Source organism: Dermacentor albipictus, chromosome 2, assembly GCF_038994185.2.
Source record: "Dermacentor albipictus isolate Rhodes 1998 colony chromosome 2, USDA_Dalb.pri_finalv2, whole genome shotgun sequence".
NCBI lineage: Eukaryota > Metazoa > Arthropoda > Arachnida > Ixodida > Ixodidae > Dermacentor > Dermacentor albipictus.
Window position 1 is genome coordinate 207,672,393 of NC_091822.1, and position 280,196 is coordinate 207,952,588.

General features: G+C 46.9%; 1 protein-coding gene, 1 long non-coding RNA gene and 1 pseudogene across 4 annotated transcripts in view; all 3 read left to right on the forward strand.

The window, feature by feature from the left end:
- The window catches only part of LOC135903452 (uncharacterized), a 1,501-nt gene extending 718 nt beyond the window's left edge, over positions 1–783 (forward strand). The window contains exon 2 of the long non-coding RNA XR_010564811.1: positions 619–783. This is a non-coding gene — a long non-coding RNA (uncharacterized lncRNA). The remainder of the gene's footprint in view (positions 1–618) is intronic.
- A 25,579-nt stretch (positions 784–26,362) lies between these two features.
- Positions 26,363–215,548, forward strand: Ada2a (Transcriptional adapter 2A). 3 transcript variants are annotated; one of them, XM_070534630.1, is made up of 10 exons: positions 26,375–26,791; positions 26,904–26,995; positions 44,315–44,412; positions 68,500–68,559; positions 89,928–90,089; positions 139,293–139,514; positions 150,654–150,814; positions 200,423–200,504; positions 212,416–212,489; positions 215,288–215,548. In XM_070534630.1, the coding sequence occupies exons 1-10, from the start codon at positions 26,639–26,641 to the stop codon at positions 215,477–215,479; spliced, it is 1,296 nt and encodes a 431-aa protein (XP_070390731.1). In that variant the 5' UTR covers positions 26,375–26,638; the 3' UTR covers positions 215,480–215,548. The 3 variants fall into 3 exon arrangements, with proteins under 3 accessions (XP_070390733.1, XP_070390732.1, XP_070390731.1); XM_070534632.1 differs by lacking the exon at positions 89,928–90,089 and having other exon boundaries at positions 26,363–26,791; XM_070534631.1 differs by lacking the exon at positions 68,500–68,559 and having other exon boundaries at positions 26,370–26,791.
- A 1,915-nt stretch (positions 215,549–217,463) lies between these two features.
- On the forward strand, positions 217,464–229,280 carry LOC139055834 (uncharacterized; annotated as a pseudogene).
- The last annotated feature ends 50,916 nt before the right edge of the window (positions 229,281–280,196 follow it).

Here is a 280,196-nt window from a genome sequence, read left to right on the forward strand (position 1 = left end):
AGAACAAACGAAATTAATGCAGAAAATGTCAAACGCTGCCAAGCGTGATAAACGGACCTGCCTCGCTAGATGAGTTGAAGAAATCGGCGTCCTGAAGTCAGCTTCGCCGCAGTAGACTAGTGTTACGCGGTGAAGCATGTCAGAACTGAAGAGTGACCGCTTTCACCGACATATATAATATGTGTTCCTTAATGGTGTACGCGTGCACCTGCCGTCTCCTATTACATTACGCGGGCCGAGGCGCCTAAGTGTACTGGCCGGCTTTCGGCGCTATTTCGGACGTGGCTGTGATGCTTTGAACCGTTGGTTTGTCGACCTCGTAAGCCAGGTAATGTTTACACGGCCATTTTTTTTTCTGAACTGTTGATTTCTTCCGTCTTTGTTGTGTGTGAAAAGGTGAGAGATACACAATTTGGGGAGAACGCATGCACTTTCATATTTTCTCGCGCTCAAAAAAAAGCCGGAGGAATAAGGTTTCTTCACTGTGCCATAGAAACTATATGTTTGCTCTCAAAGGTAATTCTGATTCATTGGATGTGTTCCTGTGCTGTGTTTATTTTCTTGAGTGTGCTTTAGTTTTTGCACGTTAATGTTTCAAACTCGTTTTTATTTTCACAGACTGAACATCCCACGTCTTGGTTTGACTTCCTGGTACAGGATACTTGCACTTAGCATGGAGTGATGAAGCAGAGCAGTGTACTTTTATTAAATGTGCAGATTTTAGCAGTATAACAGCCGTTCATTAAAAAAACGTGTGCTGAAAATAAAGTGTACTTACCCACATTCCTCGTTGTCTGTTTATTTATTTATTAACACTGTCAACCCTCATAGAGGGTCATAACAGAGAGGACAATACAATTACATAAATCAAATATGGACAATGTCAATGTACGTAAAGTTGCTTAACACTTGTCAATTCACAGTGAATAAGATGTTCACTTGAATGCTGTTCAGCACACTTCTGACATTTATCAAAATACGTACAATGAACATCAAGTAGCACATATCACTTGGCACTTCAAAACTAAATCGAAAACTCCCATAAATATGCCTCAGCAGCATTTTCAAAGTCGGTGACATCTTTTAGGCTAACAGTAGCGTTTGGCAATTGGTTCCACATTTCTATCGCATAAAGGAAAAATGAGTATTGATATGTATCACTGTTGGTATGGTCTGGCTTTATGACGTAGTCGTGGTTAGTTCGCGGGTATCTTTTGCCTGGAGCATGTAGATATTTGAGCTTATCAATCTAAAGTTGATCCTGCATTATTCGATAAAGCACCTTCAGCCTATATTTTTTTCCTACGTACCTCAAGAAGATAGAAGTTGCAACGCTGTAACATAAGCGTGACCGATTCCTTCCTTCGGTATGCCGAACAAATAAAATGTGCCGCCAGACTCTGTATCCTTTCCAACTTCCTCTTAAGCGTCACTTGATGGGGACTCCAAACAACGGCTGAATATTCTAGTATCATCCTAATGAAAGGCGGTGTATGCAATAAGTTTTACATTACGTGATGCATGTTCCAGTTTTTTTTTCTCAGAAAATATAACTTTTGATAGGCAGTCATGCAGACGTTATCTATATGTTGGTTCCATGTCAATTTTGTTCGTATTCCTGTATTCTCATCAGCAAAACCACTTATATGGGGAACTGATCATGATAAGTGCTCATGAGAATTTTAAAGAACAGCCTTGAATCCTACTCATGCACTCGTAAAATGTATAGATGCAGTGAAATTGAAACAGAAGGCAAAATAGCAAACATGATGCAGTATTTGTCAGACAATTATGCCAGCAATTTTTGCATAAAACAATTTACTTGGAGCATACTAGCACTACAAAGTACCCATCTTTCTTGTTAGGCATACATTACCACAAGCTCTTTAAATGTGGTCACAAGAGAGATGCTGGCTTTAATGAGGAACTATAGAGGTTAAAGGCAGCCATGAAAATGTATTAAGAAATAATGCAATGCATAGCTTTTACTCAGTTCAGAGAGCTTCCAAAGTTGCCATAAGGCCTTGATAGCTGTGGGTGAGGGAACAGTTGTAGTCCAATTGGAGTATGAGAAATTAACATTAAGATCGAAAGAAGTAGCAACTCGTAATGCAATTAAAAAATCTTGCTATACCTTTAAAAAGACAGTGAAATGAAATTAGTGTGACAATTTCCTTTTCCTTTTACTTCATTTAGGTTCAACATACTTATTTTAGTAACACAAAAAAGCAGAGGCGTGAAGCACATAAGAAAGATGCTAGTCTGTGTTTATATTCTGTCTTCTCTAAATTCAAAGTTCAGTAAAGTTAACTTAGAAAGCTACAGTGAAGCCATTGCGTCTGCCTGTATGGTGCATAACAGCAGCAATCGCCAGCCTAACTGCTTGGATTTACAGTGCCTTATTTGTATTGTATACCTTTTAAGTGCTGATATTGGAAGGTTGATTAAGGTGGCCAACATGCTGAGCCAGTAGTTTACTGAGTAAAATACATGGAGAAGGGTGGAAAGATAGGACAGAGCACAGGGGATGTATTCCGTGTCCACCTAGTGGAAATGTCCATTTCATCTGCTGCTGAAGTTCGGATTTGCTGGGCTGGGGTATGCATGAGAAGGAGACATGCTCCCCGAGCTAATTCAGCAGAAGAGGATATGGAAATGTCAACAAGATGAATACTTACAAAGCTATTTAATAAAGTACTTCTGTAACCAACATGCCTGCTATGCCATCCTTGCTTTCAATGTCTGTCTTAGTAAAAGTGTGAAAGAACCAGGTTTGTGCATGAACAGTCTTCCTGAGGGTGTGTGCCTTGAAGCCCTTAGTGGTAATCACAGGAAACGAGGGTGGATCCAGAGTAGCACCAAAGGGCAAGCCTTCATCGAAACAAATATGGAGGGAAGTGACTGCATGCTCAAACTTGTCAGCTCACAAGTTTGCCAAGAACAAGTGATGTCAGAAGCTGATGAAGCCTACATGGTTAATGTATAACCACTTAGGCCAAAATTGTTTAGATACTTTTTATGAGGACTACGTATTTACTGGAAATCTCAAAATAATTATGTTAGTGCAGAATACCTTTCACTAGGTGTGACGTCTTTGAAAGAATGAAAATGTTTGAGTTGTAGTTGTGTGGTGCATGAAGTTATTTAAAAAAAAAAGAACTCAGCAATGGAAACAAAATGCAAAGAGTAGTATTCGAAATAAACTGCCACCTCTTTAGGGCTAGATGAATTCAAATAATAATAATAAGCAAATGAAGATCGGGCATACAAGATAGATGCTTCGGCTCCTACTTGAAAGCCTTGTTCGCAAAGATTGTGAACAAAGCTTCAGTTGAACCAGTTCTTATTTTTCATTTTTATGGTTAGCATCTAATTTTAAACTACTTACTGTGCCTCTTTTGAGAAACCAGACAGGCTGCCGTCAAACTCTTCACTACTCCAATGCAAATAATTGGAGGTTGGCAAATACATTTTTCTAATAGGAATAGTAGGTAACGAATAGTCAAACACTGATGCATACAGTAACAGCAGGCATATTTATCATGGAATTAAGCGCCATGCTTATATTGTCTAGTAAAAAAAGGACAGCTATGAAAGAAGATTAGGAATATTTTTAAGCAAAAGCAATTATACCTCATATACATGAAGCAGATGTAGTGCTTCTCAAGAATCACGTCCAAACTGCACACACTAAAACATTAAGCTGGGATATTCAAAAATACAAATACATGTTTTGCTCGCCAAGTGACTTTTAATGTGCGCAATTATGTAAAGTGTGCTATTATATGATTAATGTAATTTGCTAATGTAAAGAAAGAACAAGCCAAGATCTCTTGCTTCATATATATGTGCTGAATCAAGAAAGTAATTAAGGAAGAAGAACACCAGAAATAAACACAAATATTTGTGTGCTTTCTGGCATAAAATAATTCTCATGTTAGCCACATAAAATGCTTTCCAAAGCATCCCCTACCTTAACTTACAGCTGCATCACATGAAGGCACTTTTTAAGAACACACATGCTTCATGATCATTCACTGTGTTAGTGACTCCCACTGAAGTAGACTGAGAACATATCTGGGCATTACATTCAATTGCTGATGTAAAGTGAAAAGACTGCTGCTTGTAGGTATGAATGAACCAAGTGAATAAGAAATATAAGTTCTCAAACTTCTAGTACTAAGTGTGGCAGCACTTAAGAAGAACATATTGCAACTAAAAATTGCAACACATGATGAAATAACTGAAATAGCTAGGGAGTGTTTAATAGACCAATAAACAGGAAACTGCAAATTCCTAACATTTCTGAATACTTTTCTTCACATGTACTCACCTCATAAGTATGACTTCCCTTAATGCTCGAACCTTTGCCTTAATTTCATAATTCCCCATTCTCGCTGCTTCGCTCATGCTGATTGACGTCTAACACATATAAGGTTGGCAAAAGTAGCTGAGCATGTGCATGTGTTGTGAGGCAAGCTGCCCACATCTGGTAGCCGCATGCCAATTTCTCAGAGTAGATGAAAGGGAAGCCTTGAGGGTAAACCATAGAGAAGACGGATACCTTGGTTCAATGATAACTGAAAACACCAACATGGAAAATTTGGACAGCCCACAGAATCAGCAGAATTGACATAGTTTGGAAAAACTGAAAAGATGCATTATGATATCTATGTTACACAGGTTCCAGTCAAGTTGAAGATTTTCACTGTCTAATAAACTTATAAGAGATTAGAATACATGACCAGCAATATTGTATGGAACCTAAACAATTTTAATAAAGTCACCTAGAAGTCAGGATGGAGAAGTGACTGAATTGAGGATGCTAAAATGGTTGAGGTGGAGGCAGATTGTGAAGGCAGGTTTTAAAAAATTAACATTCAACACACACTTAAGTTGGCAAAGATTGGACTCAATGTTCAAGAAATTGACTAAGATAATTGATTGGTATACATACATGAGAGAGCATCAACAATACAGCAGAGATAACTGTCATGCAAGAGGAAAGGATGTCAGTCTAAAAATTGACACTTTATCAGAACAATGGTTATGCATGGGCTCAGGCTCCTGTACAATTCCGTATGGTATGCATGATGTCAGAGCTGCATCGCATAAGGAACTGTGGCCTTACATGCCTCGATTATGAAATGATGTGGGCCAAGAGTGGAACAAGGATAGCATCAAGAGGGGGCTCCTCCAAAAGGAGAACGGTAGGGAAACAGGGCGAGAGAGATTTTCTACGCAACAGATACAGAGTCATATGAGTCATAGTCATAGAAACCATGACCCAAGGAGCTGCACAACAAGGTATATAAATTCAAATTTTCATACAGTTAAGCCTCAGTATAACGAAATTCTCGATATAGCGAAGTATTTAACTTTTCATAACCTCTTCTCCATTGAACACCATGCATTTAGAGCCTCAATGTAAAGAAGTGTGTTTGTGTGCAATTTCAATATAACGAAATTTCGCTTCTGCCGCAGAGGAGTGCCAAGACAATCAGTGGTAACTTCCGCGGACGCAGATAGTCAAATGATTGAATTACAAGCTGCTGCTTGCAAACGCACCTCTCAAACTGCGTGCAGCGCGACAAGAACAACAGCTTGGAGCCGCATCATGTTCCGTATAAATTAAGTCCAAGTGCGATCAGATCCTATCGCGCCCCGCGCACTTGTGCTTTAGGTGCGAGGGTGAGATAAGAAAGATGATGGCTGTATTACTGCACTGTATTACTGCTATTACTGCTATTACTTACACTGTATTACTGCACTGCCTGTACCGTATTTACTTTTATTGACTAGCACTCCAGGAACACTCAAATAACATTGTATAACCGAGAACCATGTATTTCTGTACTATTAACTATTTTGCTGCACTGTACTTTTTTTTGTATTTGATGTAACCACTCCCCTCTTTAATGCCTCTGGCCCTGAGGGTACACGAAATAAATAAATAAATAAATAAGTGCGGCCTTCCCACGCGAGCAATGGCAAAGTGGGGAAGGAAAGCGAGCTCGCGGTAACGCGATCAAGCGCGCGCGACGGGGCGGAGTAGGGGCGTAAGTTGGCGCGCGTCTCGGCCATGACTGCGCGTAGCTGTAAACGCGGCTGAGCGCATATGCAGCCGCGCACCCTGCTCTAGAGGTAATCTGCTGCGTGTGGAAAGAGCGGGCATGCCAAGACGGCGTGGCATCATAAGCTAGCTGTTTTCCCGCACGTTTAGTATTGAAGGTTGCGCAATCTCGAGTTTTGATGACCCGTTGGAACGAGAAGCAGGCGAAGCATTCGCTCCTAGCTGCCGGCGCTTTTCATGATAGCGTCGTCGCAGTGCGACCGGGCGACGCTTTGGGGGCGGAGTGCACGCGAAAGCATATGGCGTCACTTAATTCGTGCCACTGATGTGAAGATATATCAACGTGGCATGAAACCGCCGTATCATTCATCGCTGACACCTATATTCGTCAAAATAAGATGTTTTCTCATTCAAACTTGCTTTTTTTTATTGCCAAATTGTAATTCGGAAAATTGCATGGCCCCTTTCCGTGCAACAAAAATCGATCGGCGACTGTACTCATTTGCATAACAGATCGAATTTCAATACAAGGAAATTTCTATATAGCGAAGCGAATTGCCGATTTTACCTACTTTGTTATATCAAAGTTTAAGTGTATAACGAAATTTCCTGTTCTCTACACGGGGGCGGCAATGTGGGCTTGTTCGTTGATCATGCATGGAACAGCATGTAATGTAGCGCAGCAAAAACAAGAACACAAGAAGAAATGAAACACAGACACAAGCGCTATAATTATGTCTGTGTTTTGCTTTTTCTTGTGTCTTTGTTTTCGTTGCATTACACTACATGACGTTCAATACTTTCACTGTCACATTCATGAGCACTGAAAACCTAGAATCAACTATAATATCTTGCCTGATTTGCCATAATTAAAAAAGAAAAATGTGGGTATAGTAGGCCTAATTGAGTTCTGGTGATTTTAGTATCACTGACATATAGCTTTTAAGAATGTTTAATCGTTTCTTCTGTTAAGGCAGAGTACATGCTCAACTGCTACAATAAGTGTGAACGTAGGCAAAAACGACATTTTTGGCTCTTGCATCAATTTTATGGCATGTTGCGTGATCTAATCAAGTGGTTTCAATTTGACGAAGTTCTCGATTTAACAAATAAAACCTCACATCCCAATAAAATTTATTAACTAGACTTACTGTACTTTATAACCAAAGTACTGTATAACTATAAGCAGCTACAGCCGCCATGAGTGCAGTGGCGAGCAGAATTGAAATGAAATTGCTTTAGTCGAAACACGCCGAGCGCTGCTGCTAAAGTACGCGCCACATGCATTTGGCGACTGCGGGAACCGCGGTACCATACGCAGTTATTCAAAGCAGCACATAAAAGTGCCGCGGACTCAAATTGGTTAGTAAATGCATTTGGAACCAGTCTTTCGATTACTCAATTGATATATCAGCCACACACTCGCATGGCACGACCACGTGGCTAACGCGGCCATGCGGACGCTTCACTATGCACGGATCGGCTGGTTGCAATATTGGGGCACTCTATGGGTGCATGTTTAAAGCACAGCGTTTTTTGCCTATCGCGTGATCGTTGCGGGTGCTCCATGGCTGAGTGTATTGCATGGTACAGAATTGGCCCCAGTACCAAAAGTACACAGGTAGGGTGGTCCGTGTAGATGAAGCGTGAACGCGAGCTCAACATAACCACATTGTCATTATTCTGTAGCGATTATTTATGCGAAAGCGTCAAATGGCCCATTGAGCAAAAAGGCCAGCGTCTGTCGTCTCAGCGAAACAGCACCTCAAATCCCATTGACTGCGACCACGTCACGAGTGCACCTCGACAAAACAGAGCGGGTGAAAGGGTACACCTGCTGTCGCTATAGTGCACCAGGTGTTGCGTGAGGGGAGAGGGCGTCGCCCCGACGCCACGTCATCCTTGCTCTCGCAAGCCGCCGCCCGGTCCGTATCTCCCCCCTCCACTGGGCTTAACTGATGCGCGTGCCCACCGGCCTTGGTGGCCACTGCTGTTTCCTGGTCTCTGGTCATGCAGCACGTCGGTGGCATGTGGTGTTGGCACCGCAGGCTGCTGCTGCTTGCTAGCTCGGGCCCAATGTAGCTCTAGGGTGCATCACTTGCAGCGTAAAACTCGGACTGCTCAGCGGCGTTCAATTGGGCATTAATGCTTTCGCAATCACTACTCAGACAAAACATGCTTAGCTGTTCTCGTATGTTTTTCTTTAGTTGCCAAGTGGACGCATCATTGTTCACCATTCACAGTCTTCAATCCGTCGTCATAATTGCATTGTCATTTCAAACTTGTTGTAATATCACGCCGTCAGATGCTGCCGCCTTCACGCTGTGTAGTAGATATGCAGTCATTGCCATGCATGCACTCATCATCCCAGAGTCGTTATGCCTCAATTGTGATGACTCTAAAATTGTCATACCATCGTTGATCATGCCATCGTTGTCACTGCATCAGCATCATACTGTTGTCAGCATTCGACAGATGCATTACACAGATTAGCATTACCTTTTCAGCTTCTAGAACAGAATGCACGTGGTGATCTACTGCAGTAATGTTATGAGAGACACTTGGGCGGAACAATTGCTGGCCTCAATTGCCAAGCCTCCCATTAACATCATTTATTTCAATCTCCATAATAATCCTAAATTGTGTCCCAAAACTTCTACAACAAATGTCAACATGGTTTCCATAAGACCTCGTCTCTCATGAAAAACACAACTATATTGTCATGTTTACTAACTTGATCTCCTCCATTGAACTTAGTTCTTGCGTTCAATGGATGCTTTTAGCGTTTAAATTCTGCTACTTTGTGCCACTGCCTCCTTCTCCTGAATAAGCTAACTTAATATTGATCCACATGCAATTACTAAAATTCACTGAATGCTTTCTTCATGACTAAACACAATTTTTATGTTAACAACTCCAATTCACAAATCTGTCTTTTGTCACTCCTGGCATGCCACAATGCTGAGTGTTTAGGCCCTTGATTTTTCTTATTTTAGATCTCGCAAAGAACTTAACGTAGAAAACTAAACTTTCTGTCGACTGTGTGTCTTGTCGTGAAACAACCAAACTCTGGCAGGTCCGTTTCTGTTCAAACAGACTAAACAAATGGCCCACTGAGTAAAAAAGGCAGCGTCTGTCGTCTCAGCGAAATGGAACCTCAAATCCCATTGGTTGTGACCACATTGCAAGCGTGCCTCTACGGAGCAGAGCGGGTGAAAGGGTACATCTGCCATCGATCTAGCGCGCCAGGTGTTGCGTGAGGGGAGAGGGCGCCGCCGCAGTGGACGTCATCCTTGCTCTCGCGAGCGGGCGCAAAGTCCATATCTCACCCCCACTGGGCTTAGCTGCGTGTGCCCAGTGGGGCAATGTCTCCAGTAATGTCTCTCCGGAGTGCCATCACGAGTTAAAAACCTAACATCAGTACCCTAGCAAAAAAAACTGATAGAAATTTCTATATATTCTCTTAGGAATATGTATAGGTTGTACGGGTCCTTCTAAGAGTGATATATATTCCTACCTGACCCATAGAACTCTTTACCAGATTGGCAGGCAGCAGATAGATCTCACTGTGCTGCCTACAAGCCCAAATAGCATGATGTACATATCAGTCTTTTAAACCCAGATAGAGATCATCATATGACATACAGAAATCTGATTGAGGCACTGATAAAGCATGTTAGAAATAGCACACATGCCGGTGCCCACACGCCTGAAGAGACGTTTTTAAAATGAACTGAATATACAACCCTGAATGCATTGCCTGGCACGTGAACAGATTAACAAACACAGTTGGGATATTGGAGTATCAAATAAAAATGAAGTGTGGAAACAGTGCAATTATCAAAACTTTTTACAGCTTGTATGCAGATATATTATCCTAAACATGTTTCAACATAAATTAACGCACACATTTTCAAAGCACAGCAGCGTTACTTAGCCTATGAAACTACATTGGGGAAGTTGCATGAGAAAAGTATCAGTCCATCTTTGTAGCAGGCGTGCTCCAGTTCTTAATACAAAATTACATTTACAAATTTTGCGAGATGGATGTGCAACATTTAATGCATATCCAAAACAGGATTACTCTCATCATCATCATCATCATCAGCAGCAGCAGCAGCAGCAGCATCATTATTATATTTATGTCCATTGCAGAACGAAAGCCTCTCCCTGCAATCTCTAATTACCCCTGTCCTGCGCCAACCGATTCCAACTAGCACCAACAAATTTCCTAATTTTGGCGCACCACCTAGCCTTCTGCCATCCTCTACTGCACTTCCCTTCTCTTGGTACCCATTCTGTCACCCTAATGGTCCAACGGTTATCTAATCTGCGCACTACATGACCTGCCCAGCGCCATTTTTTTCTCCTAATGTCTATTAGAATATCATCTATACCCGTTTGCTCTCTTGTCCAAACTGCTCTCTTTCTGTCTCTTAAAGTTATACTTAGCATTCTTCGTTCCATCCCTCTTTGCACAGCCCTTAACTTGTTCTCAAGCTTCTTTGTCAGTCTCCAAATCTCTGCGCCATATGTCAGCACCCATAAAATGCACTGATTGTATACTTTCCTTTTCAATGATAATGGTAAGCTCCCAGTCAGGAGCTCACAATGTCTGCCGTATGCGATCCAGCCCATTTTTATTCTTCTGTGAATTTCCTTCTCATGGTCAGGGTTTCCTGTGATTAGTTGACCTGGGCAGACGTACACCTTCACAGACTCTAGAGGCTGACTAGCGATCTTGAACTCTTGTTCCTTTGCCCGGTTATTTATGATTATCTTTGTCTTCAGCATATTAATCTTCAGCCCCACTCTTACACTCTCCCTGTTAAGGTCCTCAATCATTTGCTGTAACTCGTCCGCAGTGTTCCTGAATAGAACAATGTCATCGGCAAAACCGAATGTTGCTGAGGTGTTCCCGGTCGATCCCTACTCCTAAACCTTCCCAGTTTAATAGCTTGAATACTTCTTCCAAGCACGCAGTGAATAGCACTGCAGAGATTGTGTCTACTTGTCTGACTCCTTTCTTCATAGGTATCTTCCTACTGTTGTAATAAAGTTTATTTACAAAAGCAAAACAAAGCACTTTCAAGACTGTGGATACTAACTGTAGCTCTAACATGTCTGGCTGATTTGTGAATGCCATAAATTAGACACTAGCAACATGATTTCAATGAAGCTACTTTCTGGGTTAGTTTGTGCATACTTGATTTGAAAATTATAACAACAATAATGCATCCATCCACAAAGGAACAAGGACAAGACACAAGCAACATGACTACAAACATGACTAGGGTTTATTTTACACTCCACTATCTAAAGAATAAGCAATTTTAGCCACATTTAAACAAACACATAAGAGCAAAAACACAGACTGAAGTACCAACTTCACTATGCCCAATTGTGCTCACAGATGCTAGGTCTAATTGGCATATGCTTTTATAATATTACAACTTCATATGAAACTGTTTTCTCTAGACTATGCATTTTTGCATTCATCCCAAAAGTGTCGTGATATGTGACAGAACACAAGTGAGCTTGTGCAAAAAGAACAAACTGGCATGGCACACTGACAGGAAGCAAGGAAACAGGACGAGCATCGCTATTGGTACAAGATCTACAGCAATATATCAGAACATGACAATACAGCAATATTATTTAAGCAAAAGTCAGTACAGATCTGAGAACTTATTCAAGTAAGAACATGGATTTACCATGTTTAAAACCACATAATCATGAACAAAAACAGCTAAACATCAATGCACATATTGCAAAATCAGAAGACACAATTCTTCACTGGGTGCTAGTTCAACCACCGCACGTCGAAATGTGTAAAAGTGGTTTAACCTGTGTAGCCTTCAGCATGTGAAAGCAAAGAAGACTATCAGAACAGGCTTCATATATAGTGTTTGGAGTCTTTGATTCACTGTAATACACTGTTCAAATGAAATTTCAGAGTTTGCTTGTTTCATTCAGAAAAAAGATAGTGTCTTAGTAATGCTGCCACAGTTAATGGATAAACTTGCACCAGCTACATTGAGTCAAAGGAGTAAATAAAGTGAGGCAGACAGATGCATGGTGTGAAAATGATGCCGTTGTATCAAGTAGCATAACTGCTCACTTAACATTCAGCTGCTTTCCATGCCTCTGCATACAGACTGAGAAGCTTTACCTCTTCACCGTCTGCTAGTGAAGCACTGTTTGTTCACTGTGATCATCCACTCAAGGCAGTCACGTGGTTTAGTAGGGCCCTTCGCTACATGTAAGGACACCGACCTGTAACTGTGCATAAGTCCTGTAAAATATTGTCGTTTTTTGGCTACTGCAGCTGTTCATCAGCAGCTGCATCACCACTGCCAACATGCAGACCATGCAATTCCCCAAGCACTTAATCAACAAGAGAACAATAATGAAGAGTGGCAAATTGGGCTAGCTGGTTCATTAGGAAAACAAGAAGCTAACGCAAGAAAAAATAAACACTCTAGAATTTTGATGGCTCTGGCTAGGTTAATATATTCAAACATCAAAAAGCTGATTATTACAGAATTCCATAAAGTGTGGTGCACTGTTACCAACTGTTTTCTTTAAAGCTATAACCTGTTATTACCAGACATTCATGTACCATGGCTGAAGACATACTGTTCATCATTGCCATGTCTTGAGCATGGGAATTAGTCTCTTTCATAAAGGTTTTGTATTGTCCATTCAAAAATATTGTTGTCTATTTCTATAAACACATAAAGGCGCATAACTTCGCTGGGTGTTACGTAAACTAGTGGCTCCTCTCTTCTGACGCAGACTGAAAGGTGCTTTGCATGGAGAATTTCAACAGGAAATAGTTTCTTGCATTTCAGAATTATACAAGAATTCGCTCCAGTAAGAATTCTACAAATGAGAGAAAATGCACCTGAGAAGCTGACAAATGCACTGTATTTAGTCTTAATAGTTCAAGTGTACTGGAGAGAGTGGAATGTTTGTTGGTTGATGATCATTCACTAATATTCAGTGACACTTAATTGTTGAGTCACAGCCACGGTTGTGGACTACAGCCTGTTTTTCACTTTCATCCAAGTTCAGGCACAGCTTTCCAGTGCCTAACAAAGTTGTCTTCTGACCAGCTCTCCTCTCCTGTACACCAAAAAAACTCACTGCTTCTGGTGAAAGATTTAAACTAGCTTTAGCTGCCTGTAACTTTCAAGCAAGTACATAACATTCCAATATTTGTAAAGGAACATCATTAGCTCTGCTGACCAATTTCACAAGAAGTTCATTTCCGCCTTCAAATACAAATGAAGAATGCGACCAATGAGGTCCTAGTTTAGCCGCACTTTTAGGAAGATGCAGGATTTGGTGTACATTGTATGTGATCATTGCACCCAATCCAAACAAAGACTGTGCTCTCACAACAAACTCTGAGAGAAGATCAGATGATCTCATTATGGTCATCTGAAGTGACGGTGTCTAGTAGAAGTATATAGACACCCTCCACAAGCAAACTGGAATGCCTGACTTACTTATCTGGCAAAAAGCCATGAAGGCATGGTAATGAATAATGAAGAACCCACCACTTCCATTCACTAGCTTTCCAGATTGTGAAGTCTAATAATCTTTGTGGTGTACATGTGAACCAATTCAGTGGCTTGATTGCCAATAACCTCCTGTTTAAAGAGGCTAAACTTTGTTGTGAACCAATCTAAACATCTTTTCTCTTTTAAATGTGATCACATTTTTATTCTTTTTAAGGTGTTGTATGGTGTATATTTGTTCCAACAATCTTTCCTTTCTGAATCCTGGGCTTCATATTTTATTTATATGTATTGTCTTTTCTGATAATATAAATGCATTATTTCTGACTCATGTTTTGGGCAAATGAGGAAGCTTGCTTCTCCTTGAGGCACATTACACCTATACAACACACATAGATACTGATAGACTATAGATCTGGCAAACTAATATGAATACACTATTACACTAATAAAAAGAATACACTAGTAGACTCGTACAAGCAGAATAGCACAGATACGTCCAGAATAGAACTAAAAGTAATTTTATCAGTGTATCAGTTGTATCGTTTCATGATGCAATAGAAACAAACTGATATAATTTTTATTAGGTTGCCTAATCAGATTTTTCGCTAGTGATCTTTCAGTCTAAATGCATATCAACTTTTTGACTAATGCTAATAACTGAACACATGGCTTTTTTTGCTGCGAGTTTTCTTGGACTCCTGCTTCCCTTAAACTTATGCTGTATAATATGTTTGCAAGATCAAAACTGGAGTATGCTTCATCAATCTGGGATACACCGACAAAACACACAACTCTCATATTTAGTTGAAGCCATACAAAACCAACCTGCACATTTTATTGTAGCTGCTTATTCCCATACCGCAAGCATATCAACAATTACAACTTGCCTTGATTGGCCAGGCTTGTCAACAAAAAAACCTACCCATTTATTTTACAAATTCTCTATTGAAACATATGTTATTACCTCCTTGTATCTCATTGAGACTGAACTACAACCTCAAGGTACAGGTGCGAACTTGCCAAACCAATCTTTACTATTCCTGTAAAAGGCAGCCTCAGAACACACACACGCGCACACATATATATCAATGAGCTACAAGGAGGTAATAAAAACATGTTTCAATTGAGAATTTGTGAAATAAACAGGCAAGTTTGCTTTGTTGCCTAGCCAATCAAGGCAACTTCTAATTGTTGATATGCTTGCGGCATGGGAATAATAAGCAGCTACAATAAAATGTACAGGTTGGTTTTGTATGGCTTCAACTAAATATGAGAGTTGTGTTTTTTGTAGGTATATCCCGGATTGATGAAGCATACTCCAGTTTTGATCTTACAAGCATATTATACAGTATAAGTTTAAGGGAAGCAGGAGTCCCAAGAAAACTTGCAGCACAAAAAGCCATGTGTTCAGTTATTAGCATTACTTAGAAAGTTGATATGCATTTGCATTGAAAGATTATTAGTAATGTGATTACCTGTGTACAAGGTGCTTAATAAGAACAGAGTGTTTAATTTTGTAGGTAAATGTGGTAAAAGGACCAGTCATGATGTGAAAATTTCTTCATTTTACTTTTACCACCCCACCTTACCACCATTTTACCTTTACACACACACACACACACACACACACACACACACACACACACACACACACACACACACACACACACACAAATACACACACACACACACACACACACACACACACACACACACACACACACACACACACACACACACACACACACACACACACACACACACACACACACACACACACACACACACACACACACACACACACACACACACACACACACACACACACACACACACACACACACACACACACACACACACACACACACACACACACACACACACACACACACACACACACACACACACACACACACACACACACACACACCATGGCACCCATTCCGTAACTCTAATGCTCGATACGATAGAAAATACGATAAAAAATTGGGCAAGTTGTTGAAGCTCATGGCAGCTACTGCATGACAGATGCCGACAAAAGTAATAAAATGGGACAGGATACAGCACTATCAAATGAAGTTTATTGAAAGAAAACAACCAATATATAACACACATCACGTGACCAACACCCGGCCCCCTAGCATATGCAGATACATACCAAAACAACCTTCACATCACCGAATGCACATGTTTTGACGGCAACACACATGTCACGGCTGATTAATCAATGTAAAAAAACAATTACTAAGGCACAATGCAACTCAGTGGCTTTACTTAAGATCTAACACGGCAACCTCGCTATCTTACAGCGAGATGGATGGCTGGCTAACACATAGTGAGCCTTTCTTTCTAATGTGATAAGCCTCCATTAATTCACGTGAGAGCTCTTCACAGTGTGTGAACAGCAGAATAGTACTTTCAAAAACTGGATGACGCCCAATGCTGCAACGATGCACAGAAAGGTGTGGATGCGCAAAAACCCTTCAAAAAACTATGGTACTTCCTTAGTCGAATGTTTAGGCACCTTCCAGTCTGACTGATATATATTTTGTAGGCTTCAAGAAAAAGGAATCGAATAAACATTATTTCGTGTGCAAGAGACAAACTGTATGTTATATTTCACTTTGCAGTCCTCCCTGCTCAGACACGTTGTGAAGAATGTGCTTGTTTATTGCTTCACATATTCCCTTCAGCTTATCTTTAAATGAAAACCCAATCCTCTCCTGGAACTTAGAAGCCACCTTTTTCTGCCTGTGCGACAATTAATAGAGGGGATAATGGCAACTTTGTTCCGCTCTTGCTCCTTAAGCTTCTACCATCCTGGTCGCACCTTAAGTTCCTTAATTAACGTGCTTCAAGATAAAAAAACCACTGAAACTGAATAACCTGCCTCATTAAGCCTTGTCACCAGATTTCTTACACTTTCAAGGATAAGGTGAGGATAGCTCTTGGTTAAGGCATCTCCAATTGCGTGAGTGGCAATACTGTACTTAATAAGTTTTGAATGGCTAGACTTATAATCAAGAAGGAGCTTAGAAGTTCTCAACTGATATCTCCAGCATACGTGATCTCACATAAAAGTAAGCCTGACATAAGAAGTTGCAGCACCTTTTTTTTCTGGAACTTCTAAAGTGAAGTTGAAACCTTGCTATTGTTCTCTAAATAGCTTCAGTACTTCGATGACAGCTCTGTGAAAGTTATCATTTGCTCATGAAAAACAAATAATCATCCACGTATCTGAAAATTTTAAGAGCAAGCCCACTCAGGTTTTGATTATCTTCTGGTCAACATAACTTAATATATTACTGAGCAATGGTGCAACACCGGAACCTATGCAGATGCCAGCATTCTGGACACATATTTTACTTTCCCACCAGACCAAAATTGACCTTAAATAGAAATCAAGAAGCTCCAGAAAGTTTGCAACAAGAATTTTACACCTTTCAGCAAATTCCAGCTAACCTGTTTGCTTGTGTATGCAGTCCTTAACAAACTGCAAGAGACGCGCCTGCGGTAAAGAATCGTATAAATCTTCTGTATCTATACTAAAGCCTGTCCATTTTCCCAGATTATGCTCCTGCAGGAAGTGTACAACAGTCTGAGAGCTGGCAGCAAGGAATTGGTCGTTGATTCCCAGCCTGTCAAGGTGTGTCTGCAGAAATTCTGAAACATGAAGCCATGATTTATATTCCGACACAATGGTTCTGAAATGGATTCCCTAAGCTTGTGTGTTTTGCACTGAAGAAGGCGCATAAAAGAAAACCTTTTTCCACCTTAACATCATTTGAGACTGTTGTCAAACCAAACTGATTCAACTTTGTGACAGCTCAACATTTTATGTCAGCTATATTGGTATAAATTTCATTAAAATTGATGTCAGTGGCTGACACACCCTCCTCCGGAAAAGTGCTTTCCAACATGACAACACAATGCCCTTTTTTGTCTCCAAGAAACCTCCAAGTTTCTGCCCCATACGTTAGCTCAGATAGAAGGCAATGATTCTATGCTTGATTGTACAAAATTATATATATATATATATATATATATATATATATATATATATATATATATATATATATATATATATATATATATATATATATATATATATAAATTTGTATTCACCATCCAGGGCCAGGGAACAAGAGAAGCCATACACCACTGACCGATTTCTGACTAAAAGAATTAATTTTTGACCTTATACATCTTGTTTTTACTGTACATGTCCCTCACCTCCATCCAGGTTCCCAACATTTATATCTAAAAAGCTTGTCTATCACCACATACAGGGTCTGTCCTGGAAGTAATGTCAGTAAATTTATTGTGATGTGACTGTCAGAACGGTCTAACTGGTTGAAACTAGTAGTGACGGAATCTAGCTAAGCAGCGGTCCGTCAGTCAGTGTGCTCTGAACATCGGAGAGTGTCGGACGGGCCCGTCCGTGAGCTGTTTTTTATTCTTGCGCAAGTGAAAATGCAGCGCTCATTAGAACAAAGATTTGCGATCAAGTTTTCTGTGAAACTTGGCAATACCGCTGCGGAAACTGTTACTATGCTCAAGACTGCTTATAACGAACATGCCTGGTCAGATCGGCAAGTGTTTCGGTGGCACAAGGCCTTTCGGAAGGCCGGAAAGAGGGCGACGACAAGGACTGCGCTGGATGGCCATCCACGACCACTACGACTGACAATGTAACACGAGCGAGAGAACTGTTGAACTCAGACCAACAATTAAGTGTTCGTTTAATGGCCGACATGTTAAACGTTTCGAAAACTCAAGCTCACGAAATTCTTACAAACAATATCGGCATGCGGAAGGCGTGCACAAAAATGGTTCAAAAAGTGCTCACTGACAACGAAAAGTCACGCCGCGTTGAAACATGCCAAGAAAATCTCAACATGTGCAAACATGAGCGAAAATTTTTTGACGTCATTACAGAAGATGAGACTTGGGTATCTGAATATGACCTGGAGACCAAAAGGCAATCATCTGAGTGGCACACACACTCGTCCCCTCCCCAGAAGAAAGCCAGGATGAGCAAATCAAAGATCAAGATTATGCTCATTGTTTTTTTTTTGACATCCACGGACTGGTTCATCATGAGTTTGAAGAACCTAAAACCACTGTGAACTCCAAATTTTATGTGGATGTCCTTGAAAGACTGAAACGCAGGGTTCAACATATCCAGCCGGACATTGCACACAACTGGAAGTTGCACCACAATAATGTGCTGGCCCACAGTGCCTTCATCGTCACCGACTACCTGGTTAATGCAGTGGGGCCAACGATTCCCCAGCTCCCGTACAGCTTGGGCTTGGCTCCCCCCTGACATTTTTTTTTGTTTCCATGCCTCAAAACACCCCTGAAAGGCAATCATTTTGGGACAGCGGACGTGATTAAAGCAGCTAGCACCACAGCATTAAAGGCCATTCCAGAGGAGGACTACCGCAACGCATTCGAGAGCTGGAAGTCTCGCTGGAGCCGATGTATTGATGCAAAAGGAGAGTATTTTGAAGATTTTAAAACTTTTTGTAACAAATTCAATAAATGATTTTTAATCGCCTTACTGACATTACTCTCAGGACAAACCCTGTACATGCACCTTGAAGGTATGTATGTGGAAAGCATTTCAACCTCTGCTTGCTTTTCTGGCATGGAATAAAACGGCCTTTGTCCCTAAACCACTTACTTTTAAACTATTCTGTTTTGTTCATTTTTCTAACTTCTGCAGAGTTGCATTCACAACTTTCATAGTTAACCAGCTCCGTTTTCATTCTTGCTTCCTAAAATATGCCCTCCTATCATGCATAATTTGGAAGGCCTTCTGTATTGTATTTCAAGACTATCAGTGCAATGTTGCATGAAGAAACCTATTCTTGGAGTGAATTATTGTTCAACTTGATATCATGATACTGCTGCATGGTTGTTATTTAACTCTGCAAGAGAATGGTCCTGTCATCCTACCAAGAGTGCATTTCATGGGTATTACTCTCTTTCTTTTGACATTAGTTTATGAGGCTCACAGATATGTACCTGTGTCAACAATAACAATTGACAACTAATTTTGTGCAACATGCACTACATTTAATCAGATAAAAGTTGCATGTTTTGTCTCTTGGACCAGTCTGCTCAGTGGTAGGAGGTCGAGACCACAAATGAGAATGGCTGGCCAAGATCTGTGGTGTATGTCCCGTGTTATGCATCTGACAAGATTTCATGGTGGCAAGAAGACATGTCGGACCTGATGTGATCTTTCTAATTATTGTGCACAGAGTTATCAGCATGATAATATCCTTAATGCTATAAAGAGTACCTCCATCAAGCAGTCTATATGCTTATGCCTTTTTGTCGCTTATGGCAACAAAATCCAACATCCTTTGAAACATGCTCACTTGCTGTCTGATGCACAAAATGAAGATCGCTGCCTTCTCTAAATTTATTAGCAACAAGAAAGCCACTCTGGAAGCAATTATATACATACACAGCAACACACACTAAAACCTACAAAAGGGAGAAAAAACACAAACAAGGCTAACAATAAAAGAAACCTGACACCCAACAAGTGTTACATGCATGTTACTCAAGTATGCACATTCAACCTGAGTTAGAGAGATAGATGGTCGACTCCCACACTCCTGTGCATGCATGTGGATATGTTAAGCCTCAGCTACTCTTTCTATATCATAACTGTCCCCATGTTTGTGAAATCTGGTGTACAACTGCAAGAACAATGATGGCTTGACAGGTGGTTTACCTTTCAGTGAGTTCTATAAGGAGGATGCATCAACTCTTCCAGCCAATGTACACATTACCACATGAAAGCAGCAGCTTATAAACAGCACAACACCATACAGCACAAATTATATATTCGCCACGTATTAAACTTACATCATTAAAGTACATTAGAATTGGTGCGCTAAGGCTGGTGCACAATATATGCATATACTTTAAACAATCATAAATAATGCAGGAGCTTGGAATATGATTGGCTATTCTCGGAACTGCTTTGATTATACAAAAGTCAAGGCTTTGTTTTTGGTATCACCCACTCCAATTCGTTTTCTTTCTTTTTCCAATTGAAGCATTGGCAAGGTTTGTGCCATGCGCTTCGACCGTGATTTTTTCTTGTTCGCGCACGGCCATGACCATAATACAAGAAAAGCGGCCCAGTAACGCAGTGGTCCCTGCCTACTTTTTCATATACTTTACCGCAATACATTACGTATGCTTCACCGCATAACATGACTGCATTGCGGCAAAGCTGATTTTACGGAACTGACATTATGTAACTGACTTTTTGTTCTTCTGCTGCTCGCATGAGCATAAGCTCGAAAAACCACAAAATATAGACTTGGCTTGCTGCTGGTTGATTTCTAGCTAACATTTCGAGACGTCCACGTTGTTAACAAAAGCATCGGTGAAGTTTCTCGCGCTCGGACGCGCTTCAAAAGGCAGCGTGTGACCACCTATAATTAAGGCAGTCATAAGCGGGAACGAAATCCACACAAGGTACATCAACTTCCGCAAAGCTACTGGGCAACGCCATCAATAACTGGCACACGGGCCACCCAGGAGCTGGCAAACGCTGCGATGACATCCACACAAACCACGTCGGTTTTTCACAAAGCTATTGGGCAACATGATCAGTCACAGGCACAGGTGAAGTCCGCAAAACACTACATGAGCAGAACTACTACGGCCATACTCAATCACTTCGCCACAAGCTCTCACATACAACGACATCAAACAGCTACAATCACTTCTCCACAGCCACTGACCCAGGCGAAGACCGCACGGACAGAACGGAAGCACCGATTCTGGGCTCGATCGTCGCGTTCCACAAAGCTAGTAAAGCACACGAGCAGCCAGGGGCACGGCCGAAGTCCGCACGGGCAGAATGGAGCTCACGTCGCGTCCATCACTTTAGCGGCACCTATTTAAAAATAATATACGGAGCCAAGCCAAATCATTATTTAGCGGCTATTTGGGTGAACCTAACGCTTTCGGGCCCCTAACCGTTCGTACGACCAGGGCACTATAACGGTTACCCCCCCTTTCCACTCCTACGACCGGGTCGCAGGAGTGGCGGCCAAAATGCAGCGCTCATTAGAACAAAGATTTGCGATCAAGTTTTCTGTGAAACTTGGCAATACCGCTGCGGAAACTGTTACTATGCTCAAGACTGCTTATAAAGAACATGCCTGGTCAGATCGGCAAGTGTTTCGGTGGCACAAGGCCTTTCGGAAGGCCGGAAAGAGGGCGACGACAAGGACTGCACTGGATGGCCATCCACGACCACTACGACTGACAATGTAACACGAGCGAGAGAACTGTTGAACTCAGACCAACAATTAAGTGTTCGTTTAATGGCCGACATGTTAAACGTTTCGAAAACTCAAGTTCACGAAATTCTTACAAACAATATCGGCATGCGGAAGGCGTGCACAAAAATGGTTCAAAAAGTGCTCACTGACAACGAAAAGTCACGCCGCGTTGAAACATGCCAAGAAAATCTCAACATGTGCAAACATGAGCGAAAATTTTTTGACGTCATTACAGAAGATGAGACTTGGGTATCTGAATATGACCTGGAGACCAAAAGGCAATCATCTGAGTGGCACACACACTCGTCCCCTCCCCAGAAGAAAGTCAGGATGAGCAAATCAAAGATCAAGATTATGCTCATTGTTTTTTTTTACATCCACGGACTGGTTCATCATGAGTTTGAAGAACCTAAAACCACTGTGAACTCCAAATTTTATGTGGATGTCCTTGAAAGACTGAAACGCAGGGTTCAACATATCCAGCCGGACATTGCACACAACTGGAAGTTGCACCACAATAATGTGCTGGCCCACAGTGCCTTCATCGTCACCGACTACCTGGTTAATGCAGTGGGGCCAACGATTCCCCAGCTCCCGTACAGCTCGGGCTTGGCTACCCCCTGACATTTTTTTGTTTCCATGCCTCAAAACACCCCTGAAAGGCAATCATTTTGGGACAGCGGACGTGATTAAAGCAGCTAGCACCACAGCATTAAAGGCCATTCCGGAGGAGGACTACCGCAACGCATTCGAGAGCTGGAAGTCTCGCTGGAGCCGATGTATTGACGCAAAAGGAGAGTATTTTGAAGATTTTAAAACTTTTTGTAACAACAAATTCAATAAATGATTTTTAATCGCCTTACTGACATTACTCTCAGGACAGACCCTGTACATGCACCTTGAAGGTATGTATGTGGAAAGCATTTCAACCTCTGCTTGCTTTTCTGGCATGGAATAAAACGGCCTTTGTCCCTAAACCACTTACTTTTAAACTATTCCGTTTGGTTCATTTTTCTAACTTCTGCAGAGTTGCATTCACAACTTTCATAGTTAACCGGCTCCGTTTTCATTCTTGCTTCCTAAAATATGCCCTCCTATCATGCATAATTTGGAAGGCCTTCTGTATTGTATTTCAAGACTATCAGTGCAATGTTGCATGAAGAAACCTATTCTTGGAGTGAATTATTGTTCAACTTGATATCATGATACTGCTGCATGGTTGTTATTTAACTCTGCAAGAGAATGGTCCTGCCATCCTACCAAGAGTGCATTTCATGGGTATTACTCTCTTTCTTTTGACATTAGTTTATGAGGCTCACAGATATGTATCTGTGTCAACAATAACAATTGACAACTAATTTTGTGCAACATGCACTACATTTAATCAGATAAAAGTTGCATGTTTTGTCTCTTGGACCAGTCTGCTCAGTGGTAGGAGGTCGAGACCACAAATGAGAATGGCTGGCCAAGATCTGTGGTGTATGTCCCGTGTTATGCATCTGACAAGATTTCATGGTGGCAAGACATGTCGGACCTGATGTGATCTTTCTAATTATTGTGCACAGAGTTATCAGCATGATAATATCCTTAATGCTATAAAGAGTACCTCCAGCAAGCAGTCTATATGCTTATGCCTTTTTGTCGCTTATGGCAACAAAATCCAACATCCTTTGAAACATGCTCACTTGCTGTCTGATGCACAAAATGAAGATCGCTGCCTTCTCTAAATTTATTAGCAACAAGAAAGCCACTCTGGAAGCAATTATATACATACACAGCAACACACACTAAAACCTACAAAAGGGAGAAAAAACACAAACTAGGCTAACAATAAAAGAAACCTGACACCCAACAAGTGTTACATGCATGTTACTCAAGTATGCACATTCAACCTGAGTTAGAGAGATCGATGGTCGACTCCCGCACTCCTGTGCATGCATGTGGATATGTTAAGCCTCAGCTACTCTTTCTATATCATAACTGTCCCCATGTTTGTGAAATCTGGTGTACAACTGCAAGAACAATGATGGCTTGACAGGTGGTTTACCTTTCAGTGAGTTCTATAAGGAGGATGCATCAACTCTTCCAGCCAATGTACACATTACCACATGAAAGCAGCAGCTTATAAACAGCACAACACCATACAGCACAAATTATATATTCGCCACGTATTAAACTTACATCATTAAAGTACATTAGAATTGGTGCGCTAAGGCTGGTGCACAATATATGCATATACTTTAAACAATCATAAATAATGCAGGAGCTTGGAATATGATTGGCTATTCTCGGAACTGCTTTGATAATACAAAAGTCAAGGCTTTGTTTTTGGCATCACCCACTCCAATTCGTTTTCTTTCTTTTTCCAATTGAAGCATTGGCAAGGTTTGTGCCATGCGCTTCGACCGTGATTTTTTCTTGTTCGCGCACGGCCATGACCATAATACAAGAAAATCGGCCCAGTGACGCAGTGGTCCCTGCCTACTTTTTCATATACTTTACCGCAATACATTACGTATGCTTCACCGCATAACATGACTGTATTGCGGCAAAGCTGATTTTATGGAACTGACATTATGTAACGGACCTTTTGTTCTTCTGCTGCTCGCATGAGCATAAGCTCGAAAAACCACAAAATAAAGACTTGGCTTGCTGCTGGTTGATTTCTAGCTAACATTTCGAGACGTCCACGTTGTTAACAAAAGCATCGGTGAAGTTTCTCGCGCTCGGACGCGCTTCAAAAGGCAGCGTGTGACCACCTATAATTAAGGCAGTCATAAGCGGCGACGAAATCCACACAAGGTACATCAACTTCCGCAAAGCTACTGGGCAACGCCGGTAGTTCTGAACTTAGTGTCACACATTACTTCCCCCCTCTTTTTTGGCTTCTGGATTGGATTGGCGCGGCTCGCTACGTGCTTGCGCGCGCTTTTCCGAGCGCAGATTGGTGTGCGCCTGGTTTCTGCACTAGGCTGTTATGCGATCGCTTTTTCGACCGCAGATTGATGTGAGCCTGGTTTCTGCACTAGGCTTTTGCACGATCGCCTGCTTTTTGCACTGGGCTTTCAAAAGGCGAAGTGAGCGTCGCTTACTGCAGGCGGCAAGTGATTTGACTCACGTACTGCGTGAGCAAAAACATAGGCACGTGGCTCATGAAGGAGATGACCGGCGACTTGCTTCATCTGTCGGACCATGTCATCGCCGACTGGAGGAACTACGCTCGTGAGGTCGTGCGGGACGAGCTGCTGGCGCGACCCCCACTCGGTGGCCCCGGGAGGATTGTGCAAATTGATGAATGCCTCCTTCGCGGCAAGCGAAAATACAATCGAGGCCGCCTGATGACGGGCGACAACGTTCCGCCGAGCCGCCAAAATTACGGCGGCATTGCAGATCGTGGACCATGGGTATTCGGCATGATCTGCGTGACCACCGGGGAGCTCCGACTATTCAAGGTCGACCGACGAGACGCGGCGACGCTAGGCCCCATTATTGCAGCCAACGTTGAACCGGGAACCACCATCCACAGTGATGAATGGGCCCCATACAACTTCATCCCGAACTTGGTGGGGGCTAACGGAGCAAGACTGAATTTGCAATGGGAGGCTGTTAACCACAGCATGAACTTTGTAGACCCAATCACGGGCGCTCACACCCAGAAAATCGAAAGCTACTGGCAGAAGGTGAAGCGCTACCTCGACTCCGCCGGCTACAGGGTGACTCTCCTCTCGAGTCGCACCTGATATGGCTATGGTGGGCATCGATTAATGGGCACATGCGCTGCAAGGACTCGTTTCTGCGTTTATTAGAAGCGATCGCACGGCGCTACCCAGTGTGACATAGTAATGGAAAATAAAGCGCACTTTTCTGACCCTTTGCTTTTGTATGAATGTTTCCCGGCATTGCTGTGCGCTTCCATACACGGTAGGCCCGCGGCGCTGCACTTCCGCAATCTGCGCTCGAAAAAGCGATCGCATAACAGCCTAGTGCAGAAACCAGGCGCACACCAATCTGCGCTCGGAAAAGCGCGCGCAAGCACGTAGCGAGCCGCGCCAATCCAATCCAGAAGCCAAAAAAGAGGGGGGGAGTAATGTGTGACACTAAGTTCAGAACTACCGGCAACGCCATCAATAACTGGCACACGGGCCACCCAGGAGCTGGCAAACGCTGCGATGACATCCACACAAACCACGTCGGTTTTTCACAAAGCTATTGGGCAACACTATCAGTCACAGGCACAGGTGAAGTCCGCAAAACACTACATGAGCAGTACTACGGCCATACTCAATCACTTCGCCACAAGCTCTCACATATAACGACATCAAACAGCTACAATCACTTCTCCACAGCCACTGACCCAGGCGAAGACCGCAGGGACAGAACGGAAGCACCGATTCTGGGCTCGATCGTCGCGTTCCACAAAGCTAGTAAAGCACACGAGCAGCCAGGGGCACGGCCGAAGTCCGCACGGGCAGAATGGAGCTCACGTCGCGTCCATCACTTTAGCGACACCTATTTAAAAATGATATACGGAGCCAAGCCAAATCATTATTTAGCGTCTATTTGGGTGAACCTAACGCTTTCGGGCCCTAACCGTTCGTACGACCTAAAGCCCCTGCATAACGGTTACCCCCCCTTTCCACTCATACGACCGGGTCGTAGGAACGGCGGCCTTTCGTAACTGAACACAAAGAAACTGGTGAACACTGCGTGTTATGTCAGAATCGTGCTCCTTCTGCAGTTACGTTTTCGCAGACGTGCATATACTTTGTATGAATTGCGACCCGAAAGTGCCGATCTGCATACGGTGCTTTTCTAAAGGTCTAGAGTCTCCGACGCACAAGAATGATCACGAGTACAGTGTCGTGGTAAGCGTTGTGTTGATGTTTGGAACTGGCAGCTTAAATGCGCGTGCGCTCACCAACTGTTCTGTTTCATAGATACATTTGAAGTATAATTGTTATATCTTGCTCGTTCCAGACAACCGAGTTCCCGTTGCTGTGCAAGACTTGGACTGCCGCAGAAGAGTTGAAGCTACTCGACGCACTCTTGGAGTGCGGCGTCGGAAACTGGTGCGTCAGTTTGCTCTGTCTGGGTTTTTATCGGCAGAACGACGAAGCAAGGAAAGCGACTTTTTTATTGCGTTGCTTATCTATTTGAAAGATAATACCTTTGAGGAATGACTGGAAGTGTTCAGTTGAATGTTCAACCTCGCGTTCGGCTACGTGGTCCTTTCAATGCAGCGCGGCGTTCGAGTGGGGATACGGTGGTGCTTGTTCCTACATGCACACCCAGAACAAGACGAGACGTTCATTTGAAGGATCGCCAGTCGTTTGCGCGCAGGCGCGAGTAAAAGCGGGCGCGCGAGAGAAAATCCTTGAATATGTGACCCTGCCTAGGTAGTGCGGAGGGAGTTCCTTCGCGCGTGTTGTGTGTGTCCCTAGGTGTGCCGGCATTGCGAAGTGGAGTCGAGTTCGTTTACCCTCCGACGCTGGGTACCGGTGCTGTAAAGTAGGTGAAGCACCGTGGCGGATCGTAGCTTTCTCGCGCGTCATGGTGATGTACCTTGTAAATAACATCACAGATGTTTCTGCGGGAGCAGTAACGTCCGTAGTGGAGCCCGGGCCGCATATATTGAAAATCTGGAAGGCAGAGCGCCTTGGCAACCGATGTTGAACGCAAGTGGCTGAAAGGCCGCCAGTGATGATGATTGACCCAGTACCTGCGCCGCAGGCGCGAGAAAGCCTGTCCGATGTACCTTCAGAGGCAAAGAAGTTCTGACTGTTGTTGCAGAAGTCGCGGGGCATGGTAGTGATGAACTTAGCGTCACAAGTTGGCGACTGGACGTAATTATATTTATTCAATCGTGTTTTTCACAAATTGTAATAACGTGTCATTTTTTCGCATTATTGGCGGCGCCTCCAGGACACCAAAGCTAGAACCCGGACTGGTCCGTGGGTTGAGGCGCGCAGAGGTCTGCGCGTGCCAGGCTGTCCACTATCGCGGGCAGCCAATTTTTTTATGTGAACACCCCCTGGCACGCTTCGGCCTCCGCGGCCCCAACCCGCGGGCCGCCGTGCTTCCAGCTTTGATACCCCAGATATCCTTTGGGTGCCCTGAAAATCCTGCGCCGCCTGCTTTATTATAACCTCGGGTGCTTTGCTGAGGCATCCATTTGCTGGTTGCTTGTGCCCTCCTGGAGCAGTGCTTGTAAAAAATCCAATCTATCGTAGCGACGAAAAGAGCGATCCCCGACTTATACAACACCAGTCGGAACCTTGCCCCCTTCAGACACAGCGATCACCAAATGCCCACTGCCTCACCGCGCGGGCAGCCAGCAAAAAAAAAACTCGACCGTACTCTGCAATGCCAGCATGTCTAAGGGACAAACGCGTGCAACACGCGCTAAGAAACCTCCTACGTAGCGCCTAGTCAGAGTCATGTGTTCAAGGAGCAAAAGCCCCCAGATTTTATCTCTCGCGCCTGCGCACAAACGACTGGCGATCCCTCAAATGAATGTCTCGTCCAGAGCAAGCACCTCCGCATAGCCATCATCATCATCGTCAGCCTGTATTATGTCCACTGCAGGACGAAGGCCTCTCCCTGCGATTTCCAATTACCCTTGTCCTGCGCCAACCGATTCCAACTAGCGTGCACCAATTTCCTCGCTCCACCTAGTCTTCCGCTGTTCTCGACTGTGTTTCCCTTCTCTTGGTACCCATTCTGTAATCCTAATGGTCCAACTGTTATCTAACCGGTGCATTACATGACATGCCCAGCTCCATTTTTTTCTCTTGATGTCAATTAAAATATTATCTATACTTGTTTGCTCTCTCATCCAAACCCCTCCCTTTCTGTCTCTTAACGCTATGCCTAGCAATCTTCGTTCCATCGCTATTTGCGCGGTCCTTAACTTGTTCTCAAGCCTCTTCGTCAGTCTCCCATATGTCAGCATTGGTTAAATGTACTGATTGTACGCCTTCCTTTTCAATGATAATTGGTAAGCTTCCAGTCAGGAGCTGACAATGTCTGTCGTATGCGAACTAACCCATTTTTATTCTTTTATGAATTTCCCTCTTGTGATCAGGGTTCCCTGTGATTAATTGACCTAGGTAAAACACACTCTTTCACAGACTATAGAGGCTGACTGGCGATCCTGAACTTGTGTTTCTTTGCCTGGCTGCTCATCATCTTTGTCTTGTGCTTATTAATCTTCAACCCCACTCTTCCACTCTCTCTGTTAAGGTCTTAATCACTTTTTGTAAGTCATCTGCATTGTTGCTGAATAGAACAATGTCATCGGCAAACTGAAAGTTGCAGAGATATTCGCTGTCGATCCTTAGTCCTGAGCCTTCCTGGTTTAGTAGCTTGAATACTTCTGCCGGGCATGCAGTGAGTAGCATTGGAGAGATTGTGTCTCCCTGTCTGACCCCTTTCTTTAGAGGTATCTTCCGGCTTTTCTTGTGTAAAATTAAGGTAGCTGTAGAGCCTCTGTAGATATTTACCTAGGTACTTGCGTAAGCTTTCTGTACTCCTTGATTACGTAATGCCTCTATGACTGCTGTATCTCTACTGAATCAAATGCCTTTTTGTAATCTATGAAAGCCATATAGAGAGGCTTATAGTGCTGTGCAGATTTCTCGATAACCTGATTAGTGACATGGAAGTGATGCATTGTAGAGTATCCCTTCCTGAAGCCAGCCTGTTCCCTTGGTTGACTAAATCCAGTGTTGCCCTTATACTTCTGGAGATTATTTTTGTAAATATATCATATAATACTGGGAGTAAGCTAATGGGCCTATAATTTTTCACTTCTTTGTCTCCCTTTTCGTGGATTAGTATATGTTTGCATTCTTCCAGTTTTCTGGTACCTTTGCAGTCGATAGACATGTAGCGCCGTGAAACAGCGCTTTCGTGTGCAATGCCAAGAGCGCGTGTGAGAGGAACCACGTTACTTTTGTTCGTGAGCTTCGGAGTGAATAAAAGTTCAATTGTTGTTTGGGACGCTTGTTGCTTATATAGCTTAGCTCAGCCTAGCAGCGCATTCCAACATAGGTGACCCGGACGGGATAAGCAGCCACCGGGGTTGAGCACCAACATCGCTATGACTGACGTCGACGACGGACTCCACGACTATGACTCGACATCAATGATGGGTGCTACGTCGACAGTCTCTTCAGTTGACAGTGAGCTTGCCCCCCTTTTGGACCGCGGACCCCACACTCTGGTTTATTCAAGTAGAAGCGCAGTTCGTAGCACGGCGCGTCACAGGAGACCTTACCACATACAACTACTTAGTAAGCAGTCTCCTGCCACCCATAGCCAGTGAAATACGGCATCTTTTACTCGACCTGCCTGCTGAAAAAGCATGCATTGCTAAAGGAAACTCTCATCCGCCGTGTCACGCCCCCGACTTACAGCGACTGCAGCAATTGCTTCGTGACATGGACCTCGGTGACCATTCTCCCAGTCAGCTGTTGTGGCACATGCAACTATTGCACGGCAAAACAACAAACACTGTAGATGGAGCATTATTCCAAGAACTCTCTTTGCAAAAGCTGCCGTCAAGTGTCTGCTTGGTTTAGAACGACAGAAAGCAGAGCTAGTTGGTAAGGATTCATTATGCAAAAAAGAAGTGAGGCGTGCAGACAGGACACAAAAGTAGAGAAATGGACAACACGAATGCCACACACGGCGTTCTTGTTGTCCACTTCTCTACTTTTGTGTCTTGTCTGCACGCCTCACTTCTTTTCTGCTTGGTTGTCGCTGCGTCAGAGCAGAAAGACCTACCTGTGGTCACTGAGCTTGCTGATCAGCTCATGGTGATCACCACGCCGACATCACTGGCTGCCGTGCGAGCACAACAGGCTCAGGATGAACTTCAGCAAATGCGTGAAGATATTTCTCGACTCACCGAGACGTTATTAGCTTTGCGCACAAGTGGGAAAGCACAAAATTTAAGCGAGCCAAAAACGTTGCTATCACAACCCCAGCGGGAGACTATATGCTGGTGTCATTAGCGGTTCGGAAATGGTGCGCGAGACTGTGTTCCACCCTGCACGCACTCGGGAAACGACTGCGGCAAGCACTGAGGGCGACCAGTGCTTCTACGTTGTCTTCAAGTCGTCGCTCTGTATTTTTTGTTACCAACCGCAACAACGGTGCTCGTTTCTTGGTCGACACAGGTGCCAAGGTGAGCGTGATACCGAGAGGAAGAACCCTAGTACATTACCACTCCAAGCCGTCAATAACACGGTGATACAAACATACAGACATCATTTGCTCACGCTGAACTTCGGTTTCAACAGAACGTCCAAATGGGTGTTCATAGCCTCTGATGTCAAGTTTGCCATATTGGGCGCTGACTTTCTGCAATACTTCGGTCTGTTGGCTGATGTTCTGTATAAATGGCTTCAAGATCCTGTGGTTCAAGCAGTGGTACAAGGCAAGACGTGTTTGCGTCCTCCTTTCAGTGTGACATTTCTCTGTTCGTCTGGAGAATCATGCTTCACCACCATAGTAAAAGATTTCCCAGAGTTGATGTGGCAGCAACAGGCATTCGCCGAAGTGAAACACGATGTTCAGCATCACATAGAAATCACAGGACCACCGGTCTACGCGTGGCCACTGCGTCTTTCACCCGAAAAGCTACGGCTAGCTCGACAGGTGTTTTCGCATAGGATGGAACTCGGCATAGTACGTCCTTCGTCCAGCCAATATGCATGGCCTCTACACATGGTCCCCAAATCAACAGGCAGTGATTGGCGTCCTTGTGGGGAATATAGGGCACTAAACTGTGTGACTCTAACGGACCGTTACCCAGTGTCGCATGTCCACGACCTCACCTCTTGTCTGCATGGCGCTAACATCTTCTAAAAAATAGATCTGGTGAGAGCATATCATCAGATACCTGTAGCACCAGCGCATTTTCCAAGACTGCAATAACAACGCCATTTGGAATGTTCGAATTTTTACGGATGCCTTTCGGCTTACGGAATGCAGGCCAATCTATTCAACGGTTCTTGGATGGCGTTGTCTGGGGCCTCGACTTCTGCAAGGTTTACCTGGATGACCTGCTGATTGCTAGCCGCACGCCCGAAGAGCATGAGAGTCATCTATGCTGCGTGCTACAGCGACTGGCAGAGCACGGCATCATTATCAATATGGCGAAGTGGTTGTTCGGGGTACCGTTGCTACCATTTTTGGGTCACAGCATTTCAAGTGTGAGAGTGCAACCACATCAGGTCAAGGTCGAAGTAGTACGACTGTTTCCACAGCCAAAAACCGTCCACCAGCTCCGAGAGTTCCTGGGACTCGTAAACTTTTACCATAGGTTCGTTCCGAAGTGTGCCCACATCCTTCACCCCCTGCGCAACCTACTAGCAGCAGAAGGAACTAATGCAAGCGCCATTCATTAGAATGATCAAGCCGTAGAAGCATTCCTGCATATGAAGGAGGCTCTCGAAAATGCCGCTCTGCTTGCACACCCGCAGCCCGATGTTCCGCAATGCGTAATGGTTGACGCCTCTGATGCAGCTGTTGGAGCCGTATTGCAGCAGAAGTCGACCGGAAGGTGGCGACTGATTTCCTTCTTCAGAAAATTGAGTTCGTCTGAACTCAATTTTCTGCACCTTTGGCCAGGAGCTCCTGGCCATATACGCTGCTATACTACATTTCCGCCACTATGTAGAAGGGCGAGAATTCTTTGTACTGTTAGGAATGGCCGGACGGGGTGGCAACGTGCCAGCTTTCAGCCCGCTGCACCTGTTCCAATCCGGCCGGACGGGGCACACTTCGGAGAACTGCGAATGGCCGGCAGCCACGTGGCGCGCGGTCAGCTCAGGAATGTGCTAGCCACCAGCGCCACCCGGGACGGAGCAGAGTTCTCCTAGCCCTCTGACGTCGGCACCGAGAGCTATGCGGCACAGAGAGTTCTACGAAGCCCTCTGACGTCGGCACTGAGAGCTATGCGGCACCGAGAGTTTTACGAAGCCCTCTGACGTCGGCTCCGGACACTAGAATGTGTGTGCCTTTGTGTGTGTGGGCTCGAACGTGTGTGCCTTTGTGTGTGTGGGCCGTCCTGCGGGAGGGCGGCTAGTTTACAATGACTGGACGAACGTTTCTGTCCACTGGGACTCCGTCCACGAAGAATCCGTCCACGGGGAATCCGTCCACGTGGCCCTCGAACGGTGACGTCGAACGATGACGTCGAACTATGACGTCAAGCGGAGAGGATATAAGCAGTGTTTGCTGGCTGCTAGTGTGTGCTCGTCGTCGGGAGCTGAGTGCTCGTTGTCATGCTAAAATGTACTAGTGAGCTGTGTGCTCGTAAACTGTTTGCTGTATGTTAGTCTTGCGGGCTCCATATGGGAGTCGCGCTAGACTGCCAATGTATCTTGTTTAAAATGCCTAATATGTAAATAAATCCTGTTCACTGAGTTCCTCTCTACAACCTTCAACTCCTTCAAATGGTGGCAGTGGGGAGATAGTCCGACGACTCCTACATCTGGTTGACAGCGGTGGGATCGTCCAACAACTCTAATAGTACTCACGGATCACAAACCGCTGACCTATGCATTGCGCGCGATCAACTCAGATACGGGTGCACACATGGCACGAGAGCTCTGCCAAGTGTCGTACATTGCAGAATTGACGACGGATATACGCCATGTCAGCGGGAAGGACAATGCAGCTGCAGATGCTTTTTTGCGCAGCCCAGTGAACGCCATCAGCCTACCAAGTGGTATTGACTTCACCACACTAACAACGGCTCAACACAGCGACAGGGAGTTGAAACACCTACTGAAGTCCACAACCAGCGCCTTCAAGCTGCAATGGGTGGATAGACCGATAGGATCTGTATGCTGTGACATGTCCACAGGTAGGGCCAGGCTGTTTGTGCCCCGCAATCTTCGCCGCAACATTTACGAATTGCTGCACAGCCTCTCGCATCCGGGGATTCGAGCCACTCAATGGCTGAGCACAGCTAGGTTTGTGTGGCCCGGAATAAGCCGGGATGTCTGACGTTGGACACAGGAGTGCCTATCATGTCAGCGCTCCAAGTGCAGCGCCATACTGTGACACCCTTAGGATCCGTGCTTCCAACGCTTCCGTGCACAATACCAAGAGCGCATGCGCGAGAATACCACATGACTTTTCTTCATGAGCGTCGGAGTAAATAAAAGTTCAGTTGTTTGGGACGCTTGTTGCTTACACTCGCTTAGCTCAGCCTAGCAGCGCGTTCCAACAGACACTTCATATAAAGAGCCGCCAGTTTTCCAAGCATTTTGTCTCCTCCATCTTTGATTAAAATGACTGTTATTCCATCTTCTCCTGCCGCTCTTCCTCGTTTCATGTCTTGCAAGGCCCTTCTGACCTCATCGCTAGTTATAGGAGAAGTTTCTGTATCCTGTTCATTACTGTTTCTAATTGAGGTATCCTGACTACTCTGGGTACTGTACAGGTAAGTATAGAATTATTCCGCTGCATTTACTATATCTTCGAGATTGCTGATGATATTGCCACATGGTGTGGCACAGCAAGGGGACTGAAGAAGAGAATGAGGTTCGTCTCGGCATCGCGCATCAGTGGTTACGTTTCGTGAAGTACAAACGCCTGGATCTCCATTCAGCGTGTATACTTCAGCAGGGCACATGCAATAATATTAACTTGCTTATCTTTCAGTGCATTCATCTTGGTTTGTCCTATGCCAAGTTTCCTTCTCACTGATTTGAGGCTGCGTCCATTTTTTTACGTCTTCAGTCTTTCTCACATTATATTTTCGAATATCACTTATATTCGCATTGTCGATCAGTTTTGACAGTTCTGCAGATTCTATCTTATCTCTTGAGTTGGACACTTTCATTCATTACTCTTTGTTTTTTAGGTACTTAGTTACTTGGGAGAGCTTGCCTACTGGTTGTTTTGGTGCCTTGCCTCTCTGTTCAATTGCTGCCTCTGAAGCCAGCCTAGTTATGGTTTCATTCATTAGCTCTATGTCATCATTATCTCTCTGTTCTAAGACTGCATGTTTGTTTGAAAGTACCAGCCTGAATTTGTCTGCATTTGCCCTTACTGCATCTAGGTTGACCTGTTTCTTTACCAATTTTGCTATTTCTGTCTTCAAATTGACGTGAATCCTAGCCCTCACTAACCTATGATCAGTGCGCTTTACCCTACCTATCACTTCTACATCCTGCACTATGCTGGGATCAGCAGAAAGTATGAAATCAATTTCATTTCTTGTTTCACCATTAGGGCTTTTCCAGGTACACTTTCTGTTGCTACGCTTCCTGAAAAAGGTGTTCATTATTTGAAGCTTATTCCTTTCTCCAAATTCTACCAGCATCCCTCCTCTAGCATTCCTAGAATCGACGCCGTAGTTGCCAGTTGCTTGTTCACCAGCCTGCTTTTCCCCCACTTTTGCATTGAAGTTGCAAATACCTACCATATACTGAGTGCGACTTTACTCATCGCTAATTAGTAGTACATAGTACTAATAATTACTACTATACTACTACCGCATAGTAGTACAAGCAAATAGCCGTAGCATCCAGAGTTGTGTGAAAACACACACCAAAAAACTAGTGCTGTAAAAGAACAATTCGACATCCCAGTGGGCTGGTGGGCTTGTTTTTGCACAACTGTGTCATGACGATCCTTGAGCCGACAGTGCTTTGTAAAACACTAGACATTTGCACTGTGACAAGCCCATGTCTCTGAAACAGGAATATATGTATAAGTTGTCACAGGCTAGGGAGCATAACTTAGAAATGATAGCAACCATGCTGCAGCCATGACAGCTACATGCTGTTAGAATAAAGTTCATTTCATTGCGTGCTGCCATGTGTGATGGTTGTTGGTTGCTGCAGCTTCTCGGCTATGCCCCCTAGCCTATGACATTTTTGGCGATGAGAAAAAAAAGCCATCATACCATCACTTCAAGCTGTGAAACTTTTCTGTTCAGCAGTACAACCCCTTTCAAGTTAGTAGCTTCAGTTCTTGATGCCAGTGTACGGCAACATCGAACCTTTCTACAGCAGAGGGGAAGACTGGCCGTGCTATGTGGAGCACCTGAAGGCCTTCACATTGCAAACAAGGCTGAGGATCAAAAAAAGGAAAGCTGTCTTCTTCGGCTGCTGTGGGCAAAAAACATATGCTGTGCTATGTGACCCTGTCAAACCTGCAATCCCTCAAAATAAGTCCTTTGAAGAAATTCTCACTGTTCTCAGCAGTCACTGTTGCCAAAAGCCTTCCGCTACAGCCCTTCAGATTCTACAGTTGTGTTCCAGTTGTCTTTGAGCAATTTCGTTGCATCACTTAAAGGCTTGTCCAAAAATTGTGTTCGGGACAGAGCTTGAGAACATGCTGCAGAACTGTATTGTTTGTGGCATTAGTAATGCTGCAGTATGAACCAGACCTTTTGAAGAAGCATACCTAACGTTTGACAAAGTTGCGAAAACCACACTTTGAATGGAGTCTGGCACGAAAGATGCAAGTGAGGTCTGCCAGGCTGGCTCAAGCATGCATCTGCCTATGCATCAGGAGTCCCAACTGCTGCCGTTGCGATGACCCAACTCACACTGCATTGCCCTGAATTCTACATGCTACTTTTTTTTGTTTCTGCAAAATATCTAGTGTCCACCCAGGAGCTACAAAGGTTGCAGTGCGATAGGGTGATTGAGTCTGTAAAGACTTTAGCATACCTGCCAACTCTTCCAAATGTTCCGTAAAATGTACAAATTACGAGCAGTCTGACCATTTTACTAATCTTCCTTGAAATTTTATGGAAAACATTTTATTTGCGAAGAAAAACGACAGCCGGAAAAGGAATAAAACTACACCCTGGTACGTTGTGCCGCCACAAGAGGGCATTACGCATGCGTAGTATAATTGGGAACTGCAAGGTTGTAATGACTTCTGCCGTCTACTAGGGGGGTCACGAATCTATGTGCAAAGCTTGATAGCGCCTCTGGAAACCTGTTGCCATGCTCTTGCCTTTGTTCGCGCGGGTGCACAGGTTTGGTCTTCAGGCAGCTTCAGTCACTGCACTGTTGGCCTTGCCTTTTGTGTGGCTAGCTGCTGCATTGGACGCAGTGCGACTCCGGCCTGTAGTGGCTTCGCAGTGCAATGGTGGGCTTGAAGCCCCGACAGTACTTCCAAGTGTTTTTGAAATCGTGCACGGCAGAATTTCCGTGCTTCGTGCCATCGAAGAGAGAGAAGTTTGGATTCTGCACCACGTGTGCCTGTGATGTGAACATCTCGCATGGCGGCAAGTCTGACATCAAGGTCCACATCTCTTTGGTAAAACATCAGGGATGCATGCGAGCCGTGGACACCCAGCCAAGCCTAGTAAGTTTTGTACGTAGCGACAAAGACCTCGGTGCGATTCGTGCAGAATGCCTCTTCACGGCCTTTTTTGTTGAACACAACATCCCGCTGAGTGTCAGCGCAAAGATCTGATTCTTGCCTATTCCTAGTTTCTTCACTGCTTTTAGGCTTCCTCCTTTCCTGAGAGCATGCTCAATTCTATCCATATTATACTTCCTTATGTCGGCTATCTTATGCTTGTTGATTAATTTGGAAGGTTCTGCCAGTTCTATTCTAGCTGTAGGGTTAGAGGCTTTCATACATTGGCATTTCTTAATCAGATCTTTCGTCTCCTGCAATAGGTTGCCGGTATCCTGTCTAATGAAGGTACCACCGACTTCTATTACACGCTCCCTAATGATGCGCATAAGATTGTCGTTCATTGCTTCAACACTAAGGGCCTCTTACTGAGTTAAAGCCGAATACCTGTTCTGTAGCTTGATCCGGAATTCCACTATTTTCCCTCTTACTGCTGATGCATTGATCGGCTTCTTATGTACCAGTTTCTTCCGTTCCCTCCTCAAGTCTAGGCTAATTCGAGTTCTTACCATCCTATGGTCACTGCAGCGCACCGTGCTGAGCACGTCCACATCATGTATGATGCCAGGTTTAGCGCAGAGTGTGAGGTGTATTTCATTTCTAGTCTCACCATTTGGGCTCCTCCATGTCAACTTTCGGTTATCCTTCTTGTGGAAGAAGGTATTCATTATCTGTAAATTATTCCTTTCTGCAAAATCTACTAATAACTCTCCCCTGCTATTTTTATAACCTATGCCATATTTCCTCACTGACTTGTCTCCAGCCTGCTTCTTGCCTACCCTGGCATTGAGGTCGCCCATCATTATAGTGTATCTTGTTTAGACTTTACCCATCGCCGATCCCATGTCTTCACAGAATCTTTCGACTTCCTGGTCATCATGACTGGATGTAGGCGCGTAGACCTGTACGACTTTCAATTTGTACCTCTTTAAGTTTCACAACAAGACCTGCCACCCTCTCATTATTGCTATAGAATTCCTATATGTTACCAGCTATATTCTTATCAATCAGGAATCCAATCCCTAGTTCTTGTCTCTCTGCTAGGCCCCGGAAGCATAGGATGTGCCTGCTTTTTAGCACTGTATGTGCTTAATTTTTCCTCCTAACCGCTTCATTTTTCCTCCTAACCTCGCTGAGCCCTATTATATCCCATTTAATGCCTGCTAATTCCTCCAAGAGCACTTCTAGACTCGCCTCACTAGATAACTTTCTAGCATTAAATGCTGCCAGGTTCAGATTCCAATGGCGGCCTGGCCGAAACCAGGGATTCTTAGCACCCTCTGCTGCGTCACAGGTCTGACCGCGGCCGTGGTCAGTATTTCGCCTTCCTTCTGTAACATCATGAATTTATTTTTCATGTTTGCACAAAAATAAACCTTTAGTATAATGTTTTAGTTAAAGTTTTTGTTTAATGTTAATGTAATGGCAGGGCTTCGGGAAATAGCATTACTGTTCTATAAATGTACTTTGCAGAAAGCAAGTTTTAGTAAGCATTTGCGTTTATGTGCGGGACGCTGTTCACTTACAGTTTAAATTTCGCAGGCTTTGTGCATATAAGTTATCTATTCGCCAAGCTTTTGTGTGTGTGTCAAAAAAGTGGGAGAGGCAGGGCAATGACAGTCGGGAATGCATTGTGTTAGTACATTCTATGACTGCTGGTCTGCGGCGAAATCAGTACAAGCCTGCCAGCCATGGCTATGGTGTCCGAAAATGAGCAATCTCAGAGGCCACATGCCATTGCACTTAGTTCTCGACTTCACAAATAGGTGACGCTGCCATCATGGAAATATACCACAGATGGTAAGCTGGTTGGCTTTGGAAGCCCACGGTAGAACTGCAAATAAGGCAAATTAAATGCAAAGAATGGAAACAAAAAAGACCATGGAGATTTACACGTCAATAGTTTGTAGCCGGGGGGGGGGGGGGCATATGGGGCTTCAGCCCCCCCCTCCCCCAAATTATTTCGTGCTGTCATGCATCGCCGACAAAACAATCCCCGGGGCAGGAAATCATTCTGGATTTTGTCTAGAACGTCTTTTTCCATGCCCAAAAAGACATTTCAGTGCGAACATTGTGAACTCTGGCTGGATTTTGCTCCAACGCCCATGCACTGCGAGTCGCATGACGCAAGGAGCCCCATCCAAGCAGAAAGTTGGAAGGGAGTTTTGATGGCCAGCAGGCAGGTCGAGGCATCTCACGGAGCCCGCGGAATCTACGGAGCACAAGGATTGGAATTCTGAAACTTTATAGGCATAACATTCTCATAAACTTTTGATGCAAAAGGTGCATTGACATTCCAAGGTCGTGCTTTAGATTTTAAATTCCGAAACCTTGTGGGTTTAATGTTGTTAGAAACATTGGATGCCAAAGGTGCACTTCTATAGTCGTACAATGGACCATACAACGAGACAAGCCAAATAAACACACTATCACACAAGTTGACAAAGCACGCAGCGAGGTCTGATGAGCCAAAGCATTGTGGTGGTTCATTTGTGCCATCATGTCAAAAAACAGAATTAGATTGGACAAACCTTAATAAAGGTCCTGCAGCATGCACGTCAGCACGTCATGGGCATCTCCCACACAGGGACTGACAGGGAGACAAAACAGTTTTTTCACCTGTGCCAAGGCATCCATGTCAAGACCCTAAAGCCAGCAAAGGTAACTTTGTTCTCATTTATTTTTTCTACTTTGACTTTTACTCATGACAACACATTGAGCCTCTTCAATTTTCTTGTTCTCGCTACCCGTGGGCTGCCAGAGCCAGCCAGAGCGCATGTGTTTTTCTCGTGTTGCTCTGACCACTGCGCGGCGCACTTTAGTGCGTGTTAGTTTTTCTCTGGTTGAGTGAATTCTCGCCTGGCAAAGTTTTAGTCGCTTTCTGGCTAGCAGACAAGAAAAAGAAACGATGATCACTCGCCGCCATCACTGTGGGGACTTGACGGATTGCAATGCATTTGCTTGTGCGCAACCTCTCTGGAAAGTCTTGTCTTGCCAGTGTAGGATACCAAGCAGTATTTGTATGGTTCTCTGTGGACCAAGCGTCTCACATTTTCTACGAAATTCCTTGGGTAGCTCTCTTGGGTTGGGGGGCCCCATCCCAAGGTAACTTTTCTATGCAAATGAGGGGGGGGGGGTACCTTTACTAATATAAACGTGAATAACGCCCGCCCTTCGCCATAAAGGCGCGTAAACCTGCAAAAGAAAAATGAAATAAGTTGTATCTCGCAGGTATGCCTGTGAGATACACCTCTTTTTTACTTGGCAAACAAAGAACCACGTCGAATGGACTCGCACAAGAAAGAAGCGCAGGAAGAACCCTGCCAAGAACAAGTAAACAAACAAAAGTGCAAAATAAAGATTTCTCTCATCATCATCAGCCTATTTTATGTCCACTGCAGGACAAAGGCCTGGTAGTAGCATAAAACTAAAAAAAAACAGCAGTTGGCGAAAGGTTTTTAAGCTTGCCCTCGGCTTGCCTGCCAGCACCCAAACCGAAAACCTGTTAAAGCTCGGAGTCCACAACACGCTCAAAGAGATTATCGAGGCACAAGAGCACTCACAGCTGCTCAGGCTATCCGGCACCCCGACGGGCCGCAAGATAATCGACGAGATGGGCCTCAATCCTGTCGACCAGTGCCCTGACGCCATGCAGATTCCCAGCGACATCAGGTCTCAACTGCACATCGCGCCTCTGCCCCGCAATATGCACCCCGCAAACAACGTCGGCAGACGTCGGGCCAGGGGTAGAGCTCTACTCGAGCATGTCCGCAATAACCACATTGAGGCAAGCTTCGTGGATGCCGCGGCATATGTCCAGCAAGAGGCATTCGCCGTCTCCATCGTAGACTCCAATTCAAGGCTCACTTGCTGCGCTACGGTACGCACTTCAAGGCCCGTGGTAGCCGAACAGGTTGCAATCGCGCTGGCTGTGCTCGATGGTCGCAGAGAGGCAATATATAGTGATTCCAAGGCAGCCATTAAGGCCTACCAAACCGGTATGGTCTCCCCCCAGGCCCTCCGCATTCTCCAAAGCGCCAAAAGTATCTCTCCGCATTCTCTATTTTGGTTTCCCGCTCACTTGGGGTCGATTGAGGGTTCTCCCTCTAACCCTAACGAGGGCGCACACGAGGCCACGCGAGGACTCACTGACCGCGCTGCCTCAGCAGTCCCTCAGCCCCGTGGGGAACCCTTGCTTACGTTTAATGAGATCACCACGCACTACTATCTGTCAAGACGGGTCTTCCCCCTCCCGCATTCCGCCTTATGTAGGGCGCGGGCGGTTACCCTTCGACTTTTACAAGCCCGTGCGTACCCTAACCTCGCGGTTTTTCATGCCATATACCCCGAAAGATACCCCAGTGCGGACTGCCCTGCCTGTGGACTAAGGGCAACATTGGACCATGTGTTGTGGGGGTGTGAAGCCATCGGCTCCTCCTTCAGCGAGGATAGGTGGGCTGCGCTCTTGGGCAGCCCCGAACTCAACGACCAAACCCTGGCCGTCCAGAGTGCCCGCGATCGGGCCGTCAAGCTCGGCTTGGCAGTCCCTACGTGGGACTAGCCAGGTGGCGCGGTGTCTCCCCTGCGTCTTCTCTGGACCAAAATAAAGTTACTTCACTCACTCACTCACTCAGGCACACAGACAGCGCAGGGTTGTGTTACTCCACCAGCCAATCGCAGAAGCAAACAAAATCGTCGTCATGTGGCCTTTTCAAAATGGTGTCGCACTTGATACCTCCGGAACGTCTGCTGTTCTCAAAGAGTCTTTTCATCGACGGAAGCAGTGAGGTCTGCAACAGAAATGGACAAAGTGTATGGAGTCTAAGCATTTCACTCTTCAAAAATCTATCCACTGAGGTTGCTCAGTGGCTATGGTGTTGGGCTGCTAAGCATGAGGTCGCGGGATTGAATCCCGGCCATGGCGGCCGCATTTTGATGGGGATGAAATGCGAGAACACCCGTCTACTTAGATTTAGGTGCATGTTAAGGAATCCCAGGTGGTCCAAATTTCTGGAGTCCCCCCACTAAGGCATGCCCCATTATTAGATTGTTGTTTTGGCACGTAAAACTACATAATTAATCAGATCTTCAAAAGTTTGTGGTTTGTTTCACTGCTGAGCCCGTTTTTTTCACTGCCAACTGAAGTGAAACATGACAGTAAACAGTTGCAGCGAAGCAAGAATTTTATTTCAATTCAATAAAGAATCAGGCTTTCGCCACACCTAACTATGATAGGTGTGGGGAAACGTATAAAATGACACGCTAATAATTTTGTTTATGTGTTTACTGCCTTATTTGGGTAACAGGAAAAGTTTGAAGTACAAATTATTTGCAGCCTCGTGGAGGAACAGTGGCTGGCGGTTATGAGGGCGTGCACAGGGCTTCACTGCAGACTTAAGTTGTATCCGACTATAGTGGCGTTTTTTTTTTTAATAGCTCTAAAAGAATTATAGAGAAATATACATTTACAGAACAATCGCAGTTCTTTTGGATCTCTCATTTACTGCTCTACCAAGTGAAGGGCCAAAACCGGCTCATATTGTTATTTGAGAAGTTGCGTAATGATGTGTGGCAGCCAGTCCCATACAATTCCGTAGAGTGCAGGACGCTGCAGTTCTAGACCTACTGTGCCCACCGCGGAAGGTCAGAAAAACACCTACATAAGCACAGCAGAGAAGCGGCTACGTCAGGCGACTCGACTGACAAGTGTAGAAGTGTCATTCTAGATACACAGAATTGTTCTACATTTCTGGCAGCGTTTTCTCTACTTCCTTTTTAAATAAAAAGATGTTGATCCATAAATATTTTTGTAGACAATGGTTAAATTTCTTTCATTTTCGCTTTTCCTTCCTGTTTGGCTGTTGCCTTGGCTTAATTTCTCAACTCCTTGCGACTCTTGTTACCATTTGCCAATTTTGCACGAAAAATGCTGCACAATTAGGGAAAAACCAGATGAGGTAACGGGTGACACATATTGCTTATGGGTTTAAGGGTTATTGCAGTGTTTGATGATGGATGCTGTTTTGCATTATTTTAATTTGCACTTTATTTAACCCATATCACGGGTATATGATTCCGACCATCTGCCAGCATTGCGGTGTGCTGCCACTCGAGGAAATAATAAAGCAAAAGGAAAAGTTACACTCAACTGGCATTTTCTCCGACTGCAACTCGTTCCTCAAGCATACAGACCAGCTGAGTATGAACCGACTCTCTTTCCTGGTCCCTGAATCAGTCTAAACAAAGAAGGTTGAACTTACAAAGCAACAGCCATGCGCGCGACAACTGATGTGGTGACAACTGAACGCATCTCGAGTTAATTGCGCGGGCACCGAATCGATAAGAAAACGGGCCTTCACACCCCAGTAGATGCCGATAAATACTGTCATCCAAAAGAAGTGAAAAAGGCAGCAAAATGTTGACCACCGTAAAGCTGTCAAGTCTCAACATTGATTTGGTGGCGCTTTAGGAATGTGTGTGAGGATTTTATTGTGTGGGCAAGGTATGTTGTTTAATTTCAGGGAGGCGGGGGGGGGTGCCTGGGTCTCCCCCTCGGTACGTGCCTGGCCCCAACACAATTGCAAAGGTTGATGAGCTGATTAGACAAAAACGCAGGATAAGCGTCGATGAACTGGCAGAACGTGTGAACACCAGCCACGGTTCGGTTCACACCATAATTCATGAACGTCTTGGTTATCGGCTCTTGTGTGCGCAATGGATGCCCAAGATTTTGAACCACCGCCAGAAGACTTAGAGGTTCAACACTGCTTTGGCTCATCTGATTCGGTATCAGATGAGCCAAAACCATCAGTGACAAAACCATCAGATAAGTTTTGATGTGATACAAGTTTACAAGCATGCTTGTCTTGTGGCTGCTGATCTTCAATGCTCACTAGTATCATGCTTGGTGTGGTTATATATACAGAGACCAGAATGGAGGAACTAATTTATTGAAAGACATTTCATTTCTTTTTGCTTTTCAGGAGTGACATTGCGAAACATGTGTGTTCGAAGACTGCAAAGGAATGCAAGTCTCACTATTTGCAATATTACATCTATGCTCCACAAGACCTTCTTAAAGGTATGCATCAGAAACTGTTTCTTGCTTTGCAACATGTGCTTATTAAACAGGGCTTAATCTGCTGCAGTGTACTTGCAGACAACTTTTCTTGGCTGTCAAGCAAAAGCTACGGTGGCAGAGCTTCTGCGCATGACTGTATTCATATGCAGTGTAGTCAGGGTGTCTACCAACCGGGAAAACCGGGAATTCTCAGGGATTTTTAGTAGTCTGGAAAAAGTCAGGGAAAACTAGGGAATTTGGGCCTCCATCAGGGAAAATTAGCGGCAATTTTACTGAAAGGGTCGAAAGTCGCAGTAATGCTGGCTCGAGTAACAGACAGGAATCGTAATGAATCGTCTTTGACGCCCTGCCGTCGGCTGGAGGAGTTGCTAGTGTACAGTCAAGGACTGACTTTCCGGATTCCCGATAATTTGGACGGCTTCGCGGCACCGCCACGTACCCCACAGAGTCAACGTATCAGAACGTGTGAAATTTCCGACGCAAGAACTCTTCGCCGTCCGATTTTCTGTACGTTTTGCCGTGACGGCAGGTCCGAAACGGCAATAATCAAAGGAACCACGGCTGCCGTTTTGATTGCTTCGCCACCTCGAACCGGCACTCTCGCACGCAGATCCGCTGGCAGCCGTTGCCACCACTGCGGCAACGCTAGGCCTAGCTGCTTCGACGTTCGCTATGAAACTTCTTGTCGTTGGGTGCCGAGTTTTTTATTGAAAGAATTAGCTGCTGCCAGCAATGGCATGGACTCCGCCTTTGTGAACCTCGCGATTGACATAGAAAATGCCGGTTCCTGAAAGTCAGCTTCGCCTCTGAAAGAAATGTTACTTGGTGAAGCATACACAAAAGTATTGCAGTGAAGCATAACAAGCGTGGGAAGGGGCTATTGCCACGGAGCACAGTATGTATTCCTTAATTATACACGCGTGCACCCGGTATTTCCTGTCACATTACGAGCACTGATATGTCTAATATGTGTAGCGACAGGCCTTCAGAGCGTTTTCGAACGTGCCTGTGGCGGTTTGAGTCCCTAAGGGCAGTAAATGACACGCATTTATTTTTTTGCAACTGGCCGAATTTTCGGACGTTTTCGCGGCCCCTAGGGAGTTCGAAAAATCGGTCGTGGACTGTGCAACTGACCAAGATGCTTCAAATGGTCCTTGGGGCGAACGAGTGGCGGAAGGAGGACAAGAACAGAAATGAACTACGCATTGAGGAATAAACGGGAAAGGAAGCATGCTGCCGCCGTTTTGAAGGAGCTTGAGCTCAAAAAATAGAGTTTTGGCTGATGCCGAGATGCAGGTGTCCCTCATCCAAACCAAAATAAACTCTTTAAAGCAGTGAAACACAACACTCGGGCGTCGTGCGCGGGCTGAGAGTATTTCAGAGCAGTTGAGGTTGACTTACAAGTGTTGAGAGACAATCTCAACTGTGACAGAATTCGGGCCTCATACCACTGAGATTGCAATCAGTTGATAGGAATAGCTCATATTAGAAAATATTTGCTTCTATATGCATCTCCTTTTTATTCGTATTTGAGAATGTCCGACTCCATTGCAATGTTTTTCGAAGACACTTTATTTGCTGTGCATTTTACTAACCACTGCCTTCTATTCTCTTCTTGAATAACATAAACACTACTTTTTAGTATTCAAATTGGATTAAGTCGCTTCTTTAATTTTTTTCATGTGCCTACTAGGGAGTGACAGCCTCAGGCGACATGTTTTCAGCCCGTCTTGACATAAAACATAGTTCTGCATCACTCAGGGAAATTTGCAATGGCACTCAGGGAAAACCTGGAAAACTCAGGGAATTTAGAAATGTCAACTTGGTAGACACCCTGGTAGTTCATGTGAGGTTTGCACCAGTTTCGGTTTAGATTTCTCCGACCTTGCTTAACTCCATTACTTTAGTGAAGGCAAAGACAATTAACTCGGCGTGAATTAATGTTTCTACGCATCCGATGTGTACTGAGTTCTGAACAGCGAGCAATGCAGCCCGTGTCGGAGCCCCGGAGTGGCCATATGACCTCAGCGTCAGTAGCTCCAGCACAGTAGTCAACTCACTCACTTGTTTGTACATGCCGAAGGCTTTTATAAGGTTTGTTCGATACAGAAAAGGGTGCACGGCACCACAAACAAAGAAGTGCAGGGGGTGCCAGTTATGGTGTGCTGGGCTGCACCCACTCGCTGCAAGGTTCAAGGGTGCACTGCACCGCGGCGGCACCTTGCCTTGCACCCCGTTCAATTGAGCATGGGGTTTCAGGGTGCACTGTTGCACCTCGGGGAATCGAAGGCCTAGGTGCAGTGCACCGTGAATAGGTGCAGAAGGTGCAGAGAAACTTGGCTGAATCGAATAGCCCTATATCCACAAGGGCTCGCTTGGTTTCTATGTAGACGCTGCAAACACTTGTTTTGTGTCCTTTGACAGTCATGTTGCTGAAGTTGGTTAACAGCCTCTCTGAGAAGCTGACTGGTGGCACAGCAAGTGACGAAAACTCACCTGGTGACGAACGTGCCATTTTGCTTTTGAGAAATGCGTAAGACGTGTCACGGTCTTAGGTCCACAAAAACTCGAGGGCAAAACTAAAAAAAAAAACATCAGTAGCTGACTGGTGAATGTTACTTGCCATTTCTGTTACATATTGGTTCTGTAAAAGCAGAAAAATATTATTTTACATTTTCTATGTAAGGAAACTTGAACAAAACCACGGGACTACTTCCAACAGTGTTCAGTGAAAGAGGTGCGCTTGGTTCCCTAGCCTTAGCTTCATAGCCAAGAAAAGTTCTCTGCGAGTATAGTATTTGCATTTCGTTTCAGTATCTATGCTTTCTTCTGCCTGCCATCGCTTGCCTTATGCAATTGCCGTGGATTGGTTACATGGGTAAACTGGTGCCCAGAAAGTGAAGAAATAAATTTGGGGGGACATCTAGGGTACCATTCCAGTAATATTCAGCAAAGATATAAAGGTCATTTAGTGGTGGATACACTTCAGGCATCTTCAAGACAGTTGGGAAACTCGGTCGAGGAGGTGGCCTACATGAAGGCATCGCTGTAGAGGTGTTCAAATAGCCGAGTTTTGTTGCCTAATATGAATATTCAAGAAAAACATAATTAGAATATTGAATTGAGTATTATTTCCAGTTTCTAAACAATGTGAAATATCATTTTGTGCAGTCCCTATGGCAAAAAAAAGAAGCTTATTTACATTGTTTAATTGTTTAATTCAGGCACCTAATGGCTGTTAACAACTTTGTCAGGTCAGTTCTGAATTCTGCTTTAGATTATGGTGCAACTGGGGATATCCGGTGGTCAGATATGATATGGTCATCATGCCTTTGGCAAATCAATCTGTCTTCTGGTTGCACTTGTGCAGATGATGCATTTGTTGGCCTGATAACAGTTGCTGGCAACCACAGAGGTCCAGGCCTAAATTTGCTTGAGAAAATTGTCCTGAGAACCAGGGCGTGGCAAATTATGGACGGATGCTCCTTTGTCTTGTCACATCTTCTGTTTAAGTTGCATGGTAATCACATTATTCCTGAGATCAGGGCACAGGGCATTAAGAGGTGGATGTAATTACTAGCCCACAGGTAGCTCTGTGGGAGACAAGCCTGTCAGACTGTGAGGCGTTGTCCTGCACTGAAAAAAATTGCTGCACAATCCATCTCGCAATGACTGTTAGTGGTAATGCGTTGGCATGGAATAAATATAGCAACACAACATATTGCCACTGTCAAAAGGAGTTATATGTGGGGCATGTGGTGCAGTGGTACTTTGCACTTCCTTAAGAGCACTTGGCGCCATCTAGCACCACTACTGCGAAGCCTGCGCTTGGCCTCCAAATGGCACGCCCAGGTGTGTGAATGGTGAGAAACGCATTGGTGAGGCAGCCGGGCTCCTCTGTTGCGCTTCTTTTTGGACATGCTGCACCATCTGGTGGCACTGCTGAGAAGCCTGTGCGTGACCTTCGAGACAAGAAGTGTGACTTGCCAATGCTTGCAAATGTTGAGCATTGTTCTCTTACTTACTGCACACTCAGTGACGCATACTCAGTCACTCAAGTTGGTGGGAGGTTCATTGAAGAGCAGCACGTACCTAATGTATTCACGGTGCAGCTCACTGAAGCATTGGTGTGAAAGGCATCAATTGACAATTGGCACATACTCGTGCATTACTGGCGCAGCCTGCTAATGTGCCTAGTTGCTGTCCTTGAGGAACCCTTGTAACGTAGGTTTGATTCCGCTCAGCATCAGATTTCTTACGGGATTGTGGGCTACTAAGCACAGTTAAAAACTTTGCGACTTTATTTCAGCAGTTGTGAGAGACCCAACCTCGGATCCACCCACTGTATATTCCTCTTCCTCCCCTTTCTTGCCCATCTTCACACCAGCTCACATGGATGACCAGGGCTGTGCTAGAAAAGGAGAAAAGAAGCACCACAGGACCTTTTTCATCATTGTAGAGTGGCACATTCCCAGTGGCACATACATAGTGACCTAAGTTGGCATCATACAGTTCATTTAAGACCTACCCAGGGGTCCAAGTCAGCATAACAAAGCTGTTAGCCTCTAGTTGGCTTGGATTATTGGTGTCAGTCGGAAAAAAAAAACGAAAAAAAAGGGTACATATCTTCTTTGGAATCAGGCCTACAGCACACAGCCAAATATAATCAACCCTTATACATAGCTTTCATTGATTACGAGAAAGCATTTGATTCAATAGAAACCTCAGCAGTCAAGCAGGCATTACGGAATCAGGGTGTAGATGAGCCATATGTAAAAATACTTGAAACATATCTATAGCGGCTCCACAGCCACCGTAGTCCTCCATAAAGAAAGCAACAAAATCCCAATAAAGAATGGTGTCAGGCAGGGAGATACGGTCTCTTCTATGCTATTCACAGCATGTTTACAGGAGGTATTCAGAGACCTGGATTGTGAAGAATTGGGGATAAGAGTTAATGGAGAATACCGTAGTAAGTTGCAATTTGCTGATGATATTGCCTTGCTTAGTAACTCAGGGGACCAATTGCAGTGCATGCTCATTGACCTGAAGAGGCGAAGCAGCAGGGTGGGTCTTAAAATTAATCTGCAGAAAACTAAAGTAATATTTCACAGTCTCGGAAGAGAACAGCAGTTTACGATAGGTAGCAAGGCACCGGAAGTGGTAAGGGAATATGTGCATCTACTTAGGGCAGGTAGTGACCGCGGATCTGGATCAGAAGAATAAGAATGGGCTGGGGTGCGTTTGGCAGGCATTCTCAGATCATGAACAGCAGGTTGCCATTATCCCTCAAGAGAAAAGTGTAAAACAGCTGTGTCTTACTAGTACTTGCATACGGGGCAGAAACCTGGAAGCTTACGAAAAGGGTTCTACTTAAATTGAGGACAACGCAACAAGCTGTGCAAAGAAGAATGATGGGTGTAACGTTAAGGATAAGAAAGGAGCAGATTGGGTGAGGGAACAAATGCGAGTTAATGACATCTTAGTTGAAATCAAGAAAAAGAAATGGGCATGGGCAGGACATGTAATGAGGAAGGGAAGATAACCAATGGTCATTAAGGGTTACGGACTAGATTCCAAGAGAAGGGAAGCGTAGCAGGGGGTGGCAGAAAGTTAGGCGGGCAGATGAGATTAAGAAGTTTGCAGGGACAACATGGCCACAATTAGCACATGACCGGGGTAGTTGAAGAAGTATGGGAGAGGCCTTTGCCCTGCAGTGGGTGTAGCCAGGCTGATAATGATGATGATGATACAACACACAGTGCAGTATTACTTTCACTAAAGAAAAGTGCAAAAGTGTGAGAATACATGATGGATGATAAGGCACCTGTGAACAATGCGAGGCATGTTCCTTCTCCCCGCACGCGTTTCCCGGTAAAGACTAAGGGGGCATACGCTGCTTGGGTGGGAAAGGGGGCAACAGCAGCATACAAATCGGTGAGTAAAGTCTAGAAAATTCATATATAAAAGGGAGACCTGCCTAGCAACTCATTCAGTTTATTGCAAGACTTCTGTGGGTAGACCACGCAAAGTTAAGACTCCCAAAAGCAGTGTGAATGTGATGAGGGTTGAAGAGTGCAAAATTGTAATGCTCAACAGCTGGGTTGTGCTTTGATTAGGCAGAACAATAAAACATTTCATATCCCCATCGACGGCATTTGAGTGGTTTTCTGACAGCTTTGCTGGCCATTCACTTTCACAGGGTCGGGAGGTCGAGTCAATTTTATACTCCTCTCATCTGTTTTTTTTTTTTCGTTTTGCTGGAATAAAGTGGTATGCTGAGGCCTCTAGTACTGCAGCACCTCTAACAAGAGTGCTACTGCTTTGCCTTTAATGCACATGCATTGGATGAAGAAGTTAAAGTTGCAACATTGTCAGTATTCGTTAAATTATGAAATAATCATTTGAATGCTTTGTACTTATTGATCTTTATCATGTATAAGGCTTGCATCTGCTATGTATGTACATGTGTTTGTATCTAATATGTGTTTATACATGTGTTTATATGCATGTACTATCGGTGTCAAATGATATGCGCACCACAGAGCTCATAGCCAAATGATAACTGGAGGTATAGTGTGAACTGTCCAGTCATTACCAACTGACAGACATGCACATGGAGTTTGTCTGCACTGCACGACGATTATCCCCCTATACTGCAATATTTTCATTTCTCTTCTGCTTCTTTCATTTGAAAGCGAGAAAAGTCAAAGAAAAACATTTTAGTAGTAGTAAGTGACATTCAAATGGGAAAAAGAAAATATAAGTGCAGTACCCTAACTGTCTCTCGCTTGCAAAGTCACCTCAACAGTTACTGCACGGATAAGGGGTAAGGGGAATAAAAGAGTTGAGAGAAATGAAGATGGAGGAGGATGAGCATAAGGCCGTGAAAAAAAAAGAAAAAGAAGAGTGAAATGGGGCTTATGGCTGCGTATAAAGGTTGGAGGAATCAAGGAACTCAATTAGAGCAGCAAAGGCTCTTTTGAGTAAACATAAAAAACCCCTAGGAAAAAGAAAATCCGCAGGACGGGCTGTGGGGAGCCTTAGGCGTTGGTACGAGGTGATTAGTGTTTCCCGAGCTGGGCTGTAAGCCGCGCAGTCGAGGAGGATGTGTGCGAGTGTTTCATCAACTCCAGCAGTGCACTTCTGGCAGACGGAACTGACAGTGCCTGAAGGACGAGAGATCAGCTCAGCAGTTTTGAAACAGCCAATGCGGAGACAGAGTAAAAGGGCCCTATCGGCCCATGAGAGTCCTAGTTTTGTTTTGGTAGTGGCCGGGGTGGAAGGCCGGCGGCGGTGCGATTGTCAGGGTGTTTATTTCTGACTGCATGCGATACTAGTTGGTGTGCCTTGTCAAACAGGCAGACGAAGTTGGTATAGGGCGTGATATGAGAGTGTGCCTCTTTGACGAGGTGATCGGCTCATTCATTACCGTCGATTCCGATTTGCAAAGGAACCCATTGGAAAATTATATCACAGCCCATCTGTTGTGCGTAACCAAACTTCAAGGAAAGTCATTGCGCGATGAGGGGGCCTCTCTCCCCTTTGGTGAGCATGAGTAGCGCCGCGTGGGAGTCGGTGAGTATGGCGACGGATGGAGGGGAGGCGCTCCAGAAGTAAATCGGCAGCCAGGGTAAGGGCGGCAAGTTCGGCAACCGTTGAGGAACAACCGTGGCAGAGATGGCACATCTTATGCAATGAGATTTCCGGGATAACACAGGCAGCGGTTGGGGACCCGTCATTGAGGACCGAGCCGGCAGTAAAAACGAACACGCGGCCCGACAGTCGCTCTTCAAATGTGGTGCAGTCTCTTGAAGGATGGTGCAGGTGGGTGTGTTTCGCTTATTTTTGACCCCGGGTACTGTAGTTTGGATGTCAAGCAGGCGGTAACTATAGGGGGTGGGCAGAAGCCAGCCACAGTACGGGGCGTTTCACAAGTGAGTGCGCGCCATCATATGATGCGCGCCATCCAATGCCAGAGTGGGGGAGAGAGTGAAAGTGCGTGATGACCTTTTGCCCCTGTGGCTTGCGTTGAAGGTGCTCGATGTGGTTTAGGGCACGCCATTCCGCTCATTTTTCAGATCCCACACACTGTGCGAATCTATGGTATGCGAAGCATATTGCAGGCACTTAGCCACCCAGCATTGTTTGATGTTTTGCAAAACAATATTAGGGGGACCAACCTATTCCTGTAAATTGAGTATTCGGGTGTATGGGTCACAAATAGGTGTGGGATGACAGCAGCACGACAACAACCATGTTGTAGACAATCGTATAACAGTAATGGCATGGTTTCTATGGTGGCCGTTCGACGTAAGCCGACATGGTTGGGTTCTACATAGGTAGTACATGAACGTAAGCGAGAGAAGTACAGATTGTGATGTCATCATCAGTGACTACATGTTAATCGTACATATGTACATATGGCTGTTTCATGTGTGTATGCTAAAACGATGATGGCATTTGTACTTGGACGAATAAATGCTAGAACCTGATTAACTTAGGCACAGATTGTGATGTCATCATCAACGACTACGTGTTAGTTGTATATACGTACATATGGCTATTTCATGTGGTGTACATTAAAACGACGATGGCATTTGTACTTGGACGAATAAATGCTAGAGCCTGATTAACCTGGGCGATTGTTAAAATCTGTACGTCGCACAGTTTTTACATAGCATAAGCTGCTACAAAGAAAGTATTGGGTAAAGTGGGCCAGTCCCAAAGATCATCATCATCATCATCAGCCTGGTTACGCCCACTGCAGGGCAAAGGCCTCTCCCATATTTCTCCAACTACCCCGGTCATGTACTAATTGTGGCCATGCTGTCCCTGCAAACTTCTTAATCTCATCCGCCCACCTAACTTTCTGCCGCCCCCTGCTACGCTTCCCTTCCCTTGGAATCCAGTCCGTAACCCTCAATGACCATCGGTTATCTTCCCTCCTCATTACATGTCCTGCCCGTGTCCATTTCTTTTTCTTGATTTCAACTAAGATGTCATTAACTCGCGTTTGTTCCCTCACCCAATCTGCTCTTTTCTTATCCCTTAACGTTACACCTATCATTCTTCTTTCCATAGCTCGTTGCGTCGTCCTCAATTTGAGTAGAACCCTTTTCGTAAGCCTCCAGGTTTCTGCCCCGTAGGTGAGTACTGGTAAGACACAGCTATTATAGACTTTTCTCTTGAGGGATAATGGCAACCTGCTGTTCATGATCTGAGAATGCCTGCCAAACGCACCCCAGCCTATTCTTATTCTTCCGATTATTTCCGTCTCATGATCCGGATCCGCTGTCACTACCTGCCCTAAGTAGATGTATTCCCTTACCACTTCCAGTGCCTCGCTACCTATTGTAAATTGCTGTTCTCTTCCGAGACTGTTAAACATTAGTTTTCTGCAGATTAATTTTTAGACCCACTCTTCTGCATTGCCTCTCCAGGTCATTGAGCATGCATTGCAGTTGGTCCCCTGAGTTACTAAGCAAGGCAATATCATCAGCGAATCGCAAGTTACTAAGGTATTCTCCATTAACCTTTATCCCCAATTCTTCCCAATCCAGGTCTCTGAATACCTCCTGTAAACACGCTGTGAATAGCATTGGAGAGATCGTATCTCCCTGCCTGACGCCTTTCTTTATTGGGATTTTGTTGCTTTCCTTATGGAGGACTATGGTGGCTGTGGAGCCGCTATAGATATCTTTCAGTATTTTTACATACGGCTCATCTACATTCTGATTCCGTAGTGCCTCCATGACTGCTAAGGTTTCGACAGAATCAAACGCTTTCTCGTAATCAATGAAAGCTATATATAGGGGTTGGTTATATTCCGCACATTTCTCTATCACCTGATTGATAGTGTGAATATGATCTATTGTTGAGTAACCTTTACGGAATCCTGCCTGGTCCTTTGCTTGACAGAAGTGTAAGGTGTTCCTGATTCTATTTGCGATTACCTTAGTAAATAGTTTGTAGGCAACGGACAGTAAGCTGATCGGTCTATAATTTTTCAAGTCTTTGGCGTCCCCTTTCTTATGGATTAGGATTATGTTAGCGTTTTTCCAAGATTCCGGTACGCTCGACGTCATGAGGTATTGCGTATACAGGGTGGCCAGTTTCTCTAGAACAATCTGCCCACCATCCTTCAACAAATCTGCTGTTACCTGATCCTCCCCAGCTGCCTTCCCCCTTTGCATATCTCCCAAGGCTTTCTTTACTTCTTCCGGCGTTACCTGTGGGATTTCGAATTCCTCTAGACTGTTTTCTCTTCCATTATCGTCGTGGGTGCCACTGGTACTGTATAAATCTCTATAGAACTCCTCAGCCACTTGAACTATCTCATCCATATTAGTAATGATATTGCCGGCTTTGTCTCTTAACGCTGTGGGGACTGCGTAGCCCATTTAGTTGCAGCGCCATAGCGCAGCACGTTTTGGGCATAGGAGCCGAGCGCGGCGAGGTCGCTTTCGAACTTCGCGCGCGCGGTCCACCGTTTTCCCACTCTCTCATTCCTCCGAGGGCGCCGAACGGCAGCGGGACCGTAAAACACTTGCTGCCGTCCGCCCCCGAACGGTCCAGGGGCTCACCCGATTGGTCTGTTTGGGCGGGAACCCGCGTTCCCTCTCTCCTGGCGACTCAAGTCGACCGAGGAGCGGCAACGCGGGGAGAAGCTCTCGGACAGCGAAACGGTGCGTACTGACTTCCCATTCTCCCGGTCATCCCTTTGGTTGGCCGGTCTCGCCGAAGGTCCTCGACCCGAGGCGGTTGCGTACCTATTCGCTGCTCCTGTTCTGAAGGCTACGCCAAAGAGACGCGGCTCACTTGACGTGCGCGGTCGTACTGCGCCGAGTCGCCCTCGGAGGCTACCCCGAGCTGAAAGAACGTTGCCCTGGTAGCATGGTCGTTGGGAGCCATCATCCCGTATAGCGGCGTGCTACCGCGTTTTGAGATAGCTGAGTGTCACCCCTTGACTTGCGGGAGCTTCGGCTCATGAGCCCCGCGCCGGAACGGGTGTGTACAGATATCCTGAACGCCAAGGTGGTCGTACAATAAACGCCTTCCTTGTACTCTGGGCCTTCTCCTTGCGGCGCTCTGTTTCGCTCCCATAGGAGACCGAACGAGCGTCCGCTTCGGGCACACGCTACACACGCGGCTGAGCTGATCGTCCCCCTGAGGGGCTCGGATCCTCGGACCCGCGCGGTGGTCTAGGTGACTCCCGGCGGAGCACCGCTATATAGGCGGAGACCACAAAGGGAGGCCAGTTTGCACGTCGGCTACAGCTTCCCCTCGAGGGGGAAGCTGCGGTCGCCTGGCTGTTGCTTCCGGATGTGCGCATGCGGGAAGACAGTCGTAACGGTGCTGCGGGGTTGTGGTGATGACTGCCGAAAAGGCGCGCAAGACGCTTGTTGTTCTTTTGTCGGGCTCTGTGACGTGGCCGCAGCCGCTTTGTGTGCGCGCGTCTGGCGGCATTCCTGTGAACATGTGTGCGTGTGTGAGTGCGCCCGTGCCCGGGGCGAGTGTGCGTACGCGCTTCTTTGGACGCCCTAGGTCGCCAGTGGCATCCCCGACCTTGTGCCCCTACTCGCACCTCCCCGGGGAAGGGCGAGCGAAAACCACTGCGGCCCGCGACGCGAGACCCACCTCGCTTCCCCCGGCTGACGGAGGGGATGTTTTATGGCATAGGTCCCATCTAAGAGTAACGGGATAGGGTTGCGCCGGCGGTCCTGGCCCACTTCCTTGAGCGCAACTTTGAACCGCCGGTTTGTGTGTGTGTACTACCCTGTGTGCATTGGTGGCCGCTTCGGTTGGGGTCGAGACGGACGGGCGAATGGGGAGGCTTCCCGCGTTTTTCCGGGTGCCACCGGAACTCTTGCGCGTTGTGCGCGGGCACTTGTCTCCCTGACTTCAAGGCGCAAGGTGCAACATCGATGGCTGCGCACTCCTGCACAAATGGCGACCGTCGCGGCGACTCCGATCTGCAGCATCCGGGGCCATTCGCAAAAGAAAGGCTTGGCTCCCAACGGGACCTGGTGGAGGCTGGCCCGGCCCCTCGGCGGAGCCGGACATCCAAGAGGAACCGCCGGCCGCGTCAGACGAGTGCTCGGCGGCAGGACCGGGCTGCGAGGAGTGTGGCCACCTGGACGTGCCAGCAGGATGGGGCGCCGCCCCTGACCTTCTGCAGCAGCGCCCCATGGAAAGCGCAGAGGCGGGTTTGCCGAGATAGGCAGGTGAGCCTGGCGCCCCATCCATTCCGCGGGCACACGGTGGCCGAAACGAGCGGCTCGGCCGCAGTGCAGTTCCCTCTTCCGGACGGCATCCGCTGTTGCCGGCTATGTGCCACGCCGGTCTACTCACAGACCCATTTCCGAGGTTCTCTGCACCGGGCTCGGGAAAGGGCCCTTTTCGAGGCTGGTGCTGGCGACCGCAGTCCGGCACAAAGCGGCCCGAAGATTGCGGACTCGGATTTGGCGGCCCTGTGCCGGCAACGCTTGCGAGACAACCCCGGCTTCGCGGCAATGGTCGGTGCGGTGACCCCGACGGCGGCTATCGAGAATACGGCACCGGGCGTCGAGACCAAGGTGACGGGCTGCGGAGCTTCCCCCACACCCCCGCGTCATACTGACGAACTGATCCACGAACTGGGGGGGCTTTCGTGGCCGTGACCGGGCGTTGCGCAGGGGAGCGTGGGCACGAACATAGCGCTATGGGACTCCCCGTGAGTGCCAGTTTCCTTTTTCGGGCTGCCATTATTATCATCATTTTGTTTTGTTATGTTATCATTTTGTCTTTTGTACAATATACTACTTTTACTTTTACTTTACTTTTAATATACTTTTAATGGTTTTTTGCTTAATACTTTTTACTTAATATACTTTTACTACAATATACGCGTTTCTTAGTGTAACTGCAAATAATCTTCGTTGGGGTGGAACATTATTATCGCTTCCCCCCGCTCCTGTATTGCTGTTTTTGTTTGTTTATTTGCGTGTGTGTGTTGCCTTTTGTATATGCCGTGACTTATAATGATATTATACTGATGTGACTTTATAAGATGATTTACGTTCGTGTTTTCTTTGTATCTATCAGTAATTATATTTTTAATGGTTATCTTGGACATGCATGCCACTATTTACGAGCAATTGTAGAAATTTCTTTGGGCTGACCTGAGGTTTGCGCGCGCCCCGCTAGTCTGACCACGTCAGGCCGGTGGGAGGGCGATTTAGGAGGGGAGAGTGTGGGGACTGCGTAGCCCATTTAGTTGCAGCGCCATAGCGCAGCACGTTTTGGGCATAGGAGCCGAGCGCGGCGAGGTCGCTTTCGAACTTCGCGCGCGCGGTCCACCGTTTTCCCACTCTCTCATTCCTCCGAGGGCGCCGAACGGCAGCGGGACCGTAAAACACTTGCTGCCGTCCGCCCCCGAACGGTCCAGGGGCTCACCCGATTGGTCTGTTTGGGCGGGAACCCGCGTTCCCTCTCTCCTGGCGACTCAAGTCGACCGAGGAGCGGCAACGCGGGGAGAAGCTCTCGGACAGCGAAACGGTGCGTACTGACTTCCCATTCTCCCAGTCATCCCTTTGGTTGGCCGGTCTCGCCGAAGGTCCTCGACCCGAGGCGGTTGCGTACCTATTCGCTGCTCCTGTTCTGAAGGCTACACCAAAGAGACGCGGCTCACTTGACGTGCTCGGTCGTACTGCGCCGAGTCGCCCTCGGAGGCTACCCCGAGCTGAAAGAACGTTGCCCTGGTAGCACGGTCGTTGGGAGCCATCATCCCGTATAGCGGCGTGCTACCGCGTTTTGAGATAGCTGAGTGTCACCCCTTGACTTGCGGGAGCTTCGGCTCATGAGCCCCGCGCCGGAACGGGTGTGTACAGATATCCTGAACGCCAAGGTGGTCGTACAATAAACGCCTTCCTTGTACTCTGGGCCTTCTCCTTGCGGCGCTCTGTTTCGCTCCCATAGGAGACCGAACGAGCGTCCGCTTCGGGCACACGCTACACACGCGGCTGAGCTGATCGTCCCCCTGAGGGGCTCGGATCCTCGGACCCGCGCGGTGGTCTAGGTGACTCCCGGCGGAGCACCGCTATATAGGCGGAGACCACAACGCATACATCTGATTCTTGCCAATTCCCATTTTCTTCTTTACTGTTTTTAGGCTTCCTCCGTTCCTGAGAGCATGTTCAATTCTATCCATATTATACTTCCTTATGCCAGCTGTCTTACGCTTGTTGATTAACTTCGAAAGTTCTGCCAGTTCTATTCTAGCTGTCAGGTTAGAGGCTTTCATACATTGGCGTTTCTTGATCAGATCTTTCGTCTCCTGCGATAGTTTACTGGTATCCTGCCTAACGGAGTTGCCACCGACTTCCATTGCACACTCCTTAATGATGCCCACAAGACTGTCATTCAATGCTTCAACACTAAGGTCCTCTTCCTGAGTTAAAGCCGAATGTAGCTTGATCTGGAATTCCTCTATTTTCCCTCTTACCGCTAACTCATTGATCGGCTTCTTATGTACCAGTTTCTTCCGGTCCCTTCTCAGGTCTAGGCTAATTCGAGTTCTTACCATCCTGTGGTCACTGCAGTGCACCTTGCTGAGCACGTCCACATCTTGTATGATGCCAGGGTTAGCGCAGAGTATGAAGTCTATTTCATTTCTAGTCTCGCCGTTCGGGCTCCTCCACGTCCACTTTCGGCTGTCCCGCTTGCGGAAGAAGGTATTCATTATGCTCATATTATTCTGTTCTGCAAACTCTACTAATAACTCTCCCCTGATATTCCTAGTGCCTATGCCGTATTCCCCTACTGCCTTGTCTCCAGCCTGCTTCTTGCCTACCTTGGCATTAAAGTCGCCCATTAGTATAGTGTATTTAGTTTTCACTCTACCGATCGCCGATTCCACGTCTTCATAGAAGCTTTCGACTTCCTGGTCATCATGACTGGATGTAGGGGCGTAGACCTGTACAATCTTCATTTTGTATCTCTTATTAAGTTTCACAACAAGACTTGCCACCCTCTCGTTAGTGCTATAGAATTCCTGTATGTTACCAGCTATATTCTTGTTAATCAGGAACCCGACGCCTAGTTCTCTTCTCTCCACTAAGCCCCGGTAGCACAGGACGTGCCCGCTTTTCAGCACTGTATATGCTTCTTTTGGCCTCCTAACTTCACTGAGCCCTATTATATCCCATTTACTGCCCTCTAATTCCTCCAATAGCACTGCTAGACTCGCCTCACTAGATAACGTTCTAGCGTTAAACGTTGCCAGGTTCATATTCCAATGGCGGCCTGTCCGGAGCCAGTGATTCTTAGCACCCTCTTCTGCGTCGCAGGTCTGACCGCCGCCGCGGTCAGTTTCTTCACAGCTGCTGGAGACTGAGGGCCGGGGCTTGATTGTGTTGTTCATATAGGAGGTTGCGGCCAAGTACTGCACCAGGGTGGCCAATCCTGCTCTGGTGAGGGAGTGCGTTACCGGTTCTGGTCACCGGGATCAGGCCACACTCCAGGCCTGCTTATGCAATTTTATCAACACGCGGATTTTTTTTTTTTTTAATCCGGTGGAAAATTGCCGGCACCGGGATTCGATCCATGGACCTCTTGCACGCGTGGCGGGTGTTCTACCTCTACGCCACCGCTGCAGTCCCAAAGATAATACAGTCTAACCCAATATCTCAAAGTGAGAGCTGTCACAAGAAAAGAAGATGACAGAGTGGCACTTGGTAATGCGTAACCCTCATGCGGGGTCACGGCGACACTTGCACACATGCTCTGGGAGTATAGAAATGCTCTGCCCGACTCTACCTCGCACAAGTGGGAGAAGACCCTACGAAGCCTGCTCATACAAGCCAGCAATGGGCCGTGCAGCAGGCTGACACAGCGGCTGCCAGGTACTCCCTGTCGGTCCCTGCGTGGGAGACGCCCACTGCGCGCTGACATGCGTCCTGCAGGACCTTTATTAAAGTTTGTCCAATCCAATCGGTTCTTCCAAGATTCCAAGGTACATGGTGTCAAGCATTTCAAAGAGCTGGCTCACTTTGGAACTGAACGAAGCATTCTTGTGACCGTGGCTTAATGGTTAGAGCACCTGGCGTCTATACTTGATGGCAGAGGTTCGATTTCCACATCGGTCATGAATGGATCGTTTTCCTTAAAGCAAGGTGAGACAGGAACCTACCTACCTCTCGCAAAGTGCCAAGAATGAGGTAAAGAATGCTTCGCATGAACAAAAGCTAAAATATTGCTCTGGGATGAGCATCCTTTCCTCCAGCTGGCAAACTGGATGCGTGAGTATTTCCAGTGATGACTGTTAGATAGTGAGAACTTTACTATGTGCACCACTGTTCGCGTTTCATTTGGTGCCGATAGCATATCTGGTTTGGCCGCACCGTGCAATAATACTTGCCCTATACTGTGATGATGTAGCTTTTCTTTGATTTCTTTCTTTTCTCACTTTCAAATAAAATAAATGCAGAACAGAAATGAAAATATTGCAGTATTGGCCGTGAGATCGAGCCAAGTCGCTGCCTCGCAGACACTGACTGAACCAGGATGGTGTGGATGTCATGTTGCATTGCCTGCTATCTGCTGCTTTTTTACTTGCCTGCGTACAGCATACAAATCCTTGAGTTTCTGTTTGTTCCACGGTGGTAGTGCAGTTGTAAATGATGGCATTCATTTTCCTTGGCAATTTAGGCTCATTTGCCTTTGCACTGGGGTCTCTGCACTGCAATACAACCAGCGACACCACGTGTCGACCACATGGTGTGTGATCGTTGCACCCTCCATTGATCACAGTTATTCAAGTTTTTGTTTTTATTATAATTTAACCATGTCACGAAAAATTTTAAGCCAATGAAGTCGTCGCTGCAATACCTGAATGCAGCACTTTAGCGATTGCTTGTAGTCATGTATTGATCATTCAGCAATAGTTGTGATACCATGAAACATCAAGAAGGTGGCATGAGATTGCTCAGCAGTAGGAAAGAAAATCTTAAGTGCTCATGTGATGTCGCAGGATACAATTGATCGTAAGCATATAATTGCAAGACTTTGGTTGTGACTGTCGATAATATTTACGCGAACTTTCTTAGCTGTTTCTGAGGTGCCTTTCTATTATGTGGATATTCTGCTACACTGAAGTAATTCTGCCTCGCAAGTGAATTTTTGCACTTTGGTACTTTAATTATCGGCTGCGCAAGGGAAGCGGGAATACAGTATTACAATAGGATCATGTGCAACATTGCAGTTGCTTGACGCAGGATGTGGTAAAGCTGAATTGGTGGCGGCTAATGTAATGTGCTTGTTAGCGTGGTGTTGTTAGCTTGGCTGAAGGTAGTGGCCATTATTTTCCCACATAAAGAAAACAATGCAATAAAATTGGCACTTAAAATAATCTAGAATTATTCACACCATTATCATTTGCGTAATCATGCAAAAGCACTCGTGCTAAAAGGCTACGTACTTATAATTTCCACGGAAAAAAACACAGAAAAAAATCATAAATAAAAGCAAAGCATGCGAAAGCCACGTGGTTATCCTGCCACTGTGCTGCTACTCATAGTGCTGTACCTTGTTTAACTAAACCTTATATTTGACAGAGAATTAAAAAAAAAAAGTAAGTTGAAGGTAGTTTTGTATTTGTTTATTTATTTACCCTCAGGGTCGACGCATTACAGTGGGGAGTGGGTAGACAATAAACGTAGTGCACAATAATATAACAAAGCATATATAGTAAGGCATGGTAACTCCTAATTATACGATGTTAGCTTAAATGGAAACAATGTTGGAAAAAAGGCAATTCCAATCTTGTGAAGTTCGAGGTAAAAAAAAGAGTAAAGAAGGGTTTCAGTATGACATGGCTCGATACAAACCTTAATGCAATGGTCAACACGGTACAATATATAACTTGTCTGAAGAATGTATTTGTCACAGATGGTCGGGTGATAGTAAAACCTATGGAAAGAGTTCGAGCGAAATTTTTTTTCCCCGGGATGCTAATGATAGAAGAGACATAACCAATTTCATAAAGTTATACTGGCAGTGCATTTATAACAGGAACAGATGATGCAAGTAGAACGATTCTGTGACATTTCTAATGAAGCAACCAAATTGTTAGTGCTTGGAGTGGCGCATTCTAATTTCAATCGAATGAGTGCTTTATATAACAAGAGCTTTAAAGATAAGAAGCTCCTGAAAAGTTAGGCATAAGTAACCCAACATGCGATTAGCGTTGTCAATTATCTTCCATCATGCAAATACCAACTTAGATTGGACGTGATATGAACATTTAAATATTTTTAGGAGGAAACCGCAGCTAAGGGAGAGTTCAGGTAATACGTAAAAGGACTACTATATGTAGGAGAGATACGCCGCATCACTTTATGCTTGCTAATATTTAATTCCATTAGCAGAGTATTGCACCAGTTAGACATAGAATTTAGGCCTGATTGAAGAATGTTAGCATCATTGTCAGTAACTTTCTCATGAAAAATTATGCAGTCAGCAAAAAGATAAATATTAGAAGAAACTAGAGAAGGAAGGTGGTTGATGTAAATGAGAAATAGAAGGGCCTAATACGGAGCCTTGTGGTACTCGGATTGGACAGGATATTGGTTAGAAGAATGTTCATTGGCTACAACAAATGGGGTATGATTTGAAAGGAAATCTTCGATCCACACACACACAAAAAAAAAGACTACGATCAATATTAACCTGACTAAGTTTATGAAGTAGAAGCATGTGGGAGACCTTGTCAAATGCTTTGGAAAAATCTAAGTAAATACGCTCGACTAAAGAACAACGATCAAGAATGCGGTGTAGTTTATGAGTAAATGATACGAGCTGTGTTTCACACAACAATGATTTCCGAAAGCCGCGTTGAGCTGGTGAGAAAAAGGAGTTAGATTCAAGAAAGGTGACAAGTTTCGAGAATAGAATGTGTTTGAAGAGATTGTAGCATGTACTAGTAATGGAAATGGGCCGATAATTAAATGAACTTTTATCGCCCGATTTGAAGATTGGAATTGCCTTTCCAATTTTCCATTGAGCTGGAAGAGTTGATGTGTTAAGTGGTTGCTGAAATATATTTGTTAGTATGATTGAACTGTAAACACAAGTATTTTTCAAAAAGTTGTAATCAATAGAATCATAACCAGGCGATGAATGGTGCTCTATGTTGATGAGTTTCATGATTCAGGCTGTGTCAACAATAATGGGAGGCATGAATGAGAAACTGCGGTTGACCTCTTGTCAAGGCATAATCTTGATAGGCTTGTCTGTAATGTCAAGAAAGCTAAATCCCTCACCTTAGAACTGTTTTTCTCGGCCAAGACCCATAAACAAGAAATTCCTTTTCGTGCTATAGTGTCAGAGAAAGGGACGTGGCAGGTTTGTGTCGCTAATTACCTACAGAACTGCCTAGCTTCACTAGTTTTTTCAGACCCCTTTTGCCTTCATAAATCTCAGGCACTAGTTCAGTATTTGAGAGAGGAAAATCCTGGTGATTGTACAGCTTTTAGTATGGATATTGAAGACCTGTATTATTCCTTGCCGCATGACGGGTTGCTAAATTCCGTAAATGAGTGCATTAAAGAACAAGTGCAAGAGTCGGCTTTTATTGACAGATGCGGTGTTTCCACGGGAGCTTTTCTAGAAATTCCTTCAATGTACTTGAAGTCGACGCTGATTGGGTGGAGAGATGGCGTTTTTCTGCAGAAATCGGGCATTTGTATTGGCTCAAAGGTTGCCCCTATTCTTAGCAACATTTACCTGAGTAAGGTTGACAACTGCTTAGAGAAAGCCTTAGGAGATAGCGTTAAGATATTTCGTTATGTTGATGATTACCTGATTTTCTGCAATAGGGAAGAATTTGATTCCGCTGCTACCTCAGTAAGTGAGCAATTTAAACTTCATGGGGGAGGATTAAAGTTTACCAGGGAATTTCCTCAGCGACGCGTAATTCAATTTCTTGACATTTCCTTGATCTTCGAACAAAATCATGTTTGTTGGCAGTACTTCCCAAGATCTTGGAAGCCGTTGCTAAACTTTCAATCCAAGCATTCTAAATTAGTAAAAAAACGGAATTGCCATGTCATGCCTTAAGTCTTCCCTCACCAGATCCTGCATGCACAAAATGAGCGCCAGTTTTAATGCGCAGGTCCGGCGCCTATTAGAAGCAGGTTATCCTAGTGTAGCGGTGGCCACTGTGGCTGAGCGTCTAAAGAAGTCGGTGTCGAGAGGGATGGATGTGATTACAGAAAGCAGTAATAGCAAAAGAAGAGTAGTGGCTATTCCGTATATTCATTCAGTGTCGCACAGGCTTAAAAAAGTTGCTAGTAGATATGATGTTAATGTTGCTTTCACTGCTCCCAATAAGCTAGGTAAGATATGCGCTGCCGTACAGAATAGAAAGGAGCGGGTAAAAGGCAAAAAACGAACAGATATTTCTCCAGTGAAGCACAATAAGAACAACAGTTTTACTGACTGTCGTATGGGTGTGGTTTATAAAATTCCCCTTAGCTGTGGCCAGTTCTACGTAGGGCAAACGGGACGGTGTATCAATCAAAGGCTAATGGAACATAAAAGGTCGTTAACCGGTGGATCACCTTCTAATCTTTCGCTACATTGCCAAGATTGTAACTGCATGCCAGAGTTAGATGAATGCGTGATATTGTACAGGCATAAGAATGAAGATATGTGTCTTATGGTAGAGGCATGGCATATCTATAATAGTGGAAGTGCGTGCATGAGTCAGCCTTCGATTACTTTACATAAGGAAGAGATTAAGTGCCTCAACAGTTATCTCTCACGTAGACCAGCACATGTACCCGATTGACACGTGAGGTTACCATTCCTGAGCATGCGCAGATGAGTTTTGTGTCTTCTTTCTTTTTTCGCCTCAGTGCTCCCTTCAGTTGATAGTCGGCGTTCGTGTTGTCCACTTCTCTACTCTTGTGTCCTGTCTGCACGCCTCACTTCTATTTTTCATAATGAATCCTTACCAACTAGCTCAGCTTTCTGCCGTTCTAAGCCAAATGACTATTTTTTGGTGGCCAATTATTAAAGACATCCAGATGATCTATAGGTTAGTGTTGATGTCAATGCGTGATATAAAATTTTGAGATAGCAAGGAGGACGCTGCCACCTCGGTGGGCATCTCTGTCACAAAGATAAATTGAGTGTATAAGCAGTCAACTAGTTGCAATAGCTATAATCGGGAACAACTTAAGCAGGCAGGAGAGGCCTCACCCAGATGACCGAAGCGCGGCAGCCAGTGTCCTCCGTGACTAAAGAAATAGTCCCGCTGACGTAACTCTGCCCAGTTTGAAGTGCGGGCTGCCATGTTCTTCGTCGGCAATGTCACTGGCTGTCTGGCTCATGACTTCAGTCTAGAGTACGCACCTATTGGTGGAGGCTCATGTGCGTCTGCCTTTGAGGGGCAAATACTGCTGCCTTCTAAAGTTGTACCTGACTATAGCTACTTTAACTTTAAGGAGTACTTTAAGGAGTACTACATTAAAAGACTATTTTAAGGAGTTAATCGTTTTCGTAACTAGTGCAAGCATAGCATGAAGTCGAGTTGCACAGCAGCAGGGCCAACAGAATAGGCTGAACGCAAGCCAAACACCTACTAAAAGCAGCACGGATGTATTGAAACAGAAGTGCATTTTGCGTAAATGTGGATTTGGAGGGCAATATGTCATCAGTTCGCTGCAGTCGGCATGTTTCCTTACCGAACAATTGGCCCAAATCGCTTGGAGTGAAGCACCGCCATGTACATTTCAATGTATGCCACCGACTGCCCGCCCCCACTAATGTGGCGATAGTGCTCCCAGCTATAGCCCTATCTCGTGGCCTCTTGAGTCATTGCATAGTGCTGTCTAACTGGATGTACGTCTCTGTCAGTGGTGATGACTGGATGGTGCGTACCATACCTTCAGTTATGCTTTAGCCATGCGCTCTGCTGTTCGTGTTTCATTTGATGCTGATAGTGCACCTGAGAGCAAAAGCATACAGAACACAGGCTCGCCAAAAAAACTTCATTCATTTGTAATTGAGACACAAACTGAAATTGACTAGCGCACCAGAAAGTTGACATTGAAAAGTTTGCACTAAAAAGTTTAGCTCTCCTGAATCCCTGTTGTCTGCCTTGACTGGTGCTCTCCTGCATGAGGTCCGGACCTCCGAGGACCATTTCCCACCAGCTCTTGAGAATTCCAAGTTGGTGGTAATCCCGTATGTGCACAGTGTTTCCCACTGTGTTAAAAAAGCTGCAGGTTGTGCTGGAATGCGCATTGTGCATTCGGCTCCCAACAAGCTAAGCTTCCTCTCCAAAAAAGTGAATGCTAGCAAACCTGCCCACAAACAGGTGTTGTGTCAACAAGCACAACACCGGCTATGTGCGGTGCAAAAGCGAGGCCGGGTACAAGATCTCGACATTGTGCATCTGATCGTATGTAGGACGATCGGGACGTTGCCTTAACGACTGTCTGCGCGAGCACTCTATTAATGTGAAAACAAAATGCGGGAGTGATCTGGCCATCCGCTGTGCAAAAGGTGGCTGCTATCCAGTTTTTCAGGAAACATGAGTTCTGCGCCGATACAGAGATTGAACGGTGCACGAGATTTTTGAAGTGTATAAAGGTGATGCATGCGTCAGCGCACCTCCGATTGATCTTTCTGACAACAGAGTTCAGCTATCTCCACCTCAAATCCCGATAGCGCATTTTCCTTCCATTCTCAAGAGTTCACTTTTAATCACTTGACACATGCGCGGCTGCAAGTGCATGATAATTCCCCCTCCCCAAAAAGCCCCTTTTCAAAGGTATATTTGTGCTGAGCACCCTAAACCCAAGTAGTTGGCAGTTAGCACTTTTCCTGTCTTCCTCCCTTGTCGGGGTTTATTTCGTGCTGTTTCTCAACGATGGACTCGTACCACCTAGCTCGCATTCGTACCCATTTAAGTCATGCTGCTGTGGTATCCAGTCCATCAATGCTAAGTGGTAGCCTGGTCGCTGGATGGACTGGTATGCAGTCCATCCAGGTAAGCATCTGCTATATCACATTCTTGAAGGTTTTAATACTCATGCAAGATATTTCTAATTTTTTTAGGGCCTGAGAGTGTCTGCTAATGGATACATAACCACTGAATGGGGCTTGCTGAACACAATGATGTTTCTTGGAAAATTGTACTGCACTAGTACTAGCATTTCTTCAGTAGCTGTGAAGAGTTTAATGCAATTTGCATTATTAGGGTACTTGACCCACTTTTCAGGATCTCTCTGTCTGGATGTCTGTCTGCCTGTGTCTCTAACCGTTTCCCACCGACTTGGGCAGTTCATGGTCTAGTGGTTAGAGCACTGTATTGCTGTGATGAAGGCGCCGGGTTCGATGTCGGGTCAACTTGGGTCACAGGTATATGACATTGCATTTGTGCATTGCATTTGTAAACATGTTTCACGCTAACTTTTGTTATTGGGTATGTGCCACTACTTATGTCCTGCCCTTCAATGAACTGCATTCTCCCCAACATGGATCACTGGGTGTGTGAAACTAGGCATGGTTCCGTAAACCTTTTTGACGGCAACTTGGGTCACCGGTTGTGTGCCACCCTTCAACGATGACATATTAAAATGTTTTAAGGCATGGGCGGAGTCGAACACGTGTCATAAATATTCACACAATCTTGTCTGTATATGTATTTACACACATGCCATGCAGGGGGACTGTAGGGCAAGAAAGCATCCCGGCGGCATACACGTCTTATACTGAGCTGGTGGGCGAGTTGGTTATGTATGATTACAATGAAAGTGCCAAAATAAAACAACGGACGAAGGAAGGAGACACGAGACAACCACGTAGGTGCTATATACGTCTTATACATGGCACGTTTAGGCAGTTGCAATATGTTGTGTCGAAACGTTGCTTCATTGCTAATCACAGTAACGTCGACATTTATCGTGAGGTGGGTTCTGTTAGATTTTTCGTGTGGGAGTAATGTGCAAGATCAGCCAGCATAGTCACAGCTACCTGTGTCCTGCAAATTTCTTTATGGTAGTATTGCAGTGTGTTAACTCTGCACTTTTGCCCCAGGCATCGCGCCTGAACCGAGCTATGTGGACAGCTGCCAGCTTGCTCCAGTGCCCTACAGAGGTGAGGCCCTTCTCCATTGCTCTGTGGTATGCAAAACCATGTTTGCATAACTCAACGGTTACCCTGCCTTTGTGTGTGCTCAGGTGCCAGGTATCTTAATGTTGCCTGAGCTGTCAACACTTAAAAGACGCATGTGGCTCCTGTGTGATGCACACTGTGGCAACTGAGGTGTGTGCATAAGTAGCAACATTCATTGGTGGCTCTTTGCAGCAATGGGTAGTGTATTGTGTTGCCTACTTTACTAAAAGGGCTAATGCCCCTGTTTATCTTGCTTAACTCCATGATCATGGTATGAGGATTCCTCAAGCATGCAATGTAGCATTTAATACGACCAATTAAAAACCATGCTGGAGCAGGTTTCCTCATTGCATTCTCGAGTGGTGGTCAGGCATTGCTCACAGCTCGGTGCCGTTGTCACATGACCTCTGCTGCGATCCAACATGGATTGAGTGCAGTCAGCTTTGCTGGTCTGACCTCCTCTTTACTGGGCCATTAGTCTCTGTACTGCTGAGAAATTGAGGTTTCATGCCATAATTAGTATGTCTATACCTACAGCATCTGCTAAAATGGCCGTGATATGGTCATCCAACTATTGTCACTTGACAAGTACGCACCAAGCATAGGCGCTGACTGTACTTCTAGTACACTGTAGTGGCGTATTCTGTGGTTGTGGCTGGCTAGTGGGGGCCTGTGTCGTGACATCGTGCAAGCTAGGACTCGTGTCATGCCTAAGCTCGGAACAAAAATCGGGTGCTCAGCATAAAAGAAAAATTGGACATCATTCGTGCTATAGAACATGGCACAAGGTCAGCGCGGGCATGTGAAAGATTTACCATTGACTACGGTGTGGGGCATTTGGAATGTGGAGGAGGAGATGCTTGGAAGTGCTGCTGGGACTGCGAAAAGATGTTGACTGCGAGGCTCAACTTTTCGAGGCTTGACTTTTTGCCATCGTTGCCTCTTTACTACCAAAGTGTCGCCTAACGACAGCGATGACGACACGGAAAGCAACAGCACTGGCAATTTAGGCCCGACAGTGGAAGAAGTTGCATGTTACGTCAGCTTCGTGCGGGTGTTTGCTGAGAAGAGGGGTCTGGCAGAAAAGTTGCCTTGCAGCTTAAGGGAGTTTGAGGCCGCTGTCGTCGCTGCTAGTACATGGCAGCATCAAACGGAAATAGCACTTGTTTCACGTGAAATGAATAAATACTGCATGTGTTTTTGCCCTTTCATTGCACTCTCTCCAGTTCCATTTTTGACAGGTAAGTGGGCGATCTCACACTTCCAATTAAGCTGTACTACCGTTTAGTATGTACTTTTCCTGAGCTCCGGCCAACAACGGTTTAATGAGGCTTCATTGTACTGCTGATCGCACAAGAAATAGTTGCAGGGAGGGCATGCATATATATACAAAAGAAGCACAATCAAGTAATTTATGTAATGGATAACACTAAAACAATAGCAGAATTAATGCATGAAATTATTATCAGAGGCCTTTGCCCTGCAATGGGCGTAACCAGGCTGATGATGATGATGGTGATGATGATGATGATGATGATGATGATGATGATGATAAGCTTTGTCTGAGCAAAAAATAGAAATAACGGGAAATGCAATGACAGGATGCGCCATGATGCAATCAGATTATCCAACCAAAATCCCAAAACAGGTTTCTAAAAAAAATTGTTCGCAGAAGCTGCTCTGCATGTACATTCATTTCCACCATAGCTAATGTTACGCATCGCTTGTGTGGCAACTGTTCGCATGAGCACAACGCGCAGAGACATTCAAAATCGGGCATGTGAAGACTTTTGCAGACAGTGCCAAAGGGTCACGAGGCGTAATGCTCCTCTGCTTTAGAGAGGTGCTGACAAATCGGCGAGATATGACCGCTAAAGTCCTGAGTGCTGTGTGCGTGCGTAGGTGTACCAGCAGCATTTACTTTGGACACTCACCCCTTCCCGTCTGCTGTAGTGACAAGTTGCCGCCGGGTGCTTGCAGGTGCTTGCGTAGACGGTTGTGCCCATTTACGGTCTGATCTTGCAACTGCGTTCCTGATTGGACCAGACCGTGTCTCTTGTTCCGGACTGCTGTGTGAATCTCCGCATGCCTCCCATTGGTCAAGTTAATGCGACCACTCTTTTCGATGCTAGCACCAAGGAACCCTCAGTAACGGCCCTTACAGGCGGGTGATACTTTATCAAAGTGGCGGCACACATTGTCATGGCATCATTGTTTACATTGTCATGGCAACAGGAACAGCAGCTGCGTGGCACCTCCTCTCCATTTAGAGCTTCTTTTCCTTTTGTTTTTATTGTTGTACCGACTTGTCCGGCTCGCTACCCCCCCCCCCCTTTTTTCCCCGGGTTTTCTTTTTTTTGCTCTTGCCTGTGCCCGGTGCATTCCTATTTTTTTATGTGCGTGTGCTACGACACACTATAACTTTTTTTTTCTTTATTCAGACACACAAGGAATGCACGGCACGCCACGCGCTGTGTATGCTTTGTGTATCTGAACGAAAGTACACAAATCATGCCAATGCATCCTTAAAAGCATAAAGATGCATTGGCATAGTTTGTTCCAGACTCCAGTGCTGTGAAGACAGAACTCCAAATAGTATATAAAGAGGGAGCGTGCTGCACTGTAGATAAGAACTCTGCTTCTAGCTTTTATAGTTGTTGTTATGCACTACGTTGCTCTGTTGCTCGATGTTGGCTCGCCCGTAGCAATGTATTCAACCAGTTTGTTTTACATCTTCTTGTCTACCTGCTGTTCCCTCCTGGTTGGTCAACGAGGGGCAAGCTCCGAGCGAATGTTGTTGAAGTTGGCGGCTGCTTGAGGTTAGGAAGTTATTTAAAAATAATGCTTTAGTAATGGAAAGACTTAAGTTCATACCGTTCTCTAATTTTTTTTAAGGAAATACGAATATTTAAGCGGGTATAGTAGGGCAAATCGACCAAAAAACTGATTTTTTGATTTCATCAATAAAAAATAATACACACTGTGGGGAGCAAAACAGTGCAGCAGCGAGTGCGTAGGAGCGCTCTAAGCCATTTAAAAATGGCGCCAAAAAGCGCGCCGCCTGGTATTTAAACGTCATAGACGCGAGGGTTTGTTTACATGTTGTTTTCCGTCATTTTTTCAGTGTTTACGTAATTATGTTTGCTTCATGTTTACGTTTACGTAAACATGAAGAAAGGCTTTGGGGAAGACCCCAAGAAAGCCAGAAAGTTTCTGTACTCTGCTGGTGCATGTTGAACGGTTATAGTGAAGGTGCAAACATAAAAATGCGTTTTTCTCAAAATCACTTTTTTCAAAATTTTCAAAACTTGATGTACCTTTTCTGGAAAACTATACAGCCCATTACGCTGAAATTCTCCCAGAATATACTGACATCCCTTGCAAGTAATCTGAACCTAAATGTGTGAAAAAATCACTCAGGTATAACTAAAACAAAAGAAAAGATTATTAGAAAGACCCTCCATGGTACGAGATGTGTGACGGCAATATTTTTTTTCTTGTGACGTAAATGTAGCAAAGCATTTTTTAAAGGTTCCAGTTAAACCCACTATTATACAGAATTATTGTGCGAAATTTCACGGTCATGCTGTTTTTTGTTTCTGAGGAAAGGTACATTTTATTTTACATCATAGCTTAAAGTTTGGTTCTCAAATACACAAAAAATAAAAAAGGCCTGCAGTAAAAAATTGCGCCGATTAAGGCCAACACTATTGCTATTGAGCGTGCAGAATTTCACGCTAATATATAGAACAGTTGTTGAGATATAAAGCTGAAACCAAGATAGTTCATGCACCCTACCATACCCCCTTAAAGCAATTTTAGTTAAAGGTGTATTCATTAGGTGTTCGAGAGTGCTTATGGCGTGTTGACCTAGAAGAATTAGAAAAACTTAGTACTGATGTGTCAATGTTTGTCACCATGATTAAATTGAAACAAAAACTTCAGTCGTGCTAGTTTTGCCCTACTTTGCAGTGTTAATAAACCATCTTTTTTTAATAGTTTAATTGATGAATACATTAACTTGTATTTATTATAAATGAACCTTATTACTTTCCTTTGCAATCCCTCCATTCTTGCAATGAGTCCTTTTGTGTACAGAAACCCAACAATATTGACGCACTCCAGCACTTGTTGAACAAGCATATTGTAGGCCAGCAGATCTGTATTTGTGGGCGCGAGATGAAGGGATTTTCTCAGAAAGAAGTGTTGCTTTAGTGCTCAGCATGTACAGTAAAACCTCATTATAATGAAGTAAGGGGGGTCGACAATAATTACTTCGTCATAACCATTAGTTCGTTATCACCACTATCCATTTCTATCCACAATTAGCAAGCAAGAGAGGAGGTACTTGCCACCAAATCTCACAGCAGCCCGCCACACGAAAAAGAAAACGGTTGACGCCCATAAAAAAAAAAACAAGCGATAAAAAAACATCAAGAAATTGCCACATCTTGATTCGAATGATGGCTTTTTCAGCTGCAGCAGCTATTTCAAGTCCGTCCTCGCTGTCATCATGAGCGCCAAAGAAGCGGCGCAGCAGGTTTGCCATACTGAGAGCTTGTGCAGGCGTCGGCACTTCTTTTTCACCGATATTAGGCTCCAAACTGTTGTCAACACATTCGTCACTCACTGCGTGCACAATTTCCACCTTGTTAGCTCTTTCGTTGTCACCGCGCCAGCATCGGCATTGACGTACGTGCAGAAGGTGTCGCAGTCGCACAGAACACCGGCGTCAAGGAGAGCGTCCCACGACGCTAGGGTGTGGTTGCCTGTGGCACCCTCATTAGCGGCAGCACCAAGATCTTCGCTGTAACCGCCGCTGCTGATGCCAAATAAGGCATGCCGGAAGCAATTGGCGATCGTACTTGCCAGTACAGCCATCCAAGCATCCTGTAGCATCTCGGAACAAGTCGATCGTGGACTTGCGCTTCATGCTTATATTGAGCAGAATCCAGTGACAAACTTCCGCTAATCTTCATCTTATCACGAGTCTCCCAAGAAAAAAAAAAAAATGAAAAGGGAACGCATACACGGCAGCATCCTTCCTATGCTCACCTCTGTGAGCACCAAACGAGGGAGAAACAAGTGGCTGCCCTTTGAGTGATTAGTAATGAGATAGCGATCAGTTCTGCGAGTGCAAGAAGCTGAAACCGCCCACGAAACAAAACCCACACCCCCGCCCGCCCCTGCTGTTAGATACGGGACATGTTCCTGAGCTTCCTTCGAGTTCACCAGACCACATCGAATCGCGCCACAGCCAATTAACCCTTTCAGGCGCCACTTGCAATTATGCATAGAAAAAATTTTTTTTAATATATAAACATTCTTTTTGGGACCTAAGAAAGACAAAACCATCGAATTCTTGAAAGTTATCATAAAACTTTATTATTTGCGACATCGTACACAATTGTGTACACAGCGCCTCAGTGGTCAGAAAATTCACTTGTGGAATGCGAGGAAGCAGTTTCTCTCTTTCGTCAGGCACAGTGGCACGGCGCATTTTATGCAGAATATCTGGGCGCCTCCTGTGTACTTCTCGAGCTTGCACCTCATTCGCACCTTCTGGTCGCGGGATTCGGGCAAATGGTCAAAGGAGTCGTAGTGCGCGTCGGTGCAAGGAAGAGATATGCTTGCTTTTTTGCCCTATCTTTGGTTGTGGTGCTTAGATCTCTGCAAGAGAAGGCCTTCCATGCTTTTTCTCGGGTAATACCGACTAAATAATGCTTCGGCAACTTGCAAGCGAAAATTCATCAAATATAGGAGTTTAGCTCTAGGCAGCGTTTGATTGTCGCGGAGGTAGTCCAGCCAAGAATTGCAGATACCCAGGACCACAGAAGGAAAAAGCACCCTCAATGTCCACTTCTTCAGCTTGCGTTTCTCCTGCAGCAGCATCTTCCTCTTCTGTGAAGTTGGTGAACGCAGCTGCAACGCCGGCGTCGGTCGCTTCACACGTGAACTCATCTTCGTAACTTTCCCCGACGTCTGAAACGTTAATCAGCAATGAGCTCCAAAAGCCTTTCAGCTGACTTTTGGGTTTTCTTATGCTTGTTTGCATTGTAGAAAGAAGAACGACGAATGGCCAAAAAACCTGGAAAGAAAATTAAAGCAACTCTCAGCGTTCTTCATTTCTGCAGCGACCACGGCGCTTTGTACACAATCGTGTACACATGCGCGTGCAAGCGTTAGCGTTCGGTCACCTACCCAGAATGGATGAAATTATCACTCCTCGGTACTTCATATGATGCACAAGCGTGTCTAATTTTTTTCGCTTGGCACAATAAAAAAAAGCGGCTCTAAAAAAATAAGAACTTGACTCACCGCTCTTTGCTGCTCCGGCGTCCGCCATTTCTTGTTTTGATATGAACATCTTCACCGAAATGCATCAGATGGCGCCCAAAATGTACATAGTTGTCAGTTTAAAGTTTGGGAATGCGCTAAAGCCAACCTAATAAAAAATTGCGCGCCCTAAACGCGAAAAGAACACCAGACGTACAGTGTACACAATTGTGTACAAGGCGCCTTAAAGGGTTAAGGAGCGCTGAAGCACATCTACCCCTTTCCCGAGGTGCGGCATGTGCAAACGAGTTGGCGTCCTCCACCTCGTGCGCCACAGGTGGAGCTATTCTCTGCTTGACTCTTCCCGAAAGTGTAGTGGGAGCCTGGCACAGTTCCAGCTAACGTGGGTCCCAAGGCAAGACGGCTGTAATTCACCGTGAAGCCCTGGCAGCAATCTCCCCCATCCACCTTTGTGAAGGCAGTTGCAAGCCAGGAAGGCAATACCGCAGAGAGAAGTAAGCCCCCGGACAACTGGGGCCCAAGGAGCGACCCTCTGCGCCGGGTGTGACACAATCCAGGGTGTCTACCAACCGGGAAAACCGGGAAAACCTGGAATTCTCAGGGAATTTGAACAGTCTGGAAAAACTCAGGGAAAACTCAGGGAATTTGTGCTTCCATCAGGGAAAATTAGCTGTAACTTTATTGAAAGGGAACGAAAGTCGTGTTAATGCTGGCTCCAGTAACAGAGGAATCGCAACGAATCGTCCTTGACGCCGTGTCATCGGCACGATGTATTGCCAGAGTAGTTAACGACCGATTTTCTAGACGCCCGATTTTTGGGACATGTCCGATAATTTGCACGGTTTTGCGGCACCACCACGTACTCCATATAGTCAATGTATATCGCCCTGACTGCAGGTCTGAAATGGCATTAATCAAAGCCGCCACCGCCGCTATTTTGATTATCTCGCTGCCTCGAACCGGCACTCTCGCAGGCAGATCCGCTGGCAGCCGTAACCACCACCGCGGCAACGTTAGGCCTAGCTGCTTCTATGTTCGCTATTAAGCTTCTTGCCGTGCGGTGCTGTTTTGTTCATTGAAAGAATTCGCCGCTATCACCAATGGCACCGACTCCGCCTTTGTAATCCTCGCGATTGGCTTTGAAGCTCGCAGAGCACAGCGCGTTGCGTAATGCCAGTTTCCGAAAGTTAGCTTCGCCTCAGCACACTACTGTTAGGCGGTGAAGCATAACAAGCATGGGAAGGGGAGGAGGAGGAGGAAGTAAACTTTATTACTCTAGAAAGAGTAATTCAGCGGTCGTGCCGGATGTCTTGATCTTCTATTGGTTGATGAAGATCTCCGGCCTGCATGGTTGGCGCCCCTATTCCAGGGCACCACTGAGCGTGGCTGCTCGTCGGGCATGATCCACCAGCTTCCGTTGGAGGCTAGGGTCGCCGCTGGAGAGCATGCTTTCCCACTGCTCCGCACTCGGATTTTCTATTTTGTGGAATTCCTTATTTGTATTGCACTCCCATGTGATGTGATAAAGTGTGGGTATTGCACCACACCACGGGCATGTGTCCCTGTATTGACTTGGGAACATTTTGCAAAGTATATGTAAATTTGGGAAAGTTCCTGTCTGCAGCTTTCGCCAGTAAACTGCCTGTTGTTGAGTGAGTGTATTGTGGGGCGGGGGATATCTGATTCTCGTCCCTCTATGGTAATTTAGTATGTCAGAGTACGTTGGGATCACTGTCATGAAATCCTCAGGATCTCTATTTAGGTCCGCTCGGTTTGCATGCTCGTGAGCGATCCTATCAACCCTTTGGTTGCCCTCAATTTCAGTGTGCCCAGGTACCCAAAAGATAGTGTGTCTGATGCGTTTATTCTGTTGGCCAGCGCGGAGGAAGATTTGGAGCGCTTTTTGACCGATTCTGCCATTAATGTAGTTTCGGCATGCTTCCTTGGAGTCGGTTAGAATTATAAGGGATCTATTTGTGCGGTAGCCCTCCACAGCTGCTAGAGCAACAGCCATTTCCTCTCCCTCGGTTACCGTACAATCCCGTGCCGACGCGCAAGTGATTTCCCTATAGTCCGAGTCTATTACTGCCGCGGCAACTCTTTGTTGTGTTTCCCGTCGTTCTCGAGGATACACCGCGGCGTCCGTGTATACCGTGTTCGCTTTTGTTGCTAGGGGACAATTGTCACGGGACACAGTATGTGTGCCTTAATTACACATGCGTGCACCCCGTCTCCTGTCACAGTACAAGCCCTGATATGCCTAATAAGCATAATGGCAGGCCTTCAGAGCTTTTTCAGACGTGCCTGTGGTAATTTTAGCCCTTAAAGGCAGTTAAAGACATGCATTAATTTTTTTTTTCATTTCAGACTGCCCGTTTTTTTTTTTCAATTTTTTTTGCGGCCCCTCGGAAGTCCGAAAAATCAAATGTTGACTGTACAACTGACCAAGAGGATGCTTCAGATGATCCATGTGGTGAAAGCGTGGTAGAAGGAGGATGAGAAGAGAAAGGACCGACGCACTGAGGAATTAACGGGAAAGAAAGGGTGCCGCCGCCTTTTTGGAGGAGCTTGAGCAAAAAAACTAAGTGTTGGCTGACGCTGAGACACAGGTGTCCCTCATCCAAACCAAAATAAATTGTTTAAGCAGTGAAACCCAACACTGAGATGTTGTGTACGGGCTGAGAGTATGTCAGGACAGTTGAGGTTGACTTCCCAGCTGCTGAGAGAGAACCTTAGTTGTGACAAAGTTCAGGACCTCATACAGATAAGCTTGCTATCAGTTGATAGAAATAGCTGATATTAAAAAATATTTACTTATGTATGCATCTCCTTTTCATTCGTATTTGAAAATGTTCGACTCAGTTTGGATTGGGCTTTACCATTTCTTTCGCTGTGCATTTTAATAACACCTTCCTTCTGTTTTCTTTTTAAATAAATTGATATTACTCCTTACTATTCAAACTGGATTAAGTCATTTTTTTGTTTCATCATGCTTACTAGAGAGTGACAGCATCGGGCAACGTGGTGTCAGCCTGTCTTGACATAAAACAAAGTTCTGGCTCATTCAGGGAATTTCGCAAAGGTGCTCAGGGAAAACCTGGAAAACTCAGGGAATTTGGAAATGTCAACTTGGTAGACACCCTGCAATCGCACGGGCGCCTACCATTGGCCGAAAATGACGCCACCTGAGCAGGCTCACCGTTTGGCCGAACGTGTTGTGACTTCAAAACACCGAAAGGGTTAAAAGCCAGAGACCAGGAGCAGCAAGAGAGCATTCCTTCATTCATCTCTTTCGAGCTTCTTGCCACGGGCCGCAGCATCCGAGTTGCTGCCGGCCCGTAATGACTTTATGACTGTTAATTTCTTTGTACTCTCACTCTAAATAATGTGAATGAACCTCCAGTTTTTCAATTCAATGTCCTCCTCAATCTTGGCCAACTCCCGCACCCAACGCCAAGGGCCAATATCTGGGAGACAGCAATTGGGATTGTCCTCCACATCCAACAGTGCATGCGCCAATGCACGAGCGGTAGTATATCGATGCGCCAGAGCAACCTAGCTCTAAAACAAACCATGCTACGAAAACTGAGAAAGGAGGCACAAGAAAAAAATTGTCTGTATTCCCACACAGTTGCAGCACATGCCAGGAAAGCAAAAACTAGGAAATTGGCGTGCTTTTTAAACGGACAGACGACACCATAAATATACGGCATTGACCATTTTTTACTTGTTCGTAGCGCCGTATATTTAAGTCATTCACCGTGAAAGGGTTAAATATAGAACTGGGACTGAAGCACTGCCTTGGCACATTCCTGATGTAACAGGTGCTAGATTGGAAGCTTCGTTGTGAATACAGTCGACTCCCGATAATTAGAAGCCGTTTAATTGGAATTTTCGGTTAATTAGAAGTGAAGTGCTGGTCCCGTCAGTTTTGCATGTAATCCTATAGAAGAAATCGCTCGATAATTCGAAGTCCTCATCGCCGTTGAGCGCCTTTTGCGGGTAGCTCGTAGGCTAAGTTGTTCCACGGGTGATTCGGAATTGACTGTACCTAGACGCGCAGTTTATAGCCATGGCAAACCGTGGCTCTTATCGCACGCTTGACCTGGCAACGAAAGTTGAGGTCTTGAAGGAAGTTTAGAAGGGAGGTGCCGCCAAACAAGACATAGCGCGGAAGTACGGGATCAAGCCGAACACGCTCTCAAACTACATCAAGAACAAGCGCACAATAATTGATGCATTTGAGAACGACAAGTTCAAGACTTCTCGGAAGTGAATGCGCACCGGCGCTTACCCAACGTTGGAGAAGGCTCTGCTGGTTTGGATTAGGGAGGCCAGGAGCAACAAACTTCCTCTCAGCGGAGACATCGTTGCGATGAAAGCCCGAACGCTTGCAGCAATGTTGGGGATCGATGACTTCGTTTCGTGAGATGGATGGCTGACGCGCTTTAAAGATCGCCATGACCTGGTTTTCAAGAGCGTGTGTGGTGAAAAGGCGTCCGTTAACCAGGAAACGTGCGCCATGTGGAAGGACGGAAAGCTGCGTGAATATCTCGCCGAATACAGACCGGAAGACATCTTCAATGCAGATGAAGACTGCACTCTTCTATCGGCTCTACCAGAGAAGACCCTGACATTCAAGGACGACGACTGTGCTGGGGGCAAACGCAGCAAGGAGAGAGTGTCTGTGCTGATCGCGGCAAACATGACTGGCACGGAACGATGTCGGTTACTTGTGATCGGGAAAGCCGCGAAGCCGCGATGTTTTAAAGCCGTGAAGACGCTGCCTGTGGACTATGAGGCGAACAAAAAAGCGTGGATGACGGCCGAAATCTTCAAGAGCTGTATAAGCAAATTGGGCCGCAGGTTTGCTGCTTCGAACCGCAAGGTGTTGTTCCTTTTCGATCACTGCAGTGCTCACGTGAATGTGCCAGCCTTGAGTGCAATACGCCTCACATTTTTGCCTGCAAACACAACGGCTGTTTTGCAGCCAATGGACCAAGGCATCATCAAGAATGTTAAAGTCCTGTACAGGCGGCACCTCCTCGAGCGCATGATTTTGTGTATGGATAGCTCCACAAAGTACGAGGTGAACCTGCTTAGTGCCATCCACATGTTGGCGCAAGCATGGGATCGTGTGAAGCAAGAAACAATCGCAAACTGCTTCAGGGCTTGCGGTTTTGTGGCAGCTTCTTCGGAGGATGCCTTTGAAATTTCAGCGGAGGACGCGTCAACAAGCGAGCTTGACGGCACTGATTTTGGTGATGCTCTCGGGGACGTCAATTTTGAAGATTACGTCGCTGTAGACAAGGCGGTCGAAACGTGCGGTGCGCTGATGGATAGCGAAATTGTAGAGATTATTCGGCCCCAGGAAGCGATCCAGGAAAGCGATGATGACGTTATAGGCGAGCCGCAACCTAAGGCTGCCGATGTAGCTGCGAGCCTTGCTCTCGCGGAGCGCTTCTTTGCCGTTGAAGGTAACACAGAGGAAGCGTTCCGCCACATCTACAGCCTGCAGAACTTGGTTTCACCAGCGCGATTCGGCAAGAAGAAGCAAAGCAAGATGACCAACTATTTTTCTTAGAGAAAATACTCGATTTCTCCACAAATAAAGTGCTGTTTTTTGTGTTTTGTGCTTAATTGGAAGTTCGTTTAATTCGAAGTTTTTTGCGGTCCCCGTGAACTTCGTATTAACGGGAGTCGACTGTATACACGAATTGTGAGTGGCATAGGTCGGCACACTCACTCATGAGTGCACTCACTGCGCACGGACATAGTGGTATCGTGCAGCAACTGGGACTGAAGCACTGCTTTTGCGCACTCCTGATGTAACAGGTGCTAAATTGGAAGCTTCGTTGTGAATATACACGAATGTGAGCGGTATGGTCGGCACACTCATTCATGAGTGGACGCACTCACACTCACTCATTTCAAAGGCGTTCACTCACCGTGGGAGTGGAGGTAAAATTAGAGGTAGGAAAAGCTAATTGGCATTGGTGGCCTAACAGTAATACTTACAAAGGTAAATAGTGATTCTTAATTAGGCTACTAAATGATTTATAGCAGATTTTCCTTTCGTCTGACCCTGTCATTAACCTTGTCCAGCAAGGACTACTGTTGTGTTTAGACTTCCCTGTTTTTAATGCAGCTAGTGGCAAGCTAATAACAAATGAGCTCTTAAAATGGAGTAGTCGGTTCCTGTGTCCACTAAAGCGGTGACTGCGTGGCCGTCGAGAGCATGTTGAGGTGGGTGGTTCTTTATTTGTCTTTCGTTACAGTTAGGTCGTGGAATTGGATCAGAGCTGCGTCCCATGGTGCTGTTGTTGTTATGTCTCATCATCAGGTATTCTGTAGGTGCCATAGTCTTGGCTTCGAGGCTTCGTCTTGATGGCGGCATGTTGTGGCTACGTCGTTGAGTAGGATGTTGAAGTGTCATCGGCAGCAGCGGAGGATCTTTGGCATTTTGACGAACAGCAACCGCACCTCCATTTGTGGCTGCTTTTGGTTTTTCAGATATGGGCTTATGGACCGGCCAAGAGGTTGGTCGCCGCTGTGGCAACAGGTAGCGTCCTGGTGAAGGTGAACAGGGAGGACGTCACGGTCTCCACTGTGTTGCGGCGATGCAATTGACGATGTCACGTGGTCACTCGCCAAGCTGTGGATGCAGCACATTGAAGGCGAACCCTCGCAGTCACAAGTTGCGGCACAGGCCTCGGTGGTAGACATGATCGGCTTCTCCACAGTGATAGCAGAGCAGACGGTGGTCTGGAGCGTACCATACGTCTGCCTTCTTCGGGTAGTTGTGCTGGGCGAAGGGTGGGCGAGCTGGCAGCGATGGAAACGCAGCTGCGACATTACGGGACCCTGGTGCGGGCGCAGAGAGTACCTTGACGGTGGGGAACAGTGGCAAAGGTCATTGCTTGCAGCACGAGAAGTGGCGATTCGGGCTGCACTTCAGAAACCTCCAGTGACCGTCGAAGTTCCGTGCACTGTTAAGCAAAATTACACCCTTTGAGTCGTGTCTTGCCACACAACAATAATTGTTATCTGTCATGCTTGCGTTTCCTTTCTTGAAAACGCTACGCCTGCTACTTTCCTGTCGAGAATGCTCTGTCATGCTGACAATGTGCATGCCATTCATGACTTGGAAGCACCAGACTTGCAGCGTTAAAACAAGGAAATGCGGACAAAACATTTTACAATTATTGTTGTGTAGCAAGATACGACCCAAAGGGGTAATTTTTCTTGAGAGTGTCTCAGTGACCGAAGCCACCTGAGGCTATGACGAAGGTAACATCTTGTGCAGTTTTTTTTTGCACAATGGCCCTGATGGTCTCTTGCAGGTCATTAGAGCCCAGTGCTTGGATTTCCCACTGCAGCATGAGCACTTGGTGGTTATATTGCTTAGTGCACATTTCCAGAGTTTTCTCAATCGTCGTTGCCTCTGTCAAAAGCTCAACTATGGTATTCAATGGGTATCGGATCAATCTGGCAAAAAGTTCTTGCTTTACACATCAGGAAGCAGACTTTCTCCTCACACATTTCCGGGTCAGCATGGTGGAAAAGACGGGTCATTTCTTCCATGAAGATGGCAAGGGTCTCATTGGGCAGTTGCTGTTGGGTTTCCAGCAGAGCTTGTGCTGGCTCTTTGCGCATGACGCTTGTGAAGATCTCTTCGAAGTTGTGGTGAAACAGATCCCACGTTGTTAAGGTGGTTTCTCGATTCTCGAACCACGTCATGGCAGCATCTTCAAATGAGAAGACATGGTGCAGCTTGTCATTGCTGTTCCAGTTGTTAAATGTAGCAACGCTTTCATATGTCTCCAGCCATCTTTCTGGGTCCGCCAGTGTTGATCTGCGGAACATCGGTGGATCTGTGGGGGGCTGCAACATGATCGGTGTGGGATGCTGCAACACCATTGGTGTAGGCGGCACAGTGTCATTGTTGATGGTGTCATGGCCGCGCACTTCTTTGCCTTCTCGGGAAGAAATCTATACTCCAGGTGCTCGTCCCATACTCCATGCGCAGTGGCTATAGGGGCGCCACTGAAAGCCGCGTAGCGGCGGCTGTTGGAACTGCAGGCGGGCCCTTGTGCTGATGACGCCCGCTTCCACTGCAGGCACGACTGAAGTGTGTGCGTGTGATTTGCCGCTTGTGCGTGTCCCAGATAGAGACTTCTGCGGTGTCACTGTGCGCAAGGAAATAGCTCTGTACAATAGTGGACATGTGTCCGACTTCACGGCTGTCTGCGACGACGACGTCTGCTTACGTGCCAAGTGTTTGCTGCAGATGAGCATATGCAAGCTTGCCTATGAAATGGAGCTAATCACCAGTATGCCTCTTTCATTATAACACCCTGGCTGCTAATGGCTTCATTTGTTGGCCTGTGAACCAATGTTCTTTATGCACACACTTGCTTCGTTTACATGGCATATTTTTTTATAGTAGGTTGAGTGACTGCCGTCCTGACTGCGAGTGGCTTGTACAGCTGCGGCAGCGTGAGAAGCCAGCGATTGTAAAGCTTGCAAACCAGCACGATTAACTTGAGAAAAATAGCACATATAGGACTCCGGTAATAATTAAGGGTTGATTGTTTTTATGCTTGTATCTTACCACTGTCTGCACAGCATGGATTTCACATGTTCCATCGTTAAACAAACGGAGCGTTTTGATTTCACGGGAGCATGCGAGTGAGATTTCGGAAGACGCTATAGGTTTATGTCACCACCATTTTTACTATTATGACATGTGGGTTTTTAACCCATGCTCTTGGGACAAAGGAATGACAAAGCAGTATTGCAAACAATCACAAGGGCATTTATTTCACTTTCATAGACCATGCCTGCTAGCCGTTTTGCTATCCACGGGAACATGCCGATGGGCTCGCGACAAATCGCGGAAGTCCGACTCACCGTGACTGGATAATGAGCGAATATGTTCGCCCCATGCTGGACACCAACGCCTGGTTATTTGCGCGTATGGTCACGTGAACCGTGGCATGTTCGAACAATCATGTTCATCCATTCCGGGGTAGGTTTCGCGAGACGGTCTTGCAGAAGCATGGATCGGCGCACACTTGGAACATCTGCACCACTTGCTGATCCCGAGCCAAAGAGGAAGAGCCCTCTTCTCTTCGCGCCCAAGTAACCCTGCTGTAGGTGACATTAGCAGAGCCATGCTCGCGCCATCTCTCGCAATGCGCTTCAACCACACTGACTGCTGCGGGCACCATGCCACGTGGCGAAGCCGGATTACAGAAGATGGGAGCCGTGCGGGAAAACAACATATCAGGGGACGCGTGAAAGTCACGCATCCTCACATCCCCCCAACCTTAATTCACTACATATTCCGGCGAAACATGTTACACAGACTAACATCAATGCGTGCTTCGCGGACAAGGTAGTACATACAACAGTGGCCGCGCCGAGGAAATGTCCACACGCTGTCCATAACATGTGAGCCGAGATTGTCCTTGGGTACACCGCTAGCGTCCACTGGTCACAGCAGCAGCTCTGCAGACTCGACGGCACGATTCCAGGCCAAGACTCCGGAAACGGCGACGCAGTAGTTGGTACAAGCAAGCTTCGCTCGTGCCGACGCGCCCTGCTGCCGAGAACCGCAGCAGCTGTGGGTGACCGCCGGCTTTTTTCTTCGCCGCCGAGGGTTGTGAGCTGGGTACAGGCGGCCGCCGAAGCCGCTGCGCCGAACTGGCCACAGCATCACCATTGCCTGGGGTGGCTCGATTGTAGTCTGGAGCGGCAGTGCAGACGATGTGCAAGTGACAGCAAACCAGGGTTGACTCCACTCGCACTGCGTACATTCAACGCACTCAGCAAGCACTAAAGTAGTGCAAGGGAGAGGAATTCTGCATGCACATCGCCCACATGGTACGATGGTGAATTCGGCTAGCAAAAGATCGGGTGGCTACTTAGATGCTAAGTTCACTTCCTCGAGTTGAACAAGTAATTTCAATTTGTGCGAGGCTAACTAGAATGAGGGAAGCAAAGTGCAACACCTCAACGCCATGATCCACCAGGTTGTGTCCCTCCACGTGTGACAGGCAGCTTTGTAATGCCTTAAGCCTAAAACGTCAAACGTCAAACGTCAAACGCCAAACGTGGGTGACCGAACACAGGCAGCCGCGAGGAGACATCAGCTCTGTTAGGTGGTCCTACCCGTTTGGTGCACACATCATCCTAGGTGACGGCGCCCACTGTCCCAGACGGTGTCGGAGTGCTCGGTGCCAGGCTGCAATACCAGTCAGCCCGTAGCAGCACCCATGGTCCGCAGCCACCCGGCTCCCAGAGCCATGACTTCATCAGAGTCAAAAGAAGAAGCTATTTACATAAGAAATTCGGCCCACCCACGAGGCTTCCGTACTCACTCGCTTCAGGCTTGCCAATGCTCCTCAGGCACTAAGCCTCGCTCTCCCAGAATGTAGACCATGTGGCTCTCGTATCGACGAATGTCATTAAAAAATATCATTTGCAAAAAGGCTTAGCATGATGAAAAGTTAAAACACACTACAGCCACCGTCGCCTCGCTCAAGAAAGCACGCCGCTGACGCTAGCGATCAAAATCCATGTTGGCCCTATGCTTCGGTTCAAACAAAGGCCTCGAACGAAGCAAAACTGTTAAAACTATCGTCCGATGCCCCAAGAGGTACGCGTTGTGCAGTCAGATGTCGGATTCTCACCCATGCTCTTGGGACATTGTCTATCATCAGTGACAACAACTTAATGTTTATCATATCTCCTGAACTGTAGGTGAGGCGACCAAGTTTAAACGACCCACCGTGGTTGCTTAGAGCCTATGGTGTTGGGCTGGCAAGCAAGAGGTCACGGAATGGAATCCCGACCGTGGTGGCCGCATTTCGATGGGGGCAAAATGCAAAAACGCCTGTGTACTTAGATTTAGATGCACGTTAAAGAACCCCAGGTGAGTGAGTGAGTGAGTGAAGTAACCTTATTTTGGTCCAGAGAAGACGCAGGGGAGACCCCGCACCACCCGGCTAGTCCCACGTAGGGACTGCCAAGCCGAGCTTGACGGCCCGATCGCCGGCACTCTGGACGGCCAGGGTTTGGTCGTTGAGTTCGGGGCTGCCCAAGAGCGCAGCCCACCTATCCTCGCTGAAGGAGGAGCCGATGGCTTCACACCCCCACAACACATGGTCCAATGTTGCCCTTAGTCCACAGGCAGGGCAGTCCGCACTGGGGTATCTTTCGGGGTATATGGCATGAAAAACCGCGAGGTTAGGGTACGCACGGGCTTGTAAAAGTCGAAGGGTAACCGCCCGCGCCCTACATAAGGCGGGGTGCGGGAGGGGGAAGGCCCGCCTTGACAGATAGTAGTGCGTGGTGATCTCATTAAACGTAAGCAAGGGTTCACCGCGGGGCTGAGGGACTGCTGAGGCGGCGCGGTCAGTGAGTCCTCGCGCGGCCTCGTGTGCGCCCTCGTTAGGGTTAGAGGGAGAACCCTCAATCGACCCCAAGTGAGCGGGAAACCAAAATAGAGAATGCGGAGAGATACTTTTGGCGCTTTGGAGAATGCGGAGGGCCTGGGGGGAGACCATACCGGTTTGGTAGGCCTTAATGGCTGCCTTGGAATCACTATATATTGCCTCTCTGCGACCATCGAGCACAGCCAGCGCAATTGCAACCTGTTCGGCTACCACGGGCCTTGAAGTGCGTACCGTAGCGCAGCAAGTGAGCCTTGAATTGGAGTCTACGATGGAGACGGCGAATGCCTCTTGTTGGACATATGCCGCGGCATCCACGAAGCTTGCCTCAATGTGGTTATTGCGGACATGCTCGAGTAGAGCTCTACCCCTGGCCCGACGTCTGCCGATGTTGTTTGCGGGGTGCATATTGCGGGGCAGGGGCGCGATGTGCAGTTGAGACCTGATGTCACTGGGAATCCGCATGGCGTCAGGGCGCTGGTCGACAGGATTGAGGCACATCTCGTCGAGTATCTTGCGGCCCGTCGGGGTGCCGGATAGTCTGAGTAGCTGTGAGTGCTCTTGTGCCTCGATAATCTCTTCGAGCGTGTTGTGGACTCCGAGCTTCAACAGGTTTTCGGTTTGGGTGCTTGCAGGCAAGCCGAGGGCAAGCTTAAAAACCTTTCTGATGAGTGAATTGAGCTTGTTCCTCTCAGCCACATGCCAATTATGCATGGCCACCGAGTATGAAAGGTGGCAGAGAACAAAAGCATGTATAATGCGGATGAGATTTTCTTCCTTTATTCCCCGGTGCCTGTTGGCGATCCTCCGAATGAGGCCGAGAGCACTCTCCGTCTTGGTGGTGATCTTTCTGAGTGCGGTTCCATTGGAACCGTTTGACTCGATATACATCCCCAATATTCGGAGTGAGTCCACTCTAGGCACCGGAGACCCGTCACCAGTGAAAAGCCGTATTTCGCTTTCGGACGCCGGTTTCCAATCACGATGGCCGCCACATCTGGGTCTTTTCTTGTAGAGAAGTAGCTCAGATTTTGATGGAGAACATCTGAGCCCAGTGGGGCGGAGGAAGCGCTCGGTCGCATCGATGGCGCTCTGCATGGCGGCTTCAACTTGGCCGTCGCTCCCGCCGACGCACCAGATGGTGATGTCATCTGCGTAGATAGTGTGGTTGATTCCTTGAATCTTCGCGAGCTCCTTAGAAAGCCCGATCATTGCGATGTTAAATAATGTTGGCGAGATGATTGAGCCCTGAGGCGTGCCGCGTGAACCAAGGGTGATCTCTTGCGAAAGGTATCCTTCGATCTTGAGCTTGACAGTTCTCTGGCTAAGGAAGGATCGGACGAAATCGTAGACCCTCTTTCCGAGCCCGAGGCCGGCAATAGACTGGAGAATGAACTCGTGTGAAATATTGTCGAATGCCTTCTGCAGGTCTAGTCCAAGGATGGCTCTGGTATCTCCCGTGCTCCGGTCGATGATCTGATGCTTTATCAGCTTCATGGCGTCCTGTGTCGAGAGGCCGGCTCTGAAACCAATCATATTGTGGGTGTACATGTCATTGGTCTCGATGTGCACCTTGAGCCGGTTGAGCAGGGCACGCTCTGCAACCTTACCAACGCAGGACATCAGGGAAATTGGTCATAGATTCTCTATTCCTGGTGCTTTACCTGGTTTGGGGATGAGTACCGTGCAGGCCGCCTTCCACTGTGTGGGGACCTGTCCACTGCGCCAGACTTCATTAATCCTTTCAGTGAGGGAGTCGATCGACTCATCATCGAGATTCCTCAGCATCCTGTTATTGAACCCCAGGAAATTTGAAATTTGACTGGAAATTTGAATCCCAGGTGGTCCAAATTTCCGCAGTCGCCCACTAGGCATGCCTCATAATCAGAGTGCAGTTTTGGCATGTAAAATCTAAGTTTAAATGTGGAAGCGTTTATTAAAGGAGCAGCTACATCCAGCAAAAAATAAAAACAGTGATCGCTCTAAAACTGCAGTAAACAAAGCACAATTGCTTATCTTCTCCGTTGAACAGTTGCACGCACTGCCACCGTCACTCTTGCTCGCGAAGCAGCACCGGAAACTAAGTGTGTGCCTGGCGAGTTTTTGTATGTGTTAAAGCACTCAACTATGCAACAGTTGTTTCAATACATCGCTGAAGGCTGACAGAAGCGTTAAATGATGATGAAGAATGCAAACAGAACAGCATGTGCATAGGCGGTGACGGGAACACTGCTCACCTGAGGCCGCCTATGCTTCGCAGCCTTAGCAACAGGCAGCGTTTTCGGAATTTTGCGCATTGTTTTTAGTCTGAAGGTAGCTCGATGGTCTGGGACAACATTGGTGTTGTCTTCGCGGTTCAGGTTTGTTTCATGGCTTTGCGGGGGAGTCTAGTACATCAGCGCAGAAGCACCTCCACCAGATGCCATGTTGTAGTGACATTGAAGAACACAGTAGCAAAACTGTGAATAACTTAACTCTTTATTGGGTGAACAAAAGCAAGTGACACTTGAAGCACAACGATAGCGGTGAGCACAGTGGGCAGTCATCGAAATCTGATCAGCGGGTCAAGCACGTCTGCTTTTATACATAAGTTGTCAAAGGTTCTAGCGTAGTTGCTGGTACTCGCGTGTCTTACAGAAAGTACTACACAATTCGCATTGCACATACAATCACATTACATAAGGTTTGGTGGCAACAGACAACGGATAGAACCATCAAGAACATTCGAGGAAATTCGGATACGTGCAGGCGTGTCCTGTGCTGTGCGATAACATTTACCATTTGTTAGCCAGGGAAAAGCAGTCTCCTGAGAAAGTACATGTGTCAGTATGGCAGAAAATGGATAATCAAGTGAAGAAAGAAACTCAGCAACGTCATCATAGTGCTTCTGCAGAAGGCAGATATTTAGACTCAGTAGCGATATTGCAGACAATGTTTCTTTAAATAATCTTGTTCTTTGCTGATACGACTAGGTAGCCATGTCAATTAAAAGTCTGTTTTAAACAAAGGAACAGAGGCAGATATAGCGAAAGATGCTGAGTTTTTATGCTCACATAATTCAAAACGTGCAACTGTCATCAGTCATGCGCGCTTTGATTGTGCAATTATCTGTCCAGAAGTGCTTCTACTGGTATTCTTTCTTGAGCATAAGCATTTAAGCAAAGAGGTGCTTTCGCTCGGGCGTGATGTGATGGTTCACATGGACAGGCTTGGGGCCTGTGCTCTGTGAAAACCTTAAGTGTGTGCGTGGTAGAGAGCCATGTTTTTCTTGCTGGTGGGACCATTCTATGAATAGTTAAGAAAGTGTTTCAGGTCCTCTTCAAGAGAGTCTTTTGATGCAGCTTGGGAGCACCATCAGGTTTAATAGAAAATAAATTATAGTTGTTTTGCTGTAATACTTAGGCTATGCAAATGGACATGAACCGATTTGACCCATCTATCCTTACTCTGTAGCTTAAATGGAAATTATGATTTTTTGCGGATCTGGGAGTTGAGGTTTGACACTTGGGGCACTATCCTAGGAGCTCTTCCTGTGGAGAGGACAAGGGCTACCGACATCTTCAGATGTACAATGTTTGACGTACTACTATGCAGTGTCAGGGGACCCACCGCGGCCTGTACTCTCCTCCCAGCAGCACGTCGACATGGCTGGTTATATGGCGGCCCGGGGTGACTTTGTTCATGAGTTCGACAACTTTGCGGAAATGGATGTGGCTGAGCTGGATTTCAGCCAGTGTGAAGATGACCTAGATAAAGGTGAGAGCAGAGCTACCATGCTCTTTGATGTCTGTGTTCTCATGTTGTATAGGTTACCTGCTCATAAAGCTGTGGCCGACACCCATTGCAAGCTGCTATGGTGAACACTGTTTCCTTTGTAGCTCCCAGGTGGCTGATGACTTATCTTTTTCATGATACTTACTCTTCCGACTCAACTGATTTACCATATAACTACAGAGCAACCATGAAAAGTAGAACTGTGCGAATATTTGAATTCCAGTTGAATACTGAACGGTTGAATATATTTCTATTCCACTTTCAAACAAATACAGTAGAACCTCGTGGATATGTTCCCGTTGCATGCGTCATCCCGGCACTAGCGTTCACAACCGTGAACACAAAAAATTACCCAATAGAGTTAAGCTCATTTTTTACCGGTTGATAAGTTCCTGGAAAATGTGATTTTTCGGCACTAGCATTCAGTATGTCACCAAACTGCAATCGTATGATACGTTTTCCGGCCACTAAATCCCATGTAAACAAGAAAATGTATGAGGCGCGCTCAATCAAGAACGTATATAGCTGTTTGCCACGGCAGCTTCACTGCAATACTTGCTCGCCTGTCTCATATGAAAACACCGGCGCACACTCAACGAATCCTATTCGTCAGCGTCCCTATCGTGTAGCATGCTGAACATCGAGTCATCCAATCGGATGTGGACAAAATGCTCTGCAAAGGGGTCATTGAGCCATCAGCCAGCCCTTGGGCTTTGCCTGTCGTTTTTGTGAAAAAGAAAGATGGTACCTGGCGTTCTTGCGTTGATTATCGCCACTTAAACAAGATCATGCAAAAAGACGTCTACCCACTACCATGCATCGGTGACACCTTGGACTGCTTGCATGAAGCTAAATACTTTTCGTCCATCAATCTTTGATTTGGTTACTGGCAGATTTCAGTTCAAGAAAAGTTCAAGACTGCAAGAAGACGGCCTTCATCACGCCTGATGGCTTATATCAGTTGAAAGTCATGCCCTTTGGCCTCTGCAATGCTCCTGTGACATTTGAATGTATGATGGACTCTCTTCTGCTGGGCTACAAATGGACCACCTGTCTTTGTTACCTTGACGATGTTATTGTTTTTTCTCCCACGTTTGGCAGCCACCTTACCCGACTTGCTGCAATTCTTGCAGTCTTCCGAAAAGCCGCCTTCAGCTGAACTCCACGAAGTATCGATTTGGGCGCCGTCAGATCACCGTGTTGAGACACCTCGTTGACGCATCCGGTGTCCAACCAGTTGCGTAAAAAGTTTGCGCCGTATGCAGTTTCCCTGTGCCACGTTGTACCTCTGACGGGCACTGCTTCGTTGGCCTTTCTTGCTTTCGCTGTTTGGTCAAAAACTTCGCCGACGTTGCTCAAGCTTTGACAGATCTTCTAAAGAAAAACGCCATTCTCATGGGGCCTGGAACAGGCTCACGTTTTCGCTGCTCTCATTGGGTTTGTGACCACCTCTCTCATAAATGCCCACTTTGATCCGTCTGCACCGACCGAAGTCCACACTGACGCAAGCGGCCATGGCATTGGCGCTGTTTTGCCCAACGGCAGAATGGTACCGAGTGCGTGATATCTTATGCCAGCCGCCTGCTGTCACCTGCTAAGAGAAATTACTCCATGACCGAGCGGGAGTGCTTGGCTTTAGTTTGGGCTGTCGCGAAGTTCCGGCCATATTTGTACGGCCGCACATTTTCAGTTTTCACAGACCACCACACACTCTGCTGGCTGTCTTTCCTACGGGACCCAACTGGACGGCTTGGTCGCTGGGCTTTGCGGCTCCAGGAATTTTCATCTAGTGTCCCATACAAGACTGGACGCCTCCACAAGGGCGCTGACTGCCTCTCGCGTCACACCGTGGATCCTCCCGATCCTGTTGCGCATGACCCGGTGACATGCGTGATGGCTTTGACTGACATGGCCGACTTGCGCGCTGAACAATAACGCGATGCATCCTTACAGTTAATCATTGCCAGAGTGCAGTCTGGCAGCACTGACAGCATTTGCCGCATGTTTGTGCTGCATAACGGCATCCTCTACCGCTGCAATATCAACCCTGATAGCCCTGAGTTGCTGCTTCTCTTTCCTCGTTATCTGTGACCCATGGTTCTTGAACAACTTCATGATGTACCGACAGTGAGACATCTTGGAGTTTTGCGTACATACGACCGCGTATGACGCCGGTTCTTCTGGCTGGGTCTCTGCCGCTCTGTGCATCATTATGTCGCAACTTGCGTATTGTGTCAGTGCCAGAAGAAACCTCCCCTGGCACCTGTCAGACCACTCCATCCCATTGAAGTTTCCTCTGAACCTTTCTTTCGCATAGGCTTTGACCTGCTTGGCTCTTTTCCTACAGCGACTAGAGGGAACAAGTGGATTGCTGTCGCTACTGATTATGCGACACGCTACGCAATAACAAAGGCGTTGCCGACTAGTTCCGCAATCGACGTCACCGATTTTCTCCTTCACAACGTCATTCTCCAGCACGGTGCACCTCGACAGTTACTTACAGACTGTGGCCACTCGTTCTTGTCTCGAGTTGTGGACGACCTCCTCCACTCTGATTCCACTGAGCACAAGCTGTCCACCACCTACCACCCGCAAACGAACGGTCTTACGGAACATCTCAACCGAACAATCACAGATGCTGTCGATGCACGTCTCCAACGATCACCGCGACTGGGACGCCACGCTGGCTTACGTGACGTTCGCATATAAGTCGTCCCGACATGACACTGCAGGATATTAACCCTTTTATCTCTTGTACGGTCGCGACCCAACACTGCCGTTTGACACCATCCTCCCTTCCATGCCATGTGTTGCAACTGAGTTTGTTCGTAAAGTCATTGATGGTGCTCGCATGGCGCGTCAAATCGCCCAATCTCGTTTAGTAGCCTCGCAGCATATACAGAAAGAGCGCTCCGACCGCTACCATCGCAGTGTTAAGTTCGCACCAGGTGCTTGGGTGCTCCTCTGGTCACCATGTCGTCAGGTTGGCCTCTCCCAGAAGCTTCTTTCTCACTACACAGGGCCTTATGAAGTCCTACGCCAAGTTAACGATGTCAGTTACGCAATTTCGCTGCTACACTTTGATGCATCCTCAAGCCTGCCGACGTCGTGTACGTTTCACGGCTGAAGCCATACTTCGCTCGCAATTCTTCGCCTGCTATGCGCCGAGACTGCGCTTCGCCACCCGGGGGTCCTGTTACGGAAGGATGAGAGAAGAGAGAGGAAGAAGAAGATCGGAGACGCTGGCTGCTGCATGTTGTTGGTGGTCAGCCATCTTAGTTATTTTGACTCATCCTGTGCATATATTGCAAATATAGTAACATTCCGGTAACATGTGATGCTGTATTCACAGAGCAGTGTGACTGCACTACACTATACAGGCACAAAATTGAGACAAGCGATGCCTCTCCGTTGAAATGCTATCCTCGGCCTGTGAGTTTGGCTAAGAGCAAAGCACTAGACAGCACCCTAGATGAACTGCTCGACACAGGCATTGTTGAAAGTTCAGATAGCCCAGGGGTTTTTTCTATGGTGTTGGTTCCTAAGACCCACCCTTGTGGTGACTATTGCCGCCTGATTGAGGTGGCACACAAGGACGCATATGCGCTTCCTAGCATTCCCTCGATTGTGTCCAACGTTGGCGGAGCGAAGTACAATCGAACCCGGCTATAATGAACTTGCAAAAAAATGCCTATGAATTCGATATAGGGCATAATTCGATATAAGCTTGCTAAAGAATTGGACGTCATAAAAGCATGTACCATTTATAAGATCACTTTATTGATGATACTAGCTTAGTTTCGCATGAAGTAGTCTTGTATGTTCTCCTGCTTGGAGGCAATTTCGCTGCCTACTAAAAGTCGGAGCATGTATTTTCTTCTGCTTAGGCAATTTCGCTGCCTACGACGCATGCACTTCTCCGCATAGTCCAAAGAGTCGGAGCGGCCCAGGCCGCAACCTTCCACGTGCGCGCAGAAGCACCGAACTAGTGCGAGTGCACCAAACACCTTGGAGGATGTAGGCAAAGGAGCATCGTTGCTTTTGTCATTATGCCCACTTTCACTCGTGCTCGGTATGATGTTGGCAATGTAGTACAGTCAAACCTGGCTATATCGAGCTAGCAAAAAAACGCCTATTAGTTCGATATAGAGCATAATTCGATATAATCCTGCTAAAGATTTGGATGTCATAAAAGCACATACCATTTATAAGATCACTTAATTGATAAAACTAGTTTAGTTTTGCATGCAATAGTGCTGCATTTTCTTCTGCTTGGGAAATTTCGCTGCCTGCGACGCATGCACTTCTCCACATTGTCTAAGGCGTTGGAACAGCTGAGGTTGCAACCTTCCGCATTCGTGCAGATGCACCGGACTAGTGCTAGCGCACCAATCACTTCAGAGTATGTGGGCCAAGGACCCTCGTTCTTACCTCATTGTGCCCACTTTCACTTTTGCTCGGTATGATGGCAGCAGTGTAGTCTTCGTTTTCGGGCTCTGCCGTGGTCGCAACATTATCATTTGCACTTGCAAACTTGTCCACCATTGATTCTTCAACGGCTTCCGGAAATTCTGACAGCTCGCTCCAAACTTCGGCAACATGGGCAACGGCTTCATTGCACTCATCAGAATTTAAGAGTCATCACCGAGGACGCGGAAGTCAGCACGGCTGAACAATTTCAGATGAACCACTCGTATACGACCGTGCTTGCCACGGGCACCGGGTCGCGAGTTTGGCCACTTTAGCCCTAATCTCCCCCTTATTCTTCAAGATTGTGCTGAAAGTGCTCCTCGGAATCTTGTATGCTGCAGAGACATCTGACTTCTCACTGCGTTTGAACCGATTTATGATTTCGAGCTTCACAATAAAAGGTGAATTCTGCCACTTCATCACAGCAACACTACGGGAGAAGGCCCACAAGGCGCACCCACAATGAACCAGAAAAGCAGCAAGACAACTCGCACTTTCGCCATCTTGCATGACGAGGGCACAAGAGAGCCTCTGATTGGCTGTCTGAGCAAGCGCTGGGGGCGGGCCAGGATCATCTTTTGCAGAGGTGTGTCGACGGCTCGTCGTAGGAAGCGCGGTCGCAGTAGGGAGAGGTTTTTTTTTTTCTTGAGACAGTGCTTGTGTTTCGTCCTTGTTACTTTGTGGTTGCATGTGTTAGTGCTGTCACAATTTTCAAGTCAAGTATGCACCAACTCACCCAAAAAGAAGTTTTAATGAAGTACCTTTCTGGAAATTCTGACATCTTGCTCCAAACTTTGGCTTCATCGCGCTCATTAGAATTTAGTCATCACCGGGCACGTATAACCGGCACGTTTGAAGCAATTTCAGTTGAACCACTTGTACACGGCCATGCGTACAGGTGCCTCGGGCACCGGGTTGCGAGTTTGTCTGCGTTAGCCCTAATCTCCCTCTTATTCTTCAAGATTGGACTGAGAGTGCTCCTCGAAATCTTTCATGCTGCATGGTAATCCGACTTCTCACCGCGGTTGGCCCAATTTATGATTTCAAGCTTCATGGCTAAACATAAATTCTGCATAAATCACGGCAACACTGTGAGAGAAGGCCCACAAGGTGTAAACACAATGAACCAGAAAAGCAGCAAGACAACTCACACTTGCGCCATCTTGCACGATGAGGGCAAGATGGCGCAAGTGTGATTTTTTTACAACTTATTAGATTTTTTCTTTTTGCTTTTTCATTATGAGTCTCTGTAATCCTTGTGCTTTATGTACTCTTTTTTTTTTTAATGTGACTTGTGACATATGCAACGTGCCTGAGTCCGACGCTGCGTGCAACTTGGCTGTGTGCTCTTTTTTTTTTTTGTCGGCCTATAATAATGTGTTGTTGACTTACACAAATTTATGCAAACCTGCAATTTTTATGCTTGTTTTTCATCTGTACCCCCCCCCCCCCTTACTGTAATGCCTGAATGGGCGCTGTGGGTACTAAATAAAGAAATAAAGAAAGGGAGGGGAGCAAGCTCATGGTAACATGATCAAGCGCGTGCGAGGAGGCGGGGTAAGTTAGCAGGTGCCTTGGCCGTGGCTGCACATGGCTGTAAGCACGGCTGAGCGCATACGCAGGAGCGCACCACACTTTAGAGGTGCTGCGTGTGCAAAGAGAGGGCATGCCGATACGGCGTGGGTATCATGTAAACTGTCTTCCCATGCGTTTTCGGTGGCCAAATTTTAGTGACACATTGGAGCGAGAGGCAGACAAGTAATTTGCTCTCTGCTGGCAGTGCTTTTCATGATAACGTCTTCCCAATGCGGGCAACACCATCAGCCGCGGGGACGGAATGCATGCGAAAATGTGGCTGGCTTCGCTTAATTCATACTGCCGATGTTGAGATATTGTTGACTTGGCATGAAACCGTATCATCCATCACCGACTGCCAAATTCATCAAAATGAATTGCTTTCTCATTCAAATTTGCTTTTTTCGATTGCCTGATAATTCAGAATATTCTGTGGCCACTTTCTGTGTATGAAAAATTTATTGGTCATTGCACTTATTTGCATAAAGGATCAAATTTCAATACAATGACATTTCAATATAACGAAGCAAATTGCCTATTTTACCGACTTTGTTATACAGTGAACTCTCACTTGAGTGAAGTTCAAGGGACAGAAGGAAATAGTTCACTTAACTGAAAGTTCACTAAACTGAATATTCACTAGACCAACATAAGACATGACATACAGAGTCAAAACTTTGAAGTGCAATTAATGGAGCAAAAGCCTTGGCATTCATAGTGCAAGAAATGTGTGAAATGGAATTTGTTCATATTAATGAAAAACACGCCCTGTGGGTTGTTTGTGTGCACACGCGGAACCGACGAGACTGGAAAGAAAGAGGCGACGACCATGCCACGACTAGCCGGTCAGAAAAAAACACACACCACGTGGTTTTTGGCGTGACAGATCGCCGCTTTGCTCTGGCAGCGTTGTAAGCGCCAGCGATGTTACTTTTTTCATGGCTTCCGAGATTGCATACTCATTTTGTGCGGGCGATCTCGGAGGCCATGCCTCGTTGCCATTCGTTTTCCGCGCCGCCGCTTTGCCCCAGAGGCGCTGTAGCGCCAGCGGCGTTATATTGCTGCTGGAGCGGCGGTTTGACGTTATGCCTATAATTTTAAAGCAACGCTTTCTTTGCTTCTTCTGCCAACCTTTCCACAGCTGCTGCTGTCACTATCTTACACGCCACGTTGGGGTGTGGTTGAAAAAGTGTATAATGTACATAGTAGGGGTGGGGTGCAAGAGAGGCATCTGTGAACCCTTTCCTGCGAGAGCTTCGTGGGTGTCAACACAATGCCCTCTGGAATTCCCTGGCCATCGACACAATGCCCTCTGGACGCCTGCAGTTATGCGTTTGCCCACCCGCAAAAGCATCGCAGAAGCTGCAGCGCGTAATTTTGTACTCGCATGCAACTCACATGCCCTCACATGTACTCAAATGTCCAGAAGGTGATAGTATGGTAGAAAGAGGAGACAGACAATGCGTAAAGCCAGTTCTTTCACGAAACAGGTGAATAATAACCACTCTTCGCTTCTGGCAGCTTGTATACGGGGGAAGATCACAGGAGGAGGGAAAGGCTACATCAGAAAGCATGCTTATTTTGGGGTCTCCTCAATAAAAGAAACGCCACTATTAGGTATGCAACAGTTGCAGACAAACTGTAAAAATTGTAATTCAAGGTATGAGATGGTACATTTCTGCTATTTCTGAACAATAAACACTGTGCAAGTTTGTACATGCGGACAACTGATGCAGGGCATGCATATGCAGAGCTGCACTAAAGCACCCAGCATCAAAACTACAACACACAACCGGCTATCCAGCAGATAACACTTCAGCGATGAAGTGATGCACCTGCGTGAGGGAATGACAGCGCTAACTTTCTCGCAGGCTATGAACAATGGTGCACGACAAAGCTTCGAGCAAACACATCTCACTCTGTGTTCTGTGTACTATGTAAACAAATGCAGATACTGCATGCAAGGTAACATTTAAGATCACATCATGACTGTCATAGGCCGTCAACATACCACCAGATATCATCAGTGAACGCAAACAGCACAGAAAGCTTCGCTTACATTGATTTTTTTGTTCCATCACTCGTTCTATGGTCCTTGACTTCTTCTCAAGCTTCTTTGTTGTCCTCCAAGCTTCTGCCCCATATGCAGTTAGAATGCAATTATTGTGCATTTTTCAAAGATAATGGTAATCTGCGGGTCACAACTTAGTAATGTTTTCCATATGCCATAAAGTCTGCCATATGTGCTATTAAAGCAAAGCTTTCTTTGAAAACCCTCCTGGCTAGGTGCTGTTGCTGCTCTCTTCCCAAAGAAGCAACGTTAAAAAAGAATGTGAAAACAAATTTATGTACGTGCTCAATGCTGGGATCGAACTTCAGCCTCCCAGCACAACAGCCTGATGCTCTAACCATCACGATACATTCGCACATATACTTCTGTTGTGTCAATGCCAACTACTTCTTTGAGATAATTGCTGCATGTTGATGATGATGGTTTCCATACTACAGCATGTACCCACAACAAGGGATTAGCCAAGAAGCAGGCAGTGCATTTAAAAACGCATATGTATAAATGAAGAAATACAAGGCCATATAAGAGTGTGTTGTGTAGCATGAATATGTGATAGAATATGCACGTGCCAGTTTTCTTTAGGCTAAACCTACTAACACACATAAGTCTTCTAGTCATCTACAAGATGTCTTGTAACATTAACAAGTCGTTTTGACATCACCTTATGTCTACAAAAAGTTTCCACGAGAAATTTTAAGACGTCTTGTAACCGTCTTGACGCGACTTTGTCGGCTCTCTAAAGATGTTTTGTAGTGGTCGTGAAAAATGTCTAATGCACCGCCAAATTTGGGATATGAGACGTTTTGCAGGTAGTTTTGCAAGTAAGATGTTCTGTAAGTTTTACTTGTAGCCATTTCAAGAATGGCTATAAGACATATGGTGATATGTTCCGTAGCTGTCCTAAAACATTCTTAAGATGGCTTCAGCATTGCCATTTGTTGGGTGTGTTGGTAAACTGAAAGCATATTTAGTGCCAGCAAACAAGGACGGCTCTCTAAAGATGTATTTGTAGTGGTTAGCGCATTGTGCTGTCGTCTCCCTTCCGTCCTTGTTTGCTGGCGCTAAATATGCTTTAAGATGACTTAGGCTGATATTGGAAGACCAAGGTATGGCACGTCCTAGTCAGTTATTTAGTTAACGTAGCCCTCCATTTGGTAGAATACTGAGTCTTTTAGGACTGCAAGGTGACATACTCAAGTGATTTCAAAACTCTTTTAAGAAGTAGCTGCACAATGTCAAGTCAGGACTCTTTAATATTCATGCAACTGTCAGTGTCTTAAGTTGGAATTGAAAAGCACTGCTTATAAATTGGGAAAGGGCGTACTTGCAACAATAACAGCAACCTCTACCAAATGTGTGAACTCACAGTGGGAATAGGAGTGTAAGAGGAAATAGTAGCACAAAGATTATAACATTTCAAATATTCTGTAGCAGCAAACATTCAGTCATGTTATTGCATTGAAATGGTCTCCATCTGATATAAACATTTTAATTGAATGCTGCTTAGCTTCAATGATCTGTTGACAACTGGCGTACATTGCACATAACCGATAGTCTAGGAAGACCCAATATCATTTTACTTACCTTGTCAGTACTGATTGAGATTTGCAGATACAAGTTTTCCTTATATGGATGTTTGCACACACAACGATTTAGAAACATAAACATCCTCCCATTATTGCATCAATTATAAATGAATTGAGTGTCTCCTTGTACCTTCAAAATGGACAAATAATTGGAATTTCCTATCCTTGCATTATTGAATAAAAGCTTGGCCATACCAATAGCACTAATGCTTAAGGCCAAAACCTTACAACCTGCTATAGCACCAATGAAATATTAACAAGGTCAGAAAAGTGATAACAGACATTAGCACAAGGCTTACCACAAAGCAGGGACACTATAACGTAAAACTATTCCAAACTTTTCTATCCCATTTCTGCAATCAGCCCTCCCCGATTGGTGAAAAACTTCTTTTGGACCACCCCCGCTTCACCTGTTTGTCGCGCGACGTCACGAAAAGCGCGATAGCTCTCCATCTGATATGTCGTGTACTAGGCACTGATTATGCATGATTTTACCGAACAAAAAATAGATATTTCTGATTCGACACCTTTTCGCCATTAAGCCCTCAGCTATTGCTCAAAAGTTTTCGGGCTGCGCCCACTTCACCTGCCTGTCACGCAACGTCACAAGACCGTGAAAACCCATCGCGTCAAAGTGACATGTATACGTTGAAAATGCGTTAATATGCTGAACAAAACTGAATTTTTCTCTGAATAGCCGCAGGCTGCCTCGTTCCGAAAGGAATAAAAGATGGCTGCCGCTGATCACTCGGGCACTGGCTACTCGCACCTGCCTGAGAGCATGAGTTTATTTGCATACGATAAAGCTTTTTCCGTGGCTGTGTAACACTTTCAAACACTTTCGGCATGTTTACGACCTCATTCTGCCAACTCTTCTTTGCTGAGGATCCGCTTTAGCGGCATTCTTAACCTTCCATTGCATGCCGCCGTGATTTTCGACCAGCCACCGCAAGCTAAGTAAGGGAAAGCAGACCAATCGAAGATGCCGGCACTACCCTCTTCATCCGGTTATCAATTTTCAATACACTGGCTCGGCCCCATTAGATCCCTCTCTACTTGAGCGTGCTCTTGCCTCTTGTCAGTCAATTAGATAAAACAAGCCGCTCAGTGTAAGCAATGTTATTCGTTTTTAAAGCAAACAAAAGTTACCTTCTATAAATGAGGAGAGCGTTTGATTGGTCTGTTCAGACAACTCTGCGGGCTACCGCACGATGCTTGCGTCGGCGGTTATGCAAATTTGACGTCGGGAGATTTGAATAAGAACATATTGGAATAGTTTTACGTTATAGGGCCCCAGGATTCTCACACAAATGAAGCACTTTAGTGGGCTAAGGTCTCAGAAATTTTAATAAAACAAATCAGTAACACACCACTATATAAGCAAAATGTTTCTAAAGCGTATTCTAGAGTTTTCATTTGAAACTGTCTGTTATCAGACATTGGTCACTTCTCAATTCAGGAAGCTTGCTTAGACAGTGGCATTGGCTAGTGCACCCACAGAAAATTCAGCTTGTTCCTGGTGATGCTTGCTATGGCGTCTGTAATTAGAAGGTAAGAGAAAAAATATTAACAGGAATATGTTATATGACCGATAAGAGCTCCCATGCATCTGTATGGACGCCTTGTTCATAAACAGTCACTGTTAGAAACGGTGAGCTTAAGCACATTTTAGTACTTAGGCCTCTTGTGTATGCATACAGAAGAATGGCATCATGGTAATTCAGCGTTTTTCTGTTGTCTGTATAGCAAGTGACCTGAGATAATGCCATGAAATCCAGTTTATTTCTTGGTTATAATGAAATCCCTGTCCAAGGCGGGCACTGTCATGATAATAGGCTGCCATATGCTCTGCAAATATGCCGCAAGTGATGTTTTTTGCTTGGCCATCGTACAGACGTAGCTTCAAGCACTTCTTGAAATTGCCTATTTTGTTCGTGTAGACTTTGTTAATGCTTCAAGCGCTTTTGAAAGTCCTGCTTTTGCAGGTATAAAATTAGGCAATTCATTCAGGTTGTTCATTATGCATACAATGCCTAAAAACCATTCCTCCTGCAGTATCTCCTTCACATGTACTAGTTTACACTGTAACTTGAAGGTGGGAACATGAGCCGCATTAACCTCCTAGGTTTTCATAATATGTGCCAAGGTTACACCTCAGGGACATATTGAATGCCAGGGTTAACTTGAGGACGTGCAACTTGCAAGCTTACTGGCTTCCCTTAATGATGATTCATGGTACGAATTAAACTTTTGGGGCATCCACACTAGGAAAGTTTGTGGGGTGCTCTGAGCGTCCTGATTAGAGCAAAGCTTCTGGGCTAGGTGTAATATTTGCTTTAAACAGGACCAGATATCTGACTTGCTCTCATTACGGCCGAGTGTGCATAACCCGAAAGTTCCATTTGTCCCGTAGAATATCGTTTAGCATGAACTAATAGTTGCGAAGAAGATGCAGAAGAAAGAGAGGTTTGCAGCTGTTGCATACCTAATGCCCTGAGCGAATCGCCATTTATTTTACATCGGCAAAATCAGCAATTTGGAAAGTGCTTGAAGCAACATATGTATGACGTCAAAAAGAACGATTGCAAGTGAACTATAAGTGAAAATAGCTAAATGCCATTTCCAATGCACATGTGAAGCACATGGCAGCCTCTGGTTCTGACATTGACTGGGACAAGGCTTCCAATATTGCCAATGAAAGAAACTGGATTTCAAGTCGTTATTTTGACTCCCTTGCTATCCAGCTAAGACAAAAAAAAATGCTGAAGTACAACAATGGCAATCTTCTGCCTACATACACTAAATGCCAAGTTATAGGCACTAAAACATATTAGGGTGGGGTCAGACTTTTAAACATGGTGTGGAAGAATTACAATCAGAGGAGTCATGGAGATGGTTGTGGTTTTTAAATTATTTGTATGGTATCAATTAAAGTTGGAATCTCTATAAAACTAAATCATTAAAAAAACATATTTCACTTCCCTTTTTTTTTTCACAAATGCACCTTTCTTTGTCGCAACTATAAGTCACAGAGCTTTCAAATTTTGCAAAAGGAAGTACAATGGTACACTGCACAAGTGGAACTAGAACAAGAATAATTTTTTTTTACACGGTACTACAGCCACTAAGACATGCTCTTTATTTGTTTACTAACCTACCATTAGCTTGTGGATAATCATTCTAGTTCCACATTTGTACGAAGCACTAACAGAAATTGACACTAAATTTAGTTATACACCGGACGGCTTTTTAGAAAAATGTATGAAATTGCCTAAAAAGTATTTTTCCGAGAATGCAAATGAAGTGGTGTCAAACTGCCTGATATATATTCACGGTGTCACAAGAGGTACAAAGACGATGATCACCAACAAGATGAAAGAGATGACGTAGTGGCGTTAACCTAGGATTCGGCCATACTGGTTGTACTGGCCATACTTTCTGCAGAGTAAACACGGTCCCATATAACGTTATATCTCTGCGTGTTCCATTTTTGGTCGAGCTGCGGGGTATTGCACAAGACGGAACTCCGCAGCGGGCTTGTCCTCGGCCGGCCCACCATGCTGACAGATGACCAGACCGCTGATGACCAGACCGCCGTGCGTCAGCACGGCATCAGCACCCGATGCACTCGGGCCATCAGCATCCGCGACACCACAACTGCCAGTCATCTTGACCCATCCACGCGACCCCGGCAACTTCTCTGGTAACGGCACCGACAAAGTCGACATCAAAGAATGGCTTGGCACGTACGAATGCGTCGCTGCACACAACTGATGGGACCCGACAGTGATGCTCGCAAATCTTCTCTTCTACCTCCAGCTACCAGCATGCACCTGGTATGACACACATGAAGAGCTGACCAGCTGTCACGTATGCAAGCAAAAACTTCGCGACTTCTTAGGTAGGCTCGCTGGTCGCAAGTGTGCCGCTGCGAAAGACCTATCTTGTCAGGCTCAGACAGCTACCGAGTCGTACGTTGCATACAACCTTGATGTTCTAGCTCTTTGCCGCCGCGTCGATGCTAGTATGCCCGAGGCTGACAAAGTAAGGCACATTCTGAAAGGCATTGCCAATGATGCATTTAACTCGTTTGCTTTTAAAGACTGCTCAATGGTAGACAAAATTATCTGTGAGTGCAGACGTTTCGAAGACGCAAAGGGCCGTCACATTGCCAGGCGGTTCGTGGGGCTTCCCAACACCGCTGCTACGTCATTGTGTGAAGACACTCATTCGGCACTTTAATCGTCCACTCCAGATAGCATTGTCTGAATCCTGTGGCGTGAAATCGAGGCTGTGTCACCATCTTCTTTCCCGCGCCCTTCTAAGGATACGCAATCGACGATCTCCCTCATCCACACAGATGTACGCGAAAAACTGGCCAACGCAGGAATTCAACCCGTGTACTCCATAACACGCCCTACGGTTAGCCCTGTCCCTCTTCATCGACCTTTACCGACGTTTCGACGCTATGGAGATCCAGCCCAATGGCGAACACCAGAAGACAAACCCATATGTCAACCCGCCGCAGTTGCTCAGTGGCTATGGTGTTGGGCTGCTGAGCACGAGGTCGCGGGATTGAATCCCGGCCACGGCGGCTGCATTTCGATGGGGGCGAAATGCGAAATCACCCGTGTACTTAGATTTAGGTGCACGTTAAACAACCCCAGGTAGTCAAAATTTCCGGAGTCCTCCACTACTGCGTGCCTCATAATCAGAAAGTGGTTTTGGCACGTAAAACCCCATAATTTAATTTTTAATTTTAAACCCATATGCATCCATTGTAGCGGCGTGGGGCACATTTCTCGCTATTGACGTTATTGTCAGCCCTCGTATTCACGCTCCACGTTCTACTATCGCCACGATGACAACCAGCGCCAGCCATTCCTGCTCCAAATGACACGACATATCATGACCTCAGCCCTTCTGCGTCCATCAGATGCTCGAGCCATTCAAAGTCGCCGCATGATCGTCGGTCCCGCTCAAGCCTTATCTGCCTCGTCATCCTGCTATGAGCCTTATGAGCCGTCAAGGCTCATAAGGCTCATAGCAGGATGACGAGGGAGATTGTAGAGGCCTACGAGATAGCAAAATTAGAGCAAAAGTGCATAAGCAAGCCTTCGATGTCACTATCAGAAAAGGAGGTACGATTCCTTGGTTTATCTTTGTGACCATTGTAGTACATGTTTTTTTCCCTTGCCTTGCACACGTGTTCGGTTCAACGAAATGCGCCACTCAATGTTCTTCTTTGCTGTTACGTTTGTTTCCGCTCGCACGGTATATATTTATCGATGCCTGTGAAAATAAAATCTATAGTTGAAAGGGAAGCGCTGTGTCTGTGTATCTGTTTCTTTCTTTGTCCTCGTCCAGTCGCGCTTATACACACTACCCTTAATTTTTTATCTGCCCACTCAGCTATAATTGACTGCCCAACTGGCATAGTCAAACTTGATTTCCCTGATGTTACTGACCTTACAGACACCGTACCGATCCAGCTCTGTTGCGCCGACTTTGTTTGTCTATATCCGCAGGCACTGATCTTTATTACTGCTGTTGCCCAACCCCTGTGTACCGGATGGTCACAATGTTGTCACTCCCTGTGTCAGTGCCTTACTTTCGCATGGCAAGTTGTTTCCTCACACTATAGTGACCGTATCGGCTAACAAAACTTACCTTCCGCTCCTGAATTTTGGGTTCTGCTCTCAGATACTGCCCAAAGGGATCTCTCTCGCCACACTGTTGCCATCGCATGAGTACGATCTTTCTTCCCTCTCGCCTCTTCCATCTTCATCCAACTCTTCCGCTACCTGCAATTCTCATTCCACCACGTCACCTCCAGCGCACGACAACATTACCAAGATGATAGCCCTGGACCTTACCCCCACACAAACCGATGATTTTAGTCATCTGCTCACATCTTATTCCGACATTTTTTACCTTTATGGTCGGCCTTTGGGCAAACCTCCCTAGTTCAGCATCGTATACATACTGGCGATGCACCGCCGGTTCACAGACTGCCCTATTGCGTGTCACAGGCCGAGCGCTGAGTAATACAACAGGAGGTTCATAAGATGCTTACCAAGGGCGTTATTGAACCATCGTCGAGCCCGTGGGCTTCTCCTGTTGTCTTAATAAAAAAGAAGGAAAACACCTGGGGATTCTGCATAGATTGCCACTATCTAAACAAGATAACAAAGAAGGATGTCTATCCACTGCTGCACTTGGACACATTGGATTGCCTACACGGTGCTACATATTTTGCATCGATAGACCTGTGCTCCAGCTACTGGCAGATTGCCATCGATGACATGGACCGTGAGAAGACCGCAATGGTAAAGGCCAGATGGCCTTTATCAGCTTCGAGTCGTGCCATTCAGCTTGTGCAACGCTCCAGCCACAGTGCACGATGGACACACACAGCTTTAAATTGTCTATATGCCTTTGTTACCTCGACAACCTCATTGTATTCTTGCCGACCTTTGCGACACGTCTTGAATGCCTTTCATCGATTGTTTCCGTCTTTTATGCTGCTGGGCTACAATTCGATTTTTCAAAGTGCCGCTTGGTCGCCGCCAAATTACTATCCTCGGTCATCGCGTCGACTCATCTGGCATCCGCCCCAATCCTGCAATAGTTTGTGCTGTTCTCGATTTTCTTGTGCTGACCTGTGCCAAAGACGTTCGCAGCTTTGTAGGCTTATGCTCTTATTTCTGTCGATTTGTCAGAAATTTTGCGTACATTGCTTGGCCTCTGACTGAACTTCTAAAGAAAATGTGCCCCGTTTTCCTGGGGTCCTGACCAAGCTGCTGCCTTCCAATGCCTTATCACCCTGCTCACTACTCTGCCAATTTTTGCTCACTTCGGCCATCTTCCCCAACAGAGGTCCGTACAGAGGCCCGACCGGAACCCTCCAGCCAATTGATATACCTACCGAACCATTTTATCGTGTTGGGCTCTACCTGTCGGGCCCTTTCCCCACCTCCATAGCTGGAAATAAGTACATCGCCCTTGCAATGGATTATTTAACCCGCTATGCCGTCACATGAGCCATTTAGATCAGTTTGTGCTACTGACATCGCAGACTTCCTGCTCCAAGACGTCATCTTACACCATGGAGCTCCTCGCCAGCTTCCCAGACAGGGGCCGCAACTTTTTTTCTCGGGTTATTGAAGATCTACTTCGCTCTTGTGCCACTAAACACAAGCTCACGACAGCATGCCACCTTCAAGTGAACGGCCTCACTGAATGGCTGAACCGAACACTTAGATATGCTCTCGATGTATGTCTCCTCAGATCATCGTGACTGGGATGCTGCGCTTCTGTTTGTGACATTTGTGTACAACTTGTAACGTCACGACACCGCTCTCTACTCCGCCTTCTGTCTCCTCCTTGGTCGTGACTCGACATTGCCTTTCGACACGCTCCTGCCAACTGCTCTCGAGTCCCTGTCTGAGTGCGCTTGCGACGTTATAGCTACAGCCACCCAGGCACTCCAGATTGCCCACCGTCACCTTTCGAGTCGCAGGCATGACTTTTTATGACAATCATCATCATGATGTCCAGTTCTCTGCTGGTGACGTCGTCCTCCTTTGGACTCCTTCACGGCATGTGGGCTTATCGTAAAAACTGCTCTCCCAATATTCTTCCGCTTACCATGTCGTTCAACAGTGCAGTGATGTGACTTATGAGGTAGCTCCAGCCGATGCTTCCCTGTCGTCCACGTCAATTGATATCATCCACATGGGTTGTCTCAAGCCTTATCATGTGGCCGCCATCTAGAAGGCACTGGGTTGGCACTTTCGTCGCTGGGGGTTATGTCACGGTGCCACGAGAGGGACAAAGACGACGATCACCAACAAGACGAAAGAGGCGCCGTAGTGGGGTTAACCTAAGGTTCAGCCATACTTGTTGTACCACCCATATCTTCTGCAGAGTAAACACTGTCCCATTTAACCTTATATCTCTGCCCGTTTCAATATTAAAATTGGTATTAGTAGTTTTCGAGGTGAACATTACTGTAGCCTTCCTCTCTGTTTCCTTGGTTCCATGGCCGAAAAACTGTATGCAGAGGCAAAAAAGAAAAATCCTCCTATACAGAATCGACCTTAACTGAAAAATGCAACGAATTGTTTGTTTGCTTGGTGCAGCCACATGTTATGATGGGGCACATTACTCATGCCCCTCACATGGGGTCATTGGCATTAACGCTTTCGTTACTGCGAGAAAATGGTAGTTTTTATAGGTCTCTGGAAAAAAATCATTTACCACTACAAGTAATATTCCAGTGCACATTGCAGCATAGCATATTTCACGTAATGAAATGCTCTATCCAAAAACATTCGTTGCCAAACACAAAAATTGATTATATAAAATATAAAAATTCCAGAAAGCGTCATTTTTGCTGCCAGTTGATAAAAACAACAAAAAAAAGAAACGATATCTTCATAAAGATTAATATTGCTACGGAACAGCCGCCTCAGTGAGGCTGCACTGAGGAGAAAGAAGACGACGTGGACCCGCTTGATATAGCGTCGCCATTTTGGCCTTCCGTTACTTCCCTGTAAATAAATTGTATATAGTATTGGGCTCCAGCTACACGTAACATTAATTTGGTGGAGGTGGACATTCCCCGTACCCATCATGGAGCTTCGCAGCGGTCGCAACGGCGACAGTGCAACTTCGGCTCCTGCTGGTGGCACTTCATCTACGCAACCGTCTCTGCCTGCAGCCCCGACCTACGTCGCCGTTTCCCCCCCTCGAGATCCTGGTGTTTTCAACGGAGTCGGCAGTCCTGATGTTGGCGACTGGCTCCGCTTATACAAACGTGTCAGCACCAGTAACAGGTGGGATCCGACTATTATGCTTGCGAACGTTCTTTTCTACCTCGACAGAGCTCCACTTGCATGGTTCCAGACTCACGAAGAGGGGATCTCGAGTTGGGATCTCATCAAAGAGAAGCTTCGCGACCTTTTTGGCAATCCGTTCGGTCGCCAAGTCAATGCCAAGAAAGCCCTTGCCACACGTGTACAGATGTCGACCGAGTCCTACGTGTCGTACATTCTCGACGCCTTGGCCCTTTGTGCCAAGGCTGACTCGACCATGTCTGAGGACGATAAGGTTAATCACGTCCTCAAAGGCATTGCTGACGACGCCTTCAATTTACTGGTGTTTACGAACGTCACCAGCATCGATGCGATCCTCAAGGAGTGCCACCATCTTGAGCATGCTAAAAGCCGCCGGGTATCCCAGCACATCACGTGACTTCCCAAAACAGCTGCTACGTCATCCTGTGACGACCTCTTCTGCAGCCGTCGCAATGTGACAACTTTACCTGCATCATTCGTCGTGAGGTCGAAGCGGCACAACCGGCGGCCCCTTCATTCCCTTCACCTGACCTTCCGGTGACAATCTCCTTGATCCAGGCCGTCATCCGTCAAGAGTTGTCCAACATCGGCTTGCAATCCATTCATTCCTAACGCTCGGAAGCTCTTTCTCCCCCCACATCCCCACTGCGCTCTTCTTACTCCTCTTACGGACAGCGCAACCCCACCGAATGGCGAACAGTGGACGACAGGCCAATCTGTTTTAATTGCCGATGCATTGGACATGTCGCTCGCCACTGCCGTGGCCGCTGGACTTCTCCGATGCGCTATTCTCCTGATTACCACCATCGCCCCTCTAGCGCGTCCTTTTCCTTCGCCCCTTCTATGACCGCTCCATCATCTGACCCTGCGGCACCTCTGACATGACCCCGCTACTCCCGCTCGTCTTCTCCCTCCCGTCGTCAACCTCGTTCGCCCCCATCACGCCGTGCTCCTTCTCCGACCTACTCGCCGCACCCCCGACCGGAAAACTAGACAGTGCAGCTTCTTGAGGTGAAGCTGCAAAGACGACATTGGCCCGAAATCCTCGCTTCACCTTACCCGCGAACAAGAATCTTTTGGATGTTCTCGTCGACATTGTTCCTGTGTGCGCGTTGATTGACACTGGGGCGCATGTGTCCATTATGAGTGCTGCTCTTCGCCGTCGGCTCAAGAAACTTCTGACGCCCGCCCCGAACCGATTTGTACAAGTCGCCGACGGAGGGACTGTCGCTATTGTTGGCATGTGCTCTGCGCTACTCACCATTGCTGAGAGACAAACCGTCATTCTCTTCACCGTCATCGAGCATTGCCCTCACAACCTCATTCTCGGTCTGGATTTCCTTGCCAGTCATTTGGCCCTCATTGACTGTTCGGCCAGCTCACTTCGCCTTGACTTGCCTCTGACTTGACTTGCCTCTGAAAGGAAATTCGGAATATACATTTCAAAGATAAGTAACCCAGGAATAGTGTCTGAAAAAATAAATGCTCAGTACACCGTCGTTCTCCGAATACAAAAAAGAAGCTAAAACCAGTTCATCGCTCATGCATTGCGGTGAAGCAGTTCGTGAATTTGTGAAGCAAAGCTGCACTTCGCACTTTTCCCACAAAACGTCTGGTTGTTGTTCAACTTTGCAGTCCTTGTGACACATTTTGCAGTTCCGCCCTTTCAGCATCTTCTGAGGATGGCCCGATGAGGAGTCCAAGGAATGTACTTCACCTTGTTCAACTAGAGTTATTCACCTCTTCCAGGATCGATCGCTCTCAGCGTAGCTGGACAACTACAAGATTATGCATCCAAGCATATCTGTTTGCATTTTCGCAGATTGTCTTTATCACCTCTGCAGAGAAGAAGAGTAGAAAGAAATATCACGCCATTCTATACTGTCTTGCGCTGATCCGTTGAGCTGGGCCGAGATGAGCTACGGGTGGCCTTCTTGGCGTGAACGGGTTTCTTTGTTGCTTATGTCAGCACATCATAAACAAGCGAAGTATGCACGTTCAAGATAATCGGTAGAGCTCTCGGGTCGTGTAAAAAGATTGGCAGATAATTGTACACAAGGAAGGAGACCGCTGAAGGCCATAAAGGAAGCTCGCCAGTCAACAGCTGTGGATTTCCCATGCTGACTCAAAACATTGGCGCCATCAGATCTTGAATCTGCTTTGCTGTCATCTTCAGAATCATAGCTCGAGTCCTCATCACTAAATTGAAGTGGGGGTGCAGCATAGTTTCGAGCACGATGATTTTATCGTGACTTAGCAGCGCGGGACGATGCCATAGGAGTGACATCCGATAACTGCGCAGTGGCACCGGCAGCACCCCTTGCTTGGATTTTGCGAGAGAAGCGAAAGCAAAGCTCTTGGAAGCTGGTTGAAAATGCCAGGTCCACATGTCGGACATGCGGCGGACCTTCAGAAATACTTTGTTGGAATAAAACGACTTGGGCTCCAACCAAAGCTCACTAGTGAACAGCTGGTGTCATTTGCAGTTATCACGACACAGCACTATCGGACGGCAAAGCCGGCAATATAATTTAATTGTTGACTTGCTGGGAGTAATTTGATTACAAAATTTTGATGCTAGTGCAGTGTAATTGTGAGTGGCACGCTTTTTTCTCGAGCGTGGCAGAAGGTGACGGCCATGCCTTTTTTCGCTAACACATACACACACTAGTTCGCGAAAAGCTCCATCAAAACTCGCAATTTCGTTGAAGCACGAAAGTTTAAACTGATTCTGAAAGTTCAGTGCCTATGTACTAACTACTGTATGGCCTTAATGGTATAAGAAAAGGCTACAACTTGTTGAAATTGGCGATCTAAAGCACCGATCACCGGTGATCAATTTGCATAGGTGTGGTTACGATAGTTAGAGTTCGTTTAGCTATAGATGGCAAGCCTGTTAAATGTTAACATTCACAATATTTTTAAAAATCGTTTATGGCATATAGCAATAATCTACTTGTTCTGCTGGATTACCCAAAGAGGCAAACCTTACGTAGACTGAAAACTAAACATGCATATTTGACTAATTGACAAAAGATAAATAATAAACTTTTGAACAAATCTCTTTAGCTCACATATTGCAATACACAAACTGAATCAAATAATTTCACAAATCACGTACACTTGGAACAAATGTTGAAACTAGCACCAGCTTCAAGATAAGAGCCGACCTTGTGTTAAAAATGCACTGTTGTTGCACTTACCTTTTTACCCATTGCATGTTTATATATTGAACTTTAATAATTACTGGAAAACTGGTGTCATCCTCATAACTCGCACCCGCCGTGGTTGCTTATTGGCTGTGGTGTTGGTCTGCTAAGCACGAGGTCGTGGGATCGAATTATGGCCATGGTGGCCGCATTTCGATGGGGGCGGAATGCGAAAATACCTGTGTGCTTAGATTTAGGTGCACGTTAAAAAACCCCAGGTGGCTGAAGTTATTATGGAGTCCGCCACTACGGAGTGCCTCATAATCAGATCGTGGTTTTGGCACGTAAAACCACATAATTTAATTTTTTCAAAACTTATTCTATTTGGGTATGACATTCAGTCACTGATTACAATTCCTAAATGGCAATATCTGCTGTAAATTAATTCGTTTATGAGTTAAAAAAAAGTTATTGGTTATACAAATATTTATTTTGATTTCTCAGGCAAATGATGTTCACCTAAGAGTAATGTAGTTCAATACCTAAGTAGGATTGTGCTATATGCTATGAGCTGTTTTTGGCAAATCTGGTCATGATTAAAAAAGAGCAAAAAAAGCATGGCGTATACTAGGTATGAAACCTGCTGCTATGCCTGTAATTCTAGTGAAGCATGCAGGCTGGTCGTGAGCAATGTTTCAAGGTGCTGAAGGAAGCCACTGTACAGAACAGCAGACCTGACGTAATTGTTCTGCGGAAACCCACAAGGTGGAGAGAAGTGATTAATAAAGGGAAATCAGACATCCACCCGTTTGTAGCAATTGCTACAAAAAAAACCCATACGGGTTCCTCGAAAAAAAGGTTCCGAGATTTCGGACAGCCTTTCTTTCGAGGAACCCATATGGGTTTCCTTTGTAGCAATTGCTATGAATGGGTGGATGTCTGATTTCCCTTAATTAATTAACAACAGACCTGCAACCGACTGCACAACTAAGTCGCCTAAAGTTTTGTTATCTTAAGCTTGTGAGATTTACCTTCCTGTTTTGTTGTACAAATGGCGATGCCAATTGATGTAGGCCACCCACAATAAGTGGGTTAAATTGGCGTTGCCAAGAAAAATTGTGTGCAAAGCAGCGTGCTCCCGAAGCAGGCACCTGCAAGAATTGCAAAATTTCAATTGTGCCGACCATAGCAGTCGGTTTATTTGAAGCATGACAGAATGTACCTCAACTGAATGCGCAGTTCACGGTCATCGTCACAAAATGCAAATGAAAAGACTAATACCCGTGTCACACGGGCGTTTGGAAGGCCTTCCAACCGATAGTCAGTTGACTCAAAGGTGAAGTTCGAGCTGCTACACGGGCGGTTTCGACGGTCGCCGAGTCAATAGTCTATCGAGTCAACGGAGCACCTTACAACTCTATCGAAATCTCGATGGCCTTTGAGCAACGGAAACGGAAACAGCGCGAACGTGCCCTCTCGTTCACAGAGTGCTCCAACTCATGGTTAGAAAGAACAAATCAAACCAAAATGCTCTAAAAATACTATATATGAGTGTTATCAATTATTCAATAAAGTATTTTCGCCACTTGATATGCGCGAACTACACACACTCTCGACAACAGCGACGTGCAGCGACGCAAACGTTGCCGCAGTTTCGCTACTCAACTACTTAAAAACTAAACATATATGTAAGGCAATGTATAAAGAATTGTTTTAATGTATAAACAAACATAAAAGAAATTATAGTGCTTTTAAGTGGTTTTAATGTTGTTTAACTTTTTGTGACATGAAAACGAAAATAAAGATACGCAACGCCACGCAATTTGGCGAGAAACGCAGGAACCACTCAACGGCCTTTCAAAAGTGCCGTGTAGCAGCGCGACAACTCCTTTGAGTGGATAGAGTTCTGGCGTTTCGAAGGCCGTCGACTGGAAGGCCTTCCAAATGTGACCGTGTGACACGGGTATAAAACAGGTATGTCGCACATGACCATTACAATACAAGTTGAAACAAAATGCATTGTCGTGAGAGAAAGCGTGTGACTGAGTGTGAGAATGAAGGGGAATTATTATCATTTTATTATCAAATACTGCAGGCCCTCACAGCACACCCTAGCAGGAGTGGCATAAAAATACAACTACTATGCACAATATAAATTCAGCGTAGTAGTAGCACAAAACATAAGCGCCCATTTACAATGGGTCAGGTTGCATAGTAACAGGAGAAAATATATACAGTGTGAAACATGATTATAAATAAGAAGCGATTGTTCAATCTTAAATCAAGATCGTCTCCCGGTCTAGATTGAATTCCAAACATATTCACGTCGTTATGAAGCAATAATATCGAAATTCCTTGCAATAATTTTCGCACCTCATTTGCCACAGGAAAGCTGCCTTCTGATTGGAGGACAGCTTGCATTGTGCCTGTGCCTAAAAAGGGTGATAGGACGCTTATTTCTAATCATCGTCCCATCTCGCTCACTACCACTTGTTGTAAGTTAGCAGAGCGCATTTTAAGTAACTATATAACTAAATTCCTAAATGACAATGGTTTACTCTCATCTGTTCAACATGGATTTAGGCAGTAGTAGTAGTATAAACTTTTATTTAAAAAAAAAAATCACATTCAGGTTCAGTGGGTGGGTCCCTCAGTCCAGGGCCCCACTGGCGATAGCGGCACGTTGGGCTTGGTCGAGAAGGGCCAATTGGTCCTCCCGCACCGTGCTGGCTAGCCACACCTTCCACTGCCTACTGTTGGAGTTTTGCCCCATAAGGGGTGATTGGATTTCTTGTGGCCGACTCTGGCATGACCATGTGATATGGTCAAGAGATGGCTGCCCTCCGCACCAAGGGCAAGCGTTGGGATACCGGGTGGGGTGTATGTGGCGTAGTAGGAGTAGGTGTGGGTATGTACGGGTTTGTAGTCGGCGCCAGCCCCGCATTTGCGCTGGGTCCAAGGATGTGTCTGGAAAGCTATACCGTTGCCTTCCTCATCTCTGTGCCTCCAAGATATCTTTTGCTGTGATCGGAGATTCTACGAGAGTGCGTTCGGTCGCTCGGATGCTATATTCTCGAGCGAGGCGGTCCGCCCTCTCGTTACCCCTCACTCCGGCGTGCGTGGGACACCACGTAATAGCATGGTGTTCCGTGAGATTTCTTCCTAGGATTTTGATGGTGAGTTTGGGCAGGGTGCCTGCCATGAAAAGGCGACATGCCGACTGCGAGTCGGTTAGTATTAACGCAGAACGTGCTCTATTTTCACCGTCACGTATAGCCAGAGCCACCGCAGTAGCCTCTGGTGTGGCCACCGACTCTGTTCTGACTGTTGCGGAAATAGTAGTTTGTGCATTTGTGGCTACCACAGTGAAAGTTTTGCTATCCTGTTTGCACGCGTCCGTGTAATAAACCTCCGGATTTCTACCGAACCTGCGTTCTAGTGTCCTGGCCCGTGCAAGGCGCCGTTGTCCGTGTTATTTTTCACTCATGTTTTTAGGGATTGGGGACACAGAGATCTGAGCTCGTATGTTCGGTGGGAGGAGCAACACATTTGAAGAACTCGTGGCTGCAACACTGATTGCACAACGAGAAAGGCTCAATTCCACGGAGCAAGGTCGAACACTTCTCCGTCGATTTTGGATTTAGGAAAGGATTGTCCACTGTGACCCAACTCACATCAGAGACGAGGGTCTGAGAAAAGCGTTCCCGGATGTACCTAGGGTTACCTATCGCCGAAACAGGAACTTTAAAGACATGTTAGTGCACGCAAAAGTCAGCCAATAGCATTCCCCCGTAATAAAAGCTTGTTATCGTCCCAGGTGCAAAACCTGCAGGCACCTCCAAAGTCACATTAAAATTAAAAGCACCGCAAATAGTTATACACATGAAGTCAAATCTAGCTTCACTTGTACAAGTTCGGATGTGATTTATATGCTTGAATGTTCCTTCTGTAAAAAACAATATATCGGTGAAACAGGACAATCAATGAACGTCAGATTAAATGGATATCGCGCGGACACAACTAAATATCTTGCCAATGTCGTCGCCGAGCATTTCAACCAACCAGGTTATAACTTTGATGAACTTAAACTCTACAGCTTACAGTTAAATTTCCGTTCTGAACGAGAAAGAAAATACAGAGAATCACCCCTTATCCATAAGTTCAAAACATTGCAACCAATAGGCATAAACGTTTCAAAGGGAGCTTTAGAATCGATTTGCTATGCTAAATTTCAAGCTATAGGCAACAACACTTAGTTTGATTTCTTGGCATATCCCCCCCCCCTTTTTTTTTTCCCTTTCCTTTCCTCTCTCTTTTTTTTTTCAGCCGGCGTGTCAGACGCTGTTGACACGCCGGCTAACACGCGTGCTTTGACAGAATGTGGGGGTGGCCATGGCCTTGGCCTTGTGCACTGCATTCCTTTACTCTCAATTCGACACGCTAATACACCTTCCCTCGTTGCCGCACCCTCTTGCCTTACACCCTCTCCCCTTTAGAAGAACCCCACCTATATATACCGTGGCGAAGAAAGCATACGTCGCCTTGAAGAAGACAAGTCCACTTGTTGAAACTTTGGCTCCTGCTCTCACCTTGTTTTCATTTTGCTCATCGTCTTGAATTTCCATCTCCCGTATTCCCCGTGTTTTCCCAACTCACATCTCTTATACACAGCTCTGCAACAGTGCTTAACTGCTTAGGGCAGATCAATGCCATTTTCTTAGGCTTCCGAAAAGCGTTCGATGCTGTATCTTATGCAAGATTAATATACAAACTTGAACTAATTGGACTTCCTAAATTTGTGGTCACATGGGTTTCGTCATATTTCGCCAACCATATACGGTTTGTTAACATTAATGGTCATCACTCAAATACTTTACCAGTTACTCCAGGTGTTCTGCAAGGACCCGTTGTTATTTCTTTCTAATATATAAAAATTATATTTTTAGTGGTATAACTGAACCGGTTCAAATTAAACTGTTTGCTGATGACTGCATTCTGTTTAATGAAATTAACTGTCCTAGTGACCAAGTTCTGCTTAACTTTAGTCTCCAAAGAATTCACACATGGTGCAGCAATTGGGATATGCAGCTTAATGCCGAAAAGCTGTTTTTATGAAGATTACCAACAAAAAACTTCTGCAATCCTTTCTGTACACCCTTCCATCGCATCCCCTCAAGAAGTTAATGAATATATATGTTTCAGTGTTACCATAACAAACCGCTTAAGCTGGAACAGTCATGTTGCCAATGTTTGCTCGTCTTCCTACCGAAAACTTGGTCTTCTCCGCCAAAAACTAAAAAAATGTTCCTCCCAGGGTAAAGCATTCAGCATACTGTAGCTTCATTAGACCAAAACTAGAGTATGCTTGTACAGTTTGGGACGCCTACATTAAACAAAATATTGAGGCACTGGAGTCAATCTGGAGGAAAGCTGCACGCTGCATTTTTTCAAAATACTGCTGTACCAACTCACCCTATTTAATGAAAGAGCATGTCATCCTATTGCTGCAAGCACAAAGGAAAATTCAGACTAAAATTTCTATTTGTACTTAAGAACAATAAACTTCCTATGAGTCCTCAACCTTATCTTATACCCATTACTACTCGTCGTACAAAGCATCATCATGACCAGTCTCCATACCACCCCAAAATAAATGCCGCTAAGTATTTTTTTTTCCTCATACAATTGAGGAATGTAACAAGCTGCCTTCTGATTTGATTATGAGCATTGAATATATTGACAAATTAATTTCATTGAAGTTAATCCGGGCACTGATACAATCCCTGGGTCAAAAACGAGACGAAAGGGGGTTAACTGAGGGGCCCCATTTTTATTAGCCGTATTAGTAAAAAATCGGGCCCCTCGGTTAACCCCCTTTCCTCTTGTTTAATACATAACGAGGGTCTCGAATCTGGCAACATTGATGCCTTCAGGTAGCATGTGTGGGTTTATTGACTGGTTGCCTTCTCCCAAAAAGATCACGTTCTCTTGACGCCTGTGACAGAAAGGATCTTCCACATCCACCGCCAAGGTATGTGACTGGTGGCGCTGGCTGACATTCCCAGGGTTCTACTAGGAAACATAAATACCCAAGAAAGTGGATGGGGAAGTGGCGCCATGGTAGCTCAATTGGTAAAGCATTGCATGCGTAATGCGAAGGTTGTGAGATCGTTCCCCACCTGCGGCAAGTTGTTTATTTATCCACTTTCATTTCCATTAATTTATTGTTTCTTTATTTCATTTATTATGCACAAGTAATTTCCTCTATGTTGTCTTTGGTGTCGATGCTCGTTGGCTTCTTATGATAAATCTCTGCGTCAGGAAAGCAAAATGCATCACTGCAAATCACAAATGCATCACTGAAAAGACACTATGAAAATATTGATTAAACTGTTCAGCAATCTTAGTCTTGTCCACAAGCAATACGCCTTGATGCATAATTTGGTTGATAGGCTTTTTCTTTTCTGCTAAGTAGTCCCAAAATCTTTGAGGGGAGTCATGAATAATGTTTGACAGTGTGTGCTCAAAATAGTTTATTTTTTACAGTGTTTATTGCTTCAATAAGGTTAAATTTGTGGGTTTGAGTTATGCATCGATTGGCTCTACGTCGTTTTAACCATTTAAGTTTTCTCGTGAGATGTATGATTTCTCGGTTAATCCAAGGATTTATTTTACATTTTTTCTTTATTTTTGTTGGCATGAAATTCTCTATGCAATGGAAGCAAGTGTTCTTGAGCCTTTCCCATAATTGAACAACATCAGAACTACAGGGTGTCTACCAACCGGGAAAACCAGGAAAACCGGGAATTCTCAGGGATTTTTAGTAGTCTGGAAAAAGTCAGGGAAAACTCAGGGAACTTGGGCCTCCATCAGGGAAAATTAGCGGCAATTTTACTGAAAGGGTCGAAAGTCGCAGTAATGCTGGCTCGAGTAACAGACAGGAATCGTAAGGAATCGTCTTTGATGCCCTGCCGTCGGCTGGAGGAGTTGCTAGTGTACAGTCAGAGACTGACTTTCCGGATTCCCGATAATTTGGACGGCTTCGCGGCACTGCCACGTACCCCACAGAGTCAACGTATCAGAACGTGTGAAATTTCCGACGCAAGAACTCTTCGCCGTCCGATTTTCCGGACGTTTTGCCGTGACGGCAGGTCCGAAACGGCAATAATCAAAGGAACCACGGCTGCTGTTTTGATTGCTTCGCCACCTCGAACCGGCACTCTCGCACGCAGATCCGCTGGCAGCCGTTGCCACCACTGCGGCAACGCTAGGCCTAGCTGCTTCGACGTTCGCTATGAAACTTCTTGTCGTTGGGTGCCGAGTTTTTTATTGAAAGAATTAGCTGCTGCCAGCAATGGCATGGACTCCGCCTTTGTGATCCTCGCGATTGACATAGAAAATGCCGGTTCCTGAAAGTCAGCTTCTCCTCTGAAAGAAATGTTACTTGGTGAAGCATACACAAAAGTATTGCAGTGAAGCATAACAAGCGTGGGAAGGGGCTATTGCCACGGAAAACAGTATGTATTCCTTAATTATACACGCGTGCACCCGGTATTTCCTGTCACATTACGAGCACCGATATGTCTAATATGTGTAGCGACAGGCCTTCAGAGCGTTTTCGAACGTGCCTGTGGCGGTTTGAGTCCCTAAGGGCAGTAAATGACACGCATTTATTTTTTTGCAACTGGCCGAATTTTCGGACGTTTTCGCGGCCCCTAGGGAGTTCGAAAAATCGGTCGTGGACTGTGCAACTGACCAAGATGCTTCAAATGGTCCTTGGGGCGAACGAGTGGCGGAAGGAGGACAAGAACAGAAATGAACTACGCATTGAGGAATAAACGGGAAAGGAAGCTTGCTGCCACCGTTTTGAAGGAGCTTGAGCTCAAAAAATAAAGTTTTGGCTGATGCCGAGATGCAGGTGTCCCTCATCCAAACCAAAATAAACTCTTTAAAGCAGTGAAACACAACACTCGGGCGTCGTGCGCAGGCTGAGAGTATTTCAGAACAGTTGAGGTTGACTTACGAGTGTTGAGAGAGATTCTCAATTGTGACAGAATTCGGGCCTCATACCACTGAGATTGCAATCAGTTGATAGGAATAGCTCATATTCGAAAATATTTGCTTCTATATGCATCTCCTTTTTATTCGTATTTGAGAATGTCCGACTCCATTGCAATGTTTTTCGAAGACACTTTATTTGCTGTGCATTTTACTAACCACTGCCTTCTATTCTCTTCTTGAATAACATAAACACTACTTTTTAGTATTCAAATTGGATTAAGTCGCTTCTTTAATTTTTTTCATGTGCCTACTAGGGAGTGACAGCCTCAGGCGACATGTTTTCAGCCCGTCTTGACATAAAACATAGTTCTGCATCACTCAGGGAAATTTGCAATGGCACTCAGGGAAAACCTGGAAAACTCAGGGAATTTGGAAATGTCAACTTGGTAGACACCCTGGAACTATTAAAACTGTCAAGGCAGTATTCAAAGTAATCTAGCACACTTTCATTTTATGCTTATGTAAAATCTTTGAATGTAACTGTTTTTCTGGTGGGTTGTTTTTTGTTCATATCACGCAGAGGAAATGAAACGTAAACCATGCTGTGATCTGACAAACCACATTCGACCAGTACCGATAAATTTTCAATGAAACGATTTAAAAACGCAAGATCAAGCACAGAAGCGGAATCACTTTGCACATGTGTTGCCGCTCTGACAGCCTGTTGAAGGTCGTGACTGAACATTATATCACCTAATTTATCAGCATGTGTGCCAAAGCCGGAAAAAAGATGGGCAGTCCCAGTCAATTCCTGGCAGGTTAAAGTCACCCGCCAGGATGATTTTATTGCTCCTAAATCTAAACATATGATCAGCGAGATCATTTAGGGATAGTATTGGTGAATCGAGTTGTCGATAAACTGCAAAAATTAGGAATGAGTTACCAAAGCAGGATGCTTTTAAAGAAATAGCTTCATGTCCGGCGATTTCTTGCATGTTGATAGCACCACAGCCATGTTTTACAAGGACTGCAATCCCGCCCCCTTGAGAAGATCGGTCACAATGAAATACCTGATAGCTGGGAGGAAAAACATCTGTGTCATCAATCTCTTCTCATAACCAAGTCTCTGTAATTACAACTATGTGGGGATCATATTTAAGCAATATAGCCTCAAGTTTTTTAGTTTTGTTTAGGACACTACTTGTATTGATGTTTAATAATCTAAACTTTGGGTCATCGGAAGCCGCAAGTCAAGGTGCTTGAGAGCCGTTTTGTCGGATTGGCAGCTTCACTCGTGTATTCTGGGCATCATCCCATCATCCCAAGCATATAATGTTCCATCCACAAGCAGTTGATCGTTCAATAGAATTAATGTTTTGCCTTCCTTTTTTTCTGCCTAGCACTTTCCCACAATAGCTTGCGTTTTCTTAGTGTATCCCTTTCAGTTTCAGTTTATTGATGCATTTGGAATTTCGTACAGGAAAAGTAACTAGGAGGTCCCATTGTCAAAGAGTGGGGAGGGACCTACAGACTTTAAAAGGATATATCTTCGCCTTTAAGTTTATAAGCATTTTTGAAGACTCTGTTTTTCATTGTAATCCAGGAAAAAGATAACGACTGGTTTTGTTTTCCCTGGTTTGCCAAGCCTGTGAATTCATCCTACAGAGGAGCAGGGGACACCAAGTTTTTTGAAAAAGTTATTGTCAAGAACATTTTCCTTAGGAATACCCTCACTTTCATCTGGTTCCTCCTTTACTCCGAACACAAGCAGATTTGATCGCCTATTTCTATCTTCAAAGTCAGCCACCTTATTCTGAAGGGAACAAACTGTCTGCTCCAGGGTGTCTATTCACGCAGTTTGTTTTTCGAATTCCGAAAACCTGGAGCACAAATACTTAGTTTTTTTTCTAAACTAGCCTGTTGCTTCCTAAGAGCTGTTATCTCTGAACATAATTTATTCTGACCTTCCACCAGCTGCTCTAGCAATTCATGAATGCTTTTGTCAGGGCCAGGATTCAGTTCAGTATCGCCACTGAACAACACTTGGCACATGCAATATATGTCAAGAGGGGATTTCCAAGCACTTCCGTGGGCATGACTGAACCAACGGGTATATAAATCACTCTTTATAGAAAAATAACCAACCTGCACAAGGCAGAAGAATGACCTGCTAAGCAGCATGCTCTTGGTTGATGTGCTGTGCCCACTCAATCAGTATTGAAAGGGAAATATTTTTGAACAGCGTTACCACAGGCCACCCCAGGCATTGAAGAATAATAAACCAGCTTGAGAAATTATTTTGTCTGTCTGAGGTTACCTGATGATGTTCGTGATCGCAAACAATGCACGAATGGTGGTGGGAGAGAGTGATTAGGCTGTGCCGTTCTATGGTTGCCACGCGAGCGACCCTCTGGAGGGGGTGCGAGGCTTAAATTTAGTGCATGCATACAGCACCCACTGTGATAAGCCTGGCACGAGTTATGAGCTCTCCCAAATGCATTCTATGGACCAGGGATGACTGAATTATAAATATGAATTAAAATTTGTCATCTGTGTTGCATTGTAACTTGCATGCGTGTCAAGAGAACAAGGAAAGAAACCTGAAAAGGCAAGAAATAGTGTCTCACAATTTGGGAAAGTGCTCTGTCTATGAAATTACATGTCTCACTGTTTAAGCTGATGCCACGCCTTGCTCACAGTATACCTGCCGAGCTTGCCATGCAAACATGAGATCCCTATCTAAAGGACATTTCAGGGAAACAATTCCTAGACATATTCCGATTTAATGCAGTACTCGCATATTCACTGGTGAAACAAAAGCATCAATGAGGCAGGATCCGCATTTCGAGTCAAAGAAGTGAAGTGGCGTAATCCAAGGGTCAGCAGGGGTTGCTGATTAATGCATAGAAACCACAGAAGGGAGAGCAGCTGAACCATTGTCAGCCTCTTGTGTTTTCTCCATTTTGCAATTTTTGCCTCAGCCCTGCAGAACATTCCGCTGCTGGGGTTTTGTATTTGTCTGTTGTTGCCACTGCTGGTGTAAAACTAAGGGGAATGAGTGCCTTAAGTTAAAGACTCGCCTTGTCCCCCTGGCCTGCTGCAACTGCGGGATAGAGGTCTCAGCTCTGACTGTTAGGGCTGCGGCGAAAGTGCTAACAAGAGATTGCCGTTTCACTGGTGCTTTGTGATCCAGAGAAAGGTCAAGTCCGCACATGTGAATTTGAGTAACACCCCTATAAAGGTATTTCAAGCCATTCAGTATAAGCAGAGTTGGAGGCATTCAAAGGTCACATTTTATCCCCTCCGCAGTGCTCCCGCTCCTTCTTCAACGGCTTGCACCTTCTTCAACAGCTTGCACTGTGTGCTAAGATGGCTGCAGCGCTCCAGCTGCTAAATGGCTCGCAGTTTAAATTTCGTTTCAGATTTTCACGTCGATGCCACTACTTCCCGTTTTGGTGCCTACGACATGCTAAACTAAACTTGGAGGCTACCACCTAACAAGGCTTGCCGAAGCTGCTCGTCTTGTGGTAACCAGTGCAGTGCATTTTTACCACACTCGCCACTTTTGCCGCCAACAACGGCACACCGGCATTATTGTCGGATTAATTTTCAGCAAAAGGCTGATGAACCGCGTGTGGCTATAAATTGCAGAGCTGCAAAAATGACAAACGCCACATTTGTGCTGCACATCTACTTAGTTGCATTCTAGTGAATCTGTTTGCAACAATTTTTCAGATGCACTGTAACGCGCAGATGTGCACTGTGATAGTAGTCGGCAGAACTTCAGCGATGCCATGATCTTGCACTGTGGAGACAGCACAATTTGAGCAGACGACTGCCGCATACTGGAAGTACAAAACAAAATTTTTGTGTAGACACTCTGAATGCAGCGGTACTTTGTAATATTTTAATATGTCAGGTACAGTAAAAGGTTGGTAATTTGAATTCTGCAGGGATGCAACAAAAATTTGAGTTATACAAAAATTTGAATTATACTAAAATCGAACTGATGAAAGTAGAGAAAAAAGTTGTTCCGTTGAGGTGCATATATAGTCTGACGTGGCGTGAGCACCTGCACACACGCTACGTCACGTTGGCGTGAACAACAATGTTTATACTTCGAAGCACTGGTGCTGCCAACGTAACCAGACGCGGCCAATGCAGTCCAACGTGCCCGACGTCGAGATGGCTCTTGCTCCATTCGCGCGTTCGTTGCACCGACTGGCGCAGAGAAAAAAAATGCATGCTGCAATTTCGCTCGAAAAACTAAAGCATTGATTACGATAGCAAATTAGTAGTTAGCTATATGAAGTAAGGATAGTAGTTTTATCGGCCATATAAAGTTGTAAACATTCACTTACTAAGTAAATTAACAAGTACGGTGTCACGTGCGCACAGGTAAACATGAACATATCTTGCTCGATGGCCTCGGAAACTTGCTGAAACATGCTGGAGTGAGAAATCGCGGCAGTAGCAATGAGCGAGTTGACCTTCGTATAGCGCTTGCCTTAACGCGAACGAAACGTAGAAAGCACATCGCATACGAAGCTACTGGCACTATCCGTACTCTGCAAACATCGCAGATCATTTTCAAGATGAGGCCCACGCGAGCGCAATTTGGCCACGTCGCAGATCGCTTTCAAGATACGACACCTGCATGGCCGTGCCATAAGCAACAGCTGCCTCAGCCGCTGGAGAAGAACGTCTCCCCCTCCCTTCCTTCGCCTCACTCTCGTGCCTCGCGCACGACAGGAGAGGGTGTGCATCCGCCCTGCCTTCCTCACTTGCACATGCGAGGTGGAGCTGCGTACGCCGGCTCACTCTCGCATGCTTTCGCTTGCACATACAGTATACGGCGCACGGTGATGATTTTATTGCCCTTAAGCTTTGTACGGAACCTCATGGAAGATAAGCGACCTGCAACAGAGGTGTCGGCCATGCCTGGCCAGACGCTAATGCGTCTCTCTCCAGTCAGGCCTAAACAAAGGGCCGCAGATGGAAAATGCAAAGCCGCATGGCTGGTGCGGTGACACCAGCCAACGTGCACCTGCACACTAGCACTCATCCGATCTACGATGGTGCGAAATTCGAATTATCGGTTACGGTGCGGATTTCATTGTGAATTAGTGGGATGTGTTACACGTTGCTTTCAATGCATTGCTGCATGGACCGTGATGGCTACTTTTAATTAAGCAAAATCTCAAATATAATGAGTTTTTACTATGTCATGAACATTGTTACCATTGCATACACATTTGTGGCCATCGATAAAGTTAACATTTGACATTTTCACACATGTAGCCAATAGTTGTATGAGCACGCCATGACATAATCATGCGCAGTTTCAATGGTGGGGTTTGATGGAGCCGTAGGAGAGCACAACCGATTTATTACGCAGGCACAGTGTGTTCCCCACTGCATAGAATTGAGTAATATTTGGCTCAGGTGTTCACAAAAGCATTCTCTCGTGTCTAGTATGATTTATTTACTGTGCTGGAACAGTGTTGCAGGGCCCCTTTGACACATTCATATCACAATTAAAAATATTTTTTGAGAGCTGAGTACCTAATTTTCAGAAACATGCATTCATCTACGGTAGATAGCCATTTGTGTATATTGCAGAAAGCTGTTAATCACAAATTGCACCAGCTGAGAAGGCATTGTCTGCACAACATGCAACTTTCGTTTCCCCGTCATGGTGCTGCAGGGCCCATTCCTAAAATGCTCAACCACATAACACGGCTGTGTTGTGGTGAAACTGACATCAGGGACCCGCCAAAAACTACAATTGACACCCTTATCAGGACGGATGATTAAATGCTTCCAGCATTTTGTGCTTTCGAATTTTCCTTTGCACTACTAAATTTACTTGTTGTCGCATTTGAGCTCAATGTAACATGCAGGAGCATTGCAGAATGGCGATTTATCAAATGTAAACAAAATACATAGAAGTCAATGGGTTTTAGGTCAGGATTGCGAAACTGCGATGTAGCAGTCAGGAAAATGCAACATTGAGGAAAATATTGTTACAGCGCAACCAAGAGTGGCACCAGTCAGAAGAAGACAATTTGATGTGTAGAGGTGGAGTCGCTCTCGACAGCCATTTTGTTTATGAATTGTTGTCTCTCGTGTAAATATTGTAAATACGTCTTTATATGTGACTTCTGCAATGTAACAAATTGGTGAGACGGGCTGGGTACCCACAAGAAACAACAACAGAGCTCCGCAGTGGTAGTCACCTCGGACTGTACAACACGATGGACGAAACAGGACCTGACATGGCGCGGCCCACATCAACAATAGCAACCCCGTCGATTGTGCTGGCTCAGCCGTGGCATCTAGGAATGTTCTGTAGCTTCAACCACCTTGACGTGGAAGACTGGATCACCACGTATGAGCATATAAGTGCCCACAACAATTGGGATCCAATGATTATGTTGGCGAACTTGGTCTTCTACCTACAAGGCATGGCGAAGGTGTGGTATGACAACCACGAGGAAAAGCTTAACGACTGGGACACGTGCACACAAAACCTGAGGGACTTGTTCGGCCGTCACCGCCGGGCAGAAGAGCACAGCAAAGAAAGAACTAGCTACTTGCGCCCAGACGTCCACAGAATCTACGTCTCCTACATCCAGGACATGCTGGCTCTGTGCTGTAAAGCCGACATCGATATGGCTGAGTCAGACAAAGTTGGGCATGTACTGAAGGGGGTCGCTGACAATGCTTTTGGGCGCGCCATTCGCACGTCTGCCAAACACAGCTGCGACATCCTCTTGTGACGACAGGCTAGGAGTGCAGCAAACATCATCAGGTGAACTAATGCGGATAGTGCGTCGAGAACTTGAAGCCATGACTCCTGCAGCCCTTTTGCCCACCCCAGTGAGCCGAACAACTTGCCTACAGCACCATTTGTGCAGGCAATAGTCCGCGAAGAGCTGGCTAATTTTGGAGTTCATTCTGCATGTGCCGTTGCCACTTTAAGCTGTCTCATGCTGCAGGTTCATCGACTGGTCTGCAGTATCCTGCACGCTACATATATCTAGCCAAGTGGCAAACTGCAGACGATCAACCAATCTGTTTTGCTTGCCGGCGTATCGGTTACGTTGCTCGCCATTGTAACAACTGTATGAGAGCAGCATTCCGGGCTAGTTAGCGCTTGGTGTGTCGTCTTCTTTCACGTCCGTGTCGTTTTTATGTCGCGCAATATCACTTAAGTAACAACTGTATTGTCTCCAACAACCGCACCGTCACTCACCAGTTATTATCGCCCAAACAGAGTGAGCGTCGTTACCATCCTCCATTATCACCGCAACAGCCAAATAACGGCTGTCGTGCTCCTTGAAACAATCCCCCGTCGTCATTCCGATGTCACCAGTCTTGTTCGCCACCAGCTCTTCGACCATCATCCCCATCACTGCACACTCATCACCCACCATCCCCCGATGCAGCCCCGACGACCGTCTCCAGAAAACTAAGTGATGCAGCTCCCAGAGGTGACGCTGCATTGACGACTCGACATTAAAACCCTCTGATCATTTTGCCAACCAAACAGAACTTGACGGACATTTTAGTCGATGGTGTCAGTGTTCCAGCACTTATTGACACTGGCGTGCATGTATCCATGACGAATGCCCAATTGTGGCTACGCCTGAACAAAGTTCTGACACCTGTATCATGCAACCTTCATGTCGCCGACGGAGGAACGCCTACTGTGCTTGGTATTTGCACCGCTCGCATTGGTATTGCGGGACGCCCAATGATTGGTTTGTCTGCTGCTTTGGAACAATGCCCTTACGACGCTATACTTGGCTTAGGCTCTTTATTGTCCCATTCAGCCCTCTTTGATTGCGCGTCTAGTGTCATTCAGCTTGAACTGCCCCACAGCTATTATAGACCACCAGTCACGCAACCACGGTTATGCTCTCTTGAAGACATCTGTATTGCCCCAAGCCACTATGTACATCACTCTACTGTCGTGCCCATCTGTTCCTGGCAGCCGTGGCTGCTCAGTGGCTATGATGTTGGGCTGCTGAGAACGAGGTCGCAGTATTGAATCCCGGCCACGGCGGCCGCATTTCGATGGGGGCGAAATGGGAAAACACCCGTGTACTTAGATTTAGGTCCACATTAAAGAACCCCAGGAAGTCAAAATTTCTGGAGTCCTCCACTGCCGCATGCCTCATAATCAGGAAGTGGTTTTGGCACATAAAACTCATAATTTTTCATCTGTTCCTGGTGGCGTCTATGTATTAGGCCCTACCGCTGACATACTGCCGGAAAGAAATTTAGCCGTTCCCCATGGAGTGCTCACTGTCACAAGCAATCACACTTCACTCCCTCTCCTTAATTTTAACTTCTCGACTCAAATTCTTCCCAGAGCCTTTGGGCGACATCTTGCCTTTAAACAATTGCAAGATATCGGCTCTTGACGCCGAAATTCAGTTGCCCTCTACAGGAACCTCCGATTCACCGACTCTCACAGACGAACTTAGCAAGATGATTGCACCTGATCTTCTAGCACAAGCTGCTGACCTCCACTGTCTCTTGGAAACTTGCCGCAACATTTTTTACTTTTGACAGCTGCCCTTTAGCCCAGACATTGGTAGTCACACATTGTATTTACACCGGAAACGCCAATCCGATATGCTGCCGGCCGTAGTACTTTGTTTCATGTGCTGAACGACAAGTAATATGAGAAGTCAATAAGATGTTGACTAAAGGCGTTATTGAGCCATTTCGCAGGCTGTGGGCATCCCGTTTGTCCTTGTCAAGCAGAAGGACGGCAGTTGGCGCCTTTGTGCGGATTCAGACACCTCAACAAAATCACATGCAAGGATGTCTACGCCTTGCCATGTATTGATGGCGCATTTGATTGCTTGCACAGAGCCAAGTACTCTTCATCAATAGACCTCCGATCAGGCTATCGGCAAATCTCGTTGGATGACATGGACGGTGAGAAAACCACCTTCGTAACACCTGACGGCCTCTACCAATTCATGGTTATGCCGTGCGGCCTTTGTAATGTCCTGGCAAGCTTCGAAACAATGATGGACTCCTTACTTCGCAGCTATACATGTTCCACATGCCTGTGTTATTTAGACAATGTCATAGTCTTTTCACCAATTTTTACGAGTCGTCCAATGCTTCTCAGCAACCTTCGGTTTTAGATGAGTTACAACAAATGATTAAAGACCTTAACAGAGAGAGTGTAAGAGTGGGGTTGAAGATTAATACACAGAAGACAAAGATAATGATGAATAACCGGGCAAGGGAACAAGAGTTCAGGATTGCAAGTCAGCCTCTAGAGTCTGTGAAGGAGTACATTTATCGAGGCCAATTAATCACAGGAAACGGTGATCATGAGAAGGAAATTCATAGAAGAATAAAAAATGGGTTGGATTGCGTACGGCAGACGTTGTTGGCTCCTGACTGGAAGCTTACCATTATCATTGAAAAGGAAGGTGTCAATCAGTGCATTTTACTGGTGCTGACATATTGGGCAGAGACTTAGAGACTGACAAAGAGGCTTGAGAACAAGTTAAGGACCACGCAAAGAGTGATGGAAAGAAGAATGCTAGGCATAACTTTAAGAGACAGAAAGAGAGCGGTTTGGATGAGAGAGCAAACGAGTATAGACAATATTCTAATTGACATTAAGAGAAAAAAAAATGGCGCTGGGCAGCTCATGTAATGTGCAGATTAGATAACAATTGGACCAATAGGGTGACACAATAGGTACCAAAAGTAGGGAAATGCAGTAGAGGACGGCAGAAGACTAGAACGACAGAAAGCTGAGCTAGTTGGTAAGGATTCATTATGCAAAAAAGAAGTGAGGCGTGCAGACAGGACACAAGAGTAGAGAAGTGGACAACACATCATTGCTGACATCATGCTGACATCATTGTACTCACAGAAACATGGTTAAATAGTAAAATATCGTACCCCGAACTGTTTGAGTGCGAGAACCAATACGTTGTTTACCGAAGTGACCGAACTGGTAGAATTGGTGGTGGCGTTCTGCTCGCCGTTAAAGAATGTATTAATTGTTTTTTGTGACCATTGATACCAATTTAGAGCTAATTTGGTGCTGTATAACTATTAGTTTAAAAAAAATAATACTAGGTGTGTGCTACCGATCCCCATCAAGCGACTCATCCTTTTGCGATGACTTATATGATTGTTTAAATAAGATTACCATGCGTTTCCCCGGAACTGAAATCATACTTTTAGGCGATTTTAATTTTCCTAACATTGTCTGGTCACATGTCAATCCCTTTTCTAATCCTTCGTCGGCCGAGGCCAATCGGTTCATTTCCATTTGCTCTGACTTCGGCTTATCGCAGATCGTCAGACTTCCAACATGTGTAGCACAAAGCACATCTTCACTCCTGGACCTCATTCTAACGTCATCGCCCGATAACTTTTCTGCGGTGACACACATGCCCGGACTGAGCGATCATGACATCTTGCATTTTACACTTACAACAACACAACAAAAAACATGCCGACAGCGGAAAAAGTTCCGAGATTATAAAAAAGCTAACTATCAAGCCATCAACAGAGAACTATGCATATTTCTAGACACATTCCTCCCACTTTATCTGCAACGCTCCGTAGAAACTAACTGGTCTATCTTCAAAAATAAAATAAGTGAGCTTATCACCAAACACGTGCCCCTTCGATCCGTCTGTGTTAACAATAAAGCACCATGGTACAGCACATATCTTAATCGGTTATCGAACAGGAAAAAACGTTTATTCTGTACAGCGAAACATTCCTCAAAACAGACACATTGGCTAGCATATAAACACGCAGCAATTTCATATATTAAAGCCCTAAGGTCAGCCAAATTTTGATTCCTTAATTGTACACTTCCAAATTTATTGAAGACTAGTCCAAAACGCTTCTGGGAAGCCATACGAGGAAACAACCATAAAACTGGAATATCATTGCTAACAACTTCTGGGGACCCAGTACCTGACCTATTGTGTTCTACTGTGCTTAACAATACCTTCACTCAGTCATTCTCATCACCTCAGACCCCTGATCCGATGCCCGAGATAAAATCAACTAACTACCATTTCATGGATCCCATCGTTTTCGACGCAACTGGTATCAAAGCCATAGTACAAAACTTAAAACCTAAAGCATCATGTGGGGTAGATGAAATTAACACTATATTCTTACAAAACACAGCGGAATACTGTTCAATCCTACTAGAATGCATTTACTCACAATCTTACAACTCTGGCACCTTACCGTATGATTGGAAAATTGGCAAAGTAACCCCCATTCACAAAACCGGACCAACCCATGATCCACACAACTATAGACCTATTTCACTTACATCTGTACCATGCAAAGTTATGGAGCATATAATATACACGCATCTGGTTAATTTTCTTGAAAATAACAACTTCTTCACAGTTATGCAGCATGGATTTCGTAAAAACTTCTCTTGTGACACTCAGCTTATCCTCTTCACTAATGCCCTACATGCCAATTTAGATTCTGGTTTTTTAACAGATTGTATATTTCTCGACTTCTCTAAAGCATTTGACAAAGTGAACCATGCATTGCTTCTTCATAAATTAGGCGTTCTAAACATAGACCCCTTCGTAATTAATTGGATTCGCGCGTTTCTGACATCACGTGTTCAATTTGTAACCACTAATGACGCTAACTCACCTTTAGCCCCAGTTGACTCCGGCGTCCCGCAAGGGTCTGTGCTCGGTCCTTTATTATTTCTAATTTATATTAATGACTTGCCCACTCACGTTTCCTCGAACATTTGTCTTTTTGCGGATGACTGCGTCTTGTATCGTAAAATAACTAATTCTTCAGATATTCTACTAATTCAGGAGGATCTCAATAACATAAATGAGTGGTGTCGTACGTGGCGCATGGAATTAAACATTAGAAAGTGTAAGACAATGAGGATTTCCCGTACTAACGTCATCTGCCCCACCTATACGCTAAATAACATCCCACTAGAATGTGTAACGTCATATCGATACTTGGGGGTTCACATTGCCAGCAATCTATCCTGGAAAACTCACATTGATCACATAACATCTAAGGCCACTCGCACACTGGGATACTTTCGTCGAAAATTTTCTCAAGCACCATCATCACTAAAACTCTTATTGTACACAACTTACATTCGCCCACAACTAGAGTACGCGTCATCAGTATGGGACCCCGGTCATGGCACCCTCATACAGTCTCTAGAGGCAATACAGAATCGATCAGCCCGTTTCATTCTCACCAACTACCATAGAACTGCGAGTGTCACTAACATGAAAGCTCTCCGTCACCTCCCGTTGTTATCAACCCGTAGAAAACTATCTCGCATATGTCTTTTCCATAAAATGTACTACCATAACGCATATTTACGTTCTATCTTTGTCCAACCCCCACCATACATTTCATCTCGCATAGACCGCCGCCAAAAGGTAAACATTCCGCACTGCAACACCGTCGGCTTTTCATATTCATTTCTTCCCCAAATGAGCAAAGATTGGAATAACTTACCCGCATTACTTACAAGCATTATTGACACCAATAACTAATATACCAATAACACAATTATTGTTGCGTTTGCTTGTTCTGTATAATAACTGCTTTTATTTCATTGTTTTTGGCTTGTATTTTTATATCGTGTGTTCTTTCCTTTCTTTATTTTGTTACGCCATGTATTTTTGCCACGCTCACAAGTTTCTATTTACCATTATTATTTTGTATACGATGTTTTTTTGCCATGTTGTTTGCCTTCTTTCCTTATTTTGTGATTTGCCTCTGCATTTACTTACTTTGCCCCTCCCCTCTGCAATGTACAACCGTACCTTGAGGGTATGATAAATAAATAAATAAATAAATAAATAAATAAATAAATAAATAAATAAATAAACACGAACGCCGATTATCAACTGAAGGGAGCACCGAGGTGAAAAAAGAAAGAAGACACAAAACTCAGCTGCGCAAGCTCAGGAATGGTAACACCATGTGTCAGTCGGGTACACGTGCCGGTCTACGTGAGAGATAACTGTTAAGGCACTTAATCTCTTCCTTATGTAAAGTAATCGAAGGCTGACTCACGCACGCACTTCCACCATTATAGATATGCCATGCTTCTACCATAAGACACGTATCTTCATTCTTATGCCTGTACAATATCGCGCATTCATCTAACTCTGGCGTGCAGTCACAATCTTGGCAATGTAGCGAAAGATTAGAAGGCGATCCACCGGTTAACGACCTTTTATGTTCCATTAGCCTCTGATTGATACACCGTCCCGTTTGCCCTACGTAGAACTGGCCACAGCTAAGGGGAATTTTACCTGTCTGCACGCCTCACTTCTTTTTTGCAGAAGACTAGGTAGTGTGACAAAAATTGGGAAATTTGCGGGTGCTAGCTGGAATCGGTTAGCGCATGACAGGAGTGATTGGAGATAGCAGGGAGAGGCCTTCGTCCTGCAGTGGACATAAAATAAGCTGATGATGATGATGATGATAATGATGAATCCTTTAGTCAAATAAGCACTTTCAGTTCTTCGACCAGCGCTTGTCCTGTCTTCTTTCGCGTGTTTCGTTTGTGTGTGCACTGCCCAAGAATAGAAACCACTTCTGTTGCATGCGCTAGCAGTGGCCAAAATTCTTGTGTGCCGTGAAATTGAATACCTTATTTACTTGCATAAGGATCGCACTCGTGTTATGATCGCACGCCTGAGTTTTGTCGTCAAAATTCGATTGTCTTTCTTTCCTGTGTAATGATCGCACCCTGAACTTGTCGCATTGATATGTCGTGTGCCAAATCTAGCCAGTGATGATCGCTCTTACCATCTGTCGAATGCTACGCGAACGACTCTTGAAGACGTACCAAACGGTCTGCATGCACCGAACATTCTTAAGCAGATGCCCCATTTAATTCCTTTCATCACTTTCTGCACTTCCATGAAAAAAAAAAAAAGCTACAACCAAACTTGCCTCGGCTTCATTGTTTGTAGGTTTCATAAGGGTTTTGGTCAACAACAACATAAAGAGGGCACCTTTCGATTCTTCTCATCTGCACTCGTGGGCACGCAACAAATCACGAGTGGCAACAATAGTGGCCACCTTTACACTGATACATTACAAGTGCACCCTATTCATACACCAAGGCTTGTAACGCAGCTAAGATATTCGCCCAAACTTGGTGAAGACGTGCCGTATTAGGATAGCAGTGAGGACAAATGCCGCAGTTTCCGCAGCATCCCTGCCATGCCTTTCTGTGACTGGCAGCTAAGCGTGCCCATCTCTGTTTCTGTCTCCTTAAAGTGGTCATGGCTATGTTATTGTCGCAGACTTGCCGATATTAACAATACTATTCCTTACTGATATGGAAGAAACTGATTCAATGTTACTCACGAGAAGAAAAATAAACGTGTTCGGCGCGTTTGGCTTGCTCCACCGGCCGCCATTTTTGTTTTGGTGTCCCGCACTGACAGCGGCAGCCGCCTGCTTGTCATCCCACAGCAAATGCGGGATGAAAAAAGAAAATTTATTTTCGTGGCAAATTTTACCCGCGTAATGAACGCACCCCTGAATTTGCATCAGTTTTTTTAACAAAAAAGTGTGATCAATATGCGAGTAAATATGGTAGGTGCACGATGCATTGAACATGACCGGAGTTCATTCCTGCATTACCACTGCACCGATCGATTGAGTTACTGGACAATACGCCAGCGTCTTGGTCGCGCCGGCATTGCTGAAACAGAAATCATTACTAAGATTTTCAACTTCTGTCTCTTGAGCACTGTTAAAAAATGGTGAAGCTATTTAGATTGCTGTCTCTATTCTATATTGTAGGGGACGTACTAGTTAAAGTTGTGTGTGCAGGTCGTACTTGTGCAATGTGCTGATATATTTTGTTTATTTCCACACCGTGTTGATGGAAGTCCATTGTTGCCATCAGAGACAACACGGATTTGTAGCAAACATTTTGTGGGAAACTGCAAAAAGGATTTTACCTAACACGCATCGTATGTGTCGACAATTTTTCCGGCAGCACATACAATGTCGTTTCCAATTACTTGCTCAGTGTCACTAACATGGCTAAGCAGACTCTGCCCTTTCGCCGCATTGCAGCCTTGAAAATAACCGTCAAGCATAGCGATCTTCTTAAAGGCAAATAGAAGCGTGTACGTTGTCATTCAAATAAAACATCCACGCACACACATGTAGGCACACACCGCACGCGGTATGAAACGTTCCCAAACACGCTCAGTGCAAGTGCCAATCAAGGCGGTGTGAACGAGATTGGAGAGGCGTACACCCGCTAGTTGAATTTTGCCCTGCATGTGGCGCTGTCATGCCGGCGCAGCAGCGCCGCTCGGCGGTGCCGTTCTAGTCTATGGCGCCGCTTGTCATGAGGTGCACGTGCTGTGTTGAAAACGAAAAGCGAAGACGACAACGATGACAACAAAGGTGCGAGCATGATCATGTGATGTCACCAGAAAAAGGTGAAAAAGAAAAAAATAAGGAAAACCTCAGGAAAGCCTCGTGGTGCGAGCATGGAATGGGGGAGGGGGCCTTGGTGATACAGGAATCAGAGCGAAGAAGACCCACGGTGGAAGAAGGAGCCCTTTGGCCCATGGGTCCGGGCTCCTGCCTATGTCTAGTGTTCCTGAGCCTACGGCTGAATGTCTGAAGCTGATTTTTGTCTGCGAGCTGCCCAGCAGAGCACCAACCACAGCTTCTGTGCTTGCGATCTTCCATCCTTGCTGATGTTCCTGCCCCATCGTGCCACGTTGTCTCGCCTCCCGACTCTTGCTGGGGTACCTCAGCAGCAGCCCACTTGTCGTCTGCACCATTACGGCCGTGACCTCATCCAATGCCCCACACCGAACAGTAGGGTGATGAACTTTAATCATTTGATTCTGTAGTCTGCAGACTGTTTAGAGACTCCATACTTTAAGTGATCCATTTTAACACCTTTGTCAGCAGTTATATGTCGTCAAATTCATATAAAGCATTGTTTGTGTGTGTGTGACAGAGAGCCTATGCTTTGTGTTTGTATTGTAAGCTGGAAAAAGTGCAAAAAAGAGCACTCAGGTTTATTTTTAATGCCTACGGAAGACAAGTGTTACTATCTGATCTCCGTTCAAGGTCTGGTCTTCCAACACTGCAGGAACGCCGTAAGCTACACCGTCTGAAGATGCTCTACACGATAGTGAACGGCCAAACTAAAATGAATTTTGACAAATACTTACAGTTTAACACGTGTAGAAGTAACTGTGGAAAGCACGAACTTACCCTTATTGTACCCCAGGCTAGAACTATCGCTTATCAATTTTCGTTTTTTCCTAGAACGATAAGAGAATGGAACAGGCTTCCACAAGAGGTAACGAACAAGCGTACTGTCGACTCTTTCTTCTTGGCTATTTCTCAGTTGTGAGCGAAGCACGCAATTCCTTTCGTACTGAATTTTTATTCAACTCGTGTCATTAGTTTAAGAGATATTGTTATGCGCAGTAGCGTACAAGTATGATCTGTGTTGCACTGTGTGTGAGCTTGCTGTGTTCGAATTTTATTTTGCCATTTTCTTTGCTTGTACAGTATCCCTTTTTATTTTCTATGTACCACTCCTGCTTTGGCTGCCGAAAAGCAGGTGGCAGTATTTTCAAATAAATAAATAAATAAATATTTCCTAAATCGGCCTGTATTGGCCAAATTAAAGAACCTTGTATGGTGAAAAGATCTACACCATGACACTGCTTCTACTGGCCAGGCCTGTACCGCTCTCTGAGCACCACAGAAAAAACGTGCAGTGCTGCCTGCTAGACGCCTTCACTCATCAATGCGACTTCAGCACCATTATTTTGCATCGGCCTCGAACTTCTCTGTCCTTTTCTGACGTTGAAATCTGGCAATAAGTGGGTCGTTATCGTGACTGAATAGACTTGGTACGGGATCATGCGAGCTTTGCGTGCAAGCTGTGCAACTGAGGTGACAGATTTCCTTTTACATGAGGTCGTCCTCCACCACGGCGCACCCCTGCAGCTCCTCACTGATCGTGGCTGCACCTTCTTGTCCTGAGTAGTTGAAGACCTACTTCGCTCCTATTTTGCAGAGCACAAGCTTTCTACCACCTACCACCCGCCGACAAATGGTCTAACGGAGCGGCTAAATTGCACATTGACAGAAATGCTGTCTATGTACATTTCTGGCGACCACAGTGAGAGGGAAAGCATGTTACCCTTTCTGACCTTCGCCTATAATTTGTCCCGTCACGAGACTGCTGGCTTTTCACCCTTTTACTTTCTGTTCGGCCGCCACCTTTCTTTGCCCTTTGACACACTGCTTCCTTCCTCGGCAAGCACTCGCACTGAATATGCTCAAGACGTCTTTGCCTGGGCTCACACGGCACACCAGATTTCCGGCTCCTGGCTCACTGAGTCTCAGGCGGCGCAGAAGATCCAGTATGACAGCCGACATCAGGACGTTCGATTTCCTCCTGGCTCCATCGTCCGCCTGTGGACACCACATTGCCGTGTTGGCTTGTCTGAAAAGCCTCGCTAAACAGGGCCCTGCATGATATTGTGTCAGCTTGGCAATGTGAGCTATGAGACTGCTCCGCTAGACTCTCGTCTCCCCACAGATGTTGTGCATATGTCCCAGCTGAAGCCTTACTTTGCAACGAGTTCACTTCCCTATAGCTAGCGCTGAGACTTCATCTTTACAGGTGGAGGTTATATTACGGTGCAACCAAGAGTAGTGCCAGTCAGAAGAAGATAACTGGACGTGTAGAGGTGGAATCACTCTCGACAGCCATCTTGTTTATGCATCGTTGTCTCTCGTGTAAATATTGAAAATACATCTTTATATGCGACTTCTGCTATGTAACAATATCAACAGGGTTCCTCTGTAATCTAATAAATAGCTACGAGCATGCACTATCAGGGTTATGACATAGGTGCAAGTGCCTTTCATTTCCATGACTTGAAAAGAGTGATGCTTTTAAAGCTAAGCTTTCTTTGCTGCTTCCTTCGACTTTCCCACTGCTGCTGCATTCTGGCACACAGCGTCGGGGGGTAGTTTGGAGCATGTGTATACATGTCAGGAGCGCGGCAAAGAGTAAAGGTGATGCCAGAAACTCGTTTAGACCTTTGCACCACATTGAGTGTGCACAATACCCTCTGGAGCTCCCTGGGTGTTACTACATTAGCTTCTTGACAGCTATAATTATCCCTGACCCCCGCAAAAGCAGTGCAAAAATTGCAGCACTTACCTTTCTATTAATATGCAAGTCCAGAAGGAAGCTAGATAGAATGGTAGAGAGGAGGGGGAGTGGAGGCACAGAATGGGTAGAACCGACGCAGTCACGAAACAAGTGAAAACAGCCTTGTCACTCTTTGCTCGCAGTTTCCATACAAGGGGGTTGGGGGGGGGGAGAGATTGGGAAAAGGTTAAGTGGAAAGGTAAGGAAACTACAACTATAGACATGACTGCAGTTACCGGCGAACAGTACAAATTTAAGTTTAACATATGGTATGGTACATTTCTGCTATTTCTGAAATATAAGCACCATGCAGACTTGTCAAGCGGACTACTTATGCAGGGCATGCAGAAGCAGAGTTGCATTAAAGCACACCGTAGGGTCTAGGAGACACTACAGGAACGGTCACACGTCAAATCATCTTTTCTGTGCTCGCCACGGTAGCTTTGCGGCTATGGCATTGCTCGAGGTAGTGGGTTGGATCTTGACTGAAGCAGCTGTATTTCAACGGGGGCAAAATAAATATCTCTCGTGCCCTTAGATTTAGGGACACGTTACAGAACACCACGGTGTCAAAATTAATCTGGAGTTCGCCACTACGGCGTGCCTCATAATCCTATTCTGGTTTTGGCGTGTACAGCCCCATAATTCCATTAAAGTTTAATACTTCTGCCTTGATGCGATGTGCCATGTGAGGCAATGACAATGGTCAACCCTCTTGGAGATTGTGAAGTATGGTGCACAACAGCGCCTCAAGGAAACACCTCCCCCTGTGTGTTCTGTGTAGTACGCAGACAAACACCAGTGGTGCATGCAAGGTAACATTTAACATCAACTCACCACTCTTGTGTTGGACTAAAAATTGAAGAAATTAAACATGCGCGATCAACATCACCACTAATTATCGTCAATCAAAGGAAACATCACAGAAAGCTTCGCTTACATCGATTCCCACAGTGCGTGGGATCCACATACTTTTTATATTCCAGACCCACCCACCTGGCCTTATGTTGCTCTCCATGCTGATTGATGACTTTTGTTGCTTGGCAATAGCTTCAATGTGTAAATAGCATGAGTGGCATCCATATGGTATTGCACTCGCTGCACCAGTGACGCACTGAGGCTGATAGTGTTGAGTAGACATTCGTAGTGCCCTGTGGTTTGCAAGAAAGTTCCGAGGTGGGAGGTTAGTGGATGCATTCTGCTATTGCAGAGCTCCAGCTGGCCATGGTGTCAATTTACCAAGACCGGTTGCGGGAGCGTGCCCGAAGAAAGTGGCTGGTGCGCAAGCATGGCCTGGTGCATCCCCAGAAGACACGCCAGAGCTGGCGCCGGTACAGCACCACTCTAGGGGAGGCCACCACCGCCCTGCTTGGTCGCTTAATGCAGCTGCTCCCGCCAAACAACTTTGAGTTCCTCTGTGAGGGGCTGCACAGTGAGTGTGACCAGTTCTTGCTTCTTTTTGTGTTGCATGATCTTTCTGGCACCACAATGTTTTATGGCCATGCAGCATCACTGCTACAGACTCGGCATTTGTCAGTCATTGCTCCCATGACTGGCAATGATTATGCCTTGCAAGGTGCCCAGGTCAAGTACAAATATTCAGCAGCAGTGCTACATTCAGCCAAACACAGTGCTGCATTGACATGTCGGTTGTATGCTTCACAAGCAGTACAAACAGCTGCTTATAGTTGAAATATTTTGAGCAGTGCATCTGATTGGATTGTCCCCACTGCCATCAGTTGTGCTACTCTTCTTCCATATCTGATATTCATTATAAGCATACACATCATATGATGTGCGGCAGGGCTGCCCCACCTTTCACCTACAGCAGAACCCACTTATAACAATATTCAGGTGCCAAGAGAGAGATAGCGCAAATGATAAAGGAAAGGTAGGGAGGTTAACCAGGACTGAGCCCGGTTCATTGTTCATTGTTTCATTGTTTCATTTTCATTGTTCTAATAGGGTTGCACACAGAAAAAGAAATGCAGGAAACAGACATGAACACTAGGGGTGTGAGAATACCAAATAATAGATTTCGGACCTAATATTGATAGAATTGAATCAAGAAAAATAATTCAGGGGTGATTTAGTGGTAAATGCAAGAGAAATATGTCAGAAAATGTTGCACTGCATTGAAGTCCTAGATCTATGATTTAAACCATGTTCACCACATTGAAAAGTGTTGTTCAGGAGCTCACTTGACATATGTCCCGCTTCTTCAAGCAGCAAAGTGCAACTGAGGGTGGTCTGGAAGAAACCACTGTCACTTGCCCTATATGTAGTCCAAAGTTCGACGAAAACTCGTCAGACGAGGGTGCTACATTGTTGAATAAACTGGCACTCTCATATGGTTCAAAAGAAAATAAAACAAAATGATGTTTCGAGACCGCTACGAGTGCATTGTTCACACAATGTCAAATAAACTGGCACTTGATTATCGTTCAAAAGGACATAAAACAAAATGACGTTTCGAGACCACTACGGGTCCCTTGTTCACAATGAAGATGAGCGCAAGAGGTGGCGATTATTTATGTGTTAGGTGGCGCAGGGTGCTTCATCTGCGTGCCTTTCGGTGGCTAATCAGCCCGATCTTTGCACTTGCTTTCACACTTTTTGAGATACGTGCTGCTTTTGTTGCCATTCCTTTTCTCTGTGTCACACTGTTGCTTTGATCAGTCCTGTCAACGTGGACAAATGTTATTGTACAGACAGAGGCAGCCCTGGCAGACGTGGCGCCATTTGCGAATTGTGGCATTCGGGTGTAGTGTGTGTGACCCTACGTTGGGCCAACATTGGGAAGCGGTGGGGCAAAAATGCTCAGATACCACTCCCACAGCGCGCTCGGCGCTTATTTCGTGCCGAAACAACGAACTGAGGCTCTGCAGCGCACGTGACATGCTGTACTGCGCAGGTCTCTACACCGAATGCATCGAATAACCAAAAAATCAAATAGTAGATATTCGGATGTTCGCTATTAGATTCGGTTATATTAGAGTGTTCACACTCCCATAATCAAAGCATTTTGATTAGAAACAAATACAGTCGAACCCACTTATAACATTACCTGTTTTATTAATACTTAGATATAACATTAAAAAGCTGTGACACTGTAAACTTTTGTGCAGGTATTATGATAAAATAAACTGCTTAGCAGAATGATCCCATGCCACTTTATTGGTTAAAACAGTTAAATCTGGCTTCTGGGTGTCTGTGCCAAAAGGAAATGGAATGCGAGATCCTGGATAAGAAAAAAAAAAGCAAGCCACTGCACTCTCCACATGCCACTCATGCCCTTGCCGCATTGCCAGCCCCCTATGTTCATTTCAGAGAGAAAAAAAAATATTGTTAGCTGACTTGTAGCATCACTGTCACACGTCTTTGTCGACACTTGCAAAAATTCATTACTGTGCTATCAACTACAAATCATAGTGGTTTAGGATGAAGGTAAATGTTCTTGAACTTATATGTAGCCAGTTTGTGCTCCATGCTTGTGGCAGCTAAGCACAAATTACAGTTTGTACCCTTATTATTGATGCAAGCTGCTGCTATAGCACTGCACGGGCCTGATATTTTGACCCGGGCCTGGCCGGAGCCTGCTTTATGAAGCCTGAGCCCAGCTCAAGCCCATGATACCAAGCCTGAGCCTGGCCTGGGCCTGGGCGTACATGACCGAGCCCAGCCCGAGCTGGGCCTGTGGTACCAAGCCCAGGCGTGGCTTGGGCCCAGGCCAGGCGCGGCTTTCATTACTAAGTGTGGCGGGCCCATGTAGTGCTCTAGCTGCTGCTACTGCAGTATGTAAAACCACACATTAAACTCCATGCAGCACTGGAGGAAACAAATCGCTATCAGATGGCACTGTAGTTGTCATCATTAAGGAATAGATTATTGTCTAGCACTGATTTTCCGTAGGAACTTTGGTGCATGCAATTGATTATTAAAGGGAAGAAAAAGACAAAGCAGCTTGACTGGAGTGTGGCCTGGACTGTAACAGTCTTGAGCACTTGCCCTGTTGCCACATGAGGCTGCACTTGGGGCTGAGCTTAGCTGGCATGCACTATGGGCAAGTAAGCTCACGATACCCACAGAACTCGGTGTTGCCTGGAATCGCATAATGTGTGGATCTCAAGTGCCCTACAAACAAAGGGAACAGTAGTGCTTACAAACAAAAGGGCATTTATTGTGCCTTTTGTACAATGCCAGCTAGATGAATTTCAATGAAAGAGACAGGCTGATGAAATGCACTGAGGAATGGAGGCTGTTCTCTTGAGGTAAAGATGTCTAGCGATAATGTTTGCCCCGTGCTCGACACCAATGCCTAAGGGATTTACAGTTGGAGTGTCATGAGTGACAGTTGGCGAGCTGCCAGGATTTGTTTCCAGCCCTGTCACGGATTTTGGTAATTTGCTGATGCATTGAGACAGGGCATAAGCTACTGTTCGTGAGCAAAAGCTTAGCAAGGAGCAGGGCCTCAAACTATTGAGGATGAAAGGAAGCGTGTCCGTGCTGCTCAATTAGCAGAACATGCTGCAGTTTACAAACACATGAGGAGAGGAAGCAGTTTGAAGAGAAAGAGGTAAAGATCTTACAAGAAAGATTACATGCTTTGGAAATGAAAGTGTGTGAGATAAAACTGGAGAGTAGACTTATTAGCAGAGCAGAGCAGCATGAGAGGAGAAAGACGCCAGAAGAAGTTTGAAGATTAGATATCACTACTGATGACTTTGAAGAGAACCTTTCGACTTGGGAATCTTTGTTGCAGAATGACCAAGACAAGAGAATGGCTGACACTCCAATCGAGTTTTGCATAGCAAACAAGCAGAAGGTGGAAGAGACAAGTGCTGCTTCACCTCGGAACGACATGGTGTTTGTAATTGAAGACTGTTTAAGAGATCTCCAAGCACCAGAATTGACGAGCCACGAGGGCATCCAAGAAAGAGCTTATCAGTGCACAGTATGTCTGCTGAGAAAACAGCGAAGGAAGATCTTGCACAAGATATGACAGTACCTGACCTCCACAAGAGCGATTGTTTGAAAGAGATGACCAGCATTGACGACATTGAGAACTGTGAGAGTGAGAAAGCAAAGAGTGCAAGAAGTTTCATATCCAGACAGACAGGTGCACAAGTGCGAAGAGTCACCATGAAGTGGACCACCTACAAGACATAGCAGTGCCCAGAGAGCTAGGTTTCACTGAGAAAGTACCTTGGGGAAAACAAGCAATCAAGAGAAGAATAGATCAAAGCAGCAAAGGGACACCTACAATGTAGGGAAACTGCCTTTCAAGAAGTCGCGAAGGCAGTATGGCTGGTTAGCTCATACACGGATCGCTGCAACTCATTGAAGAAAAGAACAAGGGTCAGTCAAGGAAGTTTTGGGTACCAACACATATGCACATGTCTAGACCCAAGAACTGCAGGTGCTCACAAAGCAGAAGCTTCCTGCAAAAGAATAAGCAGAGAAGGAAGAGCCATTTCAACTTTGAGTACAAGGACAATGCCAGTAATACCCTAAAGTTGTACAGGAAATGCGTACACGTAGGAGAAGACGGATGAGCTGGCATTGCTGACATGGGCATGGACTGGGGCAGACACATCGTCAGCTGTGCTCGGGTGATGTGATTGGATTTCGTGGGGGACCTGGACCCTAGAGGGGACCTCTGAGAGTTGGCCACCCACAGACAGCTCCAGCTTTTGAGCCCCGGCTATGGTGCTGTGGCAGTGCTCCTCAGTTCAGTCCCGTGAAGCCGTCGCCTGCCACCGTCCAATGCCCCGCAGGGGCGTCTGCGTCAGCAGGCGTTTGGTGTATTGCGACACCACGTACCCAAGCACACGAGGGTTGGACCCTCCCACTTGTAGCCGTGCGCGGCTTAGCCGTGTCTGGGGAAAGGGGGATCCTGGGGGTTGAGCTGATGCTGGGTGTTTGGACCTTTAAGGCCCCCGGAGGAGGCAACACACCTCTTTGGCCTCTGCTTCACATAGACGGCACCCCCGGACTGACCTACCCAGGTGAAATCGGTAGTTGCCTTTTCCTGTCTCTCTCTCCCTCCAGCCTTCGTCTTTCTCTCACTTTCCATCTTTCCTGCCTTCTCCTGGCTTCCCTTTACTTCCAATTTTTTCAGGCAGCAAGGGTTAAGCTTGTGTGAATAGCCAACCTAGGTTATTTCATATTTGGTTGTAGTGGTAACGCACAGCTGGCGTTTGCAGGCCGTGTTTCACGGGTCCTGTAGTGTCCCCATGTAGGACTCCACGGTGGGTGGCTGGCGTTACTGCCGAAATCTCACATATCTTTATGGATAGCTCCTTTCCTCCACTCCCTGATCGCCCTCAGAAAAGAGGGCGCACCAATGAAGTTTTTCAGTTTTTCGGACACCAAGTCCACAACTTCCCACATTTCCATGTAGTCCACTCAGAAAAACCCAGCAAACCAGTGCGCACTATTTCACCGTTCCTTGTATCAAAGACTTTGACTGATGTTTTTGGAGCCGGTTATAAAGCGACCAGGATGGCAAGCGGTGATCTCCTGGAGCTCCGTGATAAGAAGCAATACGAGAAACTGCCTAAGCTTGTGTCATTTGGGGATAACCAACTAACAGTAACCCCGCACCGTACTATGAACACCACCCGCGGCGTTGTGTCGGACGATGACTTGCTGGAGCTCACTGAGGCTGAACTCTTGGAGGGCTTCACTGAACAGAATGTAATAAATGTCAAAAGAATTAAGATGAGGCGAGACAGCAAAGAAATCCAAACCAAGCACTTGATAATCACCTTCGGATCAAGTGTCCTGCCCGAGTCAATCGAGTCAGGGTACATCAAGCTCCGTGTTAGGCCATATGTGCCCAATCCCCTGAGATGTTTCAAATGCCAACGTTTCGGCCACAGTTCGCAGAGCTGCCGAGGCCGTCAAACCTGTGCGAAGTGCAGTGCCCATGAACATACTTCTGAAGCTTGCAAGAACACTCTCCATTGTGTAAATTGTGAAGGGGAGCACGCCGCATACTCGCGGTCGTGCCCATCCTGGAAAAAAGAAAAAGAAATTGTGACGATAAAAGTAAAGGAAAATATTAGTTTCAAGGAGGCACGCAGGTGGGTATCCTACCTGCCCAAAAACACATTTGCCGAAGTGGCGCGTCAGGGGGCAGCGCCGCAACGGTCTCCGGCGACTGTCCGTCTCACACTCAGTGAGGCGGCAGAAACGCCATCCGCCCCCCTGGCGGCTGCAGCTAGCGCTGCTACGCCAACCCCGCAGAAGGGGCCATCTACCTCTGGGCAGGCGACCTCAAAGGCCTCGTCCAACGTGCCGAGGCCTTCACGCCAAACAAAGCACTCGGAAAGCGCCTGTCCAGCGCCTCGCAAGAGGTGATGGACACAACCACCAGCAAGACGGCGCCACCAGCGCCTAAGGAGCGGCGAGGCACTCTCGATCGCTCCAAAAGAGACAAAACTCCCGTCACGGCGCCTGAAAAAGGCCAGTGATCTAATCCTTATCTCTTAAACACACAGCACCCAATACATTATCATAATGGAAACACAAATATTACAGTGGAATGTATGAGGACTTTTACGTAACCTGGACGACAACAAAGAACTGTTGCACAAACCTTATCCAAGGTTTCTGTGTGTTTAAGAGACACATCTGAAACCCACACAGACAAACTTTTTACGTCAGTACATAATCTATCGCAAAGACCGCAACGAGGCTAACGCCTCCGGCGGTGTTGCAATATCTGCGGATAAATCTGTAGCTTGTCAACAGATTGCCCTCCAGACGCCCCTTGAGGCCGTATCGGTTCGGGCAATCCTTTTTAACAAACTGATGACTGTGTGCTCTTTATACATACCACCTAACTGTCGCCTGAAAGAAACCGATTTCCATAACCTAATTAATCAGCTTCCTGAACCCTACATACTTGTCGGTGACTTTAATGCCCACAACACGATGTGGGGAGATTCGCAATGCGACGCGAGAGGTCGATTAATTGAAAATTTCCTTTTGACCTCTAGTGGCTGCCTGTTTAACAAGAAGGAGCCGACGTATTACAGTGTCCAACACAACACATATTCAGCAATAGATTTAGCAGTCGGTTCTTCTTCTCTTCTGCCTCTCCTGGAATGGTCCGTGATCAATAATTTGTATGGAAGTGACCACTTCGCTCTAATTTTAAACCTGATAACTTTGCATGAAAATCCTCCGCATATTCCTCGATGGAAATTAGCATCGGCGGATTGGGAGTGTTTTAAAGAATCATCTTATTTATCACCAGATTTTATAAATAATTTTACTATAGATGATGCCATTGCATATTTTACCGCTTTTATTATTGATTTAGCTGAGAAGTTTATTCCACAGACGAATGGTGGTTCACTAAGAAGACGTGTTCCCTGGTGGAACGAAGACTGTATAAAGGCACGAAAGAGACAGAACAAGGCATGGGGCGTATTGTGCAGATCGCCTAATGCCGAAAATCGAATTCACTTTAAACAGATTAAATCACAGGGAAGGCGGACACGACGTCAGGCAAAGAGAGAAAGTTGGGTGAGGTTCCTCTCCGGCATTAATTCATACACGCAGGAGGCAAAAGTGTGGAATGGCTTGAGAAAGCTACAAGGGCAACAAATCCATCCAATGCCTCTGGTGAACAACCAAGGGGATACCTTGCAAGACCAGGCAGACTCTCTTGGGGAACACTTTGAGCATGTGTCGAGCTCAATACACTATTCTGAATCTTTCCTTAAATATAAAGAAATAGAAGAGCTTAAGCCAGTTGTACGTAAATGCAGACACGACGAAGCGTATAACCGGCCATTCAGTATTGCAGAGTTGAGAGCTGCCTTGATCTCATGCAACAGCACTGCACCGAGACCTGACTGAGTCATGTATGACATGATCAAAAACTTGCACACTGACACACAAGTTACACTACTCGCACTCTTCAACACTATTTGGGCTGCCGGATACCTTCCACACACATGGAAAGTAGCAATTGTGGTCCCTGTTTTGAAGCAGGGGAAAGACCCATCCCTGGCGTCAAGCTATCTCCTGATAGCTCTTACGAGCTGTCTGTGCAAGCTTTTTGAAAAAATGATTAATCGCAGACTCATACATTTCCTTGAATTCAACAATATACTTGATCCTTATCAGTGTGGCTTCAGAGAAGGCAGGTCGACAACAGATCATCTTGTACGCATTGAAGGATATATTCGTGATGCATATGTACATAAACAGTTCTTCTTATCAATATTCCTTGACATGGAGAAGGCGTATGACACAGCATGGCGTTACGGCATCTTGCGAGACTTGTCGGGAATTGGCATCTGTGGAAATATGTTGAAAATAATTGAAAGCTATTTGTCACATCGCATCTTCCGCGTGAAAATCGGCAACGTATTGTCACGACCTTTCACACAAGAAACAGGTGTACCCCAAGGAGGCGTGCTTAGTTGTACGCTCTTTATTGTGAAAATGAACACGCTTCGTGCTTCATTACCACCTGCCATTTTTTATTCCATATACGTCGACGACATTCAAATCGGCTTCAAATCCTGTAACCTCGCAGTATGCGAGAGGCAGGTGCAGCAGGGTTTGAACAAGGTTTCCAAGTGGGCAGACACAAACGGATTTAAAATCAACCCGCACAAAAGTTCTTGCGTTCTTTTTACTAGAAAGAGAGGCCTTGTTCCAGATCCTTGTGTCCAACTGTATGGACATCAAATACCTATCAACAAAGAACACAAATTTCTAGGTATTATACTTGACTCCAAGCTTACTTTTATTCAACACATTAAATATCTTAAGAAAAATGTCTAAGGACAATGAATTTACTTAATATTCTATCCCACACAACATGGGGTAGTGACAGGAAGTGTCTGATAAATATTTATAAGAGTCTAATTTGATCACGATTGGACTATGGTACCGTCGTATATAACTCTGCCGCTCCGAGCGCACTAAAGCTTCTAGATCCTGTTCACCATCTAGGTATCCGCATAGCCACTGGCGCTTTCAGGACAAGCCCTATTGAATGCTTATACGCAGAATCAAATGAATGGTCCATCCATCTACAGAGAACTTACATCAGCCTTACATATTTCCTGAAAATACATTCCAATCATCAACATCATGTTTTCACACTGTTAACGATATGACGTGTACTACACTTTTCCATAACCGTCCCTCTGTAAGACAGCCTTTCTCGCTTCGTGTGAGGGAGCTTAGTGATGAAATGCGTGTCCCACTCCTCGAGCTTCGCCTAATGCATCCAACCAAGCTGTTACCACCTTGGGAGTGGCAGCTGATAGAATATGACATATCCTTTTTAGAAGTAACAAAACATGCACCAGAGATATAAATCGGAATGCATTTTCTAGAACTCCAGCACAAGCACTCCTGTGCAGAGTTCTACACAGATGCTTCGAAGTCAAATGCCGGGGTGTCTTATGCTGCCTTCGGCCCATCCGTCTCAGAATCTGGTCTACTGCATCCGGAAACAAGTATCTTCGCGGCGGAGGCCTACGCAGTACTGTCTTCTGTAAATAATATAAGAAAATCAAAACTTCAAAAATCAGCGATATATACAGACTCCCTAAGCGTCGTGAAGGCCTTGATGTCACTCTATAGACACAAAAATCCAGTACTTAATGAACTCTACAGCGTCTTGTGCAAAGCGTACATATCTAACCTGCATATCATTATATGCTGGGTGCCTGGCCATAGGAGCATCGAGGGCAACGTTCTGGCGGACGAGATGGCCACGTCTATTGCATCGCAAGCCGGTAACCCCACCGCTGCGGTGCCTGTCACAGATCTGAGGCCTTTCTTGCGAAGAAGATTGTGGGACCACTGGCAACGTATGTGGGATGCGGAAACGAATAATAAGCTCCACCTGATAAAACCACAGTTAGGATTCTGGCCCTCTACTACAAAATCGCGCCGAACAGATGTCCTTTTCTGTCGTTTAAGAATAGGACACACATTTGGCACTCATAACTTTCTACTCACCTGTAGTGAACCTCCGACCTGTGGTAGATGCGGGGAGAGGCTGACCGTACTCCACGTCCTCCTGGAGTGTCGGGAAGCCGAATCTGAGAGAAAGAGACATTTTTCATTAGCATACCGACAGCACATTCCTCTTCATCCTGCAATGCTTCTTGGTCCAGAACCGCTTTTTAATGCAGACACACTCCTAGGTTTCCTCAGAGATGTGGTCATACATGTTATTAGTCCCATGCATTCGTAGCGCCTCCTCTCTCCAGAGGATGCCACTGCGATAATATTTTTGCATAGCACATGCCTCCAGGCCATTGTGTTTCAAGGGCTCTAAGGAGGCAGTAGTGCTCTAGCATTTCTTATAATCTGTTATATTTTACCTATCGTATCATTCTTTTTAAACGCATCTAAATGTTCATAGTACAAGTCATATGTCATCGCCATAATTTTATTATACAGATTTTATGCACTTTAGAGCGCATATTTTAAGGCCCCTTTACAGCCACGTCACACCAACTTCATAGTAATCATAATTACACTGCAAACTCATTAGCACAGACATGGCGCTCTTTGGCCACACCTGGCCTTTGCGCCATAAAATCCCATACATCATCATCATCATCACCGTCCAATGTCGTGGAGGCAACCATTTGGCCACGTCATTGACCACACGCACTACTAACAACTACCGCGTCTTGTGCCATGTGGATCATGGAAGCATTGCCGCCACTGTGGAAACCAGCCCTGTCAAGCGACAGTTCCGGAGGCCAGTGCTTGCGTCTTGTTGGAGTCGCAATGGTTGCCTCTTGTGACACACGAACTGGCTCCCACCACATCATGACGTTCAGACTGTTTGTCCTTTACCCTAATAGGAACTTAGTGATTATAGTTTAAGTGTTTAAGTATTAAGCAAGAGTTTACATATTTTTTGTAGTATTTCTTCGTCGTTTTTTTCTTACTCGTTTTGTGTTATAAATGCCTTTTTTTTTCCTATCGTGTGCACTTTGTATCCTGTCTGTCTTCAGAGCGCCAAAATTCGTGACATGAAGACTTGGGATTGAGAGGTATACAAGCAAATGGGAAGACATTGTGAGATGGTCCTGCCAAGTGTGTGGTCTGTTCGCGCATGGCAAGGTCCCTCAGCCAGAAGGGGAAGAATCTAATTCCTGCTGCGCCTGAGTATCCCTGTCGCCAGGTGGTGTCAGCAGCGACACTTGTGCCGTCCCTTGTACTACTCTGCTGCTACACCGACTTCTCCCGCAGCACGTGCTTGTGTGGAAGCCAAATTCGAGGAGATGCGAGAGTGAGACGTGACAGAGCCAAGCATCCTCACACATGGTATTAGTTTGTATGTTCAATTTAGTGGTCACAAATGGAAGCAGTGCAGAAATCTCCTCAGCTTTCACCGCATTGCATCTCCAGAGTGAGACACTGTGCGCTGGTCATCACTAGCTGTGTGTGAGGTGTAGCAGTCTATCCTTACAGTGCCCAGCAAACATGTGGTGACCGTGTCCACATTTTTGAGGCTCTGTGTACAAGAGCATAGCAGCGACAACCTTGCATGATCTGTGTCAACGCGCAGGTGAGCAGCTGCTGTGCCAACAGGTGCAGCTGTTGCAGGAGTCCCGTCGGGCGGGGCTCACTCGGCTGGACAGTATTGCACTCTTCAAGCAGTGTCGCCGCTGGAGAGTTACCCACCGCCCTAAGCACACTGCCTTCACTGAGCTACTGGCACATATCAAGGTACCTGATATCTCTTATTCATTCGAGGAACAGGGACCACAGCATGCAAGTATTTTAGTTGCTTCAGTTGCATTCTGATGTTGCATGCCAGAAATCAGGCCAAGTAATGTGCAGAGTTTCAGCTGCTGAGGCTCTCACAAACTTCAATCTGCACTTTTTATTGTGGGCCACATTAGAAAACTACTGCTTTAATCATAGGTGATTCTTCTCAATTGAATGGCATCAGCCCACAGTGGCAGTTTTCTGCATTTCATTTAAAAGCCAACTGCAATGAAATTTCGAACCACCTAGGAAGTCTAGTTACAGATAATGTAGGTATACAGCATCTTCTGTGGAAAATTTTGCATTTGATATACGAGTGAATTCGAAGACCTTGTAAAAATATAGATTCTTTTTTACCAAAACAGAAAGAAATGCCACCATTGCTATTGTCTAGAAATTATGTTAATTAAAACAAATTGCCAGTACGATTAGTTCCAAGTCACAGCGTTAATTAAATGTGCTACTGCAGAAAATATATTACTATATGGGGTGATCATCTATATGTTTTAAGAAATTTTTAAAAATTGCTTGTTGCTGTTAACATAATTCTTGTCTTTGAGCTGGATTATTTGAAGAGGCGGACATTACTTGCATGAGAAATCAAAACACATATTAAACTAATTAACAAAATGTAATTAACCAACTTTTCAGTTAATTACTTTAGTTGCATTCTGATGTTGCATGCCAGAAATCAGGTCAAGTAATGTGCAGAGTTTCAGCTGCTGAGGCTCTGACAAACTTCAATCTGCACTTTTCATTGTGGGCCACATCTGAAAAGTACTGCTCTAATCATAGGTAATTGTTCAATAAGCAGGGCTTCCCTGCAAGCATGGCATGCTTGCATGTTACGGCACAAAAGTACAATTTAGTAATTGTAGTTGTGGCTGGTGAGTTTGCAAGGCGTGTCCACTTGGAGTTAATTTCTAGAATGACACCAGTTTGAAAATAGGTGTGAGCAAACTCGCCATAAAAATGCATAGTTGTTCCCCTTACTTTTTAACAAAACATTCTTTTATGCATTCAAGCACGAAAGTAACTGAAACGCCTGTGTAAAATTTATCTTATATGTATGATGTCTCGAAACTGGTGTCATCCTGGAAATTCATTTCAAGTAGATACATCTTTTAAACTCACCGGCTATAATTTGTAAATTCCAATATGTCCCACAAAGGAATTAATGAATAAGTAAAGTTTGGGGTGTTGTGACACCACGGACTCGAGCATATGGGGGTTAAGCCTAGCAGTGTGTGGTTTAGCCGTGTCCAGACCTCGAAGGCCCCTCAGCGGAGGCAACATACCGTATTTACTCGCATAATGATCGCACTCGCGTAATGATTGCAATTTTGTTGTCAAAATGAGCTTTTTTATTTCCCATGTAATGATCGCACCCCGAACTTGCCGCAGCGATATGTCGTGTGCCAAGTCTAGCTAACAATGATGCGCTATCTTTTGAATGCTACGCGAACGACTCTTCAAGACAAACCAAACAGTCTGTATGCACCAACCATTCTCAAGCAGATGCCCCATTTCATTCCTTTCATCACTTTGCGCACTTCCATGACAAAAAAAGAAAAAGAAGGCTACAACCAAACTCACCCTTATTATGTGTACGCTTTATAATGGCTGTAGTCAACAACAACAACAAAAAAAGCGCCTTTCGATTCTTTGCGTCTGCATTCGTGGGCACGCGACGAATAGTGAGCGGCAACGATAGCAGCCACGTTTACACTGATACGTTAGAAGTGTAACCTATTCATATGCCGACGCTTGTAACACGGCTACGATATTCACCCACCCTTAGCGGAAACGTGCCATATTAGGATTGTAGTGAAGACAAATGCCGCAGTTTCCGCAGCATGTCTGCTATGTGTTCCTATGTCACCGGCAGCTAAGCGTGCCCATCTGTTTCTGTCTCCTCAAAGTGGCCATGGCTATGTTATTGCCGCAAACTTGCCGATATTAACAATATTATTCATTACTGATATGGAAGAAACTGTTTCAATGCACGTAATATAGTCACGAGAAGAAAAAAAATCGCATTCAGCGCAGTCGGATTGCTCCGCCGGCCTACATCTTTGTTAGGCAGCCGCCCAACAATAGGCAGCCACCTATTTGTTGACTTGCTGTCATCCCGCAGCAAATGTGAGATGAAAAAAAAAATTATTTTCTTTTTGCGGGAAATTTAACCCGCTTAATGATCGCACCCCTGAATTTGCATCATTTTTTTTTACAAAAAAGTGTGATCATTATGCGAGTAAATACGGTACTTCTTTGGCCCTAGCTTCACGGAGATTGCACACCTGGATTGAGCCAGCCGGGCAAAATTGGTAGTCACCTGTAGCCTTTTCCTATTGCTCTCCACACTCTTTAAAATTGTATTTTCTTTATAATTTTTTTCTGGCCTCCTCATTTCATTTTAGTTTCTCAAATTTCCGGTGGCAAGGGTTAACCTGGTGTAACCTATTCCCCCTTGGGCATGTGATATTAGGTTTAATGATGATGTACATCTGGCGCATGCAAGTCTCCCTTCAGAGGCGGTGTAGCGTCCTCTGGGCTCCATGGTGGGTGGATGCCATCACTGCCAAAAAAATATGATCCTTTATGGCTTCAACATCTTTTCCAATGCTACCTTATTGTTCTCTTTAAAAAAGAGAATTCGCTTATGGAATGTTTGCTTTCCTCAACCGTGTCAAATAAAGCTTTCTGAAATTTCATGTCCTTCACATTCAAAACCCCGACAAGATTGTAAGAACTCTCTCACCATTTCTTGCTGCCAAATGTTAAACAGACACCTTGCTACAAGGTAACCTTACCAAGATGGCTAGTGGTGGCCTCCTCCTTGAGGTGCGCCACAATCTTCAGTATGAAAAACTTTTCCAAACTTGTGCCGTTCACAAGACAGACCTTGTAGATCTGAGTGAAAGTGAACTTCGTGAAGGATGGAAGGACCAGGATGTCATCAATGTGCAAAGAGTTAAACTAAGTTGTGACAACACAGGAATTTCCAACAAAGATCCGATCTTGACCTTTGCCTCCAGTGATATGACGTTAAGGAACTCTTATATAAACTGAAGCCAAAGGTGCTGTGTATCAAAGAAGCACGTTTAACACCTGCACAAACTTTCTATTGCAGTATGTGCGTAGCAATCATGGTCGATAAGAATTTAGCATGTCAGCTTTCAGTAATCTAAACACGTGTTGAGGCAGTTGTAGTTCGAGCCCTAATGTTTGGAAAATTCATTACAATATCTTCTCTATATGTACTACCTAGTTATCGACACCATACAACAGAACTTCAGGAATTAACAGATGACCGGCCTAAACCTGACATACTGGTTGGCAACTTTAACACACACAGTATTCTTTGGGCAGAGTCTGTGTGTGTTGCTTAAGGAGGTTGCTTAAACGAACAATTCATTTTCTTTTCAGGCACATGCCTTTTAAACAAGAAAGAGAACACTTTACAGCCTTCTGCATAACACACACAGCTCCATAGACTTAAGCATGATATCCTGGTGACATTAGTGCCCCACTTACTGTATTTACTCGAATCTAATGCGCACTTTCTTTCCGATAAAATGGGTGAAAAAATTGTGTGCGCGTTAGAATCAAGTACCACCCTAAATCTGCGTTACCATATTGCCATCGGCATTTCAAAATGGCCACCTTGTATGCGCTTCGAGCCTAGCTGCTGTAGCTTCCTCCATGTGCTTCAGTATGTGTGCTTAGGCAATGCCTCCTTTGGCTTTGGTTAGTACACCGTCCGTCTTCTCGTTTTCTGCGTTTGCTCTATCAGCATGGTAGTGCCAACTGCAAAGACATGTCGAGATCATCAAGACGCCGCAATTAAAAGGAAAGTGATCATGCGTGCGGAAGCCGACGGAAATCGGGCCGCATCATGGGCGTTCGGAGTTCCCAAAACTTGCATGCAGGACTAGCTCAAAATATTTGGAGGATGCTTAAGCTTTGCCTTTAAGTGTAGAACGTGATAGCATTCAAAGATTCCTGACTGCTTCTCACGCTTCCCGGCAACTGGAGTGTATGTAACTGTAATGTTTACCTGAAAACGCTTGCCGCGAACGCCATGCACGAAGGCGATCTTTGTGGTGGAACAATGGCCTCTTGCATGGGCCACTATGTGGTGGAGGCGAGCTCCAGCTGGAGTTAATGGAAGGAACCAGGCGTGCCACTCCGTGGCCTCCAAGACAACCACCGCGCGAAATGGCGGACGCTGCGATCGGTCTGTAAATGCCGTGGCCGGTTTGTGTGTGTGAAGGTTTTTTTTTGAGTTTTTGCATAACAGAATTACGTTTTCTCGTATAGTCAAATTACAGTCCGAGACTATCATGTCTTTAGGTTGCTTGCAAGTCGTAGTTGTCACGATCCGCCCTTGTTCGTCAAGAGGGGAGGGCTCGAGGCACCCTCCATTAGATGGATGCTCCACAGCGTGGTGGTGATGAACAATGACTGACCCCCAAGCAGCTGTGCTCTTCGGTGTTTACTGCGGTGCGGTGACCAATGTTTCCTACTGAGCCTGGCAGGCCACCGAACCTGGCGGGTCAATGAAGATTATGCCTGAGGGGGTATCACATGCTTGTTACACCCCCTTACCCCCAGTTTGTTTGTTAATTAATATAAACAAACGTCCAAGTTCAGAGCATAAGGCTCTGCCACCGTCCTAGCCGGGTGGTCGGTGCCTGCTACTACCCAGGCAAGTAACGGTCCGGTGGCCTCCGCTGTTGAGTACTCCGCCTGGGCACCGAGGTTGACGGGCCGGGTGTGGCAATGCCGGGTGCTGCCTGAGACAGCCTCGCTTCATCCGGAGGGTTCGCAGTGGTCGGCCTTATGAGTGGTGACCGGCTTGACGCTGGCCCAACGGGCGCCACACCACTGGCAATGCTTGCTGCCTCCGAGGTGGGCGGTGCTCTGCTGGAAGTGATTGGTGCTGCCGCTAGTCCTCCTGCGGGCTGGAACTCGGAAGTGGTAGTCGAGGGTGCTGGTCAGGTCCCAAGGCGAGACTTAACATGTTCGGTGTGTCTGTGCCACGTGGCCCCATCTGGCATGTGGACGAGCAGCGATGAGGCACTGGCAGGAGCCACCACCTGTCCGTCGGACCAGGGTGAGCCAGGACGAAAGTTCCTGGCGAAAACTAGAGGTCCCAACTCCGGCAAAGGCCCGGGACCACACCCTCGGTCAGCAGCCAGCTTCTGCTTCAGCTGCTTCAGGAGCACTGTGGATTGGAGGTCCAGATGCAAGACGTCCAAGGGTGCCTTGACCATCCGATCTAGCAGGAGCTCACAGGGGCCACGGCCAGTGACATCGTGGGGCATGGTCCGGTACTGAAACAGTATCCAGGCAATCTGCATCCGGAAATCCCCTGTCTGGCTCTTCTTGAGCTTGTCCTTGACGGTTTGCACTACCTGCTCGGCTGTACCATTTGAAGCAGGGCGGTACAGCGGAACCATCATCCAGCGGATTCCGTTCTTCGTCAGCCAGGCCAGGTACTCTGTGCTGGCGAAAGCAGGACCATTGTCGGACACGATGACGTCCAGCAACCCCTGGGCGGCGAATACCTGTCGCAGCGCTGGAATGGTCGTGCCTGCTGATGGAGTGGTGACAGGTAGAACCTCCACCCGCTTCGAAAAGGCGTCCACCACTACCAGGAAGTAATGGCCCTTGAAGGGTTCCCCAAAATCCACATGTCGGCGGGACCAGGGTCTCTCTGGGAATGGCCAGGGGGTGATTTCCACATGACGTGAGGCCTGCTAATTCTCCTGGCATCTATGGCAGCTCTGCACCATTTGAGCGATGTCCTGGTCCAAGCCAGGCCACCAAACATGGGACCGGGCTACTATCTTGGTCTATTCCACGCCAGGATGACCTGCGTGCAGCAACTGCAGGAACCTGGACCGAGGACTTTGTGGGATCACCACCCTGGAGCCCCACAGTAGGCAGCCCTGCTGCAAGCTTAGCTTAGTGGCCTTGGGGCTACAGGCCTGCTGAACCGATTCCTCCCCACGGGACACCGCCTTGACCACCTGAGACAGGATTGGGTCCCGGCTGGTCGCTTGCGATACCGCAGATCTGGAGAGCACCTCCGAGTACGTGTGCTCCAGTATGAACACTTCAGCAGGTTCCGGAACAGCATTAGGCACCTCTGGCAGGGGCAGGCGGCTCAGGGCATTAGCAGGTCCCAGGTCCTTTCCCGGACGGTAAACCAGCTGGTAACTAAGCTGCCAGCCTCAAGGCCCAGCGTACCACTCGAGGTGATGCCTACACGGGAACTTCCTTGTTAAGCCCCAGCAGCCCCAACAGTGGCTTGTGGTTCGTGACCGCTGCAAACTTCCGGTTCCACAGATACTGGTGGAAGCATTTGACACCGAACATGAGGGCCAAGCCTTCCTTGTCCAGCTGGCTGTAGCATTGCTCTGCAGCATGAAGCCGACGAGAAGCAAACAGCACAGGGTGTTCCCGGCCATCTTTGTCCCGGTGCGCCAGGACGGCTCCCATGTCGTACGGCGACGCATCTACGGTCAGGACGACAGGCTTGGCAGGATCAAAGTGTACCAGCACTGGAGCCTTGGTGATTAGCTCCTTGCTGCGCTGGAAGGCCCAGTCCTGTTCCTTTTTCTAAATCCATTGCTGACCATCTTGAAGCGGAAGATGGAGCGGCTGTAGATGCGCCAACAGGTTCGGTAGAAAACTCGTGTCGAAGTTGATGAGGCTGAGATAGCTCTGAAGCTCCTTCTTGTTCTGGGGCTTAGGCGCTTTGAGCACAGCATCAACTTTGCATGGAGTTGGGGCTAGGCCAGCCTGGGAAATGACATGTCCCAAGTACTCAACACTGGGGGCCAGGAAAATGCACTTTTCCAGCTTGAGCTTAAGGCCGGCATCCTGCAGCCGTGCCAGGTGGTTCCTGTCAGTTCTCTTCAGGTGGTCCCCGTCGTCGCTGCCAGTAACCAGGATGTCGTCCAAGTACACCACCACGTGCCTCATGCCCCTAAAGAGGTTGTCCATCTTCCTCTGAAATATGGCTGGGACTGAGGCCACGCCAAACGGCAAGCACATGTACTGGAAGAGCTCCAAAGTTGTCTATATTGTGACATACTTCCAGGAGGCATCCTGGAGCATCAGCTACTGGCAAGCACCTCTGAGGTTGAGCTTGGTAAACTTCTTTCCACCGGGCAACGCTGACCAGAGATCTTCAATCCGGGGCAGCGGGTACTTCTCGACAGTAGCGACTGGGTTGATGGTAACCTTGAAATCCCCGCAGATCCTGACACTGCCATCTCGTTTAAGGACTGGTACGATGGGAGCAGCCCATTCAGACGTCTTGACGGGCACCAGGATGCCCTCTTGCTGTAACCGTTGCAGCTCCTGGGTGACCCCGTCCTTCAGGGCGAACGGCAGTGGGTGAGGCTTGAAAAAACGTGGCCGGGCTCCATCAGCTACGTGGATGCCAGCCGCCATGCCGGCGAATGTGCCTGTCCCTGGCTGGAACAGGGACTTGAACTCTGTCAGGAGGCTGGGGATGTATTTCACCACATGCAGGCTGGCTTCCTGGTACTCTGACAAACACCCAGTGCATGAATGTAGTTTCTGCCCAGCAGCGTCGGCGATGACCCCTTGGTTAAGTAAAGGGAAAGGGTTGCCTCCGTGTCGCCAAAGCGAATGCTGACCTATGCCTGACCCTGGGCCTGGGAGAGCTGCCCAAAGTAGCTGCGCAGCATCACGCCTGAAGCCTCGAAGGACGCGCTGGGGAAGGCACGCTTGAACCATTTCCCAGGCACCCCATGGAAATGGGGTGCCCGCAGATTTTGACGGTCAGCATGTACGGCGGCACAGACGACGATACAAGGCCTGTGTGCCACATTTTTATTTATTTATTTATTTATTTATTTATTTATTTAGCACAATACCCACAGCGCCCATAGGTATTACAGCAGGGGGGAGAAGGAAACAAAGAACCAATAAATATAGCGGGCAAAACAAAACATATACCCGGAATGCTATTATACTTGCACATACACACAAAAACACTATCTTACTTCAGTGGGCGTATAAAGTTTGAAAATACATCATTTGATAGAATCATTGCGACATCGGATGGTAGCTTGTTCCATTGGCTTATGGTTCTGGAGAAAAATGACATTTTAAATGCTTCAGTTTTGCAGGCTATTTCTTTAACCTTATTTTCATGGTCCAGCCATTGAGAAACCTAATCAGGCTTGGAAAAATATTTCCCGGGATTTATACCTGTTCGAAAGTGGAATATGTTATGAAAGAGTTTCAGTCTGAGATATTTCCTGCGTTGCTGAAGTGGCTCCCAACTGAGGCTTTCTTTTGCTCTTGAAACACTGAAATTCCTAGTGTAGTTTGAATAAACAAAACGAACGGCTATGCTTTGAATTCTTTCTAAACTGTTGACGTCATGTGCCGTCCACGGATCCCAGACAGCACATGCATAATCAAGAACAGATCGGACATTTGATTTGTACAATGATACCTTTGTCTCCAGTGGCAACATTTTTGCATTTCTGCACAGGAAACCTAGAATGCGGCATGCTTTACTTGTGATATGATCAATGTGACGGCTCCAAGAAAGAACAGGTGTGAAATAAACGTCGAGATGTTTGTGCTCCTGAACCGATATTATCATGGTTGAATTTAAAGAGTAACAGAAGTCATGAGGGGTTCTTTTCCTCAAGAAACGCATATGAACATTTTTTTTTCATGTTAATGTGCATATGCCACTTGTTGCACCACTCACTTACCTTGTACAGGTCATTTTGTAAAACATTGCAGTCATGGGTAGTATGAATAGTCCTGTACAAAACATAATCATCGGCAAATAGCCTGATTTGCGATGAAGTCCTGGAGCAAATATCATTTATATAAATAAGAAATAAAAGTGGTCCTATGACTGATCCTTGGGGCACTCCAGAGGACACATTAACTTCACGGGATGTTTTGCCATTAAGCACAACTTTTTGTTTTCTTACATTTAAGTATTCTTTTATCCAGTTAACAACCGTACTGTTTATATTATATATTTCTAATTTTTCTATAAGTAATGAGTGAAGGACAACATCGAACGCCTTAAAATCTAGAAACAAACAGTCAACAGAAAAACCCTTATCCAAAGCTCCTGCTAAATCATTCGTCAGCTCAAGCAACTGTGTTGTACAGGAAAATCCACTGTGAAATCCATGCTGCTGGGGGCTGAGCAAAGAGTGCACGTTCACGTGGCTCATAACATTACTGTAAAGCACATGCTCAAGTATCTTACATGCAATGCTAGTAGGCGAGATAGGCCGGTAATTCAAAACACTACTTCGCGGTCCACCTTTATGCACAGGGACGACATTAGCAAGTTTCCAGTCATCTAGTAAAGATTTAGTAAAGATTACACACAGATATTTGGACGCCTCCCGTGGGCACAAAGAAAGCAGTGCTGGTGACAAAGCATCAGGCCCAGTTGCTTTAGACGGACTCAATGTTCTGAGAGCTGCCTCTATTCCTCATTGGTCGATCACGATATCGTCCATGGGCTCACCCACCACTTGGGTGGATCGCGCCACAGTGTTTTGAGTGTCAACACGAGAAGCATACACAGAACTGAAAAACAAGATAAAGCACTTTGCTGTTTTAATGTCGTTATAGATGGTAGCACCGTCGCTATCAAGAGCAGGTATTGATAATACATCTTTACTGTTCATTTTAAAGAATTGCCACAGTTTTTTCTGTCTTTTCTGTATACGCAAGTGGAACGTGCTAAAGTATTTATCTTTGGCTGTCCGCGTAGCTACCTTCATCTCTTCAGTTTTGTTTTTGAGTTTATCTTTAAGCTTCAATGAAGGGTTTTTTCTTATAAGCAGCGTAAACGTGAGCTCTCTACCTGGCCTTGCATTTCACCTGTCGAGAACACCACTGCTTACTTTTGCTGCGCCGCATCGTCATAATCTATGATGGCACATATCTTTCACGCATCTCGAGCAACTTGTTCTTAAATACTTCCCATAATTCTTCCATATTTATGAATTCAGCCTGTGTCTGAAATACATCATAGTAGGAATCTAGAGCCAGGGTCATTTCACTGACACATGCTTTTTGATAGCTATAGATACGCCGTGGACCACTGTTAGCAGCTCTCACATACTGCAAATTCATATCGCACAATACAGCTTGGTGGTCGCTTATGCTCGGCAGCACTACTGTAGAACGTACCGCCTCTGGCGTGTTAGTGAAAAATAAATCTAAAACATTTTTTGCTCGTGTGGGCTCTAGAACTAGTTGTGTTAGCTCGAAGAGGCGACATATCTTCAACATTTCTTTACTTGACTGGCTGCAAGCGCTGGAACTGGGATCTGCCAGAGACCAATTGATTTCTGGAAGATTAAAATCACCGCCTATAACTAGATAATCGGTGCTCACTGTTTCCATTGCGGTGGTAAGCTCACTTAGAATATTAACTTTGCCTCTTGGTGGGCGATAGAACGAACATACCGATAATGACCTGCCGTTCTTCAATCTAATCTCTACCCACAACATTTCACTTTGACTGCATTCAATGTCAATTTCCCGGAAGCACATTGTCACATCCACCAAGCTAAAAACGCCGCCCCCGAAATGATTTCGGTCCTTACGGTAATGAACAAATCCCCTGGGAAATACTTCATTATCCTCAACGTCAGCATCGACCCAGGATTCAGATCCAAGAACGACAGTTGGTCTAGACATATCACCGAGGCTAGAAAATTCATCACCTTTATTTCTTATGCTTCTGCAATTCACAATAAGAAAAGAAAGCACCGACCCATCCGCTTTGAGTTCCTGTCAGTCTGCTTTTACAACTTGGTCCAGGGATTCATTATAGACGTATTTTACCTTATTTATATAAAGAGTAGTGAACTTGAGGTTTACTTTGTCAGTGTTCACTTGATTCGCCTTAGCATAATCCCACAGTCGTTTCCGCTTTTTGCACACGCTCTCAGAAAAGTCCTCTGAGGTACTAATGTCCGAGCCCTTCAATTTCCTCGCGCTTGATAACACTGCCTGCTTTTCCTTAAACGAAAGAAACTTGACCATTATTGGCCGCTTTTTATTAGGATTATGCCTTCCAAGATGATGTGCTCTCTCTATTGATACGTTTTCACATTGAAGCTTCGACTGACAAATTTCTGAGATACGTTCCTCAGCCTTTTCATATGTTTCGTCTTCATCATCTTTCACACCATAAAAAATTAAATTGCACCTCCTACTGTGGTTTTCAAGGTCATCAACCTTATCTACAAGCGCCTTTAGCTCAGCTTGCTGCACTTCGCAAATCTGTTTGCATCCCTTTACGACGCTGTGCAGTTCCTCAAGTTTAGTAAGCGTTGTTTCTAATTTATTCATACGTTCGTTGAGGTCCGACATGGCAGAGTTACTTTTGGCTTGGTGTTTTTCAATAGCACCAAGTTTTTCCTTAATTTCCTTTTGTCCGTCTAAAAGACGGTTAAGAAGACGGTTAAGGTCAGGGCCAGGGTTCATCTCGACGTCACCACATACAAGTAACAACAAAAAGCAAAATGCGAAGCGGCGTAGCAACTTGAACCGATAGCGCCTACAAAACACAGGTCGAAATCGACAGGCATGAACTCTTACACTCGCAAAAAGCACTGGGGGTGGTACCGGCAGAATGACAATAGAATAAGCATCGCACGTTGCATTCTGACTGACCTGCACAAAGAAGAGCATTCGCGTGAGCGGCACAGCCATAGCCGTGCCGGTACCACGCCCCAGAGGCAGACTGATGTTCTGCTGTATTAGTAGGCTGTCTAGGCGGTATGCGACATTCCAAGGTTCGTTGACTGGTATCGGACAAAGTCCAAGAGTAGTGGTGGTGTCCGTTCCGTCACAGACGCTGGTTTTTTTGGCGGCTTCCCAAGAAGAACATACGAGCGAAGATTCCTCGGCCGATGACGCAGGTTTCAAAGATATGATTTGCCAACTTCTTGAAAAGCATGGGCACGAAAGCGAAGTGAGTAGCACCTGCACAAAGAAGAGCATTTGCGTGAGCGGCGCAGCCATAGCCGTGCTGGTGCCACGCCCCAGAGGCAGACTGATGTTCCGCTGTATTAGTAGGCTGTCTAGGCGGTATGCGACGTTCCAAGGTTCGTTGACTGGTATCGGACAAAGTCCAAGAGTAGCGGTGGTGTGCGTTCTGTCACAGATGTTGGTTCTTTTGGTGGCTTCCCTAGAAGAACGGACGAGACATGTCGAAAATCGGCGGGTCCTCGGCCACGACGTGGAGCCTGGCCGCGGAAGAACTTGAGCCTGCTGCCGCACGGCCCCGCCGCGTACCGTTGTGACGGCTACCCTGGCCACGGGCTTGTGGGGTACCTTGGCTTTAACCAGGCTTCTGCTGCTGTTTGCTGTTCGTCCTCCCCCTTCGGCACACTCGTGCCACGTGCCCAGTTTTCCTGCACATGAAGCATTGTGCTTGAGAGAACTGGCACTGTGAAGGGGAGTGGGCACCATCACAGCAACCGCAGGTACTGCCCTTTGTTGCCAACTCGTTGACTTCCGCCGATGGTGAGCCAGTCACACGGGAAACCTTGCCGGTGTCCTTGGCAGCAGCTTGCATTGCCAGCGCTGCCTTCACGGCGTCATCCAGCGAGGGGTCGGGAAGCTCCAGGAGTCTCATCTGCATGGTGGGGTTGATGCAGCAGATGAAACGGTCCCGGAGCAGCGAGTCCAGCTGGTCCCCGAAAACGCAGGCACTCGCTAACCCTCATAGCGCAGCAACGAACTGCCCAGGGGTCTCTCCTTCCCGGCGCCTCTGGTTGTTGAAGCAGAAATGCTCCATTAGTGTGGACGGTGCTGGGTTGAAATGTGAGTGCAGTATGGTGAGCAGCTCACCCAGTGTCCGGCAATACTCCATGTCATTTGCTGTCAAAAATACCATGGAATAAGTAGTTCAGGACATGCTGAAGTTAGGCATCATAGAAAAATCAGTCTGTATATCAGGCATCGATAGTTGTGGTCAAAAAGAAAGACTGCACAGTGCACCGCTGCATAGACTTTCATCAACTTAATCATACTGTAGTTCCCGACTGTGAGCCCATTCCTAGAGCAGAAATGATGTTTGCCAAGCTCACTGGAAGTCATTATTTTTCTAAATTTGACTTCACAAAAGTACTGGAAAGTACCCATGGCCCCTAAGTCCAAAGAAGCCACTGCATTTTCATGCGACTATGGACTATACCAATTTAACTACACGCCTTTTGTCATTAAGACAGCACCTGCTGTCTTCAACCGATTGATGAGGGACATTGTTGGAGACATACCTCGTGTTTATTATTACTTCGATGACGTTCTTGTGGCCACAGAAACATGGGAAAAGCATTTAAAGACTTTAAATTGCTTGTTTCACTGAGTGCACACTGCCAAACTAACCATAAAACCCAATAAAAGTGAAATCGACTCCCCAACAACATGCTGCTTGGGCCATGTGGTAGGATGCTGAGCTTGCCCATCCACTCACTGACCTTACGAAGAAGGGCTCTCTGAACCGGCTGAATTGGCAGACACCGGCCAAAGAGGCATTTGTGCGATTGAGGGAGATGTTGTCACAGCAGCTTGTACTAAAGGCTCCAGATTTGAGCAAACACTTTGTGCTACACATGGACACCTCTTCGAGAAGTCTCACAGCAGTTCTGTTGCGAAAACACGACGGGCTTTTTCATCGTGTGTCCTACGCTAGCCGGAAGCTTTTGCCGCGTGAAGCTGCCTGCTCCACAGCTGAGTGCGAGTGCCTCGCCATAGTGTGGGTGGTACAGAAATTTCATGTGTACCTTTACGGTCAACCGTTCATCCTGCAGTCCGACCACCAACCACTGCGATACCTTAATTCCGTGAAACATGTAAACAGTCGTGTACTACGTTGGAGTTTTCTCCTTATGGATTATGACTTTCATGTAGAGTATATTCATGGCTGTGACAACATTGGTGCAGACTATTTAAGCAGAATAGCCACGGACACAGATTAATATGACATGAAAGTTATAGCGTGAACTGTGGGACTCTTGATACTCTGATACTCCGTAGTGCTACCCTCCTCGACTTCTTGAACTTGGGGGGAAATGTGGTAGGAGTTGTGACTATTTGAATGGCGTGGCCGAATGCGTGTGACTGCTGTGGGGCGGCGACAGACAAAGAGGAAGAAAGGCCCGGTGTCTGGGGTGAGGTGGCAGCCATGTGAACTGCCTGAGCTGACCTTTCGTGTCGAACGAGCCAAGCAGTTCATCTACCCAAGGCCGGTGTTCCTGGGTGTGCTGGCAGAACAGGCTGGGCTGCCCTTGGGCTTGAACCCGCCTGCTTCACTGCTGGGCGAGCATCCCATGCTGGCGTATTCCAGTGCAGCCAAGCCTTCTGAACGGACTATCCTGTGGTGGGCAGACGTGCCGACCCAGCTGTCACGCGAGTGGCTCGTCGTGTGCCGGGCCTCCACCCGGCCTAAAGCCCCTGCGTCACCCGCTGCTCCAGATTCATTGTTGCAACTTTTCGTGCCGCAAGTGTGTGATACCGACATGAGGTCAGATGTCTTCCTACATTGACGCTGTGAATGACTACCTAAGCGACAGACACTCATGTGCTGAATCATGTGTGTTATTGTGTATGTTACCGTAGTCCCGTCCCCGTGTAGTTAAAGCCTCTCTGTGTTCATTGTGCCATCCCTGGGTATTTGAGGCTTGGGCCCACATCATCCTATCACAGGTGCACACTGTTGTCTGTTGACTAGCAGTGATTTTCCTGACTGTCGAAGATGTGGTGAGACGTTAACTGTTCTCCAAGTCACTTGAATGTTGTGAGGTAGAATAGCAAAGAAAAAAGCACTTACCTCTAGCAGAAGGGAATGGGTTTGTGCATTTTGGTAATCCATCATAATACAGAAAACATAGCACAGTAAGGTCCTGTCTCGATGTGTCCTTTGTCCTTACCCCACTAGGTAGACAGACAGCATATTCCATTACACTAGGCTTCGTTTCTCGGCAAAGACCTTTGACAGGAAATCAGTTTTGGACTTTTGAAATGATGCTCGTGTACTAGATGTAGTACAGCCGAGCAAGCCATAGCACAGCCTCTCAATAAAGGCCTATGTTGCAGAGTAGTATCTACAGCGCATGCCTCCAAGCCCTCATGTTCAGGGGTCCTGCTGAGGCAGCAGTGCTGCTTGAAAATTATCATTAATCGAATGCTTGTAAGTTTATATATGCTATCTGTATGCATAGCACACCTCGCTGTATTCATTGCCATAGTTTTATTGCAAGTATATGTTTCACGCACTTATACAGCGATCAATTTTAGGCCTCTATAAGCCACGTCACATCTTCTTACTGCTATTCATCAATCCATTGATTGCTCAATACCATTTCTTAGCACTCTTTGGCCATAGGTGGCCCTTGCCTTGAACACTGTTAGTTGCTCCTTGTTGCCTTCCAGTTAGGGTGTACCATGGTCACTTTTGTTGCATAGAGACTGACTGCATCTCCATGACTTGCAGCCAAGTGTGGCATCAGCTGCACTGTGCCTCTTCCATATTTTTGTGTGGAGTGCAGAGACCCATGGTTTCAGCTTCGGGGGGGATGCAGTGAGATGCATAAGAAACGCATGGAGGCAGCCCGAGCAAAGGACACAGCCATGGACAGTCTAAGACCTATTGCAGCTATTGCCACTAAACCTATCGTGTTAAGCATCTTCGCTGATCCTCTTCGTACCATGCATGATATAGTGTGTAGCGGCATTGGAGGCATGCTGCCCACATTTAATGGACAATAACCCGGCACTGTCCTTCCCTGCTGCCTCCTTGAGCAGAGACAGTCAACGTGTGCATCACTATTGGAAATGAAAACAGCTTGCACTCGTTGCATTTACTCGGCAAGCTATGCGCTATGTTAGGACCTATGTGCGCAGCCAGGCTTGGCATGGGTGTGAAGACAGCTCACTGCACAGACACTCACATGAAACACTCTGACGGCATGTACATCACACATCCAACTATTGGTCTTCCAACTGTTCTCTCTTTATCATTGTAATTGAGTGTAGAGAAGGCAAACAGGTAGGTTCTCATTGCACACTTTAATCTGAAATCTCAATTTGAAATCACTGCCTCTAAGCCCCACCTGGTTACTGGAAGCACCATTTTGACATGGCTTGTACAGTGTTAAGAAGTATGGGGCCACCACTGTGTTGGATGCTCCAAAATATTCTGAAACGTGCCATACTATGAGGACCTGCAAAAAAAAAAGAATACCATTGGCTAAGTCATTGGTACCATCTCTAGTGAAAAATTTGGCACAGATTTCCCACAAGCTTTTCTGAAAATGAAGTAAAGGAAGCGTGCTTAAAATTAGAACCAAATGAGATATAAAACACAGTTTTCAGTGCCATAACTGGAAAAATAAAGATTCATAAATGTTTTTGGTCTTAAGACCAGGGTACATCCTTACAGCATGCCTCAAAGAATCAGCTCTTGCAACCAGCAGTCATTGCCAGCCAGCAGAATTGACCAAGAAGCATACAAAGAAGCAAGTTGCTGTGACAGATCAGTTCTACGGTGGAGGAAGCATCATGAAAGGGAAAATCTATTTATTTATTTATTTATTTTCTATACCCTCAATTGCCAAGGCATTGTAGAGGGGAGTGGGTGGCAACATATAAACAACGAAAAGAACAGAATGAGACGTGCAGCGTTGTACAGTGTTAGCGACAAATTGTAAAAGTGAAATAAAATATAACAGAATGGTACTAAAGCAAATATAACTGAACTGAACAAAAATAAACACAGCATGTTATACAATACTAGTGGCCAAATATGAGCATAAGAGAAATTTGGGAAAGGGAGAAAAAATTGTGAAAAAGCAAAAGAAATTGCTGGCATCGCAGCACATGTAAAAAGAAAAAATAACGTAGTGGGGAGGAGAGATACACAACATGATATAGCAGGTCTATCACAATGCAGGTGTGTAGATAAAGAATGGGAAAAAAGAGAATGATCAGAAATGGAAACAATGTTGTCAGGTAGGCGGTTCCAGTTGTTTGATGTGTGCGGTATGAAGGGAAAATAAAATGTCTGTGTTGCAAAACATGCCTTCAACTTTGTGTTTATGGGCAATTCGTGATGAGCGATAAGTGGGTGGCGTGATAAGCTCGGTACGCAGTGATGAATGATGGAAGACCTTATGTCACACTGATCTAGTGGGCCGTGTGGATGTTGGGAGAGATGGAGTCAGGAGACGCAGGCGAGCACAGCAAACATTTAATAAGGGCAAACCCAAGATAAAATGCACTCAAAACTCAATCAACTCCAAGTAGCATTCCACAGGCATGAAACACCAAAACAAAGACGTCGGCACCTTTGTCGCCTACGTAACGGTGACTGAATATGTCCTAATTGCCGGCCGTGTCTGTTCCTAGCGTGTTCCATGCGAAAGTCAGGCAACCCTGGCCTATGGCTGCGCACTAACAAAAGGAATGCTCTTACAAAGTTCGGTCATGGCACGTATCTCCAAATCCGATGTGCATCAGCTCTTGGTCACCGTCAGTGCTCCCGCCAACTCCACAAGTTTTGCTTCCTTGGTATCGGCCGGCCAGCTCCTCCATCTCGGATGTCGGTGTCTCGAACTGTGTCGGTGACGTGGCACTCCGGCCTGCCTGACTAGGCTTAACACGGGGCTCCGCCGCTTCTTCTCCGAGTGCCGACGAGAAGCCCCAGGGACTACCATTTGTTCTGGTCTGCCGAAGAAGGGGGATTCAATTCCTGGAGTGCCCGGCAGCCCTGTGGGAGGCTGCAGCAGGTCCAGGGAGCCTCGCTCAAATGTCGCTGAGGTCGACGGCCACACTCTGGATAGCCAGCATAACGGGCCAGTTCGAACCTCCATGGCTCCCGTCGCCAGTGCGAAGCTGGTGCTCCAACCTTCTTGGCCCAGAGCCACGACGATCATCCCAGCTTGGCGCCGCTTCTGCTCTGATTACACCTCAAGTCACGCACCTCGAGGGCTCGTGCCGTTCGGACCAGTCCGTGCACATCGTCCTCTTCTTTTCTTTTTGTGTCCCATGCCCCTTAAATATGACACCTTATGAAAGAGGCAAAGACTGAAATACTTACAATGCAGTGACAGAAATGGCAGTGATAGAGCTTGTTTCATGGCTGTTATACTTGTACGATGGTAATTAGAAAAAATGAAACATGCAGCGTTATTCTCAATTAACTTTAAAGACCTAAGTAAGTTTGCGTGATGGAGGTTCCAGATTGCAGTGGTGTATTCTAACTTCGAGCGCACAAAAGTTTTGTATAGAAGCATCTTGAGGGAAGGTGGGGCTTTATTGATGTTATGTCATAAATATCCTAATGTGTGGTTAGCACTGTTACTGATCATATCAATATGAGTATTCAATATTATATTGTAGGTAATAGTAACCCCCAAGTAACGGTATGATGATACATGGTCGAGTTCGATGTCACCTAGTTTGTACATTGAGGAGTTATTGTACTGCCGAGAAACAGTCATTAGTTTGCATTTGCTAGGATTTAAATTCATGAGCCAGTTATCGCACCAACTTGCAATGTTATGTAAGTCTGTCTGCAAGATATTTTTATCATCATTCATCATTATTACGTATTTCCCTGTAAAGTACAGAGTCGTCGGCATACATATGCATAGAAGAAGAAATGCAGTTAGGCAAATCGTTAATATATATTAAAAACAAAAGTGGGCCTAAACCTGAACCCTGTGGTACTCCCGACGTTACATTTATTTCAGGTGAGTTGTGACCATAAATTGTGACGTACTGGAGGCAATTTGTTAAAAAGCATTCGCGCCAAGACAGTATGTTACAGTCGAGATTGAGTAAGGAGGGTGTAAACATTAGTAAGGTATGATTAACTTTTTCAAAGGCCTTCGCAAAGTCCAAAAAAATGCAGTCTATCTTAGAGTGTTTGTCAAGTATAGTATGCAGATGATGAGTTAACAGGAGTAACTGGGTTTCACAGGAAAATGTATGCCTGAAACCATCTTGGGCTGATAAGAATTAATTAGATTCTGAAAAATGAGCCATATGCGAGTACAGTATATGTTCCATAAGTTTACATGGAATGCTTGTTAATGAAATGGGCCTGTAGTTGAGAGCGGAGCGTATATTGACAGACTTATGTGTTGGAACCACCTTACCGATTTTCCATTCGAGCGGCAAAATTTCTTGATCAAAAGAATGCTGTAAGAACTTGTGCAAAAAGAGGGAAGAACATGCGCATGTCTGTTTGAGAAACTTTGAGCTAATGTTGTCAGTACCACATGAGGATCTTCTTAAGGAATTGATTAAATTAACGATTCCAGCAGATGAAAAACATTTTAGGAAACATTGGGTAATATTCACGGCACAAACTGTGTCAACAGGCACATCAGTATTTCCTGAGAAATTGGTGGAAAAAATATTGCTTAATAAAAGTGCACATTCAGATGCTGGCAGTGGCTCACCAGAATCTTTTTGATTGAAAGTTTGGTACCTTAGTTAGAATTGATTACATTCTAAAATTTCTTTGGCTTCTTTGATTAAAGCTCAGGTAATGTCTGATCATGAAAATGATTCCTCGCAGTATATACAGCTTCCGTATACTCTTCTTCTGCATTGTAATACACTTCCCAGCGGTCTGAAGTGTTTTACTACTTGGCCATGTGGAAAGTAGATTTCTTTTTATTACACAAACGTTTCAGATTCGTATTATACCATGGCGTTTTTTTGTTGCTTTGTACACGCCGAAGGGGCACATACGCTTTAGTGAGATCAGAGACTAGGTTTCTGAAGTAATTCCTGTTTTCTTATACACTTGTAGCGAAGAGAAACGCTAGTGGGTTCAGCGCTACTGGCTCTAAACGGTAGTGGGGTCGAGCGCTCCTGCTCAGCAACGGCTCTCGTGCTGGGAAGCTGTGACTGCCCTGCTCGTCGACGTTGCGCTGCTCCGAGCTCTGCCTAATAAACACCTTTAGAATTGGTGGAGGTGCGGGGTAGCGCAACGTCGACGGGCAGGGCAGTCACAGCTTCCAAGCACGAGAGCCGTTGCTGAGCAGGAGCGCTCGACCCACTACCGTTTAGAGCCAGTAGCGCTGAACCCACTAGCGTTTCTCTTCGCTACAAGTGTATAAGAAAACAGGGATTACTTCAGAAACCTGCCCTACCCGGCCGTTTGGGCGCGTTGGCGTCGATTTGTATGGGCCACTTCCCCTGACGTCGTCTGGTAACCGCTGGGCCATTGTGGCAGTAGATCACCTTACACGATACGCTGAAACCGCCGCTCTCCCAGCAGCTACGGCGCGCGATGTTGCATCATTCCTGCTTCGCCGATTCATCCTGCGGCATGGTCCACCTCAAGAACTGCTCAGCGATCGCGGACGCGTCTTCCTATCGGAAGTAGTTGAAGCGATTCTTAAAGAGTGCCACGTTGTTCATCGTACGACTACGGCGTACCACCCTCAAACGAATGGCCTCACAGAACGCTTCAACCGTACGCTCGGCGACATGCTTTCAATGTACGTTGCCTCCGACCACACGAACTGGGACGCCGTTCTGCCATTCGTCACATACGCGTATAATACCGCTACGCAGAGCACCACTGGATTTTTACCCTATTTCTTGCTGTATGGTCGACACCCTTCGCACACCATTGACACCATTCTGCCGTACCGGCCGGATGCATCCGAGTGCGTGCCTATTTCTGCCACGGTCAGACATGCAGAAGAGTGCCGCGACCTCGCACGGGCCTTCACTTCCGCTGATCAAGAGTGCCAGAGGAGCACTCGCGGTGATGCCACTGCCACGGTCACCTTCGATCCGGGAGCGCTCGTGTGGCTCTCAGTTCCTTTAACTGCCCCTGGCCTCTCATCAAAACTGGTCCCTTAGTATGAAGGCCCTTATCGTGTTCTTGAACGCGCATCTCCTGTGAACTATGTCATAGAACCAGTTGAGCCATCTTCAGACATGCGCCGCCGTGGACGAGACATCGTCCATGTCGACCGTTTAAAGCCTTGCTACGACCCGCTCATCGTGACGAGCTGCTAGGTCGCCGGACGGCTCCCTTCTCGCTCCCGGGGGGTGATTGTAGCGAAGAGAAACGCTAGTGGGTTCAGCGCTACTGGCTCTAAACGGTAGTGGGTCGAGCGCTCCTGCTCAGCAACGGCTCTCGTGCTTGGAAGCTGTGACTGCCCTGCCCGTCGACGTTGCGCTGCTCCGAGCTCTGCCTAATAAACACCTTTAGACACTATGTTTATAAAAACTGGAACAAAAAGTATCTAAGTACTGGGACATTTCTTGTTTAATAGTGACAAAATCTGCCTTGCTATAGTCCCGGATATATTTGTCTTCCTTAGTTGCACGCGAAAATGACATAGCAATATCGAAATGTAGCAACAAATGGTCACTCAGACCAGGAAGATAGGTAATTGGCGATATGAGGTCAGGGTGGGTTGTCAAAACCAAGTCTAAGCTATTAGCTGATTCATTAGTTATCCTGGTACGTTTAGTTACAACCTGCGTGAAGTTAAAACAATCGCACAAATCCAAGAAATGTTGAGATTGTGTTGAAAAGGGGTGGAGCAAAGGAACGCCAGTCTGCCAGCTAATGTTAGGAAAGTTCAGATCGTCAAAAAGGAAAATAAGTGACGAAGGGTACGGGGTTACGACAGAGCCTAGAAGGTCATGCAATTCATCAACAAATGACGACGCATAGTTCGGAGGGCGGCAACATATGCCTAGAATAATCATTGTGTGTTTGCTTGCTATTCCTACCCATACCGTTTTTAGATCGGACGCAACTTTTACTTGAAAGGAAGGAATTGTTTGAGATACAACTAGCGACACGCCACCGCCCTGCCTAGCTTTCCTATTGCAGTGCTACGCGTCATAAGTGCTTTCAGTCTGAAAAATTTCTGTACTTTCCACACTTGAGTGGAGCCATGTCTCGGTTAGTATGATTAAATTTGCATTCATCGAGGAAACAACAGAGTTAAGCCAATTCCGGTGTTTCATAATGCTTACGATGTAAAAAAGAACAGGAAGGTTGAAAAGTACAGAAACGTGATTACCCTTACCCTCTACCAATTGTTACTTGTAAGAATGTTTGGAATGAGCAGAAGGCAGATTGTCTTCGTGGCTGCAAGTGCTAGTAGCGGGCCCATTGCTACTATCAGATCGCTTATCTTGAACGATACTATCATTTGAAGCGGAGGTTTATTCTTCTGTGTTTGTTTCATCTGCATGCAATCACTTGCGCTGTCATACATGTAACAGGTGTTACCTACATACAATTTATCATGCCGAACCATGAAGGCTGGCGAATGGGCAATGAATTTGTAACCTCAAATAGTTTTTTTTCGGGCAAGTCTTGTGGACAGTGAAAAATCTTCGGTAATGGTAACATTACGACATTTAAACTTTGACTCCTGTGAAAGGACTTGTTGCTGGGACTTAAAACGACTAAACTTGACTATAATGGGTCAGCATCTATTTTCTTGCTAGCTAGCACCCAATCGGTGTGCATGTTCAATTATATCATCGATTAGATTCGGGTCGATATGCTGCATCATTAGGCTTACAATTTTTTTCTCAGTTTGTGCCCATGATTCCTTGCTGCCAGAAACACCATGAAAAATTAGGTTATTACAACCCTCGTGTTCGATGTCGTTAAGGCATGAGCAGATAACATCGCCTTTGTGTTCTATGCCTTTCACTGCCTCTTGTGCAAGATTGAGCCTTTTGTTCATATCATCAATTTTTTCACATTGGGCCTCAACTTTCAATGTACCTGCATTCATTGAAACAAATTCTTCTTCAAATGATTTCTGTGCTGTTGCGATATTGGCTGCAATTTCAGCTTGACCCTGGGACAACCTACTTGTCTCGGTCTTTAGTGCCTTTAACATCGTTAGCACTTCATTTTGCCACTCAACAGGACCTGGGTTGCTTTTGACATCCCCACAACACAACAGTTTGTAAAATATATGAACATATATTCATCATATGCGCTACACAGTGCATGGGGGCATGAGAATAACAAAATATATCTCTTGCTTGTACGCTTAACAAATAGGGGACGTGTGTTACTAACCTGCATGAAGTAGAAAAGCCGCACGAAGCGAAAATGAGCCATGATGCCACAGGCAGTCTTCCCATGCCCACTGAAGCAAGGTGAAGTTCCGATGCTGGTTAAAGCTTGCGCAGGGACTGCTTGCTTTGTCAATGCGAGTGTCCTGGTCCAGTGGAGTGATGTGTCTCAAAGACAATCTTTGAAAGTCGCCAGTTGGCGTGACTCATTCCCACAGTTGCTATCTTCCGGCAAGGGGTGATGCGAAGGTTGTTTCGTATAGATGCATATAGATGGGTGACACGTTACAGCACGGGTGAGTGAGTGAGTGAGTGAGTGAGTGAGTGAGTGAGTGAGTGAGTGAGTGAGGGAGGGAGGGAGGGAGGGAGGGAGGGAGGGAGGGAGGGAGCGAGCGAGCGTCTGTGCGTGCGTCCGTGCGTGTGTGTGTGTGTTTGTTTTATTTACAGTAAGCAATATACAAAGCTCACTGCAGGGGCAGGGGCTAAAGGCAATCGAGCCTGACAAAGGTCCCTGTCCCTCCGCAGTTCGTGGCAGCTCACACGCTTCGAGTTCAACAGAGTAAAAAAAAAAAAGGATTGCAGTACATCAGTTTCAGGAAAATGGACAACTAGCAACTTGCAAGAGTACACATAACAATTCACATAAACAAGAGAGAAATTGACATAACATCTTTAAATAATTATACAGAAGAGGTTGCGCACGCCATAATATATAGCTACACAATATAAATTTCAAAAAATTTGAAACTTAGAATGCATGAGGATAGAATGAAATTACATTATACATGGAAACACTTGGAATACTAATTCTTGAATTATTTAAGCATTGGTCGATGCATGAAAATCCACAGGTTAATGTTGGTACTGTATGCATGTGGTAATTAAGTTCTTTGCTTGTTTTTTAAATGCAGCACTACTAGCTTTAAAGTTCAATCTATCTGCAAGGATATTTAAAACATGATGTGTCTGGTACGTAGCACTTCGTTTTCCGTAATTAGTTCTTTAGGTGCTCATATCCTTTGTTCTCGTAAACAGTAGTATGGTTCTTTGATGCGGCTTTGTTCATATAATTTATTTTGTTGAATTACTTCGAGCAATTTAAAATAGTACATCTGATCAACCCTGAGCATGGAATGTTTTGTGAAACAGTGGAGCAGTTGGCAGGTTTTGTAATTTCCCCTTGTACTTTTCGAAACAGCGCAACATTTTCTTCTGCATAGTAATAAGTCTATGGTAATTTCTTTTCGATGTTGTTCCCCAGCCTAATATCCCATAAGTTACCTTAGAATGAAAGAGTGCACAGTACATATTTAGTTTTAACCTTAATGGGATTAAGTCTACTGTTTTGTGAAAACAACCAACTATTCGTGCTAATGCAGTAATCAGGTGATTCACATGTGTATTCCAGTTTAATTCCTCCTAAAACCACACACCAAGAAATTTTTGTTCCCTAACGTGTGTAATACAATTTCCTTCAAATGTGACACATATTTTACTTATAGGCTTGTTTATAGGTCGGAATATCATACAGGTTGTTTTTTTGGCATTTAAGCATAGCTTATATTGCCTTAACGATTCTGAAAGATGCCTTAAATACTTATTTACACTGACTTCAATTGATGTTAAATTGTCTGATGAAAAGAAAACGTTTGTGTCATCAGCGTACATAATAAGTTCAGTTAATATCGTTAATATTGTTTATATAAGCAATGAACCATAGTGGCCCCAATGTGGACCTTTGGGGGACTCCTTGGTTTAACTTTATCTTTTTAGACATTGTGCTATTAATTTGCATGAATTGATAGCGATCTTCAAGGTAACTTTTGAAGAGTTTAGTGCGACTCCACGCACTCCATATCTCGACAATTTCTGAATTAATAGTTGAATTGTATAGAGTCAAATGCTTTTTGAAGATCAAGAAAGAGTGCAAGAGTGTATTTTTTCTTTTCCATATGGTCGATTATGTTATCCTTGATATATGATAGAGCTTGTTCCGTTGACTTACTTTTTTGAAACCCATATTGACTCTGTTATTATTTGACGTTTATCAAAAAAGGATGCAAGTCTATTGTAAATTACTCCTTCAAATATTTTTGATATTGTCGGAAGCACAGATATTGGTCGTTAATTTGCTAAACTATTGATATCACCACCTTTATGTACTGCAGTGACTTTTGCCACCTTCAACTGTTCCCGAAATACACCGGCAGTGAGGCTGAGGTTGATAATATAGGCCAATACATCACATATCAATGGTGATGTCAGTTTCAACTCAGCAGAACCTATTTCATCAATCCCTGATGCAACATTATTCCAAAGATTTCTGATTAAGTTTTCTACTTCAACCAGATCTGTGGGTACCAAAAAAATAGAATAAGGCACAGTAGACTTATCAGCAGTTGGGGCACTTTCTGCATTTCCATCGGTTGCAACATACGAGCCCGCGTTTATAAAGTGTTCATTCATGACATTGGCCAAACTTTCGCCGCTGAGTGTTTCACTATTAATTGTGAGGTCCTGTGTCCTATGACAGCCTTTATTCCTGTTCGTAAGCCCATATATGACTTCCCATAATTTCCACCGATTGTTGTAAATTTTTTCAAATAACTGTTCATAGTAGTTCGTTTTAGCCTTTCTTATGTCTGAAGGTAAAACATTTCTATGTGCCTTATATTTAGTGAACGCGTCAGCCTCTCTCGAGTGGATGAAATTGTGGTACAACTTATTCTTTATTTCAGTGTGCCTGTAAAGATCAGAATTTATCCAAGGCTTTCTACATTTTTTATTTATATCCCGTGATAACTCATAAAGTGGAAATGCGGCATCATAACTAGCACGCAACAGCTTTAGGAAGGCGTTATAAGCTTCATCAGGGTTATTTTGCCTATAAACAGTGCTCTCCAATCTAGGTTCTGAACAAAGTGAAAAAAATTTTCCAGAGTTTTGCTATTCTTAGTTCGATGTAGAAATGTCTGGGTTTGTGGTATGCAAAGGCGAGAAGTAGATAATACCAGAAAGAAGATGGGCATATGGTCTCTGATTTCATACGAAAAAACCCCGGTTTTTATATTCTGCGAATTTAAATTTGAAGCACATATATCAAGCAGCGTAGCGCTTACCGATGTAATCCTAGTGGGTGATATTATAAAATTTGCACTTCCATATGTAAGCAAAAGCGTTTCAAATTCTTTCGCATAGGGATCATTGGAGCAGAGGTCAATATTTATGTCGCCCATAATTGTGCAAGGAGTATTCCAGAGAACAGTTGGTGATAACACAACGTCAAGGAACTGAGAGAGAGAGAGAGAAATAACTTTTATTTATATAGCCGGCAGATTGGTGGGGGGGCCAACCCCGCCTAGATGGCGGCCAGAAGCCCTTGAGCTCTAGCGGCATCCTCGGCCTGCTGGACAGCCAGAAGTTGGTCTTCGGGGGCCGAGCTGAGCAACACGGTCTCCCACTGCTTCCGATCCTGAATTTTTTGGCCCTGTAGGGGCGCCCGAGGGCAGGCCCAGATAATGTGGTCCAGGTCCGCCCTTTCTTGACAAAATTTACAATTAGCTGAATATTGGTCTGGGTAATAATGATTATAAGTCACCGGATTTGGATATGTATTTGTTTGAAGGAGGCGCCATGCCACCGCCTGCTGCTTATTGAGTGATGCGTGTGCGGGAGGAAAACGCACCCTCCCCTATCTGTACTGATTAGTTATCTCCCTGTAGCCAACCATCCGGTCCCCTGTCAGCCCCAGCTGCGGCACCCCGGTGGCTCGGCTTGTGAGTCCTCGAGCCACGGTGTCCACTGCCTCATTGCCGGGGAGGGAGGAGTGCGCAGGCGCCCAGATGATATGGACAACTCGCTCACCATGGAAGTTTGCCAGGATGCGTTGTGATTCCGGCGAAATGCGCCCCTTTGCGTAATTTAAAATGGCGGTTTTAGAATCGCTGACTATTATCGTGGCCAGTGCGGAAGCCATTGCAAGAGCAATGGCCAATTCCTCAGCCACCTTGGTTCTGTTGGGTTTTAATAGATCCGCTGACTTTAGGCTCACCTTCCAAGTTCACTGCAACGATACACATATTCGGATTAGTCGTGTACTCTGCCGTGTCGACGTACACCACGTCCTGAGAGCGTTGGAATCTCCTATGTATAGCCCTTGCCCTTTCCTCCCGCCTTTCCCTGTGGTGTTCAGGATGCAGGTTTTTGGGTAGTGGTGGGATAATAAGCTTCTTCCTTATGACGTGGGGAATGTCTGCTTTAGTGCCATATTGTGGTGCGTATGTTACTCTAAGCTTGTTAAGTATGTGTCTGCCAATAGGTGTTTGCGAGAGTCTTTCATGTTGCGCTATCATATGGGCTTCTATGAGTTCTTCGAGCGTGTTGTGGACACCTAAGGCTAGGAGCCTGTCATTTGATGTGTTTATCGGCAAACCTATGGCTTGTTTGAATGATCGTCTAATTATGCCTTTGATTTTTGTCTTTTCTACTACTTGGACATTTAGGTAAGGGGTTACATATACTATGCGGCTGATGACAAAAGCCTGGACTAGTCGTACCAGATTGTTCTCTCTCATCCCATAATGGCAATTAGCAATTCTCTTAATTAGTCTCATTGTTTGTTGTACGCTGTTTTCTAGTATTCTGATTGTTTCCCCGTTGTGACCGTTCGCTGATACATGAAGGCCGAGGACTCTAATGCTGTGGACAATAGGTATTTGGTTGCCATTTACAAAAAGCGTGATGTTTGGTTTATCCGTAGAACTCTTACGGCCCCTGCGTGTCGGTCGGTATAGAAGTAATTCTGATTTTTGCGGCGAGCATCTCAACCCTTTATCCACGAAATATTTCTCAACCGTATGTATGGCTGTTTGGAGGATTTCCTCAATCTGCCCATCACTTCCACCTGTTACCCAAGGGGTGATATTGTTACGTAGGAAGACGCAGACGAAAGGCTATGTACGAGTATATTTACAACAAAATACGTTGCACTTGGCCAAGAGGCAACAGCCCACGCTAGCTTCTAATCGTCGTCGTCGTCTTCACACTGCTCGCCTTTTCGTGATCGCACATATTGTTCCGTAGCACTACCCCCGGCTGCAAAAGCGCCGTCCCGGAGCGACTAAAGATCGGACTCAGAAGCAGTGTAGTAGGCCTTGAGCCTACTGACATGCATGACATCACTTGATGCCACAGGAGAGGGCGAGGTTGAACCCACAGGAGCAATTTTGTAAGTCACAGGCGTCACCTGGTGCAGCACGCGGTAAGGCCCTGTGTAACGCGAAAGGAGCTTCTCTGAAAGTCCGACGTGACGGGAGGGGGACCACAGGAGCACGAGCGCACCAGGCGAAAACTGTACGTCACGATGGCGGGCGTTGTAATGACACTGCTGAGTGGCTTGTGAGGCCGTCAGTCGAGCACGGGCAAGCTGGCTTGCATGGTCGGGGAGGGCGATGGCGTCACGCGCATACTCGCTTGTTGAGATCGCAGCAGGAGGAAGTGCTGTGTCTAGGGGCAAGGTAGGTTCGCCACCGTACAGTAGATAAAATGGAGAAAATCCGGCGGTGTTGTGCTGGGAAGAATTGTACGCAAATGTTACGTAAGGAAGGGCTATGTCCCAGTTGTGATGGTCTTTGGAAACGTACTTGGACAGCATATCGGTAAGAGTACGGTTTAACCGCTCTGTCAGGCCATTGGTTTGAGGATGGTATGAGGTAGTCAGTTTGTGTTGAATGGAGCAGGAACACACAGTGTCAGCGATAACTTTTGAGAGGAAGTTTCGACCACGGTCAGTAAGCAGCTGTCGCGGGGTGCCATGAAGCAAGATAATGTCACGCAAGAGAAAGTCCGCGACGTCAGTGGCGCAACTGGTAGGGAGAGCCCGAGTGATAGTGTATCGGGTGGCGTAATCAGTCGCGACGGCTACCCATTTGTTCCCAGAGGATGACGTGGGGAAGGGACTGAGTAGGTCTAATCCAACACGAAAGAATGGTTCTACAGGGACGGTGATCGGCTGGAGATGACCGGCAGGTAGCACCTGAGGTGTTTTCCGACGCTGGCAGGGATCACAGGCAGCAACATAACGTCGAACGGAGCGAGCGAGACCAGGCCAATAGAAGCGGCGGCGGACGCGGTCGTACGTGCGGGTTACCCCAAGATGTCCTGCAGTGGGTGCGTCACGCATCTCAAAGAGCACAGTCTGTCGTAGCTGTTTTGGCACGACAAGAAGAAGATCAGAGCCGTCAGGGAGGAAGTTCCTTCGATACAGAATGCCGCCCTGGACGACATATCGGCGAACGGATGCGTCGGTAGGTGTTGAGCGCAGACGCTCGATAAGTGCTCGCAGCGATAGGTCTCGGTACTGCTCATCGGCGATGTTAGCGAAGGCAGACACAGAGAAAATGCCGTTAGCGCTACTACTGTCGGCGTCGTCAGGCTCGTCGACCGGGTAGCGAGACAGGCAGTCAGCGTCTTTGTGTAGTTGGCCAGATTTATAGGTGACAGTATACGAATATTCTTGGAGGCGTAAGGCCCAGCAACCAAGTCTTCCTGTAGGATCTTTCGATGAGCATAACCAGCAAACCGCGTGATGGTCTGTGACAACGGAAAAGGGTCGGCCATATAAGTATGGACGGAATTTCACAACTGCCTAAACTAGGGCCAGACACTCGCGCTCAGTGATGGAATAGTTGCGCTCTGCGGGTGAGAGGAGCCTGCTGGCTCCTCTAATAACACGGTCGTGGCCACGCTGGCGTTGTGCCAGTACTGCGCCAAATCCGTGACCGCTGGCATCAGTACGGACTTCGGTAGGCGCAGAAGGATCAAAATGGGCCAGAACGGGAGGCGTTGTGAGAATATCGATTAGATGTGAGAATGCAGAGGCCTCGTTATCGCCCCACTGGAAAGGGGCGTCTTTTTTCAAAAGCTCAGTTAGTGGTCGTGCTATGGAGGCGAAATTTCTCACGAAATGGCGGAAGTACGAACAAAGGCCGATGAAGCTGCGCACATCCTTGACACACTTCGGAACAGGGAAGTGCGCAACAGCATGGATCTTGCCTGGGTCCGGTTGCACTCCGTTCGTGTCAACGAGATGTCCAAGGACGGTAATCTGGCGACAGCTGCATTGACACTTCGATGCGTTGAGTTGCAGACCGGCTCGACGAAAAACGTCCAGGGCTGCTGAGGGGCACTTGAGGTGGGTAGCGAACGTTGGGGAGAATATGATAACATCATCCAAGTAGCACAGGCAAGTGGACCATTTGAAACCGTGAAGAAGGGAGTCCATCATGCGTTCAAAGGTGGCAGGGGCGTTACATAGACCAAACGGCATCACTTTGAATTGATAAAGACCGTCGGGTGTTACAAAAGCAGTCTTCTCGCGGTCGACGTCGTCCACGGCAATCTGCCAATAGCCGGAGCGAAGGTCAATAGAGGAGAAATAGCAAGCACCGTGGAGGCAGTCAAGGGCTTCATTAATCCGAGGTAGGGGATACACGTCCTTTTTGGTAACCCTGTTAAGGTGCCGATAGTCCACGCAAAAGCGCCATGAGCCATCCTTCTTTTGGACCAGTACAACAGGTGACGCCCATGGACTATATGATGGTTCAATAATGTTCTTGGCAAGCATTTTGCGAACTTCTGCGTGAATAATTTGACGCTCAGCTGGTGACACTCGATACGGGTGGCGATGAATAGGAGGGGCATCGCCGGTATTAATGCGATGTTTGACAGCTGTAGTTTGGGCCAAAGGACGATCCTTAAAGTAAAAAATATCGTGGTAGGAAAACAGAACGCGGTAGAGTTAACGAGCGTGCTCGGACGGCAAGTTGGGCGCAATCATTTCCTGTAAGTCAGCGATGGTACAATTTGCTGACTGCGATGGTAGAGGTAGAGGAGTATCGGATGAAGTATCGTCTACTGCAATGGATGCTACTGAATGATCCTTGAATGAGCAAAGCTGGGCCAGAGACATCCCGCGTGGCAGCACTTGTGTCGTCAAGCCAAAGTTGACCACTGGCAGGCAGACGCAATTCGCCGTAATAGATAACACTGTATGAGGTACTGTGATCCCGTGTGTAAGGAGGACGTCTTGCATAGGAGCCGCGATGTAGTGACCGTCGGGGACTGGTGGGGAAGACACTAGGTCAACGTAGGTCAGTGCCGAAGGTGGCAAGCGAACGAAGTCGACGGAACTGAGGCTACTGGGGTGTGGTTCAGCAGGATCCAGAACAGGCAGGTCAAGGCGGAGAGTGCTGGCGGAACAATCGATGAGAGCAGAATGTGCGGAGAGGAAGTCTAAACCGAGGATGATGTCGTGGGGACAGTGGGCGATAACTGTGAATAGCACGATTGTTGAGCGATTGGCGAAGGAGACGCGAGCGGTATACATACCAATTACATTGGCTGTTCCGCCATCGGCGACATGGACAAGAGGCGTCGTGGCGGGCGTGATAATTTTCTTGAGCCGGTTACGAAGGTCAGCGCTCATTACGGACAAATGCGCTCCAGTGTCTATGAGTGCAGACACAGAAACACCGTCGACTTGCACGTCAAGAAGGTTCAGATGAGTGGGCAACATCAGTAGAGGATTTGGCGGCGTAGGGAGCAATGCAGCGTCACCTCGAGGCGCTGCAACGTCTAGTTTTCCGGCTGGGAGCAGCGTCCGAAGGGAGTCGGCGAATAGGAGCGACAGGGCTGGGGAGAGTGAGATTGTCGTTGTTGGGGCGAAGGCGAATGAGGATAGGAGCGGTTCGGCGCAGGTGAATCAGTGGCGGCGTTATTGGAGCGTGCGGCATAGGGAGGAGAAGGACCACCTGGGGGGCGAGAGTAGGCAGTATAATTAGACCAAATCGGGGAACTCCAGCGACTGCGACAGTGCCGAGAAATGTGCCCGATTCGATGGCAGTGGAAACAAATGGGCTTGTCGTCAGCAGTGCGCCATTCAGATGGGTTGCGGAAACGTGGTGGGTAAGAAGGTGCGGGACACGCGGAATCGAAGAAGCCGGGCGGGTATCAGGACGATGGGCCAAGCAGATGGTGTGAAGACCCATGTTTTCGAACTCTTGGCGGGCAACTGCCTGGATCAGTGAGACCGTGACTGCAGATGTGTTGGTGGGACTGGAGTCGAAGGCAGCCGGATAGGCGGCCTCGATCTCACGCCGGACGAGCCTGGTAACATCGACAGTGTTGTTGGGACGAGGAGTGTCGGCACAGGAAGATGTCGCTGGGGTGTTGGGTAGACGGGCAAACCACTGGTCAATACGTCGGCTTTTAGCGAGTTGCAGGCGGCGGCACTCTTTTATAACAGCATCCACCGTCGCTACGTTGTTGCAAACGAGCAAGTTTATGGAGTCATCGGCAATGCCTTTGAGGATGTGGGCAACCTTGTCTGACTCAGTCATGTGGGTGTCAACTTTGTGGCACAGAGCCAAGACGTCCTGAATGTACGTGACATAGGGCTCTGTTGACGTCTGCACACGGCCGGAAAGCGCCTTCTGCACGGCAAGTTGGTTATCGTAGGGGTTGCCGAACAAGTCTCGAAGCTGTGTCTTAAGTGAATCCCAACTGGTGAGCTCATCTTCGTGCGTGCGATACCAAACTCGAGGTGTGCCACCGAGGTAAAAGACTACGTTGGCGAGCATAATAGTAGGGTCCCACCGGTTATTGCGGCTGACGTGTTCTTACAGGCTGATCCAGTCATCGACGTCTTCCCCATCTTTGCCCGAGAATACGCCAGGATCACGGGGAGCGGGGAGAGTGATGTAGGTCGTCGAAGTGGCAGCAGGTGTCGGAGCCGGGGGAGTCCGATTGTCGTCGCCGGGAGCCATGAAGGAAGGCTCGACGTACCGTCCACTGCGAATCTCCGTGACGAGGTACAGGGAACGTCCACCTCCACCAGATATGCTATGTAGGAAGACGCATACGAAAGGCTATGTACAAGTATATTTACAACAAAATACGTTGCGCTTGGCCAAGAGGCAACAGCCCGCGCTAGCTTCTTATCGTCGTCGTCGTCTTCACACTGCTTGCCTTTTCGTGATCGCACATATTGTTCCGTAGCAATATCATCGGCGTACGGGCTATGCTGTAATCCTTCTGTATTTTCTAGTTCTGCTGGCAGGCCAATCATAGCTACATTGAAAAGAAAGGGAGATAAGACTGATCCTTGTGGTGTGCCCCGGCTTCCGAGTTCTGTCTCTTTGGATTTCACTTCACCGATTGTGATTTGCGCAATACGGTCAGAGAGAAAGTCTTTAACATACGCATGGGTTCGTTGCCCCACTTCTAGGCCTTGTAAGTTTTCTAAAATAGCCCTGTGGGTGATATTATCAAAGGCCTTCGTAAGATCAAGACCAAGGATAGCTTTTGTACCTAGTGTTTGAGGTCCCGCGTCTATTATTTGGTGTTTGATTTGCAACGTAATGTCTTGTGTGGACAATTTTGTTCTAAACCCAATCATGGTGTGCGGGAAAAGGCCGTTGTCTTCCATGTAATTAGTTAGACATGTGAGGATGACGTGCTCCATGAGCTTGCCAGCACACGACGTTAACGATATAGGCCTGAGGTTCTCAAGTTGAAGTTTCTTTCCCGGCTTTGGAATCGTTATAACCTGGGCGATTTTCCATTGACGTGGAATGTTACCCTGTTCCCAGCAGTTGTTAATATACTTGGTGAGGGCCGAGATAGATTCATCATCGAGATTTCTCAGGATCTTGTTGGTGATCCCATCCGGGCCTGGCATGGCTTTCGTGTTGGGCCTGATGAGTTCCGCTCGAACTTCAGCCTCAGTTATGGGGCTGTCAAGATACGGGTTTTCCTTACCAGTATATGGATGTTGCTATTCTTTGGTTGTATTTCCTACATATAGCCTTTGTAGTACCTGTAAAAGTTCTTCTTGCGTGCCTTTGTATCTGTGTATTATTTTGTGCAGGCAGTGTCGTTGTGTGGACTTGCTGTTTTCCGGGTCTAAAAGATAACGCAGAAGATTCCAGGTTTTAGGTAGCCCTATCTGTCTCTCCATGGCGTTGCACATGGCCTCCCAATTTTGACGGCTTAATCTATTCGCATAGTCCTCTACTTCCTTATTGAGCATGGCGATTTTCCTTCTCAGGTTTCTATTAAGTTTTTGCTGTCTCCAGCGTTTCTGCATGCTGCTTTTTGCCTCCCACATATGTAGGAGTTTGCTGTCCGCCTCCTCTATCCCCGCTTTTTCCGGAATAGTCTTAGTGACTCGTATCACACTTTGATGAAGTTTTTTAGTCCAAATCTCGATGTCATGTATGACTTCATCAGCTTCCTCCTCCCGGATTTTGCGGAAGGAATCCCGTTCGACAATCACATTTTCCTGCCTTTCTTTCTTGATGGGCCTGCGTGTACAGTTGTTGCTACAATGAAGTGATCACTACCCAGATTTTCTTGTGTGTTTATCCATTTTGCATCAGGTGTGTTCCTTTTAAAAGTTAGGTCTGGTGTGGTGTCATTGCTCACACTGTTACCCATCCTAGTGGGCGCCTGTGGATCCGTTACGAGAGTGAGACCCTCCTGCTGAGCGTCTAACCATAGATTACGACCCTTGATGTTCTCCAAACGGTATCCCCAAGCCACGTGGGGTGCATTAAAGTCCCCTACAATTACCATTGCATGTCTTTCTGCTAAATTTAAGAATTTACGAAAGAGCGGGCCGAATCTTATCTTATGTCGAGGGCTACTGTATACATTTAAGATGAAAAGGCTTCCTTCTCCCTTGCACGTGGGAATGATTTCAATCGGTCATGCCAGTGTTGTGTTCTATGACCGTAAGGTTTCTATGTATGAGAGTTGTAACGGACGCCTTCTCATCGGAAGCACCATATGCTTTGTAACCGGATAATTTAGCCAGTCCTCCCGTTTCTTGCAGGGCGATGACGTCTGGGGCCTCCTTACTACTTATGAACTGCTGTAGGTGTCCCCGTTTCCGGCGATACCCGCGACAGTTCCATTGCCATATTATGTATTTATTACGCGGAGCCATGTTTAATTGTTTGATTCTCCCCGGTGACTTTACTGGTTTCTGTCTCTACGGGTCGATGATATGGTTTGGTGGTCGCTTTTACCGGTCCCACTCCCGCAGGCCTCAAGTCTTTTTGCGCGTTTTCAACAACTGTTAGTCGGGTTTCAATGCCTTCTATTCTTTGTAGAATTCCCACGAACTGTACCTGTAACCTGGTGAATTGTTGTTGTAGCGTCTGGGTTAACTCCACAAACATTTCCTGTACTTGCTTTTCTAACTGCATTGAGACGCTGCTTTGCGCGTCTGGCGCGTCTGCAGCTTTTCTTTTGTGGGGCGGTGTCCCTGTAATTTGCGCGAGAGCGGGCGTTGACTCGCAGCTAGGCGTCTGTGCCGTACTGGCGGTAGGCGTGTGACTTGGCTCGTGTGTCCTATTCTGCTGAAGCCTAGCGTTTTCTTGCTTTAATTGTTTAATTTCCTCCCTCTGCTTAGCATTTTCACGAGTAATTTGCACTAGTAATTTTCTAATTTGGATCATTTCCTGCTCCAGGGCGGACCCTTCTATTTTAGGTGTTATATTATTTATTTATTTATTTACAGAGTACCTACATCGCCATAAAGGCATTACGTAGGGGTGAACAAAATATAACCAGTAATACAGAGAAGCTTTTGGACAGATATGCTCACATAATATTAGATGGAGAAGCATTGCCGGAGACCGTGTCTGCCCAGCTCACCTGCGTTTTGTTGCCGTTGTCCCCGCCAGAGCCCTCCGGGGTTCCGTGTAGTGGGGATCCTCTCGATCTCGATTCAGACCCGGGCCGGGACCTGGACCGAGACTTGGAGTTGGACCGGCCGCCACCGCCTCCACCGTGGAGTCTTGGGAAGGAGCTAGAGCGGCTCCTGTCGCGGCGTCTGCTGCCGTGGCTGTTGGTCCATGTCGATCCCTTGTGCGATTCGATGCTGCCCGACCGCTCCCTGGACCGACTCGGGCGATTGTCTGCCATAGCTTTCTGTGGTTGCTGTTCATTCCGTTGTTGTTGTTGTTGTTTCCACTGCCTCTTTCTGAGAGTATATGGGGTCTTGAATCGTTCACGGCATTTTTTGTCTCCTGTGAGGTGTCCCTTCCCACACATGAAGCATCTTGGCTCGCACTGATGATCTTCGGGTGGATTGAGAGTTCTGCACCCGCGACATTTCTTGCTGTTTGGTGTCGGGCAGACATCCGCTCGGTGGCCGAGGTGGCCACAGGTGGTACATGTTTCGTACTGCTTACGATATAGGAGGCATCGGTATTCAGCTCCGCGGTAGTACACGTAGTGTGGTACTATGTACCTTCAAACACTATCACAACCAAATCGGTGCGTCCCATGTGTCTTGTGTGTAGTATAGTCGGGTTTCTGCAGTTCACCAGGCTTTTTTCAACGTCTTCAGGCGTGTCGTATTCTGGCATACCATGTATGACTCCCTTGGAGGTGTTCTTCGGCGCAGTAATGTAAGGGGCCGTACCGTAGGTGTTCGATCCAAGTTGGATTTCCCTAATCTGGCTGTAGCGTTCCGCATTCTCAAGTTTCGGCGTGCTCATGATCATGGTGTTTTGTCTTGGATTGATTCGTAGCGTATCTTCTCCGGCATTTTCTGGTGTCAGTGCGGCTGCCAGCAGAACGCCATCCTTTATGTACACAATGCGTTGTGTGGAGTTCACCCGCGACGCTCACGGCGCGCCGGACGACCACCACCGCGGGTTCGAGCACTCCGAGCCGCCACGCGTGCAGGGCACCGCGCGCCCGCGCCTGCTCCGGCCCGCTCCGTGTGCCGACGCGCAGCTGCGCGCGTACGCGCCCTGCCGGCCCCACAGCTTAGGGGGAGGGGAGACCGCGCGCGCGCAGCAAGGGAGACCCTAGGCAAAGCTCTCGAGAAGACAGAAAGTACATTTATTACACTGGGAGTCAATACAAACAAATGTTTTAGCATCACGTCCGAATATAAATCTGATTAGACAAAACATGGCCCAATGGTCGCCGGTGGCCGCTAATGGCGCACCGCGACAGAGAGAGAGAACAAAGAACAAAGAACCCCCAGCAGTAAGAATTTGCCTATCCTTCGGTCAGCGCCTGCCATCGTGCTCCCCACAGCAGAGAAAAGGGAAACAGAGAGAAACGACAGACGAACAGACGGGGGTACGATCGGCAGACGCTGCCTCAGGACATCGAGACGACGGAAGAGTGCGCGCACGCCCGCCGAGGCCGGGACCCCGACGAGCCGGAGTAACCATCGGCCGGCGGCGGACAAAGGGGGCCGCCGCCGGCAGAGAGGAACATGTACGCACCTTCCGACGCCCCGATGTGGTCTGCCCGGGACCCGTCTTGCGCGCGTTTACCTGGAGTGCACGCAAGCCGGGCCCGAATCCCGCCAAAATCTTGGCCAATAGGCAAAGCCTGTTGACTTTCGCGTGGGCGGGGTGACAGCAGAGCGACAGTGTTTTATGACCCGCTGCCACCCCGTCCAGGCAAGGAGGAGAGGGACACGGAGCCCCCGGCAACACAACGCAACGGCTTTACAAAACCACCGCGAGAACCGGAAACCCCACATCCCTCCCTCCTTAAATGCTCCCTACCAATGCAAGGCTGGTGGCTCCGATGTCAGCCAAAGAAGAAAAGAAAACAAAGAACAAAGAAATAGTAATTACATTGCCAATACCGGAGCCACCCATTGGCATTCCGAACGCAAAATCACCAGCCCCCAAAACATAAACAAAAAGACATCAAAGGAAGAAAAGCAAGCTACTAGAACAAATCAAATAGGGACGTCTGAGCTACACAACACCAACACAAAAGAAAGTCCACACGAACCCGCGCCCCAACGCGACTATGCAAAACAAAAGCATCCACTGAAGAAAAGGCAAGAGCAACAACAAAAGACAAACTCTCAGAGACATAATGACATTCCGACACAAACGCGGACAAGGGAAAATAACAAAACATTGGCCTATACAAGCAATCAAAACAAAAGAGAATAACAAAAGGTTCAGAAGACGTACAGAGAATGTCCGCGCTAAGAATCTCTGGTTGAGCACGAACAAATACCACATGCCACGCGTGCGACTCCAAGCCGCTCTAACAGCGTCCGGCAACGGCCTCTGGGTCCGGTGCCTCTGGCGGTGTCCGCTCCATGGTACAGCCATGGTCCGCGCCAATCGTCGTGACCGCAAAGCCCGATCCTCTGCCCCACCGTCGCCAGGCTTCGATCCAGTTCGACATCACCCGTTGACGCAACACGGCAGCGGAAACACACGCGAAACATTCCCGAAACGCAAAACACATAGATACAAATAAATAACTAACACAAAAGCAACACGAACCATACCTAAGGAAACACACAAAAAGCAAAACGAAGACGGCTAGGTGAGACAGAGAAACAAGTAGTCTAACAAAGAAACACTGTACAAAGGCAAAACAAGGACAGAGAAAGACGGATAGCAGCCTGCCTGATTGCAGCGAAGAGGATAGCTGAGAGCTTTTTTGAAGAGAAGTGGGTGGCTGATCCAAAGTTGTGGATCCGCATAGGCATGCCTCATCTCAGTATAGGTGGTTACTCCGTCTGAGTTCAGCCGGACACAGTAAACGTGGTCTTCACTAGCGCGATGACATACGACTTCGACGCTAGCGGAAATTCCTTCCACGGACGCACACTGTTCATCCGCGACACCAATCAAGATTGACTTCGAATACGCGATGTCTATGTGATGAACAGACGTGGAAGGTTCGGCGATAGACGAAGAGTCGCTCCACGCCGGGCCAAGTCACAGCGCGAATCGATTTTAACGAAAACCTTGGCGCTGTGATGACCGTGCGATATATTTGCCGGAGTGGCGCTAAATCGCGTTTCTCCGGCGCCGGGGGTTACTACCTTAAACGCACCTTCCACATTGCAGTGTTGGCGGGTGGCACGCAATCTTCCTCGGCCGAGCTCGTTGTGACCCCGCAGAGTGAACCTCCCCGGGGCAACAGCGACACACGCTGTATCCGGCCCCGCGCGACCGTTGCAATACCACCAACGCTACGGCGCCCGCGCCCGTGCAATACCAGCCACGTTCCGGCGCTCCGCCTCCCTGAGGCCGTCGAAGAACTATTTACAATTATTTACAACGGGTCACTCTGCGGTCCCTTCGGCGCTCTTCGGGCCGTTTAAAAAAAATAGGAAAAGACGATTCCGACACCCTTTGGTGGGGGTGGCGGTTTCGTTCCCCCGGCTGGCTTTCCACCCCGGCTGTCCTCCCCGTCATTGCCGCGGGGTAGCAGGGGAGCGTCCCCTTCTGCGCGCGCGACGGAGGGATGTCCAGGGCGCTTGCCTCTTCGCGGAGTGGGCCTGTTTCGTGGCCTTTGTCTCCGCTCGGCTATGCGCTGCCAGCTTTGCCCTCAATTGGTGGTGCAGAAGGCACCACCACTAACCGGTCTTTCTAAAGGTGACAGAGGGCATATTAATAGTGCGTCAGCTATTACGGCTTGAATTTTGTGAGGAAAGGCGCGTATCAACTGAGAACTGCCGGGCAAGCCACTGAGCCGCGCCAACAATAGCAAAACCGAGAACTTCTGCAGAGTTAGCCGGCGTCAGAGGCACTGTACCCGAGCAGTCCGTGCAATTAGCAGCCGCCAGAATGGTAATGATGCTAGAGACGCACGAAAATCCGTCAGACTCACCGAATCGTTGAGCAGATGGAAGGACGGAAAAGTCAGCCCTCCCGGTACGAATCGGCGAGACCTCCGGCCCCGCATGGTCTCCACAATCGATGACGACTGCAGCATCTTGGCGGCCACTTGCTTCCTTTCCTCGTCCGCGCTTCGCAGCACGGAACTTCGAAGCGGTTGTCCGATACGCTTACCACGCTACTTTTACTGAGGCAAGGTATGGCAGAAAGAGCGAGAGGAAAATAGATGGAATTCGGCACACGGGGGAGAGACATGGCTCGGTTAACAAAGCACGTTCGCAACGCAGCCTCTGCAACGCAGCAGCCCGGACACTCGGTGGCCAGAGGCTGATTGGGCCCCTGGCCCCACGTTGGGCGCCAATTTGTGGAGTTCACCCGCGACGCTCACGGCGCGCCGGACAACCACCACCGCGGGTTCGAGCACTCCGAGCCGCCACGCGTGCAGGGCACCGCGCGCCCGCGCCTGCTCCGGCCCGCTCCGTGTGCCGACGCGCAGCTGCGCGCGTACGCGCCCCGCCGGCCCCACAGCTTAGGGGGAGGCGAGACCGCGCGCGCGCAGCAAGGGAGACCCTAGGCAAAGCTCTCGAGAAGACAGAAAGTACATTTATTACACTGGGAGTCAATGCAAACAAATGTTTTAGCATCACGTCCGAATATAAATCTGATTAGACAAAACATGGCCGAATGGTCGCCGGTGGCCGCTAATGGCGCACCGCGACAGAGAGAGAGAACAAAGAACAAAGAACCCCCAGCAGTAAGAATTTGCCTATCCTTCGGTCAGCGCCTGCCATCGTGCTCCCCACAGCAGAGAAAAGGGAAACAGAGAGAAACGACAGACGAACAGACGGGGGTACGATCGGCAGACGCTGCCTCAGGACATCAAGACGACGGAAGAGTGCGCGCACGCCCGCCGAGGCCGGGACCCCGACGAGCCGGAGTAACCATCGGCCGGCGGCGGACAAAGGGGGCCGCCGCCGGCAGAGAGGAACATGTACGCACCTTCCGACGCCCCGATGTGGTCTGCCCGGGACCCGTCTTGCGCGCGTTTACCCGGAGTGCACGCAAGCCGGGCCCGAATCCCGCCAAAATCTTGGCCAATAGGCAAAGCCTGTTGACTTTCACGTGGGCGGGGTGACAGCAGAGCGACAGTGTTTTATGACCCGCTGCCACCCCGTCCAGGCAAGGAGGAGAGGGACACGGAGCCCCCGGCAACACAACGCAACGGCTTTACAAAACCACCGCGAGAACCGGAAACCCCACAGTTGTTACGCCATGTCGAGCCCACCTCTTGAGCGGATCACGACCTTGTAGTCATCCTCCGGTAGCTGCGGTTGCCTTGAGGCCATTGCTCGTTGTAGAATTCGTGCGTTCGTGGTTTTCCACGCCGTTGAAACCGGCGCGTCTCCGATGTTCTTGGATCGTTCATCGAGGTCTGGGCGTCTCTTGGTGTTACTACGGCGTTCGTGAGCCACAATCCCGCCCTGGTCGTCATATTCTTCCGGGGAAATTGTCTCCCCTTCCACTTCTACAACGTCCATCCTCGCGTCTCGTGGTGAAGCGGGGGCCCGACCGCACCCGAGACAGGCGTCGTTCCCGCCGAAGTGGTAGGAACAGTGGCGTCGCAGACTCTGCTAGTTAGGGTTAGCCAGGCCGCCAGCGTGGCAGTGTATTAAAACTGCCTTTGTGGCTCAGAAAATCACCCACCTGGGATAATCTCGATGTCTTCGTAGTCCGTCGGCCTTCCGATGTTAGGTGTGGTAGTTCTAGACTCGAGAACTTCCTTTTTCCGCCACAATCATGGAATGCTTTCGGAGCCCATGTGAATCCCGTCTTGTCGGCTCGGCCCCCTGGCGGCGAAAACCCAAGGAACTGAAAAAATTTGTTTTTGTGGCCACGGGGTGGCCTATATACACCAACTACTAAAAATGGTCCAATACACATAGTCATGCATTCAATATCATCATTCATGACAGAATATTTATCAAGCAGTTCACAAGAAAGAGCAGCCTTAAAATAAATAGCAAGACCTCCACCTTTATGTGTTCACAACAAAGGATTTCATTTCGATAACCTGGAAGGAACGGTGCATCTTCTTTACAAGTGAGCTATGTTTCTGAGAAAACCAGCACATCAAACCCAATTGATAGAGACTGTAGAAAAACAGCAATGTCATCGTCTTTTCTTTTTATACTTCTACAATTTATATGTAATGTGGAAAACAAGTTCTTGCTAGAGCGGAATTCACTATTAAATTCTGCAACATCATAATACTTGTAGTTATTAACAAGATCAGACATAATAAATCGTTTTCAATTTCATATATCACATAGCATGTTCAGTTCCTTATTTTAGTCAGGCTTGCCTCATCCGCAATGTGTATCACTCGTGAACCTTCATCCTTGCGTGCTAGCACTTTGCCACCAGATGTCCAGACAAATTTCCAGCCAGTTTCTTTCTTTTGCCACTTTCTTTTTTTTTTGTGCCACTGCAAGCAAAGCCTTGTCCCTCTGAGTCAAATGCTCATTTACAAAAATGGCCATTTTCTTCTTATCCCCAAACACAGAGCTAGCCAGCCTTTTCTTTCTGCACTTCGCCAGAATATCGTCATGTTTTGTTCTTTTGACAAAACGAACAATTATCTTCTGCACACCTGGTTTAGGAGTGTGAATCCAGTGGCATGTGTCGATGTCAGCCGGATCAGTCGTCGTGCTGACAGCTTCCCCTATGTTTGTTACAACAGCCACTGGATCATTTCTCACCAGGGCACCTTTTATCTCAAGATTGTTTAGGCACTGATACTGCTCCAGCTCATCGCATTTTTGTGCCAGTTTCTTGTTTTCTGCTTTTAGTTCCATGTTTTGCCTGATAAGTTCTCGCATTTCAGCTCTCATATTCGTAATATCAGTGGCTGCATCTTTCACCTCACTGCAAGTATCAGAGCAAAATGTTATGCTGTCTTTAATTTCCCTCATCTCAATTCTGAAATCACGTTTGAAGTTTTCAAATGCTTTCGACAGCTCTTTAAGATCTTTCGCGTCAGTTACGTCCTTCTCCGCATCTTATCAGGCATTCTTTGCGGAGTCTTTCCCCATTAGCAAAGCAAATACACTTCACACAACACAAATACACTTCACGCTGTGTTCGGCAGCAGTGCACAAGAACAGAAGCAAATTTAAAAGCAAGTAACACCAATTCTCACCTGCAAAAGCAGAAGGTGTGTTATGATTGGCACTGTCTGTGCACCGCCGCCGAACTGCGTGGCCCACTCGGTGAAGCCATCCTTTTATGCGTCTTCCACGGCCAGCTGGCGTTGCGGCCACATGAAGATCCAAGCGCAGGCACAGGACCATGGTGACCAAACTTGCAGCGGAGCGTCCGTCCACGAGGTTGATCAGGGCAGTTTTCCGTGAGCCGAGTTAAGGACAGTGAGCTGCAAAAGCAGAAGGTGTGTTACGATTTGCACTGTCTGTGCACCGCCCCTGAACTGCCGATACGGGCCACTGCCTGCACGAAGTAGAAAAGCCACCCGAAGCGAGAATGAGCCATGATGCCACAGGCACTCTTCCGGTGCCCACTCAATTGTCGTCCACCTGAATGTAACGCAAAGTTACCCATATTGGTGAAGGATGTCGTACACTTCCTCCACCTTGCAAGATTCTGCAGAACTGATTTGCCATATGCAGTGTCCTGGCACTTCAATTTGTTGAGTCATTTGCACTGCGACCTGCTAACCTCTTTCTTGGTTAGCTCGAATGGCAGAGTGACAGCCCCGGAAAGGTGTTGGTCCGGGGCTTGAATCTTGGACCAGGACTAATTTCTTGTCAGCTGTAAAGCTTTCTGTCTGAATACCATGTACAGTGAAATCTCGTTGATACGATTCGGCTAAATACGTTTTTCGTCATAATACGTTTTTTTTTCGTTCCCGGCCGATGCCCTATAGAGGTAAATGCATTTTTGTACGGCTAATACGATCGTATTTCCACGTCGGTTTGGATAATACGATCCCGGAAACGTCTTCTGTATGATGATAACATCGGAGCCAATCCTTTGAAGCGGGTGGGCAGAGCTACTGAAATTTGCGGACTAAAGACGCGGCGACGCGCGCTTTGTATGCTCGAGGCTTGGCCTGGCTCGGCTCGGCTAGAGTCCGGCCGTGCTTCTGCACAGCGCCTGCAGCAGTGTGGCGGCCTCTGGGAGCAATTTTCGCAAGCTCGCACACCAAACGCACCGCATCGTCGGCGCGGTTGAGGCGCTATTGGCGTTTTTCCGCGATGTGATGCGGAGCGCTGATTGGCCGGAGCAGCGCGTTCAAATCCCGCGGGGTAAAGCGCGCCTACCATTGGCTGCTGCGCCGGCGGCGGCGGCTGCTCAAATCCCGCGGGCTAAAGCGCGCCTGCCATTGGCTGCTGCGCGGGCGGCGGCGGCTCCTCCCTGTGATGGCGCGCTCGCGTCCCTTGCTCGCCTGCTTTCGAGCTGTTCATCGCCTAGCGCTATCTTTTAGATTATTTGCTCAGCTTTCTTTTTTTTTCGCTAGTTCTTCGCTGCACGCGATGCCGGCAAAGCCCAAGACAGTGCAGATGTTCGGTGCACGGGAGCGCGATATGCGTCTTGTACGAGCATCGAACTTCCTATCTTCCGCAGCGAGTGCCGACTGCGTAGACGCTTTTCAGCGGCGAAACTGTGCTTTCGGCTGTCGCCAGTCGAAAATCCGACACACTGAGTGTGCCTGGAGCCGCAAGAGCTGAGCTTTCTAATAAAAAAAAAAACACGTGTTCAACTTTAAGGCCTGTTTTCTCGGAATGTATTTTTTCGCTAGTAGTGGTGCTAGGGAAGGCGATATCTCAAGAACCGCTTTTCAGATTTGTATGCCGTTTTTTTTATTCTGTTCCTGAGTGACTTTGCCAGGGGGTAACAGGCTTCTTTTTTTGAAAGTTGGTGCAGTTAATTTATAATAAGCAATTAATTTTTGATGAATGTGGTCATTACTGGCTACATCAAATTCAAAGTTGTCTTAAAATTTTTTGGAGGGGAAATTAAAGAAAAGGGCTCTTTAGCCCCCTGGGATATCTATCAAGGAATCATCACAGTGAATTTCAGCTTCCTACGATGTCCTGGCATTTCTCCAGGCTTTTCCTCAGGCATATACATGAATCACCTAGTTAAACCTCAATAACTCTGGAACTAATAAACATATCTTCATGAAACTTTGCAGTTCCTCATAGTTCGGTGGTGTGAACATATCCTGAAAGTTTCATCTGGATATCTTAAAAAATAAGAAAGTTCGGTCTCCAGGGTAGCCTCCCCCCTTAATAAAAGCAAGTTCTGTGCCAAGTATGTATTATTCGCGATCTTTTGGAGTCCGTTTTGGATAATACGATTTTTGGATAATACGTTTTTATTTTCGGTGCCCGTGAGAATCGTATCAACGAGATTCCACTGTATGTGTTTCCGTGGTAGCTTGGTGCTACATTTGGGTTGTAGTCTTGGGTTCTCTCAAGCTGCCTTTGTGCGTAAGGCTTAGGCTTGACAGCCAACTCCCTTTAGCTTACCTTGTACAGCCGGGCTTCAGCGGTGCTAGGACAAGTGGAAAGCATGACAACACACTGTAATAACAAGGACAACAACATTTATTGCTCCAGAAGATTCGCGTGGAAGCAGGTTGGTTCTGACCGCGACGTTTGCCGGGGTCACTTGTGGGGTGAACAAAGGCAGGGCGCGACAAAGTATTGGAACAAGATGGTTACCTGTAGTCCTGCCTTCGTCGTGGCTCGCAGTTGCGCCAATCCCTGCCGTGTTCTTTGCTCGGTCCAGTGTTAGCGAGCCTGCGCAGCCACATGATGGTCTACGTCAGTGACAAAGGGGAAGGGTCACGCCGCCAAGAAGCTGTCTGGCCTTCCCATGCGAGAAAACCGTGCAAGGAGCACCTGCTCCACTTACGTTTCCTGGCATTCCTTTGGATGTGCGGAATTATCGGTTTCCATAATTCCCACATCGTAAATGACAATTTTCTCTTTCATAACTAGTCGCTTTCAATTAAAACATTGTACAATATTTTTCATCACTGAATTCTAAGTCAATAATACTTTCTTGCGGACTAGTTGGTTCATACATGCATTATAGACGCAACATGCGCAAGATTGTGTAAGTTGAATTGCACAAGAAAAGAAAGAAAGAGGGTAGGACAGTGCGCTGTGTCCTTTCATCTCTTGTGCATCTTGCGCAGCATGTTTATAATTCAAGTACTATTAATTCTAAGTGCTCATCATGCATACACGGGCTGTGGTTGCCTGCAGGTGTTGCAGAAACATGCTGCAGGTGTTGGTGCCACTGTTACCGCGGTTACAACCAATGTTACTAGACTAGCTTCAGTTGTAAAACTCCCCGCCCGCGCGCTTACAGCCGCTGTTGCCACTTCTGTGACAGCCGCCAGAGGGCAACGCTGTTCCATTGGGCTCCACTGCAAACGCCTCGTCACAGCCTTGAGCTCGTGCAGACCGGCAGTTTGCGCGTGTTTCACGCTCGCTGGCGTTCTCCCTTGTCCGAATTAGTGATACCACGAGAAAGCGGTATCCACCTACAGTAATAAGATTTATCGCGCCAGTTCGTTTATACTGAAAGAAGGGTAAACTGCAGGAAAGGAAGAAATGCATACAGTGAAGTGCAGAAGCTGCGTTTCTAAATGTTGTTTCTTCCTGTCATCTTAAAGGGCCCCTGAAACGGTTCGGACAAATTTTGTAGGCGCGTAGGGTACAGCTTAAGTAGAACATTCGCACCACAATTTAAGTGAAGCGTTACGTATTAATGGAGCTGCAAGCAATTAGAAGTTACCCTCCTCCCTAGCTATGCTTTTCCTCCTCAACTCGCTCGCTGAGCGCGCGGCGCTAAGCTCCGCCTTCACTGGTTCAGCGTCACGATGCGACGTCACATCGTTCACTTCCGGTTAGGAGCACGCCCCCTCCCGCGCGAGACCTCTCCGCTAGCCGCTTGGCCGTCGACCGAGAGCTATCGAAGCAGCGTGCGTTGTGAGCATTCTGTCGTAGCGCCGAACGTGTCCGGTACTCCGCTAAAGACAGGCAAGCTGGTCATTTCGGCAAATGACTGGAGGCATCAACTTAAGCTGATGGAGGAACTTTAGCGTAGACGTACGTGAGCAGCCTGATCAGTCTGCACGGTCCAGACACTTGCTGGCGCAGCGCTTAACCAGTCAAACAAAGCGCTAATATTGCTCTAACCAAGTGTAAAGCATTTTAAACATTTATAAATCAACGTGTTGATGATTACACTCCTGCGAAAAATACACACCAGCAGCAAAGAATACACTTCGTTGCTGCTACTGTGTATGGTTGAGCTCTGTGCCACCAGGTGGCTGCACCGTGCAGACCGTTCACATTTGCCCTTCTGCTCATCTCGTGGCTCATCCCGGCACAGTCAAGCGGCCAGACCCTGTCCCCTTGCGCTTGCGTTTGCCCTAATACTGGACTCGCGGTTTGCAGGTCGCTAGGTTTGCAGTCCACAGGCAACAAAGTCGAATCATAGTGCTCGCGAAAAGACTGAGACCGACTCTGACCGCGGAGCTCTCGTCAAAATGGAGTACGTTGTAACACAAGCAGACGACACTTGCTGTGTGCCGGAAGTGCTGAAGTGTACTAAAAAATTGTTCTTGTGCATTCTCTTTATGTTACTTTCTTTTTATAAAAACAAATGAACTAATATTCCAACTATTACGAAGATTATTTGTTTACCATACAGTTGGAAAAATTATCGACCACGCGCCCTGGTCAGCCAATCAGATAGCTCGCCCACGTGACGTCATATGGGTTATTTGCATCATATGGGTAGGGGCGGCTTAAAATTCCGCCGAGCAGTGTGCTACGATCGGCAGCGATGTGTATTTTTAAAACCTTATAATAAATTACACGCTTTACGCAGAGCACTTAGATGCATCAATTAATGATCAGAAGAACCTACTCTAACGACTCAGTATGTTTGTAGAAAATCTCCAAAATCGTTTCAGGGTCCCTTTAACGGTTCGCGCAGTTTAGGCTCACGAGCCTGAATATCTGGCCAAAGTGCGTGATTGTAGGATGATCTTCATCCCTACCTAAGCTTCTCACCACGCCAAAGAAGCGCTACAAAAAGAAAGATGAGGTTGGTCTTTGTACACACAAGCCACACACACAAAAAAAAAAGCCGGATTTTTTATTCAGTGAAGATGCTTAATCAGCGAAGCTGAAACGTGCGGCCCCTGTGTTTATCACTGGGTTAATCCTGAGGGTTCATTAAAGTATTTCTCAGTTATGAGGTTACACACACAATCGGCTGCGAGAGAGGACGATGTCACTGACGATATGTCCGCAGTTGTCACTTGCGTTGGATGTCTCGAGTTTGCTCGGTGGCGTGGTTAGCAGCCTTCGCATGCCATTTGCTGCTTGTGATCCTTCGAAATTAAATTTCTTCAAAATTAAATCTTTCCGTTACGTATGACCATGAGTGGCTCATACCCCCATAAACGCGGCCTCCCCATTACGACGACAGAAGTGAAGTCAAATTCTACGCTGGAAAGATGAACGGCCACAGCCAGCTGTGGAAGACGACGATGAACGCGGGAGCAGTGGCCGAGCGCGTGCCATTGATTTCGCAGTGAGTTCCCGGTCGGCACGAGGAATCGCTCTGTTTCACACCGTGCTAAGCGTCGCATTGCTGGGAGCACAGAAAAAGTGGTGCACCGAACTGTCGACATCGTTCTGATAGCTGCCTATGCAGCCAGGTACGCAGCACGTCGGCATCGTCTGCTGATATTCTTAAGAAACTCGGCGAAGGCTACAGTTTCACGGATGGCATGCTTGCTGAAATTCCCTGTCAACAACGAACCACAGAATAAATACACCAATGCTGCACCGCGTGCTTAGTCCGGCCCGCCCGCATATCCGACTAGTGAGGAAGTGAAGCCGGGCGCGACTGCAGCGTCACGAAGGCGCGGGCGGGTGGCGGTTCTGCGCAACGGCGCCGAGTTTTAAAACTGAAGCTAGTCTAGTAATGTTGTTTACAACAGGGAATGCTTAAAGCAGCAGCTTTTGACCGCTGAAACGTAAATTTCAGTTGTCAGTTTGTTCTCCATCTGCTTCACATGGGTAACCAACTTGGAGAAGCTTAGATGCATGTTGCAGCACAGGCTGCCCATGTTTTGTTAAATATAGAACAGGCATGTTCATGGACTGAGCAAATACTGTGCTGGGACAGTAGAAATGGGGCGGTCATTGCTCCCAAAATGGTTTTTGTGCACACATGCACAGGAGGATTTTGACAGTCTAAAAGTGGTGACGCACTGTCGGTTTAACCAGTGAAAGGAGTTGACATTTAACTTTCTTTAAAGCCTTTTTGAAAAGTTGCTTCAGCAGGGTGGCATAGTCAGTGTCTCGATTTGATTGCCCAAACTACAATGTTAAATACTTCTATTTCAATGCTGCTATGTATGCTAAAGGCTCTGTACTCGAAAAAAGTACAAAGACGCAGGTTAGAAAGGACAGTGTGCCTTTTGTGTTTTTATCTAGTATGGAACCTAACTAAACTAGCGCTCAGGCCAATTAACACTTTACTGAACGCCAATCTCTGCGATTGCAAAAAGAAATCAGAAGCATACCGTATTTTGTGCTAGGGGATGCCTTTCAAGGTTTTGCAAGTTTATCTACAAACTTTGAATTTCTGCTCATATTGGGCTCATAACTTGTCATTACAGAATGAAACGTCCACGCAAGTTTGGCTACACAAGCAGCTTGTCAAGGATGCCTCTCTGTCACCATTGTCATCAAAAGGCCTTGGCAAGTAGCTGCTTTATTTTTGTATATGAATATGTCTTGCAGAGCAACCTTGTTTGAACTGTATGTAGACCTCCTTTAATTACTCTTGGGCTTATTTGATTTTTTAGTTCATTCATACTCAACTAAAGGTCACGCACAGCCGGTGCCCATGCATTTCTATAAGCCCATACTTTCCCTATTTTTTAACTAAAGTTTACCTTTGCCCGATAGTTCGAACTTTGCCAGTTAGCGTGCCTCACCCTATGGTGATAGCAGTAGCGACCCCTGTGTGACAGTGTCGGTCCCGGCAAAGCTTAGGGGACAGTGAATGCACTCAGCATACCTCATCACCCATCGAAAGCTCCCATATTCGGCCTACCCAGGAAGATCTTCAAACAGTAGGGAGTTTTAGTGTTGGGGACGCAAGCGGCTTGCGTACGCAAGAACTAGGGGCGACGTTACAGCGCATGCGCAGACCGCTACGTCTACTTGCGTCCTTGGGTTGTTGGAGCGGCCGAAAACATCGCTGCCCCTAAGAAGTCACGTTGCCCACGTGACTCTTGCGGTGTAGGAGAACTTGCGAGTAGCTAGCGGGTAGATAATCTAATAAATCTTTCGCCAAGTGTCGACAGACGTCGTTTTTATGTGTATTAGAGAGGTTTAGTGTGTCTGGTATTCGGATAAACGCAGTTGGGGTGTTGGGGCGGAGCCATAAATGAGAGCGTCCTGCTTGGTGCATCCACCTGGCGGCACAAAGCTCAAATCGACAAAAGCAGCTAATATTGCTGTAACCAAGTTTATTCTACTTCGCTGCTGGTGTAAATTATCGGCACTGGCTTAATTGTGTTGCTGCCAAAAATTTATACCCGCAGCAAAGTAAAATACACTTGGTTACTGCAATATTAGCTGTTTTGTCTGTTTGAGCTTTGCGCCACCAGGTGGCAGCACCATGCAGGCCGCTCTAGTTCATGGCTCCGCCCCAACGCCCCAGCCTGCGTTTACCCGATTACCGGACGCTGTAAACCTCTCTATTAACTGCTTCTAATAAAAAGAGTTAAGGTACTTCACTTCATATGCTTCATTTCATATTTTATAACATGATAACGCAGCAACGATCAGACATTGGTGGTGCTGCGAGCGCATGCGACCTCATTGCGGTTTGCGTTTGGGGCCGCTAACCTATAACACGTTTCTGCTTGCGTACGCAAACGCAAACGCACCCAAGCGCTTGGGGCCCCAACGCCTTGCGTCCCCAATACTAAAACTCTCTAGTAATCGTAAGTTGCAATATCTCTTTGCGTTATTTACCCCATACTAACGTGCACCTTTCTTTTCACTAAGATTTGCCCGAAAATTGCCTGTGTAGTGACATGGGATACAAAACCAAAACTGCCTTTCCGACATTTGTATGCTTTACTGCGTAACAAAAAAAGTACTGTAGCAAAGCTGACTTTAGGAAACTGGTGGCTATTGGTGGCTAAAGCAGGCGGACGTTTGTTTCAGGAGTGAATTAGACTCTAGCAAATACTGCCGAACAAGTCGTCAGTGTGTTTTGAAACTTTTTATGTATCATCTTGCTTTATTAGACCTGTCAGATAATCAATTTTGTCGGTCCCATCAGGGTCGACTTAACAGAAGTTGACTGTACTATTGCGATGGTAGGTAATGCCATCTGATGCAGCAGTTAATACAATGAATGGCTTTGAGAGATGGCAGCAACTATAGAGAGCTTTAGGTTAGGCACCCAAGCGACTTTATTGTGCGGGCTCTTCTGTTATGCTCGCTTTGTGTTCTTTTGTACAACTGGCAATTTGCGTCCCCCAATGCTTGGGTGCGGATTGCGTCCCCTAACCTAAAATTCTCTAACGGACACTCGCAGTCTGCAATCCCTCGGTGGTCAGGTCGTCAAGCTGCTGTTGAAGGTGCGTGGCTCCTCTGGTCACCTTGCATAAAAGAAGTTGGCTTTCCTGCATAGTTCAGGCACTTGGCTAGAAAGAATAAAAGCTATTGCGATTCATAATTTTGTGCTGTTAAAGTGAGGTAAGATACAGCAATGTCGTCACATGGTAAAGATAAGCTCTAGCTGGCATGCAAACAACCAACTTGAAAGGAAACTCGTCTTTGGTTGGCGGTGATAGCTATAAGTGTGGATGCCAGTCATCAAATTGAATGCTGTTTTATATTTATAGAGGTGGCCTCTGGAGTTCAGTATACAGTCGAACCCACTTATAACGATACTGGTTTTAACAATATATCCGTTATAACAATGAGAAGCTGCTGCACTGTCAACTTTTGCATGTTTTCCATGGCGAAATAACCTGCTTACTACAATGCCCCTATGCGGCATTATCAGTTATAACGATAAAGTCTGGTTGCTGAGTGTCCAAGTCGAAAGTTAGTGAAATGCGAAATCCTTGAAAAGAAAAAAAGAAAACGAGAAATTCAAGCTGCTGCATAATGGGCCGCTGCTCCCACAGCTGCTGTGCGCTCATTTTCTAGTCCTCTCCGCGCAGCTCTCTCCCGTCGCCCTTCCACCCCTTCGAACATGAATGGGCTGCACCCATAGCTCTACGCCGCCCCACCCTCCGGAACACAAATGGACCACACCAGCTGCACCGCATGCAGCTTGCTCGCATGTTGCTCGCTGGCTCCTCATTCATTCTGTACTCCCCCCTCCGCCTGCCTGCTGGCTAGAGTTGCAGAAGATCGTGCTAGCCTTTCCTCCTTCCCTCAAAGACCACTTCTCTCCTCATTCAACACAGTTCTGCAAACAGCTTAATTGCTCGCGTTCGTCATAGTTTGTTGCTTCGAAGTCGTTCCTGGCCACGTGGTTTCTCACCCTCGCTTGACTTGCCGCCAAAGCGGAAGATGACTGATCCACCTGGTGAGCATCGGCAATGCACGACATTGCCAGTGAAAAAAAGGCCACGGCTATAGTGATAGCAATGGCGACGACGGCAGCAATGATGCTGTAGACCAGGCTGCCTCAACGTCGACCTCACAGGAGGTCCGGCAGATGATTCAGTCCCTCGGGGCTTTCGTTTTCGCAAGGAACCTTCCGCTGCATTGCCTGGAGCACTTGGATGCCTTGGAGAAGGATGTCAGCAAGCTTCACGTATAGCACGTATAGGCTGACAGCTACAACATTCAAGATGCACAAACACTCTGGTGTTGTAAGGGCATCTCGTGCGACAACTTAAGTGGTTGGCATGTGTCACATTAAATCTGACGAAGCATCAGACAACATTATCACCTTTTGTGGTGCACCACCAAATTTAACTATGCATTCACACCGGTGAGTGGTGAAAGTAAGGTGACTAAGTTCATTGCAAAGTCACTTTGCAAGCTTTGCACTTGCAAGCTTGCTTTGCAAGTTTGCAAGCTCACACCACTGCCTCATTTTTTAAAGCAAAGCTTTTTTTGCCTCTTCCTTCGACTTCCCCACTGTTGCTGCTATCTGGCATGCTGCTTCGGGGGGTGGTTCAGAGCGTGTATATACATGACAGGCTTGCAGCAGAGAAGAAAGGTGACACAAAGAACTCGTTTGGACTTTGGACCACGTTGAATGTGCGCAATGCCTTCTGGAAAACCCTGGACCTCACCACATTAGCCTCTTGATAGCTGTAATTATCTGTGAACCCCTGCAAGAGCATTGCAGAAATTGCAGTGCTTACCTTTCTTCTAACGTGCAAGTCCAGAGGGAAGCTAGATAGAATGGTAGAGAGGGGGAGAGGAGGCAGAGAATGGGTGGAACCAATGACAGTCGCGAACAGAGTGAATAGCAGCCTTGCTGCTCTTGGCTCGCAGTTCCCATACATGGGGTGAGGGTGGGAGAGGGAGAAGGTGACGTGGAAAAGGCTAGGAAGTCCTACTAGTAGACACGACAGTGGTTGCGGACAAGTGGGATAAACTTTAAGTTCAAGGTACTGTACGGTATGCTTCTGCTATTTCTGAAAAATAAACACCATGCACATTTGTCAAGCGGACAACTTACGCAGGGCGTGCAGAAGTAAAACCGCACTAAAGCGCACCGCAGAGACTAGGCGACCCTTCTGTGCCCGCCGCATTGCGGCTATGGCATGGCTTGAGGTCGCGGGTTTGATCCCGACCACGGCAGCTGCATTCGATGGGGGCAAAAAAAAAAAAAAAACCTAGTTCACTCAGATTTGAGGACATGTTAAAGAATACCAGGGTGTCAAAATTAATCCGGAGTCCGCCACTACAGCGTGCCTCATAATCTGATTGTGGTTCTGGCACATACAGCCCCATAATCTATAATTCAAATTTAATACTTCTGGCACGATGCTATGTGCCATATAAGGCTATGATAATGCTCAACCCACTCAGAGGTTATGAACAATGGCACACAACAATGCCTGAAGCAAACATGTCCCCCTGTGTGTTCTGTGTACTACGCAAACAGCAGTGGCGCACACATGGTAATGTTTAACATCAACTCGACACACTCGTGTTGGACTAAAGGTTGAAGTAATTAAACATTTGCCATCAGTCACCACAAATTGTCGTGAATCAAAGGAAACAGCAAAGAAAGCTTCATTTACATCGATTCCCACAATGCGTGGAAACTGCATATTTTTTTTTCTTTGCATAACCCTTACTTATAAGTCACTAGTCTGTAAGTTATAATACATGCTAAATAAGTTCTGTGGGAAGCCTGCAAGGTGGAAGAAGGTTCATGAGAGGGAAAATTGTCATCTATCCAAGTGTAGCATGAAGCTACAAAGAAAACATGTTCGGGTTTCTCAGAAAGGAAGCCTCACAGTTGAGGAAAAATTCATCCTGGTCTGGGATTTTTTCCTTCCTCCAGTTATAATACTTATAACTCCATAGCCCATGTACTGCGTCTAGTTCTTAGCTTTGTGCTTGATTATTGAGAAATTTTTCAGTTAGCTTATTGTTTAGCAGTGTGAACACAGTTGGGCAGTTTTCACTTGTGGGACAAGTGAACTGAGTATTGAAATGCAAAGAATTGGGCGTTGGTTGATTTTTGCTAGTACAGGGCAAGGGTGGGTAGGTTGATCCGTTGAGCTGCTCCAGATTCATCAGTGGGCTAGTGAGTCGTCTAGCATGACAAGGGACAAGCACTTGAACCTCGTGCATTCGTTTAAAAAAGATGGCAGCTTCTGTTACAACACAACCCTCTCCTTGCAATGATGTGCCGATTCTGTGAAAGATGTTCAATGCTTGCAGTCAGTTCGCAAGAAACATGAATGGTCATCACAAAGCACCACTACCGACGTAAAGACCTTTACAATATTACGTGACGCATGGCATCTTTATACGACTAATTTTTGTCTTGGCACCTACATCTTAAAGGTGCCAAGACTGAGTGTCAGTAAAGAACACATATGCACCGTACATTAAATGTCTGCACTGTGCTGCCACACCTGCCTAGCACTTCCCACTGGAATCCTTTCATCATGGTACAAAGCACCTGTCACAGTTTTGTGCAGAGGTGTTTTTCTTTAGTGTGAGCACAATCCGCAGCAGAGTTATGTCCAGGCTAGATAGTGACGGCAATGAGCACGGAAAGAGGTGCTTGTCAGAAACTACTGGTTTATTGCTTGCCAGTAAGAGCAACTCATCTTGTAATGTAAGTGTCAAGAGCACCACAGACTTTCTTTGGAACAACAGCGTTTTTCTGGGCAACTGGTACGCCAAATTTGTTGAGGTTTGTTGTATTAAAAAATCATAGTTAAAATCTGGTGACTGTTGGTTGCCAATTTTCGATATAGGTCGTCAATTTTTAAATAGAAGTTGGCAAAAACTCCAAATTTTCAGGAAATGAAACTATCAAGTTTGCAACTGTGTAACTCAGCAATGAAAAATGATACCACTACTCTGTAAATTGCACCTAATAGTACATCTAAAGCGGACAAGAGTGACATATTATGCATGGCTCTCAGATAAACCACTAATATTCTTCTTTCTTTCTTTGTTGCCTATTGTATTTCTTTTTTGTATTATATACCGTATTTACTCATGATTGCACTTTTCTGTAAAAAAAAATTGATGCAAAATCAGGGGTGTGATCATTACGTCGGTTAAATTTCCCGCAAAGAAAAAAAACATTTTTTTCATCCCGCATTTGCTGTGGTATGACAACAGATCAACAAATAGGCGGCTGCCATTGTATGTAGTGCGGGACACCAAAACAAAAATGGCGGCCAGCGGAGTAAGCCGAATGCACGGAGGAAGGAAACTAAGGAGAGGCCCTACCCCCTCCGCGCGCTATGAGAAAAGTGTGGCGGAAATGACGTAGTAGGTTCTCATTTTTTTTGCTGCTTTTTAATTTTTTTTGCTGTATGGCCACGCCTTTTGGGCCACAATGGCGGCGTTGTTCTGATTTTGAGCGCTCACACCTGTTGCTCTGGTAGGTTTCGTGTCGTGGCAAAGGCGCTGTGTGGGCGGGTTTGCATTAGTCACCGTGTCTTGTTGCGCTGTGTTACCTGCACCGTGCTCTGCCGGATGTAGCACGAGCGCGCGTGCTCCGCGCGCGAAACCACGCGCAGCGTGGCGTGGTTTCGCGAAAGATGTAAACAAGAGAGGAGGGTGGCACAAAAGGCGGAGCATCGCCATGAGCAACGCTAACTTCCGGCTTCACTTTTGCTTCACAAAGAGTGACGTCAGGGCCTCTCCTTAGTTTCCTTCCTCCGTGGCCGAATGCGTCGAACGGATTTTTTCTTCTCGTGAGTACATTAAGTGCATTGAAACAGTTTGTTCCGTATTAGTAATGAATAATATCGTTAATATCAGCAAGTTTGTGGCAAGAACATAGCCATGCCCACTTTGAGGGGACAGAAACAGATGGGCGCGCTTAGCTGCCGGTGACATAGGAACACATAGCGGGCATGCTGCGGAAACTGTGGCATTTGTCTTCACTACAATCCTAATATGGCATGTTTCCGCTAAGGGTGGGCGAATATCGTAGCCGAATGCAGACGAGAAGAATCGAAAGGCGCCTTTTTTGTTGTTGTTGACTACAGCCATTATAAAACGTACGCATACTAAAGGTGAGTTTGGTTGTAGACTTCTTGTTATTTTTTTCTTTTTTTGGTCATGTCAGTGCGGAAAGTGATGAAAGGATTGAAATGGGGCATCTGCTTAAGAATGTTTGGTGCGTGCAGACCGCTTGGTTTGTCTTGAAGAGTCGTTCACGTGGCATTTGACAGATAGTGTGATCATTATTAGCTAGACTTGGCAGACGACATATCGCTGCGGCAAGTTCGGGGTGCGATCTTTACACGGGAAATAACAAAAAATGAATTTTGACGACAAAATTCAGGGGTGCGATCATTACGCGAGTGCAATCATTATGCGAGTAAATACGGTAGTATTATCCACTCCTGCTATAGCCCCTCCAGGGGCTGCAGTATGTGAAAATAAATAAATAAATATGTGAGTAGAACTTTTGCAGAACCTTTGTAAACAATGTAACACATTCACGTAAGATATAAATTGACATATCAAATTAGTCTGCTTTGGGTGCTCTAATGGATGCCATTTACACCTGCAATTTCTGTTCTTAGTGCAGAGTTACGGATTTGTAAACTTGCGCTTCTATATTTTTTAAAGTTACCAATTTTTGAAAATCAGTTTTAGAGCATTAAGGCCCTAAATCCAAATTCCACTTCTAACCGTCATTAGAATTTAACTTCCTCTCTAATTCAACAAATTTCATTAAAATCGGCTTAGTTATACCAGAAAGGTGTTTTGGTGTTTTACATGTATTTGAATAGGCAGCATTCGAGTTGGTCTAGAGTTAAAGCTTCTTCTTAAGGCTAGGAGAGGCATAGTGGTAATATTTTACTCATGTGCAGTAGCCGACCGATTTTCCGTACCTCTCAGGAACTGAAAAATGGTCAGAAAAATGAAATATTTAGGGCTTAGAGCGGTTTAAGAAAATCCCTAATAATGCCCTGCCTTTAAGGGTAGGGCATCGCATGGAGGCAAGCAGATTTGCTTAGATTTGCGCAACAGTGACGTCATCTCCGTATACAGTCGACAAGAGCATCACCACGTTAGTGATCTTCATTGGCAGAGATCGCCATGGAGGTCGAAGAAACAAACCACGTTTTTTTGCCCCACTTGGCTCTCACGAAGGCACAGGAGGTGGTGCCAATCACACAGATGCGAAGCTGTATCAACATGCACGAAGACGTGATGTCTCCAAGACAACCGGCTCTCTGGACACCACGTGCAAAATATCAACCGAGACTTTAATAAAAAAGAAAGAAAAAAATCTAATTCCGCATTAAGTCTTTATATTGATAGTGCTGACCGGGGAAAAAAAAAAGAGTGCCGTCTCCTGGGGCGTTTTTTCAGCCAAGGAAGAGCAGGCATGGCCTCCGAGACGTGTGGATCGCGAGCGCATCTAAGTCTTGAAGGCTACAGACACCCTTCAATGAAGTTTGTCTGTACATGTTGTGCCACCTAGCAATGGCGGTGAGCATCTGTGAGTAGGCCCTCACTACATTTTGCCATTGTCCGTTGCATGCTCTGGCAAGCCTGTTGAAAGCCTGCTTTTCCTAGTTTTTCAATAGATTGACCTTAGCCTCTTGGTAGCTTCTCCGTGAGAAGTGTGAACGAAAAGAACAAGCGCAGATGCTGCTGTGTTGAGGATTATCACAACTGTGAAGAGGATGCACAACAAATTTGTACAGCTTTCCTTCAAAACCGTGGGAAGCAACCGTTGGCTGAAGTAGATCTTCGCGGTTTGTGTCGCTCTTGTGAATTTCTGTTAAACGAACTAAGACGTAAATGCAAAAAGAAGAAAAAAAGAGCCAGCCGCGGCAATAGAGAAAACGCACAATAAAGTGACAACTGCACAAAAACGTGTGAACTGATTCTTGCTGTTGTAAACTGGTTTAGATGGTTATTTAGCTCGTCTCGCTCCAAAACAAACTTGCAGTGGTTGTTATGTGTCAAATCTAGCTTTGTGTGCACTGTGCTTTTTGTTGTGCATTAATGAGCCAATGTGCAGCTTCTTCCTGCGCCAAGATGAAGACACCACTGCTGGAACTGGGCTCATTCATGCCAATGTTTTCTCGCACTTAGAACAACAGAACTGACGTTGGAGTACACTGCAGCTCACGTCGAGTGTTTGCAAATTAAAATTTCTCTCGCACACGCTAGTGCACATCTATTCAGCCTTAACATTGCTTAGTCTCAGCTGATTGCTCTCTATTATGTTTCAGCGATGATGGCCTCTCACATTCAAACCTGAACGACAATACCAGATTATGCTCGAGGTACTTTGTCAACGAAGAAAAAAAGCACTTACCCCCCAATTCGCCAAAACTTCTACAATTGTGAGGTGCAAGGCATGCTCCAAGTAATGAAGCTACAAATGACAGTTCAAAAACGCCCACGGCCGTATTTGCTCACTTACGTGATGTAAAATAATGATTTGTTAACTTACTTTGAGTTTGACGTCATAAGCATGCTTGCTTTGTTGTGACAAACACTTCCCGACCTGCGCCAGTTGCTTAATGGCTATGGTGTTGCGCTGCTAAACATGAGGTCGCGGGATCAAATCCCGGCCACGGACGCTGCATTTCGATGGGGGTGAAATGCAAAAACGCCTGTGTATTTAGATTTAGGTCCTTGTTAAAGAACCCCAGGTGGTCCAGATCATTCCCAAGTCGCCCACTACGGCGTGCCTCATAATCAGAGGGTGGTTCTGGCACCTAAAACCCCGTAATTTAATTTAAGCATTTCGCTGCGATGTCCGTGCTGTTAACTTCTTTGACATGATATACATGGTTGTAGTCGTAAATTTGAAGTCCTTTCTCAAGTGTCAGTGGCTCAAAATGGACCTTGATGTCTTCTATTGCCATAACACTGCAATTTAGAATGACCGACAAGTTCCAACGAACGCAGCAAAAGCATGCCTCCGTAGCAGTAGCCGCCTCAATGTTTTGCAGAACTGACATGGTGGCGCTGACGGCTGAGCCGATCGCTGCACCGCCTGACCATTGAATGTAGCCCGTAGAGCTGGCCACTGGAAGCCAAGCCTGGCCAAGCCAGTGTAAAATCCAACATGGCGATCTCCAAGATCGGGTAGCGTGGCTTGGAACGAGCAATTTATTCTGGATAGTCGAATTTCGGCACCCAAATTCGTCCGAAAAGTCGGTCGCGAAAATGCGTTAGCTCGATGGGAACCCTGAAGGTGTATTTATGAAGTCCGGAATATCTAACAAGTCCAAATTTTTGGAGTCAGAAAAATCTGTCGGCTACTGTACTTTCCACATCCTCTTTAGTGTTTAGTAAAATCAGCGTGTTCATGACACCTAGTTTGAACTATGACAGAGTAGTATAGCTTCATAGAATTTTGCCACTCAGCAGTACCTCTGTTGTAGCTCTTCTCACGAAAAAAAGTATTGCTCTATGGGCTTTCAAGTGCACTTTCGCGGTTGGCCTTGCAATAAGCTGCAAGTAGGTGGGGCAACTCTGTATCATTCGCCAAGCACGTTGAGCGTCTAGCTTGCATTGTTAAGCAGGCTGATTCACATATGCAGTTGTACCCTTACGTAGCATTGGAACGGCGGCACAGATACTATGCCGAACCTCTTCTGGTGCAAATGTCTATATTGAAATTGACAAAATTTACAGGATAGTAGTTTCCAGTTTATAACATTCGGTATTTATCTCTACATGCTAGGTGCGGAGTCTATCTGCAGTGCAGTACCTCTTGGCCTATGGCATAACGATTTCCAAGCTTCTTTAAGAGTAAATAAGTGAAGCTGGAAAAAACTGCTTCCAGGCTGCTCAAAGATCAAATTCTGATACAAAGGTGCCCCAAAACAACATTCCTCCTGCTCAAAAAATTTCTCCAGAAGTTGCAGTGCCTGGATCACCACTGCATCACTAATTAAGGCATTTGGTAGGGCCTTCTGTCTCTTTCAAGAGCACATAGTGGTCAGCCACTCCAAAAATGTTTCTTTTTGTGTGCATGGAAAGGTGGTGGTGGTGGTAGGGGGGTTCTTCAGAGCACCAGGTTGACCTGAGATGGTGTAGATGAAACGGTGTAGCTGAAAAACAGTGCCTGCGGTAGGAGCTGGTGTGCAAGCCGCTTATGTAGGGCTCGTGTCGTTTTTATGCTATGAATTGCAGTCACACCATGCCTTGCAACTCTGCATTCGTGTATGCTCAGGCAGGTGTGACAACTGACTGGGAAGAAGGTCCTCACTGGCTCACTGGATTGGTTCAGTAAAGCAAGAACTCAGCCTTACAATAGCCGAAGTGCTGATGTTGGCTTAAGATGTTTTCAAGAATGTTTCCAACAATGTGCATGTATTTTGACTAGTGTCAATTAGTTCATTCGAAGCATTTGACACTTATTCTACGAAAGTGAGCAGGATGCTGGGAAGGAGGTTGGGAAATTGAGTGAAACATCGCACTCTTCCAGTGTGGGCCATTCTTCTAAGTGGACACACTGGCAACAGCACCACCAGCATCCACTATTGCTTCAGTTATAACACACAATGCATATGCCTGTGTCACAGTTGCTTGGTATGGCAGCAGCCATAGCACACGTTGGCTAGAGTTGTGTTTGATGACACAGTCCTGTGAGACCTCTGCAGATTGGCTGTCGTCATTAGGAAAAAAAGAGTCTAATGTGAACAAGTTGGGCAGTGCAATCACTTATGGGTGCTTCTAACATTGTGACTACATTTTACGCAATATCACTGTGTAGAAAAGCCTAGTTGTTGGTTGCCCTGTATGAATCTTGCTGTGTCATCTGTTCTTTCAGTGCCAGGATCGCATTACTTGTTAACCAACCAGCCTTCTTTAAATAGTATAACATTCAGCAATGACTGGACTGGTTTCTCAGCTTGTTGGGTCTGCACATGGTTGTCAGCAGTTGTTTCGTTTTAGGCAAGCTTGATCTAATTTTGTGTGCCCTCAGGACGACGGACAGCCCCACCACTTGCCATTGAGGGCATGCCTGGTTATGAGAAGCTCAACACTCAGGAGCGGGAGGTAAGTGCATCTGTCACACGGGCACTTATCGATGGATATCGAGTTAGTAGCCATGGTAATCTTGAAATTCCATTCAACTTCCAGGCGTTGTGTTGGTGCTACGTTGCAAAGCTGGTGGTCATTGAAACACTTAATTATTTTGACACAAAGTGCTTGTGGCCCCACAATCTCAAGGGACAGTTCTGCATTCCAAAATGTGACCAGCTCTGAAAATTAGTTTAATTATATAAAAGTGCATTGTCATTGCTGTATGTTCTTTAAATGTCATGTTTAAATGATGTTCTTTAAATGACCCAGGTTGACTGATAATGTCGCTGATAGTTAGGGAAATAGAATGTACTATTTTTAGTTATGGTAGTGTCATCATCGCACATCTTGTTAGGGCTTGGTATTAGCTTTGCTTAAACAAGGTGAACAGTTTCATGCTGTTATTATTATTTTTTTTGGAATGCGTTGTTTACAAAGTGCTATGGAAGGCCTTCGAGATTCTCCTCCCATTTACGCTGAAACCTCGTTAAACCGTAGTTGGCTGGAGCTCCGAAAAAGTACATACTAAATGGTAGTACTGTTTAACCGAAATAGCATGAGATCGCCCACTTACCTGTCGAAAACAGAACACGGAACTCAGAGAAGTGCGATAAAAGGGGAAAAACACATGCAGTATTTATTCACTTTGCGCGACAAAAGTGTTATTTTCGTTTGATGCCACGGCGGCCTAGCACGACGACAGCGGCCTCAAACTTACTGAAGCTGCGTGCCAGCTTTTCAGCCAGGCCCCTCTTCTCGGCAAACACTCACATGGCAGATTCCTCATTGGCGTTTTGTATTCTACGTGCACACGCGCAGTGGGGCTGCAAAAGTCCTGGGGCGCCCTTTTCATTGCAGGGTGCTGTTCTCGTCGCGACGATTGCATTCATGAGGCTGACGTAATGCGCAACTTCTGCCTCTGTTGGGCCTGAATCGCCCGTGCTGTCGCTTTCCTTGTCATCCTCATCACTGTCGCTAGTTGACACTTCGGCAACAACAAAGGCAACGGTGGCAAAAAGTCGAACCGCGTAGCCGACATCTCTTCGCGGTTGCAGCAGCGCTGCCGAGCAACTTCTTCGCATTCCAAATGCCACACACCGTTGTCAACAGCAGATCCCTGTCGCGTGCCAGCGCCGACTTCATGTCACGTTTGATAGCACGGACGATGTCTAATTTTGCTTCTATGCTGAGCACCCGGCGTCTTTTTTATCCGAGCTTCGGCATGATGTGAGTTCTCGCTTGCACAATGCCACAACGCTCTCTGGCATGGCGCCGAAATGATGTTGATGTTGATGTGGCTTCACGCGCAAATGCGCAGGGCGCTTGGAGGCCATTGTTCCGATCTCTGAGGCTTGTTGTTCTGCTGGGCCGCCCAATAGAGACGATGCACCGCCATGTTTGCGTGACGAAAAGCGGAAACTGTACGTTTTAACCGATGCATACGCATAAGCTTGTACGGTTTATGTGGATACAAAACACATTATGTTCAATGGCCGCTGAGTCGAGGATTTGACTACTACATTTAAACGAAACCACTGTTTTAAGCGGGTATGGTTTAACGAGGTTTTACTGTTTAAAAGATTAAATTTCCTTCCTTTCTATGAGTTATTTTCTCATAAGCTACTAATCTTCATCTTGTCCTCTGAACAAAGAGGCATCTGTTGAAGTTATTACTGTTTATGATGTTATTGATAACTAGCAAAATCAGATTTACAGGACTGCACAACCTTCTACTCCCAAAAGCTAGAACTAACTGCGGAAAGAAAACTGCCTATTTTTCTGCGATATCAAACTGGAGTAGCATCTTAGATGAAATCAACTCATGTTCCTCATTACATTCATTTTTTCGTTTACTCGGAAACTGCTTTTTAGAGCAGTGCATATCATATTGTTCTTCTCGTACAGAGTCATGTTTGCAGGTTTCTTTTTCTTTTAAAGACTGTTTTGGTCTTGGAATGTAGTTTATGCATAGTCTGTGCCTTACTGTATAATATATTCGGTTTAATGTTATGTATAGCTAGTCTCAACAACTGACTGCTATATATTGCGATTTAACACTATCTATAATTAGGGTGACCTTGTGACAACATTTAAAGTTGGGACACCCTATTGCGCTACTTACAGCACCTACTTTGCTACCGTGTCTATAGACTGCCAGTTGGAAAGCCTTTGAAATGCCATGTGGTGCCAGTATTGGCCTTTTCTAGACACAATTTCGCTCCTAAATCGAAGCATGTCACCATCTTTCAAATAGAAAACAACACTCTGCACACAGGACATGACAGGTGCATCCATTCAGGCTAAGTAAGGGAATGTGTGCATATAAAGGCATTTTTTTGCACTACACACCTGTTTCAGTTTTTTATTTGTAACAAGCTTGCAGGTTTCGTTGCGGGCCAGCAAATAGCGTGAAACTTGTTTTTGATGCTCAGAGCTCACATTGGGGGGTGAAAATGCAGTGCTGTTTGCACCACATTTGGTGGATGGTAATATCACTGCAGCACCATCCTGTGCCGGTAGGGAAGACCAATAATTCTGGATTCACTGAGCAAATGAAAAAGAAAACAGCTCAAGTGCACTTCTGGCATCATGTGGTCATCACAAACATCTGTACTTAAATGCGCTCTAGCCAGCCAACAAAGGGAGTGCCATAATTTGGCATTACTAATGGTGCTGTCTGCAACAGTTCAGTGATGAGCAGGGTTAAGTGCTGTGTGCAGTAGTGGTGTGCTTGTTGTGTTGCGCTACATGATTTGCATGGCATGTTTCAGCTGTGCGCAGGTCTCCGCATAGTGCCAGAAATGTACCTCCATTTCAAGGCACTGCTTGTCAACGAATACGAGAAGCTGGGCTCCCTGCGCCTTGCCAATGCACGAGCAATCATCAAGATTGATGTCAACAAGACGAGGAAGCTCTACGACTTCCTGCTGGCTGAAGGGGTTGTCAAAAAAGATGTACATTAAGCATCCAAAAAGGCCACAATCCAGACTTCTGTTTTAAGCGTGAAATACACATTTGCAGCTGTTTCTTTACTACTGTTCAGGTGCACATTACTTTAGATTTACTGTATTTACTCAAATCTAAGGTGGCCTCAATTCTAGGCTGACCCCTGAAAGTTTGAAGATAAAAAACTATCTTTCCTCAAATATAAGCAAAACGGAAAATGCATCTGACTGAAATAAACACACAACAGTCCTGAGATGTTGCACTTGCATCTCGCATTATCAAATCAACTGGAGTTTCATCCCATGCTGCCGTAACCCAGTTCACTGCTTGAGGTGAAGTAGATGTGCTGAATTCATGTTGAAGTAGAGAGCCATCGGAACTTGTTTGGAGCAATGCCTTGAACATCTGTGACCTCCTTCGCCTTCACTTGTATGATCTCCATCACTATGAACATTCCCAGTTCTCATTGTGTGCTTATAGAATCAATAACACCATTGTCCACCTTGTGGAATTTACCTTTTTGAAGTCGGCAGCGTCTGGTGGCCTAACCACATCCTGAAATCTAAGCTGACCCCTGACTTTCGTACATTATCTTTTAAAGAAAAGTATTGGCCTAGGTTCCAGTAAATACGGTGAGTTGATGCACAGTGCCCCTGAGGCAATGTGTTGTTTAGGGCTCCATTTTGGCTTTTCGTGGCCATAGCATTTGTCACATGGTTTATTCTGGCGGGGCAGCGCAATGGAAGGTGCAGCAGGTGGTCACTGCAGCAAATGAACAGAAAGGGTGGTGCACAAGCTTGCCCGCCACTGCGAGTGCTCCAGCAGAAACCAGACTGAACAAGAAGGTATAGAACTTGATAAATTGGAAGCTGAGCGAGTTTGTGATTCAATATCGACATGTTTGCACAGCGCAAAGGACGAGGACTGAAGGAAGAACACAACACAGGCGCTGTGTTGTGTTCTTTCTTCAGTCCTTGTCTTTTACGCTGTGCAAACATGAAGGTTTACATCTCTTTATCGGGCGAGCAGGAAAGGGTGCACGGTGAGCCTTTCCTCCTTTTTGGCTTGTGTGATTCGGCACAGTGCTGCTTGAAAGTATTGCTTTCGCATACTGCAAAATGATTTGGAGAAGTTTTCGCTCATAGATTGTGAAATTTATTAGAATGTTCATGCATACAAGGTCGTTGGAGAACCAGTTTGTAGCCTTTCAGAGCATCGGTAACTACAGTACGCGGAAATATCTCTTGGGGGCGCAAGCATGTGATGCGCATCATCAGCCGCGGTGTGTATGTGTTGTGAACTATTTTGCGTGTATCGGTTTTAGTTCAACAAGGAGAACTGGTGTCTGTGTATTGCCAGGAAATAAAAAATCTGCTCGTTATGTGATTGCTTGGCACAGGAACTAAAACGTAACAGCACATGCTTGCGTATGGCCTACCTAAGGCAACACTGAAACATCTGAGCGCCAGGCGCACTCGAACATTAGTGATACACTGGCATTGTTCTCACACATTTCAAGTCTAAAGTTTAAATCACTATGATATATCTATGGTGGCCTCCTGTATGAGGCCGATGGCGCTGCTCAACAAAGTGATCACTGAGGTTCGTGAACCAGCATGATACATATATAAGCTATGTGCTTAGGCATTGCCTTTCTTTCCCTGTAAAGCCATAATATTGTTAGGCTCTTAGGTGTGTAGTGGATTCACGAATGTGACGCTCTTAGGAGCATAGTGGGTTCACGCCTCAACAAACAGTATGCGGGGCCACCGGAGGGTGGTGAAGGAGGAAGACGACGTGTGGCTGGCTGGCTGAATCTCGCCAGGCGCTCAGCTGATCCAGGCCATCGCTGCTAACTCTACCCGGCTTCAAAGTAACGCCTTTTGTGGGCGCAACAGAGTGGTGGAGGTGCTGGGTACGACAGGACGTACCACGGAGTCGCAACATCCAGAACTTCGCCGGAGCCGTCGTCTTGCCGGTCTCTTGCCAACGACCTTCCCTATGGCTCAGGACGGTGATGGACAAATGCCAGCTCTCGTTTCACCTTCTCAAAGGTCAACGCAAGTTGTACCTTTGCGGCACTACATGGAGCCACGCTCGTTCGCGGGAAAAGTGGGCGAGGACGTCGACGAGTGGCTGATGCACTACGCAAGGGTGAGCCGCTACAACCGTTGGGATTCTGTCACTCAGCTTGAATATGTCACGCTCTTTCTGAGTGAGACAGCGCTGATGTGGTATGAAAACCACGAAGACTCCCTAACAACATGGGAGCACTTTGTAGAGGAAATAAAGAAGTGTTTTGGCGACACCCATGCCAAACAGAAACGCGCCGAGAGAACACTTGCTCAAAGAGCTCAAGCTCCTGGAGAAACATGCACTATATACATCGAGGAAATCCTCAAGCTGTGCAAAATCGTAAATCCGCAGATGTCCGAGGAAGACCGAGTCGGACATCTCCTCAAAGGAATTGCAGAAGATGTATACAATTTCCTCATAAGTCGGGAACACGTTGATTCCGTCTCAGATGTCGTGCGTCATTGCCGTACGTTTGAGACGTTGAAAACACGTCGCATTGTGCCAAAGTTTGGACGTCTGGCGAATGTGACAACCATTGCCAGCGTCGATGAGAGCCCGTCTGCCGATCTTTCGTCTACTACACGGCAGATCGTGCGTGAGGAACTGCTGCGGCACCAGGAACTTGCGCGCGGCGTCATACGACAACCTGACGGTTATTACCCGCAACACATGGCGCCTGCCGCACCCTGCGCTTCCTGGCAACCGGCGGTATGTGTCACAGACGTCAACCGCAGAGGTGCTCCATGGCCACGTGAGGACACATTTACGACCGAACACCGACCTGCAGAACACCCTCGCTCCAGCAGGTTTGCACGCAGACCGACCGTTCCTCCTGTGCAGCAGGCTCAGCCGCTTCGCTCTGCTACACGACCCCCCACGGCTGAGCGCTTCGAAGGGCAGTTCATCGATCGTCGTTTGCCTGTGTGTTATAGCTGTGGCGACTTGGGTCACATTGCCAGGTACTGCAATCGCCGCCAACCACCGAGGTTCGACCGATCGACGATGTCTAGGCGGTACCGCGCTCCTCTGGGTGAAACATACTCGCCTTCGCACACATACTTAGGACGCTTGCCTCACCAGCACCCGGAGCCGCTGCGGAACCGTTCTCCAGCATCCGATCGCAGCTTGACACCACCACCCGCTCCTCGTGTAAGCCGATCGCCCTCTCCGCGGCGTCGATACCCGTCGCCACCTCCGGAAAACTAGCCAGCGCGGCCGTTGGAGGTGAGGTCGCTGGACAATCTTCGCTGTTGACAGAGATACCTCCAACCATTTGTATGTTTAAGAATACGGTGTTTGTATTAATTGACGGGGTTTCATCCATGGCCTTAGTGGACATGGGAGCAACCGTTTCAGTGATGAGTCTGGCGTTTAAAAGCCTCCTAGGACGAAAGGTGATGTTTCGCTGGGACCGTGCCGATACGTTTCGCGGAGTGAGTGGGGAGTTGTTGTATCCTGTGGGCGTGTGTAATGTAGACGTAACCTTGGGTGGCCAAATATTTAACGCGGAGTTCGCTGTTCTACCGCATTCTACGCATGACGTAATCCTGGGCCTTGATTTTTTGAAACTGTGTGGTGCCACTGTCGACTGCAAAACGGGTGAAATCAGTGTAGGTACGAGCTTTTCTGCTGCGTTTATGGAAGGCCCACCAAATCGTGAAAGTGTGCTTTGTGTATCCCGGGACACCGTTGTGCCTCCGTTATCCGCAACGTACGTTTCAGTCGCCTGTTTTCCAACCACCGACGGAACGTTTGACGCTACCGTGGAGCCCGTTCACCTGAGTTGCATCAAGAGGAATGTACTGATACCGTATTGCACGCTGTCAGTTGTTCAGGGACGCACCAACTTATGGGCCGTAAACTGTTCCAGTGAACCTGCAATACTACCACAGGGTCTGAAACTTGCCGCCTACCATGAAGATCACGTGCTATCGCTCGCCATTCTTACAGAGGCCCTTGATTCTGCGGATGAGCGCCATTTCGCTAATGTCTGCCCTGCGGCGCACTCCTCGTTTCTGACTATGGTAAACAAGTCGCTCAGCACTAAGCAGCGTCACGAAGTGGCGAATATTCTGCTAAAGCATGCCCGACTGTTTGACTTCTCCCAGCAAGAGGGGCCACCATTGTTTCCTTCTTCTCGTATACACCATCGCATAGATACGGGATCTGCCCAACCACTGCGACAGAAACCATACAGAGTCTCACCATCGGAATGCAAGGTGATCAATGACCAAGTCCACGAAATGCTAAATAAGAATGTAATCCAAGAATCCTGTAGTCCGTGGGCAGCGCCAGTGATCCTGGTTAGAAAGAAAGATGGTTCATGGCGATTTTGTGTTGACTACCGCCGCCTCAACACCATCACTAAAAAGGACGTATATCCTCTTCCGCGTATTGATGATGCTATCGACTGCCTCTCATCAGCGTCTTACTTTTCGTCTGTTGACTTGAGGTCGGGGTACTGGCAGATTCCGATGCACGAGGCAGACAAGGAGAAAACGGCATTTGTAACACCAGATGGACTTTTTGAATTTAATGTGATGCCGTTCGGGCTCTGTAATGCGCCTGCAACTTTCGAGCGCTTCATGGACAACATCCTGCGTGGTTTGAAGTGGGAAGTATGCATGTGCTATCTAGATGATGTAGTGATTTTCGGGCGCACGTTCAGTGAGCACAACGCACGTCTCGATCTTGTGCTAGACTGCTTGGACAAAGCGGGTTTGGTCCTCAACTCGAAGAAGTGCCATTTTGGAGAGCGCCAAACACTTGTTCTGGGACACCTAGTGGATAAGGACGGTATACGACCTGATCCAGCGAAGACTGCTACGGTGGAAGCCTTCAAGCAACCTCGCCATGTAAAAGAGCTACGCAGTTTCCTAGGGCTTTGCTCGTACTTCCGCCGGTTTATTCGTGGATTTGCCAACATCGCGTATCCGCTGACATGCCTCCTCCAGAAGGGCGTTCCCTTTGAATGGACTCCTGAATGTGAAGCTAGTTTTCGTGAGCTGAAGTCTCGTCTGACGTCTCACCCCATTCTCCGACCCTTCGACCATGCGGCTCCCACAGAAGTTCATACGGACGCTAGCGGTATTGGCATCGGCGCTGTCCTTATCCAACGCGTCGACACCAAAGAACACGTCATCGCCTATACGAGTCGTTCTTTAAGTAAGTCCGAGCGTAACTACACCGTTACAGAGCAAGAATGTCTTGCAGCTATTTTCGCAGTACAGCGCTTCCGGTCGTACCTGTACGGGCGCCCCTTCACTGTGGTGACAGACCATCATTCTCTCTGCTGGCTGGTTAATCTCCGTGATCCGTCGGGCCGGCTTGCGCGTTGGACACTCCGTTTACAGGAATATAACTTTACCGTTTCTTATAAAAGCGGCCGCCGACACGCCGACGCTGACTGCCTCTCGCGCATGCCGCTTCCAACGACGGACTGCGACGCGGACAACTTCGACTGCTATATTGCATCACTGGAGCCGGGATTTCATGATATAAATACCTTCAAGGTCGAGCAACAAAAAGACAGAACTTTAGAACCACTGTTCATTACGGCAAGGCAATCAGCACCATCAACTCGTTTCTGTGTTCGTGATGGGGTTCTTTACAAAAAGAACTATTCTACTACAGGCCCAAGATATCTTCTGGTGGTCCTGGAGAGTCTCCGTGTCTCCGTCTTGCGCGCTATGCATGACGATCCAACATCTGGACATTTGGGTTCTGCGCGAACTCTCTACCGCCTTCAAGAAAGGTTCTACTGGCCCCAAATGCGCCAGACGACCGCCCAGTATGTGTCCAGCTGCAACGAGTGTCAACGTTATAAGCGTCCGACGAGTGCTCCTCCTGGTCAACTCCATCCAGTGCCACCCCCCAGCACTCCCTTTGAGCAAGTTGGCATCGACCTCCTCGGTCCTTTCCCGCGTTCATCCGATGGGAACCGCTGGATTATCGTGTGTGCCGATCACTTGACACGCTACTGTGAGACAGCTGCAATACCATCGGCTACTGCAACCGAAGTGTGTATTTTTCTGCTGCGTTTTGTCATTCTCCGACATGGACCTCCCAGAGTCATCATCAGCGATCGTGGGCGGCAGTTCACTGCAGACGTGGTCGCAGAGGTGCTTCGTCTATGTGCTTCAAGGTTTCGACATTCCACCCCGTATCATCCTCAAACAAATGGCCTTACGGAACGCACGAACAGAACTCTCACTAACATGCTGTCCATGTATGTCGAGTCAGATCATAAGAACTGGGACAGCGTGCTACCTTTCATTACGTACGCATTTAACACCTCAAAGCATGAAGTTACGGGTTACAGTCCCTTCTTTCTTCTTTACGCTCGTCCGCCTCGTTATACACTCGACACTATCTTCCCGTTCTCCAGCCACGATAATCTTTGTATATCAGAGACAGTCTGTCTTGCTGAAGAAGCCCGACGACTTGCTTCTTTACGCACTCTTCTTTCACAAGACCGCTCGAAGGCACGCTACGACCGCCGACGCCGACACGTGATATATGACCCTGGTGATTTAGTGTTGCTCTGGAAACCAACCAGGAAACGTGGACTATGTGAAAAACTGCTGGCCCACTATGTTGGCCCCTATGTTATTACGGAGCGCACCAGCGAATTAACCTACCGCATAGCACGTCTCACATCAAATGGCCGACGGTCAGCAAAGACTGAACTTTCGCATGTCGCCCGTTTAAAGCCCTTTATTTCTCGATAGCCTGTTAGACTTGCCCGGCGGGCTTCGTCTGCGCGGAGGGAAATGTTAGGCTCTTAGGTGTGTAGTGGATTCACGAATGTGACGCTCTTAGGAGCATAGTGGGTTCACGCCTCAACAAACAGTATGCGGGGCCACCGGAGGGTGGTGAAGGAGGAAGACGACGTGTGGCTGGCTGGCTGAATCTCGCCAGGCGCTCAGCTGATCCAGGCCATCGCTGCTAACTCTACCCGGCTTCAAAGTAACGCCTTTTGTGGGCGCAACAATATCATAGAGGGATCACATAAAAAGAATGCGACGGCTATTTGTGAGGACAAAATTTCCGTAATACGGTTGAGTGGATCGCACATAATGGGATGTACAAAACCGAAAAAAAAAATCTGTTATTATCCTTTCTCAAAAGAAAACAAGAGAAAATGGGCTAACACCGCACTAAAATTTCGCATGGTCATGCTGCACAGCATTTATAGATCTACTATAAACCATATGTTCCATGCTTGGACCATGCGCTATATCGAGCAAAAACATATCTAGTCCAGCATCTACCACTGTTTCGAATGCTCACGCAGTTCAACAATGGTCGCTTTGCTGGACAAGTGTAATTCACTCTGTCAAGTATGCCGTTATTACTAACCAAGAATATTTTATTCATGGGTGGAAACCACGTCCACCGAAAGAAGTAGCCATGTAATCTACAGCTAACAGTTTCAACGCTTGTCAAAGAATAACAGCACAACTTCTACCGTAGCAGAATGGTACCTACGCTGTTACGATTATTGCGCATCTTTCGTTGCTCCTGAAATGCAGCTTATAACCAAAGTAGAATACCGATATAAGGTCACATCAGTGAATGGAATTTTCAAAAACACAATTGATCTCAGAGGATGATTATAGACTCAAATACAGACGAACAAATCGCGCCGCGTGCTCCGTCCACTTCAACACCAACTGAAAGCGCAGCCACGCCGGCTTAAACCACTTCAGTACGTCTCACAGAACCATTTTCCATGTAGAAGACGCCACGTCATACTCAATAGACCGCAACAAGCATGAAAACAAACGTCAGAAACTACCGCTGAGCATACACCTGCCATGCAAGAAGGAGCGCTCGTCCGAGCCAGCATGCCAAGTGCCCATAGATGGGGCTACTGCGTAGCAATGTGGTGGCGTCCATGAAAAAATGGTCTATAGGCCGGACTTGTAGCTTTCTAGCGTGATGTGTTTGAAGCACATTGGAGAGTTTTTGCGTGTCCGGTATACTTGGGTGCGTTTTACCAGATGAGCAGACATGCAAACATGAATGGCCTGCATGGTGCAGCAACTTGGTGACACAGAGCTCGAGACAAACACAGATGTAATATTACAGTAACCAAGTGCATTCTACTTTGCTGCTATTTTCGGCTATGACACAATTACGCCGCTGCCAAAAATTTACACCAACAGCGAAGTAAAATGCTCTTGTTCATTGCAATATTAGTTGCATCTGTCTGAGTGAGCTGATTGAGGAGTGACGCCTGTCACAGGCAAAAGATGCTGAGAGCGAATGGGGCTATACTAATCCAAGTACAACCAAATTAGGAGGGCCCATTAAGCTTCAATAAGACACTCCCTTACGAGAACACGAATTGGCCTTCCTGGTGCAGTATTCGGCCAATAAAGAAATGACAAAGAATGAAAGTGTCCAACTCAAGAGATAAGATAGAATTCGCGGAACTTTCAAAACTGATCAACAAGGCGAAAATAAGTGATATCGAAACTATAATATGAGAAAGAATGAAGAAGCCGTAAAAGACAAACACAGCCTGAAATTGATGAGAAGGAAACTTGGCATAGGACAAACCAAGATGTATGCACTGAAGGATAAGCAGGGTAATATCATCAGCAATCTTGAAGGTATAGTAAAAGCAGCGGGAGAATTCTATACTGGCCTGTACAGTACCCAGAGAACTGGGGAGTACTCCACTCGAAACAATAGTGAACAGGATACAGAAACTCCTACAGCTAGAAATGAGGTCAGAATGGTCTTGCAAGACGGGAAACGGGGAAAAGCGGCAGGAGAAGATGGAATAACAGTCTATTTAATCAAAGATGGAGGAGACATAATGATAGAAAAACTGGCGGCTCTCTAAGTGTCTATTGACTGCAAGGGTCCCAGAAAACTGGAAAAATGCAAACATTATACTAATCCACAAAAAGGGAGACATTAAACAACTGAAAAATTATAGGTCTATTAGCTTAGTCCCAGTATTATATAAAATATTTCCCCAAATAATCTCCAATAGAATAAGGGCAACACTGGACTTTATTTAGTCAACCAAGGGAACAGCCTGGCTTCAGGAAGGGTTACTCTACAGTGGATCACATCCATGTCATTAATCAGGTTATCGAGAAATCCTCAGAGTACAATAAGACTCTATATGACTTTCATAGGTTATAAAAAGGCATTTGATTCAGTAGAGATAGCAGCAGTCTTAGAGGCATTACTTAATCAAGAAGTGCAGAACACTTACGTAAGTACCTTGGAAAATATCTACAGAAGTTCTACACCTACCTTAATTCTACACAATAAAAGTAGGAAGATACCTATAAAGAAAGGGGTCAGACAGAGAGATACAATCTCTCCAATGCTATTTACTGCATGCTCGGAAGAAGTATTCAAGCTGCTAAACCGGGAAGGCTCAGGACTAAGGATCTACAGCGAATATCTCTGCAACCTTCGGTTTGCCGATGACGTTGTTCTATTCAGCAACAATGCAGACGACTTACAAAAAGTTATTAAGGACCTTAACATAGAGTGGGGTTGAATTTTGAAAAGAAGAAAATGAAGACTTTGAAAAAAAGACAGATAATGATGAATAGCCGGGCAAGGCAAAAAGAGTTCAATATAGCCAGTCAGCCTCTAGAGTGTGTGAAGGAGTACGTTTACCAAGGTCTATCACAGGGAACCCTGATCATGAGAAGGAAATTCATAGAATAAAAATGGGTTGGATCGTATATGACAGACATTGTCAGCTCCTGACTGGAAGCTTACGTATCATTATACCAGCTTACCATTATCACTGGGTGTGCCATTTCATTTTATTACCTTAAAGACCCTCATGCAGGGTATTGCATAAGGGGTGGGTGTACAAAAATACAGGAGGTTGCCCAATAAGTTATTTTACAGACACAACACTTGTTATTTCTTCCACGAAGGCAGATGAGGTGGCGATGGCAGCGATGTGGTGGGAAAGGTCGTTCCAGTCTTTAGCTCTACGATGAAAAGATGAGCAGGTGGCAGTGCATGTGCTAGGGCGAGCAACATGTAGTGGTTGGCCTGAACGCAGTGATATGTGTGAAGGTGGTAAAATGTAAGGTGCGTGGCGAAACGAACAGGTGTAGAATTTATGGATTACTGGTGAGCTCGTGATACAATCAGTGTTTTAACAGTGCTGACGTATGGGGCAGAGACTTGGAGACTGACAAAGAAGCTTGAGAACAAGGACCACGCAAAGAGCAATGGAACGAAGATTGCTAGGCATAACTTTAAGAGGCAGAAAGAGTGGTTTGGATCAGAGAGCGAGCGGGTATAGACAATATTCTAGTTGATGTCAAGAGAAAAAATTTCAGCTGGGCAGGTCACGTGATGCGCTGGTTAGATAACTATTGGACCATTAAGGTTAAAGAATGGGTACTTAAGAGAAATGCAGTTGAGGACGGCAGAAGACTAGGTGGAGTGATGAAATTAAGAAATTTCAGGCGCTAGTTATAATCGGTTGGTGCAGGACAGGGGTAATTGGAGACTGCAGGGAGAGGCCTTTGTCCTGCAGTGGACATCAAACAGGCTGATGATGATTGAGCTCTGCGCCACTAGGTGGCTGCACCATGCTGCCGGTTCACCGTTTGTGCCTCCACTTATGCAGTAAAATGCCCAGTCTGCTTACGTTTACTGGGATGCAGGACATGCTAAAGCTCATTATTTAAGAGTCTGAGCCTGCCACTCCTTTCGTCTCATGTTCAGCTGCACACACCCCTTACACATTGTGTGCTCTTTAAGAGGGGGCGCGGCTTTCGCATCACGAATAATTGGGAAACATTTTTTTTTAAGCATTGACCCATGTATTCTATGCAGAAGACAACGACGATGGGGGCATTAACGGACTCCGCCTAGTGGATGGCTGAGATTGGGCGAGGACGAAGAAGACGTGCCTCTGTTCTGTTTTGTTATTGAACAGGTTGTCCTGTTTTTGAAGAACGTCTCCCTGTCTTCTGTCCACCTTGTACCGCGACACTGGTGGAGGCGCTGGCTGAGCTTGCCTGATGCTCTGGGGTTCTGCTGGGAGTCGTTCATGTAGCCCGGACGCATTGTCACCAGTTACGACACCGTGCATCGCTTTAGTCGTTGACTGCTAGGCCTTGCCCCGGAGTTCTCCCCCTCTTCAACCACCCCTCTCTCTCCCCCTCTCTCCTCTTTCTCCGGCAGCTGCACACATCTCACAACGGCCGAAACCAGCCCACTGCAAGCACCCCAAAGCAGCCGGTTTTCCAGTCCACAACAAGCAACTGCTACATATCGTAATGACGTCATGCCAGCTTACGGCAACTGTTATCACCGCTGTTCCTCCTTCTCTAACCGTCTCGCACAACGCCTATACTAACACGCATCAAAGCAATAAACGTTGTCTTGGCCCAGCCACCCCCGTGTATTGTGCGGACTCTTCAGTGGCGACGAGGATGGGATGACAACGGGCCGCCCTCTTAGTACGCCGCAGCCTTCGCCTCCATGGGAGGGTAGCTGCAGTTTGACGAGACGAGCGACAAGTGGCCAGCTTGCCAAGTTCGACTGCAGGCCTTCTTTGAAGGCAGTGGCGTCACGGACGACAAGAAGAAGCAGGCCCTATTGGTTGCAGCACTGACGATCCCACACCGTGGATTTACTTAGTGCTCGATGCGTGCCAGACAAGGTAAACGAACTTTCTTACGCCCAAGTGGTTGCTTTGTTGCCGCAGCATTTTTCGCCGCAACTAAACGAAATAGCACAGTCTTACAAGTTCTTTACACGCGACCAGCTGCTAGGCGAACCGGTCAAAGATTTCATAGTTGCCATTCGTCGAATAGTGAACGCATGCAATTTTGGCGCAACGTTGGATCGAATGCTGCGAGATCGCATCGTTTGTGGGCTGCAAAGCGCAGGAGTGCGTCGACAGTTGCTTGCAAAGCCGCAGCTGACGAGGAGTGAAGCAGAAGAAATCGTGCTATCAGCCGAAATAAGGAGCTCTCGGCAGATAAGGAGCCACACTGCTGAAGGAAGCGTACATGCGACGGGAGGACAGTCTTATCGCCCAAGAAACCGGCCATGGATTATTTCGTACACACTCTTAAAACGGTTGCACCCTTTGGGGTGTATATTTGTCCCACAACAATAATCGTCATCTGCCCTGCTTGCGTTTCCTTTCCTGAAAACTCGGCGCTCGCTACTTTCCTGTCGAGAATGCTGCGTCACACTGATAACGCGCATGCCATTCGTGACTGGAAAGTGCCGGGCTCGCAGCGTTAAAGATAGGAAACGCGGGCAACACGGATGACGATTATCGTTGTGGGACAAGATACGCCCCAAAGGGTGTAAATTTTTCTAAGAGTGCAAGCGCTGCGGAGCGAAAAGGCACGAACCGGATGATTGCCGGTTCCGTTCGGCAACATGCTTCAAGTGTCAAAAGCGGGGTCATATCGCCCGAGCCTGTTTCCGTCGAGAGAGTTCATTGAAGGGCCACCAGGGCTGTCGCGTCAGGTTCGTTTCGGGAGGAGAGCACATATGTGGGCGCGGACGGTATACTTGCGTTGGAAGCAGCTGACAGTCATGTCAGCCGCGTCAGCATCACGCAACCCATTGTACGCACATTGAACTGTGGGGCGTTCCAGTGGCCATGCAGGTCGATACAGGGTCACCAGTGTCGGTCATCACATGGCCCACCTATGAGCAAAACAAAGCAGTCTGGCCCAAGATGCGTGATTCGTCATTGAAACCGACTTGCTTTCTGGCAAGGCTTCCCGTTCGGGGACAACTCAAGCTCAAGGTTTCGTGCGGAAACCGGTTGACGGACGGTTCCCTGACAGTCCTCGGATGCTCAAGCCCCAACCTGTGCGGACGCGACCTGATCCAGGCATTCAATATGCTGGAGGCGCTACTAATGAACGTGAACACGAATGCTGAGCGCATGCCCTTCGTCGGGACGGACGATGTTAACGTGCACCGTTTGGTAACAGAATTCGCTGACGTGTTCGCGCCAGGCCTAGGTCTCATCAGGGGTCCTCCGGTACACTTTGAGATGCGGGACAACGTGTTACCGAAATTCTGGAAAGCACGCGAAGTTCCGTACGCCTTTCGTCCAAGGGTAGACGCAGAACTTGAGCGCCTTTTGACCGTGGGCATTATTGTCCCTGTGCCTCATAAGTGGGCCGCACCGGTGGTGCCGGTAGTAAAGCGTAACGGCCACATCAGCCTCTGAGGTGATTTCGAACTCACGGTAAACAAAGCTTGTCACACTGAGCAACATCCGTTGCCCCGGGTAGAAGATATCCTGGCAACGTTGAACGGCGGTCAGGTTTTCACCACGATAGATTTGCGGGAGGCTTACAATTAGCTACCGTTGGACGAGGAAGCCAAGCTACTAACAACCATAAACACGCATAAGGGACTGTTTAGCTTCACTCGCCTGCTATTTGGAGTGGCTTCCGCGCCGGCAGAGTTTCAATGCCGCATGAAGACCATCCCGCAAGGACTCCGTGCGGTTCAGGTCTACTTAGACGACGTCATCATCGCAGAGAAACACTGACTGCACCACACTGCACAAAGTATTGCAGCGGTTTCGGGAAAATGGCGTGCGATTAAATGCAAAATGCGGACAAGTGCAAGTTCCGTCGAGCACAGGTGGATTTCCTGGCACATCGCTCACAGTGCTCAGACACGTCGGAAAACATGGAGGCCATTCTTCAAATGCAGGTGCCGCGGAACCTCGCAGAAGTAAAGGGACACTAAAGGGAAACAATAAATCGGTTTATACTAATGAAGCATCGTTTGAGAACCCTGCAGGCAGTCATTTCAAAATTTTTTTTTATTATTAGATGAGAAAATGAAGGTCCAAGTATCAGTGTTTGAATTTCGCGCCGAAACCCCAGCGCTGGTACGTCAGCGTGACTTCGGGGATTCCAAAGTATGTTTTCGCATTTGGGCCGCGTTGGCTTAATAAAGGTTCCCGAAACTTGCCATGTTTAATATTTGGTTTCTTTAGAACACAGTGTAGTCAATCTGCACCGCTATATATAATTAGTAAGCCTTAGAAGATGCCATCAAAATCCAAGACGTCACAGCCCCCAGGTGCAGGAACTTAAGTAGGCGCCGCCACCCGTATTTCGTTCTTGCGCTTTTTCTGCCTTACCAAACGTCTTATCGTTGTAAGAGTGGTGTTTTGGTGTTTTAGAACGGTAATTTAGTGATGCAGAAGAAATCATTTTTCACTTTAGTGTCCCTTTAAGGTCGTATCTGGACATGGTAACATACTACCACAAGTTTCTTCTCAATTCATCTAGGCCATGGCGCCACTGTATGAACTGCTCCGCAAGGAAGCTAAGTGGGAGTGAGGTCCCAGTCAACAACGGGCATTCAGCGAGGTGAAGGACCTCCTCAAGTCCGCTGATTTCCTGGCGCATTTTGACCCACACAAGCCTATTGTCCTGGAATGCGATGCCTGCCCGGATGGGTTCGGTGCAGTGCTTTCTCACGATATCGGGGACGGGGTGCGTCGGCCCATAGGCTTTCGTTTTCGGGTACTGACGGAAGCCGAGCGATATTATTCACAGCTAGAGCGCGAAGCTCTGTCTCTAGTTCTTGGGGTCTCGAACTTCCGATAGTACCTACTCGGTAAGCCATTCACACTGTTGACTGACCATAAGCCAAGTAGTTCGGACACCAGGGCAGGGGCCAGGAATACGCGAGGTTGCCCGATCACTCCGATGCCAGCGCTGCGCCGGTCGGGCCGGACACGAGAACCCTCGGACCGCTATGTACCGTAGGGTGAACGAGATGCTACATCGTAATGACGTCATGGCAGCTTACGGCAACTGTTATCACCTCTGTTCCTCCTCCTCACACCTCTAACCGACTCGCACAACGCCTATATTAACACGCATCAAAGCAATAAACGTTGTCTTGGCCCAGCCACCGCCGCGTATTGTGCGGATTCTTGAGTAACCGTTCTGCATCCGCTGGTTCCCGATCGCTATCGCGGTGCAGTCTTCGAAGACATTGAAGACTGGCTTGACAAGTATGAACGCGTCGCACAGATTAACCAGTGGACTGAGCAGCAAAAGCTCTCCCTTGTCTATGTCGCCCTTGACGACAGTGGCCGTACTTGGTACGAGAACCGTGAAGTTAGCCTAACGACATGGAATGACTCGGCAGAAGATCACGGATACTTTTGCAAGTGCCGACCGACGCGACCGCACCCAGCAGATAATGGAGCTACGGGTGCAACAGCCCAATGAGTCGGTCACAATGTTCGCCGTGGACATGACTCGCCTGTTTCGTAAAGCCGACCCGAAGATAGGAAGTTGCGCTACCTCATGCGAGGTGTAAAAGAGCAGTTGTTCGCGGGTCTTGCGCGGAATACACCAGTGACCTTCGCTTCAATGATGCTATGGCTATTGAGCGGGCCCTTCATCAAAGGTGCAGGCAGTACGATCGACTGTCAACCAGCACTACAATCAATGCCGCCGCAGGGACTGCCGTGTATCAGAATTCCTCGCGTGAATTGATCAGAGAGCTTGTCAGAGAGCAAGTGCAAAAGATTCTGACACCGACATTGGATAGACCCGTAGCATCAATCGCCGAAGTGGTGCGGGACGAGACCGGGCAGGCGTTCCCGGCAGCTGATCTTCAAGATTACTAGCGTCCCATGACTTACACCGCCTCTGTTTGATGTCCACCACCCGTCACAACCACACCGCCGTACCACCAGCCTCCGACAGCCTCTCTTGGTCGCCGCCGCAAGAGGAGGCTTCGAGGCGCGCACCCGTTATGCCGCTGCAGTCGCACCACCAGCCGTCGTTCGCCGCGCCTTGGTCAACACGACGCTACGGGATGGCCGCAATTTCGGAGAACCGACGTATGGCGCACCGTCGATAGGCGACCACTTTGTTTTCACTGCGGAGGTGCCGGCCATATTTCGCGTAATTGCTGGCATCGTGACACATCATTCCGACCTCGTCGTCCGTGGTCCTATGGTCGACGTGCAAATGGCTAATCCATGCTACACCGCGACGACGCTGCTTTTCGGGGACCTCCAGTCGCGCACCCGAACGAAATATCCGTGCCCAATGATAGGTCCGATTTCGGCCGTCGGTCGCGCTCTCCAGCCCCTCCACGTCAGATGGCTTCCCCTACTAGACATCCTTTCGCTGTCCTCTGAGGACGAAGGTCGCCCAGCCCACGCCGGGGAAACAAGGCGGCGACCTCTGGGGGTAAGGTTGCAGGCCCGCCGCAAGACAATAAAAAGCCCCCAACGCTCCCGCTACAGAACGCTGTGAAGCTGATAAACACCGAATAAATTGTGAGCGCTAACATTGATGTTTTCGTGGACGGGCAGCCGGTGACAGCGTTAGTCGACACTGGTGCCGACTTCTCTATAATGAGTCGGGAACTCGTCCGCCGCCTGAGGAAAGTAAAGATGCCATGGACGGGACCTCACATAAGGACGGCAGGCAGGCAATTACTGATGCCTATTGGAAGATGTACTTCTAGAATTAATATCGGGGATTCTTCTTTTGTGGCCACTTTCATCGTTCTTCCTGTCTGCTGTAAGGATTTGATTATTTGAATGGATTTTCTGAAAGAATATGGCGCTGTGACGGATCGCATGGTGACGTTTTATAAGAGTCCTGGTTTAGTCCATTGCTTATCTCCGCAACACCACTCCTTTCGTCTCACAGAAGACGACGTTATCCGACCTCGATCATGTACCCATGTTTCGGTAGCATGTGACGTACAGTTTCATTGCGAAGGCGTTGCCGACCAAATAACCACGTTCACTCATGGTATCTCGGTCGCATGAGGAATTGTAAATGTCACCGACGGGCACATGAACCTGTTGCTAACAAATTTTAGTACAGAGCGACGGCACCTTCCAAAGGACACGGCTGTGGCTTATTTTGACGGTGTTGCGGATGTCCGCGGCTGTTGTTCACTACTCGAAGAAGCGCCTACGCAAGACCCAGCTCCTGTACTTGACTTCAGCACTGCTTTGTCGCCGCACGAACAAGAACGGCTTACGCTACTGGCCAAATTCAGTGACTGCTTTGCGCCGACGTCCAGCGTCGGTCGGACACCTCTAACAAAGCACCGAATAATTACAGAGGATACGGCAAGACCAATTCACCGAAATCCTTATCGTGTTGCTCCCAGAGAACGTGAAGCCATACAACAAGTGACAAAAATGCTTGAAGACTATGCGATCCAGCCATCAATGAGTCCCTGGGCATCTCCTGTAGTTCTAGTCAAGAAAAAAGACGGCAGCTTGCGTTTTTTGTGTGGACTACTGAAAACTAAATCAGGTGACAAAGAAAGACGTGTCCCCGCTTCCCCGTATAGACGATTCACTCGACAGGCTTCGACACGCACGTTACTTCTCTTCAATGGATTTTTTTAAAGCGGATATTGGCAAATCGAGGTAGACCCGAGAGACCGTGAAAAAACAGCTTTTGGGACACCAAAAGCAGTTTTCGCGCGGCAGGCGCTTCCCGCCTCCACACCCGAATCTATGCAGATCTCAATCGATCACGCTTAGGATGCTTCAGACGAAGTCATATCCCTCGCGAGGTTTCTTAAGCAGGATTTACCCAGAAATTGACCCACAGTGCCCGGATTGTGGGGAGGAGGTTAGCACTCTATCTCATATGCTCTGGCAGTGTCCTGCGTTACGGGATACGTCCTTCACCAGCGAACGGGACTGGGACGAGGCCACATCTAGTACGGAACTCAAGCTCCAGTCCATGGCCGTCCAGAGGGCCCGTGAAAGAGCGGAGAGGCTTGGCCTCCCGATTCCGACATTGGAGCAGCCAGCGGCGAGTCGGGGGCCCCATACGGGTCTCCGCCGGCTAGTACCTCAGGACCTCAATAAAAGTTCATTGTCTGTCTGTCTGGAACACCAGACGGCCTATACGAATTTAAGGTCTTACATTTTGGCTTGTGCTCTGCCCCTGCTACGTTCCAAGACCTCATGGGCACTGTGCTTTCAGGCCTGAAGTGGAAAACCTGCTCGACGACGTCATTGTGTTCTCCGCCACATTTGAAGAATATCTAGAACGGCTTGAAGTGGTTCTGCAGTCCATCCGGTCCGCCGGCCTTACCCTGCAACCGAAGTGCCACTTTGGCTTTGCGGAACTACAGTTTCTTGGTCACGTCGTCAGCCACGCAGGTGTCCGCCCGGATCCTGAAAAAATTGCTGCCGTCGCCCAGTTTTCCGTGAAGGTGCGTTGAGGTGCATTAAGGACGATTATAGTGGATTAGGGTGGATTAAAGTGCATGAAGGATGAGGATGGATTAAGAAGGATTAAGGTGCATGAATGAGGATTAGGGTGGATTAATGTGGATGAGGGAGCAGTAGGGTTGGTTAAGGAGGATTAAAGTGCATTAAGGAGGGTTAGAGTAGATTAAGGTCGATGAAGTTGGATTATGGTGGATCAAAGTGAATGAAGGAGGATTAAGTTCGATGAATGTGGATTCGGTGGATTAATGTGCATTATGAGGATTACGGTAGACTAATCAGTCTTAATACTCAATGAACCCTTATTCACCTTACTCCACCCTAATCCACCTTAATGCTCCTTCATCCACCATAATCCAGCTTAATACTCCCAACCCACCTTAATACAACCTAATCAATCGATATTGCCCCTAATGCACTTTACCTACCATATACGTTCTTAATCCTCCTTTATCAACCGCGACCCATTATAGTCCGCCTTAATCCTCCATCATCCACCTTAATCCTGCTTAATAGTCCCAATCTACCTTAATGCACCCTAGTCCACCTATATCAAGCCTAATCCAGCTCTATGGTCCCTAATCCGCCTTAATCGGTCTTAATACTCCTTTAGCAACCCTAATTGACCTTAATCCAAATTAATCGGCCTTAATCTTACTTTATCCACCTTAATCCCCCTAATCCTAGTTTATGCACCCTAATCCAACCTAATCGGTCTTAATACCCTTTCATCAACCCTTCACCTGAATCCACCCTAATCCGCCTTAATCCTCCTCCACCCATTTTATTCTTTATTCATGCATCTTAATCCTTCTTAAGGCACTCTAACACACCCTAATCTTCTTTAATACACGCTAATCATTAATCCTCCCTAATCCATTTTTATGTCAATCACTAATGATTCATTAATTAACTTGGGTAATCATTCTCTCATGCAGGGGTGGACATGATTTGGGTCACCTCTGGCCTTCCTTGGGTCACGTGATACTTCCAGTTTACAACGCGACCTTGAAACAGAGATCTAAAGGCTTTCGCCTTGAAACTAAAAAAAACTCAACGTTGACTAGCTAACGCTCATCACCTGCAATAACACGGGTATACTTGCCACTAATTTTTTCAGGGCACAAAGCAGAATCTATAATGCTGCACTTCCGACTGAATAACAACAGTTAGCGACGTGCGAGGGGAATATTAAGCATACTGAGGACAACCGCAACAAAAACGCTGGTGAGCGTTTGTGAGCGTAGTGGGCGTGGTGAGCGTGGTGAGCGGAAGAATGAAAAAAAAATGCAGCATTACGGGATGCTTTGCTACGAGCTATAAGAAAGACGCCTCAGCTCGCAAACAACGCTGTTCTTTGTCGGAACAAAGTTCTTTCGGCCAATGTCATGCAGCCACTGTTTCCTGCGCAAGCCGTCACGCTTTCCTTGTGGTATCATAAAAACGGCATAACCATCTTCAGGCTTCTTGCTGCAGTTATATGCGCAACAGGCCGGCATAGCGCTAGCACATAGAGCAGGAAACACGGCGTGCAACGTTCGCTACGCCGAGCTAAAGCGCCGAGCCAGCCTTGCTCAGGAGGAAAATGGCGCGAACGAAAAAGAAAAACACAAGCAAAACTCAAGATCCGCGCGTTTCCAAGGGCAACGGCAGGGAGACCAATCGTCGTGCAGAAAAACGGGGGCGAAACTGGTTACCGCGGGGGGAACGCGAAAGGGGCGAGGAGGTCGCGCGGCGGCGGCAGAGTTCAAAGAGTGTCGCTACTTTCAAATCATCAAGGGACTTTAGGTCGCAGAGGTAACTGGCGCCATCTATGAAGAGGGCGAACCCGAAAATCCATTTCCCTTGCATGGCCTCGTAGATCGTCACGCGCACGCGCGCCGATGGGCGTCTTGCGCTGGAGTTTGAGGTATAGTAGCGGCGCCTGGTGGCGGCGCGGGAAACGACATCTGGGTCGTACCAGCTTGGGTCGTATTTAGCCCTGGCTGTGGCGAAGCACGTTTCTAGGCCGCGTTTTGCGTCGATTCGCACTTTTTTCTACCCTGTTGCGATTGCGAAAAGGCTCGTCACTTCTCACAGACCATGCCGACCACGCTGCGAGCTCGCCGCAGCCTATAGTTTAACGAAAACGGACTGTCCGTGTGCCGTGAGACGTAATGCTGGGAGCAGAAGGAATCGGTGACGCCGATCCGGAGAGACCTAGCCCAGCCTCGAGAATGCGTCACCGTCATTACTTCTGCGTCGTGGGCTGCCATGAACAAGAAGGCCTGAATCCCAACATAAGATTCTACCGTTTTATTTCAAGGCCTCACGAAGTGGAGCGTCGGGCGCGCTGCATAGCTGCAGTTCGTCGCGCTCAGTAAGCGAAACTTCGCGCCATGCTGACTGCTTCGCCTGTCTTGATGCTTGCCATGATTATCGGCCTAAAAAGTTCGGTCTTTTGCACCTACAGTCCCGACAGCAGACCGACATAGTAGCAGGCATGGCTGGTAATTGACGATTCGAGACCCGGCCACAGCGACAATTAACAATTCGACCGATGCGAAGTGGTGAAGCGACCAGGTGTGTGCAAATGAGCACAAATGGTCGGGCTCATTCGATGACAATTCACTACTCCACTACGAGCAGCACAGGTTAAGAGAGTTAAATGCGCTCATCCTTGATCTTACGCCAGCACGTTGAGGCAGCGCAGCAAGGCAGTATTGATTGCAGCACACCTATGTTCGAGCCCTGTCATTAAAACCTACATCAAACGAGCAGCGCACGAGCTCGTGCTGCAGCGCGATTCGCACGTACGTGCGAGCTCATATGCATTGCATCAGTTATGCCAGTTACTAAAAGCGACAGATGGCCGCTACTACAACGCAGGCATAACTACTTGTTTAGCGGTATGCAGTCAACAAAGATTGCAGGAGGCCCGCCGTTTCGCGGCATGTCGAAAGACCGCTGCCGTCGGGCGCGTACGATCGTGCGCTCGAGCAGTTCGTACATCGCGGCGCGTACCGTCGTGTGCTCGAGCAGTTCCGTACACGTGATGCCTGCTTATCGCTGCTGTGGATTCATTTATAGCAAGCATTTCCTCGCGTTTGTGCGCCTGAATCTAGCAGCTAGCGTGCAAACCTTACCTGAAGTTCCACTTCGTACGCGACTCGCTTCACTTGCGATTGACACAGTGCTAAAACTTCGCCGCCTAGCGTACACGTATTCGGCACTGCATAATTTCTTGCCTTTACGCAGCGTGCCACCCCTGAAAAAATCTTCGGCGCCTAATAGTCGCTGCAGGCCGTGAAACAACACAACCGAAAGTGGCGGGTCCATATTGTAAACGTGCTTTCCGAAGCAGACGACCGAGCTTGGTACGACCCATTTTAGCACAGAGGGCGCTTTTTAGCACCTTTTTCGCAGCGCCCCCTGGGCAATGCAAGAGCCCCATCCAGGTGGCCGAGCCCTCCCCCCCTCAACTCCTCTCCCCTCGCCCTCCCTCGCAACCCCCTTCCTTCGACTGTCTCCGCGCGCGCGCTGCCAAAGCCACCTAATGTAAGGCCTCCGCACGCCGGAGTGACGTCACGCTAGTCGGATGGGCCGGACAGTCGACGCCGTCGGCGTCTCCGCGCCTAGGTTCGTTGCGCTTGCAGTGTGTCTCTTTGCGCGTCGCGGATACTATGGCATGAGAAAATTAGCGCTCTCCTTAAAGTGACAGCAACCTATAAATCAGATGCTTCGTTTCCAAAGCAAAACACGTATAGCTGACGCAAAAAATAAAGGGGAGCCGCTGGTTCACCGCAGTCAACACCACCATAGAAAGCAGCATTCTTTCATACCTTCCTATGATTACTTGATTGGCAACATTTTTGTTTTTTACGTGCATCGCAACACGACCTGCCTTATTGTGCTTGTGATGTTTGGTCGGGACTAATACAAGGAAACTGCATGCTGCTTAATCACTCAATTTTAGACGGAACGAAAGAAAGAGGAAAACTGCATATTGAAGACACAGAATATACTTTATTCACAAATGATAAGAACTGCATTCAGAAACAAACATTTTAAATCTTCCATATACAATTATCATTCTCACTCTTGCATTGCGTAAAACAGTCCTCGCTAGACACACGAATGTGGAGGTTTATTTCATTGTGAAAATTTTATCATTATAGGGTCACGCACAACTAATTCTCAAATAGAATAAGCTACCGTCTTTGTTGTACCATTTCTTGTGGTTATTTTATTTCCACCCGCCTTGTTTGCAGGCCTTATTGGTCTTCATAAAATACTGAGATAATGGTGAAAAGTAAGTAAAAAACGAGAGGCCTACTCTCAGTCCTAAAGGAAAACATGCAAATAATGGATTTCGGTAGCATGGAGAGTTCGAATCATAAACAGGTAGCACAATGCACTCAAATAACATATGAATTGGCCAAAATGCAGGGTTTAAATTTTGATAATGTAGGCAAATAAGTCCTAGCTACACCACACGTTTCTTTTTACAAGGGTTCTGTCAACACAAACATACGTAGATGTTCAACAAAACAGAGCTTCATGAATATAAAATAAATAATGAGAAACATCTCAGGCCTTCAAGCTCTGCAATTTTCGGTCGTTCTTGGCGTTGCGTAATTTGTAGTTTTCTGTGCGGCACAAGTTGTTCAGCAGTGTATTCGCTGCAGCACTTACAACATGCCCCATTACCTCCTGTGCAGGATGACCGAAATCACACACATCGACATCCTCAAACTCATGAATGGTAGCGAACACAAGGCCGACAAGAGTATCTTTCTGCCTAGGAAGGCTGAAAAATCGTACGGCATATTCTGGTGTCCTGAGCTTGTCCAATATAATTTCAGTAAAGAGTACAGCATTAACTACAACTGCTCGTGGAAACTTCAGGCCACCCCTTGTCATCTTCGTGATTAATGCATTCTCAGGGTCATCTAGATCGACGTCTTGCATCACAAGGCTTTCACTGCAAGATGCGCATGTTAGCTTTTTTAGAGCTGCATGGGCACAATTAGCCGGCAACACGTTAGCGCCGGTAGCCTTGACGTTTTTTTCTCAATGTCGGAGTGGGTCACAGTGACTTGAAACTGGCCGTTTCCTGAATGTACACTTGTCTCCAACGTGTTCGCGCTCGGTGGTAGTAGAATGTCCAGATCTGGCCGTTCCAGAACCTTCTGCAAACGCAATTTGTTTTCAGATTCATATATCTGCCTTATAGACACGTGGTAATTGGCACCAGACAATTGCCGATACTTTCCAAAGCGATCCTCCAAGCTATAAGTTTGAAATTTGCCCAAAAGAACATACTCGAAATGAAGCTCTTCGAGACAGTATATGGCAAGTTCGTGCAAGGCGTGGGTAGTGTGGCTGAAAGCTGTGTGCGTTTCACGTGTCAGGCGGCCATTGTTATGTTTGAGGCTTCCCCATACAGTGATCAAGCCATTGAACTATTCTCTCTAAGAATTCTAGTTGAGGACATGACGATGAAACTACTGAACCTTGCAACTGATCTCGCAACCGCTGTCCTTTTCTTGGCGTCTTGACGTTAATAATGTTCCACCAAGTCAAAATGGCGTCGACATATTGAGATGTTTCCTTTGCATGCTGGAACGTTGCGACACTGAGAGCATGCAGAAACAGTAAATGAGTTAAAAATCTTTAAGGCCAGTTTAACGTTCTGGCGTTCCATGTTTGAGGGGTTGAGTGCCTTCAAAGTGAGCGTTGGTGTTAGCTTCAAGAGCTCATGCTTTTCAGCTTCGTGCAGCTGGCATAATACCTTGAAAGATGCTGCAAGTATCTTTGGTTCAGCCTCATCACTCTTCGGTTCAGGAAAGTACATGCATTTGCCAATGTTTCTTTGATTCAGCCAGTTATTTCTTATACACTTTAGTATGTGAACTGGGTCCACCACAAAAAACAGGGGTCGTGATGGGTCAGCAGGATGCTGGTAAACAATGCTGACACTTGCCGGCTTAGCGAAGTAGGACATGGCTTTTCTGTTTATGGAGTTATTGTCCGAGATCACTGCGATTATTCTAAAACCAGATGCCTCTAGATCAAGAACAATCTTCCGAAGGAAGTCGTGCAGCGCCTTAGCATCGATTTGTGCCACAGGAAGGATGTGTACAACATCCTTGTTTGAAGAAAGCAGGCTCTGTATCATAAATAGCAGTTTTTGCTGCAGTCGATGAATTTACCGCAGCACCAGTAACCAACCCAGCCTTGTAATAAAAAAATGATTGAAGGTGAATCTCATCAATCATTAACGTTACAGTCATTTCATGCTCTTTATATGTGCTTACAATACGCTTTGCATAGGAAAGAAAGCTACATTCTTGCTGCTCCGTTTCAGGGCGTACATCGTACGATGAACAGTCTTCTGATGGTATCAGGATGCGTCGTCTTAAGCTTCATCGAACTTCTTCAGGAATCTATATGCATGAGGTGGAATTGTGAACAAAAGGCTAGCAAAAACCAATAAATCGGAGGGGGATATCGGCCAGCATCATTCAAAACAAGATCAACTTGATTGTTCAAGAATTTAAGCACTTCCAAATGCCATTCTTGCAACTCGCATGCGAAATGTTTTCCACTTACTTCCTCTAGCACTGTCGAAACCAATGTCAGTAGATGACGGGCCTTTTAGACTCGTACCGCTCGTGCACCGTGCAGTGGTACACAAATACCTCTAAAATAAGGCCTGAAAGGTTATTCCGGGTGCCTAAAGACAACAGGTGAGCGCGCAGACCCAAGGACGTCAGAAGGCGCATGTACACGAACACAGCCCTATCCATGTGTGTGCTCCATGAGCTTCCGAACGCTGTTGCGCTTTGATTGTGCTACATTTCCCTCTTGCCGGTAGATAAAGCTGAGAAATAGATAAAAATTATGGGGTTTTACGTGCCAAAACCACTTTCTTATTATGAGGCACGCCGTAGTGGACGACTCCGGAAATTTCGACTACCTGGGGTTCTTAACGTGCATCTAAATCTAAGCACACGGCGACAAATAGATGTTCCTCCTCATTGTCACGTGGTCTTTGACTTGTGTTTTTCTGTGCCAAGTCTCATTCTGCAATTTCAGTAACTTGCCCAGCTTTCCATAGCGTCCTCAGTGCTTTTTCTGTGTGTCATGTTCTACAAACGTACTAACAGCTGAAAAATTACTGTTCGTGTTTGTGTATTATCTCAGTAATCGCCGATGGGAAAACCGCGCGAACAACCTTCATGTGTAGGAATGATACGCTTTTTTTTTCTTTTGGAAAGCATGAACATTGCAAGTGTCCTACATGTAGATTTTTGCAGTTCGTGTTTATTATACAAAGGAGTGCCCAGTAGGTACGACTTAGTGCCTTAAGTGACGTAATTTTATTGCTAAGCATTCCATTTGGGGCGAAAGAAAAGTCGTGTTCGTTTACTTTACCTGGTCTTAACTTGAGGAATAGGCCTTTCTGCGAATGTCTTTTATGTGCTGCTGCAAAAGCCGACTACCTTCTGTTCCCCTTGCCACTGTTACCCAAGTTGTGGCCAAGTGCAAAATAATGTGATAATGTGTATTTCAGTTTTTAGTACAATGGTATTCTTGTTCTGTCATGTCTTTTTCAATTTGTTCAGTAGTAATGAACATGTCACGCATTTCATATACTTTCGTGCAGGTTTATAAGTAAGCTCTTCTTTTATGGCATGGCTGTCAATCAAACAATGTTAGCATTTTATTCTGTTTTTAGGTATGATGCGTGTCATTGTTTTTGCCATTACCAGTGAGTTTTCCCTTTGCATAGTTGTCATGACTATGTCATGCATGTCAAGTTTTGTGCAATATCTTAGTGCATATATAAAAAGCTCGTCTACATTTCGGTCTTGAAGGCGTATAAAAATCTTGTTTTTTTATATGTGTGTACATGAAACGGCCTTCGCGTTTTTTAGCGCTTTTTTGTTATCTCACTCTCTGTGGACATATGTGTTAAGTACTCTTGTATATGTCATGCACCTTTCTCTTTTGATAATTTTTTGAGCTTGTATCAGACCACGTTATAAGAAAGATTTGTTTTCGGAAACGAAGTCCACAAAGCGAGACCAAAGATGTGCTGGTATAACATGCTGGTACGTGCTGGTATAAGTAGAGGCAAGACTGCGTGCGAGCCAACGCATGACACACGTTCCCAGTTTATTTTTGTTCATCTTTACCGATATTTTACACCTGCTGTATGACATTTAGATGGTGTATATATAGCGACGAGAACGGAAAATATGTTGTAGAAAGTTAACGCTGTGTGTGCCAGATGTGCCTTTGTGTTGTCCTTGTTCTGCTTGCGCTACAACAAAATAAGATGAGCACATCGTGCACGAAATCCTCGGACCCGCGGCCAAGCATTTCGCGCAAAGGAGTCTCCGACTCGGCGATCAAGCACATCGCGCGGGGACTTCTCGGACTCTCGCCTAAGCATATTGTGCATCGGCAGCTCTGAATGCGCGACTAAGCATATTGAGAGTCGACTTCTCGAGCCCGCGTCTAGGCATTTCGCGCGTCGGCACCTCGGCCTGCGCAACTAAGCACATCGACTCCTCGAGCCTGCGTCTAGGCATTTCGCGCGTTGGCACCTCGGACAGCGCCACTATTCACATCAAGTGCCGACTCCTCGAGCCCGCGTCTAGGCATTTCGTGCGTCGGCACCTCGAACTGCGCGACTAAGCACATCGAGTGCGGACTCCTCGAGCCCGCGTCTAGGCGTTTCGCTCGTCGGCACCTCGAACTGCGCGACTAAGGATATCGAGTGTCGACTCCTCGAGCGCGCGTCTGGGTAGTTCCTGCGTCGGCACCTCGGACAGCGCCACTATTCACATCAAGTGCCGACTCCTCAAGCTCGCGTCTAGGCATTTCGTGCGTCGGCATCTCAGCCTGTGCGACTAAGGACATCGAGTGTCGACTCCTCGAGCCAGCGTCGGCATTTCGCTCGTCGGCACCTCGGACTGCGCGACTAAGGACATCGAGTGTCGACTCCTCCAGCGCGCGTCTGGGTAGTTCCTGCGTCGGCACCTCGAACTGCGCGGCTAAGCAGATCGAGTGCCGACTCCTCGACCCCGCGTCTAGGCATTTCGTGCGTCGGCATCTCAGCCTGTGCGACTAAGGACATCGAGTGTCGACTCCTCGAGCCCGCGTCTAGGCATTTCGCTCGTCGGCACCTCGGACTGCGCGACTAAGGACATCGAGTGTCGACTCCTCTAGCGCGCGTCTGGGTAGTTCCTGCGTCGGCACCTCGGACAGCGCCACTATTCACATCAAGTGCCGACTCCTCGAGCCCGCGTCTAGGCATTTCGTGCGTCGGCATCTCAGCCTGTGCGACTAAGGACATCGAGTGTCGACTCCTCGAGCCCGCGTCTAGGCATTTCGCGCGTCGGCACCTCGGACTGCGCGACTAAGGACATCGAGTGTCGACTCTCGAGCGCACGTTTGGGTAGTTTCTGCGTCGGCACCTCGAACTGCGCGACTAAGCACATCGAGTGTCGACTCTCGAGCGCGCGTTTGGGTAGTTTCTGCGTCGGCACCTCGAACTGCGCGACTAAGCACATCGAGTGCCGACTCCTCGAGCCCGCGTCTGGGTAGTTCCTGCGTCGGCACCTCGGACAGCGCCTCTATTCACATCAAGTGCCGACTCCTCAAGCCCGCGTCTAGGCATTTCGTGCGTCGGCATCTCGGCCTGCGCGACTAAGCAAATCGAGTGCCGACTCCTCGAGCCCGCGTCTAGGCATTTCGCTCGTCGGCACCTCGGACTGCGCGACTAAGGAGCAAGGGTGAGGACGACTTCTATGGCCATAAAACCTGAAGTAGTGCCGTATATTCACAGGGTCGCTCACAACCTAAGGAAGGTGGCAGGCAGGTTTGGAGTCCCCCTTGTCTTTTCAGCCCCTTATAAGCTGGCGCGGCTCTGCCCCCGCACCTCCCGTGATCCTAAAGGAAGGCAAGGTTGTGGTAAGAACCACACCAAGCCGTATGCCAAATGCAATGTAGGAGTTGTGTATGAAATCCCCCTGGCGTGTGGGAAGTCCTACATAGGGCAGACTGGACGGTGCCTAAATGATCGAGCGAGGGAGCGTGAACAAAAGTTAACGAAAGATGAATTGGCGCACTTACCTGCGCACTGCAATGCCTGTCGCTGTGCACCTCTTTTTGACGAGATAAAGATTCTGGGGAGAAGCCATGACCAGACTGCACGTGAACTGATGGAGGCTTACCACATAAAAAAAAGGCCAAGATTGTGTTAGCGATACCTCCATTAGGTTGTTTCAAGCGGAAATAGATTTTTTTGATAATTGGTTGCCACGTTAAGCTGATGTGCATTCTTGTTTGCTGCTATCCGCGCATGTTCTTTTTGCCGATATATGCCCACTAACTGCTATGAATAAAACAGTTGAAAGTTACCGCCCGTGCTGTTTATGTGTTTTCTTCCTCTGTCCCCGTCTTTTTCGCGGTCAATATGATTTGCAGTAAATACCAACTAGGCCAAACTGAAGTTCTTCTGAGGCGACTAAGGACATCGAGTGTCGACTCCTCGAGCGCGCGTCTGGGTAGTTCCTGCGTCGGCACCTCGGACTGCGCGACTAAGCACATCGAGTGTCGACTCCTCGAGCCCGCGTCTAGGCATTTCGTGCGTCGGTATCTCGGCCTGCGCGACTAAGCAAATCGAGTGTCGACTCCTCGAGCCTGCGTCTAGGCATTTCGCGCGTCGGCACCTCGGACTGCGCGACTAAGCACATCGAGTGTCGACTCCTCGAGCCCGCGTCTGGGTAGTTCCTGCGTCGGCACCTCGAACGGCGCGACTAAGCACATCGAGTGTCGACTCCTCGAGCGCGCGTCTGGGTAGTTGCGTCGGCACCACGAACTGCGCGACTAAGCACATCGAGTGCCGACTCCTCGAGCCCGCGTCTAGGCGTTTCGCTCGTCGGCACCTCGAACTGCGCGACTAAGGATATCGAGTGTCGACTCCTCGAGCGCGCGTCCAGGCATTTCGTGCGTCGGCATCTCGGCCTGCGCGACTAATCAAATCGAGTGTCGACTCTTCGAGCCCGCGTCTAGGCATTTCGCGCGTCGGCACCTCGAACTGCGCGACTAAGCACATCGAGTGCCGACTCCTCGATCCCGCGTCTAGGCATTTCGCCCGTCGGCACCTCGAACTGCGCGACTAAGGACATCGAGTGTCGACTCCTCGAGCGCGCGTCTCGGTAGTTCTTGCGTCGGCACCTCGAACTGCGCGACTAAGCACAACAAGTGCCGACTCCTCGAGCCCGCGTCTAGGCGTTTCGCTCGTCGGCACCTCGAACTGCGCGACTAAGGACATCGAGTGTCGACTCCTCGAGCGCGCGTCTGGGTAGTTCTTGCGTCGGCACCTCGAACTGCGCGGCAAATCACATCGAGTGCCGACTCCTCGAGCCCGCGTCTAGGCATTTCGCTCGTCGGCACCTCGGACTGCGCGACTAAGGACATCGAGTGTCGACTCCTCGAGCCCGCGTATAGGCATTTCGGGCGTCGGCATCTAGGGCTGCGCGAATAAGCTCACCGAGTGTCGACTCCTCGAGCCCGCGACTCGGCATTTCACGCGTCGGCACCTCAGACTGCGCGGCTAGTAATTTCGCGCGTCGGCACCTCGAACTGCGCGACTAAGGACATCGAGTGTCGACTCCTCGAGCGCGCGTCTGGGTAGTTCTTGCGTCGGCACCTCGAACTGCGCGACTAAGCACATCGAGTGCCGACTCTTCGAGCCCGCGTATAGGCATTTCGGGCGTCGGCATCTAGGGCTGCGCGAATAAGCTCACCGAGTGTCGACTCCTCGAGCGCGCGTCTGGGTAGTTCCTGCGTCGGCACCTCGAACTGCGCGACTAAGCACATTGAGTGCCGACTCCTCGAGCCCGCGTCTAGGCATTTCGCTCGTAGGCGCCTCGGACTGTGCGACTAAGGACATCAAGTGTCGACTCCTCGAGCCCGCGTCTAGGCATTTCGCTCGTCGGCACCTCGGACTCCGCGACTAAGGACATCGAGTGTCGACTCCTCGAGCGCGCGTCTGGGTAGTTCCTGCGTCGGCACCTCGAACGTCGCGACTAAGGATATCGAGTGTCGACTCCTCGAGCGCGCGTCTGGGTAGTTCTTGCGTCGGCACCTCGAACTGCGCGACTAAGCACATCACGTGCCGACTCCTCGAGCCCGCGTCTAGGCGTTTCGCTCGTCGGCACCTCGAACTGCGCGACTAAGGACATCGAGTGTCGACTCCTCGAGCGCGCGTTTGGGTAGTTCTTGCGTTGGCACCTCGAACTGCGCGACTAAGCACATCAAGTGCCGACTCCTCGAGCCCGCGTCTAGGCATTTCGCTCGTCGGCACCTCGGACTGCGCGACTAAGGACATCGAGTGTCGACTCCTCGAGCGCGCGTCTGGGTAGTTCCTGCGTCGGCACCTCGAATTGCGCGACTAAGCACATCAAGTGCCGACTCCTCGAGCCCGCGTCTAGGCATTTCGCTTGTCGGCACCTCGGACTGCGCGACTAAGGACATCGAGTGTCGACTCCTCGAGCGCGCGTCTGGGTAGTTCCTGCGTCGGCACCTCGAATTGCGTGACTAAGCACATTGAGTGCCGACTCCTCGAGCCCGCGTCTAGGCATTTAGCTCGTAGGCGCCTCGGACTGTGCGACTAAGGATATCAAGTGTCGACTCCTCGAGCCCGCGTCTAGGCATTTCGCCCGTCGGCACCTCGGACTGCGCGACTAAGCACATCACGTGCCGACTCCTCGAGCCCGCGTCTAGGCGTTTCGCTCGTCGGCACCTCGAACTGCGCGACTAAGCACATCGAGTGTCGACTCCTCGAGCGCGCGTCTGGGTAGTTCCTGTGTCGGCACCTCGAACGGCGCGACTAAGCACATCGAATGTCGACTCCTCGAGCCCGCGTCTAGGCGTTTCGCTCGTCGGCACCTCGAACTGCGCGACTAAGGATATCGAGTGTCGACTCCTCGAGCGCGCGTCTGGGTAGTTCTTGCGTCCGCACCTCGAACTGCGCGACTAAGCACATCAAGTGCCGACTCCTCGAGCCCGCGTCTAGGCGTTTCGCTCGTCGGCACCTCGAACTGCGCGACTAAGGACATCGAGTGTCGACTCCTCGAGTGCGCGTCTGGGTAGTTCTTGCGTCGGCACCTCGAACTGTGCGACTAAGCACATCGAGTGCCGACTCCTCGAGCTCGCGTCTAGGCGTTTCGCTCGTCGGCACCTCGGACTGCGCGACTAAGGACATCGAGTGTCGACTCCTCGAGCCCGCGTCTAGGCATTTCTCTCGTCGGCACCTCGAACTGCGCGACTAAGCACATCAAGTGCCGACTCCTCGAGCCCGCGTCTAGGCATTTCGCTCGTCGGCACCTCGGACTGCGCGACTAAGGACATCGAGTGTCGACTCCTCGAGCGCGCGTGTGGGTAGTTCCTGCGTCGGCACCTTGAACGGCGCGACTAAGGATATCGAGTGTCGACTCCTCGAGCGCGCGTCTGGGTAGTTCTTGCGTCGGCACCTTGAACTGCGCGACTAAGCACATCACGTGCCGACTCCTCGAGCCCGCGTCTAGGCGTTTCGCTCGTCGGCACCTCGAACTGCGCGACTAAGGACATCGAGTGTCGACTCCTCGAGCGCGCGTCTGGGTAGTTCTTGCGTTGGCACCTCGAACTGCGCGACTAAGCACATCAAGTGCCGACTCCTCGAGCCCGCGTCTAGGCATTTCGCTCGTCGGCACCTCGGACTGCGCGACTAAGGACATCGAGTGTCGACTCCTCGAGCCCGCGTATAGGCATTTCGGGCGTCGGCATCTAAGGCTGCGCGAATAAGCTCACCGAGTGTCGACTCCTCGAGCCCGCGACTCGCATTTCACGCGTCGGCACCTCAGACTGCGCGGCTAGTAATTTCGCGCGTCGGCACCTCGAACTGCGCGACTAAGGTCATCGAGTGTCGACTCCTCGAGCGCGCGTCTGGGTAGTTCTTGCGTCGGCACCTCGAACTGCGCGACTAAGCACATCAAGTGCCGACTCCTCGAGCCCGCGTCTAGGCATTTCGCTCGTCGGCACCTCGGACTGCGCGACTAAGGACATCGAGTGTCGACTCCTCGAGCGCGTGTCTGGGTAGTTCTTGCGTCGGCCCTCGAACTGCGCGACTAAGCACATCGAGTGCCGACTCCTCGAGCTCGCGTCTAGGCGTTTCGCTCGTCGGCACCTCGGACTGCGCGACTAAGGACATCGAGTGTCGACTCCTCGAGCCCGCGTATAGGCATTTCGGGCGTCGGCATCTAGGGCTGCGCGAATAAGCTCACCGAGTGTCGACTCCTCGAGCCCGCGACTCGGCATTTCGCGCGTCGGCACCTCGGACTGCGCGAATAAGGGCATCGAGTGTCGACTGCTTGTACTGTCGGCTAGACAGTTCGCACATCGGCACTTCGGACCCGCGAACGAGCATATTGCGCGTTCACTCTCTTATATTGCCACGATAGCTCGCAACAATTTCATTTCATTTCATTTATTCAACCTTAAGGGCCCGAAGGCATTACATAAGGGAGGGCGTGCATCAGTCGAACAGCTTCATAAGAAAGTTACATACTAAAGTGCACATTGGTTGTAATAGGTACAAAAAAAAAGAGAATTTCAAAAAAGAAGAAAACGGAACATATACACAGTACCAACGAGGCGATAAATAAATAGATCTGGTATTCATGTGGTTATGTTGGCATTATCAAAAATCGTTTAGTTTTTCGCGAAATGTTTTGCGGTCGCTGCAGGAAACAATGTCATCCGGGAGTGCGTTCCAAAGTGTTACGGCATGGGGGAAGAATGAGCTGCTCATCGCCGTCATCCGGCACTTTATCGCCGCCAAGTAGCGAGTATGAGATAAACGGGATGATGTTCTGAACGGGCGTTTTAAGAGGGCGTGTCCTGATTGGGTGAAGTAAAGGAAAGTGTGAAGAAGGCAAAGACGAGAAGTTATGCGCCTTGAAGCAAGCAATGGAAGAGACAAAGTTTGTTTTAAGGTGGTTACGCTGATTAGTCTTGAATATTGTGACGTAATGACGCGAGCAGCGCGGTTTTGTACGGCTTCTAAGTCATCGGCGAGATAAGCTTGTGAAGGATGCCAGATGGATGATGCGTGCTCAAGTTCGGGTCGCACATACGTTAAATATGCAAGTTTTTTTTATTTCAGACGATGCGGATTTTAAGTTACGTCGTAAATACCCTAGTGTGCGTGAAGCTTCGCAGCGAATTGTTTGAATATGTTTCACCCATGAAAGTGATGGCGTCATATGAACTCCTAGATATATGTAAGTACACGTGTGGTCAATAGGAACAGAGTTAATGTGATAAGTGTGGTGTACGGTGGTGTGTTTGCGCGTAAAGGATATTACCTTGCATTTAGTGAGGTTTAGGAGCATGTGCCATTTTTCGCATCAAGAAGCAATAGTGTCAAGGTCGTGTTGTAGGGCGATTGTGTCGTTAGATGTATGTTAGAGGGTTATAAAGAATGCAATCGTCTGCAAAAAGACGCAGCTTCATTGATATGTTAGTGGGAAGGTCATTCATGTGAATCAAAAACAGTAGAGGAGATAAACCTGTGCGTTGGGGAACCCCGGAAGTCACACTGGTAAGGGTTCACTGAAAATTGTTCGCATACGTAAACTGAACGCGTCTTTTTAAAAAAAATTTCAATTCATTCGATAATCTCGGGGCGGATACCGAGGGAGGATAATTTTTCAAGGAGATGGTTGTGAGACAGGCGGTCAAAGGCCTTTGAAAAATCTTGAAAAATTGCATCTATTTGAAGGTGATCGTCCATGTGTAGCAGTAGGTCGTGGGTAAATTCGGCAAGTTGAGTTTCGCAAGACAGACATTTACGAAAACCGTGTTGTAAAGGTTAAAAAAATGATTGATTCTAGGTATTCCATTAGGTTAGATGCTATTAATGTGCTCATGGAGCTTAGATGGGACACTGGTTAGAGAGATCGGACGGTAATTAGTAGTATTATCGCGCCTTCCTGCTTTAAAAATGGGAACTACCTTCGCTTTTTTCGAATCGTCGGGAATGTTTCATGTGTTTAAAGATTGATTAAATATAAGGTACAAAAATTTTGTAGAAGGAGTTATAGTACTTTTAAGTAATTTGGTGTTTATGTCGTCGCAGCCAGCCGAGGATGATATTTTAAGAGAGCGAATTAGATTAGATATGCCATCCGGGTTTATGTGCACTTTAGGCATTGTTTTGCCGAGAAGCTAGGTAAAGGTTCCATAGTGCAAGGATTAGGGACGTCAGATACCGACGTGAAGAATTCATTTAGGGCTGCTGCGGAATTATTAGGGCTTATTAATTCATCATCTGAGTCAACGAGATTTATTTCGTTAGTTTCTTGATTCGTGGAGATGACACGCCAGAATTTGTTTGGGTTTGAGCGAAGCATTGTAATCAGGTCAATACAGAAGAATTTGTCCTTGGCCTCATTTATTGTTTTAATATATTGACACGTGTACTTATCTTTATCGGGCGACCACGTTTGGCCGCCTAACAAATGTTATCGTGCAGCGCAGGACGCGCCTGCATGTAAAAGAAGTTTCTGGAAAGTTTTCGATGCTTCTATCCGCTGTCTGTTGTCGCCGAACTTTGTGTTATCTGATTTTATCGCGTGACGCGAATAGTGTAGAACTTTGTGGAAGACACGCGGGTCCCATCGGTTAATCTGGAACATTCGACGGCTGATCTATAAAAGCCAACGCGCTTTACCCGCTGATCAGATTTTCGACGATCGCAGAGCGTGTTCGCCGCTATCGTTGTGCTATAAGTGTAGCCTGTTTTGTGGGCACAGGTTCGCCCAATAAAAGTTAGTTTTGTCGTTCACAGTACTGCTACTGTGTTATTCAACGTCACGACCACGTGACATCTGGTGGAGGTGCTTTTCGTCCATGTACCGGACGCCCCCGACAAGCCGTGATCCAAGCCCGGACCGAAAAGAGAACACCAACGTAGTCCCGTAGCATCGAGCAAGCCGCCGTCTTCAACAGCTGCCCCCGGAGCACGGACTTCTACCTGAGAAGACCAAGAAGATTGTGGTCAAGACAACCTCAATGGCTGCCCCAGCGTCCCCCGTTATCTTACAACAACCCCGGGACCCACCGACCTTCCATGGAGCAGCGACTGAAGACCCGGAATCCTGGCTGGAGACCTACGAACGAATCGCGACATTCAACAACTGGGACTCCGACGACAAGCTGCGGCATGTCTACTTCGCCTTAGAAGACGCCGCCAGAACGTGGTTTGAGAACCGGGAGTCGACCTTAACGACATGGGACCTCTTCCGTAGCGGCTTCCTGCGCACCATTACGAGCGTCGTGCGCAAGGAAAGGGCCGAAGCCATGCTGGACGCCCGAGTGCAGCTACCGAACGAGAACGTTGCTATCTTCACGGAAGAAATGAAACGTCTCTTCCGCCACGCCGACCCGGATATGCCCGAAGAGAAGAAAGTCCGCCTTCTCATGCGTGGTGTGAAGGAAGAACTTTTCGGCGCAATGGTACGAAGCCCACCGAAGACCGTAGAAGAGTTCCTTCGCGAGGCAACCAGCATTGAGAAGACACTCGAAATGCGGAACCGGCAATTCAACCGCCGTACGAGCTCTACCCACTACTCAGGAATTCAATCACTGGCCACAGACGATCTGCGCGAGACCATCAGGGCCATTGTGCGCGAAGAACTGCGCAAGGTCTTGCCTTCGTCGCAGCCTCAAGTGGCCTCGATCGCCGACATCGTGAAAGAAGAGGTGCACCGATCCCTTGGAGTTCCTGAGGTGGCACCAGAATCACCGCAGCCGGAGGCAATGACCTACGCCGCCGCCGTCGCCCGCCGTCAAGGCCCCCCTGCGCGACCGCGCCAGGGTCCTGCAACGCCGCAATTCCGTCGTCCGCCGCCGCCGCCGCCGCCGCAGCCAGCACGCCAATACGTCGCCCAGCGCACCTACGCGAGGAAGACGGACATTTGGCGAGCCCCCGACCACCGCCCACTCTGCTATCACTGCGGAGAAGCCGGCCATGTGTACCGCCGATGCCCATACCGCGACCTGGGACTGAGAGGGTTCGCCGTCAACGCGCCGCGTCCACAGCTTGGCGAGCGCCCACGTGAAATCGCCGATTACCTAGCCGCCACTCAGCGAAACTCTCGACGACCATCCCGTTCACCGTCACCAGGCCGCTACCTGTCACCGCAGCGCCGACCGTACACTGGTCCAGCTCGGGGCCGCTCTGCGAGCCCATATCCGGAAAACTAAAAGCAGCAACCGATGGAGGTGCGGTTGCTGTTCGTCGAACTGACGAAGATCCTCCGCCGCCGACGAAGTCGATGAAGAAACCATCTCGACGACCTAATGACGACACGCCGCCGTCCCGACGAAGTCAGCAAGCCAAGACTACACCGACGAAAGACGACTTGACGACGCGACGTTCCAGTTACAGTTCAACACGACGCAGCCGTGATCCGACGCCAAGACCTAACTGCAACGCCAGACAAAGAACCACCGACCTCGACGTGCTTCTCGACGGCCACGCAGTTACCGCCTTAGTGGACACCGGTGCTGATTACTCCGTCATGAGTGGACACATCGCCGCCCAGTTGAAGAAGGTTAAGACTGCATGGGAAGGCCCTCAAATTCGCACCGCTGGAGGACACCTGATTACGCCGACTGGAATATGCACGGCAAGGATAACCATTCATGACCGGAGTTACCCTGCCACCTTCGTTATCCTCCAACAGTGTTCTCGAGACGTCATTCTCGGTATGGACTTCCTGAACCAACACGGCGCAGTCATCGACCTGAAGTCGAAGTCAATAACGCTGTCGGAAGATAAAGCGATACCGCCGGAGAGCCCTCGTAGTCACCACGCCTTGAGTGTGCTCGAAGACCAAGTGAGCATCCCGCCCCGCTCCAGCATTGTTATTGCGGTCGGCACCGAAATACCCGCTGACGTAGAAGGTGTCATCGAAGGCGACCAACGCCTCCTGCTAGACCGTGAAATTTGCGTCGCAAGAGGGATCGCTCGACTGCATGGAGGGAAAACTGAAGTGTTGCTGACAAACTTCAGCCCGGAGTTCAAGCACATCAACAAGGGCACGACGATCGCGTACATCGAGGAAATTGTGGAAACCAGTAATGCGTTTGTCCTCTCGGATTCCGCCACATCTACCCCGACGACCACGGTTCCTGAACCAGACTACGACATTAATCCAAGTCTCCCAGTGATTAAGCAACAGCAGCTCAGAAGTCTGCTCCGACGATACAAAGACTGCTTTTCGACGACATCGAGGATTCGACAAACACCAGTCGCCAAGCATCGCATAATCACCGAGGAGTACGCTCGACCACTCCGCCAAAGCCCTTACCGAGTTTCGCCGCGAGAACGCGAAGCTATAAGAGAACAAGTCGACGAAATGCTGCGCGACGACATCATCCAGCCGTCGAAAAGCCCGTGGGCATCCCCTGTTGTCCTGGTGAAGAAAAAGGACGGAACCCTACGTTTCTGCGTCGATTATCGTCGTCTGAACAAGATCACGAAGAAGGACGTATACCCCCTTCCACGGATAGACGACGCATTGGATCGGCTCTGCAACGCTAAGTACTTCTCCTCGATGGACCTCAAGTCTGGCTATTGGCAAATAGAAGTCGACGAAAGAGATCGCGAAAAGACCGCCTTCATCACCCCAGACGGCCTCTACGAGTTCAAGGTTATGCCATTTGGACTGTGCTCGGCGCCTGCAACGTTCCAGCGCGTGATGGACACGGTTTGAGCGGGATTGAAATGGCAGACCTGTCTCGTTTACTTGGATGACGTCGTTGTATAAGCCGGAAATTTCGACGATCACCTTAGGCGGCTTGCCACAGTACTAGAGGCCATCAAGTCATCAGGGCTCACTCCGAAGCCAGAAAAATGCCGCTTCGCTTACGACGAGCTTCTGTTCCTAGGCCACGTCATCAGTAAATCCGGAGTACGCCCCGACCCGCAGAAAACAGCTGCCATCGCAAAGTTCCCGCAGCCCACCGACAAGAAGGCAGTGCGTAGATTCCTTGGCATGTGTGCCTACTACAGGCGCTTTGTCAAGGACTTTTCACGCATCGCCGAGCCGTTGACACGTCTAACTAAATGTGATGTTGAGTTCAAGTGGGAAACGCCGCAGGCCGACGCATTTGAAGAACTCAAACGACGCATGCAGTCGCCGCCGGTACTTGCGCACTTCGACGAGTACGCCGATACAGAAATCCATACTGACGCCAGTAGCCTAGGCCTCGGTGCCGTTCTAGTCCAGAGGAAAAACGGAGTCGAACAGGTGATATCTTACGCTAGCCGATCGCTGTCAAAAGCGGAAGGCAACTATTCTACGACCGAAAAGGAATGCCTCGCCATCGTTTGGGCTACAGCTAAATTTCGCCCTTATCTTTATGGCAGGCCATTCAAAGTCGTCAGTGACCATCACGCTTTGTGTTGGCTAGCGAGTATAAAGGATCCTTCAGGACGACTGGCGCGGTGGAGCCTCAGACTACAAGAATACGACATAACTGTAACCTACAAGTCCGGACGAAAACACTCCGATGCCGATTGCCTATCCAGGGTGTCTACCAACCTGGAAAACCGGGAAAACCGGGAATTCTCAGGGAATTTGAACAGTCTGGAAAAACTCAGGGAAAACTCAGGGAATTTGTGCTTCCATCAGGGAAAATTAGCTGTAACTTTATTGAAAAGGAACGAAAGTCGTGTTAATGCTGGCTCCAGTAACAGAGGAATCGCAACGAATCGTCATTGACGCCGTGTCATCGGCACGATGTATTGCCAGAGTAGTTAACGACCGATTTTCTAGACGCCCGATTTTTCGGACATGCCCGATAATTTGCACGGTTTTGCGGCACCACCACGTACTCCATATAGTCAACGTATATTGCCCTGACTGCAGGTCTGAAATGGCATTAATCAAAGCCGCCACCGCCGCTATTTTGATTATCTCGCCGCCTCGAACCGGCACTCTCGCAGGCAGATCCGCTGGCAGCCGTAACCACCACCGCGGCAACGTTAGGCCTAGCTGCTTCTATGTTCGCTATTAAGCTTCTTGCCGTGAGGTGCCGTGTTTTTCATTGAAAGAATTCGCCGCTATCACCAATGGCACCGACTCCGCCTTTGTAATCCTCGCGATTGGCTTTGAAACTCGCAGAGCACAGCGCGTTGCGTAATGCCAGTCCGAAAGTTAGCTTCGCCTCAGTACAATAGTGTTAGGCGGTGAAGCATAACAAGCGTGGGAAGGGGGCAATTGTCACGGGACATAGTATGTATTCCTTAATTACACATGCGTGCACCCCGTCTCCTGTCACAGTACAAGCCCTGATATGCCTAATAAGCGTACTGGCAGGCCTTCAGAGCTTTTTCAGACTTGCCTGTGGTAATTTTAGCCCTTAAAGGCAGTTAAAGACATGCACTAATTTTTTTCAGACTGCCCGTTTCTTTTTCGTTTTTTTTTTGCGGCCCCTCGGAAATTCGAAAAATCAAATGTTGACTGTACAACTGACCAAGAGGATGCTTCAGATGATCCATGTGGTGAAAGCGTGGCAGAAGGAGGATTAGAACAGAAAGGACCGACGCACTGAGGCATTAACGGGAAAGGAATTGCCGGCGCCTTTTTGAAGGAGCTTGAGCTAAAAAAACTAAGTGTTGGCTGACGCTGAGACACAGGTGACCCTCATCCAAACCAAAATAAATTGTTTAAGCAATGAAACCCAACACTGAGATGTTGTGTACGGGCTCAGAGTATGTCAGGACAGTTGAGGTTGACTTTCCAGGTGCTGAGAGAGAACCTTAATAATTAGTTGTGACAAAGTTCAGGACCTCATACAGATGAGCTTGCTATCAGTTGATGGAAATAGCTGATATTAAAAAAATATTTACTTATGTATGCATCTCCTTTTCATTCGTATTTGAAAATGTTCGACTCAATTTGGAATGGGCTTTACCATTTCTTTCTCTGTGCATTTTACACCTTCCTTCTGTTTTCTTTTTAAATAAAATAGATATTACTCCTTACTATTCAAACTGGATTAAGTCTTTTTTTTTGTTTCAGTATGCTTACTAGAGAGTGACAGCATCGGGCAACGTGGTGTCGGCCTGTCTTGACATAAAACAAAGTTCTGGGTCATTCAGGGAATTTCGCACAGGTGCTCAGGGAAAACCTGGAAAACTCAGGGAATTTGGAAATGTCAACTTGGTAGACACCCTGCTATCACGTGCCCCCATTGACCCGCCGCCGCAAGATGACGAAGATGACGACGCCTTCCTTGGCATAATAAGCGCAGAAGACTTCGCTGAGCAGCAACGGGCAGACCCGGAGCTAAAAGGCCTGGTGGAATATTTGGAAGGGCACACCGACGTTGTCCCCAGGGCATTTAAGCGCGGACTATCTTCCTTCACGCTTCAAAACAATCTCCTCGTGAAGAAGAACTTTTCACCAGTCCGCGCCAACCAGGGGCGTAGCCAGGGGGGGGGGGGTTTATGGGGCTTCAGCCCCCCCCGAAATTTTTTCGTGCTGTCCATGCACCGCCGACCAAAGCCACCCCCGGCGCCGGAAATCACTCTGGATTTTGTCTAGAATGTCTTTTTGACGCTCGAAAAGACATTTAACCGCGAAGATTGCGAACTCGGGCTGGATTTCGTGGCAACGCCCATACACCGGCAGTCACATAACGCCAAGCAGTTCCATCCGAGCACAATGTTTCAAGGGCGCTTTGATGGTGAGCGGGCTCGCCGCGGCATCTCACTGAGGCCACGGAATCTATGGAGCGCATGGATATCAATTGCGAAACTTTATGGGTATAAATCTCATAAGCTCTTGATGTGAAACGTGCATTGACATTTCCAAAGTTGTGCTTTAAATTTTCAATTGCGGAACTTTGTGGGTTTAATGTTGTTATAAACATTTGACGCCAAAGGTCCATTGACTTTTCTAAAGTCTTACATCGGAACATAGAACGAGACAAGCCAAATCAAAACACTAGCAGACGAGTTGACAAAGCACGCAGCGAGGTCCAATGAGACGATGTGTTGGGGTGGTTCATTTGTGCCGTCATGTCACATGAAAATATATCAACACTTTTTTAACCTACGCCAGAACAACCATGTCAAGACACTAAAGCCAGCCAAAGTAACTACGTTCTTATTTATTTTTTTCTATTTTGACTTTTATTCGCCGAGAACACATTGAGCCTCTTCATTTTTTTTTTTGTTCTCGCTACCCTACCCGCGGGCTGCCAGAGCGAGCCAGAGCGCATATGTTTTTCTCGTATGGCCCCGACCACCGCGCGGTGCACTTCGGTGGGCGTTCGGTTTGCTCTGGCCGAGTGGATTTTCACCTGACAGAGTTTTGGAAGCTTTCTGGCTAGCAGACGAGAAAAAAAAAACAATGGTCGCTCGCCGCCATCACTGTGGGGACTCGAAGGATTGCACCGCGTTCTTTGAGCGGAAACTTTCTGGAAAGTCTTGATTCGCCGGTGTAAGATACTGAGCAGTATGCGTATGGTTCTCAGTGGACCAAGCGTCTCATGTTTTTTTCGGTATTCCTTCCGTGGCCCCATTAGGTGCCCGAAGTAGGCATTCGATTCTGGCCAACATACTTTCCTTTGCGTTTCTTTTTTTCATTTCGGAGCCTCCGCCTCACAGAAAAAAAATACATTGTTGCGGCGCAGCGAATTGTCGCATGGTGAAAGTTCGATTTTGATACTTCTTTTGCGGAAAGTAATGGGCGACGGGACGCTTCAGTTGCCGGATACGTTTATTGTGTAATGAAGAAAGGAGGAGAATGGCATACCGATCATCATCAAGAACAGAGGGCACGAGACCGGCGTTCGAAGACCACCATCTTGCTCTCCGCGCTCACTGTTCCGAGCTACCGCCCGTTTGTTGGACTCGCTCAATAAACATCCTTACATTTGGTGGAGGTGCTGGGTAAAGGGTACACGTCTTTTCGAGTGACCTTGTTTAGGCGCCGGTAATCCACGCAGAAGCGAATCGATCCATCCTTTTTTTTAACGAGAACCACAGGGGATGCCCACGGGCTTTGTGAAGGGCGAATAACGTCGCGTTTAAGCATATCGTCAACCTGGTCGGTAATAACTTGACGTTCCGCGGTGGAGACGCGGTAAGGGCGTTGTCGCACTGGCGAGTTGGAGCCGGTGTCGATGTTGTGAACAATGGTAGAAGTTCGGCCAAGGGCACGTTGGGCAACATCGAAGGAGTCGCGGAACTGGTAGAGCAGCTGGAGAAGAGCAGTGCGTTCAAATGGGGACAGTCCGTCTGCGATGGACGAATCGAATAGGTCAGCAGCTGGAACATCAGAAGGGGTAAGAGCACTGATGACGTCGAGGTCGCGTCGAGCTGAATCTTGCTGCACGGAAAAAATTTGGCCGACATCAATGGGTTGCACGCATCCAAGGGATTCACCTTTAAGCAGTCTGATGGGATATGGAAGAGGATTGTGAGGCAGAGAGCGCTTGTTCCATTCGAAATAGAGAGGGTCGAATAAGGCAAAAGAAGTGGCTTCCGATTTAGAAGAAGGCATGATGGTTCAAAGAATGCAGCTTCATCACATATGCTGTTGCAGAATACGGGGAGCAAAACAGCTGCTGTCGGCGGAATTTCTGTGTCTTCTGTGACGACTATTTTGTGTGCGGCTTGATGAGCGGGGTAGTAGGACTCGTCACACAAGGGGAAGAGCTCAAGTTCAGATCTGGCACAATCAATAACGGCGTGATTATACGATAGAAAGTCCCAGCCAAGTATAATGTCGTGCGAGCAAGAGGAAAGGACGATAAGCTCGACAATGTAGTGTTCTTTAGCTATAATAAGTCGAGCAGTGCAGGCAGCTATAGGCCGAACAGGGTCTCCATTCGCTGTACGTAAGGGCTTCATCTCAAGAGGCGTGGTCACCTTCCGAAGCTTGCGGCAAAGTGTGGCGTCTATAACAGAAACGGCAGCACCGGTATCGACAAGAGCATATGCACGGGTGCCTTCTACGAAAACTTCGACAATATTCGACGGCAAAGTTCGAGGACTTGAGCATTTCGACAGCGCAGTTCTTGCCTCACGAACTGCGGAGGCTAGTTTCCCTCATTTTCAGGGGCTGGTCGACGACGCATGGGCGACAAGGAGCGGCGACGGGGTGAAGGTGAGCGACGAGACGTGGGTTGCGGATAGTCACGTGAAGACGTGCTTGGTTGGGGACCCGGATCTTCATAACGAGAGCGGGGACGATCTATGTAGTTCGGTGAACGGGCGTCTGAATATCCTGGCGCGCGACGGCGGCAGAATCGGGCGATATGACCAGGGCCACCGCACGCAAAACAGATCGGCCGGTTGTCGCGCGTTCGCCAGGGATTTGCAGGGATGGGAGCAGACCATGTCACGGACGGCTGAATCGGGGCTGCAGCATACGACACACCATGGGGTGGTGAGGGCTGTTGAAGCTGCTGCCGCTTTACTACCTCAGCGTAACTAAGAGGCGCGGCGACAGGTTGCTGCTGAATGGGCACCGGCATGGCCTCGGAAATCTGCTCTTGAATGACGTGTCGAAGCACGGGAGCCAACGGGATTGGTCGCTGCAGTTGCTGCTGTTGTGGGAGCTCCTGACGCTGAGCAAACGGCAGGAGAGACAACTGACGGGCCACTTCCTCACGCACAAATTCTTTCATTTGTGCGATAAGGTATGGCTGGGCAGGCATGATGTCCAGTGCAGCGAGCGGTTGATTGTACGTCTGAGATGAACGTCGGGTGAGAGCCCGCTGCCTTCTCAACTCGTCGTAGCTGTGGCACAGAGTTACCACTTCAGACACTGTGCCAGGAGACTTCGCAAGAAGCATCTGAAAGACATCGTCGTCGACGCCCTTCATGATGTGCTGTATTTTGGCACTTTCGCTCATTGAGGCATCGGCGCGCCTGCAGAGATCGAGTACGTCCTCAATATAGGCGGTAAATGTTTCATTCGGTTCCTGTGCCCGTGTGCGCAGCCGTTGCTCGGCGCGTAACTTCCGCACGGCAGGGCGACCGAAAACGGCAGATATTGCCTCCTTGAAAGCAGACCAGTTTTCAAATTCCGATTCGTGGTTCGTATACCACAGCTTCGCCACGCCAGCCAAGTAAAAGTTCGCGGTACTCAACTTAGTAGCGTCATCCCACTTGTTGGGTCCACTAACTTTTTCGTAGGACGACAGCCAGTCCTCGACGTCCTGGTCTTCCGTACCCGAAAATACCGGGGGGTCTCGCTGGCGAACGGGGCCGGGACAAACGGCGGCCGGGAGAGGTGGCGGCTGTTGGGCTGCGTCAGCTTGCATGGTCGAGTGCAACGTGCGGGATCGGAGTTCCAGGGTGCCGACGATGTGCGTACCCAGCACGATCCACCAAATGTAAGGATGTTTATTGAGCGAGTCCAACAAACGGGCGGTAGCTCGGAACAGTGAGCGCGGAGAGCAAGATGGTGGTCTTCGAACGCCGGTCTCGTGCCCTCTGTTCTTGATGATGATCGGTATGCCATTCTCCTCCTTTCTTCATTACAATTCTTCCTTCTTCCTTTTGTACGGTCGCCAGCCGACGCACACTATCGACACGTTGCTGCCATACGCACCAGATACCTCAGAGTGCACGCCCGTGTCAGCAGCGGCCCGTTACGCTGAAGATTGCCGACAACTAGCCAAGCGCTTTACTACAGCCGACCAACAACGCCAGAAAAACGCCCGCGATGATGATCACTCTCCGGCCGCAACATTCGCTCCTGGAGCACTTGTGTGGCTGCTTGTACCACCCTGCGCCCCTGGCTTGTCGTCCAAACTGCTCCCAAATTATCATGGTCCCTACCGCATCGTCGAGCGTACTTCCCCCGTAAACTATGTCATTGAGCCTCTTACGCTGCAAGGCGACCGTCGTCGACGTGGACGTGATGTTGTTCACGTAAACCGCCTCAAGCCGTACTTCGACCCTCTTGTACCCACCTGTTAGATCGCCAGGATGGCTCCACCTTTCTCGACGGGGGCAATTGTAATGAAGAAAGGAGGAGAATGGCATACCGATCATCATCAAGAACAGAGGGCACGAGACCGGCGTTCGAAGACCACCATCTTGCTCTCCGCGCTCACTGTTCCGAGCTACCGCCCGTTTGTTGGACTCGCTCAATAAACATCCTTACAATTGTATTATTGCGAAAGCAATTATATGGGCACTCCAGGCGCATTCCTGCCGTCGCCCTCATGTTTCGTATAAAGTTCAAGGGTGATAACATCGTGACCACGCGCTGCATGCTGTATGTGCGAGTGAAAGCGTAGTGGGGGAGGTGGAATGGGTGAGCCGACGATGGTGGCTCAGCAAAGGAGAAAAGCGGGGAGCAAGCGCGCCGCCTTTCATCGCGCGCAATACATCGGGGGGAGTGGATGGAATGGGGGCGGAATCTAGGATTCTGTGAAGTTATGATTGTGCAACATGTTTATTTGCCTTGTTTGACGCATTACATAAAGTTACTTTTTCTTACATACATAGACTCATTGGAGACTTATACGTATACTTAAATATCTTGTTGCGAGGTTTTGTGTATACATGCAGTGAACTATGTTTCCAGTGACACTTTTTTGTCCTTTATCAAGCCGTATTTTCACATTTGTATATCCCATTGTATCTTTGCATTTCTAATGTACGAGGGCGAGTCAAATGAAAGTGCACCTACCCTAACCGCGCAATAATGGCTCGGTTCATTATCTGCGAGGCATGCGCGTAGGAGAACGGCATGTCTCATTTACAAAAGTGACACGCAGGTGTGAAGATAAATGTTATTTAATGCTCTCATACACTGGGTTGAATATGGTTGCGTCACATAATGGACACTTCAAAAGTTGAACAGCTCGGTGTCGCGAAGTTTCTGAGAGCTAAAGGTGTTTCCGAAACAGAAATTAATCGCCGTATGGCTGCCGTTTACGTTGAACACGGCATTTCATTGACCACTGTGAAGCGTTGGAGCAAACGGTTTAAAGGACGTTGTAAAGACATTCCAAGACCGGGCCAAAACCATCGTGCAATCACCCCCCACACAATTTCAAAGGTTCATGAGCTGATGAAACAAGAACGGAGGATAAGCATCGATGAACTGGCAGACCGTCTGAACATCAGTCACGGTTCGGTTCACGCCTTAATTCATGAGCTTCTCGGTTATCGGCTCTTTGGTGCGCAATGGATCCCCAAGATTTTGATCCATAGCGAGAAGACGGAGAAGTTTCGCGCTGTCTTGACTCATCTGATCGGGTATCACAATGAGGATGACGACTTCATCTTTGCAATTGTGATCGGGGATGCCACTACTACGAGCCTGAAACATGACGGCAAAGCTTACAGAGGAAACATTCGAATTTACCAGGCCCAAAGAACGCAAAGGCCATCATTTCCGCTGGAAAGGTGTTGTTGACTTTTCTTTCGGTCGTCAGGGTCCATTACTGATAGAATTTGCTAAATCTTGAGAGGCTATCAATTGTTTCCGATATTGTGAAACGCCAGAACGGCAGTGTGTCGCAATCAAGAACGAACAACGTGTAAAATTGACGAATGGGGTCATCTTGTTCCACGACAATGCCTGTCCCCACGTCCCTTATGTGGTTAATACAAAACTGGCAAAGTTCAAGTGGGAAACGCTGCAGCATCCGCCATACAGCTCAGACCTGTCACCTTGCGACTTCTACATTTTGGGGCAACCGAAAAAAACTGCTCAAGGGAACCAGATACAGACTTTTTGAAGCAGCAACCCAAGGAGTTTTATAAGACGGGAATCACGCGACTCGTTAGTCAATGGGACAAATGTCTAAATTCTCATGAAGACTACTTTTAAAAGAAGTACCCCGTTGTTGGCTCACATTCATTTGACTTGCCCTCGTATATCTTGCAGAATTCCTGCTGGTTATACGTGCCCTCTGTTGCGACTGATTTCGCTGCAATTACTCACGATAGACGACCGGTGACAGCTGCTTCTGCGTAATACATTAAAACAAATTACAGCGTCATTGACATTTTTCATTGGCCATTGCATATATACAAGAATGTAGGCACGGTTCTTGAATGACAAAGTTTCATTAACATATTTGTCCTCAACTTGTTCAGTTCATTGCCTTTTAATTTTTCATATCAGTGGCATGCACTGCTTTCCTGGTTTCGAACTGATATAGTTCTAAAGTTCGTGCGATACTTTCTTTAATTAAATGGACAAAAATATGGAAGCATTGATATCAGTTATTTTGGGCAATATTTTTGGCACATACGAGTATATTATTTTATGAAAAAATACATATTTTATTGTTTTGACTGTGCGTAGCGTTCAAGAATTCGTTTGCAGCATCTTTGGCAATGACAATGCAGTTATTATTCATGGATTTGATCCCTTGAAAAATTGTTCAAGAGGAAGCTTTAGCTCGGGCCCAATCCGACGTGGCCTATTCAAATACTTGTAAAACGCAGAAACCCTTTTCTTAGATAATCCTGCTAATCGCTTTTATTGAAATTCTTTGCACTTGAGAGAGAAAGTTAAATCCTAGTTCTGTTGGAAACACAACTTCGATTTAGGGCCTGAATGTCGTTTAAAATATTTTGAAAAATTCGAAAGTTCGAAAATATAGAAGCACGACGTTTACAAACTAATAGCTATGTATGAATAACAGACATTGTGGTTCTGTAAACGGCATCTATTATAACAGTCAAAGCGGACAAGTTTGCTATGTCAATTTGTATCTTACGTGAATTGGTTACGTTGTGTACAAGGGTTCTGCACAAGCCGTAGTTCCACAATACTAAATTTTTTTGAGATTCATGTGTAACATATCCATTTTGTCCGCTGTAGATGTACTATTAGATGCAATTCACAGAATTGTGATATCATTTTTCATTGTTGAGTCACGGAGTTTTAAACCTGATAGTTTCGTTTTCTGAAAATTTTCGATTTGGCCAATTTTTAATAAATAATTGACCACCTAAATAAAAAATTTGAAACCCGTAGTCACTAGAATTAAAGTTTTTTCTTTTAAAGGCAACAACAATATTTCTGGCTACGCCACTGGCCCCATGTGTGTATATATATATATATATATATATATATATATATATATATATATATATATATATATATATACATACATACATACACACATGGGGCCAGTGGCGTAGCCCCCCCCGAACAAAATTTCTGGCTACGCCACTGGCGCCAACTACCTTCTTGTTGTCCCGTCAGGACTTCGTCCAGAAGTATTGCACGCCCTACATGATGATCCGACCGCTGGACACCTCGGTTTTTCCCGGACACTTTCGAGGATACAACACAAGTATTATTGGCCGCGCCTGACCGCCGACGTCGCCCATTATGTCAGAACATGCCGAGACTGTCAGCGACGTAAGACACCGCCGACAAGGCCAGCCGGATTACTACAGCCAATCGAGCCTCCTTGCCGACCATTCCAGCAGATCGGGATGGACTTGCTGGGACCCTTTCCGAAGTCAACAACCGGAAATAAGTGGATCGTCGTGGCGACAGACTACCTCACCCGCTTCGCTGAAACTAAAGCACTGCCGAAAGGTAGCGCAGCCGAAGTGGCGAAATTTTTTCTCGAAAACATCCTGCTTCGACATGGCGCCCCAGAAGTCCTCATCACCGACAGATGAACGGCTTTTACAGCGGAGCTCACCCAAGCCATTCTGAAATACAGTCAGACAAGGCACAGGAGGACCACGGCCTACCACCCGCAGACGAATGGCCTTACGGAGCGGCTGAATAAGACCTTCGCCGACATGCTAGCGATGTACGTCGACGTCGAACACAAGACCTGGGATGCCGTCCTGCCGTACGTAACATTTGCTTACAACACGGCGGTGCAAGAAACAACACAGATCACGCCGTTTAAGCTGGTTTACGGCAGGAACCCGACGACGACGCTCGACGCCATGCTGCCCCACGTCACTGACGAAGAGAATGTTGACGTCGCTAGCTATCTCCAGCGCGCCGAAGAAGCCCGACAGCTCGCCCGCCTACGGATCAAGAACCAACAGAGGACCGACAGCCGACACTACAACCTCCGACGACGCTTTGTTGAGTACCAGCCCGGCGACCGTGTTTGGGTTTGGACACCGATACGCCGACGAGGACTTAGTGAGAAACTACTCCGACGCTATTTCGGACCCTACAAGGTCATCCGACGTATTGGCGCTCTGGACTATGAGGTCGTGCCAGACGGCATCTCGCATTCACAGCGGCGCCGCGCACGATCTGAAGTGGTCCACGTGGTGCGCCTTAAACCCTTTTACGGACGCTGACGAAATTGCTTATTTTTTGTTGTTGTTTTCTTTGCTACGGGTGTTTTTATTTCGCTTGTATATAGCATCGGGTCGATGCTTTTTAAGAGGGGGGTAATGACACGTGTACTTATCTTTATCGGGCGACCACGTTTGGCCGCCTAACAAATGTTATCGTGCAGCGCAGGACGCGCCTGCATGTAAAAGAAGTTTCTGGAAAGTTTTCGATGCTTCTATCCGCTGTCTGTTGTCGCCGAACTTTGTGTTATCTGATTTTATCGCGTGACACGAATAGTGTAGAACTTTGTGGAAGACACGCGGGTCCCATCGGTTAATCTGGAACATTCGACGGCTGATCTATAAAAGCCAACGCGCTTTACCCGCTGATCAGATTTTCGACGATCGCAGAGCGTGTTCGCCGCTATCGTTGTGCTATAAGTGTAGCCTGTTTTGTGGGCACAGGTTCGCCCAATAAAAGTTAGTTTTGTCGTTCACAGTACTGCTACTGTGTTATTCAACGTCACGACCACGTGACAATATTTAGTCTCACAGAGGCGGTGTCGCTCCCAGGCTTCTGGACTATTCTTACTTTTGGCGGTTTTGTAGAGGCGTTCTTTCCGGTTAAGTAGTGATTATGAGTGTTTGTTAAACCATGGGTTATTTGAGTCGGACTTAATAATGATTGTAGGGATATATTTATTTTTTAAGCTTAGCAACGTGTTTTTATAGAGCTCCCAATTAGCATTCACAGAAGGGGTTGCGTAGGACTTTTCGAAGTGTTCACAAACGCGAGTGAGTTCATGACTGATCAGTTGAAAGTTTCCTCTAATATAGTCGGTGATTAATTTCTTCGTAGGTGATGTTCTTTTTAGTGGCATAGAGAGGGATACATGAAGAAGGTTGTGGTCGCTGATTCCGGGCAGTATTGTCACATTTGATATGTCATCAGGGCAGCTGGTCAATTCCTAGCCAAGTCTAGGAATTGTTTGGATTCATTCAATGGCGATTGATTAGTTACTGAAAGGAGGGCCCAATTGATGTGTGAGTAGTTAAAATCACCGAAAAGAAAAATAGGCGCATCGGGGAATTTATTTTTTATGTTTGTGGGAACTGCGAAGGTGATCACAAAAAAGCGGTTGACTGTCTGGTGGTGTTATGATTGGGGGTTCAATCCTATCGCTCGTGATCCGTCGTCAAGATTGGAGTCGGGCATGAATTAGAAGGTAGCTGGCCCGTGCCGTCGTCCAACTTATCCACGCTGAGGACGTTAATGAAGGGAAGGACTGCTTCTCATCGAGAACGAGGAATATGGGTTTATTTACAGTATTTATATCAGTCTAATATGACTGTTTGGGAAAGTACATCAGTCTAACATGACTGCTTGAGAGAGAGTGTCCTGAGCAGCCCCACAACAGCAGTTTATAAACACTCGGTCCTCCCGCGATACCCAGATGATGAGGGGATCCGAGACACCGTAGGGGAGACGACACGGTACCGTAGGGGCATTTATTCCCCGAGCTGCAGAGCGCCCGCCGGCCGCCCATTGTCTGGCGTCTTGGTCGGCGCGCGGTAAGGGGTGTCAGCAGACGTTCCCGCGGCTCAGTAACAATAGCTGGTCCGCCGAGTCCGTTTAGTCATAATGGCGACTTCGTCAAACTCGGCTCCAGCGACGGAGAGTCGAGGACGCACGTATTGTTGTTCACACACAGTCGACTTAGTCACGCCGTGGCTAGAGGTGTGCGGCGACGCTCCAGGAAAGTTGCCGCCACAGTCGCAGCTGGTTGCCAAAACTTGCACTTCAGCTGGCCGTTCTTAACAGTGGTCTGTAGCAAATGCTGTATACTGATTTAACCGAGAAATTATGTACACAAACCCATGTTAGCTCTAAATTGGAATCATGGCAAATGAGTGAGGACGATATGTTGTTGTTCACTGTTGTGTACCAGCCTTGTCACGCGATTGATGTGCGGAAGGTACTAATGTAGGGGGTTTTGCGCATTCTAGTACAGCATCGGTTGCAGTGTCATAAAAATATGACTTACTGCCTATGTGACGTTTGTCAACGGAAAGTATAAATGCACATTTTTGAGGACGTATTAACTGGATTAATTTGGAGCGCGCGTGGCGAGTAGAGGGAGCGAAATCTTCTCTGATAGGGTAGTCAGTTCCTTTGAGTTGGCGGCCGCAAGCAAGAATGTTTTCTTTAGTCTTGTAGTGATTTAGCTTTACAATAATTGGTCTTTTCTTTTCGTTACCATATTTGCCTAAGTGGTGCGCACGTTCAACGGCGTTTCCGTCCACTTGCAGTTTCAAAGTGTCAGCGCAACGTTTTAGGATCTTTTTTTCAGACTCTTGCCAAATTTCTTTTTCTGTGTCATCGAAACCAAGAAGCAGAAGATTGTTCCTGCGCATTTGATTGTTAGTGTCGTTGCTAGCCGCTTTCAGAACGGCGATGTCACGCCTGATTTGAATTTCCTCGTGGGCAGCTGGGTCGGGATTGGTTTTCGGGTGTGCGATTTCCAGTGCGGCTAGCCGGTTGCTAATTTCTGTGAGCATTTTGTCCTGTGCTGACCGAGCGGTTTTCAGTTCATTAAGTTCGGTCCGCACAGTATCTTGGCATTCTTTGAGTTTAGTTATGACAGCCAGAATTTCTTTGGTAGGACCGGGGTTCAGCTCAACGTCGCCGGAAAGAATCAATAGCAGGTGGTATAGCAAATTGAAGGCATCAGCATCCGTACACATGCGAATAGCACGGCCACAATCTGGGTCGTAGGGGCAGAATATCTATCATACCACCCTTTCATAAAGAGAACCTAATCAATAGCTCTGTTCACTAGGCCCCTTGGGCTGGCAGACACCTGGCTGCATAAGTGATTGAGGCATCATACGAAAGTACAATTCTGGAAAGCACCTAGCAGCTGCATATCTATTACTGGCCCCCTGATCCTAAGTTCCACAGCCATTGTGAAGTGAAGATGACTTGGAAGGCTGCTGACACTCAGAGCCTTCATTCAGTAACATGGTCAGTTTTAAAAAAATAAAAAAAAAATGCCTCACTGATTGTACTGGACGCTACTATCAAAGCGGCAGCCTGCAGATACAACACTGGAATTATATTCATGCCCACACAGAGTTCTGCACCTCACTTGGTTTGAAACCCAGGCACCATGCTCTTTGTAGAGCAACTGCAAAGAATACCATTCAAGAAAGAGAGGAGGGAACAAAGGCACACCACTGCAGAGGCCACATGTACAAGAAACCCCACATCGCAGAACACCCGAGAGACTACAAGTTTGGTGACTTTTAGAGAACTGAAGAGAAGGTGAAGCTTTGAGAGCAGTTTTCTCAAAACTGCTTTTTTTTAGCCGTTCTGCTCAGTTTCTGGAGGTGATTTCTTTGTTACCATTTAGCATATTTTGACTCCGTTCTTTACGCCACGTTCCTTGGGCTACAGTGCAGGTAGTGACATTCTCGCTTTCTTATCTTGACTCTGTCAGTTTTCGATATGGCTATTGCTTTACCCAGAAAGTGCGATTGATGCGAAGGTAACATAAAAAGTGATACTAAAAAAAATTGTTTCGAAAATAAGATCTCAGTGCCCTTCCACTCTGTGAAGAAAGATGACCAGCGAAGCTGTGTATGTGGGCCCCTTAATGGCGAACTGCACCTCCGCCGCGAGTCGGGCCGGTATTGCACTATCTTCGGGGTTGGCCCACGTATGGAGAGTGCTTAACGCCTGCTTCACTTCTGCCGCGAGTCGGGGCGGTGTTGCACTACTTTCGGGATTGGCCCACGTATGGGGAGCGCTTAACGCCTACTTCATCTCCGCCGCTGGTCGGTCCGGCATTGCACTATCTCCGGAATCGGCCCACGTATTGGGAGCTTTTTGCTTACGACACGAAAATTTCCTTGGACGGTAGAGGTATACACCTTCGCTGCAAAAAAATCAAGAATGTCACGACCTTCAGCACGCATTTTAGCTACGCAGTCAATAGTTAAGCCTTCTATCACGTTTTTTAATTTCCCAGGCTCTCCAGAAAGTTCCGAGGGAGAATAATTGTGCTCAATAAAATTCAATGAAATGTCTGAAGACATCGCTCTGAAACTTTTATGGAAGCATCAGGGAGACATTCTAAACATTTGCCGATTTTCATCAAAATCCATTAAAAAGGAAGTTGATTATCGAAGGCACGTCCCCCCTTACCAGAATTGTGTGACTTGCTTGCTCTGGTACAACCAATGGGGAACCAAGGCCATTGCATTGTGCGTGCGATTATTTCACTCGCATTATAAGAATAGCACAAATCAAAATGCCTGCAGGAACTATGTTGGACTGGCAACCAAAATGTAAAAAACTAAGGATGGAACCACGCGTATATCATTAATGTAGAATGCACTTGAATTATTTGCCTGTCAGTGTTGTCAGGTTGTCGCACGGGTCAACTACATTGTATAAATTTTATACTGCACTGAGTGTGCTCAAACTTTGCCAGCTTGGTCTCAAGCAAGCTGGCAAACTTAAAGCGAAATGTGGCACATCGGTCTTTTGTTCTCTTCTGTTCGGGCTTCTTTCCCCTCTTTAAATCTAACCGTGATCAGTCACCGCAGGAACTTGAAGAAGAGTGCCCGAGTAGAATACACCATCATCATTGTGGCCAACCAAACATTTTTTCGAGTGCCTGACCCACAGGTTATGTGCACGTCTGAAAATTTCATGCGCTTAAACGGAAGCTTTACCTTTGGAGTTGCTATCCAAATACACTGGAACCGCGATATAACGAACACGGATTAAAACGAAGTAAATATAAATTTTTTTTTGCCCAACACAAGAAATTTGATAACCAGAAAAGTCAAGGTGTAAATTATATACAAATTTTGCCTTGAGGTGTAGCTTCACGGCAGCGTGCGTAGTGCTGACGTGAAGCCATACTTCAAGGCAAAGTTATCTGCCATATAAGGTTTCGTTGCCTCCTAGGACACCCTACTCCTGCACGTTTAAGCTCCCTCTCCCGGGTTTCATGGTCGCTTATTCTCCTCCTCCTCCTCTTGTATCCAAATTTTATTTTCTCGCCAAGTTAGCTGTTGTCAAATGGGAAAAGTGGCACCGGCGAACTAGAACTCGGATCACATGTTTTGTTATACACGTGTTTTGTCCTCGTCGCTGCCAAGGGCGTCCGCTGCATGTATGAACAACTAGATCAATTGAAGATACCGATCATGAAAGTAGCGCTGGGCGGAAGACCCTTACAGCGTACCAGATTATCAGCGTCGCTGAAGAGGTAGGAGACAGAGCCGCTGGTCAGAGATAATGCGTGGAAAAGTGCATCCGCGACACTTACGAAGACGCAAGCGCGTTGTTGTGCGCAGTTATTTCTTTGGGTTATACACGCGGATTTCTTTCTTTTTTAGGTTTTCTAATTGGGAATGCAGGTTACATGAACAAGCGGGTTATACTGGGAGAACACGGTACGTACTCCCGTGCCTCATATTGCCCATGCAAGATGCCGACGGGCCATCAGAGTCCATAATTCTCATAGGCACACCACTTGCGCCTGTTTTGCTTAGGTGTGATCGGTACATTTTTCACGCTAATGGCTGCGTCTATGGTTATAACGAATATCGGATATAACGAAGGTGTATTCGCGGCTGATGCGACTTCGTTATGACGAGTTCCTACTGGACATAGAAACGTGGAACGTTTTTTCGACTTCCACTGCATCGAATTTGATCACGTTTGTTGCATTCAAAGGGTCCATGACACAATATTTTCAAGCTTGAAATGTGTGCTTCGAGTTGTCGATTAATTCAGCCTTGCTGTGTAATCTGTCAATCCTGGTTAGCTCAGATGGTAGAGCAACCACCCGAGAAAGGAATTGGTCCTGGGTGCAATTCCCTGACACGCACAACTTTTTCTTAAACTGCAAAGCCTTTCTGAGAAAACCGCATTTAGTTTCCTTTTTATCTTCGTGCTGCAGTCAGGTGGATAACAATTTTCTCTATGGGGTCTCAACTAAGACAGCCTGTGTCATGCTCCTTTTGCTTTAATATAATTCCAAGAATTTATTAAACCAAGCACTTTGCCAGAAAACACAGTTATATCAAAAGGAAACATTGGCACTTTAATGAATCTGAAGCAAAGAGGACGGGTGCACTGAAATCTCTTTTTTCCCCAATTAGTGTAGGCGACCAAACATTAATGTAAAAGGTATTATGTAGATTTGCCAGGAAAACCTTACTTTAGTTTGAACGGATTCTTGACACACAATTTCACCATTTCAGGTAGATTTCTGGAAGAGGCTGGAATTACTTGCCCGAGAAATCATAGTAGTCAGGTGGCCCAGAATTTAAAGAATTCACTACTTCTTTAATTATTCACTTCAGGGCGAATGTTAAATAAAGTTACCAACCAAAGGGCGAACGTTTCAACTGTGATATTAAAGCTGAGCAGTATAATGAAGTCGTGTGTTGTTAATGCAAATCCTAAGATTAGTGCCACTGCCTAAAAGAACGGCCCTGCAACACATTTTATCGAAGTTAAGAAATACATTTGGCATTAGAAAAAAAATATGTGGGTCCCACGCACTGTGAGAAATCGATGTAAGCAAAGTTTCTTGTGCTGTTTCTTTTGATTGACAATAATTAGCGGTTATTGATGGCGAATACTTAATTTCTTCAGCGGTGTGTTGATAAATGTTGCCTTGCGTGCAGCAGTGCTGTTGATGTGCGTAACACAGAACGCGAAGGGTAACGTCTTTGCTTCAGGCGTTCTTGTGCTTCATTGTTCATAATCTCCGAGAGGGCTGAGCATTATCATAATATCACATGGCACATAGCATTGTGGCAGAAGTATTAAACTTTAATTCAATTATGGGGCTGTACGTGCCAGAACCACAATCGGATTATGAGGCACGCCGTAGTGGCGGACTTGGGATTAATTTTGACACCCTGGTATCCTTTAACGTGTCTGTAAATCTTAAGTGCACTAGGGTATTTATTTCGCCCCGTCGAAATGGGGTTGCCGTGGTCGGAATCAAACCTGCGACCTCGAGCAATTCCATAGCCGCAATGCTACCGCGGCGGGCACAGAAGGGTCGCCTAGACCCTACGGTGCGCTTTAATGCGGCTTTGCTTCTGCACGCCCTGCGTAAGTTGTCCGCTGGACAAATATTTATGGTGTTTTTCAGAAATAGCATATGCCTTCCGTATGGTACCTTGAACTGAAGTTTATCCCATTTGTCCGCAACCACTGTCGTGTCTAGCACTTACTAGCCTTTCTCACGTCGCCTTCTCCTTCTCCCACCCTAACCCCATGTCATCATCATCATCAGCCTGGTTACGCCCACTGCAGGGCAAAGGCCTCTCCCATACTTCTCCAACTACCCCGGTCATGTACTAATTGTGGCCATGTCATCCCTGCAAACATCTTAATCTGATTTGCCCACCTAACTTTCTGCCGCCTCCTGCTACGCTTCCCTTCCTTTGGAATTGAAGTTGAAGTTGAAGTCCGTAACCATCGGTTATCTTCCCTCCTCATTACATGTCCTGCCCATGGCCGTTTCTTTTTCTTGATTTCAACTAAGATGTCATTAACTCGAGAGAGAGAGAGAGAGAGAGAGAGAGAGAGAGAGAGAGAGAGAGAGAGAGAGAGAGAGAAATAGTTTAATGATACGAAATGCCGAGAGGTCGGCCTGAGGTATATTCCTCTAGCCAGCTACTCGGCATTGGGGGAAGGGGAAGAGGGAAAGAAAGAGGGAAGAAAGAGGTGCATGATGGGTGACGATGACGGTTGAACGAAGATGTAGAACATATGGCAAGCAATTTGGCATGCTCAAAGTCTGGAATCCAAGGCCGTAATTTTTTAAAAGTTCAGTAATGCCTGGATGGCCTTGAAACTCGATTGAGCATCTGGCCAAGGGCCTAAAATAACGTCCTCCGACAACGGTGCGCTGTCGAGACGCATAAGGTCGTTGTCCAACCTTTGACGCTCTTCCACGTACACAGGGCAGTCACAAAGCAGATGACCTATAGACTCAGTCACATTGCACACATCACAGTGTGGAGACTCGGTGCGTCGCATGAGGTGCACGTATCCGCGCGTAAACGCTACCCCCAGCCTTAGTCTGTGGAGAAGGCTGGCACAGCTTCGTTGAATTTTCGGTGGTAGCCTAAAATTCATGGTAGGGTCCAATCTCTGGAGTCGTCTGTGGCAATTATCCGGATTGTCCCAGTACTTTGCTGTCAACTTTCGGATGACACTGGAGAGGAGACAGTTGGCGTACGCTCTTGAAAAAGGAATTGAAAGCAGTGACTCTCGTTCTTCGAGTGCTTTCTTCGCTTCGGCGTCGTCCAGTTCGTTGCCCTGTATACGACAGTGACTGAGAATCCACTGAAATGTGATGTGGTGGCCGTTTTCTTGCGCTAAAGTGTAGAGCTCGGCAGTTTGAAGAGCCAACACTCTGTAAGCGCTGGCTCTTCAAACAGCCGAGCTGTACACTTTAGCCCCGTACGTGAGTACTTCCCTCCTCATTACATGTCCTGCCCATGCCCATTTCTTTTTCTTGAATTCAACTAAGATATCATTAACTCGCGTTTGTTCCCTCACCGAATCTGCTCTTATCCCTTAACGTTACACCTATCATTCTCCTTTCCATAGCTCTTTGCGTCGTCAATTTAAGTACAATCCTTTTCGTAAGCCTCCATGTTTCTGCCCCGTACGTGAGTACTGGCAAGACACAGCTGTTATACACTTTTCTCTTGAGGGATAATGGCAACGTGCTGTTCATGATCTGAGAATGCCTGCCAAACGCACCCCAGCCCATTTTTATTCTTCTGATTATTTCAGTCTAATGATCCGGATCCGCGGTCACTACCTGCCCTAAGTAGATGTATTCCCTTACCACCTCCAGTGTCTCGCTACCTATTGTAAACTGCTGTTCTCTACCGAGACTGTTAAACATTACTTTAGTTTTCTGCAGAATAATTTTTAGACCCACCCTTCTGCTTTGGCTCTCCAAGTCAGTGAGCATGCATTGCAATTGTTCTCCTGAGTTACGAAACAAGGCAATATCATCAGCGAATCGCAAGTTGCTAAGGTATTCTCCATTAACTCTTATCCCCAATTCTTCCCAATCCAGGTCTATGAATACCTCCTGTAAACACGCTGTGAATAGCATTGGAGAGATCGTATCTCCCTGCCTGACGCCTTTCTTTGTTGGGATTTTGTTGCTTTCTTTATGGAGGACTACGGTGGCTGTAGAGCCGCTATGGATATATGTCAGTATTTTTACATACGGCTCGTCTACACCCTGATTCCGTAATGCCTGCTTGACTGCTGAGGTTTCGACTGAATCAAACGCTTTCTCGTAATCAATGAAAGCTATATATAAGGGTTGGTTATATTCCGCACATTTCTCTATCACCTGTCTGATAGTGTGAATATGATCTATTGTTGAGTAGCCTTTACGGAATCCTGCCTGGTCCTTTGGTTGACACAAGTCTAAGGTGTTCCTGATTCTATTCGTGATTACCTTAGTAAATACTTTGTAGGCAACGTACAGTAAGCTGATCGGTCTATAATTTTTCAAGTCCTGGGCGTCCCCTTTCTTATGGATTAGGATTATGTTAGCGTTCTTATAAGATTCCGGCACGCTCGAGGTCATGAGGCACTGCGTATACAGGGTGGCCAGTTTTTGTAGAACAATCTGCCCACCATCCTTCGACAAATCTGCTGTTACCTGATCCTCCCCAGCTGCCTTCGCCCTTTGCATAGTTCCCAAGGCTTTCTTTACTTTTTACTGTATAAATCTCTATAGAACTCCTCAGCCACTTTAACTATCTCATCCATATTTGTAATGATATTACCGGCTTTGTCTCAACGCATACATCTGATTCTTGCCAATTCCTAATTTTTTCACTACTTTTAGGCTTCCTTCGTTCCTGAGAGCATGTTCAATTCTTTCCATATTATACTTCCTTATGTCAGCTGTCTTACGCTTTTTTGATTAACTTGGAAAGTTCTGCCAGTTCTATTCTAGCTGTAGGGTTAGAGGCTTTCATACATTTCGTTTCTTGATCAGATCTTTCGTCTCCTGCGATAGCTTACTGATATCCTGTATAACGGAGTTACCACCGACTTCTGTTGCACACTCCTTAATGATGCCCATAAGATTGTCGTTCATTCTTTCAACACTAAGGTCCTCTTCCTGAGTTAAAGCCGAATACTTGTTCTGTAGCTTGATCTGGAATTCCTCTATTTTCCCTCTTACCGCTGACTCATTGATCGGTTTCTCATGTACCAGTTTCTTCCGTTCCCTCCTCAGGTCTAGGCAAACTCGAGTTCTTACCATGCCATGTATGGGGAGCCAAGAGCGACAAGGTTGTTATTCACTCTTTTCGCGAGTGCGTCGTCTCTACCTGTTTTCTGCGTCCTGTTGCGGCTAGAGGTGGCGTTTGGGTCGGGAATCCACCGGTAATTTCATTGTATCTTAGCATCCCTCGCCTTTTGCTAGTGTTTGTCTAGTTTTTTCGTTTTCTTGTTTCTTCGCGCCTGAATGCGTTGACTGCTGGCACGTTCGTTCATCGGTGTGCATCGTCATTTTCCACGATTGTATCACTCCCTTCCCCCTTCACTTCTGCCTTTCCCTTTATATAAGGTACCCGTCTTCCGTTAATAAAAGTTAGTTGACAGTCAGCGCTTGTGTCCTGTCGCCTATACTTTGCGGTTGCATGTGTTTGCGCTGTAAACAGTTTTTATGTCAAGTATGCACCAACTCGCCCAGAAAGAAGTTTTAGTGAATCCACCAAGTCCCGTCTGGTACGTCTGTTGGTAGGAATGAAGAAATTTTTCTTTTTACATTACACTGGCTCCAGATACGGAAGCCTGCTCCATGTAGGAGCATATTGAACGTCTGAGTTCCCATAAGCACACGTCAGCCCCACTCGCTGCACCAAAGGTCTCCGCTTGTTTACCGCCGTCTTCCTAGGTGACTAGACTAGAGAATCTGATCACTGCATCGCGGCCAAACAATCTCGCCCAGGATATCGCACCGTTCCGCCGAACTCCGCCTCCGATGTTGCACCTTCGCCCCTGCATATGGCGCGAACACGTAGCAATTTGGGAATTCGAGGTCGAAGCTGTTGTCATAGTAACGTTCGGCGTTGGCCCTTTTCATCAATTAGTTCAGGTTACATATTATTGGATTGTAGCGCGAAGTGACGCATTTTATGTTCCTGTCCGTGCCCTTTTTACGCGCTAGTGCGATGTCCCCTTATACGAATAACCACCAACTGGCCCTGCTTTCTGCCTTAAACACAAACAGAGACTAGAAGCAGACAGGACGATCGCCAAGCCCCGAAGGTGTCTTCGCGGACAGGATAGCACTCGTCCTGTCTGCTTCTAGTCTCTGTCTGTGTCACTTCGTGCTACAATCCAAGAATATGTTACAGTACCAACTCGCCCAACTTTCTATCCTTTTGCATTATAGTTCAGGTTAATTGTCAGTTTCAGGTAGAGGGGTCTTTTGTTGACCCGTCAACAGTCGGCGTCAACACTGCGTTTATTTCTGGATAGGGGCTGATGAGTGGGTGGGGTAGCCTCGTGGTAAACGTCTAATTAACGCCCTTGGCTTGAGACGTAACACTCCTCCCCCCTACTCTGTATCATTGTATATAGATTTTCTTTGGATTTGTATGTTTAGTGGAAAGGTAAGCGCTACAATTTCTGCAGTGCCTTTGCGGGCGGTTGCTGATTATTACAGCTGTCATGAGGCTAATGTGGCGACGTCCAGGGAGCTCCAGAGGGCACTGTGCATATTTGATGCGGTGCAAAGGTCCAAACGAGTTTCTCGCGGCGCCTTTCACCGTCGCGCTCCTGTTGTGTATACAAATGCTATGAACCAAGCCCCGGTGCAGTGTGCCAGACAGCAGCAGCAGTGGGAAAGTGGAAGGGGCAAAGAAAGCTTCGCTTTAATCAATGATATCACAAATACATTGTAGCAAAGAGTACTTAAGTGAATTCAGCAGAAGCGGAGTTATTGGCAACCAAAGGTCGCCTTTGATCCCTTGCTCCCACTTCTCCTTTGCACTGCGAAGGCTTTAGGCGGAGCGGGGCGGTGCCTACAACACAGTCCAAATTTGATTTTGGGTGTTCACATAGATAACACTACTAGATTTTGGCACCTACGACACGCCGCCAAAATCGGGAGGCTATCGGTGTGCCTCATCACTTTTCTGCACTACTAGGTATAGCTATGCGTGATTGCGTTTTCTTGCAACGAGTGGCATGAACAGCACATTTCTTTGCGCACTTATCTCTGCGGCAGTCACACAATTTCCGAGGTGTTCGCTCGTTCGCGTTTTACGGGGGCAGCGCGCCCATGCAGTAGCACTGCAGACTCGTGTTGAAGGAATTCCTTACGTTACGAGCTTCAGCCATGATGGCGACACACCCCTAAGGTGTGCAAGTCGGGAAGCGGACTACCTGTTCCAGTCACATGTTGGTGCTCGGGCGGTCTCGCCACACACCCGAAGTCGTGTCATCCACAGAGACCAACCGGAGCTGCGGTTATCCTCGGCGAGCAGGCTCACCGCAGCAGCACCACATAGCTGCACGGTCGATGCAGCTTACAGGGCCATTACTCTAGTCCGCGCGTGCTGACTCGACCTTTCTCTGGATCGCACCGCGCCAGTAGAGGCCCTAACCGGCGGTTCGCAGTTAGTTTCGACCACGGCGGGTTCAGGCCAAGGGGACAGGGCGAGTCTTTAACTTAAGGCGTTTATTCACCTTAGTCATGCCAACAAAACAGCAGACAAAAAAAAATTACAGGGTATCTTAAGAGGTGAACGACGAAAGCCTACTCTTCCTCCTCTTATCATTCGCCTCTTTCTCTTTGCCTGTTCTCTTTCTCTTCTTTGTTTTAGTCATTACTGCTCACTACTAAGCGTTTTAATAATTTGTAATCGATTGTGGTCATTACAAGCCGTCGTTAGACATGTTGGTCATTTCATAGTCATTACAAGTAATCAGTAGTAATTTTAGTCATTACTACTAATTACTAGAAATTTCTAGTCATTTCCAATCATTTCTCATCAATTGTGGTCATTACAAGCCGTCGTTAGACTTATTGGTAATTTCGGAGCCATTGGTAGTCATTACAAGTCGTTAGTAGTCATTATTAGTCATTACTAGTCATTATTAACCTCAACCATCTCTATTATAACGTTATCGTTCACTAATTGTCATTTTCAGTAATTTTTCATTCTTTAATGTGTCGTCATATGGCGTGATGACGCATCGGCGGACACTCCGGCGGTCTGGTCTGCTGACACGAACTTCACCATGAGCCTAGAAGGCCCCCCCCCCCCCCCCCCCTTAATACAACCTAAGCCATAGCGACGGAACGTTCCACTCGGCTGGGGTGAAAAACCACGAAACAGGGGAACCGCACCAGAGGCTGTTCAGCCCGCCTAGCTTGGATCCGTGAAGCGGTCTCCGCGGCCGAGTTGCGGCTAGCCGTAAGCTCGTCAGCCGGAAGGTAAAAAAAATCACGCAGACTCTTGTGGGAGTTTAGACTAAGTATGCCTTAGCACTGCGCCAATTGCTCATCTCCACGCAGCCCGGTGTCATTATCAATGTTGCGGAACTTGATCCGGACAGTACAAACGGTCGCGCTGCGGTGACACGATCTGGTGCGGACGGCGGCGCAAGGTGTATTGATACTGCAAGCAAAGTACTGCACGTGGCGCCGCCACGTGCGCTGATGACGTTACGATCATTGTAAACCGCTATCGATCTTTAGCACCTCATCCATCCGTGTCGAACCGAGCGGAGCTATCTTGAAAGCGATCTGCGATGCGAGCGGAGTGCCGACTGCTGATAGCTCCGTGGGCTGTTTTCGCCGCCTCGTTCACGTTGAAGCTACAGGCAGCACGAAGGTAAAGCCGCTCGCTGCTGCGGACTCTACCTTGAAAGTGACCGCGGGACGGACGGACGGACGTTTCTCGCTGGGTAAGCTGAGAAATGCTTACGCATTTAATACTCCTGAGCGGTTGAGGTGGGCTCGAAGAAAGGAGGGTGCATGCCGCGGCAAGGCTCGAAAGGCAGCGGCGAAAGGTGCCTTCTTCACGCTACCCTGCACGAACGCGCGCGTATCATCACGTGGCAATGGTGCGCGGTCGCTACGAAGATATCGGAATGCGCGTGCATTCCCACAAGCGACAAGCGGTTGTGGTGGCTGACTGTAGTGCATATAGCCAGCATAGGCTGTGTGTGCTGGAATGTGCGCTCGAGTTTGGTCGTTATCCACATTGCGCATGCGCTATCAGTAGCTCTCTACAAAGCGCGACCCCTTTCAGGACCCCTTTATATATGCATCGGTATTCCACTGAAGGCTGTCTTGAACTGCTAGAGGGGTGTGTCTAGAATAATTGGAGCGAAACTGTTTGTAGCACACTTGAAGAGCAGCTAATTACCTTGAAACTGGTGCTAGTCTTAAGAATTCTGCTAAGCAGATCAAACGTTACTACAGCGCGGCATCAATTTTGCAATTTCAACACGTGCCCCGAAGTGAATAAGTCAAATGTTTCTTAGCTACCTGGGCGTACACGTATTGTCTGCTTCTTCAGGTAATCTACTTCAATAGATCACGTTGTGCTATATTCTTCTTGCAATTGTTAAAAAGGTGTACCCGGACTAAATAAATTCGTGGCCATGTCTTAGACCGAACCACATTCAAGACAAGTCGAACGTATCCTGCAGAGTTGACAACATCCTGGCATGATTAACTCGCGCAGATGGTGGCACGCCTCTACAGCAGTGCGCTTAGGCCATTCGGATGTGAGGACCGGGCTTCAGGTTTTGTAGAAGCGCTTTCTTGGAGCCCTGGGGATAGCAGGTGAAAAGTAAACACGTCTGCAATAGAGTTTAGCAGAAGACTGTTGGAGGTTTGGTGGCACAAAAGTAGGTAGACCCCAAACAACGGAGGAGTACAAAAGCCGTGTTTTCAATAATGGCTCAGAATTTTTCATGCTGGGCTTTTGTTGTCTGTAAAAT

Coding starts and splice junctions, on each gene's coding strand:
- Ada2a (XM_070534630.1), top strand. CDS start 26,639: ATGTCAGAATCGTGCTCCTTCTGCAGTTACGTTTTCGCAGACGTGCAT. Junction 90,090..139,292: donor TGAAGATGACCTAGATAAAG/GTGAGAGCAGAG, acceptor CTGCTATTGCAG/AGCTCCAGCTGGCCATGGTG. Junction 139,515..150,653: donor CCTCTGTGAGGGGCTGCACA/GTGAGTGTGACC, acceptor GTCAACGCGCAG/GTGAGCAGCTGCTGTGCCAA.